This window comes from Hyperoodon ampullatus (assembly GCF_949752795.1).
Source record: "Hyperoodon ampullatus genome assembly, chromosome: 5".
NCBI lineage: Eukaryota > Metazoa > Chordata > Mammalia > Artiodactyla > Ziphiidae > Hyperoodon > Hyperoodon ampullatus.
The window spans coordinates 30,868,161-31,156,518 of record NC_136918.1 but is presented as its reverse complement, the minus strand read 5'-3'; the positions used below and the strand labels follow the sequence as shown (position 1 = coordinate 31,156,518).

General features: G+C 39.4%; 3 protein-coding genes and 1 pseudogene across 10 annotated transcripts; 1 reads left to right on the top strand and 3 right to left on the bottom strand.

The window, feature by feature from the left end:
- Positions 1 to 13,788: 13,788 nt before the first annotated feature.
- HACL1 (2-hydroxyacyl-CoA lyase 1) lies at positions 13,789 to 53,265 on the bottom strand (the record flags this gene model as incomplete). Of its 4 annotated transcripts, XM_079705386.1 has the most annotated exons (17): positions 13,789 to 13,948; positions 22,157 to 22,343; positions 23,270 to 23,377; positions 24,203 to 24,361; positions 24,779 to 24,933; positions 34,609 to 34,710; positions 35,661 to 35,744; positions 36,433 to 36,538; positions 40,198 to 40,333; positions 44,068 to 44,180; positions 45,787 to 45,881; positions 46,839 to 46,916; positions 47,886 to 47,958; positions 49,086 to 49,166; positions 50,475 to 50,515; positions 52,917 to 53,021; positions 53,176 to 53,265. In XM_079705386.1, 17 exons carry the CDS (start codon positions 53,263 to 53,265, stop codon positions 13,916 to 13,918), a joined length of 1,746 nt encoding a protein of 581 aa, XP_079561512.1. In that variant the 3' UTR covers positions 13,789 to 13,915. The 4 variants fall into 4 exon arrangements, with proteins under 4 accessions (XP_079561512.1, XP_079561513.1, XP_079561514.1 ...); XM_079705387.1 differs by lacking the exon at positions 49,086 to 49,166; XM_079705388.1 differs by lacking the exons at positions 34,609 to 34,710; positions 46,839 to 46,916.
- Positions 53,266 to 53,520: 255 nt separating this feature from the next.
- On the top strand, positions 53,521 to 99,610 carry BTD (biotinidase). Its single transcript, XM_079705397.1, has 4 exons — positions 53,521 to 53,571; positions 84,541 to 84,805; positions 89,261 to 89,410; positions 98,003 to 99,610. Exons 2-4 carry the CDS (start codon positions 84,557 to 84,559, stop codon positions 99,173 to 99,175), a joined length of 1,572 nt encoding a protein of 523 aa, XP_079561523.1. The 5' UTR covers positions 53,521 to 53,571; positions 84,541 to 84,556; the 3' UTR covers positions 99,176 to 99,610.
- LOC307053226 (zinc finger FYVE domain-containing protein 1-like) lies at positions 66,769 to 69,117 on the bottom strand (annotated as a pseudogene). Its single transcript has one exon. The product of its transcript is annotated as a zinc finger FYVE domain-containing protein 1-like (transcript).
- Positions 99,611 to 118,142: 18,532 nt separating the features above from the next.
- Positions 118,143 to 279,119, bottom strand: ANKRD28 (ankyrin repeat domain 28; the record flags this gene model as incomplete). 4 transcript variants are annotated; one of them, XM_079705037.1, is made up of 28 exons in its annotated part: positions 118,143 to 118,429; positions 123,105 to 123,196; positions 124,174 to 124,256; positions 124,700 to 124,782; positions 125,404 to 125,549; positions 126,110 to 126,193; positions 126,283 to 126,370; positions 131,239 to 131,458; positions 132,371 to 132,488; positions 132,721 to 132,808; positions 134,584 to 134,785; positions 137,643 to 137,717; positions 138,140 to 138,166; positions 139,102 to 139,213; positions 146,210 to 146,350; positions 148,474 to 148,542; positions 148,752 to 148,815; positions 150,502 to 150,584; positions 151,537 to 151,651; positions 152,801 to 152,879; positions 156,635 to 156,847; positions 159,428 to 159,570; positions 165,415 to 165,502; positions 167,190 to 167,390; positions 173,463 to 173,533; positions 188,540 to 188,618; positions 219,449 to 219,532; positions 220,648 to 220,773. In XM_079705037.1, the coding sequence occupies 28 exons, from the start codon at positions 220,771 to 220,773 to the stop codon at positions 118,143 to 118,145; spliced, it is 3,261 nt and encodes a 1,086-aa protein (XP_079561163.1). The 4 variants fall into 4 exon arrangements, with proteins under 4 accessions (XP_079561163.1, XP_079561162.1, XP_079561164.1 ...); XM_079705036.1 differs by having other exon boundaries at positions 188,540 to 188,660; positions 220,657 to 220,773; XM_079705038.1 differs by having other exon boundaries at positions 220,657 to 220,773.
- Positions 279,120 to 288,358: the final 9,239 nt, after the last annotated feature.

Sequence of the window (288,358 nt, the reverse complement as noted above, 5' to 3'; positions counted from 1 at the left end):
TGTGTGATCATAGGCAAGTTGCTAAGCCTCTCTGAGCTTTTGCTTCCTCATTTGCAAACTGGGCTCCGGGGTTTTGTGAGAATGAAAGGAATTACCATGTGGCAAGTGCCTGGCACACAGTGGGTGCTTAAGGAATGCTGGTTTCCCTCTCAGCCTATATGTGGGAATGTTTAGACTCTTGTATATACAAGACATGTTGCTTATGGACCTGGTGGGGTGGGAGGAGAGGACTGCTCATGGCTTCTTTTAGCCCTGTACTACCCCATGAAGAAGGAAGGCTGCTACAGAGCAGATGCATTAGGACGTTTTTCCGACCACTGTGATGGTGCAGGGCGCAGGAAACAGATCAGGTGTCAAGCACATAAGAGAGCATCAGTAATTCTCTTTAGGTGTGGGCACCTAACACCCCTTGGCATCTGAACTGGATGAGAGGTTGAAGTTTTGGTATAGATTGAGCTGGACTTTCTAAAGCCTGAAAATGAGAGTTGGTTTATACCTGAAACTGACAGAAAAAGCTATGATTCCTCTTTGAACTATTGCCTGGGATCTGTGAAAGGGGGATGTGATAGAGCTTGTTTAAGAACCTAAAGCTTTCTGGGACTTCCTTGGTGGTTAAGACTCTGCACTCCCAATGCAGGGGGCCCGGGTTCAATCCCTGGTCAGGGAACTAGATCCCATATGCATGTCGCAACCAAGAGCTCGCATGCCACAACTAAGGAGTCTGCGGGCTACAACTAAGGAGCTGGTGAGCCACAACTAAGAAGCCCATGAGCCTCAACTAAGGAGCCCGCCTGCTGCAACCTAGACCTGGCGCAACAAAATAAATAAATAAATAAATATTTTTAAAAAATTTTTTAAACCTGGTTATTAGTACTTGTTATTTCTTGTATCTTTGTTGTTTTATGTCCCTTAATACCCCTCAAGGTACCAAAGGTTCAGATCTTTCAACTTTTCCCGCAACACAAGGGTCAATTTAAAGCATTCTCTTAATTGAGTTTTCCCCTTTGAATAAAACTTTATATCTCATTGATTTTACCAATTTTCCACAGAAAACCTCTTACAAAGCACTTTTTAAAAACCGTGTTAAAATAAAGACCATATATGACAAGCTGACAGTTAACGTCATACTAAATGGTGAAAAGCTGAAAGTTTTCCCTCTACTATCAGGAACAAGAAAAGAGTGCCCACTGTCATCATTTCTATTCTATATACCACTAGAAGTCCTGGCCAGAGCAATTAGGCAAGAAAAAGTAATAGAAGGCATCTAAATTGGAAAAGAAGAAATAAAATTGTCTCTGTTTTCAGATTACATGATATTACATAGAGAACACCTTAAAGACTCCACAAACAAGCGACTGAAACTAATAAACACGTTCAGTAAGGTTGCAGGATATAAAATCAACATAGAAAAATCAGTTGTCTTTTTAGAATTAACAATGGAATATCTGAAAAAGAAATTAAGAGAACAATTCCATTTTCAATTGCATAAAATAAAATAAAATACTTAGGAATAAGTTTAACCAAGGAAATGAGAGATCTGTACACTGAAAACTATAAAACACTGATGAAAGAAATTGAAGAAGACACATATAAATGGAAATATATCCTGTGTTCATTGATTGGAAGAATTAATATTGTTAACATTTCCATGCTACCCAAGGCCATCTAAAGATTCAGTGCAATCTCTATCAAGAGTCCAATGGAAGTTTTAAGAGAAGTAGAAAAAACAATCCTAAAATTTATACGGAACCACAAAAGACCCTGATAACCAAAGCCATCTTGCACAGGAAGAACAAAGCTGGAGGTATTACATTACCTGATTTCAAAATATATTACAAAGCTATATTAATCAAAATTGTATGAGACTAGCATAAAAACAGACATGTAGATGAATAAAAGAGAACAGAGAGCCCAGAAATAAAATCCACACATTTATGGTCAATTGATTTCAAAAAAGTGCAACAACATACAATGGAGAAAGGACAGTCTCTTCCATAAATGGTGTTGGGAAAGCTGGATAGCCACAAGCAGAAGAATAAAATTGGATCCTTATCTCACACCATATACAAAAATCAACTCAAATGGATTAAAGTCTAAAACATATGATCTGAAACTATAAAAATACTGGAAGAAAACATAGGGGAAAGGCTTCTTGACATTGATGTGTAATCCTTTTTTAGATAAGACCGCAAAAAGCATAGGCAATGAAAAAAGATAGTCAAATGAGGTTGTATTAAACTAAAAAGCCTCTGTATAGCAAAGGAAACAAGAAACAGTGAAGGAACAACCTATGGGATGGGGAAAATATCTGCCAACCATACATCTGATAAGGAATTAATATCCAAAATATATAGGGAACTCAAACAACTCAAGCAAGAATACAAATAACCTGATTTTAAAAAGGGCAAGAACCTGAGTAGATATTTTTCCAAAGACACCCAAATGGTCAACAGGTATATGAAAAAGTGTTCAACATCACTAATCATCAGGGAAATGCAAATCAAACCACAATGAGATATCACACCACACCTGATGGCTATTATCAAAATAATAAAAGATGAAGTGCTGACAAGAAAAAACCCCTGTGCTCCGTTGGTGAGAATGTAATGTACAGCCATTATGGAAAACAAAAACATTCAGATCACAGCAATAGATGAACCTGGAGGACATTACACTAAATGAAATAAAAGAAGCCAGGCACAGAAAGGCAAATACTACAGGACCTCACTTATATATGGAACCTAAAAAAGTCAAATTCCTAGAAGCAAGGAGTGGAATGGTGGTTGCCAGGGGTTGTGGGTGGGGTAAATAGGGAGATGTTGGTCAAAGGGAACAAAGCTGCAGAATTACGCAGGATGAATAAGTTCCGAAGACTGATATTAACGATACTATATTGTACACTATTTGAAATTTGCTAGGGGAGTAGATCTTAAGTGTTCTCACACCACCACCCCCCAGATGGTAACTATGTGAGGAGTTGGATATGTTAGTTAGTTTGACTGTGGTAATCATTTCACAATGTATACATATTATCAAAACATCATATTGTAAACCTTAAATATATATCATTTTTGTTTGTCAATTATGCCTCCGTAAAGCTGCAGGAGGTGGAGGGGGACTTTCCTGGTGGCGCAGTGGTTAAGAATCCACCTGCCAATGCAGGGGACAGGGGTTCAAGCCCTGGTCCAGGAAGATCCCACATGCCATGGAGCAACTAAGCCCATGTGCCACAACTACTGAGCCTGCGCTCTAGAGCCCATGAGCCACAACTACTGAGCCCACGTGCCACAACTACTGAAGCCCACATGCTACAACTACTGAAGCCCGCGCGCCTAGAGCCAGTGCTCCGCAACAAGAGAAGCCACTGCAATGAGAAGCCCGTGCACCGCAATGAAGAGTAGCCCCCGCTCGCCGCAACTAGAAAAAGCCCGTGCGCAGCAGTGAAGACCCAACACAGCCATTAATTAATTAATTAAATGAAAACGAAAGGAAAAAAAAAAAGCTGGGGGGGAAAGCATGTTAAAGGTGCCACCAACACAACTGCAGCCTGTGTCTTTGTAATACGGGTTTCTCCAGGCTTGGAGGTGTGACCTGCTCATAATAATAGTTCAGCCCTTCTGTGGGGAGTTCAGGTCCTCAATGCCCTCCCAGGTTCTCCCTATAGGAAGTACTCCTGTTCAAGTCTATATTCAGATAGCCCTAACCTGTTAATCCTGATGCATCCTCACACGGGGCTGGAGATGTGTTCCTGCTCACCACTGCCCTTCCAGCTCTGAGTACAGGCATTTTTGGTGCCGTAGTGCCAGGCAACAGGGAGAGGTCCCCTGTCGTGCTCACTCGTGTATCTATTCCCACCGCTCCTCCCTCTGCCCCTGCAGGGATGGGCTGTAGTCGAAAGAGGGGGAAACACACAGAGACCCCAGTGACTTAAGGTCCTCCCCTTCTGAGGGCTCGAGTGCAAGTGTGGGTGATGGGAGAGGTAAAGGGTGGAAGCCAGGGCCATCTGAGTCACACTGTGGGACAGGGCGGGGCGGTGCAGGGGTCCCAGTCTCTGCAGTCATCTGAAGGCCTGGCTGGGGCTGGAGGCTCTTCAGAGACCTCAGTTCCTGGCCACACAGACTTTTTCACAAGGCTTTGTGAGTGTCTTCATGACACATCAACAGGCTTCCCCAAGTACAGCGATCCAAGAGTGAGAAAAAGGAAAAGGCCACAGCCTTTTGTGACCTAGTCCCGGAAGTGACACACTGTCACTGGAACCAAGTCACTGAGTCCAGGCCACAGTCAAAGGAAGGAGAGTTAAGCTCCACCTCTTGAAGGCAGAGCACCAAAAAAACTGTGGCCATTCCCCCACTATCTGCTCTTCTTGAGTCGAGCCTGTGCTTTCCAACCTGCTCTTTCCTTCTCAGAAGTCTTCTTGGTTCCTTTTGCATCCTCGCCAGCTCTCCACCCTGAATCTGCAGGGGGCACACAGCTGGTCCTTCTCTTGAGCTTAGCACTCTTTCTCCAACTATGTGACATTGTCACCCAGAACCAATTCACGCCTGACACCGTCTTCCCCCTCCTGACACCCTGTGTTTTGGAAATGAGGCACACCTGAATAGCAGAAAAATGGGCCAAGTTTTCTCTCTTAGATGCCTGGAACTAAAAACTTATGAATCTGGGGTAAACAGGTCTAACTTGAGCGTGCATCAGATCACCCAGAGGACTTGTTAAAACACAGATTTCTGAGTTTCCAAGACTCAGAAGTCTTGGAAGCTGGGTGGGGATTTGCAGTTCTTATGTTTCCAGGTGCTGCTGCTGGTCCATGGACCACACTTTGAGAACCACTGGTCTAAGGGTTAAGTTAGCAAAATAAGTGTATCTTCAGTGACTGAATTATTAGGGTATACTTACTCAGATGACCGTTTTTCACAGGGAAATTTGGATAAGCTTACAACTTCCTTGGAAAATTCTACTTTGTGGCAGTCTTCTTCTGTCTCTTATCTTCTCCCTATGTTCCTGCCCTCCCTTTAAACATCGCATCCACCTTAAAAGCATACATAACCGTATTTTAAGATTTCTGTTTGTAACGATATTTCAGTTCATCGGAGTACAGATTCTCAGAATTGAGGCACTCTGGAAGAGGCCTGTGGTTTGCAAATTCAAAAACATATTTTGAACTGAGGTCAATTTAAAATATATATCATTACTTCTTTTTGGCCTTTCTTACATGCTCCAAATTTCTTTTACCATCCCCCCACCCCCCCGCCTTATATATCAGTTTCAATCGTCTTTATAAAAGTGAACAGCTCTTGAATTAGGAACTTCACAAACTCAAGGCAACTGATAAGTGGTGGCATCCAATATTCAAATGACCTTCTAAAGTAATTTTCCATTTTTATTCCTGCCCTATTTCAGTCAGTCTGGGAGATTCCTGGAAAGAACATGTGCTAAAAGAATTTCCATTTCCATTTCCATTAGTAGGTGGCTCCATAAGTAGCCCATTTGTTTTATTTTTCTGTGGATCATTCTCAACCCTATTTGCCCAAGTTGAGTCACACTGTCAAAGAAAGCTTAAATGGTTTATATTCAAAGAGCTCAAACTTGTTTGTCCTGGTGTGCAATTATAAACACAGAGAAAAAGGAAAAGAAAGCCATACCAATATATACTATTTTTCTGTCAGTGACCTCTCTGGCTCCAGTCTATTTTTATTTAAAATGGAGTCCAGCTTTTAAAAAATAATGAATGTAAAGCGTTTATTACATAATGACTTAGAGGCAGGATCACTATGTATTAAAAGACCTACTGGGAGGCAATTTTCCAAGTTAAGGCCCCAAAGCCAAGGTCTTTGAGGAGTCCTTCCTCCCCCATGTCTGCAGGTCTCATGAACGCCATGTCCTGTTCTGGTGAGTTCCTTTACACAGGAATTTGTGGAGCAGCCTCAGCTGCACACAATAAACAAATGGAACCTAATCAAATTTTATAAGCTTTTGCACAGCAAAGGAAACCATAAACAAAATGAAAAGACAACCTACGGGCTGGGAGAAAGTATTTGCAAATGATGTGACTGACAAGGGCTGAATTTCCAAAATATACAAACAGCTCATACAGCTTAATTATCAGAAAATCAAACAACCCAATCAAAAAGTAAGCAGAAGACCTAAACAGACATTTCTCCAAAGAAGACATACAGATGGCCAACAGCCACATGAAAAGATGCTCAACATCGTTAATAACTATAGAAATACAAGTCAGTGCACTCACCACTAGGGTTGAGAACTTAGGGGTCAATTTCAACCACTTTTCACAATTTCAACCACTTTTCACTTTGCACACGGAGGTCCAGTGCAGACAAATGGCTGTGAAATATGCATTAATTGGCTGTAGCCAATTTTCTCTGATGTGCCCTAACAGGAGAGAGCTGTGGCATGGATAATGCCAAAGAGTGAATAATCTAAAAATAATTTCTGTTTGGTTTGGGAAAGCAGCACGTGACTTCCCGGCCGCAGACTGGCCTGGCTAATTCAGTTTGGTTCAAATGAATGTGCCTTTTCCTGATTTTATACTGACAGCCCAGGCCTGTGCTGAGCTGTGGAAGGAAGGTGGCCAAATTAAAAGCTGGCTGTGGCCAGTTTCCCAATGGGAACAGACAAGCTGTCAAAGGCACACAGTCACTATAGGGATATGGGGACTTCTCTTACCACAGCGGGACAAAGCTAGCTCTGTGACTCCATGAGGGTTGGGGGCCAGAGGCAGAAGAGGGTGTGAAGGGAGAGGGGTTAATGGTGATCAAAGCACTCTTTTGTGCAAGGTTTCCTGCTAAGCATTTCTGTAAACACACATGCTCCAGGCAACTCTGAGTTAGGTGTTCTATTTCCTCCCCCCATTACAGAGATGAGGAAACTGAGGCTCGGAGTGGTATAACCACCAAAGCAGAGCAGGGTGGAAATTCAGGCTTATCATCCTCTGCCCAAGAGAAGAGTCCCGGCCCAAAGTTGAAAAATGAGCTGTTGATGGACCTGGGTCAGATCCTTAGATTTTAAGTCTTGGTGAATGAACTTTGGCCCCCTTATTTTTCAGCTCTAACAGTCTTACGGCAGCAGTAGAGACACCTCCAGAAGTGCCCTGCGGCAGCGGAACTGACAGAGAGCCCCAGTGGAGGCTCCCTGAAACCTGTCTCTAGCATCTGTGCTGAGCCTGCATCTCCCAGGCACCATGTGGCTCCCCTCCCATGTCTGCGTCCAGAAGCATGTGAAGGGGGGGCCCTTTCCCGGGAGACATGGATCTCGGATAGAAGCCCTGCCAAAGCTTCCTTGGACTGCGTGGCAACCAGGGTGCTCCCACCCAACCTTCCCTCCTGCCCTCCTTTCCTGGGGTCTGGTCTTCATTGCGTCTGATGGCCCTCCCAGCCCCGCCCATTTCCTCTCACACAGATGTTTCCCTTAATAAAATTCTCACGTTTAATCCCATCTTGCCATCTGCTTCTCAAAGGACCTGGACTGAAGTAATGCCTCTCCCCACTGGTGCCCCAGCCATGCACACATCACCGTGGGTGGAAGAGGGAGCAAAGGAGGTCACCTTCTGCTGATTCACCTGGGGACCCTGGCCTGAGATCCTGAAGGTGCAGATGACAGAGGCAATATGTTTGCCTTCGTCACTGGTCTCAGTGCCATGAAGGAAGGAAGTCGAAGTGGCAAGTAATTGACTAGCACTCCCATTTGCCCTAATTCAACTGCCAAGAAGTCACTTTTTGTTGCAGGTGACCACAAGCACAAACAACAGTTTGGATTTTTTCCCCCATCTTGTTAGGTCCCTTGGGGAAGATATTCAAGCCCTGCACCCTCAGTAACTCCTTGTGGGGAGATTTTCTTGCCATCTTTTGCTCCCCGTGAAGGAAGAGAGCACATAAACGATATCCTGATTCTAAAACACCTAGAAGGAAGTGGTCCACGGTCATCAGTATCATTTAGCATTGTTCTGGAAGTACTAGCCAATGCCACCAGATGAGAGAAAGGAAGAAGAGGTTAGAGAGAATTCATTAAGGTACAGAATTAGTATACGAAATATGCAAACAATAGCCAAATATAAATATAGTGGAAGAAAAGAACTTATTTACAATAGTGACAAAACAGAATAATGTCTACGAACAAGTTTAACAAAAGTTGTGTAGCGCCAATAGGATGAGAATTTTAAAACTCCACGGAGGAACAGAAAAAATACTTTAATAACAGAAAAAATACTTTAATAAATTCAATGATACCTTATTCTTGAATAGAAATAAAAGTTTAAGATCCAATTATCCAAATATTCATATTTAATACAATATTTAATACATATCCATTTAACGCCACTCTGTATTAACCACATCTTATTTTCTGTAATGCTGATGCTTTGACACCTGGGCCTTGCTGACCCCAGGGACTGCCCCTCCCAGGTTAGCTAGTTGGCAAACTCTCTTTTTATATGCAAATCAACCCTGAGCCCATGATCCCAACCTCCCTCTTTATCGTGCTCTGCATTGGGCTCTCACATTCCAGGCCTCTTATCTCCCTGTCCTAATCACCACAGGGTCAGGTACCAGATGCCCGGGGCAGCCCCTGCATCCTGGAGCCCATGGATATTGTTCAAACTAGCCAATCCTAAACCTGCTTAATCTGCCTCACCTGTTTCTTTCCAAGGAAAGCACGGTAAAGGCTTCAGCTCTAAGTTGCCTCTTTCTCTGTGCCCGGAGACCACCTTCACCCTTTCCCCGTGCAGCCCTGCACGGCGTGGGACCCTCTCCCCTCCAGAACTGTAAGAAACTGTCTTTTCTTGGCAATCGTCTCCTGACCTGTCGGCCTTGCTGAATGTGAAGTCCTTCTATTAATGCACTAACTTTTAAAATGTACTCCAATGAAAATACCAGATTTTTTGTGCTACTAGAGTTAATACAGAAAAGTAATCAAATGAAGATAAGCATGAAAGCTCTGAAGAAGAATGACGTAGGCAGAGTGGTGGGGAGAGGGCACAGCTGGACGGTGGGCGAAGGGCGGGGGGCGAGAACGGCACTGTGAGTCATGAAATGGAGTTAGGAGCGTAGTGGACGTAAATTTCAGTGCACAGCACTCACGTGTGAAAGAAATACTTATTTCCGCTAACTCAACTTTACTTTTGACCTCCACTTGGAGGAGGAACTTGGCCCAGTTCCATCAGGGCCTCGAGGCCCAGACCCCAGCCCTACACGGCTCTAAGGACGGTGGGGCTTGTCTAACCCAGGCACCAGGGCTGGGCTTTGATCCTCCGTGGCTCACCTCTCCACGCTGCACCCTCAGAATTGTTTGTTGCGGCTTTTTGTGATATAAACCCCCCGGGGTCGCCACCCCTGCAAGTAAATGTCCGTGATGTATATATCACTATATACACTTAGCAATATGTAGATTCTTCAAGGGGGAGCCCACAGAGGAGCTTGCCAAACAGAGCAGGAGGAGGCAGGCCCTGGAAGATGAGGGGTGAGTAGTGAAGAAGGTAGTGCTGTAGGAGGGCTGGGAGAGAGGACAGCTTCACGCAAGAGGTGACAATATGGCTGATACCACATGGCAAACGGCGGGGAGCACACAGAGCTCAGGCTAGGGTGAAAGCGGGTCTGATTTCCTGAGCCCTCCCTGACCACTGGGGTGAGGAGGCAGTGCCTGGGAACACACTGGGACCAGAGAATGAGCCTCAGGACGAACCAGGTAGCTGCAGACTAAGCACTCCGCAGAGCTGGCTCCAGTGACCCCTGGGAGGAAGATCATGGATGACGCCATCTCTGGATATTTCCAGGCCTGAGTCAAAATTTAAAGTGTTCCCTTCAAACTTTGAAACTGGAGATCCAGGGGTTTCTAGCTGTGCCTTTTCTCTCCGCTCCCTAACTGCAGGGGTAACCACACAACCTGGATTTACCATGGGTTCACTGACCAGCTAGCCTCTCTCCTAGAAGAAAAGGCCTTGGAGGGGAGGGACGATCCAAGATAATCCAGTGAAAACCAGAGGCTTAGGCAGCCTTGCCTGTCAGATCTGAACCCAAGGTGTACTTTAATCTGCACCTTACCTTTGGGAGGATTTCACAGGATCTTCAATTTCCTTTATCCACATTACTCCATTATTCAGATGAGCAGCAGCAAATGCAACCAGAAGACACCAGATGATTCAAACTTCATCTGTATACATTTCACTCTCCACAGCAGTCAGCAGAGTCAGTTTTACCATAGCTTCTCAGTCATAATTCCCATCTGGAATTTAATTGGTTTCCAACTTTCTTAATACACTCATATGCAATTCCATCCTAGTCACTCTAAGTTTGCATTTATCAATACTTTAATCATGTGCCACTTCTTCATGGCAGTGCACTGCTTCCCCACTGCCTAGAGAAGTGTCTTAAAAACAGTAAAGGAAGTTGGTGCAGCCACTATGGGAAACAGTACGGAGGTTCCTCAAAAAACTAAAAATAGAACTACCATACAATCCAGCAATTCCACTTCTGGGTATTTATCCAAAGAAAATAAAAACATTAATTCAAAAAGATATATGCACCCCTTTGTTCATTGCAGAATTATTTACAATAGCCAAGGTATGGAAACAACCTCAATGTCCATTCATAGATGACTGGATAAAGAAGATATGGTGTTAATATATATAATATACTACTACTCAGCCATACAAACAATGAAATCTTGTCATTTGCAGCAACATGGATAGATCTGGAGGGTGGTATGCTAAGTAAGTCAAACAGAGAAAAACAAATACTGTATGATTTTGCTTACATGTGGAATCTAAAAAACAAAACAAATGAACAAACAAAATAAAACAGACTCATAGGTACAGAGAATAAACTGGTGGTTGCCAGAAGGAAGGAGGGTGGAAGGATAGATGAAATAGGGGACAAGGTTTAAGAGGTAAAAACTTCCAGCTATAAAATAAATAAGTCATGAGGATGTAATGTACACATAGGGAACATAATCACTAATATTGTAACAACTTTGTATGGTGACAGATGGTAACCGGTCTTTTTGTGGTGACCATTTCATAATGTATAAAAATATCAAATCATCATGTTGTACACCTGAAACTAATACAATATTGTATGTTTCTTATAATTCAGTTAAAAGTAGTAAAAGAACAAATACATTTTTGGAAGCAATATTATTTTCATTTTCCTTTGGTGTTCAAAATCCTATTATTCCTTTGTAACAGATCTGAGACCTTTTTCCCTAAGGAAAACATACTCAAGTGACATAATAAGCTGAGCTACTTCAGAGGTGCATATGTGAAATAACCATAGAAAATATCCACTGAGCTATTTCCAAACATCATGAATTCTCATTCAGCTATTATCCAGTGAGTAGGTGGCTGTTTAAGGAAATAAAAACACACAGCCCCTGTCTTCCAGGAAATGACTCATCTATTTGGGAAATAAGACCCATTACTTGCAAAGTGAAACCACACTGTTAAATAGGACACAATTCCAGCCAACATTCTCCTCTTCTCTAAAGTTGTATCTTCCTAAAACACAATGGCATTTATTGAGTGCCTTCTATATACCTGGCACTGGGCTTCTGGATAACTTCTTGAACCCGCAGACAACCCAGTGAAGTATGAAAGGTTTGGGAAAGAATATCAGTAGAGGAACTAACCTGATAAGTCATTTCCAAGCCTGAATTCTCAGCGTTCCTAAATTAAGAAAACAACCATAATCTTTCAAAGTTCAGTTTTTATGAGGCACTTGAGTATTCAACATACTAGGATCATGCAAGAATGTTCCTTATTAAACTAGGGGATACAAAATATTTACCAAGTAAACTTTGACTATCAACCAACAGATTCATTTTAGAGGGGCTTATTCAATATCTTATCCTTCTAAGGAAAGATCCCATTTATAAAGCAGGCAGTCAGTGGACAGTACTCCTGGACTAATATGATCTTTGTTCAGACTGACCTCTGCTGGTCAGTCTATTAACCTGCCAATTTTTTTTCTCTCTTGAGATAATATGACTAGAGAAGGAGCCTTTCCCCAAATTACATCTAGTATCCAGACTTATATAGTTCAACTCACAAATATTCATCAAGCCCTCAACCTTTCAGCAAAATCTTACATAGCACTTGGCCGCCAGAGGCCAGCGTCCACAGGCAGAGTAGGACACTGATGAGATTACATAAGCCGCCCACTCTCTGCCCTCCTTGGATATTCCCTATGCTCTTCCGCAGCCCAGGCTCTCTAGTCTGTATCTCAGAACTACATAAGAGGACCTGCCAGGGGGCCTGATCTCAAGGGCCTGTCAGGCAAAGCCACAGCTCCCTGCAAGGATCTCCTGGGTTCACACCTCGAAGCTGGAGTCCAAGACACTGTGGAGGTCACTCAGGCCCCTAACTAGCCAACGGATATAAGTCTGATGTGTACGGTACAGTCAAACTAGCTGAACTTGGATATAAAGTCCCATACTCCAGCTCATATATAAAACTGCAGATAATAAACAAGAATGACCCTGAAAATAAGTGATACTTTTCCATTTCTAATATTTTTTTAAAACAATGTCTGTTTCTGGTAATACAATTACATAATTATTTTTACTTTAAAATCTTATAAAAGTAGGAAAAACATAAGAGGGAAATAAAAATTACTTAAATCCCATCGCCAAGTTATATTAAAATTTTGGTTTATTTTGTGCCCACCTTTTTTCTCTTTGTATGTATTTGTGTATGAGTAAAGATGTATATCCTGACCTGGACCCATCCATTTTTGTAGCTGCGATTATTTCTCCATCAATAAATATTCATTCTTTAACACAATTTTTATTTTATGATGTTGAGAGATCATAATTTACATAACCAATGTCTTATTAAACATTGTGGTTGTTCCTAAATAAAACTATGCTGAATGGCCTTATATATAAATATTTGACCAAATGTTTTATTACTTCTTTAAAATACATTCTTGAAATAGGCCCACTGGGTCAAAAGTTATGGGGTATGAACATTTTATGATTGCAAATACAAGCAATGCTAGAATTCCTCTATGGAATTTGTACCAGTTTCATCTTCCGCCCCAGCACAGCACTCCTCTCCTCACTTCACCCTCACCAAACGCTGAAAATTATAATTTAAAAAGTGCTTTGCTAAGTGGCTGGGGTAAAAAAAAAAAAGGTTTTCTATTTAACTTACGTACTCATTTGTATTCATACTCATACTTTTATTGATCATGTGTTTTCCTGTTAATTATGCATTCATGCCCTTTCCCCAGTTTTCTACTAGTGCATTAATATTTTTCTTATTTATAAGGGTTCTTTACATACTAAGGCTGTTGATTCTGTTGGTCTCAATGTGGTACACATAAACTAAGGTTGATAATCCAAATATACCCTGAAATTATTAGTTTGGGTGTGGTGTGACTTCTCCTTTGGCTTAATAAATTCTTTCCTGAAAAACAAAACAGAACAAAAACCCAACTCATAAGATGTAGAACAAGCCCCATTAAATACTGGGTAGACTAAGGTTGGGTAGACTAAGGTATGAAGTGGTCAACGGATAAACTATGAAGGAGAGATAGTCTAGGTACTCCAACTTACTGAACATGCCTCTACATTGCATAGTTCTTGAAGCTTTTTTCTTCGAAGATATTATTAAAAGATATGTGACTTTAAGAATGGATTTACTTAAAAGAATACTGATGTGTCATTCAATAAACCAGTTATGATGCTATTTAATAAACCCCTCTTTCATCTGTAAATGGTTATTTCTGTGGTAGAATACTGGTATCTTTTTATGTTTTTAATCAATTCCTGCACTATAAAATGTCATTTAGAAATGTTTTTATTTTTCTTTGCAGAACAATTTTAACATTATAGTAATTTGGCTGTGGAAAATAAAATTCCATCTTACAGGAAAGAGAAACCTCCTCAAGTCACTCATTGGCATCTTTATTTACATATTAGAGCGGGTCAGCCAGTGAAAATCCTAGAAAAAGAAAAGACAACAAACATTCAGTCAAAAGAAATAACTGTGTCAAACTATATCCTGTTTTGCTTGCTCTAAAATCTAGAAGCCCCACTATAGCCACACTAGCCACAGTGGTGGTAAAGTGAAGTTTGTCTTTGGTCTAGAGCTTTTCCCAAAAAGGAGCTAAAAATCCATTAGTGAATCTTGCTGTCTTCTCCTACAAAACAACCTAACATCACTTTCTGGATCTTCCCCCATTAACAGTAATCAGGGCACAAAAAACCTAGAGTCTGAAAGAACCAGAAGTACATGCAAAAGAAGAGAGGAATTTACAAAACAGAAATAGAGTCACAGATGTAGAAAAAAAACTTATGGTTACCAATGGGGAAAAGGGGGAGAGGGATAAACTGGGAGATTGGAACTGACATATATATACACTATTATATATAAAATAGATAACTAATAAGAACCTACTGTATAGCACAGGGAACTCTACTCAGTACTCTGTAATGTACTATATGGGAATAGAATCTAAAAAGGAGTGGATATAACTGATTCACTTTGCTGTACAGTAGAAACTAACACAACATTGTAAATCAACTATACTCTAAAAAAAATTAATTAAAAAAAACACAAAAGAGAGAGAGGGGATGAGGGAGGCCCAAAGAGGACCGCAAGCTCCCACGTCTAAGAAGAACTTGAGGAGAAAAAGCAGTGCATGGAAGCCTTGCCCAGGACTAAAACCATCCTACCCATGTGGCCTGGACACAGGCAACTGCAGAGTTTAGGTCTTCCCTGTATTTATAGCAGGAAGCAGCCAGCTACACCATGTATTGATGACAAATGGTAACCACTAGTTTGTTCTCTATATCTGTGAGTCTGTTTCTCTTCTGTTATATTCATTTTATTTTAGATTCCACATATAAGTGATAATATACAGTGTTTTTCTTTCTTTGTCTGACTTATTTCACTAAGCATAATATCCTCTAGGTCCATCTGTGTTGTTGCAGGTCATAGAATTTCCTTCTTTTTATGACTGAGTAATATTCCATTGTATATCTATACCACATCTTCTTTATCCATTCCTCTGTCGATGGACACTTAGCTTGCTTCCATATCTTGGATATCGTAAATAACGTTGCTATGAACACTAGGGTGCATGTATCTTTTCAGACTCACAGATACAGACAACAAATTAGTGGTCACCAGTGGGGAGAGGGATTGGGGGAGGGACAAGATACGGGTATGAGATTAAGAGAACCAAATTACTATGTATAAAATAAATAAGCTACAAGGATATATTGCACAGCACAGAGAATATAGCCAATATTTTATAATAACTTTATGAATAATTTTATAAAAGTGTAATCTATAAAAATATTGAATCACTATGTTGTACACCGAAAACTAACATGATATTGCAAAATCAACTATACTTCATTTTAAAAAAATGACAAACGGTAACGGACACACAATCAATCAATGAAAAATAAACAGCTTAGAAACTGTAATATATGGGGAATTCTACTGGAATGAAGATAAATAATGTTGAAGTGGTAGATGCAAAAAATACAAGGATAATCCTCATGGAATTACACAAGACGAAATAAGAACTTGTATTCTCCAGCAATAGCCCCCAAATTCATAGAGAATTCAGAGAATAGACCGTTAGAAGCAGATCATTTAGAAAGGCGTTAGCAGAGAAGGGACAATCAATTAGGGCCCTTCTGCGACTAACACAGGTCTCAAGTCTATTTTGTCTGTGTGTTCTGAATGTGCTTACCAAGCCCCTTGTGGCTTTAGTTTTCCTTAGTGCTCTGATGCCCTGATGCCAGGAGAGGGCATCATGGCTGCAAAACTGACATCCCAGCTATTGAAAAGCATATACTCAGCTACAGATAAAATGACATGCGATTTAAAAACCTATCTATTGGGTGTCTAGCTTGCAGAAATCATTTCAACAAATCGTTATTTTTTTTCAAGGCAATCAGTAAACCCACAAAGGTACTGAGTAGGTCCTGAAGGTTGTTAATCCTACCTGAAAACAGTCTGCCTGCTTGCTCCACATACATCCCTGCTAATGCCACCTACCCCGTCACCTTTCTGGCCTAGCCTTTCTGTGCTCACCATCCCCATCACCATGCTTCTTCTTAAGTATCTCTTCTCTCTGCTATGAGAAGAGCCTACGAGAGGCTATGCCAAAGCCTCTCTCTTTCTAAATTTTAATTGAAGTATAATAGACATACAACCTTATATTAATTTCAGGTATACAACATAATGATTTGATATTTGTACACATCGAGAAATGATCACTACAATAAACCTAGTTAACAGCCATCACCATATATAGTCACAGAAATTTTTCTTGTAATGAGAACTTTTAATATCTACTGTCTTAGCAACTTTGAAACATGCAACACAGTATTATTAACTACAGTCACCATGCCGTGCATTACATCTCCAATGACTTTATTGTATAATTGGAAACTTATACCTTCTGACCCCCATCACCCATTTTGCCCACTCCCCACCCCCCAACTCTGGCAACCAACAATCTGTTTTCTGTATCTATGAGCTTGGTTGTTTTGTTTGTTCTAGGTTCCATAAGAGAGATTATATGATACTTGTCTTTCTCTGTCTGACTTAAGTCATACAGCATAACACCCTCAAGGCCCATCCACGTTGTTGCAATGCTAAGATTTCATTCTTTTTTTATGGCTAAATAATAATCCATTGCGTATATATACACCACATTTCCTTTATCCAGTCATCCACTGTAGACTGTTTCATATCTTGGCTACTATAAATAATGCTGCAATAAACAAGGAACTCTTTTAGAGTTAGTGTTTTAATTTTCTTCCCATAAATACACAGAAGTGGAATTGCTGGATAGCATGGTAGTTTTGCATTTAATTTTTTGAGGAAACTCCATATTGCTTTCCATAATGGCTGCATGTATTTATATTGCCACCAAGAGGGCACAAGGATTCCCCTTTTCTCTACATCCTTGCCAACACTTATTTCTTGTCTTTTGATAACAGCCATTCTAACATGTATGAGGTGATACCTCATTGTGGTTTTGATTTGCATTTCCCTGATGATTAATGAGCATCTTTTCATGTACCTGTTGACCATCTGTATGTCTTCTTTGGAAAAATGTCTATTCATATTTTCTGCCTATTTTTTAATTGGATTGTTTTTGGCTATTGAGTTAAATGAGTTCTTTATATTTTTTGATATTAACCCCGTATCAGACAATATGATTTCAAATATTTTCTCCCATTCAATAGGTTGCCTTTTTGTTTTGTTGATGATTCCCTTTACTGTGCAGAAGCTTTTTAGTTTGAGGTAGTCCCACTTTATTTTTGCTTATGTTGCCTTAGCTTTTGTGTCAAATTCAAAAAATTATCTCCAAGACCAGCGCCAAGGAGCTTACTGTCAGTTTTCCTCTAGGAATTTTATGGTTTCAGGTCTTATAGTCAAATCTTTCATCCATTTTGAGTTAATTATTGTGTATAGTGTAAGATCGTGGTCCAGTTTCATTCTTTTGCATGTGGCTGCCTGGTTTTCTCAACACCATTTACTGAAGAGACTGTCCTTACCCCACTGTATATTCTTTTCTCCTTTGTCATAAATTAATTGATCATATATGCATGGCTTTATTTCTGGGGTCTCTATTCTGTTCTATTGATCTATGTGTCTGTTTTAATGCCAATACCATATTGTTTTGATTAATAAAATCTTGTAATATATTTTGAAATCAAGTAATTTAATACCTCCAGCTTTGTTCTTTCTAAGATTGCTCTAATTTGAGGTCTTTTGTGGTTCCACACAAATTTTAGGATTGTTTGTTCTATTTCTGTGAAAAATGCCATTAAAATTCTGGTAAGAGGGCTTTCCTGGTGGCGCAGTGGTTGGGAGTCCACCTGCCGATGCAGGGGATGCGGGTTCTTGCCCCGGTCCGGGAAGATCCCACATGCTGCGGAGTGGCTGGGCCTGTGAGCCATGGCCGCTGAGCCTGCGCATCTGGAGCCTGTGCTCCGCAATGGGAGAGGCCACAACAGTGAGAGGCCCACATACCGCCAAAAAAAAAAAAAAAAAATTCTGATAAGAGATTGCATTGAATCTGCATATTGCTTTGGGTAGTATGGACAGCTTAACAATATGAATTCTTCCAATCCGACAGCATGGAATAGTTTCCATTTCTTTGTGCCTTCTTCAGTTTTTTTCATTAATGTCTTATAGTTTTCAGTGTACAGATCTTTCATCTCCTTGGTTAAATTTATTCCTAGGTATTTTATTCTTTTTGATGCAGTTGTAAATGAGATCGTTTTAATTTCTCTGATAGTTTGTTGTTACTGTATAGAAACACAACAGAACTGTGTTAATTTTGTATCCTACAACTTTACTGAATTTATTATAATAGTTTTTCAGTGGAGTTTTTAGGGTTTTCTATATATAATGTCACACCATCTGCAAATAGTAACACTTCTACTTCTTTGCTTCCAATTTGGATGCTTTTCATTTCTTTTTCTTGCCTAATTGCTCTGGATAGGACCTCCAGTACCATGTTGAATAAAAGTGGTAAGACTGAGCACCCTTGTCTTGGTCCTGATCTTAGAGGAAGTTCTAGCTTTTCACTGTTAAATATGATCTTAGCTGTGGGCTTGTGACACATGACCTTGATTATGTTGAGGTATGTTCCCTCTATAACCACTTTGTTGAGATTTTTTTTGTCATAAATAGAATTCACCAACGAAGCCATCTGGTCCTGAACTTTTGTTTGAGAGGTTCTGATTATTGATTCAATCTCCTAACTTGTAATCGGTCTGTTCAGATTTTCTATTTCTTCATGACTCAGTCTTGGTAGGTTATATGTTTCTAGGAATTTATCCATTTATTCTAGGTTGTCAAATTTATTGGTATATAATTATTCATAGTAGTCTCTATGAAATTTTATATTTCCATGGTATCAGTTGTAATGGTTCATCTTTCATTTCTGATTTTATTTATTTGAGTCCTCTCTCTTTTTTTCTTGGTGAGTCTAGCTAAAGCTTTGTCAATTTTATCTTTTTAAAGAATCAGCTCTTAGGTCCAGTGGTCTTTTCTATTGTCTTTTTAGGCTCTATTTCATTTATTTGTGCTCTGATCTTTGTTATTTCCTTCCTTCTACTAACTTTGGGCTTTGTTTTTTTCCTAGTTCCCTCAGGTGTAAAGTTAGGTTGTTTGATTTTTGTTGTTGTTGTTTTTTGAGGTAGGCTTTTACTGCTATGAACCTCCTGCTTAGAACTGCTTCTGCTGTGTCCCATAAATTTTGATATGTTGTATTTCCATTTTCATTTATCTCAAAGACATTAAAAAATTTTTCTTTTGATTTCTTCTTCGACCCCTTGGTTGTTCAGTGGCATGCTGTTTTATCTCCACATATTTGTGAATTTTCTAGTTTTCTTCTTGTAATTCACTTGTAGTTTCACACCACTGTGGTTGGAAAAGATGCTTTTAATCTTCTTAAATATATGAAGATTTGTTTTGTGGCCTAACGTATGATTTTTCTTGGAGAACATTCCATGTGCACTTGAAGAATGTGTATTCTGCTGCTTTTGGATGGAATGTTCTGAGTATATCTGTTAAGGCCATCTGTTCTAATGTGTCATTTAAGGCTGATGTTTCCTAACTGATTTTCTGTCTGGATGAGCTATCCATTGATGTAAATGGGTATTAAAGTCTCCTACTATTATTGTATTGCTGTCTATTTCTCCTTTTAGGTCTGTTAATATTTGCATATATATATGCACTCCTACGTTGTGTGCATAAATATTTACAAATGTTATGTCCTATTGTTGGACTGACCTCTTTATCATTGTGCAATGCCCTTCTTTGTCCCTTATTACAGTCTTTGTTTTAAAGTCTATTTTATCTGATATAAGTATAGCTACCCCAGCTTTCTTTTGATTTCCAATTGTATGAATTATCTTTTTCCATTTCTTCACTTTCAGTCTCTTTGTGTCCTTATATCTGAAGTGAGTCTCTTATAGGCAGCATATAGATGTGCCTTATTTTTATCCATTCAGCCACTCTATTTATTTTATTTATTTATTTTTTTTGCGGTACGCGGGCCTCTCACTGTTGTGGACTCTCCCGTTGTGGAGCACAGGCTCTGGACATGCAGGCTCAGCGGCCATGGCTCACGGGCCCAGCCGCTCCACGGCATGTGGGATCCTCCCAGACCGGGGCACGAACCCGTGTCCCCTGCGTTGGCAGGCGGGCTCTCAACCACGGCGCCACCAGGGAAGCCCCATTCTATTTATTTTGATTCAAGAATCTAATCCATTAATACTTGAAGTTATTATTGATAGGTATGTACTTATTGCCATTTTGCTGTTTTCTGGCTGTTGTGTAGTTCCCCTTTGTTCCTTTCACCAACGTCCTTGATATCTGTCTCATAGAAACAGATTTTCAGTAGAATTCTATATATTTCATAGTTTCCAAATTAATTTATATTTCATTGATTGTCCAGGTATCCGTTCTGCCCATTTATCCACTGTCTTGTTCAAAAAAGAAAAACATCTAACAGCAGATACATGTATAAAGAACCAAGACAAAAACTACTTGAAAGAAAGTAAAACACTGAAAACAGCAGCTGATATGCAAGGTGCAGGCATGGAGGCCAGGTATATAAGAGAAAGCAAAAGTAGCTGGACCAGAATCAGAGTACAAAATATGAAAAGCAACTTAATCTGGGATGCGAAAGGAACATACTACACACTTTGTCATTTATTTTACTGCTATAGTCTACACCGTAGTTTTGCTTTAGAGGCCAAAGTAACTAACTCTGAATATAATTGCATAAGTTACCCTATTATAGTCTCATATCCCATTGTGCTTCCTCCTCCACTCTCTGTCTTCCAGCCACTTTGGCTTTCTTTCAATTCCTTGGACTTGGCGTGCTCCCTCCTGCCAAAGAGCCTTTGCACATCTTTTCCCTCACTTCTTTGCTGAGTTTGTCCCTACTTATCCTTCAGCTCTCAGTTTAAGCATCACTTCTGAGAAGTCTTCCTGGTGACTCAAATATAAATCGAATTCCTTTGTGGGGTTTTTTGTTTGTTTGTTTAAATTTATTTTATTGAAGTATAGTTGATTTACAATGTTGCGTTAATTTCTGCTATACAGCGAAGTGATTCAGTTATATATGTGTGTGTGTGTGTGTGTGTGTGTATACACACACACATTCTTTTTCATATTCTTTTCCATTATGGTTTATAATAGAATTTTGAATATAGTTTCCTGTGTTATACAGTAGGACCTTGTTGTTTACCCATTTTATATATAATAGTTAGCACCTGCTAATCCTAAACTCCCAGTCCATCCCTCCCCCACTCCCTCTCCACCTTGGCAACCATAAGTCTGTTCTCTATATCTATTTGTTTCTGTTTCGTAGATAAGTTCATTTGTCATATTTTAGATTCCACATACAAGTGATATCATATGGTATTTGTCTTTCACTTTCTTACTTCACTTAGTATGATACTATCTAGGTCCATCCATGTTGCTGCAAATGGCATTATTTCATCCTTTTTTATGGCTGAGTAGTATTCCACTGTATATATATATACACTACATCTTCATCTGTCATTGGACATTTAGGATGCTTCCATGTCTTGGCTGCTGTAAATAGTGCTGCAGTGAACACTGAGGTGCGTGTATCTTTTCAAATTATGGTTTTCTCCACATATAAGCCCAGCAGCAGGACGCTAGATCATGTGGCAAATCTGTTTTTAGTTTTTTGAGGAACCTGCATACTATCTTCCACAGTATGGAAATTTACATTCCCATCAACAGTGTAGGAGGGTTCCCTTTCTCCACACACCTCTTGGGTTCCTTTGTTTCATGTTTATTCAGAACTGGGTTTCTTTTCTTCAGAGGAATTGCCTCACTCTATTGTGATACATTCAGTTGAGAGGTGAGTGGACTGCACTCTCCTACTGGACAGTAAACTCCATGAGGTTAGGGCCGAGCCTGGTTTGCTCACTATGCTATTCTTAGCACCTGACACAGCACACCTAACACATACCTCGACAAATATTCATTGAACAAACAAATGAAAGTGACAAGCTCAGAAACAGTTTAGACAGAACTCAGTAAATGATAGGGTGTTCTATTTGGTAGATACTTTTGGGGGTGGGAGGGGAGATGCATTTCTGCTTTCTGCTTAGCAATCATCTTTACCTGGGCTTTCCGCGTGGCTTGCGGCTCAATCATGATGTTGATAAGAGAGGGTTTAGTTGTGTCTTCCAGGCTCTGGCTCAGGGATTTCTGGAGTTCTTCTGGTGTTTGTACAAAATACCCTTTGCCTCCAAATGCAATCATGACATGCTCGTAATGTGAGTGTGGCAGAAGACACATTGGAGGGGCCCTGAAAAAGAATGTCACAAGTCAATAGAAAAAATTCTCTAAAATAATTTGTGGAAAAATTTCGTCTAAAATGAAAGGCATGCCTTAACGTAAACTGAGATGCCAGTACATTAAACTTTCCATACATTTTTTATTGTATGTATAGCAATGTCCAATAGAACTTTCCGTGATGATGGAAATTTTTATATCTGTGCTGCCCAGTATAGTAGTTACTAGTGACCTGCTGCGGTGAGCACTTGAAATGTGACAAGTTAAAAAGCGGAAGTGAATTTTTAATTTAACTTAAACAGCCACATGTGGCTAGTGGCTACTATACTGGGCAGTGACGTCTACACCATCAACTATTATGAATCCCCCCTCCAAAAAAAAGAGGAAAAAAGGAATGGTTACTACAAAACAGCAAATAACAACAAAACAACAGAGTCAGCGAGGCATAGCAAACATACCCACACCTGCTCCCCTGGGGGTGACTAATAGATTCACAACTTCTTCATCCCACAGCCAGCCACAATACTGTCTCAGTTTGGCTCTGTCATCGAATGACCAAGATTTAGCTAAGCGGTAAGAAGAAGGAAGGCCTCTATATCATAAACAATATGTAAACATCTATATTCCTACATGGTGTAGTAGGAATAGTAAGACTGGTAGCATTTGCAATAAGCCTTTTCATTAACAAGGCTTAGACATGAAACTCATTCACCCAAGCCTTCAGTGGCTCCCTGATCATAAACTATTCATTGAAGTGCCAGTCAAGGATGGTTGTGCAAAAAGGAACCATGCAGACAGGGTTCCTGTCCTTTAGAGCAGCTGACCATGAAAACAAGCAATACTGACACCACAGAAGCAGCTTTCCAGTATAGCAGACTTTTTAAAGAGAGATTAAAATAGATGAGAAAACATAAATATACACTGTTCTGGGTTACTTACACTGTAGTAGCATCTCCAAATTTTAACATTTCCTTCCAAGTATCTGCATCAAAACCTTGGTAAATTCCATTATTATTCACCACCAAAAGTATGATTGGCAAGTTGTACCTAAAATTGAGAGCAAAATATAAAGGAAATCATTTTTCATTCTGAAGCAATTTCTTTTCATTGGATTGAAATTTTAACTTGAAAAGGGATACTTTTCTATAAGCTTTTTTGTAATATTAGGGTAAGACCAAAAATTAAGCATTTGTTATCCTAATAAAGACTATCAAATTATTAACAGAAACATCATGGAGCAGTAGAAAGAATGCAAGGTTAGTGGTTGGCAGACCTGGTCCCACCACTATGCAGCTACGGACCTCAGGCAAATGACTGAGCTTTTCTGACCCTTGGTTTTCACAGATCTGGGAGTTAATAAGAATGACACCTTCCATACTTAATTCCCTCTGAAGCACTTGTTCCTCACAACTGTCCTATAAGGTAGGAACTAGTACGACTACTATCCCTACTTTAGAGGAGACTTAAGTTTGGTTAAGAGAATTAACCCTAGTCACCTGGGTCTGATGTGGTCAAGCCAGTATTTAAATCCAGGCCAACTGACCCAGAGGCCGTTCTTTTAACCACCAAGCTCCGTTATCTCCCTGAAGAAAACAAGCTTTTATCAGACCAGAACTTTTTTTTCAGTGACCTAAAAACTACTCCCCAGTTTTGCAGGTTTTGGGCATATGGTAGAGAGATCATGAACATGCTGTCCTGGATGAGACAGATCCCAGGATATTTATACTAGTATTCTCAGGACACAGCACAGTGCCATGCACGGGGCACCTGGCACATGGTGAACGCTTGGTAACTATTTGTCAGGCAAGTGGGTCTTGGGTATAATTTTTCATATTTTGGAGAAAGAAATGCTGACTCAGGATGCTGTTTTACCTGCAGATGGTTTCCACTTCCATGCCAGAAAATCCAAATGCACTGTCTCCTTCCACACAGATGACCCGCTGCCCTGGGTTTCTATCTTTAGCCACTAGAGCAGATGCAATGGCAAATCCCAAACCGACTCCCATTGTTCCAAAAGTACCAGCGTCAAGCCTGTTGGGGAACAGAGCTAAAATGAAACCCTCTGGGGCATATCACAGATGGTGGAGTTGGGACAAAATCTAGTCATTTTTACATGGCTCATGGAAAAATAAAGAACAATAAAACATTCTCCTTAATATTAAGTTTTTAGACTGTGAGGAACTAATTTGTTAAGGATAAGCAAATGAATGGGAGAAATCACTCATGATTTCTTGGAAGCCTGTGAATATCTCCTCCGAACACTGAGTTTACAAATTACCATTATGATCTCAGGACATACCAAGCATAGATACGCTACAAAACGTCACCTACGCATACTTTTATGAAGTATGTCCTTACACTGGTTGTGTATAATTTTCAAATGTTTTCTCAATCTGCTTTTTGTAGTTTCTAATTTAACACATTCCATTTCATTATAATTGCCTTGACCTGTGACGAGGAAGGTAGTTTTGAAGCACAGTGCGCCCAATATCCATAGTATTTGCTCCTTCGCTCACCACAAAGCAGTCTCTGGGCAGTTGTTCTTGAATGTGGTAGAATACTGTGTAATAATTCATAGGCAGGGATTTTTTGAAAGCGAATTCCTAAAATATCAGAGGGAAATAGAATCAAATTAGATTAAGATACAGTGAAAATAAACAGCATCAATAAGCTACTTTCAAACTTACTTGCAACAGCAAAAGGCTATGAAATTCCCAAATGGCCACTGGATGATGACTCTGAGAAGCTAACTGATCTGTCAACAGTCCTAGGGGACAGGCTAAGAAAAACAGGTCCCAGTCCCAATTTGGGACACAATCAAACAAGGCAGGAAATATCCCTCTTCCTGGAGATCCACAATGCACACTAGCATATTAAAGACTAAGACATCCTATAGTAAAGATAGCTGAAGACACTGGGTTAAGCAAAACTAAACAGTCTTATTTGAGCACTTTCAGGGAAACACTGTCTTAGAAAAAGTGAAAATTTTATTCTAGAATATTTTCATCTAAAATATGACCCTACACTTAAAATTAAAAGTGAAGTTGGGGTTTTAGAAAATCTAATCTTTCCCCACATGTACTGGAAAGGGGATATGCTTCACCCACTACTCTGGAGGGTCTCTAAATAGAGGGGAAACAGAAAGGTTATTGTCCTTGTCTAGCCAAATGCCTTTTAGAGCTTCAGCAGCAAAGCCCCACTGCCTCTTCACCTGTACTACTTTGGTCTGCTGGAGATTATACCCAAGATGGATGAGGGACCCTCCTATACTCATGCACCAGAGAAGACAGGCAAGATCCTTCCATCTTAAACTAAGGTGATTCCTATGGATAAGAAGGAATTAATCACTATACCATTCAGGAAAGAGAAATGAGACTGGCTCCTGATAGGAGAAAGTCATTGATTAAAATTCCAAAGAAAGAAAGAATCATATAGAAACAACTCTACTTGTTTGGAAAATGCAAATTTATTCCAAGACGACTGATATATTAGGGAACGGTATGAGTATAGCTGGAATTTCGTATTTGCTTATGCATGATTCCATCAGTTAGAAACACTACATGAACACAGAAAACTACACCCAGCTGAACCAAGATGCAGAGGAATACACAAAACAGCAAAAAAAAAAAAAAAAAAAAAAGAAAAGAAAAAATCAGGAACAGCTGGAGAGGAACTTCAAGATGGAAGAAGAGTAAGACGTGGAGATCACCTTCCTCCCCACAAATACATCAGAAATACATCTACATGTGGAACAACTCCTACAGAACACCTACAGAACGCTGGCAGAAGACCTCAGACCTCCCAAAAGGGAAGAAACTCCCCACGTACCTGGGTAGGACAAAAGAAAAAAGAAAAAACAGAGACAAAAGAATGGGGATGGGACCTGAACCTCGGGGAGGGAGCTGTGAAGGAGGAAAGGTTTCCACACACTAGAAAGCCCCTTCGCGGGCAGAGACTGCGGGTGGCAGAGAGGGAAGCTTCGGAGCCACGGAGGAGAGCGCAGCAACAGGGGTGCGGAAGGCAAAGCGGAGAGATTCCCGCACAGAAGATCGGTGCCGACCAGCACTCACCAGCCCGAGAGGCTTGTCTGCTCACCTGCTGGGACGGGCGGGGGCTGGGAGCTGAGGCTCGGGCTTCGGAGGTCGGATCCCAGGGAGAGGACTGGGGTTGGCGGCGTGAACACAGCCTGAAGGGGGCTAGTGCGCCACAGCTAGCCAGGAGGGGGTCCAGGAAAAAGTCTGGACCTGCCAAAGAGGCAAGAGACTTTTTCTTGCCTTTTTGTTTCCTGGTGCGCGAGGAGAGGGGATTAAGAGCGCTGCTTAAAGGAACTCCAGAGACGGCCGCGAGCTGTGGCTAACAGAGCGGACCCCAGAGACGGGCATGAGACACTAAGGCTGCAACTGCAGCCACCAAGAAGCCTGTGTGCGAGCACAGGTCACTATCCACAACTCCCCTCCCAGCAGCCTGTGTGGCCTGCCACTGCCAGAGTCCCGGGATCCAGGGACACCTTCCCTGGGAGAACGCACGGCGCGCCTCAGGCTGGTGCAATGTCACGCCAGCCTCTGCCGCCGCAGGCTCGCCCCGCCTCCGTGGCCCTCCCTCCCCACGGCCGGAGTGAGCCAGAGCCCCCAAATCAGCTGCTCCTTTAACCCCGTCCTGTCTGAGTGAAGAACAGATGCCCTCAGGCAACCTACACGCAGAGGTGGGTCCAAATCCAAAGCTGAACCCTGGGAGCTGTGAGAATAAAGAAGAGAAAGGAAAATCTCTCCCAGCAGCCTCAGGAGCAGCGGATTAAATCTCTACAAGCAACTTGACGTACCCTGCATCTGTGGAATACCTGAACAGACAACAAATCATCCCAAATTGAGGAGGTGGACTTTGGGAGCAATGATACACATTGTTTTTTCCCTTTTTCTCTTTTTGTGAGTGTGTATGTGTATGCTTCTGTGTGTGATTTTGTCTGTATACCTCTGCTTTTACCATTTGTCCTAGGGTGCTGTCTGTTTTTTTTTTTTTTTTTTTTTAGTATCCTTTTTAGCACTTGTTATCACTGGTGGATTTGTTTTTTGGTTTGGTTGCTCTCGTCTTTCTTTCTTTTTTTTTAATTACTTAAAAAATTTTTTTAATAATTATTTTTTATTTTAATTATTTTATTTTATTTTATCTTCTTCTTTCTTTTTTTTCCTCCCTTTTATTTTGAGCTGTGTGGATGACAGGCTCTTGGTGCTCCAGCCAGGCATCAAGGCTGTGCCTCTGAGGTGGGAGAGCCAAGTTCAGGACATTGGTCCACAAGAGACCTCCCAGCTCCACGTAATATCAAACGGCGAAAATCTCCCAGAGATCTCCATCTCAACAACAAGACCCCGTTCCACTCAACGACCAGTAAGCTACAGTACTGGACACCCTATGCCAAACAACTAGCAAGACAGGAACACAACCCCACCCATTAGCAGAGAGGCTGCCTAAAATCATAATAAGGCCACAGACATCCCAAAACACACCACCAGGCGTGGACCTGCCCACCACAAAGACAAGATCCAGCCTCATCCACCAGAATACAGGCACTAGTCCTCTCCACCAGGAAGCATACACAACCCACTGAACCAACCGTAGCCACTGGGGATGGACACCAAAAACAACGGGAACTACGAACCTGCAGCCTGCAAAAAGGAGACTCCAAACACAGTAAGATAAGCAAAATGAGAAGACAGAGAAACACACAGCAGATGAAGGAGCAAGATAAAAACCCACCAGACCTAACAAATGAAGGGGAAATAGGCAGTCTACCTGAAAAAGAATTCAGAGTAATGATAGTAAAGATGATCCAAAATCTTGGAAATAGAATAGAGAAAATACAAGAAACGTTTAACAAGGACCTAGAAGAACTAAAGAGCAAACAACAGTGATGAACAACACAAAAACTGAAATTAAAAATTCTCTAGAAGGGATCAATAGCAGAATAACTGAGGCAGAAGAACAGATAAGTGACCTGGAAAATAAAATAGTGGAAATAACTACTGCAGAGCAGAATAAAGAAAAAAGAATGAAAAGAATTGAGGACAGTCTCAGAGACCTCTGGGACAACATTAAACACTCCAACATTCGAATTATAGGGGTTCCAGAAGAAGAAGAGAAAAAGAAAAGGACTGAGAAAATATTTGAAGAGATTATAGTTGAAAACTTCCTTAATATGGGAAAGGAAATAGTTAATCAAGTCCAGGAAGCACAGAGAGTCCCATAAATCCAAGGAGAAACACACCAAGACACATATTAATCAAACTATCAAAAACTAAATACAAAGAAAAAAATATTAAAAGCAGCAAGGGAAAAACAACAAATAACACACAAGGGAATCCCCATAAGGTTAACAGCTGATTTTTCAGCAGAAACTCTGCAAGCCAGAAGGGAGTGGCAGGACATATTTAAAGTGATGAAGGAGAAAAACCTACAACCAAGATTACCCAGCAAGGATCTCATTAAGATTTGATGGAGAAATTAAAACCTTTACAGACAAGCAAAAGCTAAGAGAATTAAGCACCACCAAACCAGTCTTACAACAAATGCTAAAGGAGCTTCTCTCAGCAGGAAACACAAGAGAAGGAAAAGACCTATAATAACAAACCCAAAACAATTAAGAAAATGGTAATAGGAACATACATATCGATAATTACCTTAAATGTAAATGGATTAAATGCTCCAACCAAAAGAAATAGACTGGCTGAATGGATCCAAAAACAAGACCTGTATATATGCTGTCTACAAGAGACCCACTTCAGACCTAGGGACACATAGAGACTGAAAGTGAGGGGATGGAAAAAGATACTCCATGCAAATGGAAATCAAAAGAAAGCTGGAGTAGCAATACTCATATCAGACAAAATAGACTTTAAAATAAAGACTATTACAAGACACAAAGAAGGACACTACATAATGATGAAGGGATCAATCCAAGAAGAAGATATAACAATTGTAAATATTTATGCACCCAACAGAGGAGCACCTCAATACACAAGGCAAATGCTAACAGCCATAAAAGGGGAAATTGACAGTAACACAATAATAGTAGTGGACTTAAACACCCCACTTTCACTAATGGACTGATCATCCAAAATGAAAATAAATAAGGAAACACAAGCTTTAAATGATACATTAAACATGATGTACTTAATTGATATTTATAGGACATTCCATCCAAAAACAACAGAATACACTTTCTTCTCAAGTGCTCATGGGACATTCTCCAGGATAGATCATATCTTGGGTCACATTTCAAGCTTGGTAAATTTAAGAAAACTGAAATCGTGTCAAGTATCTTTTTTGACCACAACATTATGAGACTAGATATCAATTCCAGGAAAAAATCTGTAAAAAATGCAAACACATGGAGGCTAAACAATACACTACTAAATAACCAAGAGATCATTGAAGAAATGAAAGAGGAAATAAAAAAATACCTAGAGACAAATGACAATGAAAACACAACCACCCAAAACCTACAGGATGCAGCAAAAGCAGTTCTAAGAGGAAAGTTTATAGCAATACAATCTTACCTCAAGAAACAAGAAACATCTCAAATAAACAACCTAAACTTACACCTAAAGCAATTAGAGAAAGAAGAACAAAAAACCCCCAAAGTTAGCAGATGAAAGAAATCATAAAGATCAGATCAGAAATCAATGAAAAAGAGATAAAGGAAACGACAGAGAGAAGATCAATAAAACTAAAAGCTGGTTCTTTGAGAAGATAAGCAAAATTGATAAGCCATTAGCCAGACTCATGAAGAAAAAAAGGGAGAAGACCCAAATCAACAGAATTAGAAATGAAAAAGGAGAAGAAACAACTGACACTGCAGAAATACAAAGGATCATGAGAGACTACTACAAGCAACTATATGCCAATAAAATGGACAACCTGCAAGAAATGGACAAATTCTTAGAAATGCACAACACTTTGGAGACTGAACCAGGAAGAAATAGAAAATATGAATAGACCAATCACAAGCACTGAAATTGAAAGTGTGATTAAAAATCTTCCAAGAAACAAAAGCTCAGGACCAGATGGCTTCACAGGCAAATTCTATCAAACATTTAGAGAAGAGCTAACACCTCTCCTTATCAAACTCTTCCAAATATAGCAGAGGGAGGAACATTCCCAAACTCATTATACGAGGCCACCATCACCCTGATACCAAAACCAGACAAAGATGTCACAAAGAAAGAAAACTACAGGCCAATATCACTGATGGAACATAGATGCAAAAATCCTCAACAAAATACTAGCAAACAAAATCCAACAGCACATTACAAGGATCATACACCATGATCAAGTGGGGTTTATCCCAGGAATCTTCAATATATGCAAATCAATCAATGTGATACACCATATTAACAAATTGAAGGAGAAAAACCATATGTTCATCTCAATAGATGCAGAGAAAGCTTGTGACAAAATTCAACACCTATTTATGATAAAAACCCTGCAGAAAGTAGGCATAGAGGGAACTTTCCTCAACATAATAAAGGCCATATATGACAAACCCACAGCCAACATTGTCCTCAATGGTGAAAAACTGAAACCATTTCCACTAAGATCAGGAACAAGACAAGGTTGCCCACTCTCACCACTATTATTCAACATAGTTTTGGAAGTTTTAGCCACAGAAATCAGAGAAGAAAAAGAAACAAAAGGAACCCAAATTGGGAAAGAAGAAGTAAAGTTGTCACTGTTTGCAGATGACATGATACTACACATAGAGAATCCTAAAGATGCTACCAGAAAACTACTAGAGCTAATCAATGAATTTGGTAGAGTAGCAGGATACAAAATTAATGCACAGAAATGTCTTGCATTCCTATACACTAATGACGAAAAATCTGAAAGTGAAATTAGGAAAACACTCCCATTTACCATTGCAACAAAAAGAATAAAATTTCGAGGAAAAAACCTACCTAAGGAGACAAAAGACCTGTATGCAGAAAATTATAAGACACTGATGAAAGAAATTAAAGATGATACAAATACATGGAGAGATATACCATGTTCTTGGATTGGAAGAATCAACATTGTGAAAATGACTATACTACCCAAAGCAATCTACAGATTCAATGCAATCCTTATCAAACTACCACTGGCACTTTTCACAGAGCAAGAACAAAAAATTTCACAATTTGTATGGAAACACAAAAGATCCTGAATAGCCAAAGCAATCTTGAGAAAGAAAAACGGAGCTGGAGGAATCAGGCTCCTTGAGTTCAGACTATACTACAAAGCTACAGTAATCAAGACAGTATGGTACTGGCACAAAAACAGAAAGCTAGATCAATGGAACAGGATAGAAAGCCCAGAGATAAACCCACACACATATGATCACCTTATCTTTGATAAAGGAGGCAAGAATATACAGTGGAGAAAAGACAGCCTCTTCAACAAGTGGTGCTGGGAAAATTGGACAGCTACATGTAAAAGAATGAAATTAGAACACTCCCTAACACCATACACAAAAATAAACTCAAGGGCTTCCCTGGTGGCACAGTGGTTGAGAGTCCACCTGCCGTTGCAGGGGACATGGGTTCATGCCCCGGTCCGGGAAGATCCCATATGCCGTGGAGCGGCTGGGCCCGTGAGCCATGGCCACTGAGCTTGTGCATCCGGAGCCTGTGCTCCTCAACGGGAGAGGCCACAACAGTGAGAGGCCCGTGTACCACAAAAAAAACAAAAACAAACAAACAAACAAAAACCTCAAAATGGATTAAAGACCTACATGTAAGGCCAGACACTATCAAACTCTTAGAGGAAAACATAGGCAGAACACTCTACGACATAAATCACAGCACAGATCCTTTTTGACCCACGTCCTAGAGAAATGGAAATAAAAACAAAAAGAAACAAATGGGACCTAATGAAACTTAAAAGCTTTTGCACAGCAAAGGAAACCATAAACAAGAACGAAAAGACAACCCTCAGAATGGGAGAAAATATTTGCATATGAAGCAACTGACAAAGGATTAATCTCCAAAATTTATAAGCAGCTCATGCAGCTCCATATGAAAGAAACAAACAACTGAATCCAAAAATGGGCAGAAGACCTAAACAGACATTTCTCCAAAGAAGATATACAGATTGCCAACAAACACATGAAAGAATGCTCAACATCATGAATCATTAGAGAAATGCAAATCAAAACTACAGTGAGATATCATCTCACACCGGTCAGAATGGCCATCATCCAAAAATCTACAAACAATAAATGCTGGAGAGGGTGTGGAGAAAAGGGAACCCTCTTGCACTGTTGGTGGGAATGTAAATTGATACAGCCACCATGGAGAACAGTATGGAGGTTCCTTAAAAAACTAAAAGTAGAACTACCATACGACCCAGCAATCCCACTACTGGGCATATACCCTGAGAAAACCATAATTCAAAAAGAGTCATGTACCACAATGTTCACTGCAGCCCTATTTACAATAGTCATGACATGGAAGTAACCTAAGTGTCCATCAACAGATGAAGGGATAAAGAAGATGTGGCACATATATACGATGGAATATTACTCAGCCATAAAAAGAAATGAAATTGATTTATTTGTAGTGAGGTGGATGGACCTGGAGTCTGTCATACAGATTGAAGTAAGTCAGAAAGATAAAAACAAATACCGTATGCTAACACATATATATGGAATCTAAAAAAGAAAAAAAAATGGTCATGAAGAACCTAGGGGCAAGACAGGAATAAAGACACAGACCTACTAGAGAATGGACTTGAGGATATGGGAGGGGGAAGGTTAAGCTGGGACAAAGTGAGAGAGTAGCATGGACATATATACACTACCAAATGTAAAATAGATAGCTAGTGGGAAGCAGCCGCATAGCACGGGGAGACCAGCTCGGTGCTTTGTGACCACCTAGAGGGGTGAGATAGGGAGGGTGGGAGGGAGGGAGACACAAGAGGGAAGAGATATGGGGATATATGTATATGTATAACTGATTCACTCTGTTATAAAGAAGAAACTAACACATCACTGTAAAGCAATTACACTCCAATAAAGATGTTAAAAAAAATCAGGAACAACTTTTCTCACAATCAAAGAGAAAACACTATCCATATACAAAGACTTTAAACAAAAATTGCCAAATCCTGCAGAAGTGGCTCATTTTAGTGCTAACAGTGGATGGTTTGGTAGTTTCATACATTACTATAAATTTCAAAGCCTTCAGCTATCAGGTAGAGCCATGAGTGCAGATGAGGAAGCTGCAAAAGAATTTCCAGCAGTGATACAAAAGTTAATTGAAAAAGAAAGCTACAAATGGTCTCACTAACATAAAATGAAATTAAATGAAATGAAATAAATGTGAGGGGATGGATGTGTTAATTAACTAGATGGGGTGAACTCTTTCACAGTGTGTTTATCAATGCACCACGATGGACCTTTAAATATGTTACAATTTTATACGTCAATTACACCTCCATAGGGACTTCCCTGGTGGCTCAGTGCTTAAGAATCAGCTGTGAGCCCTGGTCCGGGAAGATCCCACATGTCGCAGAGCGACTAAGATCGTGCATCACAACTACTGAGCCTGCGCTCTAGAGTCCATGAGCCACAACTACTGAGCCCACGTGCCACAACTACTGAAGCCCAAGCACCTAGAGCCCGTGCTCCACAACAAAGAGAAGTCACCACAATGAGAAGCCCGTGCACCCAACAAAGAGTAGGCCCCTCTCTCCACAACTAGAGAAACCCCACGCACAGCAACAAAGACCCAATGTGGCCAAAAATAAATAAATAAATAAATTGAAAAAAATTATACCTCAGTAAAGTGGAAATTAAAAAAAAAAGAAAAAGGTGGCTATACATTAGATCAAATTTTTAGTTTTGATGAAACATCTGTCTATTATAAATGCATGCCTTGGTGGACTTATATCTTACAGGACAAACATGCCCCAACATGCCCCAGGATTTAAGGTTCCAAAAGATCTCTTGTGATTTGGTGCCAAGGTCAAACTGAGGACAAGGAGCCACACCCACCCACATTGGCTCTTACGACTCTGTCCAATGTCAGATCCCCTCTTTCCACCGCTTCACAGTAACTCACGAGCTATAACCTTTCCAATGCCCACTTCCACAAGAAACTTCAGGTGTCATATTTATTGTAATACATATATGAATGTGTGTGTGTATATCTCACATGTTATGATTTTAGGAATGCAAATGTCATGCTATGACAGAACTAACCGAACCATGGACCTGAAGCGTTCTTGAGTTTCAGTGGGTCCCATATTACCTTGGATAAAGCTTCATTGCTCTTCATTTTTTCTCTCAGAATTTTCCACCACTTGCTCTCAGGAGGATACTGCCATGGTGTTTTATCAAATTGTTCTAAAATCTAAAAAACCAGAAACTTTTTCTTTCCTTTTTGAAAATAAACTTAAATCATATTAGCATAAAAATCTCTTCTAAAAAAGACAACACAGCTACACTATCCTACCTTTCACATCACTCATACTCTGTTTTTCCTCTGAGCAGTAAACAACTGATAGAAGATAAATAAGTACCACGGAAAGCTTCTGCTTGGTTCAGTGACGACTTCTACCAGAAATTGGGATCCCATAAGACAAAGCAGAACTGTAACCCCCTCCATACTTCACAGGCAAGGGGGCTTGTAAGCCTTCCTCTGCCTCTGACAACAGAAGGAAAATCACCCTGCCAAAGAACCCCTGGAAGAAGACTCATAGCCCCAATACCTGGGGATTCCCATGATACAGACCAAATGCTCTGGAGTGTTTTAATATTGGGGATTACATCCTAATTTTGTATAATCATGATAATGATACCAATTTGTATCCAAAGTCATGTGACAAATGTGCCTATATTTTATCTGTCACAGTGAAATGTATAAATTATATACAAATAATAAGAATCTGGATAAGTCACTGATTACAGTTTGAAGAGTAAAAATCTCTTTATTGCCTAAAGAAATACTAAGTTAGATTTTTTCCAGTACATAAAGCCATTTCTTGGCTGTAAGTTCAGTTCCTCTGGAAGCTGTATTATAATCTTTCAGATACCTGAAATCAGTTTGCCGACTGAATGCCTTTAAATTTTCAATCACCTTTCAAAAATGCTTAACTTACCCACATACAAATTATCTATACATAAGGAGTTGGATTTACCAAGTTCCATAGTTATATTTAAGAATAGCTTTCCACCATAAATTTTATTTAAAATAGATATTAATAGACCTGTCACCAAGTGAATCAAGATTGAAACATTTTCAAGAACTGACTTCCCTAAAGACCAAGCCACATAAACTAAAACCCAGGCAAAAGCTCTCACCTGTTCAGTGACAGCATTTATGTCTCCTAGCAAGGTCACAGCAGGTCTTACATTATTCCCCAACTCTTCTGCACAGATATCAACCTAAAAAAGAGGCAAGGCTAAAGAACAAGCTGTGTTTATTCTTAAAAATCTTTAAGAATTAAGACAATAAATGGACTGTGCATGTTACACATAAGCATATGATTAAGATTTGATATTCAAGAAGTTCCTTGATAAAAGTATGAATCCGCGGAACTATATGAGTATCATAGCTAGTATAGAAACCTCACTATCACTTCAAGAAGTAAAATTGCTGTGTCAGTTAGGCTTGAACATTTAAAATTTTATTAAACCTTGTGTAATTGTTCATTAAAAAAAAAAAAAAAGAAACCTCACTATCTTCCCTCATTTTAAAATCTACTCCGGGGACTTCCCTGGTGGCGCAGTGGTTAAGAATCCGCCTGCCAATGCAGGGGATGTGGGTTCGAGCCCTGGTCCAGGAAGATTCCACACGCCAAGGGGCAACTAAGCCCATGGGGCACAACTACTGATCCTGCGCTCTAAAGCCCACGAACCACAACTACTGAGCCTGCGTACAACAACTCCTGAAGCCTGTGCGCCTAGAGCCTGTACTCCACAATAAGAGAAGCCACTGCAATGAGATGCCCGCGCACCGCAATGAAGAGTAGACCCCGCTCGCCACAACTAGAGAAAGCCCAAGTGCAGCAATGAAGACCCAACGCAGCCGAAAATCAATCAATCAATCAATTAATCTCTCCTCTTTGAGTACCTGGATAAACTTCACATCTGGCTGATATCTTGGAGGCAGTCCAAAATGTAAAATCCAATTTAATCTGGCACCAAATAACACAATTACATCAGCAAATTGCAAAGCCCTATTAAAAAGAAAAATCTGATATAACAAAAGTGATATCTACATTCTTATTTGAATTATTCTAAAGTATTTGGAAAAGTCTAAATAACCTGGATCTTGTACTGTTCTTGAGAATCAGCTTATATGGTAAATTTGATCTTTCAAACTGAAATAATTTATGAAGCCATTCTATTTAAATGGTAATCCAGAAGATGAAATAAGTAGAAAATACTACCATAAGACTTTATCTAACTCTATATCGTTTATTACTTTTTTTATCATTAGAAAAATTAATACAAGTATACTGTAGATAATCTGGAAAAAGCAGAAAAGTATAAAGAAAAAGCCAAAATCTCCCAATAATACTATCAACTTATAAACTATTATTAATATCCTGGCATAATTTCATCTAGTCTTTTTTTCTATGCATGTGTATTTTTATATAGTTGAGCTTATATACTAAATGTCTCATGCACTTTTGCTTATCATAAATGCTTTCCTTTATCATTAAGTTCTTCTTAAATACAAATTTTAAAGGCTACACATTTTGTTGAACACAAATTTATTTCACCTCTTCTCAATTGCTGGATATTTTCTTTGTTATTAACAGTACTGGGTTGCACATCTTTATTTGGATCTTAATATATACTTCATATTGATTCCTTGAAGCAGATATTTTTATGATGATTGATTCACATTCCCCAACTGCTTTAAAAAAATATTACACCAAGTATATTTCTAATAGTTTTATATATCTTAGTATTTTTGTCAATATAACTTCAATTTTTTGATATTTACTTTGATATCTACTCTGATATTAATAACCCTTGCTTTCATTTTGTTTACCTCATACATCTTTGCTTGCTTTTACACTGTATCATTTTGTTTCAGATGTGGCTCTAATGATGCATACAACTGTCATTATTGTTGATCCAATTGAAATGTCATGCCTTTTTCCAGGATAATTTTTATTATAACTGCCGTGGGTTTTCTTTTTTCTACTTTTTGGCTATTTCCCATTTTTCTTATCTTTTGCCCAAAGAGGATCTGTTTTTTTTTTTTTTTTTCGCTTTTATCTTCTGCAGTGGCTTATGCTATTTTTCACAGAAATTCAGTTATTATTTCAACTATATAGTCAAAAAAGCTATCCTCATATACTGTTTTGGTCCTATGGGACCCAATTTAACTAACAGATAAAAACTGAAAATGGAAGGATAGATTTGCTTATAGATACTCCAAAACCCTTGAAATTGTTGATACAATTATTTACAGCCCCGTACAACCTTTTTTATATTATTAATGTCATTAATATTATCTTCTTAAAATTCAACAGGAATGAAGATAAACTTCAGCTCAACCCAAGTTAAAGTATATTAAAAGAAAAAAACAGTGTAATAATTAATTTGGCTACTGTACAATGTATACTAATATGAAAAAAGTAAATGTATAAGCTTATTAAAATAGCATTAAATGAACAACATTAAAGATTGAACAGCAAACATGACATTTAAAAACCCCTCAAAATTAATTTAGTGTGTGCATGACAACATGAAAATTACCAAATGTAGAACAGTGGTAAACTGTGGAGAGGGAGGGAGGAAATGGAATCAGGTAAGATATGCAGGGACTACAAACAAATCTGTAAGTTTTTGTTTCTTAAAAAAAAAACTTAAAGCAACAACATACTACTTAATATTATATTTGATAAAGTTGAATGGTAGTTACATAGTGCTCATTAAATTATTCTCTCGTTTGTATGTTTATAATATTTCATAATAAAGAAATTAAAAGAAAAAAATACATGGTTTATCAGAAAGTGTGTTTTAAAAATTTAAAAAGAAGAGGTGCTTCCCTGGCGGTCCAGTGGATAGACTTCAAGCTCCCACTGCAGGGGGCATGGGTTTGATCCCTGCTTGGGGACTAAGATGCCGCATGTGGCAGGGCAAAAAAAAAAAAAAAAAAAACAGTAAAAAGAATGAGGTGAAGTCAATTAAAAAAAAAAAATCTAAGAAGAGACTTCCAGTGCCAGCCAAGGCTGGGTAATCCCACTCCAGCCGAGCTCTCCCACTGATACAGTGGAAACTCTGAACAAACTATAAAAGGCAACTACCTGAGGCTTCTGAAAAGTAAACAACAGTAGGTGGACTGGGATGAGATCAAAGAAGTGACCCATGCAGGTGGTGAGTTTTTAAGGTTTTCCCCTCTTTTATCTCTTCGCTTTGATTCAGAGCAGTTCTAGCTGCAGAACTAAAGGAAAGTAAAAACTTGGAGAGAAACCGTGTCTTTTGGGCCAGAAGATCAGGAAAAGGGACCCTGCATGCCTGAGAGCATGGGGAGAAAGCTCCAAAATTTTCTTTTTCTCTATTTCTCTCTCACAGCTGTGCTCTGAGGGCAGCACAGCGGCACTGGGGTAAGTCCTAAGCAGCTAAAATCCCAAGAGAAACTTCATTTTTCAGGCAAGAGGAACTGGGAAAAGGGGCCCCTGTGGTCTGGAGAGTATGGGGGCATCCCCCTTATCTTTCATCTTTCTTTTTTTCCTGCCACTTTGCCTCAAAGGCAGCACCTGTTGTGTGGTACGATAAGGTAGCAGCAAGGGCCAGGAAAAGGGACTCTGGGAAATGGGTGGGCTATGTCTTAAGAGAGAAAAGGAATCCCTAGTTCTGGATATGAACCAGCATGTTTATATCCAGAACTGGGGCTGGGGCTCACCCCTGGGCTGGGCATGTGTGGACAGACCCAAAGGAGCATAGTAAAGTCTTTGGAAATCAACTGACCCTGGAACCATGCTCACAGTGAGTGAGTCAGAACCTGCACTCTGAATCTAACCAAGCTAACTGCTTGCTAAAACAAACAAACAAAGTCAACATTCTATAGAGGATTTTGGTATGACCTAGAATCTCACAACACAGTATTCAAAATTCTAGGATACAATCCGAACTACTCAAAACACAAAGAACCAGAAAAATGTAACCGATTTCAAAAGAAAATAAATGAATAGATGCCAATTGTACTGATGACCCAGATGTTAGAATCAGTAAACACATACTTTAAATCAGCTATTATAACTATGTTCCATAAGGTAAACAAAAATACTCTTGAAATAAATGGGAAGATAAACGTTCTCAGCAGAGAAATAGAACATATATAAAGTAGACAAAAGGATTAAAAATAATTAAACAGTTATTCAGGGACCTGTGGGACAATATCAACATGCCTAATATTTGTGTTACTCCAGAAAGGAGAAAGAGATTGGTGTAAAAAAAAAATTTGAAGGAATAATGGCCAAAAACTTTCCAAATTTGGTGAAAGGTATCAATGTACAGATTCAAGAAGACTAGAGAACCCCAAACAGGATAAACTAAAAGAAAACCGTGTCCAGACGCATCATAATCAAAATGCTGAGAAACAAAGATAAAAAAAAAGTTCTGGAAGGAGCCACAGAAAGACAAATACATCGGCGGACAGAGATTCAAATGACTACAGATTTCTCATCTGAAACCATGAGAGTCAGGAGATAGAGGACAACATCTTTAAAGTGTTGAAAAGTCTAAAAGAAACAGATGTGCTTAAAATTACATGATTCTTTCAGAACTTCTCCTAGATTCATTAAAGTCACAAAATAATTTAAATTAGCCTGGAATCTGCCAAGCCATTGTATTTAAAATCTAGAGCGCCATGTACCTGGATCTGGCAGCACCTACACAGTTTGGATGGTTGTCAGGGACAACACCCTTTCCCATGGGGGTGGGCAGAAATGGCAGTTTACATTGCTCCACCAATTTCCTGATACTCTCCTCTGCACGGGCATAAGCAGCACCTACAAGAAATTGAAATGTATTGGACAAGTCAGTTAAGCTCCAGACACTGTGACCCTTAAAATAGTTCATGTGCAATTGCTTTTAGAACTTCTCAAACATTCTCCTGCTCAGGGCTTAAACTCAAAACAAATTGTGACTATGGTTTTTGTTTGTTTTTTGGCCACACCGCGTGGCATGTAGGATCTTAGTTCCCTGACCAGGGATCAAACCTGTGCCCCTGCAGTGGAAGCACAGAGTCTTAACCCCTGGACCACCAGGGAAGTCCTGTGACTATGGTTTTTATCTTTGGTATTTTAAAATGTTTAAGAAGGCAATAGTTCTAATTTCCCCCCCAGGTAATATTATCAATTATTCTGAAAGATGTCTACCCCCAAACAAAAGCTGCACTTCACATCTCTTGCTGCTCTTAATTGTCAGTTCTATGCTACCTTCCTACTGGATTACTACTCACAGTTCCCTGGACACACATCTACTGGTAGGCGCAGGTAGGAGAGGAAGGACTCTGCCCTGACAGGGAAGAGCAACCTCACACGTTGCTCCCCACCACCAGCTAACCAGGACTGCACCGTCATCTAGTCTGTGTATGGAAATTCTAACAAGGGGCCTACGTTTCTAAAGCTCTGTAGATCGCTTCATACGCTCTATAATCCTGTGATCACAACCGGACTAACCCGAATGGGTCACATCATTTGTTTTTACAGTTGTGTGCCTGCAGGATAACCATATGCTTTATGCCCTCAATGGCACTGAAAACAACTTACTGTTTGAATATAGAAATGATTTCGAGGGAGACGCAAGAGGGAAGAGATATGGGAACATATGTATATGTATAACTGATTCACTTTGTTATAAAGCAGAAACTAACACACCATTGTAAAACAATTATACTCCAATAAAGATGTTTAAAAAAAAAAAGAAATGATTTTGTTTCTAATGTCATCAAGGTCATCGTTTTAGCTATTTAACTTTATGCTCTTTCTCAGGGTTAGTAGAATATTACTCCATATCCAGAACTTATAATTCTCTACTGAGTCTCAGTAAATAGTATAGTATGTTCAGATTCAATTTAATGCACCCCCCTATAAAACAACCTTAGAATCTTTTGTCATCCATGTAGGATGAAAAATAATCCCTTTTTTTTAATCCAGAAAGTTTCCTTGTGTTCTACTTCTTGCCTCAATATTTGTCCATTCAGTTCCCTCTTCCTGGACTGCGTGGATTCTGTGTCCACTCAGTGACCGGTCCACCCATTTTTTCAAGGGGTGGCTACAGCGTCATCTCTTCTGAACGGTCTTTCCACACCACCTACACGAGAACATTGTTGCTGCTTCCCCTGGGAATCCACCTCAGCTCTCTATACACACCCCACTTATTTGTGACCAGGTCTGTCTACTTATAAGTAGGAACCATTATTTCTCTATATACCCCACAAATGTTTTCTATAATCCCTGCCTTATCATAAGGACTCATTAAATGGTGGTTAAAGGAAGTACAAAAACTAGCATCCACTGAGCTCTTTCTATTATTTTGTTGTTTAATTTTAACAGTACTGTTGAGGTAGCTAATCTCTATTTTACAAGTGAGGTAACTGAGACTCAAAGCAGTTTTTGCCAAGGTCACAGAGCTAATATATCACATAGCTGTACACAACTCAGCTCTGACTTCAATTTTTTTCTGTTGTCCACCATTTTCACTAAAACTGTTTTTGGTTTCTATGTAGTTATCTCCTAAGTAGTTGATAAATGATTAGCATGGTCATAGATGATTCATAGCCCCTTTAGGTCTAGAACATATAATGGATACTATAATAAATTGCTGGCATGCGTATAAATTGGTACAATACCTTGGGAGAAAGCAATTGGACAATATGTTCCAAAGGCCTTAAAATATGAATACATTTTAACTTAGTTAATTTTCTTTCTGGGAATCTATCTTATATCCTAAATATGGAAAAAGCTTTAAGTACAAACGAGTCTGTTGCAGTTATTCTAAACACAAACAAAAACTGGCAAAGATTTAAATATTTGCCAGTAAAGTATTAGTATATACATGAATGGACATTAAAAATTATATTTGGGAAAAAAATTTAAGACCATGAGAAAATGTTATTCTAATGTTAAATGAATTAAGTATAATACGAAATTGTCTAATAGAGTGGCCATTTGACCCAGCAATCCCACTCCTAGGTACATACTGAAGAGAACTGAAAACATACATCCATACAAACATCTGTACATGAATGTTCATAGTGACATTTTTCACAGTAGTTCAAAAGTGGAAACATCCCAAATGTCCATCAACTATGAATGGATTAAATTAAATGTGGTATATCTATACAATGGAATAATAATAATAACTATGAATTATATTTATTATTATATTATATATAATTATAATAAATATATTATCATCATTATTATTCAGCAATAAAAAGAAATGATGTACTGATACATGTTACAACGTGGATGAACCTTGAAAACATTACGCTAAATCAAAAAGGTCAGTCACAAAGGACCATACATTATATGATTCTATTTAAAAGAAGTGTCCAAATAGGCAAATCTATAGAGACAGAAAATAGATTCACAGTTGCCTGGGGCAGAGGGCTAAGGAGGTTTGGGGTGACAGCTAAGGGATGTGGGATTTGGGGGAGGGTAATGACAATATTCTAAAATTGATTGTGGTGACGGCTGCACAACTTTGTAAATATACCAAAAGATATTAGATTATATACTTAAAAAAAAACTGTCTAGGACTTCCCTGGTGGCGCAGTGGTTGAGAGTCCACCTGCCGATGCAGGGGACACGGGTTCGTGCTCCGGTCCGGGAAGATCCCACATGCCGCGGAGCAGCTGGGCCCGTGAACCATGGCCGCTGAGCCTGCGCGTCCGGAGGCTGTGCTCCGCAACGGGAGAGGACACAGCAGTGAGAGGCCCGCGTACCGCAAAAAACAAACAAACAAACAAACAAACAAAAAACTGTCTATACAGTATGATCACAATGTATAAAATATAAATGCAAAAAGGAATACAAAAGTACTACATGTTAAAATGATCTTCTTTGGATGAAGGGATTTCTTCTTTCTAATCTTCTGGATTTTCCAAATTTTTAATAATATTCATGTGTAATCTTCATAATGGAAAAAAACACATTTTATTCATAAGAAATGTAATAGGGACTTCCCTGGTGGCGCAGTGGTTACGAATCCGCCTGCCAATGCAGGGGACACGGGTTCGATCCCTGGTCTGGGAAGATCCCACACGCCAAGGAGCAACTAAGCCCGTGTGCCACAACCACTTAAGCCTGTGTGCCTAGAGCCCACGAGCCACAACTACTGAGCCCACGTGCCACAACTACTGAAGCCTGTGCGCCTAGAGCCCATGATCTGCAACAAGAGAAGCCACCACAATGAGAAGCCTGTACACCACAATGAAGAGTAGCCCCTGCTCGACACAACTAGAGAAAGCCCACGTTCAGCAACGAAGACCCAACACAGCCAAAAATAAATAAACTAAATAAATTTACAAAAAAAGAAATGTAATAGGTGATATTCCAGGCATTCTAGAATAATTCTATGATTTCAAAACTAATAAATAATGCTAAATGAATAAAGAGAATTTTTATTCCAATTTCAACCATTAGAGCCGATGCTAATAAATAATGAAGACAATTTCTAAACAGAATCAGCATTCTTTTGAAAGCCTAGCAAGATTTAGAGTTCCATTCAATGTTACCTTTCCCGATGATAAGAAGGGGCTGTTTGGCATTCCTAATAACAGATGCTGCCATACATACAGCAGAGCTTTCTGCCATACTAACAGGAGGTGGCATGCAGCACTCCACGTACCTGGAAATAAAGAGCCCTGTTAATTAGGAGGCCAACTTTTAAACTTTTTTATTGTGAAAATATCAAATACATAAAAAGGTAGAAAAAATAGTATCATAAACTCCATATGCCCACCCTGTAAATTCAACTACTAATATTATACCACATTTGCTTCACACATACACACATAAATATACATATACATTTCTTCCTAAACCATTTGACAGTAGATTACCACAGTAAGACTTAAAAATTAAAAGATAAAGACTTTCTCCCATATAACCATAATATCCTTATCATACCTGGTAAATTAATATTTATTCCCTAAGATCATCTAACAACCAAAGGAGCAATTCACTGACAGGAAATCTGAGTTAATGGCTTCACACTGATGTAGTAGTTGTTGTAGTAATAATAAAAACATACTAAAAGTTAATATTTCATACCTACTATGTGCCATTTATCCTTATTTAATTTTCAAAATAATGAGATTAGGTATTACCATTATCTCTGTTTCACTACTGTGAAAAAAAAAAAAAAACTCAAAAAGTAGGTAACTTGCCTGGGGTCCCCAGATGGCATGTGGCAAAGACTGGATTGAAATCAGTTTTTCTGTCTCCAAAGTCCATGCTTTTAACTGCCTCACTATATTTCCACTCACTGAGTAACTCAATATTTTAGTACCACAATATGCATTAGTAAAAGAAATATTAAATATTAAAACTGTCATAGTTAAGCATTTCTAGACACCAACTCCTCAGTGTTTTAGTTCATTTATCTTAATTAATAAACATCATACTGTACAAAACTTGGGCATATAATACCAAAAAAGGACATCCAAATCTTTACAAAAATTTTAAAGAAGGCTTACAGAGTTAACTTACCTAAGGCACATCTCCCCCCAACCCCAATAATATTATTTTGATTGTCATGTTCAGGTATTATGAAGAATAGATGTCCTTTTTGTCTGACTCTCCCAAATGGAAACCTCTACTTGGTTCTGAGTGAACAGAAATGCCCACTGTCTCTCTGTAGTCACTAGGTCCATGACAGCAGGAATGTGCTAAATGGTACTCAGGGTGATGCATTAACCCAAGTACCCATCCTTACCAGGTGTGACTTAGATACCAGTCTGTTGTACTTAATGTTCTCTCAGTGTTTATTTATGGAATAAGGGAACTTGGCAAATCATAGTAACATCTGGTGTTGAAATATTTTTAAATCACAGAGACAGACTAAAATTTTTTATGCTGAGTTCTTACTAGAACTATTTGAAAATTACTATTTTTCAATAGTCACTTCATCTCTTGGTTTATACCATGAAGACTCTAAGTAACCATACTACATGAGGATTAGTTTTTTATGGTTACTGAAAGAATAATTTCAAATGAGGAGTTTGGGAAGCTCCAAGTATTTGATTTAGTAATTAAACCCCAAAATAATTCCTAAATAATGCCATTTTAATTAAGAGAATTAAGCCCTTTGGCCAGGATTCAGTTTAATTACTAGATCTTCAAAAGTTAAGACAAATTGAAGATTAACTTATAAACTGTTAGGTAAATTCTTTTTAAAAGGTAAGCATTATGGTAACACAATTAAGAAAGAACACCAGTTAACTATTACTCACCTTATAGAATTCACATTCACCTGGAGGTTCACAAAATCTGCAGGTATGTCAACATAGCAAGCACCTGGACGACCATAAATACTGCTTCTCACTGCCTAAGTTCATTACAAATGGAAGAAAATATTTTAAAAATCTCAATCCTTATTATCACATTCCACTCAAAGATAATTTAAAATTGTGAAATGAACACTATTTTGATTTTTCTCGACATCCTTAGTTGATGCAACATCCTTAGAAGTAACCAATTTTAATTACATTGAAATGCCCTCTATTGATTCTATATATTTTAAAAGATATTTTTGTTTAAAAGGGGAGAGATAAGAAAAAATTACACACTTAGGGCTTTAAAATTCATTTTCTATTACACTTTAGTCCTAGAAATTATTTACTAGGTTCTGCCTGCCAAGTCTTTACTTTATAACATTACTTTCACCTGCTTCCTAATCCTAATGATTTGGCAAAGGTTTCAGAAACTGTGATGTTGTTACATGTATCAAATGGTTTCTATAACACATGGTTTTTGAAACAGCTTAAATGTAACTTCACATATAAAACTAACTTATAATACGCTGTTTAATCAACTAAGAGATGGCCTTATATTAATACTAATATAAGTACTAATTTTCAAAACCTTAAAGTAAATTTAAGTAATAATACTTAAATAATTTAAGTAATAAGTACTAATTTTCAAAAATTTAAGTAATAATACTTAATAATATAAGTATTATTTTCAAAAATAATCTTGCAAAAGCATAAGAGAAAGGGTACCCACGGTTTCATTATATCCTTCTTTTTATTTTTCCATAATTTAAAATAATTTTAAAAACTAAAGTAGAGGGGAAATTTTTTCCAAAATAATTTATTTTATCTGTTTCTTTCATTAAGTTAATGACAGTGAATATTAAAATGTACATAGCTATTTATCAATATCATTGCTAACTGCCTGAATATATTCCAAATTGCTACTCATTCTATGGAGAATAAAAGTAACCCAGGTATAAGCAATTGAGAAAAACCAGCTGACTTGGAGAGCTTGTAATTAAATACTGTACCTTTTCGATAATAGAGGGAATAGCTTCTATGCTACTTGGCCGGGCAGAGAACTTGCTATATAACCTACAAGCTTCAACCTATATGTGAAAAGAAAATCACTTAAAATTCAGCTCATGTATCATATTACTCTTCTGAAAGACGACAGAATGTTAAGCCATTACTTTCTATTATGTTTAGAGGCAAGATGGAGAAAAATGCATTACCTAGATTGCTTCTTAAAAGCCTATTCACAGTACAACCAAATCTCTGCCTTGGTGTGATTCAGGAAGAAAATCAAAACAAGACACAATTTTCATTTCTTAGATTGGCAAAAATAAAAAAGTTAGATAATACCCAGCATCTACCATAATATAGGAAAACAGGCACTCTCATAAACTCTGGTGAGAATATAAATAGGAAGGGAAGTTGACAATGTCTCCTAAAAATGTAAGCAAGTATATCTTTGGACCCAGAAATTCTACAGCCAGGAATACACAACTTCATCTGTTATATCTCATTACAATAATAATCTAGTTTTACATTTCTGCCAGTTTTCCTGTTATATATTTTGTTGTTATGCTGTTTGGCATAAATTCAGTAGTGTTCATTTTTCACTGTTTAATGTACTCTGAAGCACTGTATATTCAATAGAAACTGTTTCTCTTAATACTTTTTGATATAAAATCTACTTAACAGTTGGTAGTCTTAGTCCCACAGGTATGAGTAGGAGTTTTCCTCTCAACTTTTCTCTTCCTCAAAGTCTGATAATCCCAAACCATTTTTATTCCTGCCTTTTCTTGACTCTTTGAAGAGCTTATTTTCAGAGTTTAAATTTCTGTCAAAAAGGTGTATTTCTTGGAAGATTGCTCCTAAACAGAGCCTAAGCTTTCTTAATAACCACATTGAGAGTTTCTTGTAGTTGAGGAAAATTACCTTTAAAATATCTCAGGTACTTTTATTTTAATTGTTTATTTTGCAGACAGGAGTTTTAATTTCTTCTCCATAAATCTTAATGGAGTATACTTACGTTACTAAAATGATAGAGGGAAGATCTTAGAGTTGGGTACCTGAGGAAACTCCTGGAAGGCCCCCATTGTTTCCTGACTTCTTTCAGAGGAACCACCAATCACAATCAAGGGCCTGAAATATTAATTTTTTAAAAAGAGAATTACAAATGAGATCAACATGTAAAGTACTCAGCAAGTACCGAATAAATAATAAACACTCGATGAATGTTAAAAAAGAGAGAAAGAGAGAGAATTACATTTTCCCTTAAAAACTGCCAATTTAGAAAGATTTAGGAAACAACTTGGTGTGAGAGAACACTTCCTCAATTTTGGAAAAATCTGTAATTTGTGGTAAATATTTTTCCTCCATGCCCCTCTCTCTCCTGCCTCTTTTGGATACTGATTCTTAACCTCTGGGTGTGATGATGTAAAATGAATTGTTATGCCCTTCCTGTTATTCTTGACATTAAGAGAAGAAAAAAACTTTTGTCACACTTTTCTAAATGAGTCTATTTGGAAATGGCAGAATGAAAAAAATTCCTCAGCAATAAAATTCTTATGCTTTGGGGAGAAAAAAAAAAGATACAGCAAAGTTAAAGTTACTCAAAAATTATCAGACACTAAAGTAGATAAGAAAGAGAAAGTGTAGGAAGGATGAAAGAAAAGAAGTCAAACCCTAAAAAGTAGGAAACACATGGCAAGAAAGAAAACAAACCCTAAAAAGTAGGAAACACATGGCAAGAAAGAAAACAATGTCCTTCCCACAGAAATTTAAACATTTTATGAACTGATCAAAACATAGCCCCCTTTAACGTGATCTTATGAGTAAAGAACCAGAGATGGGATTAAGGGCAAGAGCAACTAATCTGCTTATAAAGCCAACTCAATAAATATAAGATTTCAATTGTCCTGCTAGTTATGCAAGACAAGGTGAAAAATTAAATACATTCTTGCATATTGAGCTGGGATCTTTGATAAACAGTTCTTCACTTAAAGTAAAGAGGCTTATACACACATTCACACACATATATAGATAGATAGATATGGAATATACACATATTCATTCCAAAATATTAATAGTCTTTTTTTCTAGGTAAAAGAGCTGTTGATTTTTGTTCTTATTTTCTTCCTAACTCTTAAGTTTTCACTAAGCCATTTCCTCAAGCACCTGACCCCTGGTCTTCCCACCACAGATCAGTGGTTGCTCCACTAGGTAAAATCATGCATTGAGATTTTTAAGAAAATGTTTTAAGTAATTACCAACAGTTCATGTTTGCATTTGCCATACCACCCAAAGCATGGATGAGACCTGGGCCAGAAACAACAAGGCAAACTCCCGGCCTAAAAGCAAAACAGAATTAATTTTATTAAAAGCAGGTCAAATGCAGTACTTGATTCATATCTCTTTAGGGTGAAATGTCACCTTCTTGGACTTCAAAGGCAGGATATATAGATCTTTACTACAATTGTAAAACAATTATTAGAGTATTTTTTTAATTAGAATAAAAAAGGTTATATCAGTCTTCCTGCAAGAAATAAGGTACCTACCATCCTCACACTGTATTTCACTAACCTCTTTATACTTTGCTCCTAGTATATTTGGGCTAAATCAAGTTGACTGCATATAGAAGCGAATTTTTGACTACTGAGTACATTTCTATATGGAAAAAAAGTGTTTTTAAAAATTTTCTTAACAAATATATAATGTAAGTTGGTCTTTGCCAGGAAGTAATTCTGAAATGTAGTGTTCTGCCCCAATTTTTTAAATTGAACTTGAATGCTTTACCTTAGACGACTTTCTAAGCTTAAAGCACTGAAGAAAAAGGTATCTCCATATAATTCAACTTGCCATTTTCAATTTATAAAGTAATTTCTTAAGAACCTCTATTTAAGACAGCCTTTAAATTGGTGCAGCCACTGTGAAAAACAGTATGGAGCTTCCTCAAGAAACTAAAAATAGAACTACCATACAATCCAGCAATTTCACTCTGGGTATTTATCAGAAGAAAACAAAAACACTAATTCCAAAAGATATATGTACCCCTATGTTCATGCAGCACTATTTACAACAGCCAAGATATGGAAGCAAGCCTCAGTGCCCATCCATGGATGAATGGATAGAGAAGATGTGATTGATACACACACACAATGAAATATTACTCAGCCATAAAAAAGAATGAAATCTTGCCGTCTGTGTCAACATGGATGGACTCGGAGGATATTATGCTTAGTGAAATAAGTTAGACAGAGAAAACCAAATACCATATGATTTCACTTATATGTGGACTATTAAAAACAAAACAATGAACAGAAAATAGACTCAGAGACAGAGAACAAACTGGTGGTTGCCAGAGGGGAGGTGTGTGGAGGAATGGATAAAATAGGTGAAGGGGATTAAGAGGTACAAACTGCCAGCTATAAAATACATAAGTCATCCGGATGAAATGTACAGCATAGGAACAGAGTCAATAATATTTTAACAAATTTATATGGTGATAGATGGGAACTGGTCTTATGGTGGTGACCATTTCATAATGTATAAAAACACTGAATCACTATGCTGTACACCTAAAACTAATATAATACTGTATGTTAACTATAACTCAGTTTAAAAAAAGAAGTTGAGATAAAACATAGACTTGAGTTTACCTGCCTGTCAGATATCCAACTGCAGAGGCAGCATAACAAGCCTACAAAGAAAAAACACTGGGACTTAAGCATTTTGGGACTCTTATACTATTAAATCATATTAAGTAATAAGCATTATTAAGTATTATACATGTATAAAGTATGTATATAATAATTCACTCTCAAGTAAGGGGGAATTGGAACATTTTTCATTCTAACAAGTAATGTTCCACCTGTAAATTTTAAATAATGGTTTAAGCATCTAATTCTAATTTTTAGTTTTTCAAGGAATTTGTCCATATCATCTAGTTTATTCATAATATCATCTTATAATTGCTTAAACGTCTGCAGGATCAATAGGAATGTCCTCTTTTTTATGCCTAATATATATATATATTTTTAATTTGCAGTACATGGGCCTCTCACTGTTGCGGCCTCTCCCATTGCGGAGCACAGGCTCCAGACACGCAGGCTCAGCGGCCATGGCTCACGGCCTCGGCATGTGGGATCTTTCCGGACCAGGGCACGAACCCGTGTCCCCTGCATCGGTAGGCGGACTCTCAACCACTGCACCACCAGGGAAGCCCTATGCCTAATATTGATAATTTGTATTTTTTCTCTTTTATTCTTCATCAGTCTTGCTAGGGACTTACCAAATTTATTAATCTTTTCAAAGAACCAATTTTTGGATTTGTTGATTTTTCTCTATTGTTTCTTTGTTTTCTCTTCCATTGATTTCTGCTGTTTAAAAAAAATAAATTTACTTATTTTTGGCTGTGTTGGGTCTTCATTGCCATGCGTGGGCTTTCTCTAGTTGCAGTGAGTGGGGGCTACTCTTCCTTGCGGTGCGTGGGCTTCTCATTGTCGTGGCTTCTCTTGTTGCGGAGCACAGGCTGTAGGCACACAGGCTTCAGTAGTTGTGGCACGTGGGCTCAGTAGCTGTGGCTTGCGGGCTCTAGAGCTCAGGCTCAGTAGTTGTGGCACACGGGCTTACTTGCTCCACGGCATGTGGGATCTTCCCGGGCCAGGGCGCAAACCCGTGTCCCTTGCATTGGCAGGCAGATTCTTAACCACTGTGCCACCAGGGAAGCCCAATTCCTGCTTTTGTACTTATTATTTTACTACTTTCAGTTTGGGTTTACTTTGGTTTTCTTTTTCTAGCTTCTTAATATGTAAGCTTAGAGCATTGATTTTTGATCTTCTTTACTAAGTATAGATTCATTTAAAACTATTTCCTTTAAGAACTGCTTTAGCTGTAGCTTACATGTTTGAGATCTCATCTTCTCATCATCATTCAATTCAAAATGTTTTCTATTTTCCATTGTGATTTCTTCGTCACCCCACTGGTTATTTAGGGTCCATGGTGACATCCCCTTTTTCACGGCCTGACACTGGTAATTTGTATTTTTTCTCTTTTATTCTTAATCAGTCTGTCATGAAGGTTATTGATTTTATTAATCTTTTCAAATATTTACAAAGGATTCAAACGTATGAATTTCCAAATGTTTGGGGATTTTCTATCTTTCTGTAATTGAATTCCAGTTTATTTCCATATGGTCAGGTCACATATACTGCTTGTTTCCAATCCTTGGAGGTCTGTTGAAATTTTCTTCATCGCCTTCATATGGTTAGTTTTTATTTTTAAACTGCACTTCAGCCCACTACAGGAAGACAGGGAAGGTGCTAAATTAAATACAAGATAACCTGGAAAAATGCTAAATGCCCTTTAGGAAGAAATGAGATTGGGTTGGCAAAATGTCCTAACTTCCTTTCTTGTGCTTCCAAATAAGCCTCCGAGAAGGGTGGCAAGGTAATGAGGTGGAATGAGCACTGGACTGGGGCTTAGGACACCTCTGGAGTCCAATCATGGCTTTACCATTTGTGATGTCTGTAACCTTGCAGAGCCACCTACTATATAACATGAGACTTGGCCTTCACCCATTCACCTTGCAGGTACTACCGGACCTCCTATCAAGTGCAGGCTCTACCTACGCACTGGGGAGAAGAAAAAATAATATCCGTGACCCCCTGAAGCTCAGAGCCTAATAGGGAAGTCAGACCGGACAAATAATACACAGACACATAATAATTGTTAGTTACAGAGTGAAGGTCAGGGGCCAGGATTCAGACCAGGTAAATGTCCCTTCCAATTCTGACACTCTAGACTGGGCAGAGTACAATACTGTACAGTGTAAGAGCATGGACTCCAGACCCAGAATATCTAAGTTCAAATCCTGGCTCTGCCAATACCAGCTGCCTCGTTGAGCAAGTTTCTTAACCCCTCTGGGTCTCAGTTTTCTCATTTGCAACTAGGATTAACAATGGTTCTTGTCTCCTAGGATTGCTGTGATTGATACGTGTAAAGTATTAGAGGAGAGATAAGCGGCGACTGTCCGCAGTAAAATTTGCCATTACTATTACTCATCCCCAATCATGCATTTGGCTCTCCGAGTCCATACTTACCGCCTGCTCGTTCCTCATCCCGATGTATCTGATGCCCACCTCCTGGGCAGCAAGGGCGATTTCGGTCACCGGGATGCCTACGATGCCAAACATGTAATTCACATCCTGGGGGCCAAGAACAGAGGAATGAGGCCGCTAAAAGGAAAACCTCCAGCAAAGCTCCCTCCTGCCCTCCCCCGCCGCTTTCCCGTTTCCAAGACAACGTCTCTGTCCCCGTCGGCTGCCGTAGGAGCCTTTCAATCAGGAAGGTCCAGCACACCTGTGTTTTCAGGGCCTGGGCGACGACTTTAGCACCAGACACCAGCCTCTCGCGTCCGTCGCTGCGCTCTGCCAAGTTACTTTCCGACATCTTCCACCTGAAGTTCGAGGCCCTCTCGCAGTAGACAGCAGGCTGACGCGGAGTCACCCAGCCAAACCAACCCCGGAGACACCAACTGTGGAGCCGCTTCTCTGAGGGAGGAGGAGGGCGACCCACCGCTTTAAACGGCGGAGAGGAGGAGGCGGGGCTGAAACCAGCCCGCTCGGCGTGAGGTGAGGGGTAAACACACTCTCTCTCCTGCCACAACCAGGCCCTTTCCCCGGGCCCTCCATTCGCGGCCGGCGGAGTGTCAGGAGGAGGCGGGACCAGCTGGAGGCGGAGGCCTGTGCCGAGCAGGTGAGAGGTCGAACCGCGGAGGCCTGTCGCCTTAGTCCACCACGCTGAGCCATTTCGAGACCGCGTAGGGCGGGTGGTACTTTCGCAGAGTCGGGGCGAAAGGGGGCTAGGGGCTTGCGCAGAAGGGGGCGTGGCGCGCGCTCCCGGCCTCGCCCCCGGCCTCGGGGCTCTGGGGGCTGTGGGCTGGTTTCGCAAAGGCTGCTGGGACGCGGGTGGCTGGATGGCGCCGGTTGTGCGGCGAGGTCGTTTTGGCGTTGCGTTGTCATTCTTCTGCGTCCCTTAGGTTCGAGGCTTTGACTTACACGCTTTTTTATTTGTACGCTCATATCTTTGTGGCTTTGCAGTCCGTGAAGATTAATACCGGCAGTTAAATCCGTAAGCGGATGTGTACTCTTTAAGTCGTGTCTCTGAGGAGGACACGGAATCTCCCAAGCGAGAGATAAAGTAACTTACCCAGAGCCATTGGACCAGACCGTGCTTCAGACTAACAATCTTGGGCTCTATTCACTGTTAAGCCCTTTGGCCACAGGAGATAAGAGGAGCCCCTTGAGCCTAGTTACTTTTGACCGTTATTTTCTCTAACCCTTGCCAATAACCCTCCACTCTTGTCTTTACAAAGTCAGGAAATGGGGGGGGTTGTGATTCTTAAGAGTCAGTCCCTCACCACAACCAGCTCCTGCAGCTGAGAACCTTTTAAAAAAAAAAAAAAGTTTACTGATTAAAAAAAGAAAATAAGTAGTTGATTTACAAAGTTGTGTTAATTTCTTCTGTACAACAAAGTGATTCAGTTATACATATATATGAATTCTTTTTCATATTCTTTTCCATTGTGGTTTATCACAGGACGAGAACCTTTTAAAACACATTTTTGAGTGAAAAAATGTCCTTACAATGAGTGATTTATGAGGCTAAGGGTCAGTAGACCATCTGCTCAGTAGCAAACAAAATCGCCAATGGTAAGGAAGAGTGGAACTTTAAATTTTTGAGGATTTGGGGTGTTTTAAAGCAAAAAGAACAGTAATATGTGGAAAGTAAAAAAACAAGAAGAGAGGGGAGTGGGTCATGGGTAGTAAAATGAATGAAAAGCATTAGAAGTGAAAGGATTTCTAAAGCCAGTGGGACCTTCCAAAAAGGTTTCCCCTCGAATTTCAAGCCCTAATGCCCACCCTGGCCCCCTTGGATATGGGGACCTAGCCTAAGGTAGTCCATCTAAGAGGGAGATTTCTTTGAAGTCTCAGAGTTCATCTACAAAATAAATGCAGATCTTGCATTGTATTCCAGAATCTATCCATATTTTAATATAAAAGTGATCTTTTTATTGAGGTAAACATACACTTAAATGTACAGATCTTAAATGAGTTTTGACAATTGTATATACCTATGTAACCACCACCCAAAATACAAATGACATTTTAAAATATTTACCTGTCAAATAAAATTGACATTCCCGAAAGATGCACAGTGTTCTTTGTGTGGCTTGGAATAGTCTTTGGTACAGTGTCTCCTGTCCCTGTTTGAGAAGCATAGAACCTATACCTCTCTACCATGTGGGATTGTTTATATCAGTACCTGTATGACAGTTTCTATCCCCAAGCATCAGAATCACTCGGAAAGCTTTTTAAACAAACAGTTGCTTGGGCACTACCCCACATCTTCTGAATCAGCATCTTAAGACAAATAAGGCACCTGTATTTTTTTAAAGCTGCTACCTAAATTTGATTTGCAGCCTGACTTGAGAACCACTAGCTCTGTACTCATGCTAGAGGCATGAGTTAATAATTAAATGTGTGATTGCCTGTTACCAAAAACTGTTGCTTAATTTGGATTTATGGGTTCAAGGCTGGTTTGACATAAGTAGCACTGACCGTGTAGATGGCAGTTAGTCAGTTCATGTGACCTTGTGTTCAAAGAAGAACTGTGTTCTTCTGTCCCAAAAGAATCACTGACAGAATCACTCAGTATAAAGTGGGAAAATTAAACTATGAATTGGAACAAATCCCCTGAATTCAGAATAACCAATTGTGCAAAGGGACAAATTCTCCACTGACTGGACTCTGCCCTTTAGCAGAGGGAATCGGTGAGACTGTTGAAACTTGCTTCACCTTTACAGCTTTGAGTTCAGGACCCAACATTCCATGGTTCACTTGGTTCTGATGATTCAGCAAAAGTGCTGAGAGTCTCACCCCAAGATTTGCAGGCACTTGGAGCAACTGCTTTCAATCCTACGGCAATGACAGGATTCCAGGATTCTTTTGTAACTTTCCCAAGGCCTTTTGTGCAGACATTGTAAGCGTTAACCACATTCTTTATTACTTTCATTGGTGGTAGGCATGGAATTTTATTTGTTCTGCCTTGTTTGTTTATTTGTGGAAAGAGGTCAAAGGAGGAGTAAGTCTAGGTTTCTTTTTAACAGAAAAGGCTAAAGTAATGATTACATGCTCTCCAAAGAGCATGCTGGTTACTGTATTTGTGGGCTCTGGACCTTAGATTATGAGGGAGATATTTGGTGGCTTTCTTACATCTGGGTGAAGAGAACATCCAGGCAACCAGGTCATTTCCTTAGAGTTGCAAAATAATACCTGGAGAAAATATACTTGCTAGAGATTTAAAACAGACAGCTTCTACAGTAATTTCTTAGGCCCCAGAATTATGTTTTAATTTCAGTAAACTAACTGCTATGAGGACATAAGTGATTTATGTCAAATGGCTTAGAAGTCATAACATAGTATTTCTCCATATGCAAGTACTCCACATTCGGAGGTGGCCTGTGGCCTAGGGGTTGGTCAACCATCACGTGTGAAACATGGTATCAGTTTTTAAATGTTTTCTGTTTTCATTTGTTTCTTCTGTTTTGCCATCAGCTTTCATTACAGCCCCTTCCTTTAGCTTTTTTTTTTTTAATAAATCTATTTATTTATTTATTGGCTGTGTTGGGTCTTTGTTGCTGCGTGTGAGCTTTCTCTAGTTATGGCAAGCAGGGGCTACTTTTCATTGCGGTGCGTGGGCTTCTTATCGCGGTGGCTTCTCTTGTTGCGGAGCATGGGCTCTAGGCACACGGGCTTCAGTAGTTGTGGCATGCGGGCTCAGTAGTTGTGGCTCGTGGGCTCTAGAGCGCAGGCTCAGTAGTTGTGGCGCACGGACTTAGTTGCTCTGTGGCATGTGGGATCTTCCCGGACCACGGCTCGAACCCATGTCCCCTGCATTGGCAGGTGGCTTCTTAACCACTGCACCACCAGGAAGTCCCAATATTTTTTTTTATCTATACTTAAAGATGTCATTTATGACATCTTTCAGACACATGAATAAGAACAGAGATTAATACACACCCATGTGTCCAGTGCTAGCTTAAGAAACACTTAACAAATAGAACAAAACCCCTATGTTTCCTTCCCCCATCACATCTCCTGCCCTGTGCCATAGAGGTAACCACTATCTTGAATTTGGTGTTTATAATTCCCACCTGTGCATTCTTTAGGTGATTGGCATTTAAGTTGTTTTAAGCTTTTTAGTGTTATAAACAGTTTTCTTTGAATATTCTTGCATGTCTCCTTGTGCACTTGTGTGAGTTTTTATGTATATGTATCTAGCAGTGTTATCAGACGGTAGGTTCTTATCTCATAGCAGAAGGAATTCAGAGATGAGACAGGGAGGTCAAGAAAGCAAAGTGAGGATTTATTTAAGAGAAAGTATGCTCTCAAGGGGAGAGCAGGCAGTCTCAGGTGAGTAGCTGCACTGAATTTCTTCAGCTAGCTGGCTTGTGGGGCATAGAAATGAAGGGGTGGAATATTCACTGGTGAGGGAAGGGGTGGGTTCATATTCCCTGATTTTCCTCCAGCTCCACCTTCCCGAGGGGAGGAGGGATTTCTGTCCTTATTTAGCCTTGATCAGAAGTGTCATGACATTGGTGCATGATGAGTACCAAGGAAAGGGGAAAAGTTTGAATCTTACCATGCATGTGCAAGCAAAATGCATTCTGTTGGAAAATCTACAGGTCAAATAACCAGGCTTCTTCAACAGGCTGATTTTAAGGAAATAAAAGGAATGGAAAAGGAACCTATAGATTGAAAGAGACTTAAAGGATATATTTTGTAAAGCCCCAGACCGGGGCACGAACCCGTGTCCCCTGCATCGGCAGGTAGACTCTCAACCACTGCACCACCAGGGAAGCCCCTGACATTGTCTTACACAGAGCAGAAGTTGTTGTTGTTGTTTTGTTTTGTTTTTAATTTGAGGTATAGTTGATTTACAATGTTGTGTTAATTTCTGGTGTACAGCAAAGTGATTCAGTTATACATATGTATACATTCTTTTTCAATATGGTTTATTATAGGAGATTGAGTATAGTTTCCTGTGCTATACAGAAGGACCTTGTTGTTTATCTATTTTATATAGAGTAATTTGTATCTGCTAATCCCAAACTCCTAATTTATCCCTCCCCTACCCCCTTTTCCCTTTGGTATTCATAAGTTTGTTTTCTATGTGTGAATCTGTTTCATAAATAAGTTCATTTGTGTCATATTTTAGATTCCACACACAAGCGATATCATATACTATTTGTCTTTCTCTGTCTGACTTACTTCACTTAGTATGATAATCTCTAGGTCCATCCATGTTGCTGAAAATGACATTATTTCATTCTTTTTTATGGCTGAATAATATTCCATTGTGTGTGTGTGTGTGTGTGTATTTATGTATATATATGACATATATGTATGTATATGACATCTTCTTTATCGATTCATCTGTTGGTGGACATTTAGGTTGCTTCCATGTTTGGCTGTTGTAAAAAGTGCTGCTATGAACATAGGAGTGCATGTATCTTTTTGAATTAGTGTTTTCTTTGGATCTATACACAAGAATGGGATTGCTGGATCATATGGCAACTCTGTTTTTAGTTTTTTATGGAATCTCCATACTGTTCTACATAGTGGCTGCACCCATTTACATTCCCACCCACAGTGTAGGAGGGTTCCCTTTTCTCCACACCCTCTCTGGCATTTATTTTTAGACTTTTTAACGATGGGCATTCTGACCAGTGTGAGGTGATACCTCACTGTAATTTTGATTTGCATTTCTCTAATAATTAGCAATGTTGAGCATCTTTTCATGTGCCTGTTGGCCATCTATATGACTTCTTTGGAGAAATGTCTATTTAGATCTTCTGCCCACTTTTTGATTGAGTTATTTGGTTTTTTTTGTTATTGAGTTGTATGAGCTGTTTGTATATTTTGGAAATTAAGCCCTTGTCAGTCGCATCATTTGCAAATACTTTCTCCCAGTCCATAGGTTGTCTTTTCATTTTGTTTATGGTTTCCTTTGCTGTACAAAAGCTTATGAGTTTGATTAGGTCCCGTTCATTTTTGCTTTTATTTCTATTGCCTTGGGAGACTGACCTAAGAAAACATTGGTATGATTCACGTCAGAGAATGTTTTGCCTATGTTCTCTTCTAGGAGTTTTGTGGTGTCATGTCTTACATATAAGTCTTAAACAATTTTGAGTTTATTTTTGTGTATGGTGTGAGGATATGTTGTGACTTCATTGATTTACATGCGGCTGTCCAGCTTTCTTAACACCACTTGCTGAAGAGGCTGACTTTTCTCCATTGTAAATTCTTGCCTCCTTTATCGAAGATTAATTGACCATAGGTGTGAAACTGCACACCTCAGATTGGGACTCGAACCCAGCCAAAACCCAGATTGGGACTTCAACCCACTCTCTTTTAATTGTGATCACACACCTGGTCCCAGGACTTAAGCTCAGTTTCTTTATGTCTCATCGCAGAAAGAATTCAGTGAGAAAGAATTCAGTGAAAGTGATAGGTAAGAAATGGATTTATTTAGAGAGACACACATTCCATAGACAGAATACGCATCCATCTCAAAAGGTGAGAATGGCCCTGGGAGAAACACACTACGCAATGTGTGGGCCATCTCAGAAGGCGAGAGGCCCCGAAATATGGGGTGGTTAGTTTTTATGGGATGGATAATTTCATAGGCTAGCAAGAGGAAGGACTCCAACTATTTTGGAGAAGGAGTGGGAATTTCCAGGATGAGCAACTGCCCACTTTTTGACCTTATATGGTAAACCTTGGAACTGTCATGGCGCTGGTGGGTGTGTCATTTAGCTTATGCTAATGTATACAATGAACATATAATTAGGCTCAAGGTCCCCTGGAAGTGGAATCTTCCTCCGTCTTGGACCTAGTTGGTTCTAACCGGTTTATTTTATTTTATTTTTTTTGTGGTACGCGGGCCTCTCACTGCTGTGGCCTCTCCCGCCGCGGAGCACAGGCTCCGGACGCGCAGGCTCAGCGGCCATGGCTCACGGGCCCAACCGCTCCGCGGCATGTGGGATCTTCCCGGAGCGGGGCACGAACCTGTGTCCCCTGCATCGGCAGGCGGACTCTCAACCACTGCGCCACCAGGGAAGCCCTAACCGGTTTATTTTGTATCCAATAGCTATGTCATTCTTTTACAGGTTGTACCCTGCCCCCTTCCCTCCTGTTTCTGGTGTGTGAGTTTATTTCTGGGCACAGGGCAGAAGTTTTTAATTTTAATGAAGTCCAGCTTATCAGTTATTTCTTTCATGGATCATGCCTTTGGTGTTGTATCTAAGAAGTCATCGCCATACTCAAGGTTATCTAGGTTCTCTCCCATGTTATCTTCTAGGAGTTTTGTAGTTTTACACTTTACATTTAGGTCTGTGATCCATTTTGAGTTAATTTTTGTGAAGGGTGTATGTGATGAAATTTATAATAACAAATATATGTTTAGTATTCATCCCCATTTCTATCACAGAGCTCCTAAAACCCTTGGAATTTCCGAAGTGATAAGGGCAATATGTGTCTTTTGATATTCATAACAAGCCCCTTTCAACCACACCTGAGTTTATGTTAATGCGTTAACTTTTGGAAAGCTCCTAAATATGGGGTCTGATTGCCAGGGTCATCAACCATGTGATTGAAGTGTTGTAATTTAGCCCCTGACCTCCTGGGAGAGGGGAGGGGATGGAGTTTGAGTTCAGTCACCAGTGGCCAGTGATTTAATCAAGCATACCCAAAAAGACGGGGTTCGGAGAGCTTCTGGGTTGGTGAACATTTGGAGATACAGGGAGAGGGCACCCCTTCCAATATATCTTGCCCCTATATACCTCTTCATCTGGCTTTTTTTTTTTTTTTTTTTGCGGTACGCGGGCCTCTCACTGTTGTGGCCTCTGCCGTTGCGGAGCACAGGCTCAGGACGCGCAGGCTCAGCGGCCATGGCTCACGGGCCCAGCCGCTCTGTGGCATGTGGGATCCTCCCGGAGCGGGGCATGAACCCGTGTCCCCTGCATCGGCAGGCGGACTCTCAACCACTGCGCCACCAGGGAAGCCCCATCTGGCTTTTTTATCTGTATCTTTTATCATGTCTTTTATAATTGTTAACTTAAATAGATGTTTCTGAGTTCTTTGAGTTGCTCTAGCAAATTACCAAACAGGAGGAGAGGGTTGTGGGAATCTCTAATTTATAACTAGTCAGTCAGAAGCACAGATAACCTGGATTTGCAATTATCATCTAAAGTGGGGAAGGAGTGAGCCCTTAGGCTGTGGGATCTGACACTACCTTTAAGTAGATAGTGTCAGAACTGAGTTAATTGTTTGGTGGTGTTGGACAAAACACATAGGGGGTAAGATCTGCGTCTAGACTGATTTTCTTGCATGTAATGTCTACTTGTTCCAGCACTGTTTGTTGAAAAGACTGTCTTTGCTTCAGTGTATTGCCTTTGCTCCTGTCAGAGATCAGTTGACTGTATTTATGTAGATCTGTTTCTGTGCTCTCTATTTTATTTTTTTATTGATGTATTTGTTTATTCTTTTGCCAATACCACACTGACTTGATTACTGTAGTTTTATAGTAAGTCTTGAAGTTGGATAGTGTCAGTTCTCAGACTTTGTTCTTCTCCTTCAATAGTGTATTGGCTATTCTGGGTCTTTTGTTTCTCCATATAAACTTCTGAATCAGTTTATTGATATCCACAAAATAACTTCCTGGGATTTTATTTGGGGTTGTATTCAATCTGTAGATCAAGTAGGGAAGAACTGACATCTTGACAATATTGATTCTTCCTCTCCATGAACATGGAATCCTTTCATTTCATTCATCAGAGTTTGGTGGTTTCTCTTATAGATCTCTTACATATTTCATTAGATTTATACCTAAGTATTTCATTTTTGGGGTGCTAACGTAAATGGTATTGTGTTTTTCATTTCAAATTCCACTTGTTAATTGCTGGTATATAGAAAAGCAATCGACTTTTTTTTAATATTTATTTATTTTATTTTTGGCTGCATCGGGTCTTAGTTGCGGCATGTGGGATCTTTCGTTGCAGTTCACGGGCTTCTCTCTAGTTGTGGCACATGGGCTCCGGAGTACGTGGGCTCTGTAGTTGTGGTGCACGGGCTCCAGAGCACATGGGTTCTGTAGTTGCAGCACGTGGGCTCACTAGTTTTGGCGTTTGGACTCAGTAGTTCAGCGTGTGGGCTTAGTTGCCCCGTGGCATGTGGGATCCCAGTTCCCCGACCAGGGATCGAACCCACATCCCCTGCATTGGATCCCTGCGTCCTCTTAACCACTGGACCACCAGGGAAGTCCCTAGGAAAGCAGTAGACTTTTGTATATTAACATTTTATCCTGCAACTTTGCTATAATCACTTATTAGTTCCAGGAGTGTTTATTTTTGTCAGTTCTTTCAGATTTTCTACATAGATGATCATGTCATCTGCAAAGAAAGACAGGTTTATGTCTTCTTTCTCAATCTGTATGTCTTTTTTTTCCTTTGTCTTATTGCATTAGCTAGAACTTCTAGTACAATGTTGAAAAAGAATGGCAAGAGGGAGCATCCTTGTTTTATACCTGATCTTAGTAGGAAAACTTAGTTTTTCTCACCATTAAGTATGATGCTAACTGTAGGTTTTTTGGTAGATGCTCTTGATCATGTTGAGGAAGGTCCCCCCTCTATTCCTAGTTTACTGAGAGTTTTTATCATGAAGGGTTTTGGATTTTATCAAATGCTTTTTCTTTTTTTTAAATTTAATTTAATTAATTTATTTTTTATACAGCAGGTTCTTATTAGTTATCTATTTTATACATATTAGTGTATTCAAATGCTTTTTCTGCATCCGATTTTTCTTTTTTAGTCCATTGTTGTGATGGATTACATGAACTGATTTTCAAATGTTGAATCAGCCTAGCATGCCTGGAATAAATCTCATTTGGTCATGGCATATAATCCTTTTTATAAATTATTGGATTGGATTTGCTAATATTTTGTTGAGGATTTTTGCAGTTTTATTTTCTTGTAATGTCTTTGTCTGGTTTTTGCATTAGGGTAATGCCAGCCTCATAGAATGAATTTGGAAGTACAGTTGATCCTTGAACAACACGGGTTTAAATTGCATAAGTCCACTTATATGTGCATTTCTTTTTTCAGTAAATACTACAGTACCACACAATCTGCAGTTGGTTGAATCCACAGATGTGGAACCTTGTGTACTGAGGGCCAACTCTGGGACTGGAGCATCCGTGGATTTAGTATCTGCAGCAGATCCTGGAACCATGGATACCAAGGGATGACTGTGTGCTCTCTGATTCTGTCTTCTAGAAGAGATTGTAAAGAATTAGTATAATTTCTTCCTTAAGTGTTTGATAGAATTTACCAGTGAACCTACCTGGGCCTGTTTTACATGTTTTGGAAGGCCCACTGTTGGACAGGGCTGGGTCCCAGGGTGGCTGGCTGTGTGGCCCTGGGGGATTCAGGGCTGTTGCCCATCTGCTGGTGGGCAGCTAAGCCCCCAGCACTAATAGGCTAGAGGGAGGACTCTGGAATGGAGCTTGCTAGCACTAGTGTCCTCGTGGTAGAACAAGTACCTCAAAATGGCTGCCACCAGTATCTATGTGCCCTGAGGGACCCTATTTGCCTCTTGCCTCTCTAGGACTCTCTAAGATCAGCAGGTGGGTCTGACCCAGGGTCCTTTCAAATTACTGCCTCTGCCCTGGGTCTAGAAGCCTGTGAGATTTTGCTTGTGCCCTTTAAGAGCAGAGTCTGTGTTTCCCTCAGCCCTCTGGCTCTCCCCTATGCAATCCCCACTGACTTTCAAAGGGAGACTTTCTGTGGACTCATCTTCCCTGTGCAGGACCCCTGGGCTGGAGCCCAGTGTAGGACTCAGACCCTTCACCCCTTGGGGAGAACCTCCACAATTGTAATTACCCTCCAGTTTGTGGGTGTTGACTAAACTGCATCTTTGCCCCTCCTACCAGTCTCCTGTGGCTCCTTCTTTATATCTTTAGTTGTAGAAAATCTTTTCTGCTAGCCTTCAGGTTGTTCTCATATAGTTGTTTTGTAAATAGGTGTAATTTTGGTGTACCCGAAATGGGAGGAGGTGAGCTCAGAGCCTTCCTACTCTACCACCTTGGTCACACCAAAGCTTAGGTTATTGATCTTAGATCTCTTTTCTTTTCTAATATATGTATTCAATACTGTTCAAAATATCCCTCTCTACACTCCTATCGCTGCATCTCACAAGTTTTCATAAGTTGGATTTTCATTTAGTTCAAAATATTTAAAAATTTCTCTTGAGATTTCCTCTTTGACCCATGTGTTATCATAGAAGCAAGTTGTTTAATCACCAAGTATTTGAGGATTTCCCAGTTATCTTTCTGTTATTGACTTCTAGTTTAATTCCATTGCTGTTTGATTGCAGACATTGCATGATTTCTGTTCTTTAGAATTTGTTAAGGTATGTTTTATGGCCCATAATGTTTTCTATCTTGATGAATACAGGATATTTCATGCAAGCTTGAGAAGAATGTGTATTCTGGTGTTATTGGATGAAGTAGTCTATAATTATATCCAATTAATTGGTGGTACTATTTTTTTTGAATTTTTGAAATTTATTTATTTTTTTATACAGCAGGTTCTTATTAGTTATCCATTTTATACATATTAGTGTATACATGTCAATCCCAATCTCCCAATGCATCACACCACAACCACCCCCCCACAGCTTTCCCCCCTTGGTGTCCATACGTTTGTTCTCTACATCTGTGTGTCTATTTCTGCCTTGCAAACCGGTTCATCTGTACCATTTTTCTAGGTTCCACATTTATGCGTTAATATACGATATTTGTTTTTCTCTTTCTGACTTACTTCACTCTGTATGACAGTCTCTAGATCCATCCATGTCTCTACAAATGACTTGATTTCGTTCCTTTTTGTGGCTGAGTAATATTCCATTTTATGTATGTATCACATCTTCTTTATCCATTCATCTGTTGATGGGCATTTAGGTTGCTTCCATGACCTGGCTATTGTAAATTGTGCTGCAGTGAACATTGGGGTGCATGTGTCTTTTTGAATTATGGTTTTCTCTGGGTATATGCGCAGTAGTGGGATTGCTGGGTCATATGGTAGTTCTGTTTTTAGTTTTTTAAGGAACCTCCATACTGTTCTCCATAGTGGCAGTATCAATTTACATTCCCACCAACAGTGCAAGAGCGTTATCTTTTCTCCACACCCTCTCCAGCATTTGTTGTTTGTGGATTTTCTGATGATGCTCATTCTAACTGGTGTGAGGTGATACCTCATTGTAGTTTTGATTTGCATTTCTCTAATAATTAGTGATGTTGATCAGCTTTTCATGTGCTTCTTGGCCATCTGTATGTCTTCTTTGGAGAAATGCCTATTTAGGTCTTCTGCCCATTTGTGGATTGGGTTGTTTGTTTTTATAAAAATTGAGCTGCATGAGCTGTTTATATATTTTGGAGATTAATCCTTTGTCCACTGATTCATTTGCATATATTTTCTCCCACTCTGAGGGTTGTCTTTTTGTCTTGTTTGTAGTTTCCTTTGCTTTGCAAAAGCTTTTAAGTTTCATAAAGTGCCATTTAATTTTGTTTTTATTTCCATTACTCTAGGAGGTGGATCAAAAAAGATCTTGCTGTGATTTATGTCAAAGAGTGTTCTTCCTATGTTTTTCTCTATGAGTTTTATAGTGTCTGGTCTTACATTTAGGTCTCTAATCCATTTTGAGTTTATTTTTGTGTATGGTGTTAGGGAGTGTTCTAATTTCATTCTTTTACATGTAGCTGTCCAGTTTTCCCCGCACCACTTATTGAAGAGACTGTCTTTTCTCCACTGTATATCCTTGCCTCTTTTGTCATAGATTAGTTGACTATATGTGTGTGGGTTTATCTCTGGGCTTTCTATCCTGTTCCATTGATCTATGTTTCTGTTTTTGTGCCAGTACCATATTGTCTTGATTACTGTAGCTTTGTGGTGTAGTCTGAAGTCAGGGAGTCTGATTACTCCTGCTCCATTTTTTTCCCCTCAAGATTGCATTGGCTGTTCAGGGTCTTTTGTGTCTCCATACAAATTTTAAGATTTTTTGTTCCAGTTCTGTAAAAAATGCCATTAGTAATTTGATAGGGATTGCAGTGACTCTGTAGATTGCTTTGGGTACTATAGTCATTTTCACAATATTGATTCTTCCAATCCAAGAACATGGTATATCTCTCCATCTGTTCGTATCATCTTTGATTTCTTTCATCAGTGTCTTATAATTTCCTGAGTGCAGGTCTTTTACCTTCTTAGGTAGATTTATTCCTAGGTATTTTGTTCTTTTTGTTGCGATGATGAATGGAATTGTGTCCTTAATTTCTCTTTCTGATCTTTCGTTGTTAGTGTGTAGGAATGCAAGAGATTTCTGTGCATTTTGTATCCTGCAACTTTACCAAATTCATTGATTAGCTCTAGTAGTTTTCTGGTGGCATCTTTAGGATTCTCTATGTATAGTATCATGTCATCTGCAAACAGTGACAGTTTTACTTCTTCTTTTCCAATTTGTATTCCTTTGATTTCTTTTTCTTCTCTGATTGCCGTGGCTAGGACTTCCAAAACTATGTTGAATAATAGTGGCGAGAATGGACATCTTTGTCTTGTTCCTGATCTTAGAGGAAATGCTTTCAGTTTTTCACCACTGAGAATGATATTTGCTGTGGGTTTGTTGTATATGGCCTTTATTATGTTGAGCTAGGTTCCCTCTATGCCCACTTTCTGGAGAGTTTTTTATCATAAATTGGTGTTGAATTTTGTCAAAAGTTTTTTCTGCATCTATTGAGATGATCATATGGGTTTTATTCTTCAGTTTTGGGGAGGGGGCATTAAAGGTCACCAGGCTTTTTATTTCAGTTAAAGCAGACTCGGACAGGATGGTCCCAGCCTCGAGAGGGAACAGCCCAGTGGTCATGGGAACACTCGTCACAGAAGCCCTGTCTGCAGGCCCAGCAGTGGTACTTGGAAAGCTTGATGCTGAACTCCTTCTGGCAGTTGTGGCAGTGCAGGATCTCATGGTCTGGTACCCAGTACGCTGGCCTGGCTGCATCCTTCACCAAACCTAGTGGTATGTCATTGGCTGTCACCACGGCTCCCAAAGTGTTCTGCACGGACTTGCCCACCTTCCGAGCAATCAGCCTCCCGCCCTCATCATCCGCCTGTGCCTCAGTAACATCGAACTGAGAATTCCTGGCTTCATAGCAGTTGTCACACACCCGCACGGGCGCAGGGCCCCAGCCCCGCTCCAGCACTGGCTGGGTTGTGGGTGAACAGCTGTCACAGAAGCGTCCCCCCGGGCCCGGCAGTGATGCTTGGTGTCATTATCTTTAAAGGATGTAACACACTTGTTGCAGCTCAGGATCTGGGAGTTGGGCCTCCAGTAGACAGGGGCGATCTGGTCTGTCAGCCAGGACGTCACAACCTTGGTGGGCCCAAGGCTAAGCTCAGACACTGACTGAGCCATGAAGTTCATCCCATCCAAGAGGCACTGGGCAGCATTGTTGTTGTCCTTCAGAAATCCATCAGCTCCAGGCCACACATGGACAATCTCTGTCTGCACCACTGTATCCACAGGATGTTGGTTCCCAAACCAGTACTGCCAGCTACGATAGACCACGTCGCAGTTGGGACATTTGATTACATACCCAGACCAGGCATATTTTGTGAGACCCATCCAGGGGGAGTCGGTTGAAGCAGCCGTCTTGGGCACCATGCTAACTTCATTGCCTCTCTCGTAGCAGGCCTTGCAGGTAAAAACCCAGTTGTCATACTGGTGAGAGTATCTGCAGCGGCTTTTGTCTTCATGAGGTACTCCGTCTTTCCCGTGATTCATGCTGTTCTTACATCCAGCCCCAGAGCTGAGGCACAGGACGGAGCAGGTGAAGTACTCATCTGGAAAAAGGGAGCTGTGTGCCATCTTGTCATCGGGGATCTCACCGCTGAAGCGGTCGCTGAGGGCCTTCAGAGCTTTGAAGTTGATCCCCGGGTGCCGGGGAGAACGGGTGGTGTTATTCTCTGGTTGTTGCTCCAAAGCACGCCGAAGACCAGAAAAGTCTGTGGGAGGATTGTATCCTCGTTCCCTTGTAATGAATAGAACTGAAGGCTTCAGGGAAGCAGCCCACCTTCCGGAACCGGTCCTGGATGAGCTTCTCAGGCACCTCGGAGTGATCAGAGCCTAGCAGCTGAGTGTGCACAGTCTTGTGGAAAATGATAACAGCAGGGCCCAGGGTGGACGGGGACATCCAGGCCACAGCGGCCAGTGGTAGCCTTGAGCTCCTTGGTGAAGTGCTTCAGATAAGCTTCTGAGGCATCCCCAAGGAACTTGAAGAGGTCATTGTGCAGTCGGTCTGCATGAGTTCGATAGATGACGAAGTCTGAGATGGCCAGGACCTTAAGCAGCAGCCATGTTCTCTGGCTTAGACTCACTGTAGCCCCCAAGAGCCCTTCTGTGTCTATCACTGCTACTTTGTGGACTGGATCATATGCCACCCACACTCCCACAGTGCAGGATTCCTGGGCAGGGGAGGTTTTGAAGACTTCCCGGCCACAAAAGAAAATGTGGTTGAGGGTATGAGACTTCTCATCCCCAGTATTTCCAAAAATGGAAACCACTTTCAGATGCTGATAGGGTTTGCAGTCCAATTTTCTAATAAAGTCCTCTTCATTCGTTACCTGAATTTCTTCATTCTCATCTACTAGGAGGAAACGCACAACCTTCTCAGTCATCTTCTTCCTCTTGGTGTCCTCACCCATCGCTTCTACCTCCAGCAACTCCTGGACCTTAGCCTCATGGTACACGGTAACAGGGTGCCTCCTTTTGTTACCCCCAGAATGAGTCCTCTTCTGGCACTCCAGGCACAAGTTGATTTTACAGGTCTGGCACCTCACGTCTGCCCTCTGCTTCGTACCTGGAGAATGCCCACTGGGGCCCTTGCAGGGGTCACAGTAAGGGACGTGGCCAGCTTTGAGTCTGATCCGCTCATGGTTTCTCAGGCGCTCCTGCCGCTGGAGCTCCTCCTCGCAGCGGAGACACTGCAGGCTGCAGCACTCGTCACACTCGAAGACGGCTTCGTCAGTCCCGCTGCAGGTGTAACTCTCCTGGCACAACAGCCCAGGGTTCAGGCCCTTCTCTGCTGGGGAAGTCTCATATTCAGACTGGGAAGGAAAGCATCTACCATATAACGGTACCTGGGCTTTCCCCAGAAGTGAAGACAAAGACGTTGAGTCTGAAGGCTGAGCACAGCCTCCAAAGGGTTCTGAACACCCTTAAAAAAATGTTTTTAAAAAAACATTCGATGTCCTATTAGAATTCTTCACACATTTACAAACGTTCGGATGTTTAATTTTCTGCTGCCAAGACTCCTGAATCAGCAGCAATGTTGACTTGGCTTGATAGTTTCATCCTCCGTAAAGTGCAGACAAATATGTGGTTAAAATTAACTTGAGAGGGTCTTTTATGGCTATCTGAGAGAGGTCTGATGGGTTCAGTGAGGTGGGCGCATGCATGGGGCCTCAGACACAAGGTTTTGGTAATGAAAGAGAGCGGTCAGGAACTTTTCAATATTTTCCAGCTTAAGTCAGTATTTCAGAGGATACCTTGATGCCTCTCTCCAGCCGGGGATTCCTCACCCTTCCTTCTTTCTGGACAACACCACCACAACCCGAGGGGCAGGAGCAAGGTCTAAGAACAAAGAAGGGCCCCCCAAATTCCCCCCCATGCTGGCAGAGGCCAGAGCCGAATCCATTGTTTATACCCCCCACCCGCCGCCCCCGCCCCCCCTTCCTTCCCCGGGGCAGAGGGAGCTCCAGGGCTATCACTCGTCCGGCGCAGGGCCATGCCCTTCCCTCCCCGACCGCAGAGTCCCGGGAACCCCACCAAGAAGCAGCTCTGCTGTGCCGAGGCAGCGTCGGGGGATCCTGGGGCGCCGGTGGAGGTGTGGGCTGTTCCTCAGGGCACCAGTGGATCCATCCTCATCTCCATCTCCATCCCCCTCCTCCTTCACTGCCTCCTGGGCTTCCTCCTCTCCTGTTGTCAGTTAGGGTTAGCTGATGCGAATGAACTTCTCCCTGCTCCCAATTTGTTAATATGGTGTATCACACAGATTGATTTGTGTATATTGATACACAATATAAATATTTTGCATCCCTGGGATAAATCCCACTTGATTATGGTGTATGATCCTTTTAATGTGTTGTTGGATTCTGTTTGCTAGTATTTTGTTGAGGATTTTTGCATCTATATTCATCAGTGATACTGGTCTGTAATTTTCTTATTTTGTACTATCTTTGTCTGGTTTTGGTATCAGGGTGATGGTGGCCTCATAGAATGAGTTTGGGAGTGTTCCTTCCTCTGCAATTTTTTGGAAGAGTTTGAGAAGGATAGGTGTTAGCTCTTCTCTAAATGTTTGGTAGAATTCACCTGTGAAGCCATCTGGTCCTGGACTTTTGTTTGTTGGAAGATTTTTAATCACATGTTCAATTTCATCACTTGTGATTTGTCTGTTCATATTTTCTGTTTCTTCCTGGTTCAGTCTTGGAAGGTTATACCTTTCTAAGACTTTGTCCATTTCTTCCAGGTTGTCCATTATTGGCATACAGTTGCTTGTAGTAGTCTCTTACGATGCTTTGTATTTCTGTGGTGTCTGTTGTAACTTCTCCTTTTTCATTTCTAATTTTATTGATTTGAGTCCTCTCCCTCTTTTTCTTGATGAGTCTGGCTAATGGCTTATCAATTTTGTTGTTTATCTTCTCAAAGAACCAGCTTTTAGTTTTATTGATCTTTCCTATTGTTTTCTTTGTTTCTATTTCATTTATTTCTGCTCTGATCTTTATGATTTCTTTTCTTCTACTAACTTTGGATTTTGTTTGTTCTTCTTTCTCTAGTTCCCTTAGGTGTAAGGTTAGATTGTTTATGTGACATTTTTCTTGTTTCTTGAGGTAGGCTTGTATTGCTATAAACTTCCCTCTTAGAACTGCTTTTGCTGCATCCCATAGGTTTTGGATCATCGTGTTTTCGTTGTAATTTGTCTCTAGGTATTTTTTGATTTCCTCTTTGATTTCTTCAGTGATCTCTTGGTTATTTAGTAACGTATTGCTTAACCTCCATGTGTTTGTGTTTTTTACGTTTTTTTCCTTATAATTGATTTCTAATCTCATAGCATTGTGGTCAGAAAAGATACTTGATATGATTTCAATTTTCTTAAATTTACCGAGGCTTAATTTGTGACCCAAGATGTGATCTATCCTGGAGAATGTTCCATGCACACTTGAGAAAAAAGTGTAATCTTCTGTTTTTGGATGGAATGTCCTATGAATATCAATTAAATCTATCTGGTATATTGTGTCATTTAAGGCTTGTGTTTCCTTATTTCCTGTTTGGATAATCTGTCCACTGGTGTAAGTGAGGCGTTAAAGTCCCCCACTATTATTGTGTTACGTCGATTTCCTCTTTTATAGCTGTTAGCAGTTGCCTTAGATATTGAGGTGCTCCTATGTTGGGTGCATATATATTTATAATTGTTATATCTTCTTCTTGGATTGATCCCTTGATCATTATGTAGTGTCCTTCCTTGTCTCTTTATTTAACATTCTTTATTTTAAAGTCTATTTTATCTGATATGAGTATTGCTACTCCAGCTTTCTTTTGATTTCCATTTGCATGGAATATCTTTTTCCATCCCCTCACTTTCAGTCTGTATGTGCCCCTAGGTCTGAAGTCGGTCTCTTGTAGACAGCATATATATGGGTCTTGTTTTTGTATCGATTCAGCGAGCCTGTGTCTTTTGGTTGGAGCATTTAATCCATTCACTTTTAAGGTAATTATCGATATATATGTTCCTATTACCATTTTCTTAATTGTTATGGGTTTGTTTTTGTAGGTCCTTTTATTCTCTTGTGTTTCCCACTTAGAGAAGTTCCTTTAGCATTTGTTGTAGAGCTGATTTTGAGGTGCTGAATTCTCTTAGCTTTTGCTTGTCTGTAAAGCTTTTGATTTCTCTGTTGAATCTGAATGAGATCCTTGCTGGGTAGAGTAATCTTGGTTGTAGGTTCTTCCCTTTCATCAGTTTAAGTATATCATGCCACTCCCTTCTGGCTTGTAGAGTTTCTGCTGAGAAATCAGCTGTTAACCTTATGGGAGTTCCCTTGTATGTTATTTGTTGTTTTCCCCTTGTTGCTTTCAATAATTTTTCTTTGTCTTAATTTTTGTCAATTTGATTACTATGTGTCTCGGCGTGTTTCTCCTTGGGTTTATCCTGCCTGGGACTCTCTGTGCTTCCTGGACTTGGTGGCTATTTCCTTTCCCATGTTAGGGAAGTTTTTGACTATAATCTCTTCAAATATTTTTGGGTCCTTTCTCTCTCTCTTCTCCTTCTAGGACCCCTATAATGTGAATGTTGTTGCATTTAATGTTGTCCCAGAGGTCTGTTAGGCTGTCTTCATTTCTTTTCATTCTTTTTTCTTTACTCTGTTCCACAGCAGTGAATTCCACCATTGTGTCTTCCAGGTCACTTATCCGTTCTTCTGTCTCAGTTATTCTGCTATTGATTCCTTCTAGTGTAGTTTTCATTTCAGTTATTATATTGTTCATCTCTGTTTGTTTGTTCTTTAATTCTTCTAGGTGTTTTTTCTTTAATTTTTCTAGGTCTTTATTAAACATTTCTTGCATCTTCTCGATCTTTGCCTCCATTCTTTTTCCGAGATCCTGGATCATCTTCACTATCATTATTCTGAGTTCTTTTTCTGGAAGGTTTCCTATCTCCACTTCATTTACTTTTTTTTCTGGGGTTTTATCTTTTTCCTTCATCTGGTACTTAGCCCTCTGCCTTTTCATCTTGTCTATCTTTTTGTGAATGTGGTTTTAGTTCCACACGTTGCAGGCTCGTAGTTCTTCTTGCTTCTGCTGTCTGCCCTTTGGTGGATGAGGCTATCTAAGAGGCTTGTGCAAGTTTCCTGATGGGAGGGACTGGTGGTGGGTAGAGCTGGCTGTTGCTCTGGTGGGCAGAGCTCAGTAAAACTTTAATCTGCTTATCTGCTAATGGGTGGGGCTGGGTTCCCTCCCCATTGGTTGTTTGGCCTGAGGTGACCCAACACTGGAGCCTACTTGGCTCTTTGGTTGGGCTAATGGTGGACTCCGGGAGGGCTCACACCAAGGAGTACTTCCCAGAACTTCTGCTTCCAGTGTCCTTGTCCTCACGGTGAGACACAGCCACCCCCCTCCTCTGAAGGAGACCCTCCAACACTAGCAGGTAGGTCTGGTTCAGTCTCCTGTGGGGTCACTCACTGCTCCTTCCCCTGGGTCCCAATGCGCACACTACTTTGTGTGTGCCCTGCAAGGGTGGAGTCTCTGTTTCCCCCAGTCCTGTCGAAGTCCTGCAATCAAATCCCACTAGCCTTTAAAGTCTGATTCTCTAGGAATTCCTCCTCCTGTTGCCAGACCCCCAGGTTGGGAAGCATGACGTGGGGCTCAGAACCTTCACTCCAGTGGATGGACTTCTGTGGTATGTGTTCTCCAGTTTGTGAGTCACCCACCCTGCAGTTATGGGATTTGATATTATTGTGATTGCGCCCCTCCTACCGTCTCACTGTGGCTTCTCCTTTGTCTTTGGATGTGGGGTATCTTTTTTGGTGAGTTCCAGTGTTTTCCTGTCAATGATTGTTCAGCAGTTAGTTGTGATTCCGGTGCTCTCGCAAGAGGGAGTGAGCACACATCCTTCTACTCCACCATCTTGAACCAATCTTCACTATTTTTTTAAAATGGTAACTTTATAATATATATATATTCTTATTTATTTTATTTATTTTTGGCTACGTTGGGTCTTCCTTGCTGCGTGCGGGCTTTCTCTAGTTGCAGCAAGCAGGGGCTGCTCTTCATTGCAGTACGCGAGCTTCTCATTGCGGTGGCTTCTCTTGTGGATCACAGGCTCTAGGTGCATGGGCTTCCGTAGTTGTGGCACACGGGGTCAGTAGTTATGGCTCATGGGCTGTAGAGTGCAGGCTCAGTAGTTGTGGCACACGGGCTTAGTTGCTCCATGGCATGTGGGATCTTCCCAGACCAGGGCTCAAACCCATGTCTCCTCCATTGGCAGGTGGACTCTTAACCACTGCGCCACCAGGGAAGTCCAAATCATAGTTATTTTCAATTGCTGGTCTGATCATTCCAACGTGTCTGCCACATCTGACTCTGGTTCTGTTGCTTGATGTGTCTCTTCAAATTTTTTTTTTTTGTTTTTTGCCTTCTAGTATGCCTAGTAACTCTTTTTTGAAAGCTGGATATGAGACATGAGGTACTGGGTAGAGGAGCTGTAATAAATAGGCATTTAGTAGTGCTGGCCAGGTGTGGAAAGTGAGAAGTGCTCTTTTGTCCTGTGGTCTATCTTTTAGTGAACTTGACAAGTTCACGCTGCCCAGTCTAGCCCACCTCTCTGGTGGGACAGGATGGCTAGAGGGGGCTGGAGTTAGGTGTCTCCCTCCCCCTAGGTCATTTAGGTTCTATAAAACCCCAATAGGTTCGCTGTGCTAAAACAGTTTCTTTTGAGGGCAGGCCTCCTAAGGAACAGTGCACTCTGGCTGCTTTTCCGCTCTCTCTAGCCGCAGAGATTTTCTCCAGCTGTACTGCGAGGACCGGGTACAGCTCCTAGAGGAAGAACTCAGAACTATGGGCACACCCTGCCAAAGCCGGGCTTCCCCGAAGTTCTTCACTCTTGGACCTGTCCACCCTGAGCCTCCAGCAACTGGTCAGTTACAGTTTAGCTTTTCCTGTGCTGGTACTGGCTTCACTGAGGTTTCTGCTTACAGGTTTCTACTCAGTTAGGTTGTGATTTTTTGTATTCACCTGTCTGTCTCTCTAAATTTTGGAGGCAGCAGTTTGCCCTGTGATCTCAGTTCTCAGATATATCTAAGAAGAGCTGTTGGTTTTCAGTTTGTTCACATTTTTACTTGTTAACATAGAATGGCTGCTTCCAAGCTCCTTATAGGCCAGACTGGAAAACAGAAGTCTCAGCTGTTTATTTTTTTCCTTTTGTTTTTCATTTGGTAGAAAAACAGTGTGACATTAAGAAAACATTTTAAATCTCCATAAGATGACCTGTCATGTTTTCAGTTATTTGCATTCTTTTCCAGTCTTTGTTCACATGCATGCATGTTTTACTTAGCTATTACCACTGTAAAAAGAGAAAAAGTTTTCACTATGTTTGTTGAGCATAGCTGTCTTTAAAATTTTTGCTTAATAGTCCACCTGGTTTGTATATATTTTCATAGCTTTCTTCATATTGGATGTTAGATATTGTTTGTTTCCAGCTTTCATCTATTGGGACTTATTCTTCAATTTTAGCTAGCATCCACTTACTAAACACTAAGTGCTTTACATCAGGTATTTTCACTCCAGCTTGTAGATGAAGAAGTTGAAGCTTCGTTGTGTTAAATAACTTATCCAAGCTCATATAATGAGTAAGTATCAGAGCCAGGATTTGCTTTTTTTTTTTTTTGGCTGTGCCACGCAGCATGAGGAATCTTACTTCCCCAATCAGGTATCAAACCCGTGCCCCCTGTGGTGGAAGTGTGGAGTCCTAACCACTGGACCACCAGGGAATTCCCAGATCCAGGATTTCAAATCAGACATTTTAAAATTCAAAAGCCCATATTCTTTACTTCCATAGTATGCTGTCATTTCAACTGACTTTTTTCTTATTTAAATGACTTCCTAAGATAAAGTCCCAGAAGAATACTGTTTGTGATTTATAATATGAATTATTAAACTTTTTTCCCCAATAAGAAAGTACTATTATTATCACTTTACTAGTTTATTTTTTCCCAAATTTAATATTCTAAAATAGTACAAGTTAATGTTTATTTTGTATATAAGTTCAAAGTTTTTCAACGTGTTTTTTTATGATTTGTTTTCTTCTTTAAATCTGTTCTTGTTTATTGCCTATTTATAAGTGTTGTCTTGACGTTTATATTTTGCATGTAAATTTTAATTTATCAATCTGTTTCTTCTATTATTTTAACTGCTTCAAATTTTAGAAAGTTGTTTCATCAAACCTCTGATAGCCAATTATAATTTATTCTAGTTTTCCTAACATTCAACATTTAACTCCTGATTTTGAGTTTGTTTTTGTATATGGTGTAAGGTGTTTAAACTTATTTACAAATTATTGTTCAGTCATCCCAGTATAACTTATTCAATCAAACTTTTCCTCTTGTTGTTCTGAGTGTGGTGGCATACAGAGAACTACCAGTAAGGCACACAAATAATTACCAGTCTGTCCAAAGCAGAAGAAAACAAAAATGCTCAGTGCCTCTAGGAAGAGAGGCGAAAGCAGAGATACTGACCATTTCTCTGCCATTTACCATGCCCTGCGTGGAGTCGGCCACGTTTGTGAGTAGGGCTAAGGTCACTCTCATTCTTGGTCATGTGCTGCCTTCTAACTGCGCTCTGGATCACCTACAACTTGTCACCTCCACAGGTACTCAGAGGGACAGCATCTAGACGCATTTGCTTGCTTTTTGCTGTTTCTCTCTTGGTGAGCTTGACTGTGCCTCTCCCCTGTAGATACTTCCTGGATCCTCCATAGGAGAAGGTGGCCTTCGGCATGTTTTCTCTAGTGCTGTGTTTTACCTTAGATTTTTTTGTTGTTTCTTTTACTCTTCCTACTATCATTCATTCTCAGTGTTTCCAGACTATCCTATTAGGGGTTGTTCTTTTGACTTGGGGACCACGGTTTCCTGGCTCTAATACCCATTCCATTGTCCTCCACAGTCTGCATGCAGGGCATCCTCACCATCTTGCTGGTCCTGTGATCTGGGTGTTTCAGTCCCGAGCACTGGCAGACAAGAACACAGAGGTGATGGGACGTGGTGTCGTGATGTTTGGCCCACCATGCCCTTAGAGTTGTTGTATCCACCATACACTTAATTCACAAAGAACCTTTGCATTGCCCCCACTTCTGAGCACATCTTCCCTGAAAAATTTGACCTGTGGTTCTAGGGCATCATATTTTCCATGCACTGGTTGTGTTTCTCCATGTCCAGTCTTCAGGTCCTCATTCCCTAGAAGGTGCTTCTTCTGATGACTCTAATTGAAGGTAGTCCAACAAAGAAATGGGGGAGAAATTTCCCAAGGGCTTTTTTTTTTTTTTTTTTTTGCGGTACGCGGGCCTCTCACTGTTGTGGCCTCTCCCATGGCGGAGCACAGGCTCCGGACGCGCAGGCTCAGCAGCCATGGCTCACGGGCCCAGCCACTCTGCGGCATGTGGGATCTTCCCAGACCAGGGCACAAACCCGTGTCCCCTGCATCGGCAGGCAGACTCTCAACCACTGCGCCACCAGGGAAGCCCTTCCCAAGGGCTTTGAAAGACAATTCTTTGCTGACACCCATGGAGTCTTACTTCAGAGACCCTGATGATAGTTCTAGAGGACTGAGAAGAGCAGGGTGGCTACAAATGCTCCCACTGTTCTTCTCTCCCAAGACTGATGGACAGCGAGGAAGCCTTCTCTGAGTGCTTTCCTTGCTCCCTTGGCCAAGGTCTACGAACCACAGTTTAAGACTTACTTCCTCAGCAATTCATTTTTGGCTCCCAAAGATTTCAGATAAGCTTTTGAGAAGAAATCTGATACACTTTTGCAGAATATAATTGGAAGATTTTTCAGATTACCTATAATGTATAATTATATTTATAAATAATTATGTTAAAATTTTAAAATTTATTTAAATTTATAAATATATTATACATTATTTACTTACTCATTTAATTCCTACATATTTCTTTATTCATCTCATGTAATTACCTAATGGAATATCTATCTCTTACCCCTGTTCTAGTCTTTTAAAATCAGGAACCTTATTTAAGCAAATGAAAACCAGTAACAACCTGGTTCTACAGTGATGTTCCTGTCAAGGCAAAGACAAGCACTGAGTCCTTTAACCCGCCTGGACCAGATTGTTTTGGGGACTTTTTCCCCCCCAGTTTGAGTATTTAAATACTTTGCTGGTCATTTCCACTAATGTGGTGGGAACACTTTGAAATCCGCCCACATTCTCTCAGCCCTTTTGTTGGAGAAGCACCTGGGATATAAAGGTGATGGTTCTGACTCATGTCTTTCTTTGACGTGAGGGGAAGATAGTGTCAGAATGTACCTGCCTTTACCCTCCAGCCCAGTGGCTCTGCAGGTGACCCCAGGCCAGGAATATCAGCACCACCATCACCTGGGAACTCATTAGAAAATGCATATTCGGGCTTCCCTGGTAGCGCAGTGGTTGAGGGTCCGCCTGCCTATGCAGGGGACACGGGTTCATGCCCCGGTCTGGGAAGATCCCACATGCCACGGAGCAGCTGGGCCCGTGAGCCATGGCCGCTGAGCCTGCACGTCCGGAGCCTGTGCTCCGCAACGGGAGAGGCCACAACAGTGAGAGGCCCGCGTACCGCAAAAAAAAAAAAAAAAAGAAAGAAACTGCATATTCTAGGGCCCTACCCTAGTTCTGCTGAGTGAAAACTTCTGGGCATGGGGTCCAGGGAACTGCATGTTCAAGCCCTTCAGGTGCCTCAGCGTCAGTGTCCCCATTTGAGAACCCCTGCTCTGGTCTGACCAACCAGTCTCTCCCTTGTGAGGGTACTTTGAATTTCTGTTGAATTCTGCTGCAGCTGCAATGAAGACACCACAGTGGTCTTTGAAGGTCTAACTGATAAATTACCCCCGTCTTGAACATGTACTGGGAGGGTTGGACCAGGAGACAGGAGAGTTGCTTTCCATTCTGTTCTCACCACTAACTAGTCCTGGAGGATTCCCTCTTCATGAAAATGGAATTTTACCATCTGCTTTCATTGCTTTATGTGACAGGAAGATAAAATCAAGCAGTGGATGTTAAAGTGGTTTGAAAACATTAACATGTAACATAAAATGCAACGTGGCAGCCATATAAAAATTTGTCCCTTTCGATCCTTTACCTCAACTAGATTTCCCTGTGAAGAGTGCTGTCGGTCTATGGATGGGTTGCATTGCTTTGCACACCCACTCACATCTATGGGGTGCACTGCTGTAAGAAATCACAGCAAATTTAGAACCTGTGAATATAGAAGATGAAATAAGTCCTAGGAACATGGCAAATAAAAAAATAGCTTTCATGAGACCCAAATCTTGGAAAATCAAATGTTGTCTAGTTTTTTCACTGTAAAAGCGTTAGGTGGGGAAAAAAGAAATAGATGAAGTGTTAGGAATGGAAAGGAGGAAAAAAACATCCATTTACTTCAGCGCAAATCCCCACGTGGGTAAGTGGTACTCCGTTGGCCCACAGGGTGGCAGTAGCGGACCTGGAGGGGGCTCTTCTTTGGAGCAGAGTCTCATGGGCGCTCTTTTCTGTCTGCACAACAAAGTGAAGAAAAGAGACTTCTTCCATTAAACACCTGTGCATTTCAGGGGGAAGTTTTGTCTTAAAGTATGAAGGTAATTTCCCATTTGAGGAAAAGAAAGGTGACATATTTAGGTTCAAGTGTCACGATTGCTCATTCGGTGTTCTAAGAGAAATTACTCCCGTCACCAGAAAGGGGCCCCAGTCCAAGGCCTGGTCCATGGTTACACTTTTGTATGTCACTCGCTTTTTGGAGATAACAGCTGGAATGTTTTTAAAAGAGAAATGACAATTTACCAGTTCAGCCAGGAGTTCCTGGTAATTTACTCACTGTTCCATGTAAGTTCAGCCTTGAACCTCAGCATCACCCTCAGTTGCCACCTGACACACCCCCCTGAGGCATCAGAGTCGTGGTGGTGGATGGTTTGCACGAAGCTGTTCAAGCTACAGCACTGTGGGGCTTTACATTTTTCCAGGGCCGGTCATGGACCACGTCACTAGGCGCAGAGGCAGAGAATAAGAGGCTTTCTGGGAAATAAAGGTCTCTCTGGGGTTTCTTTAAATTCAGATTATGTAAGTTAGATGGAGATGGGCATTTCTCCTGCTTATGTAAAAGGATCTAGACAAGGAAGTCACAAAACTCATGAGAATGGGTTTAGAACTATTTGGAACTTAACAGTATTTTTCATGGCATCCTGTCAGATACACGTAGAAACGTATACAGTGCTCTCTCCTGATGACTTAGCTGGTCCCTCAGCTTTGTTCCACAGGATATGACATTTCCTCTGCCAACTTCCCAATCATGGGGCTGTCATTCTCCTTCACAAGAGTGACAAGATCTCTTATTAAAACGATCAGTATGTCTATATATAAAATTTTAAGTGTAGATACCTGCCTCTGAAATTATCTTATTAAGAATACCTTCATAATAATCCTTTCATTTTATTGCAAAAGACACTATTGTAATAGCATGGCTAGGAAGGAAACATAGCTAATTTTCAAGGTGACTCATTTAGCAAGATGGAAAACAAAAGTTCCTTGTGTGTAAAAATATCTAGTGATTGACATGTTACCAAATTTCCACAAAATAGATTTCCATGTAATTTAAGACCTTGATTTCTTTTCCTCATAGATCATAAGAACCCTCCTGACCAGGATTAGTGTCAGGGGAACATGTTTCCTTACGAACTAAGAAGCAGAGGCTTCTGTAGGGCGGTGAGAAAAAACCTACCCCCACCCACGCCAGGCCCTCCCTGCCCCCTCCCCGTCTTTATGGCTCCTTCGTACTTATTGCCAAAGGACATGTTAGGTGCAGTCAGTTGGCAATGACAATGAGGTTAACGTCCCAATAAACCCATCGTAAGTTGAAAATATCATGGGTCAAAAATGCATTTGATGCACGCAGCCTCCCGGACATCCCAGCTCAGCCCCGCCCACCTCACCCGTGCTCAGAACACTCACATGAGCCTGCACGTGGGCAGAACCCTCTAACGCAAGGCTTAGTTTATAATAAAGGGTTGACTCTTTCATGGAGTTTATGGAATACTGCACTGAAAGGGAAAAACAGAATGGAGTGCGGGTCCGGATGGTTGTCAGTGTATCGGTTGCTCACCCCCGTGACTGGGGGCTGCAGCTGCCCTGCCCAGGATCAGAGAGAGGGTCGTACTGCACGCCGGACCCCCAGGGAAAGTCCACATTCTGAATTCTGAGCACGGTTTCCACTGAACGCATATGGCTTTCGCACCATCGTAAAGTCGAACCGTCATGAGTAGGGGGACGATCTGTGTTGATCGTGGCAGTTTCCGCATACATGGGGAGGGTCCACTCGGAAGGGCTAGGCGCCTTCACCGCTGGGTCCCCGACGCCTGCACCTCCATCTGGCACAGGCGGGTATCACGTGGACGTTGAAGTGAGCGCGCTCCCAGCCCTGCCGTCTCCCGCCCCCGCCTCGGTGGAGCTCAGGAAGCAGGATGTGGGAGCACACTGTCACCTCAGCCACGCCTTCACGCTGAGCCCTTCCTGGAGTTTAGACTCCCGTCAAATGCCTACGATGGAAGGAGGTTCGTAGCTAGCTTTTCAGACTGAGCGCACACCTCCAGCCACCATTCTGTTTATGGTCCAGGTCCTGCCCTGCTCTGCAGGTGGATCCCTTGCTGGATCGCCAAGAACCTCGTGACTCCCAGGGAGACCCCGGCCCCTCAGCCACTCGGTGAGCGCCATCCTGCGCCAGCAGCGGGTCACCTGCGCCCTTGCATCCTGTTGCCTGCCAGCACCCTCTGCTGCCATCCAGGCCTTTCAAAGCCCCTGCCACATAGAGAGGGAAAACCAGAACACCACTCTTCAGCAAGGGTGCACTCTGGTGCCTATTTTTATTTTAATGACTCATTCTCTCCTACCTCATGAGGCTTGCTTCTTTCAAGGGGGAATACCTGGCTGAATCTGCATAACCCCTTATTATTGACCTACCTCTGTTCACACAGAAATGATTGCCACTCACGGCTCTCCTACCAGGCTCTTTTTGTAAATAATCTAAATTTATTTTCTCAAAATAGAAAGAAAGGGGATATCTTGCTCGTTCCGCAATTTCCTTGTTTTGCTGGACTGCAAGGCCCTGAGATTTTATTTATTTATTTATTTATGGCTGCGTTGGGTCTTTCGTTGCTGCGCGCGGGCTTCAGTAGTTGTGGCACGTGGGCTCAGTAGTTGTGGCTTGCGGGCTCTAGAGCGCAGGCTCAGCAGTTGTGGCGCACAGGCTTAGTTGCTCCGCGGCATGTGGGATCTTCCCGGACCAGGGCTCGAACCCGTGTCCCCTGCATTGGCAGGCGGATTCTTAACCACCGCACCACCAGGGAAGCCCTCCCTGAGATTTAAACGAATGTTCTTTGTCCCCGCATCAGTGGCATGCAGCTCTTAGCTGAGGAAGGAGGACCGCGCAAACGCCGCTCTCAGCTCCAGGACCTCCTGACCTGCCCCCACTGGGTCCTGGCTCATGTGCTCCCACCACCACCCGGCCTTGTTTCCGCCCCCTTAGTGAGGCCATGGCCTTATACTGTAGAAATATTGCGAATTTGACTTTGAAGATGAAAGTTTTCCCCTCAAACCACTCCCCATTATCATCATTCTGAAACCAGAGCTGGAATGGGAAACCGATTTTGAGACTTTAAAAATTATTCCTTGCTGGGACCTGGAGACTGTCATACAGAGTGAAGTCAGAAAGAGAAAAACCAATATCGTATACTAACGCATATATGTGGAACCTAGAAAAATGGTACAGATGAACTGGTTTGCAGGGCAGAAATAGAGACACAGATGTAGAGAACAAACGTATGGACACCAAGGGGGGAAAGCGGGGCTGGGGGGATGAATTGGGAGATTGGGATTAACATATATACATTAATATGTATAAAATAGATACCTAATAAGAACCTGCTGTATAAAAAAATAAAATAAAATTCAAAAAAAATTATTCCTTGCTGGTCTTCAGAGGCAAAATTCAGATAAGAGAGCTTATCAGTTATACTTCTGTTTCTACTCAAAAGCTCATGGCCACTCACTCAAAGGCCTCTTGTTCTGACCTTCCAACACTGCTTACGGTGCCCCAGACTGAGGGCAGAGCACCCTGGAGCCTGGCATTTGGATGGAACATTTCTTCCCTGAGGAAAGAAGTGACAGTTTGAGACGGGGTGGGGTTGGGATGGAGAGCACTGCTCACCCTGAGAAGTACCTGAGTTGGCGGGGATTCTGACTGAGCACCCCGAGTCCGTGGTCTGCTGCTGAAAATAATTATGGTTGCTTTTGTTTCTGGAACTTTGAGAGAAAAAGAAATTTGTGGTGGCCCGGAGGGTCTGGATTTGAAATGCAAACACAGGGGTTCTGAGTCAGACTTGAGCAGGGTGGCATTTTGTCTTTAAAGAGCAGCAATGTGGTTCCTTGATTTGTCTCTGCTGTCTTGACATTTAGTTGGATTCCTGGGCAATTGGTCGGCCCGGGCACATCTCCATGGAGCAGGGGGCCTGGCCTTGGCACTGCCTGGCAAGTCTGTGTGCTTGGGGAGGGACTGTGGCTGGGAGGCCAAGCCGATTTTCAAGGCAGTACTGTGTGTAAAAACACCCAGTGACACATAACTTTTAGAAATTAAAATGCCTATCCTTGGGGAAAAAAGGCACACAGAAGTGTCATTGAAAGTTTACTTCTAATCTCTTACGGTAGGAGCTACAAAGCTGAGTTTACTTTCTAGAAAATTCTAGTTTATTTTCTAGAAAGTTGCATTTTATTATTGCAAAGGGATTTTATTTCCAAATGAGTATGGTTTTTTTGGGCAGGAGTTTTGGAGTCCCAGAGACAGAGGTTGAGAAGGTGATGGTGTGCAGTGGCAATTCTCAAGTTCAAGGAGGGGGAAAAAGTCATGCTTTGATGGGGAGACTTCTTTTTGACTGTCCATAAGCTGGCATTTAAGTAGAAGTCAGCAGTTTCTCTGCCCCAAGTTAAAGAATGTGGTGCTGGGTAAAGGGAGGCTTACGCTTTTTTTTTTTTTTTTTTTTGCGGTACGCGGGCCTCTCACTGTTGTGGCCTCTCCCGTTGCGGAGCACAGGCTCCGGACGCACAGGCCCAGCGGCCATGGCTCACGGGCCCAGCCGCTCCGCGGCATGTGGGATCCTCCCAGACCGGGGCACGAACCCGTGTCCCCTGCATGGGCAGGCGGACTCTCAACCACTGCACCACCAGGGAAGCCCTGCTTACGCTTTATATTCATTACTAACCAAAGAAAAGCAGGGAGAATTGTGATCCATCAGGTTTTATGGCTAAGATAGCCGAGCTGTATTATTAGGATCATGACAGTCACAGCTGGAATAGATGGCTGACCTGTAGTATGTTTGTGTGTACTGAAGGCAGGCGGTGGGTTGTGGAGTATGTCACAGAGTTATCTTAAATAATTAGAATAGTTATTATTGCCTAAATCTGAAGTGTGCAACTAGAAGAGTCCTGCTGGGGAAGCTAATCGTGGCAAACATTGGGTCTGTTGTGGAAATGTTCTAAAACCAGACTGCTAACACAGTGAGCCATTTTAAACGTAACTCGCTATGTGTTTGGAGAGAAACACATACCCTGTTATTAGGAACCTGAAACAAACTCTTTGAGCTGCAGCATCACAGCCGGTGGGTCTGATTGCCGGGATAAATAACTCATGGCTGCACAAGTCCCAGTCTTGGCGGGATTCTGGATTCAGTTGTTTTCTCCTTGCCCCATTACGTTCTAGATTGACGGTCCGCATTATGTCTGGAGCCAGCCGTCAGCTCGCTCTTTTCCTCTGCGGCTGTTGCGTGGCTGCCCTGGGGGCCCAGGCCGAGGAGCGCTGCCTGGCTGAGCGTCACCAGGCTGCCCAGTACGTGGCTGCCGTGTACGAGCACCGGTCCATCCTGAGCCCGAACCCGCTGGCTCTCACCAGCCGCAAGCAGGCCTTGGAGCTCATGAACCAGAACCTCGACATCTATGAAGAGCAAGTGACGATCGCGGCCCAAAAGGCAAGAAGTGCTCCCGGGTCAGCTTGTTTGCAGAGCACAGCAGATTAGCCCTTGGTGTTGCGTCCCCTCTGGGAAGTCAGCCGGGCCAGTAAAGATGAGCTGAATGAGTCAGTTGGCTGGAGTCCCGCTACTGAGAGGGTGGTCTGCAGCATCAGCAGACCCTCCAAGGTTGGGAGGAGTGCAGAATTTGGGGCCTGCCCTAGACTTGCTGAGTCAGAATGTACATTTTAGCAAGATTCCCCAGGTGATGCTTCCCCTCCAGCCTGGGAAGCCCAGGGCCAGGCACGTGGCGGTGCCAGAAGAATCGCTTGGTTGCTTGTAAACAAATGTGTGTGCCCGGCTCCCACGCCTGCAGAGTCAGCTGGGGAGCGCGCCGGGGCCCTGGGATTTTTTAAGGTTCCCCGGTGGATTCAGATGTGCAGAAACATCTGAAAGCCAGCAGGCACGATGGCCTCTCATGCTCTCGGAGGCTTTCAAGGATAACTAAAGTAGTAAGCGGCCCCAGAGCTGTGTTTGCTGCCTCCCGATGACGTGGGGCTCCTTTCTGGTCCCCGCGCCAGACCACTGAGCCCGAGAGCTCAGTCCAGACAGAACCCAGCCCAGCGGACAAAGGACGCCGGTGCCGCCTTTGTGAATGCTTCCTGCGCAGCCCCCTTTTCCTCTCCTGCCGGGAAGGGTGGGGCAGACGGGGAGGTGTGGGAGCCAGAAGTCTCTGTAGGAAAATGGCCTGCTGGGAGGGCAGTCTGGCCTTGAGCCCGGCGGGGGCGGGGGACCTGCCCGGCTGCTTGAGGAAGCCCCGCTCCGCCCTGCCCCCGGAGAGCAGAACGGCCTGCGTCTGAGTTCAGCGGACAGACCTGTGGTGCCTTCAGGTCCTGCCCAAACAGCCCCCGTCTCTGTTCAGTGTGGTCAGCACTGCCTGGACAACCACTGGCCATCGCTATCTTTGAAAATGTAACCTCTAGTACCTATACGTGTAACACCCAAATGTTGGAAGGGCGCTTAAAGGCCCGGTCCAGGTGTTCTGATGGGTGACACTGCTTTTTTTTTCCCAACCCGACGTCCAGCTTCCCCTGGACGCCTCCAGTGGCCCAGGACTCACTGTCCACTGGAGGACAGTGGGAACTTCTGGAAAGGGCTTCCTTTCCATGTGCAACAATCAGCCTCCCTGTAACTGCCACCCATCGTCCTGTCCTCCTAGCCAAACAGAACAGACTGAATCCCATCCCACACACGCCATCTTTCCCAGATCTGAGGACGGCCCCGGCATCTCTCCCAGGCTGTGTCTCTCCAGTCCCATCCACAGTTCCCTGAGAGTTGCGGTTCCAGCCCTGTCCCCCAAGACTTTCCGGGTTACGTCCGTGCCCTGAGCTGCATGCGGTTTTGTCAAAGGCGGGGCGGAGGAAACCTGCCACCATCCTCATTCTAGGCGTTGTCCCCAGAAGGAAAGCTTTTGGCAGCCACACCTTGCTGTGGGTTCATCAGGCGCTTGCTGTCAGCCACAGCTCCTGAGCCCTTTTCACACAGACACACACGCTGCTGTGGCTGTCCTGTACTTGTAAGGATAATTTATTTAACCCGAGAGCAAAGCCTCACATTTATGCCCTTACATTTCATCCTGGTGGGCTATTTGGGGATCTTTACTGACAGACATCCTGCATATCAGTTACCTTCACGTCATTCACACTTCTGGGACATACCTCGTTTGTGCCTACACTGAAGCCGGTGTAAAAACATCCCAGCCCGTGCCCGCAGGCCTCCTCCTGACACAGGTCCGTTCCCTGCACAGAGGTGTTGGCTTGCAGGCAGCTGAAATGTCACCCCCTTCTTCTCCATCCTGTCCACAAGACCATGCTAAGACACTTGGCAGATGCCGTACTGAAACGCAGAGACTGTGACTGCAGTCTTCCCCTGCATTTTAATCACCTGCCCCCAAATGAAACATGTTTTTCTTGAACCCATGCTGCCAGCAGGCATCATTCCTTCTCTGTCTGTGGTCCAGGAGCAGGTACAAAGCTGTTGATCCAGTCATTTTTAGGGCTTACAGACATCTCGGCTCCCCTACGTGGTTATATGTGTTAAAGTAACCTCTAACACAGGTTGATGCCATGCATGTGTCAAAGTTTTATATCAAACTTGCTATAAGGGCAGAGGTTCCTGCAGGCCAATTAAATGAGTTCTCTCATTTACAAGGAAGAAAAGGAGTTGCGCTTAAAAATATTAGGCTGGGTGGTCAGCTGGGTTGGCACCCGGAATTCCCCAGGAGTTCTTGAGCTCACTGGTCTGTCAGAAAATTGCTCAAGCCCTTTATCAGGAATGCAAATTCCTTCCTAGAATGGATGAGTAATCACATCAGACCCAAAGTTCTGTCCCGGCTCAAGTCTGAGTCCTCATTCTGGGCAGATGTATCTTCAGGAAATGCAGTTTAATTTGAATATTAATCTAATATGTATCCATAACTGTTACTGTCCATAGGAAACCATTCAGTGCTTTCAAAGTTGTGTTTTTAATAAAGGAAAACATGTGTCCAAGTATAATTTTCAAAAAGTTAGAAACATGACTCTTACACATAGAGAAGAATGGACATGTGTCAAAGCTCTTACTTAACTCATTAATTAACTCAGGAACCAGTAAGATGGTAAAGCTGGTTCAAAAGATAACTTGAGGAACAGATGTGAGTGTATCCGTCAGTCAAATAAATGTTGAAATGAATCTGCTAATAGATACAAAACGGGCTAATGTCCTACAGGGCAATAAAACTGTCATGGTTAGGGTGCTTTTATTAAATAGCAAAGTCAAACAGTGATACATTCACTAGATGAATAATCCTTGAGTGTGCTTGTCAGTACCCTGGTATATTGTAGAAAGATATACGTATACAAAGAATGTATACATAAATTCTTCGTCTTGCTTTATTTCCAAGTTTGTGATCATTTTTCTTTCTAACGTGCAATAAGATGACCAGCCTCGTATTCTGCTGGAGGGAGTGTACATTGCTGTAAGCTTTCTGGAAAGCTACTTGGCAACGTATATTAAGAATTTAAAAATGTTCATACACTTGACTCAGTATTTTCACTTATAAGGCTTTATTCTAAAGAAATAATCAGAGCCCCAGTCAAAGATTTGTGTACAACGCTCATTCAGGAAGTGTTTTGAGCACCCTGTACGCAGATGGTCACCACAGTTTTTTTATTACAAAAAGTTGGGAACAATTCAAATGCCCAATAACAGAGGATAAACTGTGGTGTCCTCTTAAATATAATCCAGCATATAATACAAGTGATATTTCTGAAGGTATCTTTGTAGTCTTGATGCTCTGTAGTGAGAGAGTCAAGATGGAAAACCATATGTTTATTATTGTATCAATTATACACGCACACACCTATACAGAGGGGGGAAAAAATGAAAAGAGGCAAGATGTTAACAGTAAATATCTTCATGATATAGGATTATGAATTATTCTTTTATGTTGTGTTTTCCAAATTTTCTACACTTAAACTTTTGAAAATTTTTTTATACCCAGGAAACAAATTATAAGGAGTTGGCAGTGCATTCCAGAAATAGTGACTCAAATTGCCTGTTATTTTAGATTATTCATGCCTGCTCTGCCATCCTCCTCCACCTTTCACTGTGGGGTGATGCTGCTCCAGGCTTAACATTTTCAGCCGAGCAAGTGGAGAGCGGCAGCCGAAGGGGCCCTGGTGCTGGGAGCTGAGGGCTGCCCTGTTGGTTTGGGTTTCCTCAGGTTGCTGCCACTGTCACAGGGAGCCTCGGGCTGTCACAGGCAAGGACCCCCAGTGTCTCCAGGTGTGGGAGAAGGCCTGTAGGGCGGTCAGGGCTCTGACGGGAGTCTCCTAACTCCCAGTGGGAGAAATGCAAGTTAGAGCAAGTCCTGGTTCCTATGCTGAAATCAGTGCACTTGACTTTCACCCACCAGCCCACTGGGGCCCATTAGAATCACGTGGGGACCTGTTGCCGGGACCCCACCCACAGTTGATAGAAGCAGACTTTTTAGGGATGGGCCCAAGCATCACTGCTAAACAAAGATTGTGTTTTCAGAAGTCCCCTGTGTGATTTAGAAGCACAATGAAGGTTGAAAACCACCCACCGGACTAGCGGTAGCACATCTGCTGAGCCTGATACTCAGGCCTGTTATAGTCGCCGCTCCATCTCCCATGGCACCGCCACCAACTCCAAACCCCTCCAAACTCACTTGTAACCTTCTTCCCTGGCCAGCCCTCAGTACGGTGCTGGTCCCTAGAAGACTTGGTCTTTCTTCCCTCAGAGTTAGGCCAAGTGAGACGGCTCCCCTAAGGCTCAGATCCCTGCCGAGCCCAGCTACCACGTCTGGACCTCTGTGGTTCCTGGTTCAGAGCAGCTGCAGGACGGCTGTCAGAGGAATGAAGGGGTGCTTCCTGTTATCTGTTAATGGACTATTTCTGATGTTTTGACTTGCAGGGTGTACAGATTATAGTGTTTCCAGAAGATGGCATCCATGGATTCAACTTTACAAGAACATCCATTTACCCATTTTTGGACTTCATGCCTTCTCCCCACTTGGTCAGGTGGAACCCATGCCTGGAGCCCCACCGATTCCATGACACGGAAGTATGTAAGGGGACCAGCCTTCCTCCTGGGTGGGAGGCTCACGGAGACGAACCAAGCCAGGGGCCAAGAGCCAGGACATGTTGAATGAGAGTGACAGGAGCCCTTAGGGGCCTGAGAACCAAACCCGAGCTCCCTGTGCCACAGTCATTCATTTAAAGAATGTCTGCTAGGGCTTCCCTGGTGGCGCAGTGGTTGAGAGTCTGCCTGCCGATGCAGGGGACGCGGGTTCGTGCCCCGGTCTGGGAAGATCCCACATGCCGCGGAGCGGCTGAGCCCGTGAGCCATGGCCGCTGAGCCTGCGCGTCCGGAGCCTGTGCTCCGCAACGGGAGAGGCCACAACAGTGAGAGGCCCGCGTACCACAAAAAAAAAAAAAAGAATGTCTGCTATTATGAGGCATTCACTCATCTGTGGATCGTTCTATTTGTTAATTATACAAGAAATGCATGAATATATGCTTCTACAACAAATCAAAGTTAAAAAAATGAAAGCCCACCTTCACCACACCCCATCCCTCATCCACCTCCCTTTCTAGACAAACTGCCATCAGTGCATCCACCTATATTCTTTTCTGTGCATCTCACAGATACTGACATCTTTATTTTTTAATTTTATTATTTTTACTGAAGTACAGTTGATTTACAATGTTGTGTTAATTTCTGCTGTACAGCAAAGTGATTCAATTATACTTACATATATTCACTATTTTTTATATTCTTTTCCATTATGGTTTATCACAGGATATTGAATATGGTTCCCTGTGCTATACAGTAGGACCTTGTTTATCTATTTTATATATAGTAGTTGGCATCTGCTAATCCCAAACTCTCAATTCATCCCTCCCCAGCCCCCCTTGGCAACCAGAAGTCTGTTCTTTATATCCGTGAGTCTCTTTCTGTTTCATAGATAAGTTCATTTGTGTATATTTTAGATTCCACATATAAATGATATCAAAGGTATTTGTCTTTCTCTTTCTGACTTAACGTCACTTAGTATGATAATCTCTAAGTCCATCCATGTTGCTGCAAATGACATTATTTCATTCTTTTTATGGTTGAGTAGTATTCCATTGTGTGTATGTATATATGTATATGTGTATATATCTATACACACATACCACATTTTCTTTATCCATTTGTCTGTCGATGGACATTTAGATTGTTTCCATGTCTTGGTTACTGTGAATAGTCTGCTGTGAACACAGGGATGCATGTTTCTTTTTGAATTATAGTTTTGTCTGGTTATATTTCCAGGACTGGGGTTGCTAGATCATGTGGTAGTTCTGTTTTTAGTTTTTTGAGGAACCTCCACACTGTTTTCCACAGTGGCTGCACCAATTTACATCCCCACTAACAGTGTAAGAGGGGTTCCTTTTCCTCCGCACTCTCTCCCGCATTTGTTATTTGTAGACTTTTTAATGATGGCCATTCTGACCAGTGTGAGGTGCTACCTCATTGTAGTCTTGATTTGCATTTCTCTAATAACTAGCAATGTTGAGCATCTTTTGATGTGCCTGTTGGCCATCTGTATGTCTTCTTTGGAGAAATGTCTGTTTAGGTCTTCTGCCCATTTTTCGATTGGGTTGTTTTTTTGTGGTTGAGTTGTGTGAGCTGTTTGTATATGTTGGAAATTGAGCCCTTGTCAGTCGCATCATTTGCAAATATTTTATCCTTGTCTGTAGGTTGTCTTCTCATTTTGTTTATGGTTTCCTTTGCTGTAGAAAAGCTTATAAAGTTTGAATAGGTCCCATTTGTGTATTTTTGCTTTTATTTCTGTTTCCTTGGGAGATTGACCTAAGAAAACAGTGGTACAATTTCTGTCAGAGAATGTTTTGCCTATGTTCTCTTTTAGGAGTTTTATGTGTCATGTCTTATATTTAAGTCTTTAAGCCATTTTGAGTTTATTTTTGTGTATGGTGTGAGGATGTGTTCTAACTTCATTGATTTACATGTGGCTGTCCAGCTTTCCTAACACCACTTGCTGAAGAGACTGTCTTTTCTCCATTGTATATTCTTGCCTCCTTTGTTGAAGATTAACTCACTGTAGATGTGTGGGTTTATTGCTGGGCTCTCTGTTCTTGTCCCATTGATCCATATGTTTGTTTTTGTGCCAAGACCACAATGTTTTGATTACTGTGGCTTTGTAGTATTGTCTGAAGTCTGGGAGGGTTATGCCTCCAGCTTTGTTCTTTTTCCTCAGGATTGCTTTGGCAATTCTGGGTCTTTTATGGTTCTATATAAATTTTAGGATTATTTGTTCTAGTTCTGTGAAAAAATGTCATGGGTAATTTGATAGGGATTGCATTAAGTCTGTAGATTGCTTTGGGTGGTATGGCCATTTTAACAATATTAATTCTTCCAATCCAAGAGCATGGGATATCTTTCCATTTCTTTCTTTTTTAAAAATTTTTTAAAAATTAATTTATTTATTTTTGGCTGTGTTTGGTCTTCGTTGCCACACATGGGCTTTCTCTAGTTGTGGCGAGCGGGGGCTACTCTTCGTTGTGGTGCACGGGCTTCTCATTGTAGTGGCTTCTCTTGTTGCAGAGCAAGGGCTCTAGGTGCGCAGGCTTCAGTAGTTGCAGCTCATGGGCTCAGTAGTTGTGGCTTGCAGGCTCTAGAGCAAGGCTCAGTAGTTGTGGCTCATGGGCTTAGTTGCTCTGCAGCGTGTGGGATCTTCCCGGACCAGGGCTCGAACCCATGTCCCCTGCATTGGCAGGTGGATTCATAAGCACTGCGCCACCTGGGAAGTCCCTCCATTTCTTTAAATCATCTTCAATTTCCTTTATTAATGTTTTATAGTTCTCAGCATATAAGTCTTTCACCTCCTTGGTCAGGTTTATTCCTAAGTCTTTTTTTTTTTTTTGGATGCACTTTTAAAAGGGATTTTTTTTTACATTCCCTTTCTGATAATTTATTTTTAGTGTACAGAAATGCAACTGATTTCTGTATGTTAATCTTGTATCCTGCTACCTGGCTGAATTCATTTATCAGTTCTAGTAGTTTTTGTGTGGAGTCTTTAGTGTTACTATAGATTGTATATATATAGTATCATGTCATCTGCACATAATGACAGTTTTACCTCTTACCTTCCAATTCGGATACCTTTTATTTCTTTTTCCTGTCTGATTGCTGTGGCTAGGACTTCCAGTACTATGTTGAATACAGGTGGTGAGAGTGGGCATCCCTGTCTTGTTCCAGATTTTAACGGGAAGGCTTTCAGCTTTTCACCTTTGAGTATTATATTGGCTGTGGGTTTGTCATAAAAAGCTTTTATTATGTTGAGATATGTTCCCTCTATACCAACTTTGGTGAGAGTTTTTTTCATGAATGGATGTTGAATTTTATCAAATGCTTTTTCTGCATCTATTGAGATGATCATGTTTTTTGTCTTTTGTTGATGTGATGTATCACATTGATTTGCATATATTGAACCATCCTTGTGACCCTGGGAGGAAGCCAACTTGGTTGTGGTGCATGATCTTTTTTATGTGTTGTTGGATACAGTTTGCTAATATTTTGTTGAGAGTTTTTGCATCTATATTCCTCAAAGATAATGGCCTGTAATTTTCTTACTTGGTAGTGGCTTCGTCTGGTTTTGGTATCAGGGTGATGGTGGCTTCATAGAATGTCTTTGTGAGTGGCCCCTCCTCTTCAATCTTTTGGAAGAGTTTGAGAAGGATCAGTATAAGTTATTTTTTGTATGTTTGGCAGAATTCCCCAGTGAAGCCATCTGGTCCTGGACTTTTGTTTGTAGGAAGTTTTCTTTTCTTTTTTTTTTATTACAGATACTATTTCACTTGTAGTGATCAGTCTGTTCAAATTATCTGTTTCTTCTTGATTCAGTTTTGGTGGGCTGTATGATTCTAGAAACTTGTCCATTTCTTCTAAGTTGTCCAATTTGTTGGCGTATAATTGTTCATAGTATTCTCTTATGGTTTTCTGTATTTCAGCAGTATTGATTGTTATTTCTCCTTTTTCATTTCGTATTTTGTTTATTTGAGTCCCCTCTCTTTTCTTCTTGGTGAGCCTGAGCAGAGGTTTGTTGATTTTGTTTACCCTTTCAAAGAACCAGCTCTTGGTTTTATTGATTTTTTTCTATTGTTTTTTAATCTCCATTTTATTCATTTCCTCTCTGATCTTTATTATTTCCTCCCTTCTGCTGACTTTAGGTTTTGTTTGCCCTTCTTTTTCTAATTCTTTTAGGTGGTAGGTTAGGTTGTTTCTTTGAGATTTTTCTTGTTTTTTGAGGAAGGCCTGTATCACTATGAACTTCCCTCTAAGAACTGCTTTTGCTGCATCCCATAGATTTTTGTATGGTTGTGTTTTCATTGTCATTTGCCTCAAGGTATTTTTAAATTTCTTCTTTGATTTCATTGTTGACCCATTGGTTTTTTAGTAGCATGTTGTTTAGTCTCCATGTAATTGTTTTTTTCTCATTTCTTTTTCTGTGGTTGATTTCTAGTTTCATGCCATTGTGGTCAGAAAAGATGCTTGAAATAATTTCTATCCTCTTAAATTTGTTGAGGCTTATTTTGTGCCCTAGTATGTGGTCAATCCTAGAGAGTGTTCCATGTGCACTCGAAAAGAATGCATTTTATTTTTATTGTCCTGAAAATATCAATTAAGTCCAACTGTTCGATTGTTTCATTTAGGATCTCTGTTGCCATATTGATTTTCTGTCTAGAAGATCTGTCCATTGATGTGAGTGGGGTGTTAAAGTCTCCTATTATTGTGCTCCTGTCAGTTTCTCCCTTTATGTCTGTATTTGTTTTATGTATTTGGCTGCTCCTGTATTGGGTGCATATATGTTGATGAGTGTAATATCGTCTTCTTGTATTGATCCTTTTGTCATTACATAGAGTCCTTCTTTATCTTTCTTTATGGCCCTTGTTTTAAAATCTGTTTTGTCTGATAGGAGTATTGTGACCCTTGTTTTCCTGTCATTTCTGTCTGCATGAAATATTTTTCCACCCCCTCACTTTCAACCTATGTGTGTCCTTTGCCCTAAAGTGAGTCTCTTGTAAGCAGCATATTGTAGGCTCTTGTTTTTATTTTTATTTTATTTTATTTTATTTTTTGTGGTATGCGGGCCTCTCACTGTTGTGGCCTCTCCTGTTGTGGAGCACAGGCTCCGGACGCGCAGGCTCAGCGGCCATGGCTCATGGGCCCAGCCGCTCCGCGGCATGTGGGATCTTCCCGGACTGGGGCACGAACCCGTGTCCCCTACATCGGCAGGAGGACTCTCAACCACTGCACCACCAGGGAAGCCCAGTAGGCTCTTGTTTTTTAGCCCAATCTTCCACTCTGTGGCTTTTGATTGGAGCATTTAGTCCACTGACATTTAAGGTAATTATTGATAGATATGTATTTATTGCCACTTTAGAACTTGTTTTCGACTTTATTTTTTAATTTCTTCTTTGTTCCTTTTTCTTTTTCCTTTTGCGGTTTGATGATTTTCTTTTGTATTATGCTTATGTTCTCTTCTTTTTGGTTTTTGTGAATATATTGTATGTTTTTGATTTGTGGTTACCCTGTATTTCAAGCACATTAACCCCTTCCTATATCTAATTGCTTTAGACTGGTAGTCATATAGACTGAAACACATTCTAGAAAAATAATCTACGTTTTCATACTGTCCTTTTTCACATTTTATGATTTTAATTATTGTACGATTTTACACCTTCATATTCATGTTTGCTGTTCATTGTGGTTATCATTGCTTTCACAGAATTTTGTTTTTTTAAATCTGTGTACTGGCTTATTTAAGTGATATATTTTCCAATTGTGATTTTCCTCTTTCCTATAGATTCCTTCTTCTTTTCTATTTAGAGAAGACCTTTCAATATTTCCCTAGGATAGGTTTACTACTGCTGTATTCTTTTAGCTTTTGCTTGTCTGGGAAAGTCTTTCTCTCTCCTTCTATTCTAAATGATAATCTTGCTAGGTAGAGTATCCAAGGTTGCAGCTTGCCACTCCCTTCTGGCCTGCAGCTTTTCTGTAGAGAAATCAGCTGGTAGCCTTATAGGGGTTCCCTTGTAAGGAACTCCTTGTTTTTCTCTTGCTGCCTTTAGAATCCTCTATCTTTAACTTTTGCCATTTTAATTATAGTATGTCTTGGTGTAGGTCTGTTTTGGTTCACCTAGTTTGGGACCCTCTGTGCTTCCTGTACCTGGATATCTGTTTCTTTCTTTAGGTTTGGGAAGTTTTCAGCTGTAATTTCTTCAAATACATTTTCGATCCCCTTTTCTCTTTCTTTTCCTCTGGAATCCCTATTATGTGTAGATTGGCATGTTTTACATTATCCCATAGGTCTTTTATATTGCTTTCATTTTTTTAAATTTGGCTTTCTGTCTGCTCATCTGTTTGGGTGATTTCCATTATTCTACCTTCTGGATCATTTATTTATTCTTCTGCATTATTCAATCTGCTGTTCATTGCCTTTAGCTCAGCTTTTGTCTGGGCAAATGAGTTTTCTAATTTTTCTTAGCTCCTCTTTATAGTTTCTAGTTCCTTTTTACAGTAATCTGCATTTCTATCAATAGTCCTTCTTAATTCCTTTAGTATTTTCATTATCTCCTTTTTGAACTTGGTGTCTGTTAAAGAGATGTTTCATTGTTTGTTCTTTCAGGGAAGTTCTCTTGATCTTTTAATTGGGAGTGGCTCCTCTGCTTCTTTATGTTACTTATGTTTCTCTTACTCTGTGAGTTTGAGAGAAACAATTATCTACTGTGGTCCTGGAAGGCTATTTTTATGTGGGAGTGTCCCTTTGTAGCCTGTGTGGGTTTAATATTTGTTGGTATGAGGGCTGTTTTCACTATGAATGCCTGCGACCTCTTTCTTCAGTGTGTGCTGGCTGTTATGCCCTTGATAGGAGATGTGGTGGTGTTGTGGTGACCAGAGCCTGCACTGGGTATTGAGCAGGGTCTGATCCCTAGTTGTTGGACTAGAAGCCCCTAGGATCCATTTCTGAGCTGGGGTACGAAGTAGACAGGATTGGAGCGCTCCCACTGGGAGAGGACCCACTGAATATTCCTCTGCCAGAGCTGTTCACCCTTAAGGGTGCTCTGTGGTGTCACCTGTTGTATGCTTACAAAGTACACTGTTGTTGGCACTGCCTTCAGCCCCATCTCAACCTTGGGAATGCTGGCAGTCAGCCCTGATTCCCTCAGGCATTGTTTTCACAAGGCTACCAGTGCAAATCCATTGAAGTCAGGTACCAAGACTGCAGTAGTTGCACACCTGGACCTGCTGTGGGAGCTATGGAAGCATCCCAGACCCTGGCCCAGCGTCTATGTACACGCACCCACAAAGCCCACAGATGCTAAGGCCAGTCCTGTCCCAGCCACGGGAGCACCCATTGTCCACTTGGGTGTCCCTCAGGTGCTGAGTTTACAAAGCAGGCCCCAGTGGGGTAAATCTGCACAGCCACAGGGAGAGGGCTCAGACTTCAGCCCCGCCTCTGCAGGTGGGCAACCCACTAGTGCGCTCCCAGAGCTCGTAGAGGAGCGCACGGAGAAAGAGGCAGCTGTCGTGGGCCCCACCCCTCGCTTTGCTGACATGCGTGTTGACAATGGGGTTTCAGTGGCGGCGCACACCTGCCATGAGCATGCCAAAAGTGAGGCTACTATGGCAGGCTCGCCCCTCCCTTCCGCGCTCTTAACAAAGGTTCTTCGCTTCTATGGAGGGCCCGGGCTTCCTCCATGTATACCGCTGGTTGCAGCCCGTACCACACCCCAGCCCCTTCAGGCTGTCTCTGTAGCCAAACACAGTGCTCTCCCCAGGTCTGTCCTCTGAAGCACGAGTTTCAGCACCCAGCCCCAGCACGTACCAGTGGATGCGCATCTCAGGCTGAGGAGCGCAGGGCAGTGGCCTGGCTGATCCTCCTCTCCAGTGAAGGGGCTTCCCAGAGTGTGGGAACCTTTTCTCTTTCACAACTACCTCCCAGGGGCACAAGTCCCATCCCAATTCCCTTTTTTTCTTTCGCTCTACCCAGTTGTGTGGAGATCCTTCTTGCGATTTTGGGTGTTGGAGATAGTCTGCCAGGGTTCAGTAGGTATTTTGTGAGAATTGTTCCAGATGTAAATGTATTTTTTATGTATTTGTGGGAGGAGGTAAGCTCCCTGTCCTTCTGCTCCACCATATTGATTGGAGCCCCCCAAGATAAGCACTTTTAAAAATTATTTTTTAAAGAGCACCAAGTTTTCCCTTTAAAAGATTTTGATTGCACTTTGCATCCCCAGTAATAGTGCATGAGTGCCTGTTTGCCCATCCTTTGGTCAATGCAAGATAGAATAGTCTTTTTAATTTTTGCCAATCTTATAGAGGTGAAAAATGATATCTCATTATCATTTTAATTTGTATCTCCTTACTACTGAGACTGAGCATCTTGTCAATGTTTGTTGGCCATTTCTATTTGTTCATCTATGAACTACCTGTTCATATCCTTTGCACGCTTTCAGTAGTGGTTACTTTTTTCTTATTGATTTATGATAGCTATTTATATATTATCGATACAATACAGGTACTATTTTAAAATTGTAAGAAAAAGGCAGGGTTTAAAAATTTCATTTACACTTTTTTTTTTCCCTCTAGGTCCTCCAGCGCCTGAGTTGTATGGCTGTCAAGGGAGAGATGTTCCTGGTGGCCAATCTTGGGACAAAGCAGCCTTGTCATAGCAGTGACCCAGGGTGCCCAAATGATGGCAGATACCAGTATAACACGAACGTGGTGTTCAGCAGTAATGGAACCCTGGTTGACAGCTACCGCAAACAAAACCTCTACTTTGAAGCAGCGTTCAATACCCCCCTGGAAGTGGATCACATCACCTTTGATACCCCCTTTGCTGGCAAGTTTGGCATCTTCACTTGCTTTGACATATTGTTCTTCGACCCTGCTGTCAGGCTCCTCAGAGACTCGGAGGTGAAGCATGTAGTGTATCCGACCGCCTGGATGAACCAGCTCCCACTCTTGGCAGCCATTCAGATTCAGAGAGGTTTTGCCATCACCTTTGGCGTCAACTTTCTGGCTGCGAACATCCACCATCCATCTCTGGGGATGACGGGAAGTGGCATACACACCCCTCTGAAGTCCTTTTGGTACCATGACATGGAAAGCCCTGAAGGTCACCTTATAATTGCCCAGGTAGCCAAAAATCCACAGGGTCTCATTGGCACAGGGAATGCCACGGGGAAAATGGACCCATCCCATAGTAAGTTTTTAAAAATCTTGGCAGGGGATCCATACTCTGAGAAGGATGCTCAGGAGGTCCACTGTGACAGAGCCCCCAAATGGAACACGAATGCCCCTCCCACATTTAACTCTGAGATGATGTATGACAATTTCACCCTGGTTCCTGTGTGGGGCAAGGAAGGCTACCTCCGAGTCTGTGCAAATAGCCTTTGCTGTCATTTGCTTTACCAGAGGCCCACTCTGTCCAAGGAGCTGTATGCCCTGGGGGTCTTTGACGGCCTTCACACTGTGCACGGCACTTACTACGTTCAAGTCTGTGCCCTGGTCAAGTGTGGCGGTCTTGGCTTTGAAACCTGTGGGCAGGAGGTCACAGAGGCTGCGGGGATATTTGAGTTTCACCTGTGGGGGAACTTCAGTACCTCCTATATCTTTCCAGTGCTTCTGACCTCAGGGATGACCCTGGAAACCCCTGACGAGCTGGGCTGGGAGAATGATCACTATTTCCTGAGGAAGAGCAGACTGTCCTCTGGCCTGGTGACGGCAGCTCTCTACGGGCGGTTGTATGAGAAGGACTAGGGGGTGTGGGGTGGGCTCCCCCTGCACTGGCACAGGCCAAAGCTCACAGCACCGGGACCACTTCTTCGCCCCAGAGCCCATCCTGGGAGCCACGGGAAGAGGTAGGGAGACAGATTTCGCCAGTGTCTTTTCCTCTTAAGTGCAAATTCGTGAGACATTTTCTGGTATTTTCTACTCACATTTCTATTATTCAAGCCACGTCTTCCTTCAGCAGATCTTCCATTACACAATTGTTTTAAGAGCGCAAACAAAAATAAATGTCAGTTTGTATTTTACATGTCCACAAAACAGCAGGCTTTGTGTGTGTGTTTTTTTTTTTTTTTTTTTTGCAGTACGTGGGCCTCTCATCGTTGTGGCCTCTCCCGTTGTGGAGCACAGGCTCCGGACGCGCAGGCTCAGCGGCCATGGCTCATGGGCCCAGCCGCTCCACAGCATGTGGGATCTTCCCGGACCGGGGCACGAACCCGTGTCCCCTGCATCGGCAGGCGGACTCTCAACCACTGCGCCACCAGGGAAGCCCTCGTGTGTGTTCTTGCTGTTGATCAAGTGACACCCAGGATATACAGGTATTTCAGAAGCCTCAAACATTTTCTAGGGTAAGAAACAAACTCTCAAAGCGAAAGCCGTGTTAGAAATGGCTGCCATGGGGACTTTTCCATTCTGGTTGGCCAGAATTCATCCCCCTGGACTGATCGTGCCAGAGCCACCAGCAGCATCAGCAATGTGGATCCTGAGGCAGCTTTTAAAAATAGAAGGGAAGCTTTTCTCACATCTGCCTTTCTGTGAGTGATCGGAATGTGTCAGGCAGGACTTAGAATAACTGGAAAGAAGGAGTGCAGTGCCCTGGAGAGAGAGGCTGGAAAAAAGTGCTGGAGAGAGGGCAGCGATGGGAACAGATGAGTCATAGGGTTTTTGTGCACAGCGTGTCTCATCCAGGGATTCCAGACACCTTAATAAATCACGCTAGCTCTGAGCAAGAGCCTTCCGGCTGCCCAACTGTGCAGGGTGGAACAATGCTGGGAATTCATTCCCAGTCCGCTGGCAGGGCCTTCTCTTTGCAGACGGGTTGCAGGAACGGTGTGGGGTTTGGCCCACTTAGTCTTTATTCAGTCACTCAACAGGTGTCTTTGGAAAGCCCACCAGGGACAGAGTGAGGACCTCCCAAAATATGAACTGCACGTGCAAAGTTATGTTCAGTGTGTGAAGACATTCTTTAGGCCACTGGTCTGTATTATTTGTATCCAACATTTCAAAGTCACTTTGACTATGCCTAGTAACTGTTTCAGATCATTTTTAAGGTGGAAAATCTGTAGCTTTTAAAGAAAATGGATAGTTAGCTTTCTGTGATTTGCCTCTTCAATGTGTGGCTATATTTAGTTTCATCTCCTTTATAAATTAGGTTTTTAAAAACAGTATGTGCATATATCTATACGCAATTACATGAAGTAAAAAATGAAATTCTTTCCCCATTCCCCCCGCAGTGTGGCTTTCCAGACCCCTTCCTGGCTTTTAGGCAGGATACTAAAGAGCATAATTCCTAGCGTCAGACTGACCAGCTTTACTTTCTTGGCCTCCCTGTTTACTCTTCATTACGTAGACCTCGACTATTTATTTGAACCTTGCTGTGCCCCAGTTTTCTCATTTGTGGGATGTGTATTGAATCATCCATGTGGGAAAGAAGCAAAGACCCGCTGACTCACTGCCCGCTTGCAAAGGCCTAGAATGAGTCAAGCCGGCCTTCAGGGAATTTGCAGGAACAGCTCAGGATTCCTGAGGAAACCCAGGAGGTCCCCCCGGAATGGGACGGGGACCTCTCCCACCAGATGCTGGCGCAGAACCGGGAGGGGCGAGCTGGAGGGGGCACACGGCTCCGGATGTGGCCGCCCCTGCTCCAGGGAAACAGAAATCATCTCAGAAATGCATATTGTTGCTTCCTGCCAAGATGATTCAAATCAGAGAGAGACAGAGGCCAGGCCTGAATACAGACTTGGCGGAACTACTTCACCCAGCAAACATTTTTGAAGCACCTGCTGGAAGCACATTTTGCTCTTCTGAGCAGAGTACTGAGAACTTTCCCCAAGTTACTATCTACTGACAATTTAGAACTAACGAACTGCTCATGAAGTAGAAATGAGGGGGACAAGAAATTATGATTTTTATGATAAAAAGTAGTTGCCAGATGGCAGAACAAAGTGGAGGGTAGGGGGGAAATGAGTAAAATAAATCATTTTCAGGGAAAAAAAAAGGCACGTATGACTCACGGTTGTGATACGCTTCTGTCAGCCGTGATCCTGAAACTCAGGAAGCAGATGGTGATCTTGACCATAACACAGGGGCAGACACCCAGTGTATTTTTGGTGGAATGAGGCCTGGGGGAAGCGGCTGTCCATGTGGTTTCTCATGGGGGTGCAGCTGCACCTCTCTGTGGTCTTCTGTGCGGAGGGAGTGAGAGACAACGATGGGCTTAAAAAGTCCTGTTCTTAGAGAAGGTAAAGCCACGGCCTGCTGGCAGCCTGTCCGCCCCAGTGCCCACCATGGCCTCTCGAGAGGAGGGCCTGCCCACAGCCCTGCTGAGGGAAACCCACCTGGGCCAGTGCTGACCCACAGGCGGCCGGCTCAGTGCCCTCACCCCCAAAAGAAACCCTGTACCCACGAGCAGTCATGTCCATTCTCCCTCCCCCCATCCCATGGCAACTACTAATATACTTTCTATCTCGATGGATCTGCCCATTCTGAACATTTTATATAAATGGAATCATACAATATGTGGCCTTTGGTTCCTGCCTTCTTCCACTCAGTGTAATGTTTTCAAGGTTTATCCTTGTGTAGTATGTATAAGTTCTCCCTTCTTATGGTTGAATAGTATTTCACTGTATAGATATACCACATTTGTTTATCCATTAAGTTAGTGGACATTGCGTTGTTTCCCCTTTTTGGCTATTAGGAATAATGCTGCCATGAATATTCATGTACAAGTTTATATGTGAATATACATTTTTCAATTCCTTGGGTATATATCTAGGAGTGTAATTGCTGGGTCATACCAGTCAATGTTTAATTATTTGAGGAACTGTCAGACAGACTGTTTTCCAAAGGGGCTGCATCATTTTGCATCCCTATTAGCAATGTGTAAGAATTCAAATTTCTCCACATCCTTGCTAATGCTTGTTATTGTCTGTTTGTTAAAATCACAGCCATCTCAGTGGTTGTGGTATCTCATCGTGGTCGTGATTTCATTGACCTAGTTGCTAATGACGCTGAACATCTTTCCAAGTGCTTATTGGCCACCCAAATATCTTCTTTGAAGAAATTATTAAAATCTTACGCCCATTAAAAAATTGGATTGTCTTTTTATTATTTAGTTGTAAGAGTTCTTTGTCTATTTTGGATATTAGACCCTTATCAGATAAGTGATCTGCAAATGTTTTCTCCATTTGTTGGTTGTCTTTTCACTTTTTGATACCATTTTTTGGTATACAAAAGTTTTTAATTTTGTGATGAAATTTTAAATTTTAAGATGAAGTTGAATTTATCTTCTTTCTTTGGTTGGCTGTGCTTTAGGTGTCATACCTAATTAAAGGTCATAGGCTTACAGCTATGTTTTCCCCTAAGAGTTTTATTGTTTGAGCTCTTATGCTTAGATCTACGATCCACTGAAGTTAATTTTTCTATGTGTTGTGAGATAGGGGTGCAAATTCATTCTTTTGCAAGTGAGCATCTAGGTGTCCCAGTGCCGTTTGTTGAAAGACATTATTCTTTCCCCATTGTATTGTCTTGGTGCCCTTATTGAAATCTATTAACCATAAATATACAGGTTTATTTCTAGACTCAATTTTATTCCATTGATCTGTATGTCTGTCCTAAAGCAAGTACCACACTTGTCCTTATTACAGTAGCATTGTAGTAAGTTTTTAAATTGGGAAGTGTTGAGTCCTCTTTGTTCTTTATCAAAATTGTTTTGGCTATTTTGGGTCCTTTGCAGTTCCATATGAACTTTTTAGGGTCACCTGGTCAATTTCTGTCAAAAAAATCAGTGGAATTTTGATAGGTATTGCATTAAATCTGGAGATTAATTTGGGGAATGCCATTTTAATAATATTAAATCTTCCAGTTCATGAACACAGGATGTCTTCCCATTTAGTTTTGTCATTTTTAGTGTACAAATTTTTATACTCCTTTTATTTTTATTCCCAATTATTTTTTGGATGCTATTATAAATGGAATTGTTTTCTTAATTTCATTTTTGGATTGTTAATTGCAAGTGTATAAAAATAGAGTTAGTTTTTTATTTTGATCTTGTGTCCAGTAAACTTGCTGAACTTATCAGCACTAATAATGTACTGGTGGAGTTTTTAGGATTTTCTATACACCAGATCATGTCATCTACAAATAGATTAACTTCTTTTTTTTTTTTTTTCTGCGGTACGCGGGCCTCTCACTGTTGTGGCCTCTCCCATTGCGGAGCACAGGCTCTGGACGCGCAGGCTCAGTGGCCATGGCTCACGGGCCCAGCCGCTCCGCGGCATGTGGGATGCTCCCAGACCGGGGCATGAACCTGTGTCCCCTGCATCGGCAGGCAGACTCTCAACCACTGCGCCACCAGGGAGGCCCAACTTCTTTTTATATGAATGCCTTTTTCCCCCCCCCTTCCTAATTGTTCTGGCTAGAACCTCTAGTACAGTGTTGAGTAGATGTGGTGAGAGTGGACATCCTTGCCTCATTTCTGATCTTAGGGGAGAAAAGCTTTCAGTCGTTCATCATTAAGTATGATGTTAGCTGTGGGCTTTTCATAGATGAAGTTTCCTTCTACTCCTACTGTTTAGTGTTTTTATCATGAAAGGGTTTCAAATTCTTTTTCTCCATTAATAGTGATAATCAAGTGTTTACCCCCTTTATTATACAGTGTATTACATTGGCTTATTTATTTATTTTAACATTGGCTTATTTTTATGTTGAAAATATCTTGCGTTCCTGGGATAAATCCCACTTGGTCATGGTATATAATACTTTTTAAGCATTGATAGATTTGGGTTGATAGTATTTTTTTGATGACTTTTGCATCTGTATTCATAAGGGATATTCATGGTGTATAAGACTTTCTAGATGTTGATAGATTTGGTTCAATGTTATTTTGTTGATAATTTTTGCATCTATATTCATAAAGGATATTGGGTCTGTAGTGTTCTTTTCTTGAGATGCCTTTGTCTGGTTTTGGTATGAGGTTAATACTTCACAGAGCGAGTTGGGAAGTGTTTCCCCCCTCTTCAGTTTTTTAAGAGTTTGTGAAAGACTGGTGTTAATTCTTCAAATGTTTTGTAGAATCCACCAGTGAAGTCACCTGGTCCTGAGCTTTTCTTTCTGGGGAGTTTTTTTTATTACAAATTCAATGTCTTTACATGTTATAGGCCTACTCATATTTTCCATTTTTTCTTGAAACAGTTTTGATAGTTTATCTTTCTAGGAATTTGTTCATTTCATCTGGGTTAGCAGATCTGTTGGTATGTAATTATTCATAGTACTCTAGTAAATTTTTTATTTCTGTGAGGTTAGTAGAATTCCCCCCTCTTCATTCCTGATTTTCAATCGTCTTCTTTTCTTGGTCATTCTAGCTACAAGTTTGTCAATTTTGTTGATTTTTGTAAATGAATTTTGTTTTGTTGATTTTTCTCTATTTTTTTTTTGAATCCCTACTTCATTTATTTCTGCTCTAATTTCTATTGTTTTCTTCTGCCTGCTTTGGATTTTAGTCTGCACTTCTTTTGTCTAGTTTCTTAAACTGGAAGGTTATAGACTTGAGACCTTTCTTCCTTTTTACTGTGTTTACAGCTTAATTTCCTACTAAGCACTGCTTTCACTGCAGTGAAATGGAATGTTATACTTTTGCTTTCATTAATCTCAAAATATTTCTCATTTATTTAGTAGTACAGCCATTACAGCTCTCTTTTGGATGCTGTTGCCATGGTATTTCTCTTCATCCTCTTTCAACTTATTTGTGTCTTTGAATCTAAAGCACATGTTTCATAGACAGTATATAATTGGATGTTTTATATTCATTCTGTTACTCTCTGCCTTATAATTAGAGTTTAATCTATTTACATTCAATGTATTACCGATAATGTAGATTTTACACCTGCCATTTTGCGATTTGTTTTGTATCTGTTCTTTTTTGTTTCTCTAGGCCTCCATCACTGCCTTCTTTTGTGTTAGATATTTTCTAGTGTACCATTTTAATTCTCTTGTCATTTCTTTTATAATTTATAGTTATCTTCTTAGTGTTTGTCCTGGGTATTCCAACTAACATGTTAACTTATAACAATTTAGTTCATATTAATAAAGCTAAATTTCAATACAGATACAGCTTGAAGATACTGCAGGTTCAGTTCTAGACCACTGCAGTAAAGCAAATATCACAAAGTGAGTTACACAAATTTTTTTTGGTTTCCCAGTGAATATAAAAGTTATGTTTACAATATACTGTAGTCTACTAGGTGTGCAATAGCATTATCTCTAAAAAACTGTACATGCCCTAATTAAAAAACATTTTATTGCTGAAAAATGCTAACCATCATCTGAGCTTTCAGTGAGTTGTAATCTTTTTGTTGGTGGAGGGTTTCGCCTCAGTGTTGATGGCTGCTGACTGATCAGGGTGGTGGTGCTGAGGGCAGGGGTGACTGGCAGTTTCTTAAAATAAGACAACAATGCAGTCTGCCCCATCAATTGACTCTTCATTCATGAACGATTTCTCTGTAGCATGCAGTGCTGTTTGATAGCATTTTACCCACAGTAGACCTTTCAAAATTGGAGTCAGTCCTCTCAAAGCCTGCCACTGCTTTATCAATTAAGTTTATGTAATATTCTAAACCTTTGTCATTTCAACCATCTTCACAGCATGTTCACCAGGAGTAGATTCCATCTCAAGAACCCACTTTCTTTGTTCGTCCATAAGCAGCAACTCCTCATCTGTTAAACTTTAATCATGAGATTGTAGCAATTCACATCTTCAGGCTCTACATCTAATTCTAGTTCTCTTGCTGTTTCCACCACATCTACAGTTGTTTCCTCTACCCTCAGTCATCTGTGATGGTTGGAATCAACTTCTTCCCAACTCCTGTTTATGTTGATATTTTGACCTCTTCCCATGAATCACGAATGTCTGTCATGGCATCTAGAATGGTGAATCCTTTCCAGAAGGTTTCCAGTTGACTTTGCCCAGATCCATCAGAGGGATCACTCTCTATGGCAGCTATAGCCTTAGGAAATGTATTTCTTACATAATAAGGCTTGAAAGTCAATATTACTCCTTCATCCATAGACCGCAGAATGGATGTTGTGTTGGCAAGTATGGAAACAACATGCATCTCATTGTGCATCTCCTTCAGAGCTCTTGGGTGACCAGGTGCATGAGCAGTCGTCTTGAAAGGAATCTTATTTTCTGAGCAACAGGTCTCAATAGTGGGCTTAAAATATTCAGTAAGCCATGTTATCAACAGATGTGCTGTCATCCAGGCTTTGCTGTTATGGAGGACAGGCAGAGTAGGTAGCATAATTCTTAAGGGTCCCAGGATTTTCAGAATCCGAGTATTGGCTTCAATGTTAGCTGCACTGTTAACTGCAATGTTAGCCCATAACAACAGAGTCAGCCTATCCTTTGAAGCTTTGAAGCCAGGCATTGATTTCTCCTCTCTAGCTATGAAAGTCCTAGATGGCATCTTCTTCCAATAGAAGGCAGTCCATGTACATTGAAAATCTGTTGTTTAATGTGGTTACCCCTTCATTAATGATCTTAGCTGGATCTTCTGGATAACTTGCTGCAGCTTCGTCATCAGCACTCACTGCTTCTTCACCTTGCACTTTCATGTTATGGAGATGGCTTCTTGCCTTAAACCTCATGAATCAACCTCTGCTAAGCTTCACACTTTTCTTCTGCAGTTTCCTCACCTCTCTCAGCCTTCATAGAATTGAAGAGAGTTAAGGTCTTGCTCTGGATTAGGCTCTGGTTTAAGGGAATGTGGTGGCTGGTTTGATCTTCTATCCAGACCACTAAAACTTTCTCCATATCAGCAATAAGGCTGTTTTGCTTTCTTATCATTCATGTGTTCACTGGAGTAGCACTTTCAATTTCCTTCATGAACTTTTCCTTTGCATTCATTCACAATGTGGCTAACTGTTTGGTGCACTGGGCCTAGCTGTTGGCCTATCTGGGCTTTTGACATGCTTTCCTCACTAAGCTTAACCATTTCTAGCTTTTGATTTAAAGTGAGAGACGTGAGACTCTTCACTTAAAGTACTTAGAGGCCATTATAGGGTTATTAATAGGCCTAATTTCAGTATTGTTGTGTCTCAGGGAAGAGGGAGGTCTGAGGAGAGGGAGAGAGAGGAGGAAACAAATGGCTGATTGGTGGAGCAGTCAGAACACACACATTTACTAAATTCGCCATCTTATATGGGTGTGGTTCGTGACACCCCCAAATAATCACAATAGGAACATCACAGATCACGGATCACACATCACTGTAACAAATATAATAAGAATAAAATTCCAAATATTGCAACAATTACCAAAACGTGACAGATATGAAGTGAGCATACGTTGCTGGAAAAGTTCAGCATTGCCACAAACCTTTAATTTGTAAAAAAAATGCATTATCTGTGAAGTGCAATAAAGTGAAGCCCAATAAAACAAGGTATGCCTGTACTATACAAAACCTTTTTCTACAGGAGTTAGCTCCGTTTCCCCTGTTCCTTTGTGTTGTTATTGTCACAAATTACATTTTCATACATTGTGTGCCCATCAACACAGATTTATAATTATAGCTTTATGTAGTTGACTTTTAAATCAGATAAGAGAAATAAAGATTTACAAAAAATAGATTTGTACTGTCTTTAAATTTACTTAGCTGTTATATTTACTGTTGCTCTTTATTTCTGTTTTTTAAATAACAAATAGGTAATAATAAATAGAATATCTTAATTTGTCTGTCATTTTTGAAAGACAGTTGTGCTGGATATAGAGTTCTTGACTGACAGTATTTTTCTTTCAGTGCCTTGAGCACCATGCCCCTGCCTTCTGACTCCCTTGACTCTGATGAGAAACCAGCTGTTACTCTTATTAGTAAGATTTCTTTTACATGATGAATTGCTTCTCTCTTTCTGCTTTCAAGAGTCTTGTTTTGTCTTTTGATAGTTTGATTATAATGTGTGTAGCCTGGATCTCTTTGAGTTTATATTCTACGTGGAGTTCTTTGAGCTTTTTGAGTTTGTAGATTAACGTTTTTGAAATTAAGTTTTCAGCCATTATTTCTTCAAATATTCTTTCTACCTCCTTTTCTTTCTCTTCTCCTTCTGGGACTTCCCTTGTGTGTATGTTGCTATGTTTATTGGGATCTCACAGGTCTCTGAGGCTATGATCACTTTTCATTTTTCCCCCTGTTCCTCAAGACTAGGAACTGACCTATCTTCAAGCTCACTGATTCTTCTGCCTACTCAAATCTAACACTGAGGCCCTCTATTCCAGTTACTATAATTTCCAAATACAGAATCTCCATTTGCTTTTAAAAATATTATCTCTATATATTTATCGATATTCTCTATTTGGTGAAGCATTTAAAAGAAAACTTTCTCTTAATTCTTTAGACATGGTTTCTGTTAGCCCCTTGAACATGTTTAAAATAAATGATTTATGGGCTTCCCTGGTGGTGCAGTGGTTAACAATCCGCCTGCCAATGCAGGGGACACGGGTTCGATCCCTGGTCCGGGAAGATCCCACATGCCGTGGAGCAACGAGGCCTGTGCACCACAACTACTGAGCCTGCGCTCTAGAGCCCGTGAGCCACAACTACTGAGCCTGTGTGCCACATCTACTGAAGCCTGCACGCCTAGAGCCCATGCTCCGCAACGAGAAGCCACCGCAATGAGAAGCCCTCGCACCACAACAAAGAGTAGCCCCTGCTCACCACAACTAGAGAAAGCCCGCACGCAGCAACAAAGACCCAATGCGGCCAAAAATAAAGTGAATAAAATAAAATAAAATAAATAAATAAATTTAAAAAAATAAATGATTTACATTCTTTGTGTAGTAAACCCAATGTCTCAGCTTCTTCAAGGATAGTTTCTATTGATTGTTTTTCCTGTGTATGGGCCATACATTGTTTCTCTGCATATCTCAATCTTTTGTTGAAAACTGGACTTTTAAAATAATATAGCAATTCTGGAAATCAGATTCATCTACCTCCCCTGGGTTTGTTATTGCTGCTTGTTATAGTGGGTCAGTGACTTTTCTGAACATGTTCTGTAAAGTCTGTATCGTTTGCCATGTGTGGCCAATGAAGTCTCTACTCATTTAGCTTAGCTGTCAGCTAACGATTGGACAGAGATTTTCTTAAACATCTGGGACCAAAAGAATTCCCTGGTCTTTGCCAAGGGGCTGTGTATGTAAGGGCACATCTTTAGAACACAGCCTGGCAGTTGAAAATTGGCTTTCACTTCCTGTTTGTGCAGAGCCTCAAAATTAGGCACAGGCAAGAATTTCGGGTAGCCTTGGGTCTTCCACAAGCATGCACACAACTCCACATATGTGGGGCATTCTAGAATTCCTAGAACCATGTCCTATGGATATCTATTCCCCTAGCTTTTCCTTTTAAGGTTTTTGGTTGTCTGTTGCTTGCCTCAGCTCTTATCCACCTCCTAAGACAAGTGCAACATTAAAACTCTTGCCTGGTGCTGGGAAAACTGGAGAGCTACATGTAAAAGAATGAAATTAGAACATTCTCTAACACCATACACAAAAATAAACTCAAAATGGATTAAATACCTAAATGTAAGACCGGATACTATAAAACTCCTAGAGGAAAACAGGCAGAGCACTCTTTGACATAAATCACAGCAAGATCTTTTTGGATCCATCACCTGGAGTAATGGGAATAAAAACAAAAATAAACAAATGGGACCTAATCAAACTTAAAAGCTTTTGCACAGCAAAGGAAACCATCAACAAAATGAAAAGACAATCTATGGACTGGGAGAAAATATTTGCGAACAATGTGACCAACAAGGGATTAATCTCCAAAATATACAAACAGCTCGTATAGCTCAATATCAAAAAAAAAAACCCAATCAAAAAATGCGCAGATCTAAACAGACATTTCTCTAAAGAAGACATACAGATGGCCAACAGGCACATGAAAAGATATTCAACATCGCTAATTATTAGAGAAATGCAAATCAAAACTCACACACAGAGTGGCCATCATTAAAAAGTCTACAAACAATAAATGCTGGAGAGGGTGTGGAGGAAAAGGAACCCTCCTGCAGTGTTGGTGGGAATGTAAATTGGTGCAGCCACTATGGAGAACAGTACGGAGGTTCCTTAAAAAACTAAAAATAGAGCTACCACACGATCCTGCAATCCCACTCCTGGGCATATATCTGGAGAAAACCATAATTTGAAAAGATACATACACCCCAATGTTCATAGCAGCACTATTCACAATAGCCAAGACATGGAAGCAATGTAAATGGAAGCAATGTAAATGTCCATCGACAGATGAATGAATAAAGAAGATATGGTGTACACACACACACACTGGAATATTATTCAGCCATAAAAAAGAATGAAATAATGCTATTTGCAGCAATGGATGGACCTAGAGATTATCACAGTAAGTGAAGTAAGCCAGACAAAGACAAATATGATATCACTTAAATGTGGAATCTAAAATATAACACAAATGAACGTATCTACAAAACAGAAATAGACCCACAGACACAGAAAACAAACTTATGGTTACCAAAGGGGAAAGGGGAGGGGAAGGATAAATCAGGCGTTTGGGATGAACATATATGAACTACTATATATAAAATAGATAACCAATGAGGACCTACTACTGTATAGCACAGGGAACTCTACTCAGTATTTTGTAATATCCTATAAGGGAAAAGAATCTGAAATATATATATATAACTGATCACCTTGCCGTATACCTGAAACTAACGTGACATTGTAAATCAACTACATTTCAATTAAAAAAAAACAAACCCAAAACTCTTTCCTGTAATTGTTTTCAACAAATACCTCTCCAGGGAGAATAACTCACACTGGGTCAACTTTGAGTTAGCTCAACTACAGACAGTGTGGTAAGTGGGATCTTCCAGGGAACCATCAGACAGGCAAAATAATGACAATTCTTGGGAATGAGGCTTTGACAGAGCTCTAGTTTTGTTTTGCTTCTTTTGGTGGCTGCTTGTCTGCACCAAGAATGTGGGCTTAGTTGTTAAGGCTCCTGCAGAGCTGGAATGAGGAATGCAACTTGAGCAAATTGAAACGCCACAAAGGTCAAAGATCTTATCAAGACTCAGTGGTCCTTGCTCTGCCATTTTCACTGACATCACTTGGAAAAAGCTTTTGGACCATTTACAATGTCTTAGGTCCTATTTCTACTAGTCACCTAGTACTGCAGGCAACCAATGGCCTTTCTTCCCAAGCCCCTACACACTTATGGCCACCTAGATGTGAGGAGAGACAAAGCTCTTCTCAAGAAGGCCCTTTACCTTGAATTCTTTTCATTCACATTCTTTTTTTTTTTTTTTTTTTGCTGTATGCGGGCCCCTCACTGTTGTGGCCTCTCCCGTGGCGGAGCACAGGCTCCGGACGCGCAGCCCCAGCGGCCATGGCTCACGGGCCCAGCCGCTCCGCGGCATGTGGGATCCTCCCGGACCGGGGCACGAACCCGCGTCCCCTGCATCGGCAGGCGGACTCCCAACCGCTGCGCCACCAGGGAAGCCCTCACATTCTCTTTGACTTTGCCATTTCTTACCATGAGTATCAGAACCATGAGAAACTTTCCTCTCATGTATACTGGGTCCTACCATCTTTGTGGCAGGCATGATAAGAGTTCAAACCAGGTTACACAAGAAGTAAGATGTTAAGTGAAAAATTTACTGTCAACATAAAAAATGCATTTTGTTTCTACTAGGTCTGAGGCAATATAACAGTACCTGCTGTTACTTCGGGTACCAGAAATGAACCAACTTCCCATTTTTGGGGGGTGGCCAACATTACCGAAAAGCCTGTTTTAGAGCTTAGTGGTAACCTAACCCCAAGCATTGTGCCATGTTCATTTCTAACTGAAGGTTTAAGCAAGTTACATGTCAGGGACTAGGGATGGCAGAGCTAGGAGACATCTGAGAAACACTTCAATCAACCCAGATCCCCTCTATTGAAATGACAATTGATGCCTGGGTTAACCTATGACATGCTCTGGGTTAGCTTAACCTCAGGTTTGCTTTTGGGGATTAACTCACCATCTTTGTCTATCCTTTTCCTGCTTTTATTAGTTTGTTGCTTCAACATTCTTCCACTTTCTCAGCAAAACCTTATGGTGTCTCACATCAGAAATTGTTTGTGTAGGGACTTCCCTGGTGGTGCAGTGATTAAGACTCTGTGCTCCCAAGCAGGGGGCCAGGAATCGATCCCGGGTCAGGGAACTAGATCCCATGTGCATGCCACAACCAAGAAGCCTGCCTGCCGCAACTAAGGAGCCCATGTGCCGCAACTAAGGAGCCCATCTGCTGCAACTAAGACCCAGTGCAACCAAAATAAATAAATAAATATGTATTTTTTAAAAAGGTTATCCCATTAAAACAAATTGTTTGTGTAATCCCCTCGTGCATAAAAGGGCAAGGCATTTTTAAAATCAAGGATCTCCCCCAAATACCAAATCTCACAAATCTTTCTCTGCAGAATAATCACCATTGACATCCTTTTTGTCTTTCTCCCCGACTAAAATGGAAGCCTCCTGAGGGCAGGGACTTCATCCCTGGTGTAGCTCCAGGATTTAACACAGTGCCTGCTGTAGAGTGTGTACCCAAAACATGTTTGCTGAAGGGCTTAAAAGCAAAAATGCAATTTTTCTTCAAGTTTAGAGAAGGGCGAAGAGGAAGAAATATTTTAAGATCAAATCACTGGCTTTTCAAATAAAGCCTGCATTTCAGTCCTAATTAAGAAAGAAGACAGATAAGAATCATAGGAAGGCAAGAGGAGTAAACCACCCTCAAGAAAATGAGAAATAACACAGAAAGAGGAAGGCAGAGAAACGGAGACTCACACGAGTGCTGCAGACGGTGAGGCGCGGAAATGACCTAGACAGGGGAGAGTGTTCTACACTCGTGTACTTTTACTGTCTTCCGTTAGATTAGGCTCTGATTTGGAAGGGATGGTCACAGTCAGACACGAGAGAGGGGAATGGTGCTACACTGACATCAAACACCTACGCAATCAGTTCGACACTGCCAGGGCAGAGCTTTCCAATTCCAAATTCATTTTTGCTACCCAGTTTTACATCTGAATCCCCTACACCAGAAGGAACCACAAGAAGGGAAGGAACAGGCAGAGAGCAAAGCCCGTGGATAAACTGAGAACAATGACACGCTGGCCTGGCTCATCATTTCAGGGCTAAATGAACTGTGAACTCAAATTATCCTTCCCCAATGAGCACAGCCAACTGCCCGATCTCACTGAGGTTTGGAGTATTAGCAGCAGTGATGCATACAGAGGCGTGAACTGTGTGGGTCAGGCTTGCCTTCTTGTGCTTCATCCACAGAGAACACAGATGGAGCAGATCGAGCCCAACTCACCATGAGCGGTCAAGCCCAGCCAGACTCCAGACTGAGGCGTCACCCAGCTGAGCCCGTCAGCCAACCTGCAAAGGCATAAGTGAGGGTGAGTATTTTAGCTTGACGAGACCTGAGGCAGCAACAGAAACATAAGCAGATGTCATTCTCTTAGGCTCCATCACGAGGACACATTCCATTAGCTCTTCCTTCACTGCTCTATGCCCAGAGCCTAGCACAGTTCTTGGGACACAGCAGGTGTTCAATAAACATCTGCTGCGGTACATTTCTGTTTAAAACTAGTGATCTAGGATAATAAAACTGAACTTACATAATTTAGTAGTCAAGCATATGGTCCAACTTCAAAATTGCCAATTTCAACAAGGACCGGAAAGCCTATTAGAGGTCATCAGGTGATTGAGCAGCAGTGGTGGAAATGACTGCCTGGATGTGAATCTAGGCTTCATGAATTACTGGCCAAACAAGATTGGGCAAAAGTCACTTCACCTCTTTGCCTTATTCCTCACCTGTTAAATGGTGCTATTAATAAGACCTACCTCACAGGACAGTTGTGTGGATTAAGATATGGATTTCAAGTACTTACAATCATGACTGGTACGTGACTAACACCGTAAATGCACCTTCTGTTGTTATCATCAGCATAAGATGATTTGGAAAAGTTATTAACATCTTCTTGACCTGCTCCTCCAATCACCTATTTATATCTCCTGTTCTCACTTCTGGCTAATCTCTGTACATGTTTATAATAAGCTTTTTTTTAGCTCGGGAATGCTAAGTGCTGATGTCTATTCCATCCACCTCCCCTCCACCAACCATTTTAAGAACTGCTGATTTTGTTCTTTTCCTCCAAGATATCATTTGCCCCTTCTCCACCTGCTCAGATCATATTTGTTCCTCAATGTCCAGCCTAAACCCCACCTCTTCCAAGAAACCTGTTCTGATCACCCTTCCCAGAGTGAACTTGTTGTTCACTGACCTTCCATAGTTAGCAGTTCATCTCTACCTCAATTACACTTTCACACTTTCCACTTTTAGGTACGTACCTTTCCATGATGAAATTTGAGCTCCGAGAGGACAAGATCCCAATTTCTAGGCTCGCTTTCTGCCCATTCCCATCCCCAAGTATATAGCGGACAAGCAGTAAGTATTTGTTGAATAACTGTATTTGAAAAGCCCATTTAGAAAGGTTCATCTAAACTGTAAAACAGCTTTATTGAAAATTCAATAAGTTTCTAAAGAAAGGTAAAAACCAGTTACAACTGAACACTAATCAGATATTTTAAGGGAAAAGAAGTTTGCACATGAAAGACATTTGATTTATTGCATTAAAAAACTTTATTTCATTTAAAAGGTCCAATATAAGCCAAATTAAACCCCAAATCGACAGCTACACTTAGAGATATCCTGAACTAAATGGCACTGTTTTGAGTTGTGTGTCTTATTAAAGGAGATCATTTGCTATTACCACCACTGCCCTAAAAGTAGTTCTACAACAGAAGCTGGTATTATAATACATAGCAGATACTTCAGATGTCATCTTTCATGCAGAAGTTAAAAAAGCAAACAGGCTTTTCTATTCTGTGCAGGTATAAAAACCACTACAGAACAGGGCCTGAATGCCTCTGACACACAAGGTGTAACTATAAAGGAACTCACTGGCGCTGTGTCCCTTCATTCAAGCAGTCCATGTGCTTCCCCCAACAATACTAGTGCCATTAAAATACTGTTTGGGACAGTACTTTGGGATTTCCCCTCATCAGGTGCCGACCAAAGGAAGTGGTTGATCAAGCTGGGGAATAGACTATCACAAAATGGGATCACAGAGTAATGGAATAGCTTTCCTAGTGGGCAAGTGATTCGGAAGACCCACCTCACCAGTATTTCCAGTCATGGCATCATTTACATAAAATGATGCAAGATCTAAATTCTGGTATGTGTGAGGATAAATTAAAAACAGCTTGTTACTTTACAGCTACACCTTGGGTTTCATTAGAGGCGGTAAATCTAACAGTGTGTCTAATGAGTCCTTCTGGAAATCACTTCAGCAGACAAGTCAAATAGCCTGCAAAAGAGAAGACACGGCAGAGGGCATAAGTCATCCTGCCGAGGTTCTCAGCCTTCTCTTGGAGGACAGACCAGGGCCCAAGGACAGAAGTTCCCAGGAGGGAAGGAGGCTTCAGCTCCACCTAAGGAAGACCTTTCTAACAGAGCTGCTCAACAACTGAATGGACTGCTTGGTGAGGTAGAGTCACTGGAAGTATGCAAGGTGGAAAGATCACCCTTGTAGAAGAGACTCCTGTATTTGCTAAGAGGTTAGACTGGATGAACCTCAGGTCTCTTTCAATTCTGAGATTCTAGAAAATTCCCTCAGGGAATTCAGAAGAGAATTCCTAAAAGGAAAGAGAAAGCACACATATGTATACTTTTAGAATCCTCTTGACTTTTTTCTTTTTTTCAAAAGGTACAATAGAAAATGTAGTCTGCTGTCTTTAAAATGCATATTCACCTTCCTACCACTAATAATTAGGAAGGGTCCATTATGACTTCTTTATATTATAAAGAAAAGATGGATGATTACATTTATAATTTCTGTAAATACTTTAGAAAAAAATGCTTAAAATCTAGTAGTCAATGCCCTAGAAACTTTATAGATTTTTAGGTAATATGCACAGATACAAATACATTATTAAATACAACTCACATCTGTGTTTTATTATACTCTAAAATATACAGGAATCTTGATGTACTGAAAGAGTGCAAGTAAATACAGTATTCAAGCAGTCACTATTTCTATTTACATGCTCATTAATTCTTCAAAAACCCACAAAATTATCAAATAGATCAAAATACTGTTCTGTGTTTTCACACTTTATATTCAGAAAAACCAGCTGATAATTTACAATGTCATAAAGTTTCCAGTTTCACAATACAAAAAGAATAAAATGAAATTGGGTATCATTTTGTGAAAATTTATGGAACTCTACCCAGACCTGGAAGACCCCCTACATATGTGACATCATTTTCACTGGGAAAGTGACAGTTACAGTAAAAGCAGACCCATATAAATTGTTATTTAAAAGCCTAAACATCAGCCTTTCCCCCCTCTTTTTGTTACTTAAAAGGCAGTCTTCCAATTCGGCAGGCAACTGCTTCCTTCCCTAAACAGTAGCATGTTATAAACACCCTACTTTAAATGTCAACAAGACCTAAAGGCTTTAGTATTTTAAACCTTGCCCAATATAGAAATGCCTTCCGAGAGAAACCTGATGGCGTTAACTTATGAATAACAAGGGAGTTTCTCTTTTTGATTCTTCACTAAACAATGACAACAAAAATCCCCCAATCCACTGTGGAGGCACAAGGGTGACACAGGCGATGAAGGTGTACCATCCAAAGTAGTGAGATTGAAAACTCCACTCCCCAGGACCACTTGGCTGCAATAGGGTGAAAATCATCTACTTTCTGATTTCATGAAATTTCCTTCTTCTAGGAAATCCTTTACATTTTCAAACAAAAATAGTTCAATTTTAAACCTAAACCATTCAAAACTGGGCAACAATAGCCCAACCCCAATCTACCTCATGTCTACATCACAAATATTTTCACCCTGACTGCACCCAATCAGCTGGTTTTCAATTCTAATATTATAAAAGTTGGAATTTTAAAATTTTTATGTAAAAGAAAAAAAAATGTAAAAATACATCTGCTTTCTCTCATGGTTTAATACAGTATTAGAAGGCTTTCAGATGTTTTCTTAAAAAAAAATCAACATTTAAAACCAAATCTCAGCTTCATTTTCAGAAATATTAAAGTTTGGTTTAGATAATGTCTCATTTCACCCGCTCCAGCTTCCGCAAAGTAGCATTCTATTAAAACCCTTTGAGTTATTTGGTCCTTTGGCAATTTGCTGTGCAATCATGCCTACTGTACCAAACTTTTATTGCCCTTAAATTTAGTTGTAGTTTTACTGATAAAACTGAAATCTAGTGTCCTTATCTCTTCTTTCACGGTAGTGTTGCTTGTGTGAGCAGATTAGGGTACACAGTGTCCCAAGTAATTCCTGGCACTGCAAAACCAAATTACATAATTCCACAAAGCCATGTGCCATCAAAGTGTTTTCCTCTGGTCAAGTCTATTTCAAGTTTCTAGAAGTCTCTTTTGCAAAACTTGCCTTTAAAACTCTTCTTCCTAATGTTACCTCATTTCTTCTATTCGCCCACTCGGTCATCTTTCCTCTTAGGCTGAATTTGTACGTGAATGAGAAAGTGCCTTCTTCCTGAAAAGCACAGTCTGAAGCGTCGGTGCCAGAACTCCCTCCCTGGACCTCTGGCTCAGCCGGTCAGTAGGTCTCGGAATCGGAGTCGTTGAGCTCGTCCACATCAGTGTATAAGTACTCCTGTTCGCCACTGACGTTGTTGAAGCTGCAGTAGGAGCTGGGCTCATTCCTCATGATGGGCAAGGCTTCGAAGCTCACTGTTTTTGAGGTGTTTGTATAACGGTTAATGGCATTGAATGTCAGAGATGATAAAGGACTACTTGATGAGACAGGCATCATGGTGGCCAAAATGAGAGCGAGGCAATCAGCCACGTCCTTGTTGGGAGCACAGGCCAAAGCTGGGGTATAGCCTAGAATTAAAGATAAAATTTAAAAATTACTCATCCTAAGACTCACTTCACGAATACAAGGAAATAAGCCTAAAGGCCTTCAACTTTACACATACTTTAAATTACCTAGCTTATATAATAAATTGGTTTTACTGGAATGACTCAGAACTTTCCAGTAAGTAGAGAAAGAGGAAAGTCATAGAAATCTAGGGTGGGAGGAGACCTAACAGACTACATTATAGCAGAGGAAACTGAGGCCCACGATGGATGATTCCTCCACTATCTCACAACTTATCTCTATCCATCCAGATTCATAGACAATATCAGACTAGAATAAGGGGAAAAAAACAGACTGATCAATCTTTGTTCAGAATGGTGGGAGAGTCTTACTGTTAATTTGTCGTTCTGTAAGTGCTTACAGGCTGAGAAACCTAAATGTGCACAGATTCATGAATGAGGCTCTGAGCAGGTGCTCAAAAGATGCTTGTTCAATGAATGACACATGGCCATCAATTAACTTTTCTTTTAGGGTCATAGCCCACTGAAGAAAAACAGATAAAGTAAACAGGTTTAAAGCTCCTAAGTCAAAACAAATGTTTCCTTTGTATATGTTCCCTTCTTTAGCAGAAGAAGACTGACTTTAGCCCTAAGGCACCAGAGTATCAATACAACAGAGTAAGGAAACACTTGGTTGGGTAGGGAGAGAAGATGGTGAGAACATACAGCCTAATTTAATCATCAACCTCTGTTGTTACTGGAGCAATTTATAACTGGATCATTAATTTGAAGGTTAGAATTGATCGTAAAATAAGATGGGTACTTGGGCTTCCCTGGTGGCACAGTGGTTGAGAGTCCGCCTGCTGATGCAGGGGACACGGGTTCGTGCTCCGGTCTGGGAAGATTCCACATGCCGCGGAGCGGCTGGGCCCGTGAGCCATGGCCGCTGGGCCTGCGCGTCTGGAGCCTGTGCTCCGCCGTAACGGGAGAGGCCACAACAGTGAGAGGCCCGGGTACCGCAAAAAAAAATAAATAAATAAAAATTAAAAATAAAAAAATTAAAAAATAAGATGGGTACTTACTATGACTTGCCAACTTTGGACCGTGATTACTATTTAACATTACAAAGTATGTCAGAAGACATCAGGTCACAGGCGACCTTCATTATCATCTGCTATACTATCCCTTCCATCTCTTTATAAGGAAAAGCTATATAAAACCTTGAAAATGATCAACAAAGATTGCCTACTGGCTACTGATTTAGAGCCTCATAGTGTGACCAAATATCTTATACAAGTTAGCGATTTAGGCTCCTGATTTCAATCTATATAGTTGCTGTATTTCCAGAAATGTAATTTACTGATAATAAAAGTGTCTTTTATAGCTAGGAGAGTTTGAACTTATCTTAGTGGGTGATACCACTCACTTCTATGGATTTCATGACTACATTTTACTAAGGATTCCCAAATCTCTATGTCCAACCTAGATCTTGCTGACTCTGGGCTCCAGATCCATATATCTACATCCAGTTACCCACTTGGAGTTTCCAGTGAACTTTTCTCATGTCCCTAACTGAACCCAGCTCTTCCTCCTACATTCTCATCTTAAACAATGGCACTTCCCCCACACATCACCCCACGCCGGGCTGCAGGCGACTTCTTCCCTCCCCGAGTTCCATCAAAAGGGCTCTAGAAACATCAACGTCCTTTCATCTCCAATGTCTCTGCCTTAATTCTGCCCACCCCCTCCTTCCACCCCTAACCGTGAACTTGTTTCCTAGTCTAGGCTTGCTCCCCTGCAGACGAGCTGCTGACTCCCTGATACACAGATCCTTTGCCACTTGACCTGAGAGACTCTGGCGTAACTCAGTACTCAAGTTGCCTTGCGTTGTATCTCTAAATACGTCACGCTCTCTGCTTAAAAAGTTTTCTCCCCACTTTTTACTTGTCCTTTGGATTTTGGCTCAGAACGCACTTTTGGGGGATGCCTTCCCCGATATCTCTCATGGCATTCTAGGGTTATTCTAACTGAACTGCTTCAAGGGCCTTGTGACAGCCTGTTTATATGCTCTGCCATTCAGGGAAGTAGGCTGTCTTACTCTACACTGTATCTGCAGGATTTAGCACGGTTCTCGGCACATCATCACCTAACACATACCCATTGAGCCCCACATGGCCGGCGCTCTCCTAACTGCTTAGAGTAGATCTGTGAGTGCAGCTGACAAAGACTCCTGCCCTCATATGTTAGAAGATAAACTCTATGGAAAAAAGAATGAGGAAGGAGTAGAGCAGGTTAAACAAGAACTGAGGATGCCATGGGGGGTGTGCAGCAGGCTGCAGTATAAAAAGGCTGGTCAGGATGGGATTCACTGAAGACATGACATTTGAGTTAAGACTGGAAACAGGTGAAGGGTTTAGTCAGAGACTGCTGGGGGCAGAGTGCTCCAAGCAGAGGAAGCAGCCAGAACAAACATGACAATGCATGTACATCCCTGGTGTGAGGCGCCGCCACAGCGGAATGCGACGACGGAGGAAGAGTAGGAGGTGAGGTGGGAGAGGTAATGGGGAGTGGGATGACCCAGTAGGGCCTTGGATATCATTTAAGGATTCTCAGTAAACTGAGATTCAGAGGGAAGCATCTTCCCATGTATTCTAAAAGGATCCTGGCCAGGGTGGTAAATGAGGGAAAAAAGTGGGCATATTTTGAACATACTCTGGAGGTGGGTCAGTAGTACACGCTGGTGGACGGTGCCCTGGGTGCGAGAGGGGTCGAGGAGCAGCTGTAAGGATGGGACCGGCCACCAGCTGAGCCAAGGGTGGCTGTGGGCACAGCAGGCTTAGCAGAGGGGGAGAGAAAGGCCCATCAGTTCAGTTCTGGACGTGTGCATTAGACATCCACTGTCTATTAGGCAGCTGGAGACAGAAATTTAGGAATTCTCAGCACAGAGGTAGTGTTTAGAACCAAAGGACTGGATGAGGTCACCCAGGGAGTGAATGTAGGTAGGGAAAGCAAAAAGAACTGAGTACTGAGTCCGAGAGCCCTCCAATATTAACAAGCTGGGGATAGTGCAAGAAATTATAACTAGTACTGTAGGAGGAAAACTAAGAAAATGTGGAGTCCTGAAAGCCAAGTAAAGAAAGTTTATCCAGAAAAAGGGATACACCTGAAACTAATATAATACTGTATGTCAGTTATACCTCAATAAGAAATGAGTAAAATAAAAAATAAACAAAAAATTTTCAGTTCCAGTAAATCTGGTTATTTAATCTAACCAACAAAGTAGTGAGTTATAAATCCTCATCCGGTTATCAATTCAAGGAACCAGGCATTTGTGAATGAAGAATGTCCTAGGGACCTCCCTGGTGGCGCAGTGGTAAGAATCTGCCTGCCAATGCAGAGGACATGGGTTCAAGCCGTGGTCTGGGAAGATCCCACATGCTGCGGAGCAACTACGGAGCCTGCGCTCTAGAGCCCGCAAGCCACAACTACTGAGACAGTGTGCCACAACTACTGAAGCCCCCGTGCCTAGAGCCCGTGCTCCACAACAAGAGACGCCACTGCAATGAGAAGCCCACACACCACAACGAAGAGTAGCCCCCGCTTGCCGCAACTAGAGAAAGCCTGTGCACGGCAACGAAGACCCAACATAGCCAAAACTAAAATGAATAAAATAAAATAAACAAAAAAAAAGAATATCCTAAAGAAGGATATTATAATCAAATCATATGTATTCTCTCCGACTCTCCCTCTTATCCTGCCCTGAAGTGATCTGTACCTACTGATCCCGGGAACAGTGTGCAGCACAATGGAAAGTCTGGAGATTTTTGGGGGGAATAGCGGACACTAGCTATGGTAAACTGCAACCTTCACATCCCTTATTCACATGTTTTCAATTCCACATTAAAAGCCTTTTCTTATTTTTAAAGAAGGAATAATCAGTTGTGTCAAATTCTAATGTGTCAAGTGAAAGGAGAGGTGACTCTTAGCATTGCAGTGGTCACTGGTGACCTTGCTGAGAACCGTTCTGTAGTGCGGTGCGGGTAAAAGCCTGACCAGGGGGGATGCACGAGAGCAAGAAAAAGGAGAAGTGGAGAGAGAGGGAGAGCCAACTTTTGAGTAACTGCTGCAAAGGGGAACAGAGAAATATGGCAACAGCTGGTAGGAGCAGTGGGAGTAATGAAAGATTTTTTAAGATGAGAGAAATAATGTTTGTATGCTGATGGGAATAATCTAGAAAGATTCCTACAAAAAAAGTCATTATTACAGGACACGAAAGCAAAGAATCGCTAAAGTGACAGTCTCAAGTATGCAGAAGAGGATAGGACCTAGTGCATAAGTGGGAAGATTAGCTTTAGACAAAACCTGGCATTTAAGTAAGGGCCTTGATATATATTTGTTGACAGAACAAATTCTTTGAATACTAAGATAAACAAAAGTGGTATCACTAAACCAAAGTTAGTAAACCCTAACTCTGATTTAATAAATACATGAAACTCAGAAGTTCACCTGTTAGATGGACTTTTCTTGCTTCTCTTGCCCTTATTCCCTTTGCCACAAAGTATAAGTCCTAGTCAGTATTAACTTCAGCTCTTCTCTTTGACCAATAAAAAATATCCAAGTCTACTTTACTTCAAATATGGATCATCGAAAGATGAAAGTTTCTAACAGGTTAAGGAAAGAGAACACAGAAGCTACTTACCATTTTCATCTACTGCAAGCACACTTGCTCCTTTCCCCAAAAGTTCTTGAACCACCATTGTTAGCCCATTTCGGGCAGCAACATGCAGAGGTCTGGAGGGAAAAAAATATGTGTACACGTACATGTGTGCACACCCATGTGTGTGTGTGCTCGTTCACTCTCTCCATCCTGGTTGTTGAAGACCATTTTTGCTTGGCTGTGCAGATCTAGAGATGCAAACTGGAGGCCCGTGGTCCTGACAGCAATGAAGATGGGAGCAGGGCACGGCAGAGCCAGCGTGCAGTGCACTGTCAGGCCTTGTCATGCACCTGAGCTCAGCCCTGGGCCCATCAACAGGTTTCCACCTTCACCAAACTCTTTTGTGAGTTTCCTTCAAGACTCAATGTTTGAAGAGATTTTACTAACTAAACTGCCTTAAGTTGTTCTAAGAAATGTAGTTGGCAAACACGTATAATAGAATATACAATAAAAACTGTAAATTGCAACAGCACAAATTCCAACAGGCTCTGAAAACAGTTTACAGGTTCCATGACTCATTTTTGGACCCTTAAGGGATCTGACTGATACATGAATGGGAACCAGTATTATAAGGTTTTTCCCTTTACTAAGTCTCAAAGTAGAACAGCAAATGAAAATGGAGAGAGGACAATGGGAGACACTGATCCAGGATTTAAGGAGTCACCTGGAGGCTGGCGGTTCACAATTAGAACTTGATTATTTCTGAAATCTCTCTAGCTTACAGACACGTATAAAACTTTTTGCCTCATTTACTGCTAGTGTCAAATAATGTATTATTCCAGTTGGTTGCCATAAAACACACAGAACAGTATTACTTTCCTCCATAAAACTGGATTGAGAACACATTTCAATTCAAAAGCTTTTTTAGTAATATGCCTTTTAATTATGATGATTTTAGAAATGAGTTTTGTCACTTATAAGAACTGTTCCTTATTTTTTAACTGCTTCTGTGACAGACTGATTCCAATGGTCCCATGTTAAAAAAGAACCCCATTAATCATCTTTATAATTATAGATCACAAGGTTTACACTAGACACTGAAAGTACTCACGTTTGCAAAGCTGCATTGGTTGCATTGATGAGGTTTCTATCTGTTATCTTTTCCAGTATTAACAAGGCACTAGTTTCATGACCCTAAAATTATGGCAAATAACTCTTAAAAACTTCAGCACCATTAAAGATAAATATATACACTCAATACACCCCAACCCTAGTCCATGTAACATACACATCACCATACATATGCCATGCATTTTCTTGGCTAATGCCTTAAATATTTGCCCGAACATGTGTTGGTGTAATGGGGTTACAGAAGAGGACAGGAATATTTAAGGTCAGAGAGATTAGGGAAAGACAATCATTACGTTTAGGCTTGTGGTCCAAAACTTACTCGGCTTACTGGAAACTTTCATATACTACGGTGCTTAACACATCAGTATTTTTTCCCAAGAAATCTGATGTCAGTGATTATTAGAGAGGTTTGGTCCCTAGCTCTGTTCATTTTAGTTAAGTGGAAAAACTTTAAATGCCACTGTTAATATTAACAATGAAAATATATCCTTAAGATGTGTACCTACCTTGCTGCAAGCCAAATGGAGGGCGGTGTTTTTACTGTTATCTTGTAAAGTCAGATCTGCACTAGCACTGCTAACCAGCATCTCTGGGAGGAAAAATTGTATCAACTCTTTTGCTTATGAACATACACCTCAGATTACTAATAACTCACTGTAGAGAAATGAAGACAGAAAGGAAAAATATCCCTCTAGCAAAAACTTAAGTGCAAAAAACACACTGTAACATAAAGGTCTATACCATATTGTTATACTGTTGTATAAGTAACAGACAAGAAAAACAGCAACTAACATTCCTTTTGTGAGGTCTTACTAAATTTCAAAGACTGTTTTAAGTGCTCTGGATTTATAGTAACTTATTTACCCCTCAAAACAACCCTACAAAGTCGATACTGTTATTTTTCTCACTTTATACATGAAAAAATTGAGGCAGGAGGTTGCTTAGTTGGCAGATCTAGAACCACATTCGATCTGACTCCAGAGCCAGGGTTCTTAACCACTATCCTAACACTGCCTGCTAACGTCACTATTCAATCAGTAAGGGCAAATGGAAATACTGTGGGCCTAAACAAGTGAAAGGTTTTAAATCTCAGAAGCGGTGAGATAACTAATGCAAAATTCAGTGAACTAGAGTCAGATGGGTGGGAGCTACATTATACATAAGCAATATCCACATTTAGAGTAGTAAAAGCCTTAAGCAGTTTCTTTACCAACTGTATTAGTCTGTCCGTTTTCTGCAGCCATCATGAGAGGTGTTTTCCCAGAGGAGTCCACAGAGTTGACATGAGCATTATGGCTGAGCAGCAGCTGCAAGCACTCTACATGGTCTGTGAAGGCGGCCGCGTGGAGAGGAGTTCTGCACACGGAGAAATGGGAAGACTGGACTAAATCTGTGCACTGTATACTCTTAATTTATGAAAGCAATTTTCAAGGGTTTACATACTAGGTATTGCTTGGATACAAATAGGCTTAATGGGGGGAGCTTACTAACTCCTGCTGCAAAAATTTGTGTTTCTGATAATACAGAAGTCCCTTAATTAAACTAGTATAAATAAAGATAAATTATGAAATTGCCCAAAAAATTACATCATTAAAGGAAATTCTGAAAGAAAGAAATCCTGACCCAAATACAGCCATCTATTACAGATGCTGGACTCTTCCTATTTAGAAATCTGTTAACTTTACTAAAAAGAGTCTTTGGGTAACACACATCTTTTTTAAAAAGGGAAATCTTTTAGCCAGGAAGACTGGCTAAAAGTCATGGTAGAAAAGCCTTTTATAATGAGAATGTAATTAAGATTTTATAACAATTTATACTTGTAAATATAAAATCAACTTTTAGTTAATAATGGGGTTTCTTTAAATTCTTCCACACTAATCTAGTAGTTAAAATGTCCTACATGGTTGACTTCCTACCTTCCTTTGGAATCTGTGGCGTTCACGCTGCTGGCGCCTAACGTGTCAATTAACATCTCAGCAGCACCTTCGTTGTCATTTATCCTGTGAAGGTAACAAGGTGATCACTCTCACAGCCATGGTGTATTTCTCAACCACTCAAACCAAATCCGATTCATTCTGCCTTTACTTACACAGCACAATGCAATGGACTGAAAGCATTTCCTTCCGTTTTCTGGAAAACGTCCTGTTCTAAAAGGAGTTCTACACATGTCTCGTGACCTAAATAAGTAAATGAGGATCAGATATTAAAATCCAAAAAGGATACTGAGGTGCCCATGCACACCAATATATCCCTACAGATAAGGCTTTACAAGGACTGCAAGTAATCAGTTCCCTGAACCCATTAAACATCACATTTTTAGGCACTTTGGAATTCAATGTACCACCTCAGGACCTAAAGTACAGTAGCTTCTTACGATAATTTAATATCAGTTTATTATTATTTGTGTGTGCGTGTGTGTGTGCGTGTGTGTGTTTTGGCTGTGTTGGGTCTTTGTTGCTGCGCATGGGCTTTCTCTAGTTGTGGCGAGCAGTGGCTACTCTTCATTGTGGTTGGTGCATGGGCTTCTCATTGCAGTGGCTTCTCTTGTTGCAGAGCACGGGCTCTAGGCTCGCTGGCTTCAGTAGTTATGGTGCATGGGCTCAGTAGTTGTGGCACATGGGCTTAGCTGCTCCATAGTATGCGGGGTCTTCCCGGACCAGGGCTCGAACCCATGTCCCCTGCACTGGCAGGTGCATTCTTAACCACTGCGCCACCAGGGAAGTCCAATATCAGTTTATTATGGACATGACAAATATTTACTTTGTGGGGAAAAAAAATTAGTCTCATTATTCTTTTCTATGGTGACCAGTTAGAGCTATTTGGGCATTATTTTTTTAAATGTCCTATTTATATAGCACAGTATAACTTTCAAAATAATATATGTTTATGCAGCATAATTAATTTCAAAATTTGAGTATTTTCTGGCTCTACTAAGGAGTTAATGGTAAAATCTCAAATTCTATCAAAGTGTTCAGAAGGAAAAAAGTACATGTCCCTGTCCCCACCCCATTCCCCAGTTCCACTCTCTAGTGACCACTAGTGACCATTATTACCTTACAGTTCCAGAAAAATTTTAGGCATATATAACTGCATGCACATAAACACTTCCTTTTAAAAAAATTTTTACACAATTGGGATGTTCTGTTCTGCAACTTGTTTTTTACTTTAAAAACTATATATCTTCCCACAGTAGCATATAGAGATATCCTATTGTTGAATGTTTGGAAGAACTTCACAGTATCAGAATGTATCATAAAGGATTTAATCTCTAATTATCGGTTTTGAGGTGATTGCTGGTTTTTCTTTGTGATATTATCAACAACGTTGTAAATGTTCCAGTACTTAAAAAGTATTTATTTCTAGGAACAATTTTCTAGAAATGATCTTGCTGGGTTAAAGGTCAAGTATATTGATTACTAATAGGTATCAGGTCCACAGTTTTTAATAGCAACTTTGAAAACAGGGGAAAACCTCATATTTCAAACCTCATATTTGCAAACCTGAGATTTTCAAACCTCACATTTTCTTAATCCAATTTTCAAAGCCAGGGTTTTAGTAAAAGTACCCCCACTGCTGTACTAATGGCAGAAAATGAAATGTTGCTTCTTTTATTTCGTTAGTCATTTGGGATGTGCGTTAGGAATAAATTAGATTCTTAAACAGCCTCTTTGCTTCCATGGCTTAACATCTGGCTAACAAAGTGATGCTCTATTTCTTTTCTTTTTAAATTACTCTAACATTCTCAAACAATAGTTCATCTTAATCTTTATCCTATAATTGTTTTTACCAGGAAAAGAAAGTATGTTTTAGGAAACCTATGGTTATGTTCCATCATCTGTCAGTTGTTTCATCCAGTGATTCTCAACTGGAGCAATTTTAGCCCTCAGGGGACATTTGGCCATGTCTAGAGACATTTTTGCTTATCACAGCTGGGGACGGGGTAGGGAAGGACTATGGCATCTAGTGGGTAGAAGCCGGGGCTGCTGTTAAACCTCTTGCATGCACACGACAGTCACTCACAACGAAGGATTATCTGGCCTCAAAGGTCAACAGTGCTGAGGGTGGGAAACCCTGCTTCAATTCTCCTTCTCCAAATGTTAACTCATGGCCAAGAAGTAACCAAGGAAAGTTGTCCAGTATTGATTTGAGAGTCTCTTATTTTCCTGGGATAGCAGTTCTCAAGGTGTGGTCTGGGGAGCTGCAGGGTGATACTGCAAATTATTCTTTTCTTTAACGAGCCATCAAAGAAATGTGCCACTCTATTAATATTTTTTTGAAAAATAGTTGTTTTTCATAAAAATGCTATTTTTATTAACATGTAATGGATTTATTATTATTTTAAAATAAATTAATAAATATCCTTAAATTTCTCAGTCCTAATTTCCAATATAGTAAATACTAACAGCTATAAGCCACAGGTCCTGAGACTGAAAGATGTGAGAATCACTGCGTAGACTGTGAATGGCAAAAGGGAGTCCCGGGGCTCTGGATTCAGCAGTCATTACTGGGGTCATGTCAAGCTGAAAAATTCTTCACTTTGTGTCCTGGTTTATAAAAGTATATAGGATAAAACTGGTCTCTTCATGTTTTAGAGGGATATTCTGAAGATGCTTATAGCTTCATAAAAATTGATACATTTTTAAAAGGAACACATGAGATCATGGAAGTATTCTTAGTTCTGTGACTGAATGACTATATAAACTGGAAATCTGAACTTTAAAGTTGGATATGCATAACCAGTTCTCTTCTAAAGCTTTGTCATCATTCCATTTTAATTTTGAGAGAAAGGTTGTTTTCTATCCTGTTGGAGTGCTTCCAATTTTTTTTTTTAGCTGTACGATAATTGCTAGTCAAAGTAAAACTATTTTACATATTCTACTCTCAGAATGCCAAATTATAAAATAGGCTTTTGGCTGTAAATATGGTATTAATTTTACACTGCCTGTACAGTCTTTGTACATATAGCCAACACACATCTAATTCCTTTCAGCTCAATTCAGAATCATCACCAATTCTGCTACAGTCTGGAAATTAGACACATCTGTTATGATCTTTAAATGGCAACCAGGCACGTAGTTTGTGCAAAATTTTGTGTCTTGTACACAACGTGCTCAGAGAGTCTAAATTCAGCAGTGATGGAGTAAGAAACTCACTTTAGGAAAACCGTGTTCTCCGGAAAGACGTGGTAGGAATGTTATAATAAATAGCAACTCTCCAAAGAACAGTTACAGCAGTATTTTTACAACTAAATGCTCTACCTGAGGAAAAATACCTTACTGTGTGATTTTTCCAATGGTTAATTCTCACTGACTTAAAAAAAAAAAAAAGAACCAATAAAAGTCTGTTTCAAAATAGTTTTATCTGTGGATGTTTTCCTACTATTTGGTTTTCCTTATACTTGTAAGATGTCAAGTTACATTATAAATACAAACCAATTTCAATGGCAAAATACAGTATCTTCTTTGACTTAGGATTTATCTTGGACAACTTTGCTATATTCATTAAATACCAACTTTAGTGAGTTGAAAAAGGAAGAAGAGTTGAAATCCAAAGGTTTTACAGTTTTCAAAACTATTCTGGCTAAGGATCTGAGGTAGTAAAATATGAAACTGACTAAACCAAGCTTTTGAATTAGCAATATATTTAACTATTCAAGTTTTCTATGGCACCATCAGTACTCAGAGTTGCAAAATGACCAAATGTAGCTACAGGTCAATCCTCAAGAAGAGATCAAAGCTTTCTCAGAGCAAAAGAATAGAGCTCTCAATTCTGATACAAGAATTAATATGAAAATCAAACTACTGTATCTAGAAAATGTTTATGAAAATGTTTAAACTATAATTTTGCAAGATTCAGATTTCTCCTCTTTTACCACAACTCAACAATTATTTGTCAAAATGGCTCCCAGTAAAAGAACCACATCAAACAGTGTATTACAGAAAGATAGAAACCTCCTCTCTGGCAAGGCAGTCAGCTGAATTTTATAACAGCCACTATGCTTATTTTTTTAAGCAAGTGGATATTATATAAAGAGGCAATTTCTATTTTCTGTACATTTTGAGGGAAAGTTGTTAGAACTGTCAACTAGTTTTGTAGATGTGCTATTACAACTAACAATAACCTGAATGCTACACTGAAATTCAAAACAAATAAAAAAAACCCTCTCATCCCTGATAAAACCCTAAGCATACACTTAGGCAGGACTGATGTTTTACACTGCATATAACGTACCCAAATGTTTTCTAAGATGATCAAATCTCAATATGCTCTGTTACTTACATTATTTTAGTGACACTTCAAAAGCCAAATCCCATTTTTCACATCTATCCTTTAAAAATAGCTTTATACTTCTCTGATTGACCTTTAATGAGTCTACCTGTAAAAGGACTTAACTGTGACGGTTAGTCTCCAGGAAGCTAAAAGTAAGTCTGTTATAATCATGCAGCCAAGTTCACTTAACCACAAACGTGTCCAAGTTTCTAGTTTCTACTTCCGTGATTTATTCTACTAGGATTTTATTCCCTTAAAATGTTGAACATACATGTTACTGTTGATATAAGGATCTTAACTTGCAACGTGCTCAGAAAACATACACAGATTTCAGCCTAGAATATGATACATTTTCAGTTTCTCTTACTTTTGTCATTTTTTTCCCTAATAACAAGTACATTTAGAAAGAAAAATATAATAAAAATACAAACATAACTATATAAAAGACATTGGAAATATTATAAAAGTATATTAATAACAAATAATATTAATATTATTAATAATGTTATAAAAGTAATATTATAAAAGTATCTTAAAAATGCAAAATACTTATTGAAGCAAAAGTCTAAAAAACTTTTAAACTTAGTGACTGCTTATCTCAAAACATCTGTGACAACCAGCATCTTGGCTTTGGCATGACAAGGCACTGGAGTAAGCCATAACTACATGGTAGGTCATTCTTAATATATCATTCTCATGAAAGTCAGAACGTGTTAGTTGTCTCTCTGTGGTACATAACAGGCAGGTAACGTGGGTCTATGTCTGTGTACTTAACCGTTGTAGCAAGCCCAGTGAAGCGCCGTGTATCCATGATTGTCCGCCATGGCTGGATTTGCATCCATAGATGCTGCTGACTGCAGAAGAGCTCCGAGAACACCAATGTGTCCACAGGCAGCTGACAAGTGTATTGGTGTCCGGCCCCTGCTATCTCGTAATAAGCACTTAGCACCATGTTGAAGCAATGCATCTACACACTCTTCATGGCCTGTGACTGCCTGAAAGAAAAATTATTTGCATGTAGCTGAATACACTATGTTGGGCACTCCATGCTAATTATTGCTAATTACGAATTTTAAAGTCCATATTCCCCATGTCCTCCCACCAATCAAGGCATTTATCATATTTTGAGTAACCCAGTATTTTTACTGAAAGTGGCTTAAAAATTTAAAGCAGTGACTTTGTCAAAATAAAAGTAAATATGAAAACCAGGAATAATGGGACTTCTAGTTCAACAAAAAAAATATTTCAAAGGTGAAAAAATTAAGACAAAACATATAAGAAAATAGTTGTGATAATGGAAAAAAGTAAAACTGACATCAATTCTACTCAAGGCTTTAGGGTTATAAAAATTCTTTTTTTAAATTAATTAATTAATTTATTTATTTATTTATTTTTGGCTGCGCGGGGTACTCTTAGCGCCCTCCAGCCACGGTGAGTGAGGGTCACTCCTCGCTGCGGTGCGCAGGCTTCTCATTGAGGAAAACAGGCCCCAGGCACCCAGGCCCCAGCAGCTGCGGCACACAGGCTCAGTATTTGTGGCTCGTGGGCTCTAGAGTGCAGGCTCAGCAGTTGTGGCGCATGGGCTTAGCTGCTCTGCGGCACGTGGGATCCTCCCGGACCAGGGCTCAGACCCGTGACCCCCGCACTGGCAGGCGATTCCCAACCACTGCGCCACCAGGGAAGTCCCCTAAGATTTTAAAATTCTGTTCCAACATTATTCTTCTCTGGATTAAGTTGTGTTTTGTGGTTGTTAAAAATTAGAGTTCAAAAACTAAGACAGTGAAAGAAACAGTAAAGATTATTTGGTAAAAATTAAATGAAGAAAAATATAAACACAGCCTAGTTCAGTTTTAGGTAAAATGAGGTCATAAAAACTTTCAGAAAGGAAGCAAGAACACTCTGCTTACCCCTCTGTGCAGTGCCGTCCTTCCCCATTTATCTTTGGCATCTACGTTTGCTCCTTTGTTCAGCAGTGAGTAGACACAGTCCGTGTGCCCGTTGAGCACAGACAGCATCAGAGGAGTCCTGGGTAACAAAAGGAGCAGCTCCGTCACCACCGAGACTTCATCCATGAAAATACACTCTGTTGGCCTGCCTTCTAAACATGTCTTTCTGTGATGCAACTTTAAAGTATACTTAAAAAACTGTATTTGATGTTACTCAGTTACACACTATGACAGACTTACTAAAATAGGGGGGCAAAGGTATGAAGATTAACAAACATCCTAAAACTAATTTATAAATTAGTAAAACTTACTGTCCATTTCCATCTTGAATATCTACTGCATTCTGTGGTTCTGCATTTCCTATTAGTAGCCGTAAGCATTCCGAATGACCATTTGTTGCTGTAAAGTGATATTCAAAAATTTCAGCAATTATATATCTATAAAATGATAAAATAGAAAATGTCCATCTTAAACCACATTTGCTAGATATAATTTTGGAATATTCACTGAATTTAACAGGCAAGAAAGAAAATGCTCATTTTATTTAGCTCTCTGGTGGTGCCAATGTGGTCAGGAAGGGCTGCCTGCCTCCAGCCAAGGGATGAAATCATGATCAGACAGGTCAATCACATCAACCCCATTCTCCTTTGCCAATGATTGGTTTCAAGTTCTGCCCACTGAGATGTGAAGAAGTCTGGAGGACGTCTAGGAAATATTTTTATTCTCGATAGTGAAGGTCCTCCTTCTTTCCCGATTTTAGATGTGATCCTTGGGAATGCTTCAAGGAAATTGTTTGGTCCATCATTTTTTTTTTAAACTGGATTCACAGATACTCAGTACACAGCAGCTACTGATGAGTGTTTGTATCGTCTAAGCTCAACACCCAAAGCATCAGGCATAAGATCCCTGTGGGAAAGGACTGGCTCACATCCAGAACCAATGTCCTTTCCATGATTTAAGAGTAAGATGCTCCCCAGCAGGTCTCCAAATTTCAAAGGCATCCTGGTTCTAACCAAGGCTTGCATTTATTGAAGAGGTGGGTGCTAACGGTAACCTGTAACTCTTTCAGTGGGTAGGACTTATGAATTACATGGCATTGGTCAGCCACTTCTGAGGGACGTACTAGTGTCTTGGTTCAATATTTATCTATTAAGAGTGCAAACACTCCATGACAGCTTTAAATTAGCTCTGCAAATAACGTGCTTACAATATAATTTTTCAAGTTGCAGAATAATATACAACTTCACTCTTTTTCAGAATAAGGTAACAGAAAATGATAGCATTTTGACTTCTTATTTTTACCATATAGCAGTTTATATACATATCCTTATTAGGACTTTTAATCCATGATTAAAATTTTTGTCTTTGAGCCCTGCTTGATTATCTGATAGTTCCTGAAAGGCTTCTCTGGAGCAACAGTGGGTGTTACCTATAGTCTTCTAAAATGCAAGTTTTCCAAATGACCAGAAGCAAAGTCCCAGACCTACATTCAAATGGATCCACTTTAAGGATCCCCCTATAAAAACAGACTAAGTGAAATGAATCTAATCATATGAAGATGGCCTATGGGGGACGAGACAAATACTTGGCTAGGATTTCTTCACATATACCAGTCTTGAATTCATTATTTAAAATTAATACTGCCTTGTAGTAATTCCTGTAGAGAGTTGTGAATCTGCATCTGCCAGTGGCACAGCGGGTACTGAGTCATCACAGTGGCATTGTTATGTAGTTTTGCATTTTCACACATCTACAACATCACAAAACACTCCATGGAGTAGTTCTCGCATAGCAGGCACTCTGTATTCCTGTCTGATTAATGTTTAATGCAGTACCCTGGTACAGTAAGTAAAATGTTTATCAGTTATTAAATGAAAGCACATACCAATCCAAAATAATTTCCATCAAAAAGCAGTAAAAAAAAAAATTGTATTTTTTTTTGTTGATAAAGTACTTCAGAAGTTAGACTATTATATAAATCCAACTTCTAAGGTAGATATTTTTTTAAAGTGATTATAATCTTGCTGTTGGTTTTTCCCTGACAGTAGAATCATTAGAATTGTTAAAGTCAAAATTGTTAAAACAATTACCAGGAGTATAATATACAAGAAATTGGAAAAGAAGAGCATTAGATGGAATGTGGTAAATAAAATCATTCATAGTCTTTGACATACCTGCTGCATGTATAGGTGTTCTCTTCAAAATGTAATCTTTGACTAAGATTGAGGCTCCCTGATTAATGAGAACATCCACACATTCTACATGGCCCTTAAATGCCGCAAGGTCCAAGGGTGTCCTTCCACTACTGTTTCTCACATCAAGATCTAACAAAGACTGTACTAACACTTCTAGTGCTTGATGGTGACCATGATAGGCCTGGGAATAAATAAAAATATAAATTAAAAAAATACATATTTAGACTGACTTCTTAGAAACCCTAGAAAACATAAAGGGAGTAGTAAGCCAACTTGCCTTCCATCATTGTATTTGAAATAATCTAAAACATCTGTATTGATAATTCAGAAAGTTACCTACAAATTTTTCTAATAATCAATTAGTAGGCTACAGTGTTAGGGAATGGGTATTCCACAAATAATAGAAGTTCAAATGACAGGTGATCTTTTCATGAGTATACAATGTCTGGTTCATGGCAGGCATTCAACGACGTGTGACATGGGTTCAATGAAAGCTTTCATTCTAAGTCTATGATTCCAGAGCCCGTGTTCTTCGTCACAGTTCAGTGCCCCCGCTTCACTCCCCGATAAAATGTTACTACACTTAAATCATAGAGACAGTTGCAACTGAAGTTCAGCTAGTACTTGAGCCTTCTGATTTCTCAAATTAAAATGACTACTCCATCCCATAACGTGCCATCTCAAAAATAAACATCTTTTCAAAAATATTTAGGCTGAGCCCTGCTTGAAAAACTGCCATGTGCTACGCACTGTCCTAGCAGTACAGCAGAGCAAGAAGATTGAGAGATTTGTCTGAAACCCGACTGACTGAAATCCCCTTCTTTACACAGTCTGCTTTCCAGAGAATTCATTTCAAAAACCAACATGTCAACTGAACATCTGTTACTCTTACTGGACTAGATGCTGAGCAGGACATAAGGCAATAATGACACAGCTCTGATGGGGAAGGAATGTCTCCTCTGGTTCACTCATGCCACCCCTTTTAGCTAAGGGACAAGTCATTTTCTGATACTGTTCAGATCTGCAGCTTAGCACATACAGGCAAACTGTAAATGATCACATGTGAACTTTTCATTAGGGAATTGAAAAATACAAAATTCTACCATATTTGTGCTAAATGTCACCTGCTTCTAAAAAGAGATACTTAGCTAGAAAGAGGGCCCCACAATGTACCAAAGGGCTGTAAAACCACTTCTTGTGGGAAATGTCAGAAAGTACCAGCAGGAGGTAAAGCTGCTCTGGGCCTTACTGACCTCTTGATGTTTCTGACTCCCTCAAAGGTTAAAGTGACTGGAGATCTCTGAGCTCTACTGTCTGAGGATCACATCTAACCTTGTTCCTCAATACCAGGTCAACAAAACTATGCCATTAAAAATGAACTGTGAGAGGCACAGTATATGCAGAAGGTGGTATAAAAAGCAGCAGAGGGAAAATAAGGATGGCTAGAGCCAGGGTAATCTGCCACAGGAGTCTTCCCCTCACGATGGCTCTGACTGCACTGGGACAAGAGGCTTAAAAGTCTAGTATGTGCGAAGGCAGGACCAAGGCCAGTTTCCTGAGTCCTCAAGCCAGCGTGTTTTTACTGCATCAAGTTGTCCTGGACTGGGAGAGTTTGGAAGGAGAAAAATCACTTCAGTAATTTCTGAAAAACCTCCTAGGGATGGATACAAAATGCAACAGTGGTGGTATAACCACATTTCATTGAGCCTAATTATGAAATCACAAAATTGTTTCCATTTCAGCTTAAAAACACTATTTAGCACACCTATGTTAATAACAGCACTATTCTCAATGGCCATGGAGTAAAATAACTAGTTAAAAAAACCGAAGTTTTTGAGATAATGCTTCAAAAACTTGGCAAAGTGCTTAGTCTGGCACCTAGTAAGTGTTCAAGAGATGAGGCGCTATTATTATAAGAATGATGATAATGATGCAGGAAGAACTGCCTAGTCATCTGCTCAGACGTCATTTCTTGCCACCCATAGTAAAATAGCTATTTTCTCCATGCTAGCTTTGCACTTCCAGATGACTTATTATGCAAGTCTGGGAGAGTAGATAGTATTTCCAAAGACCCAAAGGGCAAGGAAAAAGGAAGCTTCAGCATGTCTTCTTAGTTATTTAGACCATGGTAGGAAGTACTGCTGGGGAGAAAGACAAAGCAGAAAATTCAGTGTACATGTGTCAGTGTTAGAAAATATGCCAGGAGAATATTAAAATAAAAAATAATAGTATATGTGAGAAGAAACAATTAAGTGGATCATTGAACTTGTGATACACATGAACCTAAGTAGAGACCCTTATAAGCATTTTACTCTACTTAAAATCAGAGGTCTCACAAATAGTGACAGTACCCAATTCTCCTGATTCTCAAAGTCCCCCAGCTCCCCACAACATACTTTATTTCAAAGATAAATTCTTCTTTCAGCACAGAAAGAACTAGATTGGGCTCCGCTTGAAATTTCCTAAGGTAATTCATTTCCATATTTGACTTAAAGAATTGTCACACTCTCTTCTAATCTTCTCCTCTTAGTGATGGACATTAAGAGGAAAACTTCAGTGGCATCTGAAGCTAGAAGGAACATTACACACCATGTAGCTAAATCCTATAGCATGAGTAAGTGAAGGACCAGTGAACACAAACTTAGCGCCCCAAAATCACAAAGTAAGCAAAAAGTTGTAGAAATACCACAGAAATTATAGTTCTTATATCATCTGCTTAAGAAGTCAGAAGCCATTCCACTAGGGTGGGTCATTTTAAAATTCACATCTCAGGCGTATTCTCTCCTTAGGGCAGGCCTTGGGGGAAGCTCAAACCCCCTCCCCCCTACCCCCCACCCTTTTTTTTTTTAAGACAAACAAACAAACGAAACAAAAGTACATTCAAGAATTCTCTGAGTTAAGAAAGTTCTTACGGTTTTAACTCCATGATGATCATTATATGGACCAAAAGTTCTGGGTACTAGTTTGAGTCAACACAAACAGGTATGAGACATTTTCAGTAAACCAGCCATCAAGTTGGCTGTGAAGGCAATACTCACAGCCAAGTGTAAAGGGCTTATTGTTGCTCTATTGTCTGAATCACTCAGCATGTCTGTTCCCGAGGTTTCCATTAACTGAGAAAGAAAAGAATGTTAAGTGTCAGAAATGGTACTTTTAGACGTACCACAGCAGTTATGCCTGGTCCCCCTCCCCCAGGTTCAAATCCAGTTTAGAGTATAAACTGATACTTGAATATGAATTTAAAAATTCCAGACCATTATATTATGAAAACTAAATTCAGCAACCTTATGGAATGGATTATCCTGAAAATGCGGTAAGGACCACATACTAAGAGCTTTGAAAGAGGGCTATAAACTTAAGAGTTTGAGAGAAATGCCATTTAATTACCACCAAGTAAGAACCTTCCCTCCCCATGCAAACATGATTTCTGTCACTATCTTTGTTCCCAGCATTGTGTAAGACAGGCTCCGGCTCTAGTGAGAGCAAATATGTAAATACTCAGTATTAGGGGGAAAACTGACTAATTAATACTTACAACATCTAAAGGAGTTTCACTTGCAATCTGAAATAGAATTTAAAATAAAAATACTTAGTTGAGGAAGCAGTCATATAGAGTAAAGAGATAAATGTTAACTACATGTCTCTATTTACATAGGGCCTTGTTAAATTCTATTCTGAACCTGTGCTTCCTTTGCCTCCAAAAATGAAGTCTTTTAAATAAACAATTGTACAATATAATAGACCACACATCTATACACATGGGTCTCAGATTTTAGTCTAAAGCTACCATAATAAACTAAGGAAATATTACTTCTGTAGCAGGGTTCTAAATGCTATATTAAGTATGTCAACCTCTTTTTTCTATCTTTTATACCCACCCTCCTTGAATTTTGTTTCCCCTTTAAGGGAAGCAATGTTAATATAATTTATAAGTAGGTCTAAATGAAGAAACCTCTAACGTGAAGCATGTGCTACACACTTCAGAATCATTTAACTTGTCTTTTACTCTCCCTTTGGTTTGGCAAAGAGGGGTGTGAATGGTGTATACATTCAGGAATGAGACCACAGTTGAAATAAAAAGTTCCTTTGCAGAAGATGAATCTCCCTTGTCAGGAGAGACTGACAGAAGACTGGGTCTTTCGGAATTCCTGAACACACAGGGGGAAGCTTCCTCTCACAGGAACATGTATTTCTCACATATGACATAGTTACAGTTCTTTAAAACGTTCTGGAAAACATTTAAAGGGGCAGGAGCAGTGAATGCTACATGGACATGGGGGGCTCTAAGGGAGCCCTCTCCAGAGATCTAATTTCCTCCTTTCTCTATGAAAGGGAAAAGGGAATGAGAGAAAGCTTAGTGAGGCAAGTATGAATTTAGGAGGGACAGGGATTCTAAAAATGTTAAAAGGCATTTGTTTCTTGGTTCATTTATTCTGTCATTACAGTATTAGAATATAAACTTACATTGGTCTTTCCACAAGAAATCAGGAATCTTACCAGCTGAAGACACAGACGGTGACCATATGCAGCTGAATAATGAACTGCATTGTATCCTTGCTTGTCCCGGATCCCTGGATTTGCATCATTTCTTAATAAGTATTCCAGGCACCTATTATAGTAAGACATATTCAAATTCTAAATCCTGCATTTTAACCAATGATAAAAACAGAGACAAACTCAAAACTGGAAATTTTTCTTACATTTGAGTAATGTAAAAATCATGAACACATCTACACTACATACATTTGTCATTTAAATGATATTGACTCTAAGTATCATAAAAGCACAAACAAAACGTTCGTAAGAGAATCTTCTTTATCCACAGTCTGTCAGCAAGCTCAGTATACCTGAAGACTGTTTCGTACACAGTCTATATTTATGGCACCAGCTAGTCGACTCAAACAACGTTTGACAGGATTAAACCCTTAGTGGTGGGGAGCATCCAATCTTTCTGGAATACATAGTTAGTGTGATATCTCATTAGGAAGCTCAAGAAAGGAGGTAAAAATATCTCCCAAAACCAAGGTCAGAATTCAAGGATCTTGCATTAGAGACCTGAAAAGTGTGGGAACGATGTAAAAGTGGCATGTAGGTAACACGAAAGACCTTCCCATGGGAAATACACTTCATTCCTGTGCTATTAAAATATGAAGAAAGTAATTTTAAAAGGACTGTAAGATCTTTTGATGATGGCCATTCTGACTGGTGTGAGGTGATACTTCATTGTAGAAAGAGAAAAACAAATACCGTATGCTAACACATATATATGGAATCTAAAAAAACAAAAAAATGGTTCTCATGAACCTAGGGGCAGGACAGGAATAAAGACACAGACATAGAGAATGGACTTGAGGACACGGGGAGGGGGAAGGGGAAGCTGGGACGAAGTGAGAGAGTAACACTGACATATATACACTACCAAATGTAAAACAGCTAGTGGGAAGCAGCCACTCAGCACAGGGAGATCAGCTCGGTGCTTTGCGACCACTTAGAGGGGTGGGATAGGGAGGGTGGGAGGGAGACGCAAGAGGGAAGAGATATGGGGATATATGTATACGTATAGCTGATTCACTTTGTTATACAGCAGAAACTAACCATTGTAAAGCAATTATACTCCAATAAAGATGTTAAAAAATTTTTTTTCAATAAAAGGATTATAAGGTTCACAATTTGTTATAATTCTGATGTTACTGTAGCAAAAAAAAAAGAGTACTGCATTAGAAATTAAAAGACTTATCGCGAGAGTTAGTTTGATACCAGTGATCTTGGGCAAATCGTTTCACCTTTATTGTGAAATGGCTTCTGTTTATTCATTTGATAGATGGGAGTAGGAATTCAACTAAATAATCTAAAATCCATTCATGTTCAAATTCCAAGTCCATAATTATTCAGTGATAATTTGTCTAATACTGCAGTATGTCTAACTAACTACTAGCTCTACCACTAGGGGGGGAAATCTATAATCAGATACTACTTGTCAAGTTTCCAAAAGCATACTGAAGTTATAAGAACAAGTAGAAAGGAACAATGGAGTGATGTAACTGGGAGTAACTCTATCATATATGTATGAGGACCATTCTTTGCAATGCCAACCCTTATTTCTTTAATGCTAATTGCTGAAAGTACTTTAGATCTCTTAGGAATTACTTACAGAATCTACATTTATTATAATATCCTTAATGGTAGCAAATGTTCATCCTTTTAAGCGGGATTTTGATATTTATATGCAGTGAAAATTATGATGAAATGCATATCACTATGATAGAACAACAACATCACCCGAATCTGACTCTAAGGAACAAGCCTGGTGTTTCTCGGTATTCCTAAACTAGCTCTGAGGGCACTCCAGGAAGTATTTCAGGCAGTGTGTAGACTCTGCACACAGTCTGCCTAGGTACCAGCTCACAGGTCAATCTTCGCTGGGATGAAGGAAAAACCTGCTGGCCTGGAAGGACAGTCTCACTGCTTTAAAGGCAGAAACATTTTACCCAAGGGCATATCTTTTTACCTTTAATCACGTTCTCTAGATGTGAATGATAAAACAGAAATAGTTCTCCCTACTGAGACCTGAATACAAGGCAGATTCTGTCAGTGGAACAAACTATTTTAAGATAACTTGCTGATACATGAGTACTGGGGGGAAAAAAAACCTGACTTATTTAAGGAAAGCAAAACAAGTAGGTAAGTTCATGTTTACTTTCTGCAGTAGGAGAGCATGTCTCAAAGCACTACTTACATTTACTAGTTGCAAGTGTACAACATTAAATGGTTTGAACTAATTCAACCATAATACATGCAGTAGTTCTTATCAAATCATTATTTCTTTGTCTACCTTCATAGTACTAGGTGATTGGTCTCCTATAACAAAACAAAGACTAAGAGTTGATTTATAATTATAAAATTACTTCTATTGCCATGCCTTTCAAATTTTGCTACGCAATATGAATTTTCATGACTACTTTGTAAGCATTACCTTTAACAAATGAAAAAAATTACTGACATTCAGGAAAATTAAATGACTTGCTCCTAATCTTTTGGCTAGAATATGGCAAAGCAAGGACTAGGCCTTGGGTCTTTTCTTCAAGGGTTCTTCCTATGCTACAAATGCTTCAGCACAGGGGTTAATGAGTTAGTGACACTTTAACCTGGGTGTTTATAAAATTCTAAACCACAAAATTGCTTGATCCTGAAAATCTGAACCTCACTTTTGATTTACAAATGAGGTGCAGGGGAGAGAGTCAACCCTAAGTTTTTTTTCTCATTGTAAGTTAACATGCTCATTTTATAAAACTCAGAAAATTAAGAAACAAAGATTTTCTACAATTTCTCTTATTTCCCTAAAATAAACCATGTATGCAAAATCTGGAGGAATATTTATGGCTAAATAGCTAAGTAATAAACCAAACTTACTGTTAAATATTTTGTTTTCTTCATTTGTTAGACAAATATCCTCATCCCAATTAAGCATGTAGTTCAAATCAGAGTGATTTTCAAACTATTTAAACTTCTCCTACTCTTCCCCTACCACCCATGAACTCCTACTGCTTTTTCTGGTGCAGGTTCAGACTGAGTCAAATCCATGTGTCCCACGGCTGGTCAGAGCCCTGGGAGAGGACCACTCGGCCCAGGGCAGAGGATGTGGCATTGTCACCAGAGGCCCTCCTAACTCTACTCTCCCCTATCACGGTATACGAGTGTCTGACTGACAAAAAAAGATATTAAGCATAGCTTAAAAAAATACAACTAATCCTTACAGGAAGATTACAATGTGTCAGGTATTGTTCTAAGCAATTCAGATATTCTGTACCTCATATGGCCATGAGTTAAGGTCAGACTATTATTCCCACTTGACAGATGAAATGTGCAGAGAGGTTAAGTAACCTGCCCAAGGTCTCACAGCAAGTGGCAGAGCCAGAATCAAACCCAGTTCTGTCTTACATGCATACATAAAACAGGTTTAACAAGGCTGCTGAATGCAAAGTTGTATACAAAAGTCAAATATATTTCTCTATTTCACAACAAAGGAAATTTAAAGATAGATTTATTTTAGCAATCAAAATATCAAATACTTAGGAATAAACCTAAGGATTATAAAAGTTCCAAACAAAAGACTGTATGATTCCATTTATATAAAGTTCAAAACAGACAAAAATAAACAATGCTATTAGAAGTCAAAATATGATCCCATTTTTGTGAACATCTATCTCCATAAAAGTGTATCTTGGTGAAATATATCTATGCATTCATAAACACATGTACATATAACCCTACAAACACAGAAAAGCCTATGGACAGACATTTACCAGGTTCATAACTCTGATTACACTGTGATGAATGTGAAATGATCTACATAAACGTATAGAAACACTTCTGTTAATGGTAGTTATCACAGAAGAAAAGGCATGAGCAGGATTTCTTCCTTATATGTAATCACAATAAATAACCCCAGCCTTCCCCTTCTCTTATACACAACACACAGGCGTGGGGTAGGTCCTCACCATCATGCTTATAGCCAGTCCTATTTTTCTTCAAATGGCAAAGAGGATTTTATTTGTTAATATTTAATACATTTAGTACGTTTCTCCCGTGAAAATAACTATATATTTGTTTGCTGAGTCACGACTGTCTAGAGTAAATGTGGGCATCAGGATGATGGGGGTGACTAGCAGGATGAGTAGAATGAGTAGGAACGATTTCACGTATTTTTCCAACATTTACTGAAAGTAAAGACAGGCACACAAGGCAGAGTAGAATTGTAATTACTTATGTCACTTCTGAACAGCAGAAAACCAGTGGCAGAGTGTCAAAAATCCCAAAGTATATACAACTTACCCTGGGGATGCTGACAGGACATTATTAAACCATCATTAAAGAAACAAACCAACAAACACACATTACTGAATAACAGTATTTGAAGTCATGGGGAATTTGTTTCTTCTTTTAGAAAATATTTCACTCTGGCTTTGGCAGCAGAAAGAATTATTCCAGATTCTCTTATTATCCAACCTATTCCTGGGAATTAAATCCTTGGAGTTCAGAAAAATAAACCAACTCTTTAATTCTACTATTTAAGCCTCCAAAACAATCACTTACTGAAAGGATGCCTCTGGTACCCTAAAATGGTTACTGTAGTGAATAGTTTCCAGAAGGTTCCCAAGGAACAAATCACTGAGTCAATAAATGATGGCAGGGAAGGGATGTGGGAACAGATGTATATGTATGACTGATTCACTTTGTTATAAAGCAGAAACTAAAATAAATAAATAAATAAATAAATAAATAAATAAATAAATAAATAAATAAATGATGGCATCAGACAAGACCTCTGGGACTTTGATATTTCAAAGATAAGAAAGAGGCTCCAAAAAACAGTGCTAGATTCTTTTATACACATGCCCTCAGTTTTCCCCACAATTCTAAGAAGTACGCTTCATTCTAATTTTACAGATAAAGAAGATTTTGCCTAACAATTATTTGCTCAGGCTCAAAGAGGTATAATATGAAGCCCCCATGATTTCAGCTGGGTCTTTTGGATAAAGCTCATGTTCTTTCTGGTACATCAGGTTGCTTGTGGACATACTGAGAATTAAGTGTTTAAGTAATAAATATCTCTAGACCAGCTGTCCCCAACCTTTTTGGCACCAGGAACCGGTTTTGTGAAAGACAATTTTTCCACGGATTGGGGGGCGCGTGGGTGGTGGGGATGGTCCAGGCGGTAATGCGAGCGGTGGGGAGTGGCAGATGAGTTTCACTAGCTCGCCACTCACCTCCTGCTCTGCGGCCTGGCTCCTAACAGGCCGTGGACCAGTACTAGTTCACAGCCCAGGGTTTAGGGACCCCTGCTCTAGACTATTGCTCAAAACAGTTTATATTAGGTGAGAAAACTAACAATTTAATTCACTTTAGTACTAAGTATACTTCTAAAGAAAAAGTAGACTGGCTTAAAATAAAACCACAAATCTCAAACAGTATAGGTTGAACATTGTTATTCTTTTGTTCCTGCGTAAGAATTCAGATTTAATGTAATTGTATTAGGGCAGGAGGACCATGGGGTAATCTCTGTCTGTGTGTACGTGAACTCAGTGGAATTTACTTAGATCATGCTGGGCAGTACCCAATAAACAGTTTATGGGAACAGTGGTAAAGGACTTCTGATGGTGACAGTCATTTTGGGTATAATCTATTTTAGGAAAATCTATAAATCAAATCCTGAAATTACAAAATTTATAAATCAGAGGATAATCTACTTACCCAAGTTTACCAAAATATTTTCTGATTTACAAAGTCTCTATCGGAGATTTTCTTTAAAGCTCTACTATCCAAAAACATACTTCAAATAATTTAGCTCCTCCCAAAACCTATCTATATCTAACTATTCTGGTATATATGAAATTGTATAAAGTGATATATTCCTCCGAACAGAAAATACGGTCATCCTTCGGTATCTAAGGGGGACTGATTCCAAGAGTACTTGAGGATACCAAAGACTGGAGACTTGGACCCTCAAGTCCCTTATAAAAAATGAACACAGCCCTACAATGAATACAGTCGACCCTCTGAATCTGTAGATGCAAAACCAGTAGAGACAAAGGGCTGAGAGTATATTTTACTAATGCTTTCAAGATTAGGGTTTTAGCCACAAATCCAACATAACAAAGTGTTACTTACAGAAATGGATTTGAAATTAGTTACACAATTTATAATAAATTAATATTTGTGAGTAATACCATCAAATTATGCTTTTTATTTTGAAGGTAAAAAAGTAAACATTAAAAACCAAGGAAATAGTTCTGTGTTAAATGCAACTTCCTTGAAGTATATTTTATAAAATCTTTCCCCAGAAACCATTATTTGTTTTTCCTACCCTTCACTGACCCAGACTCATGGGGAATACCACAGACATTGAAGAGTTCTTCTCTGTCTCTAATGAGTTCATTTCCTTCCAAGAAGGCAATATACATTAAGGTACTATAAATGGGTCTGATCAACTTTGGGTGAACATTAATTATGAAATAATTTATAAATATCTCATTCGTTTGATTTTATTAAGTCATTCTTGGACAACATTTACTCACTACTCCATTATCTATATAATTTACTTATTTAAGCACTATTTAGTACCAACTATGTGCCAGATTCTGCCAGTTCAATTATTCCCTATTTGAATACCAATTTACAGGGATCCCTTAGAAATATGAACTTTCTACCTATGAAGAATACTGGCATTCCAATCTCTTCTCAATCTTCTGATGGCATTGTCTGTGTACCTCCTGCCTTTCCCTTTCCCTATGATATACTCAAGACTGCTGCCTCTAAGAAGCCAGGTGGAAAAAACATGGAGGTGATAGATATTAAGATGTGTTTTTGGAAGGGAGGACAAAAAGGGACCTTGATCTTTCTTCTACCTGATTAGTTCATAACGCAGGCTACTGAGTAGAAGTAGGTGGTAATAACTATGACTAGGAATAATTATGAAAACTTATTTTCCCTACTAGAGCATCAGGGAAAGATAATCAATAATAAAAAGTACAAAAAAGGAAATATAAATTTGCTATAAAAACTGCCAGATAGAAACAATCCTTCATTCTCACCACATGATACTTACTTGCCATCTGTGTCTGACGTAGCTGCATAGTGCAAGGGTGTGCATCCTCTTTCATCAAGGTCATTCACACTTGCTCCTGAGCCCACAAGAGCAAACAGGCACTGGTAGTTGCAGTTGGCAGCAGCATAGTGCAGTGGAGATCTTTTTGCCCAAGTTAATTAAAAAAAAAAAAGTCAGGGACACAAACCAGTAAACAAGAGCACAGTTGATCCACTCAGTTATAAATATTTATAGAAAGCCTGAGATTGATTTCTGCCATATACCTAAGTCTTTTGGAGGGCCAGACAGAAAGCTTGGAGGAGAAACTAAGATGGCAAAGAGCCTCTAAGAATACAAAATAAGATAGGAACACAATTAAATCATTTCATGGTCCCCAGACAGTAACAATTCCAGTCTTTTGAGTGAACTACATACATCCTTCATATTCTGCTCCAAAACTTGAAAACTTATTTTTTTCCCTCCCTAATGCCATCAGCAATCTGAGAAAACTTTCATTTAACAAAGCTTCCCCTATACTAATAGAGATGTTTCATAGGTAGCAGCTTCTGTTCCTGTCTCAGTAAAGGAATAAAGAGTAAGAAAAATACAGAAGCATTAAAAAGAATGCTGTTATATCAACTATATGGTAGAGTTGCACAGTAATATCAGATTCCTCAAGCAAAAAATGCATAGTTTTGAAGACTGTTCATCATTTTGAAGAGTTTAGAGTACTGTTAATTTCTAGAGATGGAATATTTGTAGCTTATTTCTTCTCAGTTACTGAAATGAAAAAGAATATTACTAAATTTAGGAGCTTCTGTCTTTAGATTAAAAAACTATGATGATCCATGACCTTTCATTAAAAAAAAAAAAAAAAAAAAACAGAAGAAGAAGAAAACAGAAAAGTGAAGGTAAATTTAGTCCAGAGTCTTCATGGTATAATTTTTTCTAAAATATTTACCTGGTGAAAGGACAGTGAAGCATTATTTTACTTTATTGGATAATAGTATAATATAGTAATAGTATTTTTGAAAATGCAATTAACCCTGAATTACCTTCAAGCTTCTAAATTCAGAATGTGCCCTAATTGTAGTACAGAATGCATCAAGTGCTACAGATTAACTAATATAGGCTGGATTAAAGTACACTTATAAAAATAAATTAGCTACAAATTGCACTCCAAAGTCAAACAAAGTGATTTTTGATTTTGTGGGTCATTAGTTCCTTCAATTAGCAGGCTTATAAGAACAGTCTGTTCCTCAAAATAATTATGGGGTCAGATAGTCATTTTTCCTTTTCTTTTCTTATATGCACTTCTGATTCCCTACCACATGTAATTCTACTGTGCACTGGCCCAATCCCATGCACTGACACAGATTCACACACACCCTCTCTTGTCATATACTCTGATAAAATTCTCAAACTCCTGATACACAATTTTGCTCATATTGCCACCTCTATTTTTTTTAATTGAGGTAACACTAGATTATAACATTATAAGTTTCATGTGTACATTATATTTAGATTTCTGTACACACTACAGCATGCTCGCCTCTATTTTTCAAATTGCCTTCTGTCCTTTCCTATGTGGTTCTAACAGACTCTGGGTCAATTCCTACTCTAAGTAACTTAGTAGATCATGGTGGCTTTAAGTACTGCAATCACAGATGCAAGTAACAATGAGGCCTGGGGCTGAACAGTGAGACTGCAGATTGGCTGGGTGACTACAAAGGGACTCTGCATTCACAGGTGCTTTCCTGTGGGTCACGCTCAGGGTGTGTGCGGAGAGTCAGAGAAGAGGAGAAAGAAAAATTACACATAAATTTGTAACCTGTTTCCTCCCTCTTTCTAGTGCTCTGGAACCAAATATAGGCAGCAGAGTCTCTAACAAAAGAATGACTTGAAGGAATGGAGAACTACCACTGAGTTCCAGCTCTTTTGAGTTTTTTGAGGGAGCACAGGTACCATGCGGTTTTATATTTTCATGGCTATAATTATGGGAGGAGGAGGAGGAATGACATCACAAGAGATATAGAAGTGCTTATAAAGTAAAGCTGTGGCTGGTAGCCTGGGGCTATGGCAGGGGCCCAGCTGGAAGAAGGCTGTGGGTGAGAATGAATATTCAGAAGTTATCTACTTATTGGGGCCTCTCAACGAATCATGATCACAATGCAAAAGTCGTAGAATTATTCAGTTACCTCTCAGAAGCCACATTAGAAGGTCAAGAAAGTCATTAAGTAAGTAACGTTAAGTAGGCTCTATAGAGGAACTGTACTACACCCTACCTTCCAAACTTATCCTTTTTGTTGAAGTCTGCACCAGTGTTCAGCAGAAGGTTTAGGCACTCCAAATTCCTACCCAGGAAAAATACATTGAGAAGATGTAATTGTAATAAAATTGTAATTATAATGAAATCGGTAGGTTTAAATAGGTATAAAAGCATGTTTTCAAATGAGGGCAGAGTGAATAAAACACTATGATTTATACTTTATGAAACAAACAAAAAAAACTGTCATGATCAACTACCTTTTTCTTAAAAAAAGTAAAAATTTTGTTAACATACCCTCCAGCTGCAGCTGCATGTAGACAGGTCCTGCCAAAATCATCTGGGGTATCTATATCAAATCCTACAAGAATGAATACATCTTATATAATAGTATAGGTATGTTACTTTATATTAGAGTATTACATTAAAAAATGTAAAAAAAATCACACACCCCCAATCCTAAACAAAACTATGAATTACAAATAGGTAAAAATTAATTGAAAATAGATTAATAATGTACAGTATTTAAAAAAAATTACCACTAAAGGATTGGTGGTTTTAGAACAAATGCTAGAGTACTTGTTTAAAAGTCATAGGATACAATGGAATATTATTCAGCAATAAAAAAAAATAAAGTACTGATACATGTTTATAACACTGGATGACCTTTCAGAACATTTCTAAGTGAAAAAAATCAGTCACAAAACCACATCTTGGGTGATTCCATTTCTATGAAATGTCCAGAATAGGTAAATTTATAGAGGTGGAAAGTAGATTAATGACTGCTTAGGGCTGGGGGGAGGGAGGAAATGGGGAACTGACTGAAAATGAGGGGTTTTTTTTGGGGGGGGGAATGAAAATGTTCTAGAACCCATTGTAGTCATGGTTACATACCTCTGTGAATATACTTTAAAAAACCACTGAATTGTAAATTTTAAACAGGTGAATTGTATGATACATGAATTATTTCTTAATAAAACTTTTTTTTTTTAAACCCATAGGTGCTTTGGTACTTGCAGATTAACACTAACACTGAGAAGAGGTTTTTAGAATTCTCCTTCATAGATAAATGGGTATGTGATTACTTGTGGACACACATACACTTAAAACATTCAAAACAATTACCTCACTTAAAAGATATCATTAAGAAAAACTCAGAAGTGTCTGTCTCACAATATGTTAATTTTCACTGAAACTTTCCCATAATTCTTTTAGCAATCAAGAGTATTAATATACAAAATCTGTTCAACTTTCCTGACACGCTAAGAAATAGAATATCATTAAAAATTAAATCTTGGGCCTCCCTGGTGGCGCAGTGGTTGAGAGTCCGCCTGCCGATGCAGGGGATACGGGTTCGTGCCCCGGTCTGGGAGGATCCCATATGCCGCGGAGCGGCTGGGCCCGTGAGCCATGGCTGCTGAGCCTGCGCATCCGGAGCCTGTGCTCCGCAACGGGAGAGGCCACAACAGTGAGAGGCCCGCGTACCACAAAAAAAAAAAAAAAAAAAAAAAAAAAAAAAATAAAATAAAATAAAAATTAAATCTTATATATTTAGTAATTCTATGCATTTAATAAGGATCATAATTTTGTAGTAATATTTATAGAAAGCTATTGATCCTGTTTTGCTTCAAACTGACTATGTGGTATTTTAAGACAGTAATTAGATATGGCATAAATAATTTCACAAACCTAGAAGATATTGTAAACTGGCCATTGGCTCTTAAAAAGGAAGCATGCAAATGAAGATATTTTACTTCTAGACACAAACAGACTGCTCTAGAAATATTCCACACCCCATTCCCCAACTAAGAGAGAGAAGAGGAAATCACTGGAAAAATAAAACCTTTCCCAGAGCTGAAGAGAAAATCAAATCTTAAAATTAAAGGGTCCAAAATCTTCTAAGAGGGGTTAATAAATGATCCACACATGGACATATCTATATGTGATTCTGGAAAAGCAGGATAAAGAGACTGTATTAAAATGGGAGATGGCGGGGGGCGGATGGGGAGGTAAAAGGGGTTAATCTGTCTGTGAAGGTTCCACTTACCAGAAGAAAGAAGTTTCCTACAGCAATCTGAAAAACCACTTAAGGCTGCCAAATGGAGGGGGAACATTCCATGTATGCCACGCCTAAAGTGAACAGGACAGTGTCCTCATCACAATGCAATCACTTAAATAAATTAAAAAGAAACTATTCAATACTTAACTTATCCAGCAACTTTCCTCTTAGCGCAGGACTTGTCAACCTCAGCACTACTGTCATTATGGATTTTCTGTGGGGCTGGGGGGCTGGGTTATCCTGTACCTGTAGGATGTCATCAGTGCCCCCCGGTTCTACCTACACTGGATGACAGTAACACTCTCCTCCCCAAATTATGACAACGAAAAATGTCTCTAGACACTTGCCTCAGGAGCAAAACCCATTCCCCCTGCCCCGATGTTGAGAATCATGACCACAAGGCAAAATGTTTAAGAATGTTGACTGCAGTAATTTTTGTAATAGTAAAAACTTGGAAGCAACTTGTGTTTGTAAATGAGAATGAATAAATTGTGAAATCTTTACACAAGAATTAAATTTTATAAAATGAATGAACTAGAGTTACGTATAGAGATGAGAAAAAAAAAGCCCAAATTTATACCTACATGGCTAAACCAACAACTTCATGTAAAAAAAAAAAAAAGTTAAAAAGTGTACAGTAGCACACCATTTACAGAAAGTTTAATAGAAGATTTAAAACATGTTAATAAACATATAAAAAGGTAATAAAAATTTAAAAACATACATAAGAATGATAAACATCAATTTAAAAGTAGGGTGTTTCTTTCTGCAGAGCATGCAAGAGAATCCATCCTTCAAACAAAATCTTACATGGAAACTTTAATATGTTACTCATAATCTAGAAAGAACTGGGGTAAAAAAATATAAAAATACCCTATGCTGGTTTACCAATGAAATCACATTAAACATTCTATTCTATTACATCGCCAATACAAAGAGGGAAAAGCTCAAGCAATTAGTACTACATTGAGGACAAAATCCACGTTTCCCTGACAAGGCATCAACACCTTGGGAAGTACTTACTTTGCAGTGTCAGCACCACTTGTAATTAGAGTGTTGATTAGCAGCTCATGGCCGTACCTCGCTGCTATGTGCAAAGGGGTGTTGCCATTCTTATCCTCACAGTCGATTACTGCTCCTGCAATAAAGGACATACTATCAGACACTGGACCATATAACGATCAAGTCAAATCTATTACATGGAAAGTGATATAAAATGCAATTCAAGCACAAACTAATGGGTATAGCAATTTAACCATAGATTTCATCCACAGCACATTTACTGGGCCAGGCACTGGGGTTACAGATTTCACACTTAAAGCAATTTTGTGAACAAGCATAAGATTTTAACAGATTTAAAAATTACAAAAGGGTTCTGGGCATCCAATATGTTTGGAATCCACTGTATTTAAACAAAATTAAACACATTTCTTTAGAGTGAGACTTTCCAAAGCTTTAATGTGCACACTCTGTGTCACCAAGAAGACAGCATGCAATATTTTATGAATTATTTGATCATGAGCTTATTTCTACCCTTTCCCTGAAAAATCAGAACAGCTATTGTCTTGAGCACTACTAATAAACAGTTCCTCGGAACATGGCTTGCGAAAACACTACTTTAACGTACCCAAAAGTTCTTTTTATTTAAAAGTTTAGCCTGTCTAGTACTAATTCAAATGCAAAAGAATACAAGTTCAGAAAATAAATGAAAATGCTAAAAACAGTTCAAGATAGTCAGAAGGGAAAAGAGAAATGCAACCGAGTTTTCTTAATATATAATACAGTTTGCAGTAGAAAGGCAGAGTTTTCTATCTAGCATGTTTTAAAAAAGCCAACACTAACTGCTAGAGAAATTATATTTAAAATCTAAGGGAAACAATACAAAAATAAATGAAAAACATAATTACAAAAGATACATGGGGCTTCCCTGGTGGCGCAGTGGTTGGGAGTCCGCCTGCTGATGCAGGGGACACGGAATCGTGCCCCGGTCTGGGAGGATCCCACATGCCGCGGAGCGGCTGGGCCCGTGAGCCATGGCTGCTGGGCCTGCGCGTCCGGAGCCTGTGCTCCGCAGCGAGAGAGGCCACAGCAGTGAGAGGCCTGCGTACTGCTAAAAAAAAAAGATACATGTACATGGCATTTAAAATTCTTCATTATCTGATTTTCATGAGCTCTGATATCAAATGTCAAAAACGTGTATACTGCTATGACAATTCCTCAATACCATTCATTATGTGGATGCTTTTACTACACTTAAGAAAAAAAAACAAACAGAAATACTTTTTACCACTCTGGATAATGGTTTGTGATCTGGAGAATCTACCGTGGAGGGCAGTCATGTGCAGTGGGGTTTTTCCATCTTTGCTCTGAAATAAACACACAGGAGATTTAAAATCCTTGTTATATCTGTAACATGTAATTGTTAGTTTTATTTTGAATATCCTCTTGCAACTTTACTCTGTAGAACTATTACTCAAGCGTTAAGTTTAACTGAAGCCTGTGGCAGTAAAACAGCTGTTTGAAATTATGAACTAATTTTTTAGTACATGTATCATAAAGCACAAATATACAGAAACCTCAATGTCCACAGTTTTAAAAAGGCCCAGAGTGGTGGGTATGGTGTAATCTTAATATCACTCCTATTTCAGGTGGGGGAACTGATGCACAAAGGATATTAATTCGACCAAGGTCACATCACTGGAAGTGGTATTGCCAGGATGTGCTGCCCAGGGTTCAAAAATTTCACACTGCTACAATTCTTTTGTTCTAAGAAATGCTGAATCCCTCCTTGACCAAGGAAAAGTGAATGTTAGAATTAACTTCAGAAACTATAATTCACTTAAAAACTTTATACATTATTTTGTTTATAATTATTTGTAACAAATAATGTTAGCTATTTTCTCAAATTACTTAAAATAATAAACCAGACTGGCCTTGCATGTGTGTTTGATGTAGAAATTCTGAAATTCTAGAGGAATTCCAAATATGAAGAAAAACAATGCCTGAGTTAGGTGATATCTTTTATTGTGAGTTAGGTAAAGTCTTTTCTTCCCTAAAATTATTTTGTTAATCAAAACATACATGTGACCATCACAAAGGAAAGAAGTATTTGGGGTATTTTGTTTATCTGACCAAAATTTAAAGTACACGGTGGGGTGGGAAAAGGTGTGACAGCTATCTGGGTTGACAACTGGATATATTGTGAGAAATTGTATACTTCTTGTTCTCAACCTATATACAATTGGGTTCCTGTCCTCTACAGTAACTGATTATGGAATAAACACTTGAAGAGTGGGAAAAAAAAATCGGTAAGTGACACAATCAATGAGGCATGGTTCATAAGCAAGGTTATGAAAAAACAGAGGTATACTGCTTTTTAAAAACCATTCATTTTACTTCTATGTAGTATTCTGTAGGACAACCAATTAAAAAACTTATAAACTGAATAATTACAAACCTAAATTCACATTCCAATTCTAGTCATCCACAAGGACAGAAACATCAAAATAGAGAATGGGATGGGAGGAAAAGATGAAGGAGAAAGGTGCCTTGATAAGGAGAACTTGAGGGTCAGCAAATATAAATTTTTTCTTGCAAGGCAAATGTCAAAGCCTTAACTCCTTAGTCAAACAATAATTCGATAAGCATCAATTTGACAAATACAGGAAACATAGGTGTCAGGAACGAAGATATATTCTTGAATGAACGCACATTCTTATGCGTTGAAAACTCACTGCTATCAACAATTTTTACATAATGTCAGTTGGACGGTACCTCAGAAGTCATCAACAACTTGGGGAGTGTGTTTCATTGGAACTTGGCGGTAAGATAACTGGGCAACTGCACATCAGCAGGATGTCATACGTCCTTAGACAAGATTAAAGCAACTTTTATGAAATCTATTTTTAAACCAGCATCATGGTCTGTTGTCTTCAAACTTAACCACCACATCTTAACTGTTTTGCTAAAACATTCCCTTGTCATGTGTAAAATCTACCACTGAATTTTCTAAATCATTAAGGAGGTAACTTCAAATAGGACCACTGCTAAGCATTATACTACAAGTGACCCTCTTGTAGAATTGATTCTCATCTCAACATTTCAAAAGAAAATACAGACTTAAAAATAATCATAGGTACTAGAGTCAGCTACGTAGGCAATGACATGAAGCAAGTGATTAATTATCTTCAAATTATAGTAAACAGTCATGTCTAAATGGCACTGTATAAAATAGAAAGCCTAATTTTTACCCAGCCCCATATAAACTAAAAAATGCATAATAGTTAATGATATAGGTAAGCCTCTTATTCCATGATACTTAATATTTAACAAAGATAATTTTAACTACAGCCACTTTATCATAAAGGGGTCTCACAGAGACTAAAACTACTTGATGAGATTTTTTCGTTTGAAGAATATGAATTTCAAAATTTTTATTTTGAAAAACTCTTCATTAAAAAATATTACTAGGCTTTTGAGGAAACAAGTAACAAATTTCCCACCCCCACAAGAATTCTGATACTTTTTCTAGGCACTGATTATCCAAACAGCAGGAATTCTTCAAATCAAAATAAGCAGTTTGAACTTATCAGTAAATATTTAGAAGTTATTTAAATTATTAAAAATAAAACTTTAGTTTAGTAGGTGATCTGATTGAGAACTGAAAGCTTTAAATGTATATTCTTAAAAGAGACATTTTAACCAGAAAGGGGTTCTTTATGATATCTCATGCCCTTTCCTTCCATATGTATAAGCTTTGTCCTTTAGCTGGCAGGGGGGCAATTTAGAGCAATGACCTAATTATAGATGGGCTTGCTGCTGCTACAGCTGTCAGAGTGGGTCAGTGGCATCGTTAAAGGATTTTCTACAGTTAGAGAGGTAAGAAAATAGACTCCTTTCTCTACCAGTCTGAAAGACACTGGCTCATCACACCTACAAAAGGAGCTGAAATTTTATGCAATGAAAGCTCTGAAAACATTTGAAGCTTAAATGTTTTTACTAATCCTGAACGGTTCAATTTTGTTTGTGGTTTTCTTTTCTTTACACCACAGACATGGTTTGGCAAGTGCTCAAAGAATGAATTAATAAATTAATACAGAAGCAATCAGTGAAAGCATCTTGGAAAATATAAAATGATGATTATACATTATGAAGTAGTTATGTTCAAAACTGTGGTTGCATGTGCATTTCCAAAGAATTATGCAGTAAAGGTACATATATTTTGGCTCCAGAATTTTCACATATTTCTAAAATTCAAATGTTCACTCTTGAAAGCGAATGACCAAGAAACCAAAAAGCAACTATTCTTATATGTAAAACACTGTACAGTCTTCTAACTTTTCTAACACTGTGAAAAATTTCAAAACAGAAAAGTTGAAAGAATATTACAGTGAGCACCCATATACATATCACCTAGAGTCTACCACTAACATTTTACTATGTGAGCATTATCATACAACCATCTCTCTACCCACCCGTGCAATTAAGTGATGCTTTTTTTTGGGGGGGGCGCCACACCGCGTGGCATGCAAGACTAGGGATCAAACCTGTGTCCCCTGCAGTGGAAGTGTGCGGTCTTAACCACTGGACCGCCAGGGAAGTCCCTAAATGATGCTTTTTAAAGTCAGCTGCTGGTATCACTACCTATTACCTCTAAACACTTTGGTATGCGTATCATTAACTAGGATTCAGTATTTGTTTGATTTGTAACCTACTACGGGAACATTTACATGCAATGAGACATATAAAAAATGTACCACCTGATGAGTTTTGACTAACACTTATTTATATAACACAAAGCTGTCAAAATACAGGACGTTACCACCACAGAGAAAGTTCCCCCACGCCCCCTTTTCATCAATCCCTCCTCCCAGAGGCAACAACTGTTCTCTTTTTTTTCCCCCCAACTATAGAGTCTGGAACCCCATATAACTGGAATTTTGTCTGTTCTAAAACCTTATATAAATGGAAATAGTGAATATATTCTTGTGTAACGCTTTCACTCAGCATAGTATTTTTAAGATTCATCTGTGTGTTATCAGTAATTCACTCCTTTTTAGTAGCTACTGATACTATGGTGAACTCCTAAATACTAGATAGGGATTCTGATCTTACTTCATACCTTCATATTGACATCGGCCCCATTGCCTACTAGAAGCTCTAAACACAATGCTCCATGTGTTGATGCAGCAGCAAAGTGCAAAGGAGTAAACCCTTTTTCATTCTTTTGATTTACATTAGCACCACAGTCTATAAGTTCATTCACGACAACATCTTGTCCATTGTAGCAGGCTACATGAAGAGGTGTATTTCCATAGGCATTTGGTTCATTCATCTATTGGAAGAAAAAAATTGTCAATCTTAAAGCAGTCTTCCTGATTATTGTTGTGAGCTATTTTAGCAACACTGTGGTTGAAATCTAATTATTAAAGTGAGAAACAAACAGGGATAAATACACAGATATGGCTTATAATTTTAAACTTCTTTAAAAATAACGAACATAACAACATTTTGGCGTCAAACGATTTTGTAGCTTCAGGGAATATAACTCATATATACAATGTCTACTTCATGACAAAGCTGAATGATTCCAAGAGATATTTTAGGAAAATGAAAACAAATAATATATTTTTAAAAGCATTCTAGGTAAGGGACAATCAGAATTAATTCTAAGAATCATGAAAAATGAACACAAACGGAAAATTCTGACATATATTGAAAAACATGCATATTTTCTGCTATTTACAGTGACAAAAGATTAAAATTGGTGATTAGTAGAGAGAAAGATTTTTTTAAAAATGACTGACATCCTTTTCTATTTAATTCATTTCTGCAACAAACTTGGGCTTTAGATATTTTCCAGCCTACATACTGACATTTTACCAAAATGAATGTGCTCAAAAAATACAGTCAACATTGAGAAGTAATTCATGTAACTGAAGTTTCTTTATCTTTCTATTTCTTAAAAAATATATTGGATGAATATTTTAAAGTTTACATAACTTTTCTGTGGTAAAGAATTGTACTTTCGCTCCTGTCTTCTGGGAGGTCAGCTATGGCACACCTGACAGCTGTGTCCTTGTCCAGGGTGGGAGCTGGCTACCCTGGACCTGAGAGTAGGAACAGGCACAGCGGGTCTTTAGGGCAGGGCCAACCACACCACATAAACCAACCATGTGATGGAGGGGAGGGGCTTCGGGTCCACTGCTATCAGTGGACTTGGAGACTGAAATCAACCATATGAACAATTTTGATCAATCAATCATGCCTATGTAGTGGAGGCCCAATAAAACGCTGAAAACAAAGCTCAGGAGGGCTTCTCTGGTTAGCAATACTATGTGCATATGTCACGTTCTGATGCTGGGAGAGTAAGGGGTCCTAACTCTGTAAGGAGAGGCCAATGGAAGCTTTGCGTTTAGAATACTCTTAAGACCCTGCCTTGTGTGCCTCTTCCTCTGGCCGATGTTAATTAGTATCTTTTCTGCATAATAAACCATAACTGTGAGTATAATAGCTTGCAGTGAGTTTCTGGAGTCCTTGTAGTGAATCATCAAAACTGAAATCAGTCCTGTGTGGAGACTGTGCCCTCTAACCTTGTGGTTGGCCCCAACTTATCACAACTTTATTTAACATTTTCTTTTCTCACATCTCCGGTAACAGAAATTAGAGGAAGTGAAAAAGCAACACTTAACTTTAGTCAAGTTATCTAGATTTCATCACCAAAAGCTGGTGGACACAGAAAAGATTCTCCCTCGGAGCTTCCAAAACTTTGAGAGATTAAATTTATTGTTTTAAGTCACTCACTTCAGCTCTAGGAAACTAAGTCATGCAATTGGAGGCCACATGTCACTAAATGGCTCTAAGTCTGACCACTTTTTCTGAAGAACACTCTCACCAGAGTTTATAATTTTGCTGTCAATAACATAAGCTTTAAAAATTGCACCAGAATGGACTTGAAACAGTGATCAGAAACAAGGCTATCTCATTTATCTAGATCAAGGGTCTCTTAAGGCATTATGTCACTCTGTTGAAACAGAGCTATAGGAAGTGCTGAGTTGAAATAAAACTTTCATCTGTTTGCACTCTACAAGCTTCTACCTAACAATGTGGTTGAATTTTTGATCCCGACATTTTCAGTAACTAAGTGCTTCACAAAGTCCTTAAATTAATAGGCTATCCTGCTCCACAGTTCTGCCACGTATTCTTTGTCCAATCAGATTACCACCTATCTTTCTGTCTTTGCAGCTGATCTAAACTACCTCCCTCTCTCCTTCTACTTGGTTGCTTTTCATCTGTTTTAAAGACCAGATGAGTTTGTCAGAACTGTGCCTAAAGGATGGACTGTGGGAGCTCCAGGTATTCTTAGCTATCCCAGTTCCGTAATCAAATACATTCAGATGAAAGAGCAACCCCTCTAAACCAAACAGATCATACAGTAAGGAACACTTGCAGCTAATGGGCCAGAAGCCTCTAGTTTTCCTGCCTGCCTCTGGCCACTATCCTGTAATGTGAACAGCTACGGTCATTTAAAGGAAATATTAGACAAACTGGGCAAGTAATACTAACAATAACCCAGCCACTTAGGAAAATAATCCAAATATGTCTGATCTGCTGGTTTCCATAGCTGAAATGAAGCTACAGGGCCTAGAATGTGATGGAAAAGAAAAACTTTTGTCAATCAACCATTCACCTTTGGAATATATTTCACCTCTTAATACATTTGACTAACTTCATGACTTGGTCAGACATCAGTGCACTGTATATTATGTAAAGGACTATAAACATAAAACTATTAAAAGACAAAAATGTTATTATAAGAAATCATCTTTTAAATTTGAAATAACTTCTGCCAACAACAAAATCATAAACACACAAAATGCTCCATTCTTCTGTACTGCTTAGTCTGTACACCTACATCAACCCCAAGATCAAGAAGGTACTTGACTACGCTGATCATCCCACTAGAGGCTGCTGCGTGGAGAGGTGTATAAGACTTCTTGTCCTTGCATGTCACTTCAGCTCCGTGTGCCACAAGTAATTTCACTACTTCAATGTGACCTGAAAATGTGTTTATGAAGAAAAAAACAAGATGAGTGTATGGAAAATATGAAATACAATCCTGAATACCTTTAAAGACAGGTAAAAATATAATACAAATTAACTAGATAATGCATGACAAGTCACCAATTAATCACATTATAACCAGAGAGAGGATAGAAGAAAAAAATAAGAATTCAGGATAATTTTGATAAATGCTGATGGAGGTAACTAATAACCGAAAATAATACATTTAATTATTTTATCCAATGATAACCCTGCAATCTTCCTTTTACCTAGATCTTGTTTCCAAGGTTGTTTTAATACATTCTCCAGTTCTTAAGTTAGCTTTTCATGTCTAATGTAAGACATTAGTTTATGTTGTGGAATCTTCTTCTACGTGGAAATCTGGGAGTGACTTGGGCTTATTTTTCTTAAAAATGTCAGGTCTTTAGAACACGCAGCTAAAAACTTCTTTTCCCTTATTATTTCCACCAGATGCCTTAACAATCAGGATAGGCTAGGTCAGCAGTCCGCAAGCTTTTTGGCAACAGGGACCGGTTTCATGGGAGATAATTTTTCCACGTGGCGGGGGTGGAGCGGGAATGGTTCAGGCGGTAATGTGAGTGATGGGGGGGATGGTTCAGCCCTATGGGGGGGTGCGGAGTGGCAGATGAAACTTGGCTGGCTTGCCTGCCGCTCACCTTTTGCTGTGCGGCCTGGTTCTGGGGGATGGGGACCCCTGGGCTAGGTTATACATGCTGCGGTTAACAACCAACTCCCAAATCTCAGCGGCTTAAACAATTAGTGTTTTATTTCTCATTAGCATTATGATAGCTTGGCCAGAGGGCTCTGCTTAGTCACGCAAGGATCCAGATTCATGGAGCTGACACATGATTTAAAGGCAGCTTGGTCACTGTGCCAGAAAGGGGAAGAGACTACAGTCTCACACCAGCAATTAAATGCTCTGGTCCACAGGGGATGCTACTTTCATTAGGCAGAACTAGTCTCAGGCCCCACCCAACCACATAAGGAGGCCAGGAAGGGGGACATGTATCTGGAAGGTGGGAGAACCACTGTTCTCCTTTCTTATCTCCTCACTTCTTGTCACATTAGATTATACAGTGCTTTCTCCTCCTCCCAAAAGCCTTTCCACCTCTGTGCCTTTGTTCATGGGACTGATTCCTACATTGTACAGAATGTTCTGCTTGGACGTTTCTTTCTAATCGTTGTTACTAATCCTCGAAGAAGGTCATGTCAGTTCCTATCTTCCCTAGAAGTCTTTTTAAGGCTTCTAGTTGCCTAGAATTACGTGGCCAAAAGCACAATGTACCTGTAAATACTATCTAATAAGCATACATAATAATACTTTGTGATATATCTTAATCTTGAATCATTATCTAACAAACTCTTTAAATACTTTTATGTATTAAGTTCCCAAATATATATATCTTTAAAGGCAAATATCATAGGCTCTTAGGTTCTACTTCTTGGTGTATTTCAAACAAAATAGGTAGCTAATAAATATGTTACATTAAACGAGTTGCTAATGATGCCATTTTTAATACCCGTCATAGGGAAGGAGTATATAAAGTAAGTAACTATAAAAATGAGACTTTCAAACACAGTGCCTTGCCCCCTTGAAAAAAGGAGTCTACAAGATGCATAAAGAATCAAGTAGATATAGTTGTTCATATATATAAATTATCAATTAAAGCGGATACATTCAGCTATTTTTTTCCCCATTTCAATATGAAAAATATCTACTATATGTTTAGGAAAAAATCAAAAGAATAACTGTCAAATCATTAGGTGCCAAATTAAATGGGACTATCATATTAGAGCACTAACTGGTACAAAAGATCTCTCACTACAGAGTACTCTCTGATCTATGGCTCTAGAAAGACAACTACTTGGGTTGACTGTAATGTATTAAAAACCAGGATTGATAATGCCCAGGAGGCTCACGCATAAATATAGCTTTTTTAAACCAGGCAAATGCATATTATTCACTAAATATGCCAGAAAGAAACAAATTCTCCTGACTTTTAAGACTAGAAGGCCCATTATACAAACATAATGGAAAAACTGTCCAAAACCAACACATCATTCTAAGTAAATAACTTAGATCATATTAATTATGTAGATTCCAGGAAGTGTGAACTTTTCCTGAGACAGATAAAGCCCTATTTTTAAAAGGTGCCATGCACAGGGAACAATCTTAAAATTGACAAATATTTATTTAAGCACATTTCTGAAATATGTAAAAATTCCTTTAACGGACCACTGAAAACATGAAGAAGGGGCCTTTCCATAGCCAGTTTGGGGTGACCTATTTAAAAGAAAAAAGGGAAGAAAGTTCTAGAGTGAAATAAATGATATTGTTCTAGCAAGGCGGAACCTAGTCAGAATACATATGTGTTTTCCTTATCAATTTATAGAACGATGCTACCAAGGAGACTAGATTTCATTCAATTCATCTGGGTGTATTTTTAGAAGACAGCATCCAGCAGACATGCATGGCATACATAATTCTGTAGTCAATAACTCCTTTAAAAAATTATATCCATGCAATGTGAATTTGATAAATGTAATCATTATCCGTTGGGAATTTGGAAAATTCCCTACATTTTTCTTTTGTTTATGAATGTATTAATAAAAGTAAAATGAGCTATGCTCACAAGTTTTTATGGAAAGGAAAGTAAGAAGAAAAAACACCATTTCACATCAACTCAAATTATGCATTGCTTTAAGAAGAAATAATGTAATGAGTTGCATATCAAGGTAATTAATATTTATTTAGTACCCTCTATGTCAAAGTCATCACAGTAAGTAAGGTACTCTGAGGCAAAAAGTGACTGGATATTGCTAAAAGCACTGAAGGCAACAGAAAAGATGAATGAGTAAATGGATTTTTTTTTTTTAAACAGATCTTTACTGGAGTATAATTGCTTCACAATACTGTGTTAGTTTCTGTTGCACAACAAAGCAAATCAGCCATATGCATACACATGTTCCCGTATCCCCTCCCTCTTGCGTCTCCCTCCCACCCTCCCTATCCCACCCCTCTAGGTGGTCACAAAGCACCGAGTTGATCTCCCTGTGCTATGCTGCTGCTTCCCACCAGCCAACTATTTTACATTTGGTAGTGTATATATGTCGATGCTACTCTCACTTCGCCCCAGCTTCGCCCTCCCGCCCCATGTCCTCAAGTCCATTTTCTATGTCTACCTCTTTATTCCTGCCCTGCAACTAGGTTCATCAGTACCAGTAAATGGATTGTTAATGAAGGTTCATGGTAGGAGCAAACAGGGCAGGGAGGGAAAAATGATCAGTTCATTTGGGGACAGAGGTGGGGCTGGGGGACATAAACAGAGGATTCAATCATAGCGTAGGGATAAGAGGTAGAACCTAACAGAAAAGTAAGGGTAGCCTGAACCACGGGACAGAAGGCCAGGGCAAATACAGAAGCCTGTGAGAAATAAATTACAAGAAGACATGTAATGCAATTATGTAATGTCTCTTAGGCTAATACTGGCAGATTCTCTAGAGGTGTCAATGACCTGGACTTAAGGCCTGTCTAACAGACCAGGCAGTAACTCCCTACTTTCATATACTTAGCTCCTTTTTAATCCTGAACACCTAAAACAACCGAATGGTTTTAGAAACTATGTGTCAATACTCCTCTTTTTCCAAGCTTAAAGGAAGGAAGAGACACGGAAAGGAAAATTACGAATCTCTGAATGTTTATGCTCAAAAATTAAATGGACTATGAGGTCCAAGAAATACAGAATATCTTTTACAATCCACAATCGGCCTGAAAAATGACATTTAGTAGATCAAGGAAAACAAAGCCATCCAAGGGCCTCTGAGATACACACACCCAGCTACTCTGGGAGCTCAATTACAGGCAACCCACAAAATTCCTTGGCCTTCAATTTTATGAAAACAGCTGCTTAGCCAAGTTTAATTCTTTGGAGATAAAAGGCCTGACACCCTCTGCTTAATGTGTGAACCTTTTAATATAAGGTATATAGTTTAAAATCACAGACTATCTGTTTCTGAACTGTCAAGAATAAGCTACTCCAGAATATTCAGAAAAATCCCCAAGACTTAAAATACAGAAAACCTACAGGCTGTGAGGAGGGCACTTTAGGACACCACAGGAGACTTGCTTCTGGATGTTTTACCTTCAATTAACAGAAGAAAAGTGCCCATGACATAACTAGAGGCACAAACCTTTGGTGTGAGAGAAACACCAAGAGCCCAAGAGTTATTTCCATGATGGGCAAAGGATTTTCCTGGACCTTGGGGTTACTGTCAACTGGTTTGAGTTCATTTGGTTTCTTACATTTTTGTATTTTACAATTTTATATAGTTTTTAAAATTAATAATCTTCTATCAACCTTCGAATTTTAAGTGGGAGCTAGGAAAAGACAAAAGCAAAGGCAGGGAGTAGTGAGGATAAGCTATGCCTGTGAGAAGAGGGGCTAGACTGTCTTTGTAGTCAGTATGAGAGGCACGTGGGAATGAGACCAGGACTACATGGCAGGTCCGTCAGTCCATGTAATTTTTCCTAAGTCAGAGGAGCAAGAACAGCAGAAGCAGAATGGACTGTTGGGAGGAAAAGAAAAAGCCCTGAGCTCCATGGCTGCAAACAAAGGAGTTCTTCAGCTCTATTGTAAGATGCCCCACCCACGGCTTCCTTCCAGAGGCACAGCCTAGCCCTACGGGACTTGCAAGGTTTGCAGCAGGTTGAGATCCACTTCGACCTGCGTGGTCTAAGCGCCCGCAGGCCAGCATCTCTGCTCTGCTCTTTCTGTGCGTTTTAAAGTATCCTGAGGAAGGCTGACCTTTCTCCTCCCTGGCTGTCCCAGTTACCTCAAAAACCCATTAATGCTTTCGTTAGTGCTCTCCTCGTGGAGCTGCGTAGGTTTTAAGCAGTCTGCCCCAGGACCATTTTCCCATGAGCTCTGTTAGTTTCAAACTGCAACTGTGCACATCCTAAGACTTTTCAAGAATCCTTTTTTTTCTCTGTTTGGTCGCACTGCGCAGCTTGTGGGATCTTAGCTCCCCAACCAGGGATGGAACCCACACCCTCGGCAGTGAAAGCGAGAAGTCCTAACCACTGGACTGCCAGGGAATTCCCTCAAGAATGTTAAAAGCAGAAAAGCTGATATCTAAACCTCAGTTTCTTACTGTGAAATTACTGTGGTAGAAATCAAACGTGATATGCCTATTTAACACAGCGCTTGGCACAAGATAACAGGCTTCTTCACAACTTCTACCTTAATATTCCCATACAAACAAGGATGGGTTCACAATGGGTATGAGAATGGGCTTTTAGTAAACACCAATCTAAACTCTGTATCCCAAACTTGTGTCTAGGACATCTCTCCCTTTAAAAGTAAACAGAATTAATTTTAAACAGCTTTCAGGAGAATTGGACCTAATGTACTCCTGTCCTGGCAAACCTCCCCCGACTGCCAGGCTGGTTCCACTTGGGCAGCAAACTCAGATATGGTGCAACTTCTCACTATCCCAAAAGACATGTTATACCAAATGCAAGAACGAAATGTCCAACTTTTCCTTAATACTTAATGTCAAAAAATAAATTCAGGGCTTCCCTGGTGGCGCAGTGGTCGAGAGTACGCCTGCTGATACAGGGGACATGGGTTCGTACCCCGGTCCGGGAAGATCCCACATGCCGCGGAGCGGTTAGGCCCGTGAGCCATGGCTGCTGAGCCTGCGCGTCCGGAGCCTGTGCTCCGCAACGGGAGAGGCCACAACAGTGAGAGGCCCGCGTACCGCAAAAAAATAAAAAATTAAAAATAAAATAAATAAATAAATTTAAAACACACATACCCATATATGCTGCCCAGTGGATAGCACGTCTATCTTTCTTGTCAAAAGCATTAATATTGGCACCTCTAGACAAGAGTAGTTTGACCATCTGGAATAAAAATAAACACAGTTTCATCAACATTCAGAAGTAGAACTGTTCATGAATATCCATCGTGAAGACTACTCATCTCAAGCTCTCTGGCACCGAATTTCTGCATTTGTAGAAAGGAAAGACAAGACTATATACTGAAGATGCTTTAACATAATTTAATAAACAACAGGACAGTATACGAAAAAAGGTTTCACTATGGTGGTTACTGAAGTCAGGCATCAGCATCTTTTTAAAGATGCCACTTTGTGTCCTGGTATTTTATGAACAACTAAACACAAATCTGGAAGTCTAAAGGGAGAGTATTTAACAATAGGTTTTATTCCTTTTTATAGCCCAAAGTGTTATTAAAATTCAAAGTGCATTCTGATCCCAGAAATGTCTTAAATTTAATTCAAACACAGATGCAGTGTCCGTAATATGATTAGACCTGAAGGTCACTGCACGGTCTACTTACCTCATAATGTACCAAAAAAAGTCATTTCCATTATGTCCAAGCATATTTACAATAGTTTCCCCATTAGAAAGGGCATTCCAGATGTCAAAAAGGGACTCATCTAGTGACCTGAACTGCAGTAGAGACAAGAATTCTTTACGTTGTAAAAGCCGAGAAGAACAGTGAAAACAGCACTGCAGTGACTAGCCCTCAGCCATGGAATCTTGGGAATGTCACTTTACCTCTTTTTTTAAAAAAAAATTGAAGTATAGTTGATTTACAATGTTTCAGGTACACAGCAAAGTGATTCAGTTTTATATATACATATATTTCTTCCAGATTCTTTTCTACTACAGGAAAAGAATTGATATTGAATATAGTTCCCTCTGCTATACAGGAGGACCACCATTTTTACCTCTTTGAGTATCTGTGTCTGCAACAAAAATGAAGGACTGGACAAGCTGCCCTCAAAGGTTCTTCTAACTCTGAGTCTCATTCTTTCCTAAGTCTTCCATGTACATACATAAACCCCACTCTTTGCTATGGCACACCTAACATTAACCAATACTCCTTGTATAAGGTAACTAAATACTAATTTTCTTAAATTGTTTTCTTTTGATGGTCTGTCATCAAAGAATTCTTGACTAAATGTTCAAAATAAACTATAAGAAAATGTTTTCGGGCTTCCCTGGTGGCGCAGTGGTTCAGAGTCCGCCTGCCGATGCAGGGGACACGGGTTTGTGCCCCGGTCTGGGAGGATCCCACACACCGCGGAGAGGCTGGGCCCGTGAGCCATGGCCACTGAGCCTGCGCGTCCGGAGCCTGTGCTCCGCAACGGGAGAGGCCGCAACAGTGAGAGGCCCGCGTACCGCAAAAAAACAAAAAAAGAAAATGTTTTCTACACTCCACCTTCCTTTGCTACCATCTTTCTGGGAGAACAATGAAACTGTTCTGCCTTCCTAGACACTTTTTCCTGCAATGACAGAACATACTTTTCACATTGTGTTACAGTTGGCAGTCTTGTCCTTTGTCTCCCGAGGTTGACCATGAAATTCAGGTGCAGGGGCTGTATCTGATAAATAAATTTCTAAATTTGAGAAAGTTATATCATGAATTATCATGAAAAGAAGTCTGGGGGTTTGAAAAAGGTAAAATTAGATAAAAATGAGCAAAATAGGCAAGTTCATTAATAATGGGGGGCGGGCACACACACACACAGAGAGAATCACTGTCTAACTAAATACCACTTACCTCCCCGTGTCCACTGAAAGCTGCATGATGCAGTGCAGTTCTCCCTGCTCGATCGGACACGTTTACATTACTCAGCAGAGGCACCAAAGCTTCCGCACACTTTACAGCTTTATTAGCAGCCGCTATGTGTAAAGGGGTTTGCCAGTTTTTGTCTCGAGCATTAACATCTGCAGAATGCTTCAAAAGTACCTGAACTGCTTCCTAAAACATATGAAGATATACAAGACAAATGAGTTAACAGCTTTAGAAATGGTACACACATGAAGGAAATAAAATTTCTTGAGAAACTAAAAATAGTTCTGGCAGAACCTGCTATAAACAAGCCAGAAAACAAAATAGCTTGAACTAAAGGCAGTACTCAGAGCCATGTAAGATACATCAAAATAAAACATTCCCTTTCTCTATCCTCAAATTAAAGGCACAACAATCAGTCTCTATCAAAATGTACAAGAAATACTGACAAATATTCTTCAAAAACATTCATTACTAATCTTGCTTTTCTAGATGGTGAGATACAATTAATTTATACTTTCAAAGCTTTAAAAAGTAGATTTATCACTTTGCCATTAAATATATAAAAATTTAAACATACTATTTCCCAAAGTATTCCACATGCTATATTTTACAAAATGAAAAATCACTAGGATCTAATTCATTAGAGAGAGAGAGAGTGAAAGAGAGGGAGGGAGGGGAGGGGAGGGAGGGAGGGAAGGAAGAAGGCTTTGTTGTGATGCTACCTGGTGGGAAAGTTGGTGTTAACAAGGCAAATTAAGAGTTTACTATTCAAAGGGATTGGTCTCCCAGAAGCACAAGAAAAATGTCACAAAACATCCATAAACTGGACTCATGGCAAAATCAAAAGGAATCCAGTATGCCATCAATATTAAGCAATATAATCAGAACTAAACGTAGCAAATTTTTTCTCCTTACAGTGATAATCCTATTTTTGGCAGATGAACAACAAACTACATACGAAATGAAAAGGACCAGAACCAAATCACCTCAGTTCTGTCATTTACAAGGTATAACTATTCAAGTCTAGTAAAACTGACCCTTGGTTTTCTTATCAGTAAAGAGGGGAAAGAGCACCTGTCCATCACTCATCTCAAGTCTGCTATGAAGCAAAAAAACCTAATGTACATAAGATTGTTCAAAAGATTAAAATAACTGTAACTATGCAAAGTAGCAAGGAAGACCAAGCAAAACACTATTATTCATGATTTTCACATAGCCTTTGAAATAAAAAGTAATCAGAACTGCTGAAATATGGGAACCAGCACAAGGCTGGCAAAAGACTGGAGAGACGCCCATCAACCTATCGACCTGCTGAGTAGCTAAGTAAAGACATGTGGAGGCCTGCCCTGTGACCCCACAATTCCAATCCAGCTATTTACCCAAGAGAAATTTTAACAAGACCCATCTAAGAATGTTTTTATTTATTTATTTTATTTTTTATTTTATTTATTCATAAGAGCCAAAAACAAGAAATGTAAATGTCCACCTACAGGAAAATAGGTAAACTGTTGTACATCCATACAGGAAACACTACTCGGCAATAAAAAGAAATGAACCACTAATGTACACAACAGTATGACTAATCTCAAAAGAAGTCAAGACGTTAAGAGTACATACTGTATGATTCCATTTTTATAAAATTCTAGAACAGGCAATTCTAGAACAGGCAATTGAGAGGTGCCTCTGGGGACAGGAGGGACTGACTGAAAAGGGACATGAGGGAACTTGCTGGAGTGATGGAATCTTCTAAATCTAGATTGGGAGAAAGGTTACATGGGTGTATACATTTGCCAAAACTCAACACTATACACTTAAAGTCTGTGAATTTTACTGTAAATTATATTTCAATTAAGAAAAAGGAATATAGGGAAAAAGATACACAGAGGAATATATACTCAGAATCATGGAGAACAAAGTACAAATACTGTCAGGATTCTCAATCTTCATCCTCAAGAAGGGTATTTTGTGACTTAGGGAGTAACACTAATACCATCCTGGGAAATAGATATACTAGAAAATAATTAAAAACAAAATGAAGAATTTATAATTGGATAAACTGGGCAAATACAGCATACTATAGATGCCAGGCTTGCCTTAATTATTTCCAACTGGAATTCACAACGCATACCTTTAAGTTTCTAAAAAGTGTGTGGAATACTTACGTTCCATCAGCAAGAACAGAAAAATCAAAGCTATACTTTCGTTTCACAGAAAAACAAGAATAAATCCAGTTTATGATTGAGGGTGGGTAAGATGGCACCTAAAGAAGGCTATAAACACAACAACTAAGACTGTTTGAACCCTGGGTCCACTGCTGGGGACACTTAATTGTGTACCCCACAATTCATGTCGAAGCCCTAACCAACCCCCACCACAAAGCAGTAAAGTTAAATGAGATGATAAGGGAGAGACCCTAACCTGATCCGACTGATGGCATTCTAAGATGAGGAAGAGGGAGAGAGAGATTCCCCCCTCCCCGACCAAATGTGAGGACACAGTGAGAAGGCAGCCATCTGCAAGCCAGGAAGAGAGTCCTCATCAGAAACTGACCCTGCTGGACCTTCATCTGAGACTTCTAGCCTCCAGAGTGTGAGAAAGAAACATTTCTGTTGTTTAAGCCACCCAGTCTACGGTATTTTGTTGTGGCAGCCGAGCTGACTAATATATCCATCATTTACTACTCAGAATAATATACGTCAGTGCCATATCACAACAGCAGTGATCTTTGAAAACTTAGAGAAAACTAAAGAACTCTCTAAAGACAGGAGATTCAAAAACAAAAACAAAAACAAAATTTTTAAGGGTAAAATTCTGGAAATTACAAACCAATGAGCCTGATGTATTACCCTAGTAAAATTCTAGATTTTATTAGCAACACATTACAAGCATTTAGAAAAAAAATGTAGGGATAACCAAGGATATACATAGTTTACTAATGACAGAATTACCATAGTAACCTTGATCCCAATTTTTCCATTATTAGAGGGTATGCATGTGTAAGAAATGCTGCAGGTGTGCCTTGACTTCAAACAAACAAGTAATATCCTATGACACTGATTTAAATAAGATTAAGAAATATGGGGGTGGGGTGATAACAAAAGGTTAACTAATTATATCCAAAGAGTATTTATTTATTCATAGCTTAGGGTCAGGCACAGGGAAAAGAAGGGCTAACGCATTCCAAATAAACACAATGTTTGAGTGAACCACTAATATCTCACATGATATTAAACTCAGTTATCCTGATAGAACTAAAATGTTAATTCCTGGAGTTAGGTTAAAAAAATAAATGCATATCCTTCAGAAGTTCCAGTGTGGGGCTTCCCTGGTGGCGCAGTGGTTGAGAGTCCGCCTGCCGATGCAGGGGACACGGGTTCGTGCCCCGGTCCGGGAAGATCCCACGTGCCGCGGAGCGGCTAGGCCCGTGAGCCATGGCGGCTGAGCCTGCGCGTCCGGAGCCTGTGCTCCGCAAGGGGAGAGACCACAACAGTGAGAGGCCCGCGTACCACAAAAAAAAAAAAAAAAAAAAAGAAGTTCCAGTGTGATGTGGATGGATAGACAGATAGATAGATAAATAAATAACACACACACACACACACACACACACACACACACACACACACAAAGCCCTAATACTCAGAAATTGATTTATTCAGAAGAATACTGAGCATTTATGGAGAGCTAGATTATATGCTACTCTTCAAGATTGACAGTCACAAACCAGTGGTGGAGAAAAGATGAGGCAGTCAGGCAGTATGACCAGGTGCATGGAAACCATGTCACGGAAGGAGAGCTGGGGAACTTGGTATAGTTAACCCAAAGCAGTCTTTCTAAACCCAAGTTCAGTGAGGGAATTAAGCCTTAAGACATCATCCACTATCTGTGAGGAGTTAACTTCCTTACTATGCATCTTCTGCGATGCTAGTCATCTCTGTCCTTGGGAGAAGTGAGGAAATAGTCACTCTAATCATCTTCTGTAGAGCTTACTTCTCTCATGGTATCTCAAAAACATAAACCAAAAGCTACCTAAAATTTTGCCTTTTTATATACCCCTTTGTGGTTATGTTTTCTATTAAATGAAGTAAGTAATGTAAGTATAGCCTTCTTTTGCTCGTAGGATATGACAGGAATAATTAAAAGAACACCAGTGAAACTGATAATCTTGACTAGGTTTCCTAGCAGTTTTCCTAATCATGGCATTCTCCTTTTTTTTTTTTTTTTTTTTTGCGGTACGCGGGCCTCTCACTGCTGCGGCCTCTCCCGTTGCGGAGCACAGGCTCCAGACGCACAGGCTCAGCGGCCATGGCTCACGGGCCCAGCCGCTCCACGGCATGTGGGATCTTCCCGGACCGGGGCACGAACCCGTGTCCCCTGCATCGGCAGGCGGACTCTCAACCACTGCGCCACCAGGGAAGCCCACATTCTCCTTTTAAAAGAAAAATAATCCTTAGGGCTTGGGGTTTACAGAAGTTATATTTTTATGGAATGGTTACGTTTTATAGCTGTTTCCCATACTCCTGCAGAAGAGTAGTAATATTACATAGCCTAGTAGTTTTTAGGATGAAAAGCCTAAACCTTTTTTAGGTTGACAAGCTTAAACTTAAACTTATTAGGATCTGCTGCTTTCTAACCTACAGCTTGCCCTTAAGTTCAAGCCACGTACACAGTTTTAAAAAATCAGCAGTTAGGTCTCTGGGTGGAACCTGCAATCTACCTTTAACATTAATTATTTTTTTAAAGAATCTTTGGCCTGTTTTACAATCTCTACAAATATACAAAGTGTTATTTCTGATTATTTGACAAAAGTCCACTAAATTTAATAGTCATATTTCCAAGAGTCATACCAAAAAACAGGTAAGTATAACTAATTTATCAATAGGTTGCCATGATGGCAATGTTTATCTTCCTTAACTGCCTTTATTTAAAGAAACTTCACTGCAAGAGGGCTAACCACAAACTTAAAAACATTACCATGAATTTCAGAGTTCAAAGTATTTTGGTTTAATAGGTCTTAGCTTTCAGAATTCCCAGATTTGCCCAAGATCACACAGCTAGAAAGTGGCAGGTGATATCTGAAGCCAGTGTCACCTGATCCAAGTCCCACAGTTCACCAGCTGTAGCCACCAAGGATCACCGTTCCCTCCCTATCCAGAGGCTTATGGTCAACAGACCGCCTCTGTCACACCGCAGCATTTACAGTCCCTCCCTTCCAGCCACCTTCTCCTCCACTCCTCTTCATTCACCCAACTCTCGTTTTGGGTTCAAGGTGTACTTCGAAATGAGGAATACAAAGAAGAATGAACAGAAAGGAGCACCCCCAGTTTCTCTTGGGGAAACATCCTCCCGAGGCATGTGTTCCCCTTATCTCTCCAGAACTATCTGGCCCCATGATGGGGAGAAGCAGCAGTAGCCACCCTCCCTCGTCTCCCACAATTTGAATAACTGAAGAAAACATTAATTTATACAGTCCCACCCTTTATTTAAAAAATGTTTTCAACTATCGTAAGATAGGTAAAAGGGGTGCTTTGGGCACAATGCATTTGTAAAAAGTACCCAATCCTTTTTAGAAAGGCAGTAAAATGACAGAAAAAAAGAGGGTCCAGGTATTTGTGTCATCTCTGCTACTCAACAGCTGAGTGGTTTCTGGCAAATTATTAACTGCACAGTTCCTTAAAATATCTATCCTACAAGGATGTTATGAGGACTAGAAGATATGACAAATATAAAAATGAACTTTCTCCAAAAATGTCAGTTATCTTGAAGGTCAAACAATACACAGGATTATAAATAAAAAGGAATTGTTCTTCCTCATAAGACACCTAACATATTTTAAGATTGTATTTAGAACTGGCAACATGTGAGATCAAGTAATGTTTCTGAAACTAATTTCAGTGTTTACCTAAACAATATTTCATTTAGTCATTACACACTGCTGAGATTATTTCTTGAGCACAACCAGCAGAACCTCTGCAACACGTCTATTAGGCTATTGTGAACCAGTCAGCAGAGAAAAGCCTTGAGGAGGAATTTGTAAGATAGAAAAACAACTGCTCTCTTGTAAGAAGTACAGAAGGAGGGTTTTCCCTGCCACTTCAGACTCTCCAACTTGGTTTGAACAAATTCCAAAGTAAAGTGACCAGTCTAGGTATTTTCAGTTGCTTTTTCCTTTTTTGAAAATACAGAATTTGAATATGGACTCATAGGCAGGCCTACTTAATGATTTTATATACAAAATATTTACTAAGAGAAATTTCATACCTCACTACAAGATGCAACTGCTCTGTGTAAAGGTGTCAACCATTTGTTGTCTTTGGCATTAACTCTAGCTCCTGCAACAAGAAGAAAAAAATAGATTGAAATATTTTGCATAAAATATTTTAAATAAATGTCCTGAAATACTAGTTACATATAGTCCAAATTGGATAAATAACAATTGAAAATGTAGTACTTCATTTTTATACTTTCTGCTAATAAATCACCCTTAAATTACAAAACAAAACTATCCTTTTTAATTGATATAATTATCCAGTAAGGTATTAGCTCTTTATATTAAAAATCAAAGAAACATCATTTTATATATAGTCTAGAAAAGCCACCTTTATACAGAGCATATCCAAAATGAAAATCAGACCCCAATGTAGAATGTGTGTTAAAAACCTCAAATACTTAAATACATGAATAAGAATACTAAGACATAAAATGTAGACCATTACAAAGTCTTTATTATAATTCTTTACTAATGAATGTATCATGTTATAATGCAATACAGTAATATCAAAACAGTTCTCCAGTAATGATTACAAATGCTTTAGTATTATAAAGTTATTTTATAAATGGATACAATGGCTATAAACTTAGGGGAAAATACTGAGAAAGGAAATGAACCAACCCACGTCTTTCCATGTTATACCTAAAGTTCTAAAGTAGTAATACTTAAAACAAATCAACTATGTCTTTTTTAAAAGTCATTAAGTCAATGGACACAAATTTTCCTTAATAGAATGGAAATACCATTTAGTAAGACAATAAGTGTATTATGTAATTTGAGGGGAAAAAAAACCTATCACCTATGTAAAATCCACTGATTTGGTGCTTAAATACCCACCAAACAGAAGCAGCACACCGTGGGATCGCTCTACGTAGAGAGAAACAACCCTGACTCTCAGGACTAGAGGAACTTGCAACAGGTCCTGCACTATGAGCAATCCTAGATTTACATCTAGAATAATAACTAGCTAAGTGAGAAGAGGCTTTAGGAACCTAGTCCAACCTCCATACTTTCTAGATGATGAAATGCTGGTACAAGCAAGCAGCTCACCGCCAGAGTCAACTACAGCAGAACCAAGGAGAGAACTCAGACATCCTAATGTTTACATTCTGTTTTGAGTGTGAGGTTCTAAGTAATAATCAAGCACAGTGACTCCAAGTTACAGCCCGAATAACCTCTAGCTATAGGTTCCTAACTAGCTGTATGATCCCTCTGAACCGACATTTCTTCATCTATAAACCAGATCCCCTAATACCTTGTTACAAAAATTAACAGGGGAGTTCCCTGGTGGTCCAGTGGTTAGCACTCCGAGCTTCCAATGCAGGGGGGCACGGGTTCAATCCCTGGTCAAGGAACTGAGATCTCACATGCAGCACAGCACGGTCAAAAGACAAACAAACAAACAAACAAAAACCAACAAAAAAGATTAACATACAAACCAATGTACCTAGTACATGTAGTACGGATACATTAGAGGTAGATTTTATAAGTCTGAATGTGAGAGGAAATGAATTAAAGGCAGGTGTAGGAAATCATCCACAAGTGCAGCAGTTGAAGCTGAACTCTGTGTGGGCAGGGCCAGTGAATCATGAACCAGCAGGAGAGCTTTCAAGATTGCTTAAAGCTGTGGGAGAAAGAAAGGGAGTCAGCAAAATAAAGAACCAGCCAGAGGGACTTCCCTGGTGGCACAGTGGTTAAGAATCCACCTGCCAATGTAGGGGACACGGGTTCGAGCCCTGGTCTGGGAAGATGCCACATGCCACGGAGCAACTAAGCCCGTGCGCCACAACTACTGAGCCTGCGCTCTGGAGCCCGCGAGCCACAACTACTGAGCCCGCGTGCCTAGAGCCCATGCTCCACAACAAGAGAAGCCACCACAATGGGAAGCCTGCACACCGCAACAAAGAGTAGCCCCCGCTTGTCAAAACTAGCAAAAGCCCACGTGCAGCAACGAAGACCCAACACAGCCAATTAAAAAAAAAAAAAAAAACCCAGCCAGACACAGTGATATATTCATGTAATAAGCATCTGAACAACTACTGGCCAGGTTCTGTGGAGACCAAAATGGTGAAAAGAGGCTTTTCTGACCACAATAAAGTCAGCATTTGTTTTGGGTAAGAGCACAAACACTTGAAATGTTCACGGGTCAGAAAGTTGGAGCCCTAGAGACAGTGAACAGGCTCCTTCCTTCTCCCCATTTATCACTTGGAACTTCAATGGTTCTCTATAATCCCTGTACCTCTTTCTATGATTTTGGATTTATGTGCACAGTAGGAGGGCAGGTCCTGGCATTAAGGCCTGAAGGGTAGTGACACAGACACTCAAAAGACACAAGTACCCTGGAAAGACAGAAGTAGAGAAGAATGGGGCCTGAAAATGGGCCTCCAACAAATGGGAAGGGTCAGAACTCTGATTCAAGGCATTAACCGACAAGGAAATAGAATGTGGCTGTCACAAAAAAATGAGGATGATCTCTACGTGCTGATAAAGATCTGAGAAATAAAAAGTAAAAATAGGGCTTCCTTAGTGGCGCAGTGGTTGAGAGTCCGCCTGCAGATGCAGGGAACGCGGGTTAGTGCCCCGGTCCAGGAAGATCCCACATGCCGTGGAGCGGATGGGCCCGTGAGCCATGGCCGCTGAGCCTGCGCGTCCGGAGCCTGTGCTCCGCAACGGGAGAGGCCACAGCAGTGAGAGGCCCGCGTACCGCAAAAAACAAAACAAAAAAAGTAAAAACAGCAGTAAGTAAGAGCTGTATGAATAATATTCTTTACTTTTACATAGAAAAAGGAAGAGTTAAGTATCTATATTTACATTTGCAAAAGGAAACCCTGGAGGAAAGCTAAGACATTAAGAACAGCGGGTGCCTATGTGTTTGCATTGGTGATGGGGGGCAATGAGAATTGGATGACGTGATGGGGAACTAGGGTAGAAAGGCAACTGCGCTGTAAGCTGTATACCTTTCAAGGTGTGTATATTTTAATTTGGAAATGAAACTGAAATAGTACATATTCAAAAAGTGAAATGTACCGAAGAGGAAATGAAAGGAGTGGTCATGAAAAAACACTCCACGAATTTGGCTTCAAGTGCAAAGAAAAAATTGGAAAGCAGGAAGAGGGTGAAGACAGTCTGTCTTTCTTTTGGAAATGGGTTATCAGATATACAACTGAAGGAAGAAAATCTAATATTTATGGTGCATTTGGCAGCCCAAAGTAAAAAACCCTGCTTGCTTCATTCTTCCATTTTAAGTTACAATAATTAACTAATTAATTAAATCGTCTTTCTCTTTACTTTTAATAACAAAACCAAAGTTAATTTTATCAAAAACATGAGTGACTATAATAATCCACTAGTGGCTTAACGAGGACACATCATGCTGCCACTTGCAAGTAGTAGACAACTTGATAAAAAATTTGGCTTGCTCTTTTTAAAGATTCTAAAGATACTTAACTGCAGGAAGATCAGCACAATGGGATTTTAGACATCTAATCATATCCTATCTCAGAAGACACTCATTGTGTTAAGGCATCTTTCTTCTAGTAACACTAATCAGATATTTTAATTCCTTGGAAATTAAAGGTCAAGTATGTGAGTCATGGTTGAGCTATCTCTAAGGGCACAATACAACAAATATCTCCCCTGACCACATGGGTAAATTAGTATGTGCTTTATATATTAACAGACAAACATGGCATAGCAAGGTCCATTATAAGAGCAGCAGTTGGCTGCACAATGAAAAATGGCTTAAGAACAATAAACATGGCAGTGCACATCAGACGTCCAGGCTACCAGAGCTCATCTCATGTGAGCTCTCTGAAGGTAACCAGACTTCTGTTCCACACAGAGCTCCAAAATTAGCTACATATTCATATACACACTACAAAGTAATTCCAGTAATGGAAAAGACATTTCCAGAGTAAAGTAACTAATCCAACAGCTGAAAACTAGCCACAAAGAAGATGAAGACAGGAAAAAGAGAAGGAGAGGGGAGGGACAGAGAGAAGGAGATGGGGAGGGGAGAGGGAGAGGGAGACAGAGGCGGGGATGGAGGGAGACAGAGGAGGAAGAGGGGGAGGGGAACAGACCTAGGGGGAAGGGAGAGAGTGGGAAAGGGGAAGGTGGGGAGGGAGAGAAGGGAAGAGGGAGGGAGGGAGGGAGGGCGGGAAAAGAAAGAAATCCTATCCACTGAAAACACAAAATAGTTTTCCTAGAGAGAAATAAAACCAAATGTAACAGCTCCAGTGGCATCATCACAGGCTCTCTACCTGGCAGAGTAGAGTATTTGTGATTCCAAAGGATGATCTTAAGTCACCAAGAAAAGATTAACTTCTTTACTATTTCCTAATCATTAAAACAGGAAAGAACATAAAAAAGCAGTGCCATCTCAATTGCTGCAGTCAGGCTACCGGGAGACCCTGTGGTAGGAGAAGCACTGCTGTGGAAGCCGAAGACAAGACAGCAATTTGAGGATGATGTCACTGATGACCACTGCAAACTGACACCCAAAGAAAGCCTCCTGAGTGCTAGCAGCATATCTAGGAAAACCCAAGGTCGTTATGCCCAACTGTATAAATCAAAGACTGTCTTTACTAGACTCCCTTTCCCCCACAAATCCATCAAATGTACATCAAATGAGCTTTCCCTTAAGAAGAACAAGCAGCCAGAACCTACGTCACATCAAATATCTGAATTTGGATTCACCTTTCCAGAACAGAGATGTGATCAGATTTCCAATACGTCAAAAGCAAAAAGAAAACAAGCAAGCAAAAATCAACTGCAGGGTCATCCAAACAGCTTGGTTGTATCCATTTGATACCACAGTTAAATTACACAGAAAAATCCAGATAACCTTCTTCCTTTCACCCAATCTTTTCATTTACTAATTCACACATATAAAATTTATTCTGAAACAATAGTTTTTTAAAAGAAAAAACATATTTAAGGTAAAATTTCTTCCAAAATTAGATAAATGTCTACTACATTTAGAGATACAACAGAAAGTAATTTTAAAAAATAAAAAATCTGGTTCACTTTTATCAGTCTACCCTGGGCTCTAGCCAGCAATGCAGCTAAGAGAGGTCTGGACATATGAGGAGGCAGTCAGGGGTCAGTGGGCGGAGCCCAGGAGTAAGACCTGTGATCTAATAATGGCTCTGTAACCAGCAGGCTGTGTGACCTGGGACTGCTCCTCACATGCCTAGCCTTCATTTTGGTAATAATAAGCCTTGTGTGTGTGCGCCCATGTGCGTCTCTGTCTGTCTCTCTCACAAGGGAGGCTAGGCCCCAGGTTAAAACAACACAGGGAGCGCCTGTTTCTGAGCTCTACAAAGTCAGGAATCCAAATCACAAGTGTCCCACGTGACTCTAGGTCTCACTCCGCAAGAAGACTAATTCACCTGCTTTCTCCCTCATCTGATCACTCACCAAGATCTGCCAATTCTTTGATTTTTGAACCTCAGTTATCAGTAAAATAAGAGCTGTGGTAAATGATCTCTACGATCCATTTCCAGTGATAATATTCTACCCTATTTCGAAATACTCAGAATAAGTTATTTCATGCTTATTAAACAGCTTGCCTTACTTTAACATTAAATAGATAATATCTTTATAATCAATGCCAGGGATCTTCAAATTACAGCCCACAGATTGCCAGCCACCTATTTTATAAATAAAGTTTTACTGCAACATAGCTATACCTATTCACTTACGTGTTAAATAAGTAGCTTTCGCATTACAGGAGTAGAGATGAGTAGTGGCCAGTGTGTCTGTATGACCCTTCACATAAAAAGTCTATCAGCCTCTGATCTAGGCGAAGTACCTGAGAGTTGATGCTATTAAAATTATTTCTATTTTCCTATGTGTTTGTAATAATTATAGTCCCACTAATAATTTTCTAAAACTTCTGTTTGCAGAGCATAGTTTTTTTCCTCTGCTCCTAAGCCACAGAGGAGATAGTCCTTATACAGTGAGCTGGGCCAGGAGCCAAGTACTTTTAGCACTCTTCCCAAACTGGAAATAATGCTTTCCTTTGGCTGTCTACCAAAAGCAGTGGCAAAAGATTCAGATTCCGTTTTCAGGTTGGGAGAAGAATGAGCAAAAAGCAAGTACATTTCCACTTTTCCACCTGTGATGCTAGACCACCCCCCCTACCACCAAGCTAGTGCACTGTACCATTTAACAGGGTGTTATGGATATATAGATATTGTGGGTTGAACTGTGTCCCCACCACCAAATTCATATGCTGAAGTCCTAACCCCAGCACCTCAGGGTCTTCACAGAGGTAATTAAGTTAAAATGAGGTGTTTTGTTTTTTTTTAGCACGGGCCCTAATGCAGTATGACTGGATCCTTATAAGCAGAAGAAATTTGGACATAGACTTGTACCAATGGAAGACATAAGAAGAAGGCGGTCATCTACAAGCCAAGGAGAAAGTCCTAGAACAGATCCTTCTCTCACAGCTTTCAGAAGAAACTGACTCTGCCAACACCTTGATCTTGTACTTCCAGCTTCCAGAACTGTGAGAATATAAATTTTGTTGTTTAAGCCACTCATCTTGTAGTAATTTGTGATGGCAGCCCTAGTAAACTAATACACCAACACTGCAGTCTTTCAAAGGTCACACGCTTTAGGTCTAATTCTTAATACCAGAAACACAGTATACATATTTCCTTATTAAAAACTTTATTTTCTATAAAAGGCCAATTAAATGATTAACTAATACAACACATTATTTAACCACCTAACACATGCTAGAAACAGCCTGAGGTACTGGTAAACCTATGTTTGAAAAATATAAGCATTACATGAATAGCTCCCATAAAAATATCTATATTTAGGCAGCCAGTAAATTTAGTCCTTAAAACAGAAGTTCTTCAACAAAAGTTATTTCCTATACAAATTTTAGTAAATGCTAAGTAGATGGGGGTGGGTAGAGTGTACAGGGGGAGCACAGTTCAGACTGCAGCAGAGTTAAGAGTCAGATAGCCTGAACTCCACAGTCAGATAGCCTGGGTCTGACTTACTATGCTGGCTCTAGCTTTTATTAGCAGTATAACTTTCAGCCAGTTATCACATCTCTAAATGCTTTCATTTCCTTTATCTATAATAATACCTTCAGAGTTGAGGATAAAATGAGGTCATAAATGAAAAAGCTAAATTTAACACAGTACTTGAGATATAGTAAGCACTCACTGCTTCCAATTACTTCGCTCCATTCAATAATAATTGTGAGAGTAATTCTCCTAGACTCTAGTGTTACTGTATAGATTCCATGGAAGGATTCACTTGTTTGATTACCTATAACATGTCAACAGTTATACCCCTCACCCATGAATCTTAAAAATGCATCATGGACATCAAGTGAAGTTTCTTCAGGAAGGCTACCAATTCGACTAAAAGAGCATGTTTGTGTGCATGTCCTTTTGCCCCCTTCTCTCCACTGTGTATGTCCTAGAATCCCCATCTAACACCCTTTTAGATGATCTAGAGGTCATCCACAGGAGAATCTCCCTTTATAACACAGAAGAACAAGGTAAGGCTGTGCTACAGGAGAGATCAAGCAAGAATCTTCATTATTTATTTTTTTAAAGGGTTTCTTTTTTAAATTTATGTGTAACACAAAGTTATTTAAGTCAATGAATTTTTAAGGAATTTCGCATGTTCTGATTCTTTCCACTGCCAATCACCTTAGTTCCTCCAAACTCATAATCTTCAAGATAAAACAGCCCTTTCAAAAAGAAGCTATCATGTGAGTCAGCCCACAATTCTTTTAGTTAGGCTTCTTTGATCTCCAATGAAATATGGACACACTTCAATAATTCCCCACCTGTAATCTTTGGGATCCAATTTCCTCAAGCGATTTACTTTAGGACCATGTTTAGGGTCAGGCGATGGATCTGCCTGGTTCTGAATTTGACACCCTCTAAAAATTTATTAGGTTCAAATCACATTCACTCCTAAGCTATCACACCCTAGAACAGTACAGATCATTGGGATATGCCAATACCTAAGATTAAAAGTTAGTTAGGCTTTTCATAGTTTATTTGGCAGCTCTGTCTTGTAGTTCTTTCCCACAGATCTAACAGGTAGTTCTATGAGTAAAGAAAACCACACAGTTAATCTATGAGGCGCTTCCAACGATGTAGGTTTACAGAAAAAGTCCCATCGGGACAGACCTCAACAATCTTCATTATTTTTGACAGAGCTGCTGGAGATGGAGGGTAAGAGCCAATCACCATCGAACACAATCTAAGAACCTGTGATCCAAGGAGCTGCCGGGTCACCCCAAATATCTACAGTACATCAAGAATAAAGAAAGCTATGCTACTAGGACTCAAAGAAGACACATTTGGTTTGAGAGCTATGTGAAGAAACAAACGTTAAGCGATGATAACTTTTTGCCCCTCCCTACTCCAAACAGATATTCTGGAAAAAGCATATTCCTCAATGATATATAATGGCAGTCCAGCGGTTAGGACTCCAAGCTTTCACTGCTAACAGCCCAGGTTCAATCCCTGGTAGGGGAACTAAGATCCCACAAGCTGCATGGTGTGGTCAAAAAAAAAAAACAAAAAAAAAACAACCTTAAAGGATTCAGCACAGGACTAGAGCAAAAATATACCAAAGCAGAGTAAACTGAGCAAAGTACAGTTAATAGGTAAATATATTCGAAAGATATTATCCCAAGAAAAGAGAGGAAGAATTTGTGAACTACTCTTTATACACAACTCCAGAGAAATTAAGTTCTGAACAGAGACCTCAAAGAAAAGCTCCAAGAAAGAGGTAAGACAATGCAAAGAGATGAGAGCTGGCAGATCAGGAAAGAGAAAAGGAAAATAAAAGCAATCAAAGATAAAAGCCTAGAAACAACAAAAAACAGAGTAGACATGTCTTACAACACAGTCCAGAATTTGAAGCCACAGCCAGAGTGAATCTTTAAAAAACTAGGTCAGCCTCTGTCCCTCCACCTAAAACTCCCCATTGGTTTTCCATAACACTTTAAGGGCCAAAGCAAGTCTTTACCTGGAACACCCCCAACCTCTGCTTTACCTCCTACTGCTTTTTTCACTTGCCTCCAAACATGCTACATCTGGCAGTGTTTGTTCTTGCTAATCTCTTAATTTCCACTAAACATCTGCACCGGTATGCAAGGCTCCCTTCCTTATTTGCTTATCTCCTCGAATGTCACTGAATCCTTTCCTGATAACCCAACACAAAATAGCAAGTGATCCCCACCCAACATACCATTCCTTTAATTTTTCCATAGCAATTATCAACACATGACAAACTATATATTAACTTGCTACTATCTCCCCCATTAAAACATAAACTCCATAAAGGCTGGGACTTCATTTATTTTATTCACTGCTCTACCACAGCACCTAGAATGGTACCTGCTATGCAGCCAGGCTCATTAAGTATTTGTTGAATGAATGAAGGATAGGTAAAAGGAAATAACTTAAAACTAAATGTAAAGACAAAATTACAATCAGAAAAAAGCTGATAAAGACAGATGAAGGATATCCATTTTAGTAGCAAAACACACTGCAGAAAAATTTACTGACAGAAAAACACACGGAAATAAAACATGCAAAGATGCAATGAAAGATATAAATGAAATAAAAGTCCAAATTTCAAAACTAAAAGTGTACATTCACATAATGCCCTAGCAAAAAGAATCAATAGATTTAGCCTAGGAAAGTTAGCATGAATTTCAGGGCTAAAGAATTGAATCCTACAGGCATCCAGGCAGAAGAGAATGGACTATGGTGCTGGAAAGTATAATGGGGGGATGGAATGTAAGCAGAGAGGAACTCAATTCAAGACTTTCACTCAACGCTAGAAGACAGTGGAGTAACATCTACAACACTGAAAGGAAAAAGCATAAATTGAGAATTTTATAACTAGCTAATCTACCTTTCAGCTAAATAAAAAAAGGAAACGGTCCAAAATAAATAAGATACCACAGAATACAATATCCATGAGCTCTTACAGAAAATATAAAAACAAAAACTACTTGATGATGATGTCTATTCAACCAAGAGACATGAAAATTTTAAAACCTGGGAATAGAGAAGCTATGAATAAGGACAGAGTGTGTGTGTGATAAAACAGTGCGAATTATGATTACAAAATAAACTGTAACGTCGTAATTCTTGACAATGGAAACACAAGAGTGAAACAAATTACAGAACGTTACTTCCTAATTTCTCATCATAGTAAATCAGAAAACAACCAAAACCTGAAACATAAACATCCATGAACATCAAAGTACACAGCTCTAAGGAATGATCAATTTCTTTATATTCTTCACTTTTCATTTTAGAGAAATATTTTAGGAACTATTCATTCTTTGCCATGGATACCAAAGTAGTTTTTATAATATGAAATTATAGTAATTTACTTTATTGTGTGTTCTTATTGGAGCATACCATGACTTCTGTATAATGCAAGAGCTAAATGGAGATTATTATTTCACATTGCTTTATTTTCTTAAGATTACACTAAAGTTAACCTAATTACTATTGTAACATGTCATTGGTAACTAACATGAAGGGTAAGAACAGTCTACCCACACTTTTCAATAACAATTTTCATTACTAATTACAAACAAATTAGCCTAATCTTGTTGTCTACTTTCCCCTTCATGTATTTAATTCTCTTTTTTAGGGAATTATCAGGTCAAACACTTAGTTTCAATTCTAATTTATAACTTATTAAAAATCCATTCAATACAATTATAAGGCTATTTTGAAATCGGGGTATGTAAATTAGTGTATAACTTGGGCCTCAACAACCATGGCATTCAAACCAAATTTAAGCAGAACCCGTGAAGCACCACTACAGAACCTCAAGAGTGTACATATACTGTTTGAAGACTACTGTTCTGGGTGATAATTATTTTTCCCCCAGTTTTATTATATAATTGACATATAACATTATATTAGTTTAAGATGTAGAACAAAATGATATGACATATAATATAGAAATGATTACTAAAATAAGTTAACATCCATCACCTCACACAGTTAAAATTTTTTTCTTGTGATGAGACCTTTTAAGCTTGCATCCCCAGAACTATCTTATAACTACAAGTTTGTACCATTTGACCACCTTTACTCATTTCCTCCGCCCCCCCAACTTGTCTACCTCTGGCAACAACCAATCTATTCTCTGTTTCTATCAATTTGGTTTTTGTAGATTCCACATATAAGTGAGATCATGAATTATTTGTCTTTCTCTGACTTATTTCATTTAGCATAATGTCCTCAAGGTCCATCCATATTGCTGCAAATGGCAGGATTTGCTTCTCTTTTTACAGCCAAATAATATTTCAATGTATGCATTTACCACATCATCTTTATTCATCCATTGACAGACATTTAGGTTGTTTCCATGTCTTGGCTATTGTGAATAATGCTGCAATGAACATGCCTGTATCTCTCTGAGATGGTAATTTTGTTTCCTTTGCATATACACACAGAAGTGGGTTTGCTGGATCATATGGCAGTTCTATTTTTAATTTTTTGAGGAACCTCCATACTGTTTTCCACGGTGGCTATACCAATTTATATTCCCACCAACAACAGAGGTTTTCCTTTTCTCCACATCCCTGCTAATACTTGTTAATGCTTGTTTTTTTTTTTTTTTTAATGATAGTCATTCTAACAAGTATGAGGTGGTATCTCATTGTGGTTTTGCTTTGCACTTCCCTGATGATTAGTGATGTTGAGCACTTTTTCATGTACCTTTGGCCATATCTCTGTCTTCTTTGGAAAAATGTGTATTCAGTCCCTCTGGCTGACTTTTAACCAGATTGGTTTGTCTGTTTTTTGCTACTGAGTTGTATGAGTTCTTTATATATTCTGGATATCAATCCCTTATTAGATATATAATTTGCACATTACTTTCTCCTATTCTGTAGGTTGCCTTTTCATTTTGTTGGTTTCCTTTGCTATGCAGAAAGAAGCTTTGTAGTTTGATATAGTCCCACTTGTTATATCTGATTTTGTTTTTAGTGTCAAATCTAAAATATCATCGCCAAGACTGATTCCAAGGAGCTTACCCTGTATGTTTTCTTCTATGAGTTTTATGATTTGGGGTCTTATATTCAAGTCTTTAACCCATTTTGAGTTGATTTTTGTGTACGGTGTAAGATAGTTGCCCAGTTTTCCCACCACCATTTATTGAAGAGACGGTCCTTTCCCCATTGTCTATTCTTAGCTCCTTTGCCTTAATCGATCACAATACGCACAAGTTTATTTTGGGGCTCTCTTTTGTTCCACTGATCTCTGTGTCTGTTTTTATGCCAATACTATACTGTTTTGATTATTACAGCTCTGTAATACAGTTTAAAAATCAGGAAGTTCCAGTTTTATTGTTCTTTCTCAAGACTGCTTTGGCTACTTGGGTCTTTGTGGTTCCATATGTATTTTAGGATTGTTTTATTCTACTTCTGTGAAAAATGCCACTGGAATTATGATAGGGATTACACTGAACCTGTAGATTGCTTTGGGTAGTATGGACATTTTAACAATATTAATTCTTCCAATCCACGAGCACAGAATATCTTTCCATTTCTTTGTGCCTTCCTCGATTTCTTTCATCAATGTCTTATAGTTTTCAGTGTACAGCTCTTTCACTTCCTTAGTTAAATTTATTCCTAGGTATTTTACTCTTTTTGATGCAATCATAAATGGGACTATTTCATTAATTTCTCTTTCTGATAGTTATCAGTATATACAAGCACACAGATTTTTGTATATTGATTTTGGATCCTGCAACTTTGCTAAATTTGTTTATTATTTCGAATAGTTTTTTGATGGAGTCTTTATAGTTTTCTGTATGTAATATGTCACCTGCAAAAAGAGACAGTTTACTTCTTCCTTTCCAATTTGAACACTTTTAATTTCTTTTTCTTTCCTAACTGCTATGGCTAGGACTTCTAGGACTGTTGAAAAAGTGATAAGACTGGGTATTCTCACCATGCCCCTGATTTTAGAGGAAAAGGTTTCAGCTTTTCAGCTTTAAGTATGTTCGCGTTGGGCTTGCCATATATGGACTTTATTATGTTGAGGTATAGTCCCTCTATACTTACTTTGTTCAAAGTTTTTACCATGAGTAGGTGTTGAATTTTGTCAAATGCTCTTTCTGTATCTATTGAGATGATCATATGATTTTTAGCCTCATTTTGTTAAGGCGTGTATCACGTTGATTGATTTGTGGAAGCTGAACCATCCTTGCATCCCTGTAATAAATTCCACTTGATCATGGTGAATGATCCTTTTAATGTATTGTTGAATTTGGTTTACTAATATTTTATTAAAGATTTTTGCATCTATGTTCACCTGGGAAATTGGGGTATAACTTCCTTTTTTTGTAGTGTCTTTTTCTGATTTTGGTATCAGGGTAATGCTGACCTCAAATGAGGTTGGAAGCATTCCTTCCTCTTCAAATTTTTGAACAGTTTGAGAAAGATAGGTATTAACTCTTCTTTAAATGTTTGGTAGAATTCACCTGTGAAGCCATCTGGTCCTGGATATATTATTAAAGCAGAATACGCCTCAATTAAGAGGAAGCATTACTGTTCTCTTGAACCTCCTCAGTTCTTACCTCTAGTAAATTTCAGCTGAAAACTAGTGAGCTAGCATCCATAGAGGAACAGACATCTTCAAGGAAGTACGTCAGTGATAAAGTTATTCATAAAGAAACTAATATAAGAATATTAGCTTGGTCCATAAGTGACTGTAATTCTATAAGATCATGCAATTTGTTATAAAAAACATATTTAAAAAACTTTATTAATTTATAATGGCAAAATTCTATCCAGGCTACTATTTAAGAGGATTTTCACTCAAAATTTCTCTCACTGCTCCTTCTCCCAAATATCAAAGGAATGATACTATCTCTCCAGTTGCATCATGCATATATCTGTGCAATCTGGCAACACAAGCACAATTCAAACATAGGCATCCTTTTTCAATAAATATCACTTACGATCATCTGGATACAACAAAAATATTTCTAAGCTCTCTTTGATTGCCTGTTTTAGGACTGCAAAAAGTCTGACCACCATAGGTGCTATTCTATAGGACACAGTTTTACCATTACTTCATATTGTAAGGTCTTGAACAGGTTAGAAGAAATTTAAAAATAAAGTACAATTTCCTCAAATATATTTTACAGACCCTCAAAAAGAATTAGACACAAGCTATTTAAAGACATAAATCTTGCTGGCATCATTTTCAAAATATATCTACAATCACATCTTTTCTAATCCCTCCAATGCTGTACTAGCTCCAAGCTACTACCACCTCCTCGTTGGAGAACTATTATCATCTCCCAGCAACTCTGTGGTCAATGAGGCCTTGTATGACTACTCCATATAATACCCAACTTATATAATGCTCATCCCACTCCATTAGAGCTGTCCCTCAGCATTCGCAGGGGATTGGTTCCAGGACCCACTGTGGATATCAGAATCTACAGATGCTCAAAGCTCTTATATAAAATGGCATAGTATTTGCATATAACCTATGCATATTCTTCTGTATACTTTAAATTATCTCTAGATTACTTATAATACCTAATACAATGTAAATGCTATATAAATAGCTGTAAATACAATGTAATGCTATGTAAATAGTTGCCAGTGCATGGTAAATTCAAATTCTGCCTTCTGGAACATTCTGGAATTTTTTCCAAATATTTTTGATCTGTGGCTGTTTGAATCCATGGATTCAGAACCCATGAAAACAGAGGGCTGACTGTATCCTGATCTACTTTTTCATTTTTCCATAGCACTTATCTCCTTCTAACATACTATAAAATTTACTTGTATTTGTAGCCTGTTTTTCTTTAGAGTATATGCTCCGCAAGGAAGTGACTTGTTTTCCATTGTACTCTAAGCACCAAAACAGTACCTGGGACATGATATGAGATCATTACTTCTAGAATGAACAAATAAGTTTCAGGTTGTTTAACATATATGAAGAAATAGTCAATGAGGTTTAATAAATATTAAATATGACCAAAATGTGCATGATGTGCTCTTATACAGAGCTTACCATACCAGATAAAATAAGCAATTCAATGATTTCTGCATCTCCAAGATAGGCAGCAGCATGCAGTGGAGTTCTCTTTTCATTGTCCTGTGATAAGAAGGAAAGATGGAACATAAGTTTTAATATAAAGTTAATTTTAATATACTTTAAATGAAGAAAAGCCATTATTAACTACAGCTTACTACTTCCACAACTCTAGTGTAGTCTGCAAGTCCCATTATCAGAGTATTTCTCTGCAAGAAGAAAAGCCTAAAAAATATATTTTGGCCTTAAAAGAATGGTATAAAATGCAGCAAAGAACAAAAGAAAAATCTAAGATGACAAAGAAATAACTTAAGACTTTCTTTGAATAAAGATGCCTATGCTGCTTGTATACACAAGAAAATTTCCTTTACTTCATACTACTCGCCCACCACCCCCAATATATTTCCACAATTTTACATAGTTTAGAATTGTTGATCTAACTAAATAAAACAAACCCTAACAAACAAAAAAGTTTGCTTATCAAAATGTTTCCACAGGGCCTCCCTGGTGGCGCAGTGGTTGAGAGTCCGCCTGCCGATGCAGGGGATACGGGTTCGTGCCCCGGTTTGGGAGGATCCCATATGCCGCGGAGCGGCTGGGCCCGTGAGCCATGGCCGCTGAGCCTGCGCGTCCGGAGCCTGTGCTCCGCAACGGGAGAGACCACAACAGTGAGAGGCCCGCGTACCGCAAAAAAAAAAAAAAAAAAAAAAAAAAAAAAAAAAAAAATGTTTCCACAGGACTATAGTGGCAAAAATAGAAAATATCTCTGGGGATCTGAAATTATCCCTTAAAATAATCCTAAGCTTTTTCTTAAAGGTCCTGCCAATTTCGTTTTTAGCTCTAAAATATATTCCTATCCTATGCACAGTCTTCTAAATCTTCCTCCAGGAAGAGAAGCTACATCTAAGTGCATGGCTGTGTGTACTTCCCCCCTCAAACAACAATGTCCTCCAGTTTGAGAAGCAAAATCTTAGAGTAATGTCACATTCAGGGATTCAATTCACATTACACTTCATCTAAAGTTACAACAGAGTGTTGCTGACTTGGCTGTATCTGAGAAAGCTATTCATTCAGAAATATTTAGTTTGAAATTTACATCCAATTTTTTAGATACTGGCTTTTGAGCCAGATTATTAGTTGTTTTCCATTATCCATTTTCCCCTTTGTCCATAGGAATAAAGTTTTACCTGGTTATTTACCCACCAGCAAGAGAATAGACTCCTAGAATGCCTTGAAGTTTTGTTACTTAGTGTGGACCAGTGGTACGTGAGTGGAAGTAAAGGCACAACTTTCAGGGCATCTTCAACCTAAAAGACACCAATCCAGAGCTAGACTGAAACTTTCCCACTGCCCTCAGGCTAGAAGGCACATGTGCAACTGTACCGGCTTTGACCATGCAGAGGCAGGCGAATATCCTACAAGTCTGTTAAGCAAAACGTACTGAATCATCTTGTAGAGCACAGTTGCCCCACCAACAAAGAGCTGGACCACTAACTTCTAGACTATTAAGAGAAATAAAATTCTTATTTAAATAGGTATTGTATTTTGGGGTCTCTTGTATTAAGATAACATTATAACTTTCAAGATTAAAAAAATGAAAAATTTCACATCATAATAATTTTCCAGTTTGTCAATCAAAACCCCATTTATGCAAAGAAAAGATAGTTAGGCCAATGAGAATAAATTAGGAAAAAAACTGCTAGTCAAAAGAGGGGTTAGGGCTTCCCTGGTGGCGCAGTGGTTGAGAGTCCGCCTGCCGAAGCAGGGGACATGGGTTCGTGCCCCGGTCCGGGAAGATCCCACATGCCGCAGAGTGGCTAGGCCCGTGAGCCATGGCCGCTAGGCCTGCGCGTCTGGAGCCTGTGCTCCGCAACAGGAGAGGACCGCGTACCGCAAAAAAAAAAAAAAAAAAAAAAAAAGAGGGGTTAAAAATATTCATAGGCAGTTCCGAAAAGGTTTAGCTGTAGTATATAAAGGAAATAGAAAGATGTGTGTAACACAATTATAACTGGCTCTACATACATTTCTTCATATAATTTTAATATATTTGAGATACTGTTTTTGTTCTTAAAATAGTTGGTATACTGGTTATTAATGTTTTTAATAAGCGAAGAGTTCCTGTCTCTCAAACCCCAATTAATTTCCACAAGACCATGTTTTTTATTCCAATACATACCCCATCAAACAAATGGTTTGCATTGAAATTACTGAACAAACTGTCATTGAAACAGTTAACACAGAACCACTAAAATATCAGGCTTTATTCAAAGCTGAGTCCTAACTTAGTCAATTTAATAAAAAGATCCTTGGCTTAAGGCTTTTCACTGTTAATCACTAACACATCAAACTTCCCTAGTGTTTAAATATGAACAGACCCACTCAAACTGAGGAACACATCTATTTCACAGCATAAACCACATACACGGCACACACAGAAAGTGAATCATTTATGTGTGAGAGATGTCTGGAATTCTATGACTCAATGCCTTAAATCCTATTTATGTATTATTTTATGACTCATGAACTTTCTTTTTTCTTTAATTTGATTTGGAGAGAGGAAAAACTAAGGAATAAATTGGTCAATTTTTTTTTTTTTTTTTGCGGTACGCGGGCCTCTCACTGTTGTGGCCTCTCCCGTTGCGGAGCACAGGCTCCGGACGCGCAGGCTCAGCAGCCATGGCTCATGGGCCCAGCCGCTCCACGGCATGTGGGATCTTCCCAGACTGGGGCACGAACCCGTGTCCCCCTGCATCGGCAGGCGGACTCTCAACCACTGCGCCACCAGGGAAGCCCCAAATTGGTTAATTTTAAAAGAAAAAATTTTACCTATCATATTTTACTTTACTACAATTCAATATTGAAAATCATGCAATAAAACATTTAAGATTCCCTTTAACAAAATTTATTAGAATGAAAAAATGACTATTCCCTTATACACACTGAATTCCACTTCAAGGAATTTTTTTTTTAAGATAAAGGTATTGCTATGTGTGTGCAAACAAAACTTAAGTATATTTACTGATCATATAGGAAGTAAAATGCCAAAAACAATTTCAATGCCCATCAATAAGGAAGTGGTTATTTAAAATTATGAAACACAAGCAGCTCTTAACCAACCTTCATTTAACTGAATCACATGATTAATCTTATATTCTGTTTCCTGAGTAAAACAGATGGTGACTTTGGCACACCATGTGTTTTGACTAATAGACCACCACAACCAAGACACTGCAATGCTTGCTCCTACCACTGGGTATATGTTTACCAGGGTAAGATGTGTTTGTTACCACAACTGCTTGTGCCAACTGCACCTGCAATAATTTATGTAATTTTAAAAAATATTATTTAAACCGATGAAACAGGAATGAAAAAAGCAAATTGTTTCTATGATCACTAGGTTGAATACTATATAAAGACTCAATAAAGGCAAGCTATGAAAAAAAGTACTGTTGAATTGGGTGTGGCCAAGACAATTGAAACACTAAGGCAAACAGTTAAAATATGGAGAAGTTTTGCCCTCAGTTTGATTCTTAGGTATCTAAATTCTCACATCACTTAAAGAAACCCAAAATGGGAATTAAAGATAACACACTGTGGGCATGGTCTATGCAAGGAAGGTAACATTGAACTGTCAGTGGACTCCAAAAAGCCTTGGCCCAGTATTTTTTTTAATGGCTGGAAAATACACATTGTTGCAGTAAAATGCTTAAAGATCATTTAAAATGCTTCCTTCTGTCAGACTTTGATCAGCTTATCACTACCAGGTATGAACGTTTTTCAGATGAGAGGTCTTTGAGCTGCACATCCACATAGTGAAATACTATGTAAGGGCTCTGAATCCAATTCCAACGTGGTGGTGGGGGGTTTCCCCACACATCCAAGCAATGCTCCAACATCAGCTGGTCGTCCTACAACTCAACACAATTCTGACACCACCTACCAGGGGACAGCATCAGGTGCCACAAGTTAAGTGTTCAGTCCTACAAGACAGGGGCCCCACCCCACCTCAGAGGTCAAGAGCAAGTCCAGGTTGTTACTGGTCCTCTGACTGACTGGCTACAAATCCAGGTTCCCCAGACCGCCTCCCTGGGTTTGATTAATTTGCTAGAGTGGCTCACAGGACCCAGGAAAGCAGTTTACTCACAAGATTATTACAGATTATTACGGAGGATACTAGAGGATATGAATCAAAAAGTGCCTTTTTTAAGTGTTTAAGTAAAAATAAAAGACACTTTTTCACTTTCACCAAGAACTTTATTGAACAATGATTCGCCCTTCTCTTCCACTACCTTCTGCCATTTTTCAGGCAACTTTGTAATTCCATCTTCCCAAAACTTTTTATCTTTTTGACCAAAGAACTGTTCCAGGTGCCTTTTACAGTCTTCCAGGGAATTGAAATTTTTTCCATTAAGAGAATTGGTAAACACCGAAATAAATGGAAATCGGACGGTGCAATGTCTGGTGAATACGGTGGATGAATCAGAACTTCCCAGCCAAGCTGCAGTTTTTGCCTGGTCATCAAAGAAACGTGCGGTCTTGCGATATCCTGATGGAAGATTATGCGTTTTCTGTTGACTAATTCTGGATGCTTTTTGTCAAGTGCTGCTTTCAGCTGGTCTAACTGGGAGCAGTACTTTTTGGAATTAATCATTTGGTTTTCCGGAAGGAGCTCATGGTAGAGGACTCCCTTCCAATCCCACCATATACACATCACCTTCTTTGGATGAAGACCGGCCTTTGGTGTGGTTGGTGGTGGTTCATTTCACTTGCCCCACAATCTCTTCCGTTCCACATTGTTGTACGGTACCCGCTTTTCATCGCCCATCACAGTTTGTTTTAAAAATGGAATGTTTTTATTACGTTTCGGTAGAGAATCGCATACGGAAATATGGTCAAGAAGGTTTTTTTCACTTAACTTATGTGTGGAACCCAAGCATTAAAGCAATTCACACAACCAAGCTGGTGCAAATGATGATTGCAACGCTTGGTTTGGATATTCTGAGTATGTTAGCTATCTCCCGCGTGGTATAATGTTGATTGTTCTCAATTATTGTTTCGATTTGATCGCTATCAACTTCAACTGGTCTACCCGACCATGGAGCATCATCCAGCGAGAAATCTCCAGCACGAAACTTTGCAAACCACTTTTGACATGTTCAATCCATCATAGCACCTTCACCATACCCTGCACAAATCTTTTTGTGCATTTCAGTTGCAGTTTTACATTTCTTGAAATAATAAAGTGTTATATGCTGAAATGTTGCTTTCTTTCTTCCATCTTCAATATTAAAATGGCTTTACAAAAATTCATCAATTTTGCTAAGCCTTTTTTTGAATGCACGCTGATATGACAGCTGTCACGTACAATCTAACGAAACTATTTTGAATGAAGTTAAAGACAACTAAGTGCTACTAGAGCCATCTTACGGAAAAAAACAAATGAACCTTTTGGCCAACCCAACATCACACTATGCTTTCAATTTAAAATAACAAGCAGACCCCCATGTTCCTTATCAATGGAACATCTCTAAAGCACAGTGTTAAATGAAAAACGCAGCCTCGAAACAATTATATGCTAAAGGTTCTACACGCTCCTAGGATTGAATATGCATAAAACACCTTCGGAAGGATACTCAAGGATATCTTGTATACTCAAGATACAGTGATTGCCTCTGGGTAAAGAACTCTGACACTAGAGTCTGAAGTGTGAGAGAGTTCTTATTCACCATTTGTGGCTTTTGGTACCGTACGGAGTTATTACCATGTACATGTTTCAAAAAGTAAAATTAAAAAATTAAAAATAACATTTCAATCAGCTGAAAAGCATTTCAGTAATTTACCATACCAGGCATTTCACAAGTCCAGGTGCCCATTAAAAAAAGAAAATGTTTCTTAGATATTAAGTCGGTTTTTAAAGAAACCATACCTCCATGTTGTATTCTAAAACAATCCCAACTAGAATTATGAAATACACACAACAGACTCAAACAAAAAATTTAACTCATTTGATCACACAGCTTTTGATTATATCCACTGAAATAAATATTTTTCTTACAGTTCTTATGTGGTGCCCTGAAAAGATATTTTGTGCATATGATTAGGACTACAAAAAATTATTCACCCTCCCCAAATTAAAGCAAACTGAAAAATAGCTTTCATGCTTATAAGTGATTATCCTGAAAGATGGGAAAAGGACACATATTAAAGGAGACCAGTGATTGCTAACCACTTTGGGGTTGGGCCCCATGCTAACGGTAGACTGGTGCATTACACACAAGTGACTGAAACATGAGGGAGTTCGCTTGTGGTGATGCAATAGCTCTGCATCTTGAACATGCTGGCGGTTATACAAATCTACACATATAACAAAATGTCAAAGAATTATACACAGAGATGTTACCATCACTCCTCTCCTCCTCCCCCATAAGAGTGCATGCAAGAACTGGTGAAAACCAAGAAAGGTATGTGGTCTAATTAGTTGTACTATGCCAGTATCAACTTCCTGTTTTTGATAATGCACTGTAAGATGTCATCACAGGAGGAATCTGGTTGATAGAAACACAAGATCCTCTCTGTACCATTTCTGTAATTCTGCAGTATCTGTAATTTCTTCAAAATAAAGTTTTTAAAAAGTGTTCAGAAACATCCTGAATTATACTTTAGTTTTTATGTTATGCTATGGCGAACTCCAGAAACAGTCAGCAAAACAGAGTCAAGCAAGGTTAGACAACCTAGGGAATGAGTCTGTGAGAAAGAAGGGAATCTATGGTATATCCCAAGCACAGCCGAAGAAAAGGGGTATTAGATCTAACAGGAAGTGCCTTACGTCAAACCTGGGAATTCAAACTGCACTTACACATTCTCAACATTTTCTGTGGAAGCTTTAACTTAAAGCAGATTTTAGGATCAGGTTGGAATAAGAGGAAGCCTGTAAGGTAGGAAAACAGAGAGGTGAAAAGTTAGAAATGATATATTGAAAGAGAGACAGAACATCTGTACAAGAAGAATACTTAGAGAGTCTAAGAATTCATCTGTATATGGATTCAACTACAACCTTCGCAACAATGACTCAATTCCACAATTCTGCCCTACTCCAGGTACTGAAGCATTCGTGTATATTAGCTGTAACCAGGAAGAATAGTAACACCAATAACACAGAGCTTGCTTTATGCTACGACTGCTCTAAGCACTTTACCTCACAAGGTTAAGGAAGTGAATACATATAAGGAAATCAAGTCACAGAAAAGTTTAAGGAATTTACTCAAGATCATGTGGAATTGGCAGAATCAGGATTGAAGCACTGGCAGTTGAGCTCTAGGTGTGTGATGTTAACTTATTATACAGACTTTATTTACAAGGCTCCACTATCTATTTAACCGCTGTCTGCTTAAAACTAATCACTCTCCCTCAAAACATTCTGTGGCCTGACTTCACTTTTTCTTATCAATTTCTTATCATAATTTTCTAAGTAGTTTTTTTTTTCTTTTCTCTATTTTCCCCACTTACTTTCCCATAATGGTCACTCTCTTTTCTGCCCCATCATTTTTACTTTTTCTTTTATTTCTACTGCTATCAGACTGAAACTTCCCTGTTGAGTATCTGGGTATCATCTTTCAATGCTCAGCTTCTGGTCCATAGAACTCAGTTGAACTTAGCTAGGATTTATCAGATCCATTCTTGTCTTGACCTCTTCATAAAGTAAGTTATGATGGCTGGTTGTCCTCAACACCCTGCACTCAGAGAAGCCCCACGGTGAACCTTGGCTTTGGGGATATAGTTCCGTAGGGTGTTGGTGGATGTCTGAGATGCTTCAAATAAGAGAACCCTAGCTTACTTTGGCATGGAAGTGACACTCTGTACACTTACAGCTATCTGGAAAAAATCCTTAGATTGTGCTTTTAGTTTTTATTTTTAAATTCACTACTATCCTCCAAACTTATCCTCTCATCCTCAAATCACAGAGATCCAACTGGTTTACGTACTAGCAGATCAAACTTGAAGGCAATTTCACATTCATTAAATCAAAAGCTCAATCACTTTCAGTGGCTGACACCATCACCAATCAACTCCACTCTCCCTCGTTAACCTGATGTTCAGAAGTACTAACCTATAGCTGAAACCAGTTAATCTCTACTAATAGAATGAATAATAGCACATTTTCATCTTTCACCTTTCTTCCCTTTACCCAGAATGCCTTTCCCCTGCCCAAATCCCTTCTACTCTTCATGGTCCAGCTCAAATTTCATCTCCGTCTCAAAGTCTTCAGGAGCACGTCAGCATACCGGGGTCTCTCTATCCTGTGCTTCTATTACAACATTATCATTTGTACCATACAGATGGCATTCTTGTTGTTGCTCAACTTTGGGCTTATGTCATGGTTTCATAATTAGGTAATAAGTATCTGGAGGAAGCAAAGTGTCAATTTTATACCCATATAGCACCTGGCTTAAAGCTACATACCACACAGGCAATACAGAGGTTTACACAAATTTAAATGTTAATGAAGAAAACCCGCCCTGAATCAATAATATTCTAAAGTACTGTATAGCTCGTAGAAGACTCCAGTATTGATTTTGGGGTCCCAGAACACCATACATTCTAGAATAGCCTCTGACAGACAACTACCCAAATCTCTGGGTACAGACAACTATACATAAATGCACTAAAAACCAGTTCTAAAATGTTTGCTACGATTCTTTTCCAAGGAGTACTTTGAGAACCTCTGTGGAACCTTAAAGTTCCAGATTATAACATGAAAGATCATCTGCATTTAGCAGAGGAATGTAACTGTAAGTAAAGTAAAAAGTATTTCGGGGGACTTCCCTGGTGGTCCAGTGGTAAAGAATCCACCTTCCGATGCAGGGGACGCGGGTTCAATCTCTGGTCGGGGAACTAAGATCCCACATGCCACAGGGCAACTAAGCCCGTGCTCCACAACTACTGAGCTCGTGCGCCTCAACCAGAGAGCTGACGTGCCACAAACTACAGAGCCCATGCGCCACAACTACAGAAGGGAAAACCCACACGCCACAACTAGAGAGAAGCCTGTGCCACAACAAAGAGTCTGTCCCCAATGAAGGATCCCGCATGCCGCAACTAAGACCCCACACAGCCAAAAATAAATAAATAAATAAAAAATTAAAAAGTATTTTGACTAGTAAACAGTCTGTTTCTCTCACTGTCCTTAAGAGTTACTATTTATTGAACACATACCTTAGATGGCATTACTGGGTGCAAGCAAAATAAATCTAAATTGAACCAATTAGGTAAAATGGACTTACCAGAAGGACACCAGAATACCTCATGGAACTGAGCACCAACAACTACAACTTAGGTCAGGAAGGCATGTGGCAAGGCCACAAGAGCACATGAAACATTCAGGACTCTGTCTACTTCTCAGTTTCTTCAGCATCAGCTGCTTTTCTTTGCCTTTGCCAACAACACTTTTCCTCACATTAGGAAACAAAGCATTAGAGATCCCAGGATTTACTTTTAAAACTTCAGCAGACCAAAGAGAAGTCTTTTAATTCTAAACCTCAGAACAGTATTCTGATCGACTCAACTTTGGTTAGTTGCTCACCTGTGTACAAATCAAGTGAGAAGAGCTGAAGAAGTCAGGTTTTATTAACACAGCAGTTCCTAGAGTAACCATGTGGAATGAGGAGTTTCTCAGAAAAGGAGTGTAACCCACAGATCTTTATTTTGCGGTAGGCACTGCATAAAGCACTTGACACATCTGTTTTACTTTGCAAAATTACTGTACCGTTGAGCATGCATTTTTTTTTTTTTTTTTTTGCGGTATGCGGGCACAGGCTCCTGATGCGCAGGCTCAGCGGCCATGGCTCACAGGCCCAGCCGCTCCGCGGCATGTGGGATCTTCCCGGACCGGGGCACGAACCCGTATCCCCTGCATTGGCAGGCGGACTCTCAACCACTGTGCCACCAGGGAAGCCCCTGCATTATTCTTAATAGATGAGGAAACTGCTTTCAAACAGGCTCTTCACCAAAACGTTATACTGACAACTGACCAATTAAAAGTATTTATCAAAGCTTGGCCAGTTGTGGCTTCTCCTGGGAATCTTGAAAAAAAAGCAAAACTGCAGCAAGTACACTGCTTAGCTATTTAGGCTAGAGGCTGAGCTTCCCCACACTTAAGGATACTGAAATCTAGCTTATTCCTTCTATGCACAGAACTATTATTAGCCTATAAACGATGCCCCTCTATATTCCCTTTCCGTATTCCACAGGAAGCAAAAGGAGTGGCTGAGGAATAATTGGGTAATAAGCATGCTATCTCTCCTTTTACTGCTTTAGAAAAGCTGCACTAGCCAGAGATCCAGGACTGTATATACAGTTGAGCCTTGAACAACATGGGTTTGAACTGCGTGGGGTCCATGTATATGCCGATTTTTTTCAATAAATATATTGGGAAAAATTTTGGAAATCTGTGACAATTTGGAAAAATAGCAGATGAGCCACGTAGTCTACATATACTGAAAAAACTAAGAAAAAGTTAGGTATGTCATGAATGCATAAAAGATATGTACATAATAGTCTATCCTTACTCAGGCACATAAGGTGAGTGATATTTAATATAAATGATGTTAGTTTTTTTTACTGTTTTATAACTTTGCTTTCAAAGAATTAAATTACCATACAGTATACCCTCCCTCTCCCCGTCCCACCCCCCCTTGTAATTGGAGAAAATGTGTTATCAGCCTGTCAACACAGATAAATGGTTTTTATAATGATTCATTCATTAGTGTACAAGCTAGGCTACTAGGAAACAACTGATTACACCACGCTACCATAAAGCAATCATATTGTTGCTGCTTCAGTATCAGTGCATGAATTGTTATACCTGCACATAAGTATGAATTTCTTTTTCATATTATCTTTTCTTTTTTGATGTCTAGTATTAGTAATACATATAACATTTAGTGTTTTGTATCATTATAAGACAATACTGATGTAGGTAGTAAGAGAGATGATTCATCTTATAAACAGATGATGTAAACTTACAGTACTGATAAATACAGTAAAGTACTGTAAATGTATTTTCTCTCCCTATGATTTTTTAAAATATATTTATTTATTTATTTATTTTTGGCTGTGTTGGGTCTTCGGTGCTGTGCACGGGCTTTCTCTAGTTGCAGTGAGCGGGGGCTACCCTTCGTTGCAGCGCGCGGGCTTCTCACTGCACTGGCTTCTTTTGTTGCGGAGCATGGGCTCTAGGCCCCGCGGACTTCAGTAGTTGTGGCACGCAGGATCAGTAGTTGTGGCTCGCGGGCTCTAGAGCACAGGCTCAGTAGTTGTGGCACACGGGCTTAGTTGCTCTACAGCACGTGGGATCATCCTGGACCAGGGCTCGAACCCATGGCCCCTGCACTGGCAGGCAGATTCTTAACCACTGTGCCACCAGGGAAGTCCCCCTATGATTTTCTTAATAACATTCTTTTTTTCTAGTTTACTATAATACAGTATATAATAAAAATAACATATATTATCTGTGTTAATCGACTCTTCATGTTATCGGTAAGGGTTCTGGTCAACAGTAGGCTATCAGTATTAAGTTTTAGGTGAGTCAAAAATGATACATGGGGGCTTCCCTGGTGGCGCAGTAGTTGAGAATCTGCCTGCTAATGCAGGGGACATGGGTTCAAGCCCTGGTCTGGGAGGATCCCACATGCCGCGGAGCAACTAGGCCCGTGAGCCACAACTACTGAGCCTGCGCGTCTGGAGCCTGTGCTCCGCAACAGGAGAGGCCCGCGCACCGCGATGAAGAGTGGCCCCCGCTTGCCACAACTAGAGAAAGCCCTTGCACAGAAACGAAGACCCAGCATAGCAAAAATAAATAAATAAATAAATAAATAAATAAATAAATAAACAAACAAACTCCTACCCCCAACATCTTCTTTAAAAAAAAAAAAAAAAACATGGATTTTCAGCTGCATGGGTTGGGTGGGGTGTTGGTGCCCCTTATCCCCACATTGTTCAAGGGTCAACTGTATTTAAGTACCAGGGACAGTGCATAGGTATGAATGTCTACACTCTAAAAACTTCTAAAAACACTTAAGAAAAAGTATACCCAACAATTCACTAATTAATATACAACAATAGTCAGCTATATTCAAAATAATATAATGACCTAATTGTGCTGGCTAAACTAAAAAGCCAAAACAAAAACACTTCATCTCAAATAACATATCTTACACATGGCAAAGGATGCTTTACAAATCCTAATCTTCAGTACAACAAATTCAATCCAAACTAAAAAAGTTCAGAGCAATAAAATGGATGCTCAATAAATATTTGCTGGCTTGAATTTATCAAACTCACAAGCAAAACTTGTAAGACAGATAAGAATTAAAGAGTAGCAGAAATCAAAACCTAAAGGAACGTGACATGTTTAGCTTGTGACAGTAACAAACACTCTGGATGACAGTAGACAAGAAGATTTTACATGACCTCTCAATCATCCTTGTAAAAGGACACAGTCATGAATATACTGTAGGGAAGTTGGGGAAGGGGGAAAGAAAGGTAGAGAAGAGGGAGAAATTTTATTCTCTTAGTTCAATATGATATTAATGAGATGTTAAAAGCAGCACAATCTTTTAGGACAAACAATGTTTACAGTTAGTTCTTTAATTGTATCCTATGTTATTTTTCAAGTACAGAAAAACACCAATTAAAAATGGCTTTAAAATAAAGAAGATCTACTCTCATAAAGGGTAGGGACAAAGCTGGTTGATCCAGAAGCTCAATGACATCATCCAGATGTCTCTCAGAAATTCTACCTTTCCACTGTGCCTCCAACTACAACTATATGTTATAACCAGTGTAAAGGCTCATCTCAAGCTAGTTCACCCCAAACAACATCCGGCAACAGGAGAGAAGCCATCTTTTCCTGTGTATCTATTTTAATTAATTAGTTAATTAATGAAATTGTAAAAGAGCAGCTTTAGGTTCACAGCAAAACTGAGGGTATAGAGACTTCCCATATACCTTCTACCCCCACACATGCACAGCCCCCAGCATTACCAACACTCCCCAACAGAGTGACACATCTGCTACACTAATGAACCTACATCAACGCATCATAATCACTCCAAGTCCAGAACCTTAGGGTTCACTCTTGGTGGTGTAAATTCTATGGGTTTGGACCAATGTTTAATGACATGTATACATCATTATGGTATCAGGGTACTTTCACTGCCCTAAAAATCCTATGTGCTCTGCCTATTCATTCCCACCCCCCACCAACCCCTCATATTTATTTATTTGCATATTCATTCATTCATGCGTTCATTTAGCTGCGGCACGTGGGATCTTAGTTCCCTGGCCAGGGATGGAACCCTCGCCCCCTGCAGTGGAGGCGTGGAGTCTTAACCACCAGACCACCAGGGAAGTCCCAACCCCTCATATTTATACTGTCTCCAAAGTTTTAACTTTTCCAGAAGGTCATATAGTTGGAATCATACAGTATGTAGCCTTTTCAGATTGGCTTCTTCCACTATGTAGCATTTAAGATATCTCCATGTCTTTTTTTTAAAGATCAGAATTTATTTATTTATTTATTTATTCATTCATTCGTTCCTTCATTTGGCTGTGCCAGGTCTTAACTTGCGGCATGCAAGATCTTCACTGCACCATGCGGGATCTTTAGTTGCATCATGTGGAATCTTTAGTTGCCACACGTGGGATCTTCTTTTCAGTTGCAGCATACGGGATCTTTAATTGCAGCACGCAGGATCTAGTTCCCTGACCAGGGATCGAACCCGGGCCCCCTGCACTGGGAGAACGGAGTCTTAACCACTGGACCACCAGGGAAGTCCCTCTCCATGTCTTTTCATGGCTTGATAACTCATTTCTTTTTAGTGCTGTATAATATTCGATTATCTGGATGCACAGTTTATTTATCCATTCACCTACTGAAGGACTTCTTGGTTGCTTCCAAGTTTTAGAACTTACGAATGAGGCAGCTATAAACATCCACGTGCAGGTATTTGTGTGGACATAAGTTTTCAACTCATTTGGGTAAATATGATGACTGGATCATATGCTAAGAGTATGCTTAGTTTTTTATGAAACTGCCAAACTGTTTTCTGAAGTGGCTGTACCACACTGCATTCCAACCAGCAATAAGTAAGAGTTCCCACTGTTCCACATCCTCGCCAGAAGGTTCTTTGGTCAATTCTTTTAGATTTTCTACCTAGATGATGATGACATCTATGAACACAGAGAGTTTTATATCTTCCTTCTCAATTTGTATACCATTTATTTCCTTTCCCTGTATTTTTGCATTAGCTAGAACTTCCAGAATTATGCTGAAAAGGAGTTGTAAAAAAGAACACTCTTATCTTATACCCAGTCTTAGTGGGAAAGCTTCGAGTTTCTCACCATTAAAATATAATGTTAGGGCTTCCCTGGTGGCACAGTGGTTGAGAGTCCGCCTGCCAATGCAGGGGACACGGGTTTGTGCCCCGGTCCGGGAAGATCCCACATGCCATGGAGCGGCTGGGCCTGTGAGCCATGGCCGCTGAGCCTGCGCGTCCGGAGCCTGTGCTCCGCAACGGGAGAGGCCACAACAGTGAGAGGCCCAAGTACCGCAAAAAAAAAAAAAAGAGACAGACACTTGGAAAATCCACAAGTATTTGAAAATCAAAGTATATACTTTAATAGTAAAGTAGAATAAAAGAAGAAAACTAATTCTAAATAACCCATGTAAAGAGGAAATCTCAAGGGACATTAGAAAATATTTTGAACTGAATGAAAATGAAAATATATCGAAATCTGTGATATGAAGTTAAAGCAGTATTCAGAGGAAAATTTAAATAGTAAATGTTCCTAGACTTCCTTGGTGGCACAGTGGTTAAGAATCTGCCTGCCAATGCAGGGGACAGGGGTTCGAGTGCTGGTCTGGGAAAATCCCACATGCCGCAGAGCAACAAAGCCTGTGCGCCATAACTACTGAGCCTGTGCCCTAGAGCCCGCGAGCCACAACTACTGACCCCACGCACCCTAGAGCCCGTGCTCCACAAGAGAAGCCACTGCAATGAGAAGCCCGCGCACCGCAACGAAGAGCAGCCCCCGCTTGCTGCAACTAGAGAAAGTCCGCGCACATCAACGAAGACCTAATGCAGCCAAAGAATAAGTAAAATTTAAAAAACCCGAAACTGTAGAAGTAATATTTTTTTAAAAATCATGATCATCACATTTAAAAAAACAACATCCTTTCATGATTTTAAAAAAACTCTCAGCCGACTAGGAATAAAAAGGAACTTCCTTAATTTGATAAAGGTAATTTACAAAAATTACAGCTCATATCCTATTTAATGGCAAAAGACTGAATGCTTTCCTTCTAAGATCAGGAACGAGGCAAGTTTGCCTATTTTCATCACTTCTATTCATTCTCATACTTGAAGTTGTAGTTGGTAACATAAAACGCATATAGATTGGGAAAGAAGAAATGAAACTGTCTCTGTTCATATGCTATATAGGGGGTATTCTATATAGAGAAAATCCCAAGGAATCTATTAAAAAAATCCTAGAATGAGTTTAGAAAAATTACAGAATGCAAGGTAAACATACAAAAAGCAACTGTATTTCTATATACTAGCAATTAACAACTGGAAATCAAAATTTTAAAAACTGTACATTTACAATATGAAAGAATGAAAGAAAGAAAAAAGAAAAAGAGAAATGCTTAGGTATGAATCTGACAAAAATTTGTAAGATTTATATGCTGAAAACTACAAAACATTCATGAAAGACATAAAGAAAACCTAAACAGAGAAAAATACCATGTTCATGGATTGGAAGACTCATTATTGTTAAGATGTCAATTTGATCTATATAGATTCAATACAATCCTAATCAAAATCCCAGCAGGACTCATAGTAGATATAACAACCTAAAATTTATGTGGAAAGGCAAAGATATTAAAATAGTCAAAGCAATTTTGATAGAAAAGAACATGGTTGGGGGTCTTACACTATGTGATTTCAAGAATTACTATAAAGCTGCAGTAATCACGGCAGTGTGGTATCAAAAGGGAAAGAGATAACCAGAATAAAGAGTCCAAATATCAACCCACACAAATATGATCAACTGATTTTTGGCAAAAGTAAAAAAGCAACCAAATGGATATATAATATTTTCAACAAATGGTCCTGGATATCCACATGTCAAAAAATTAACATCAGTCTATACTTAACACCTAACACAAATATTAACTCAAAAAGAATCATAGACCTAACTGCCACATCTAAAATTTTAAAACTTCTAGAAGAAAAGATAGGGGAAAACAAGTAGGTTAAGCAAAGAGTTCTTGGATGTGAAACCAAAAGCACAATCCATGAAACTGATACATTAAATCCATGAAACTGATACGTTCAACTTCATCAAAATGAAAAACTTTTGCTCTCAGGAAGATACAGTTAAGAGGATAAAAAGACAAGACATACACTGGGAGAAAACATTTGTAAATCACATATCTGACAGAGAACTTGCATTCATAATATACAAAGGACTTTCAAAATTCAACAGTTAGAAAACAGTCCAACAAAATATGGGCAATTAAATTGTGCTGGGACAATTCAGTACCCAGTTGGAAAGGGGGGAAAAAACTCCCCACTACCTCACATTATATGCCTAATTTAACTGCAAGTATATCATAAAGCTAAATTTAAAGAGCATTATGATAAAGCTCTGAGAAACAAATATATTACCTTTATGACTCAGGTTAAGGAAAAGACTTCTTAAGGTAGCAAAAACTCAAAAGCATTAATAATAAAGGCAAATACTGAAAAACCTGACTACATTAAAATTAAGACCTCATGTTCAATGACACAGTAAAGAATGAAAAGGCAAATTGGAATGGGAGAAGATATCTGCAAAACTCACAAAGGGTTCATATCCAGAATATATAAAAGACTACTGTAAATTAATAAGGAAAGAGAGAAATCAAAAGAAAAATGGGCAAGAGATTTAACAGGCACTTCATAAAAGAGGTTATATGAATGTCTAATAAACATAAAAAGGCACATGACACTGTCATCAAAAAAAAAAACCCCTCAAACTTTACAAATAATGAGATACTACCACATACCACAGAATGGCTAAATAAATAAGACAAAAAGCAAGAATATGGTCCAAGAATGTGGGCCACCAAAAATTCTCATATAGTGCTAATGGGAGTGTATACTGTTTAAGAATATAGCATTCTCTAAGTTGAATATACACATAGCCTTATATGCCAGAAATTCTATGCCTAGGGGTATATGTCTTATAGAAATGCACGGTAATGTGCAACAGAAGACATGCTTATGAATAGCTGCATTGTTTACAACAGGCAAAACCTGGAAACAAACCAACTGTCCATCAACAGCAGAATATGGATAAACTGTGGTATATGCATTCAGTGGAATACTATGAATAATCTTTAGCAACACATAACACAGGTAAATTTTTAAAATGAGATAGTTTGTGCACAAGAACCCAGATCCAAAAGAATATATGTTGTATGACTCATTTAATTAAACATGCAAAATTATACTGCTTTAGGGAGGAATAATTAGGTGGCAAAATTATAAAAGAAAACTAAGAAAGAGACTATAATAAAAGTCAGGGCTTCCCAGGTGGCGCAGTGGTTGAGAGTCCGCCTGCCGATGCGGGGGACACGGGTTCGTGCCCCGGTCCGGGAAGATCCCACATGCCGCGGAGCGGCTGGGCCTGTGAGCCATGGCCGCTGAGCCTGCGCGTCCGGAGGCTGTGCTCCACAACGGGAGAGGCCACAACAGTGAGAGGCCCAAGTACCGCAAAAAAAAAAAAAAAAAAGTCAGATTACTGGTTACATTGTGGGGTGGGAGGAAACAGTTCTAATCACAAAGTGAGCACAAAGGGCACTTGTGAGATGCTAGCAGTGTTCTGTTTCTTGATCTGGGTAGTGGTTACATTTAAATAATTCATCATATTCTATATTTGTTCTACATATTTTAAATGAGTTATATTTCATAATTTTTAAAAGGTTACAAGAAAGGAGAAAAATATCAGACATGAGTGCTTCAATATTCTTTCAAAATATCAATTAAAACACATTTGAACTGAGGAAACGTGCATCAAAAAATTGGGGGACGGACTTCCCTGGTGGCGCAGTGGTTAAGAATCCGCCTGCCAATGCAGGGGACACGGGTTCGATTCCTGATCCGGGAAGATCCCACATGCTGCGAGGCAACTAAGCCCATGCACCACAACTACTGAAGCCCGCGGGCCACAACTACTGAGCCCACATGCTGCAACTACTGAAGCCCACGCGCCTAGAGCCTATGCTCTGCAACAAGAGAAGCCGCCGCAATGAGAAGCCCACCACACCACAATGAAGAGTAGCCCCCACTCGCTGCAACTAGAGAAAGCCTGCGCGCAGCAACGAAGACCCAACGCCGCCAAAAATAAATAAATAAATGCATACATACACACATACAACTTTTTTAAAAAAAGGAAATCCTTAAAAAAAGTTGGCAGAAAACACAGGCTCTGAAACAATATTTCAGCTTAAGAAAAGTAGCTTCCTTTGTTGGTTTGTCAAGATTCATTCTCCTGAACTAATGTTCAAAATGAAAATGAAAGTCTCCTGAATATTGGAAAAGAAAACTACTCACCCTTACACCCGTGCCCTTCCCCCAACCACCATTTGGATCTACAAGGGAATTAAGAATAAAAATAGAAATTTTATTACCAGAAATTTGTGCAACACAATCTGAAAACACTCAAACAAAATAATCTAGTTTCTATGTAAACAAAACACCAAAACCCTCACTGTACATATCTATCTTCCAAACTAATGATAAAAATGCTTGACATACAGCATTTTGTAACTAACTGTTTTCTCATACGAAGACAAATATATTCTAAAATGAATAAATTATTATTTTTTGCACTTGTACAAGAAAACATGCTTCAAATCACTTGGGTAAGTAATATTCAAATCATTGATTCTCTAGAAAAACTACTGAGAGAAAAAAATGATACATTATTAATTTAAAATATTTATGTAATTTACATGTTTTCCTCAACAATTATGCTAAGATACAAAAAAAACTCAAGGTTTTATCATTGTTATTTTATGAAAAATGTATATTTAGTAATTAATCGACTCAAATCACTCACTTTCACAGTAGATAATCTAAAACTATCATCTAAAATATTTTATATTTTATTTGTCAATACATGATTTGGGATGGGATGGGACAAGAAGTTTCCTTTCCCAAATCTGACTCTGGCTATTACAGGTACTTTGGTTTACATAAAATTACCAATGTATTAGCTATTTAGACTTGTTTATATGTGCCACTGTTTTGGCAGCATGACCTGAATGAAAACTGAACCCCATGTTATCAAAAAACTATACACTTGGCTTTATTAGGCAGTTCTTAACACTGAATGACATCTCTGAATCCCCTCTTCACCTGCAACATTTCTATTATTTCCTGTGTTGCTTTTGTGCCATGCTCAGCAATCCTGCAAACTTTACTTCTATTTACTGAGTATGATTTAGACTTGTAATACAACAGTAAAGCCGCTTTCGAGGTTGTCAGGGAAATGTAAATGCTAAAAACTTTATTAAATGCCATCCCTAAGAACCAACTTCTGTTCCTGAGCATTGAGGGAAGATGGGATTTAGTCCCCTCGGAAGAGAATAGGGTGGAACAGGTCTACCTCCAGCTGTCCCTTTAAAGTCAGTGCTCTGATAGACCATCAGCAGAATGGTGCAAATGATAAATTTATTTTTCACGAGAGCCTTTGCTTGCCTGCATTTCAAGTGCACATGTTTTTTTGGTTTCTTTTGTTTTGCTTTTTTAAAGAATTCACCCTTCCTATGTCAAAGTGATTTGAATTGTCTAAACAAGTACTGATGGGAATGCAAGGCAAAAAGACTGTGGAAAGAAGCCTGCTTAGCTTAATTGCACTTGGGCAACTGACAGTAGACGGCCCCCACCCACCAAACCCAAAACCCACACACCCCTGACACAAACAAGAAAACACCTACAAACAATACAGCCAAACACTTTAGATTATAAACTTGCTAAAGTCAGAGACTATGCCTTATTTTTATTCACTCATTTCTAACACTTTTTAAATGGCTACTACTTACAGTCGGCCTTCTGTATCTATGGATCAAAACTACTTGGAAAACAAAATTCCAGAAAGTTCCAAAAATCAAAACTTGAATTTGTCCCAGGCCAGCAACTATTGATATAGCATTTACTGCTATTTACATACTATTTACATTATATTAGATATTGTAAGTCATGTAGAGATGACTTAAAGTATACAGGAAGATGGGAGGATGTGCGTACGGTATACAAATGGCAAATACTACACCATTTTATACAAGGGTCTTGTTGAGCATCCACAGATTTTGGTTGTCTGGCGGAGATGGGGGAGGGTGTTCTGGAATCAATCCTCCATGGATGCTGAGGGATGACTATACTGGGTATAAATACAGAACTCAAACAAGGTCTGTATCTCCAGAGAGTTACTGAACATGACACAAATAGAGCGTTACAAAGGAGAAGTTCAGAGTGCTACAGCCATCTATTAGGCTGACATACTACTACCTGGGGGACCAGGAAAGGTGTTCCAGAAAAAGAGATACTTAAGTCTTGTATTAGTTTTCTATTGCTGCATAACGAATTACCATAAGTACAGCAGCTTAAAGCAACACTCATTTATTAGTTCACCGGTCTGTAGGGCAGAAGTCCAAGTATGGTATTGGCTGGGTTCTCTGCTCAGGGTAGCTCATAAAGTGGAAACCAAGGTGTCAACGGGCTGTGTTCTCAGAAGGAGGCCTGACTAAGGGAAAAGTTCACTTCTATGTTCATTCAGGCAAAATTTGGTTCCTTGTAGTTGAGAGACTGAGGTTCCAATTTTCCTTCCTGACTGTCAGCCAGAAGGATCCCTCTGCTCCCACAGTCCCACAGTCTTTGGCATGTGGCCCCCTCCATCTTCAAAGTCAGCAGCAGAGAATCTGCCTCATATCACATTCCTTACTCCCTTTGTTTCTGACTCTAGATCCAGATTTAAAGAGTTCATGTCATTAGGTCTGGCCCATGCAGCTAATCTCACTTTCCTAAAGCCAACTGTGCCAGATGTCATAAAGTCATCACAGAAGTGCCATCCTATCATATTTACAGTACAGGAGATGTACACCAGGGAATGAGAACTTTGTAGGCCATCGTAGAGTTCTGCCTGTCATAAGCTGCAATCTGCAGAATGAACAGAAATTGAAGATGAGGTAAAGGGAGGTGGAGACAATGTGGGCACAACTGATATCCTGAGTCGGGAAAGAGCATGAACAACAGGGGAAAAAAGTATATATGACTGGTCTCCCCAATACCCAGCATGGTAAATGGCACATATTCGTCAAGGGAATGAACCAACATACCAAATTAAATCAAATTAGGCTATCAAGTATTTACTAAGGGCTTATATACTTATGGCTACAAGAGAAAAGCTAAGAACTTTGCTGTAATAGTAACCCACTGGGCAGAAATGAGGGGTGACAAGCCAGGGGAGACAACATGGGCAGAAAACTGAACTGGACTTTAACAAAACCAGGCTCTTAAGCTATTTCTGCTAAATGGAAGTGACCAAATAAACTCCACGGGTCTTATTTTTGCCTCATCTATAACAGATGATGTAACTACTAGATCTCCAAAATCCCTTTCCAGTGCTATCTGTCTTACACAGTGGAAGGCATGATTCTTGCCCTGGGGCAAATTCTATTTAGGAAGTTTTGAATCTAGTATTAATTCATGTTGTAATCTAGATATTGCCCTATCAGTAGTAATATTAAAAAGACAAGTCCACAGAGCATCCTATTCTAAATACTGGATTTATTCTCTTCTACAAATTTAGCAGTAATCAGATACTCCTAGGCTAACTAAGGCTTACTTGCTTTTCATAAAAAAAATAAAACGCCAAAATTACATATCAATATCAGGTCTTACAAGAGTAAGAGGGAGCAGAGGTGATGCCATCTATGATTGGGCAATTTTGTTTTTGGTTTTTTTTTTTTTTTTTTTTTTGGCCACACCTTGCAGCATGTTGGATCTTAGTTCCCTGACCAGGGATCGAACCCATGCCCCCTGCAGTGGAAGTGCAGATTCTTAACCACTAGACCGCCAGGGAAGACCCTGATTGGGGAATTTTAATTATCAAATGCAACACCAGTGTTTTGAAAACTAATGTACAGAATTTCTTTTTAAAAAATACTGCTGGGGGCTTCCCTGGTGGCGCAGTGGTTGAGAGTCTGCCAGCCGATGCAGGGGATACGGGTTCGTGCCCCAGTCTGGGAAGATCCCACATGCCGCGGAGCAGCTCGGCCCGTGAGCCATGGCCGCTGAGCCTGCGCGTCCGGAGCCTGTGCTCCGCAACGGGAGAGGCCACAACAGTGAGAGGCCCGTGTACCGCAAAAAAAAAAAAAAAAAAAAAAAAAATACTGCTGGACGACAATAAAAAATTGCCATTTCACAAAATATGTAAGGTGTAAGTGTGAAAACATTCAGTGGAATGTCAGTCAGCTGTTTCAATCAATAAAATGCTTCTCAATGGCTTTTCCAGAGCTATGTATATTTTTAATAGGCATATTTCCCTGAGTTGAAGAGACAGAGTTGACAGTCTGGGGAGAAAACCAGGATTAGAATTCTCAGGACAGAGTAACAGAGAGGAGAGGATGGTACACGAGAGAATCTCTGAGACCTGCAGGATATCCCTTCGTGTACTACACTGAGTACTGAGCAGCACGTGACGTGTGTAAGAATACCACTGAAGACTCATGAAAAGAAGCATCCAAAATAATTAAAGCAGTGTTTCTCAACCTTTTGTTCCCTTATCACCCTGACCCAAGAGCCTTTTTAGATTTTTTTCTCCCTAAGTGCCCCCATGAAATTTTAATACCACTGTATACCTAATTTATACACTTCGGCCCTTTAGAGGGCCACAAATCATTGTACTATGTAAGATTTTTCACACACACGCACACACACATGCATTCCAACAAAAAACACAATTTTTGCCAAGCTGGAGGTGATATCATCATCAATGAGAATGCCCGCATTAGACGGAACAGTGCCTGGTTCGCACACAGGAAACAGTGTCCTGTTCCTACCAGCCAAATCAGAAAAACTCATCACTCCCAGATCCTTGGATAAAGTACTCAGGAAAAATTATCTCAGGAGTGGAGAATAATCAGCCTATTTTGAAATTAAGTAACATTTATAGTAGGAACAAAATTTATAAAATATGGATAAATCTGCAAAAGATGGAAATGTAGAATTACAAAATTTGCTGAGGGAAATTAAAAATGACCTAAATAAATGGAGAAATATAACTTCTTCATAGGTAAGGAGAACCAATATTGCTAAAATGTTGATTTTTGCCAATTTCATCTATAGATCAACACAATTCCAATTTCCTTTTTCCCCAAAAGACTGACAAACTGATTCTAAAAAATTCACATCGAAATGCAAAGGACCTAGAATAGTCAAAACAATTTTGAAAAAGAAAAAAGTTGGTTTCAAGACTTATTATAAAACTATAGTATCATAATGGTGTGGTATTGGCGTTGAGCTACACAAATACATCAATGGAACATAACAGAGTCCATAAATAGATCTACACATATATCGACAATTGACTTCTGATAAAAATGCAAAGGCAATTCAGTGAAGAAAGTATAATCTTTTCAACAAAAAATTGTTTTTTGACCACGCCTTGCGGCTTGTGGGATTCTCAGTTCCTCGATGAGGGACTGAACCCAGGCCATGGCAGTGAAAGCCCAGAATCCTAACCACTAGGCCACCAGGGAACTCCCCTTTGCAACAAATATTTTAACAACTGGATATATCCATATGTAAAAAAGTGAATTTTGACATACACCTTGTACCACATGCAATTATTAACTTGAAATAGGCTGTAGATCTAAATGTAAAATGTAAAACTATAAACTTCTAGAAGATATGAGAAAATCTATGTGACACCAAGAGAGACTTTTTTAGATACATCACCAAAACAAAAATCCATAAAAGAATAAATTGATAAATTGGACATCATCAAATTTTTAAACTTCTGCTCTCCAAAAACACTCATAAGAGAGTGAAAATAAAGCCACAGATTGAGGACTTGTGTCCAGAACATATAAAACTCAAAAGTAAGAAAACTATCCAATAAGGAAAAAAACAAGCAAAAACATTTGAAAAGACATTTCACCAAGGATACAAAGATTGACAACAAGCAATGAAAAGATGCTCAACATCATCAGTTATCTCAGAAATGCAAATTAAAGCCACAGTGAGATACTCATCTATTAGAATGTTTAAGATTAGAAAAGACTAATCATACCAAATATTGGCAAGATGTGGAAAAAACTGTAGTTCTCATATCCCATTGGTGGGAATGTATAATGGTATAACCAGTTCAGAAACAGCTGGCAGTTTCTTAAAAAGTTAAACATACACCTACCATATGGTTTGACCATTCCACCACCATATATTTACCCAAGAGAAAGGAAAACATATGTTCATACAAAGACTTGTAGACATGCCTTCACAGTAGCTTTATTTGTAATAGATGAAAAAGAAAAACAACTCAAACTCTATCAACAGGTGAGTGGATAAACAAATTGTGTATATTGATACAACTGAATACTATTCAGCAACAGAAAGTAATGAACTGTTAACACATGCCTCAACACGGATGAATCTCAAAATAATTATGCTGAGTGAAAAGAGCTAGATAAAAGGAGGACATATCGTATAAAGCTCTGGAAAATTCAAATTAATCTATAGTGATGCAAAGCAGATCAGAGGTCGGGGCAAATGGAATCCTTTGGGAGATGGGAATGTTAACTATCTTGATTGTGGTGATGGTTTCACAGGCATATACCCACCCATGTCAAAACTTATGAAATTATACACTTTAAATATATGCAATTTATTGCATGTCAATTATACCTCAATTAAACTTAAATAAAAATAGGCTGAGGTGCTAGATGAGACTTAGCAGACCAATCAAAACTTATGAAATTATACACTTTAAATATATGCAATTTATTGCATGTCAATTATACCTCAATTAAACTTAAATAAAAATAGGCTGAGGTGCTAGATGAGACTTAGCAGACCAATCAGTAATTTCAGCTCAGGCTGAAATTTAGGACACAATCTATGACATTTTTACTATGCTATATAACTATCATTATTTACTGACCACCAATTTATACAAACATGTCCACTAAAACTGCTTCAAATAAAGAACTTAGAGGACATTTAGTCTATTTGGGAAGTTGATAATATATTTAAATAATTCATAATAAATCCCAACATTCTAAGTTTTGCTTACATGCTCTCGCCTTCTGAGTCGGCCTACACTCTGTTTATGGAGTGTGTAGCCCTCTAAATAAACCTTTTACTCTAAAAAAAAAATAAAGTTTTGCTTGCCCACCAGAAGGTCTGTTTACTTGGTGAATTTATCTCATTTATTACCAATTAGCAATAAAGACTAAAAATAACCCAAATGCCCTCCAAGACAGGGACTGGTTAAATAAATTGTTATAAACACCTAAGTGTAGAGCTATGTGATTATAAAGAATAAGGAAGCTCTCTCTAGACTGGTATGGACTGATTCCCCAAATATACGGGATGAAAAAAAGGAAAATGAAGAAACATATATGCTAAATAAAAAACAATGAATGGAATACAAAGATAACTCACCACCAGTTTCTAGCTGAAAAAACAGCTGGTTTCATTAGACAAAACCGCCTTTGTTTCAGGACCAGTATAACAGCCATTTAGTCACAATGACATGGAACATATGCTCGTTTATGGATCTTGGAGGAAACAAGAACATTGGTAAAGAAAATTTAAAAATCTGAGGCTGAAATCTAGAAGCACTGGCAAGAACAGAGGAGAGGTGCAGTTTCTAGGGATGGAGAAACTACAGGGCAACCCTCTCCAGGGTGGAAGCCGAGCTGGTTCTTCTCTCTTCACTACCTCCCCGTTTCACTCCATGCTTCGTGGAAGCCAGCTGGGAACTGGGTGGGTACACGTGAGATGGGGCTGGAGGTTTGCAGGCCACAATACTAATTACTGTAACTACAGAAGACCATGTACACACATACAGTTTTGGGACAGAGAGTTCATATAACCTCAGGTAACTGAGTGAGAAGGTTTTTAAGAACTTCTCCAGAAACATCAACAGCTTGGTGTACTGACAGCCAGCAGAAGCGACTTATGGTCACAAGAAAGATTTATTAAAGATTAGAGCACTTCTTGCTAATTTCCAGAAAAGACTAGAGACACTGTGAAGAATGAGGGTGGGTGGAATTCAGGCAACCTGTGTAAACTTATGGTTTACTACTTTGTGGAAACTGCCAACTACCTTATTACAATAATAATGAAAACAAATGATCTGCTTGTGTGATGTACATACACACATATACATACATGTACAGGTATGTATTTGCCAAACACTTTATCTGACAAAGTAAAAGCAACATCATTTCAATGATCCCAGAAAGTATTTTTGAAAGCTTAGAAGATGTTAATAATTTTGAAGACTACTTTGGCAAAATCAATCCCCAAATATTCTGAATAAAAAAGTACATCTAAATTCAGAAACCAATATGTAAAATATACAAGGTAGCATTTTCAAAATTATCAAGTTTATATGATACAGGCAAGATCTACTGACTAGCTCTTAAATCAATTCTTTTGAGTTTAAAAAGGGTCACAGTCACAGAAGTCATAATCTAAGACTTTCTGTTTTAAACACTAAAAATGGTGTTGGCTAGATTATAATTACCCCCAGTCTGACACTACTTCGAATGACATTTTTAACCAGCCAAAAAACATGGCACTAAGGGAGGCTTTATTCACTCATTTGCAATGCTAAAATTTAATAGCACTTGACTATGAAAATCAGGATCACATTTGTATTACAGTTTAAAAGGTAGGAGTCCACACAGAATGTGGACATAACTTATAGGGAGAAAAATCCATTTTTTAACAATTATTGCTTTATGGCACTATTTGGCAAAGGAAAAATATTTCTCTCCAAGTTACTTTTTTATTTCCAGGCCTCTGTCAAATCTACATAGGTTCAAATGTCTGTTCTGCTATATACTTTCTAAGTTTTAGTTCTGTCACCTATTGATGGGATGGAAATGTTAACCTACCAACTTTACAAGATTGCTGTGTGAGTTAAAGCAGGTACCAGAAAAATGTTTAGGCACATCACTGTCTCTGAAATAAAGTCTATAATTAACACCAATTTCTATCACTGTGGATTAAGAAAAACAATTTCTGCTTGTAGAAAATTTTCTTATAAAGTCATACCTTTCCTCTGAAATGTGTTATTAATATTTCAAAGTAAATTATTTGGGCTCCACAACATGGCATGGCATTAAGTTCTGGTAAATCCTAGGGAAAGGCATTTTTTATTATTATTATTATTATTATTATTATTATTATTATTTTGGCCACATAAACCTGAAAATACAAATGAAACCTTCTGGGCAAAAGCAGGAGGTCATTCAAGGTCGCTTGGAATTTTTAGAGCATCCCAAATTTGGGGTGTGAAAAAAACATGAAGCCCATTAATGTAATCCCACACATTTTACAAAAGAAAAGTGAGTCCTAATAAGTGAAATGGATTTGTTCATGTAGCATAAGGGTAAGAAGATAGAAGCACTTAGGTCTTACAACTTATGTTCCAACTGTTCTTTATATTATGTACACCAATCTGTCTTTAAATTTTTTTTGACCGTTTCACCTGTTTGTTTTACAGTGCTTCTTCCATATCCAAGTGACTTATTCTTCTAAAAGTTTGCTATTTCAACTATTTTTATGCAATAAAAAATCTTCTTCTACTAGGTTACCTATCCAAACAACTATTTCCCTTTTATTCCTTCATGAAAAGGCTGATTTTTTCCAGATACGGAGTGCGATATAATCACTGATGATAAGCCTCTCACCCTAGGGGATGAACCAGGTGATGAACAATGACTGATCTGAGCAAAAAGTTAATCCCCTTCTACCTCTGCTGGTGGACTGGTTTACAGTGGGCTTGTAACCGAGGAAACTCAGCGGGAGTTTTGTGGGGATTCTGGAAAAGATCTTTTTGCTTTTGATTAAAAAAGAAAAAAAGGAAATGTACAGGGAGAATTTCCTTTCCACTTTCTCTGGCTGTTTGTCTTGAGTGCAGGATACAACAATCATTTCTCTACCAGGAGGAGAAAGCCAAGAGTCTCACAGAGAAGCTCACTCAGAGATATGACATTACTGTCTTAACCAACCCCCCACCAATCACCTTGCTCTGGATTAAATTACTATATAAGCAATAAACCTATATTTACTCAGTCAACTACTTGTGGCCCAAAGCCTCCAAATATAAAACTCCAGTATTTTCTAGTGAAATCATCTCAGCTAGCTTCTACAATAAAAGACTTCCTTCTCAGACCAAATAATATGAATGTGTAAAATTTTATATTAGTTTTTAAAAAATCAATTAGGTGTGTTACTAAGAAAGATGCTATTTAGTGGTCTACAGTATTCAGAACTTCAGGATATGACTCAAGAAGCTAACCTAAAATAATTAACAATGTTTACTTAACAGTATAGGACCAAATGTGAGCTCTTTTACCCACTCTAAAATTTTATAAAAATAACTGCAAAAAATGTAAATTTCAAAAAGTCAGCTGTTATTCTCAAATACTCATTTAAATAAATCTATTTTAGAAAAACACCACTGTTGCACTGACATAAAACTTAAAAATATTTTATTACCTGTCAAGAGTGAGTGGGTTTTATATTACAAAACAGTGTAAGTTTTATTACACACACCAGCACATACACAAACATACATACCTGCCTCTTAAAACTCTATGCGATTCCTTATCATAGAGGACAAAAATAGAATAAAAAAACAAAAACAAACTACCATCCTAAATCAGAACAACTGCCAAAGACTTAACACATCTGATAATTATGACTATACTCTCAACTGTGAAGAGTCACACGAGAAAAGCAACTGTAAAAAAATTTGTCAAAAACCCATGAATCACTGAAGACACAGTCACTCTTAAGAAGGGTCTACTGAGTTGAAGCACTAACCAGACTTTTAGTTCTAAGCTTGGTCCCCAAGTTTCAGAGCAAGAGAACAAGCTAGGAGATATTAAGAAACGATGTTTTAAAAGTAAGCAAGGAAAGGAATCTATAAGGAGAAAGGCAGAAGCTAAAAGTCATAAAAGTTAGGGGGTCACACACTAGTTACGGATAACACAATACCTCCCAAGGACATCACAGCAGAATAAACTGATGCTCAAAAATGATTTTTTGAGCATAAAATTTTAAAAACTTAAGATAATTTGATTATTATGGCAGAAAAGCAGTTGGCTATAATGAGACTTTGTAATGATGGAGAAATTAACCATGGTAAGTAGGATTATAGTCCAAACTTTCTCACCAAGATGAGATTTGTTAGTTCTATTTAAAACAAACGAACAAAAAATACTAGAGTTAAACAGAACAGAAAGCCTTTTTCTTCTTTTCCTTAGTCTATACCCCTATAGTTATTTTGTCTTAGGGAAAGTAGACTCTCTAGAACACCCCAATTACGTAAAGTGACCAGCGCTCCGTTTAAAATAAATCCTGAACTAGGTGCATGTTTCCAATAAATGTAAACTTAAATGCAACGCACTTAGGAATGTTTAAGGAAAAAAATGTAATGATGAACCATTTTAGTTAAAGATTCAAATCTATTCAGTTAATTCAACCTTTAAAAATAAAATAAATACCTCTTATATCTACTTAACATCAAGTGATCACAACAGTACTGTCCAAAAGAATAAGGGAAAAAATGAGAGTTGGAGCTGAGCTGGCAGAGCACAGCTTTCTTAGAACCGGCCACTCAATTCCAGGTCATCTGTTTTGCTGTTGCTATAGGGACGTTAGGAATCATGACCTCTCCCCACTCTCCATCATTCAGAGAACTGAATTATGTACGAAAAAGATACTGAAAACATTCACTTCCAGTAAAAATATATACATTAATAAATTTGATCTTATTATAGTTAATTATATATTTTCAGCCTCAATTTAGTAAATTAAAAAACGTTTGGCCACTAGAGAAACATATATGGAAGGAAATTATCCATATGCCCACTCTTTCTAAAACTGTCCGTCATGTCACTCCTGAATGTTAAATCCACTGTATCTTTAAAAGTCTGAGGAATTTTCAAACAGTATGTCTTTATTTACTGCGAGACCCCAAACAGATGAGTCTCTGTGTATAATGTTATTCACAGAAAGCAAATTTGATCTCACAATCAAGTTAGATATATTATAAATTTTATAGACATGTCTCTTCTTTCAAGTTCACAAAAAAAGAACCCTCATCTGAAATGCACACAAGTATTTAACAGTGAAGTGTCATGATGTCTATAACTTACTTTCAAATAGGATTCAGCAAAAGAAAGAAAAAAATATGTGTACTATAAATATAATCTGTGTAAATATGGGAGAGAAAGCAAATGTGGTAAATGTTATCAATGCCAGATATAAGTGGAGGTTATATGGGTATTCAAAGTCTTTTTTCAACTATTCTGTGAAAATTTTCAAAGTACGAAGTTGGGGGAACAAAAAACCCTCATTGGCTCCTAGTTCTCCTGTGTTTTAGTCATTACCCTGAATATATGTCCAGTCCCTTCCTGTTTGCTTCAAGACCCTTCTACCCTTGTTTAAAACAGCTGTTACAGAATTGTGTTATGCCTTTTAACAAAAATCATAACTCTAGGAAAGTAGGTTTCAAGGCTGGTATCAGTGAAACTGTTTTACCTGAAAGTTAACATCTTCTTTCTTAAATATTAGTGCTCGAACTTCATCAGGATCTCCATTAAATATAGCTTGCACCAGTGATGGCTAAAATACAAGAGAGTAATAAAAACATTAATCACACCACATGGATGATTCTAAAGCTATTTCCACATAACTTTTAAATCTAAAAACTTTCTTCCCTATCACAATAATCACTTGGCTTTTGACATGAACCAAGTTTCATGAAGTCAAATCATTTGAAAGTACAGGATTCCTCCTTGGGGAAAAAAAAGGCCTAATTAAAAAAAAATCAATACCGTATGACCAAAATTAGGTAGCATAATAAGCATAATCAGATTTTATTTTATATGAGTGGAGGCCTTTTGAACATACATACGGTAAAAAGAAAGTCTCTTCCAAATACAAGTGTGACATCTCAACATCTACTTGTGGGATATAACTTGTCAAACAAGTAGTTCCTAGCCCATGTGGAGGCCCACGAAGGCCTCCTTGAAAAGTTCTGTTTGGGGCACCAAAACAACTTGCATGGGTTAGTATTACATGTATAAAGATAAAAACCCAAAGAAAGAAAATCTGGCAGTTGATGAAAATCACTACTATTCAAAGACCAAAAATTACTGTAAACCTGAATAACATGAAGAGGCAGACACACGAACATCTAAATATATAACAAGTTCTTAATCAACGACACAGCCTCCCTGATAAGGTATCATATACTAGTCAAACAAGAAGTCAATTAATTGACAACAGCATTAAAAATAAGATTAAAGATGAAGTCTGACTCTTTTTCATATAACAGCCTTGCATGTAAATACATACAATTCATTACAGAAAAGGCTGTGTCTCGGTGTTGCTGGCAGTAGTCAACCTTTCCTAAAACATACAGTTCCTCATTCTTGTTACATCGGTTTTTAAAACCACTAAGTGAAAACAGAAATGTGGTTGCTATAACTACTATCCTCAAATTATTTTTAAAAGTCTTTAAGAGATTAAGAGATAAAGTCTGAACTGTTATCTAAACATCTGAAAAAGTGAAAATCAGAAATGTGTGCATTCATATACAAGTAATATTGCATCATATTCACACACCTATACTGCTTTAATTTGGGTTTTTAATGAAACTAGTACAAATTACATTTATTCTTAAAAAATAAAATTTACCCTACTAGTTCAGTAGAATACAGTAAACATAAACTCTCATATCTTACCAATACACTTCCCGAAGGTGGAGAATGTAGGGACTTATTTTCCTGTGGCAAGTTAGAAATGAATGCAGGAGACTCATCTTCTACCTCCTCCAAAACAACAATACACACTCGACTCATTCGCTCTTTTAAAAAACTGAATTCTAAGCTATGTGATAAAAGTCACAGTTGGAAGAGCACAAGTAGTTTTTCCTCCTCTTCTGTACAACACTTAGAATCATTCTCTGAACAGTGCAGCTGGTTTTTTAAAGTTAATAAATACTATCGGAAAAAGTGAAGTTTAAAATTATAACTACATACTTGTAACTTACTAAGAAAACAATTCTGTTATTTTCTGTTGGGTTACTGTAAAACTCAAAAGAAATTTGACATCAACATGTCAATAACTAAAACTGAGTCCAGGACAAGCTCATTTAAAAATATTTTTCCCCTACCAAAACAGTCATATCCCTCTGTTTCACAGAAATTTACTTGCATAAAAAGATCACTGTCTGGGTGACATCAACACACGCTGCAGAATAAGATGAGAAACAACTGCTGTGACAGAGAAGATCGCAGCTGTACCCGCTCTTGCCTGCAAGGTCATATAGTTACCAGTAGCTGGCTTGCTTATAATTGAAAATAAAAAATAAAATCTCATTGTTCTGTTTCCACTTCTAATTTGTCTTCATTTCTTCAGCTTCACTGGTTTAATGCTGATACTATCCAGAAAAAAAATACGTCTAGAGCTCAATACAAATTCTCAAAATGTTGCTCAGAGGTTGACAATTCTTTCTGTGTTTGAGAAAGAAAAAAAAACAAACAACACTCTGCATTAATAGCAAAGATGCAGTACATTTACATGCGATGAGTCAGACCACGAGAGACAATAGGACTCTTGGTACTAGAATATGGCTTGATTAATCCAGATTTTCCATATAAGAAACACAGTTAGCTTTATTCCCATCGACAGCATAGGCAAGGCAGAGCGTTCATTCTTCCTCCATCAGGCAGTGGTCTGTAGCTGCTCCAGCAAAAGGACACAGGCACCAGGCAGAAATGGTGTTAGCGGAGAATCCGAATGGAACAGGCAGGCTGCGAAGGAATTCGAAGGCATCTGAGCTCAAATTACTGCTTCAGGCTTTTTCATTTTTAAAAAAGAGAAGGGAAAAAACCCCCAGTAGTTTATCATTCCAGTGTTTTCTTTGATCTCCACATGAATACAGCTTCCATTAAAGAGTCTTCATTCAGAGGAAGAAACAGCAGACTGTGCATCTTCTTTGAGCCAACTACTTTATTCAATCATCTGCCTCTGTGCCAGTATAGTTTCCTTCCACTGTGAAAACCGCTACAGTTACCCTTTTCAGTCGATTTCAGATGCTTTCCTTTTCCTCAGATGATCTTGCAAAATGTCACTGACACCTCCAAATGAGTAGGTCCTTAAAAAATAGAGAACCTCAGGATCCGCGCCACAGTAGCATTTCAACTGAGCAACAGTCTGAAGAGCAAAGACTGCAGAACCGCAGAATGAAATGCCTAGTAATGCTCACATGTTACACTTACCAAAGAGCTGAGCTACTGCTCAGGATGCAACTTCCTCTAGCAGGAGAAAAAAAATAGCGCGTTTGGACAGCCTTCACAATGAGAAGGGTTCATGCCAGTTCTGTGACTAATCCAGATCAAACTAAAAAACTCTGTAACTGAAAAATGAGTGCGCTTTTAACATTTTCCACGAAAAGCCACAAGGAAATCTGGTGTACTGCCTCTGCTGACTAACACTGGTTTTAGCAAGTAAACAATTCCAAACAGCTTAACTGCTTTCATATGTTACAAAATAGCAAATGTTTAACCCTATAGAGACAGCTGCAGTGATAATGTCTGCAGTGAATCCATAAAAGAGAACTAGAGATAAAGAAGCATTTTATGAGAATATAAATACCATGAACCTAAAGTTTTCTTTTTCTTATTTTACCAAGACCATTTTTAATCTACTAGACGTTATTTTCAAGAATGCACAAAGTTTAAACAAAATAAATTTAAGATTTACTAACAATTTCTAAGTTGTTGAATTTAATCAACCAAGTCATATTTTGAAAGGGAAAAAATAAAATTTTCATATTTTAGAAATTATAATTGTAAAATTCTATAGATCACTTGAATTTCACAAAAGAAATAATTCTATCTTCCCATCTGGATGTGGAATAAAGCCTTAAATCTGTTAAATAGCTATGTAAAACTACTGTTTCAGGTCCTTGGTAGTGAAAAGGCACAGGGTAACCAAAGCAAAGAATCTTCTCCCTTCCTATAAAATTAATTATCCCAAGCTACAAATAACTGTCAAAACAACCAATTTGGGCTTCCCTGGTGGCGCAGCGGTTGAGAGTCCGCCTGCCGATGCAGGGGACACGGGTTCGTGCCCCGGTCCGGGAGGGCCCGTGCCGCGGAGCGGCTGGGCCCGTGAGCCATGGCCGCTGAGCCTGCGCGTCCGGAGCCTGTGCTCCACAACGGGAGAGGCCACAACAGTGAGAGGCCCACATACCGCAAAACAAACAAACAAACAATTTATTGTTGGCTTTCTCTGTTTCCTCCCTGCTTCTCTGCTTACTCAAGGATGGGGATATTTCCCCACAGGAAAACTACAAAGAAAATACCATGACCTCCTCAACCTTTGTTCCTTCTTCTATCAACCAGCATTCTTATTAATAAACATAATATTCTTGAACATTTGTGATGTGCTAGGTGCTATACATTCTCATTTAATACTCACAGTGACCTTGCTACACTGCCATAGTATAGAAGAAGAAAACAGACTTAGAAATTAAATATTATATCCAAAGTTAGGCAAATTAATAAAGTTGTACCTAATTACAAACACATGCTCTTTCTAATCTACTCTGCTTCCACTGATTGTACGCACACTCTCCTGAGAGCTTTGCAACCTGTAATTGCAAAATAGACTATAAAAGTGATTTTAAAAGACAAACAATGTATAATGATTGCAAAAAAGTTTAGGTAACAAAGGAACATACTATTTACTGCGATAATATTCCCAAACAAGTTATTTTTAAATAGGTACTTCAGGGCTAGTGTTACCTCACACGTTTAAGCCAGTTGACTTAACAAAAAAAAAAAAAAAAAGACCAGCATGATATAGATAAATAAGAGTGCCAGAATTTAACAACAAAAGCCATTAAGTATCAGTTTATGAAAAAACCTGTAAGCCTAACATAACTGTACCAAGATACTATGCTAAAAATTCGGTTATTTTAAAATATATAAATGGTTTTAAGCCAAGTTAAAGACATGCAAATATTTTGACATACAAAAATGACGTTAACTGTCACCACAGGGCTAAATAAAAACTATCACCTTGATGTCCGAAGTATCTGAAAACAAAACCACTATAGTAACAATATCCTATATCCTACTGTCTCTGTCAGGGTTCTGCCCCGCCCTCCCCCCAAACAAAACCTCTTTTTATATGGACAATTTTAACTTGTTCTAAAGTGTCCAGTGTATAAGTTCACCTACTTAGACTTAGGCAGGTACATCCTGTTTTCCTGTTCTAGGTCAACTTCCATACTTAGGTTTTTCCCAACCAGAAAGCAAGCTCTTTGAAGGCAGGGGCTGTGTTATACACATATTTTTTCCTTCCAATTTTTTCCATCTGTAAATAATTTCATTGAAATAAATTATATTATGTCACAAGAACTTTGGAATAGAGTAGCAAAATTACAAAAGACAATGGGGGGAGGATTCATATGCTTTAACCTGTAAACATGGGAGGCTTTAAAGTGCAACAGAATGAGTTTCGTGCCTCTAGTGGGAGAGCAACTTAAATGTATTCAACATAAGTTGACAGCATATAAAACAATGATGCTGAATGACAGCTAACACTACGGGCTCAGGAGTCAGCCTACCTGGAGTTCAAATTCTGATTCCATTATTTATTAGCTGTGTCCTTGGGCAAACTACTTAAATTCCCTGAGTCTAAATTTCTTAGACTTCCAAGAATAATAATCTCCAGAGATTTTTACCTAGGAGACATACTGTAACAGCACAGTGTTGGAGAAGATAGACTTTGTGGCCAAACTAATCTAATCGGGTTTCCCTAACTGTGTGACCTTGAGCAAGTTATTTAACCTTCCCGTGAATCATTTCAACATCTATTAAAGAACTGAACAGAATCAACTTTATAGTGTTATTAATAGTGAAGTTTAATAATATTATTACAAATTATTATTATTACAAATATTTAGGAGAGTTGAAAGATATCCTTTGTGAAGACACAGAGTATAAAAAAGGGCTACTGACAACCTCCCCCTAACTGGTGAGGTGATTCAGACTGGTGTCTGGAGATCCCATTTAGTTACTAAGTCCCCCCACCCTTTTCAGGCCTCTAGAGAGACTTTAAAAGCTTGTCTTTACACTCCAGTGTTTATTAAGTGTTACTGGGGGAGGGTGCAGTAAACGTAGGCAAGAAGTAAGACTATAGAGTTTTGCATTCCTCCACATTCATTGTATTTTACAGTCTAGGGAAAGAGAAGGGTAAAAAGGACTGGCCCATAATATATTAAATTATTAAAAATACTGAAATATTATATATAAGTTAACAGTACCATATAACACTGTTTTATATCTCCTCCTGAATAAGACAGGCCCCCTAGTTTCAAGGAACTCACATCTTAAAGGAAAAGGACACAGGTAAATAAGTATTTAAGAGGCTTCCCTGGTGCGCAGTGGTTGAGAGTCCGCCTGCCGATGCAGGGGACGCGGGTTCGTGCCCCAGTCTGGGAAGATCCCACATGCCGCGGAGCGGCTGGGCCCGTGAGCCATGGCCGCTGAGCCTGCACATCGGGAGCCTGTGCTCCGCAACGGGAGAGGCCACCACAGTGAGCGGCCCGCGTACCGCAAAAAAAAAAAAAAAAAAAAGTATTTTAAGAAATTAGGAACGGAGAAAGTGGAGAAAGTACTCGCGATGAAAAATTATTGACAATAATTTTGCAAATTTAAATTCACACAACTTTTTTGTTGTTGTTGCTTCTTTTTTTCAGCTGAACAATGGCAAGGGGATGTGGTTTTTTCTTGAGGCATTTACTTTTTAGGCCAAATTAGATTAATTTTTTAATAGGCCAACAATTTCAACCCTGACAACTTGATAATCCTTCCATTCTTTATGCTAAAATGTACCCTATCAAAAGCTTACTCCTACTCTTCACACAAAGTCTCTTAATGGAAAAGCTGGTTTAAAACCTTCATTTTACTGATAAAAAACATCCTGAAAGATTACTTTTAGGTTCCCAATTTTGTTACAACAGAATTTCTTTTTTTTGACACACATGATTTTTCCTTTCTGCATAGAGTCAACCCAAAGCTCGTCTTATCTCTTACAAATCTGTGAACTCCAGATTGATTACTATAGAATAAAATACCTTATTTAGGGTATGCTAAGTGGTTACTCTGTGCCAAACTAGTCTCTGAGTATTAAAAAATAAAAAGCTTGTGGGAAAAGTGAGTTCAAATCATGTTTCAGAAACGTATCTCATAGTTCAAGGATCCTGAACAATCCTGAGTTACATGCCTCATCAGTCCATATACTTTAGAAAAAGTCTTATGAACAGATTTTAAAGCAAAAGGGGGTGCAAGGAAAGGGGGGGATCAAGGAACAGCTGCTCTCTAGGCTACTGGTCAGATTTCCTTGTGGTTAGTACAGCCACTGCAAAAATGTCACTATATGTTTTTAAAATGATGAATTCAAAATCCTTATAAGAGATCAGATTTAATTCTCTATGTGTAATGTATTTATCAACTAGATCATTTTTTTAATGTTTACCGATCATACTTCCAAAATGACCATCAATGTTACCTTAAGATCTCAATTGGTTTCACCCTACCAGCACAATGATAAATTGTTAACCCTTTCATTATTATAACATTACTATATACTACATAGTGTTAACACATTAACATATTATTAATGTGATGTGTTCTTTGCAAAGACCTATATTCTGCATCCATTCTTGCCATTTTCCATTCAACTAGAACATTCAAGTTTTTACGTAAGTACAGAGTCCCACAGGACAAAGACAATATTTCCCAGCCTCCCTTGCAGCGAGGAGCCACAGGACAAAGTTCTAACCAGCATTTTAAGCAGAGGTGTTATGTGGCTTCCAGAAAACTTCCTAAAAGGACAAATGACATATCCATTCTGCTTCCTGGAACATGGATGACTGGCCACCATCTTAAACCAAATAAGGACCAGAGTCTAGGCTAGAGGGGATCTGGCTCCCTGAGGACTTTGTGGAACAGAACTGCCATAAAAGTCCTGAAAAAAAAAAAAAAAAAAAGAAGTTTAAGGAAATAAAGAGATAAGCATATAAAGGAAAAAAAAAAAAAAAAAAGTCCTGGACTGCCTACTTCCTGACTTTTATGTTAGAGAGAAATAAGTTCTGCCTCATTTAAGTTACTGTGATTTTCAGTCTCTTTTCACATGGAGCTGAACCTAACTCTAAGTGAGAATGTTGCTCTTCCTTTAATCATCAATCAGTGGGCATATACCCTTCCAGCCCTGTTCTCCTACTATTCATACTCTAGTACAATATAGCCACTTACATTTTCAATAAATGAAATGAATTATAAATGCTAGCCACAATAAATTTAATAGAAACAATAACTGACCAGAAAACAGCTTGAAGAACAATCCACTATTACCCTGGGTAAGCAAAGGAAAATCAACAGAGGGAAAAGGAAACAAATATTTATCACACATATTCTCGCTGAATCCTCAATCACTACTGGTGGGTACTACTCTACAATTTATACACGGGAAACGGAGGCTCGGTAACACCCAGTCAGTCAATGACTCACCCATTCATCTGTATTTAGTCATCATCTACTATGTGCCAGGCTTTCTGCTAGGTTGAGGAAACAAAATTATGAACAAACAGTCAATCCTTGTTCTAATGAAGCTTACACACTAATGAAGCTTACACACAAATAAATATTACATAACTGCAAACTGTGAGAAACTGTAGAAGGAAAAGAAATTTGGGAGGGTAAAGAACTAAAGGAAGGTCCACGTGGCTGGAGCAAGCAATCATGAGGGACAATGGCAGATGCAGCTAGAGGAACAGCAAACTCAGATGACACAGGGCTTTGTCAACCAAGTTATAAAGTTTGTATTTTTGATTAAGTGATGGAAAAGTCATTAAAACTTTTAAAACAAGGTAGTCATCATGAATTGCTTTAAAAAGATTATGTGGCTTCAGTGTAGAGAATGGAATGAAGTAGAAGAATGGAAGCCAAAGGACTAGTTAGGGGACCACTGCAGTAAACCAAAAGAATGAGTAATCTGAGCTAGGATGCTGGGCATGTAAATGGAGAGACAGATCTATTTTAGAAATAGGATTTATAGGACATGCTAACAAACTGGATGCAGGAGTGAGGGAGAAGGTGGTAATCACAACAACTACCAGGTTTCTGAGTTAGGAAACTAGTGCTTACTAGAGTTCAAGCAATTTGGGCCTCCTTCAGTTTCCAAATTTATAAAATGGGGAATATGATTTGTTGTATCTTATCTAAGGTCCCTTCAAGCTCAAAGTTGGTTTCAAACCTTAATCCAAAGTCTGTATCTTAGCATATACCCTCATGATTTGAAAATGAAGTGTTAACAATCCCAAAGCTGCCTAATTCTAGGTGAGTATAAAAAAGTTCCTAAAGAACAGTAAGATTTGGTTCAATCCTTCTCCAGTACATTGAAATAATCTAAAACCTTTTGCAAGAATACCTTATTCTTAAAGCGTGCACCAAAATCACAATAGCAACTGATTCAACAAATACTTAATATTACTATTTCCACTCCACTATGCACACCACACCAAGAGATCACAAAATGTCATATACCACCTTCACCTTCAAAGACCTTATGCAACCTAGTGATTTTTTGGATATGACACCAAAAACACAGGCAACAAAAGCAAAGAAAAACAAGTGGGACTACATCAAACTAAGAAGCTTCTGTACAGCAAAGCAAACCATCAGCAAACTGAAAAGACAACCTACAGAATGGGAGAAAATATCTGCAATCCATATAGCTGATAAGGGGTTAATATCCAAGATATATAAGGACTCATACAACTCAACAGCAAAAACAAACATAAACAAACAAAAACACCCACAAAAAAACCCAAAAACCAAATAACCTGATTTTTTAAATGGGCAAAAACCTAAGTAGGTATTTTTCTAAAGAAGACATATGAATGACCAATAGGTACATGACAACAACAAAAGGTACTCAACATCACTGATCTTTATGGTAATGCAAAGGAAAATCAAAATGAGATTTCACTTCATACCTTTTAGGACAGCTAGCATCAAAAAGATGGGACAAGTGTTGGTGAGTACATGGAGAAAAGGAAACCCTTGTACGCTGTTGGTGGAAATGGAGATTGGTACAGCTACTATGAAAACCAGTATGGAGGTTCCTCAAAAAATTAAATATAAAACTACCACAAGATCCCGCAATCTCACTTCTAGGTATGTATCCAAAGGAAATTAAGCCAGTATCTCAAAGAGATGTCTTATTCCTGTGTTCATTGCATCATTATTCACAAAGCCAAGATATGGAAACAACTTAAGTGTCTATTGACAGATGAATGGATAAAGAAAATGTGGTGTGTATATATATATATGTATGTATGTATATATATATATATATGTGTGTGTGTGTATATATATGTACACATACACACACATACATACAATGGAATATTATTCAGTTACAAAAATGAAGGAAACTGTGCCATTTCCAACAACATGGATGAATCTGAAGGATATTACTGTAAGTGAAATAAGGCAGACACAGAAAAATATTTTATGATTCCATTTATATGTGAAATCTTCAAAAGTTGAATTCATAGAAGCAGAGGGTAGAATGGAGGTTGCCAGGGGCTTGAGGGTGGGGGAAAAGGGGAGATGTTAGTCAAAGGGTACAAACTTTCAGTTTTAAGATGAGTAAATTCTGGGGATCTAACATATAGCATGGAGACTATAGTTAACAACACTGTGTATATATTTTGAATTTGCCAGAGTAGATCTTGTGTTCCTATCACAAAAGAAAAACATGATGACTATGTGAAGTGATGGATTTGCTAATTAACGTGTTTAGTTTGATTGTAGTAACCATTTCATAAGATATATGTATATCAAATTATCATGCTGTACACCTTAAATATACACAATCTTTACTTGTCAATTATACCTAAATAAAGTTGGGGGGGAAAAAGGCCTTCTGTGGCTTAAATGAGGTACTACATCATACAGAAAAAAAACTAACAAGTACAAGGTAAGAATACAAAAGACAATAAAAGGCAATATATATAGAAGACTTAAATAAGAAATATAGACTATACCTGCCACTAATCAGTCACTGGTAAGAGTGCAGCATATGAATTTATTAATTGTAATTGGTATGTAAAGATACTGTCTAATTGTCCACTCCATAAAAAAAATGATGTCCTTTATAAAGCTATCTATAAACTTCATTGTTGCTAATTTTTCCACCTTTAATTTACTGGAAGGGTGCTTTCTCAAAGAAACCAATGGCTTACTAGCTAGAACATTTAACATCAAAATTTATTCTCGATCACATTTGTGAGAAAAATGTTGAAACGCTAAAACTATTTAACAGTAAAACTATTTATAATGCAAGAATAAGTTTAGCTACCCAAAGTGTAAATAAGTGCCATCTAATAGAAAAAGAAATATAAAGTGAGCCACATAGGTAACTTAAATTTTCTAGTAAACACATTTTAAAATGGTGAAACTGGTAAAATTAATTATAATAATACTTTGTGTTATCAAATATATCCAAAATATTGTATCAGCTTGTAATCAACGTAGTTATCTGATATTTTACTTTTAAAATTAAGTCTTCAAATTTTGTTGTATATTTTATAGTTACAGCATATCTCAATGCAAACATTAAATTTTCATTGGAAATAACTGATTTCTATTAAGGTTTCATAAAATTTACAATACATGAGCTCAAGTTGTTCCAAACGTACTTAAAAAGTTTTCCAATAGCTAAGACAATTAGACAAAATTAAGAATTAAGTTCCTCAGTTACAGTAGCCAGCCACATTCAGGTAGTGACTATTATGTTGTACAACACTGGCTTAAATTTGTAAGGACTGACTTAAATATGCTATCTACATTACTGTCTAAAGGAAAAGAACATAGTTTAGATTTTTATGGTGGTTCAGTCACTAATATGAATATACGTTGTTAGACTGTTCTACAGTAAAATAACCACATTAGGAGATAATGGCCTTAATTGATGTTTCCTAAATATTTCTGTCTTAACTTGAATGGCTCACTAGTTCTTTCTTTTTTCTTTGTCTCTTCTCTCAAAACATATAAACACCTCCCTAATTTTATCACAGTATTAACCCTGGCTTGAAGGCAGTAACATATTTTCTTGTGAACAAAGTACATGAACTTTATAGGTGCCATTTTCTTCATTATGCAGAGGCCTTTTCACATACATTAGGGTTCCACCCAGAGTTCATAAGTTTAAGTTTAACAAAAATTGGCTGTCAGCATATTACTTTCTTTCTTTAGGTACCTTTATTTTACTATCAAAGGAAATGGAACTGATCAAATATTTTTTACAGTTGTTTTCAGTTCTAACATTTTATGAGTTTGTGTCCCTTTTCTGATAACAGTTGGCTGATCCATGAAAGGGAAGTACCAAAAGTGGTGGTAGCAACCACTGATTATATTTTTTTCAATAAGTTTGAGAGGAAAAAAAAATAAATTAGGCAATATTTAACCCAAAAAGGGTTAAGGGAAAAAGGTAAAGATCAAGATAAACATGGTGAAGGTTAAAGAACTTGATTTTCAAAAAGGAAAGACATAGGGAAAGTGATCAGCAAGCTGGTGAACAAGAAGCCATGGACAAGCTAATTCACCAAAAATACATGGACTTGTTCCCTTTGTGAAATCCAGAAACCAGCGGAGGGGCTTCCACACCCCAGAACTGTGCAAAAGCAACCACACTGAAGCCTGTAGTAAAATCTGAGACACCCTTTCGCTATAATTCCTACCCCTGGTGCAGTGCCATACAATCGGCAATAAACCCCCAGCAACAAACTTCTCCCTGGGGAGGGGAGTAAAGGACTAAACTGTACGTTTAACATCCAACCTTGGAGCTGCTGCGGGAGGAAATGGCATCTTGTCTTGGCTGTCTCAGAGTGCTGATGGGTTCTGACATACTCTAGATACCTGGTGGCAGCTAAGAACAAAGAAGGCAGTTTGGAAGCATTCACCAGAGCCCCTCCCCCCAGCTCAGTGCAGTGTAAGCAGATGCAAAAAACCCAGGTCCCAGTTTTCCCCTGGGGAGGGTAAGAGCTGGACCATGTGGCTAATGTTCCAACTTTTCTGGGGGCTGACCAAGGACATGGCTTCTGTCTCTTAGAGCACTGATGGGACCTGACATACTCCAGCTGCTTGGGGGCCACTGAGAACAAAGACAGTAGTTTGGATTAGCATGCAAGGACTCACCATTACCTCCCACCACCCTCCACACCAGCTCAGCACAGAATAAGTGAGGGAAAACCCACAGATCCCAGCTTCTCCCTGGAGAGGGAAATAATTGGACTGTGTGCCCAATGTTCCAACTTTTCCAGGTGCCATCAGAGGGACTGGCTTCTGTCTCAACTGTCTCAGAGTGCTGACAAGATCCTGCATACTGTAGTTGCCTGGGGGTTGCTAAGAATAAAGATGGCAGTTTTAGACTAGTATAAAGGTTTGAGACAGCCCCAGAATCTCTGGCCAGGCTGAGTGGTTGGGATCTTCCCCTGTATGAAACCAGTCCATGAAGACTAGGTGAGGTGTCTGTTTTTTCTATAAGTATAGATACCAACACAAGGAGTCAAAGAAAATGAAGAAATTGGGAAACATGATCCAAACAAAAGAACAAGATAAAGCTCCAGTAAGTGACCCAAATGAAAGGGAGGTATATGAATTACCTCACAAGGAATCCAAAATAATGGTAATAAAAATGCTCACTGAGATCAAGAGAACAATATGTGGACAAAGTAAAAATTTCAACAAATAGAAAAATTTAAAAAGAACCCAATGGAAATCTTGAAAGTGAAGAATACAATAAGTGAACTGAAAAATTCAAAAGAGGAATTCAACATCAGAGTAGGTCACACAGAAGAAAGAATCAGTGAACTCAAAAACAGATTATTTCAAATTATCCAGTGGAACAAAAAGAAAAAAGAATGAAAAGCATGAAGAAAGCTTACGGAACTGATGGGACACCATAAAGCAGACCAATATACACACTATGGGAGTCCCAGGAAAAGACAGAGAAAAGGGCCAGAAAACTTACTCAAAGAAATAATAGCCAAAAACTCCCCAAATCTAGGGAAGGAAATAAGACATCCAGATCCAGGAAGCCCAACAGGGTCCCCAAAAAATGAGCTCAAAGAAATCCACACCAAGACACAGTAAAATCAAACTGTCAACAGTTAGAGCAGCAAGAGAAAAGTGACTTGTCATATACAAGGGAATCCCCATAAGACTGCATGGGATAGCTCAGCAGAAACTTTGCAGGCCCGAAGGGAGTGGGATGGTATATTCAAAGTGGTGAAAGACAAAAACTGCCAACCAAGAATAACACCGGTGGCAAAACTGTCCTTCAAAAATGAAGGAGAGATAAGGACTTTCCCAGATAAACAAAAGCTGAAGGAATTCATCAGCACTAGACCTGCTTCACAAGAAATGCTACAGGCTTTTCTTCAAGTTGGAATGAATGGATGCTAAAAAGCAACATGAACACAGATGAAAGTATAAAATGTGCTGGTAAAGGTAAATATATAAACAAATACAGAATACTGTCATACTGTAATGGCAGTATGTAAGTAAGTTTTAATTTTAGTATAGAAGACAAAATTATTAAAAACTAACTATAAAATGTTAATGATTCACAATGTATAAATTGTGACATCAATAACAAATTGTAGGTGCAAAGAAGTGTACAGTTTTTGCACGAGATTAAAGTTATCGTCTTAAAATAGACTGTTATAAACCTAACCCAGGGGTCCCCAACCCCTGGGCTGCAGCCCAGTATCGGTCCGCGGCCCGGTATTGGTCTATGGCCTGTTAGGAACCAGGCAGCACAGCAGGAGGTGAGTGGTGGGTGAGCAAATGAAGCTCATCTGCCACTCCCCATGGCTCGCATTACCAACTGAACCATCCCACCCGCCCCGGGTCCATGGAAAAAACTGTCTTCCGCGAATCCAGTCTCTGGTGCCAAAATGGTTGGTGACCACTGGCCTAACAGACATATACAGAACATTCCACCCAACAGCAGCATTATATACTTTCTTCTCAAACAAACACAGAACATTCTCCAGGACAGATGACATTTTAGTCCACAAAGTAAATTTTAACATATTTAAGAAGAAACTAATAATCCACAGCAGAAGGGAATGCTGGAAAATGTGTGGGGGGGTTTACTTTATTTGTTTGCATTTGTTTATTTATGGCTGCATTGGGTATTCATTGCTGAGTATGGGCTTTCGCTAGTTGTGGCGAGCGGGGCCTACTCTTCACTGCAGTGTGTGGGCTTCTCATTGTAGTGGCTTCTCTCGTTGCGGAGCACAGGCTCTAGGTGCGCGGGCTTCAGTAGTTGTGGTGCGCAGGCTCTAGAGCAAAGGCTCAGTAGTTGCAGCACACGGGTTTAGTTGCTCTGCGGCATGTGGGATCTTCCCGGACCAGGGATAGAACCCCTGTCCCCTGCACTAGCAAGTGGATTCTTAACCACTGCACCACCAGGGAAGTCATGAAAATGTGGAAGTTAAACACATTCCTGAACAACCAGTGGGTCAAAGAAGGTATCAAAAGGGAAATCAGAAAATACCTTGAGACAAAAATGAAAACAAAACATACCAGAACTCATGAGATGTAGCAAAAGCATGAAGAGAGAAGTTTCTAGCAATGAACCTACATTAAAAAGGAAAGATCTCAAAACAACCCAAATTTGCATCTAAAGAACTAGAAAAAGAACAGAGAAAAGCCAAAGGTAGCAAAAGGAAGGAAGTAATGTAGGATTAGAGCAGAAATAAAATAGAGAACATAAAAACAATAGAAATAAAATCAACAAAACTAAGACTCAGTTTTTTGAAAAGATAAAACTGACATATCTTCAGCAAGACTAAGAAAAAGAGAACTCAAATAAGTAAAATCAGAAATGGAAGAGGAAATATTACAACTGATGCCACAGGAGAAAAAAAGAATATAAGACTACTATAAACAATTATATGCCAACAAATTGGGCAACTCAGAATAAATGGATGAATACTTAGAAACACACTACCAAACAAGACTGAATCATGAATAGGAAATCTGAGCAGACCTATAACTAGTGAAGAGACTGAATCAGTAATCAAAACCTCCCAACAAAAAAACCCAGGACCAGAGGGCTCTACTGGTGAATTCTACCAAACATTTAAAGAATTAATGCCAGTCCTTCTCAAACTCTTCCCAAAAAAATCACAGGAAGAATAATTTCCAAACTCACTCTATGAGCCAGAATTACTCTGATACCAAAGCCAGATAAAGACACTACAAGAAAAGAAAATTACATGTCAATATTCCTGATGAACACAGATGCAAAAGTCCTCAACAAAACAGTAGCAAACCAAATTCAACAGCACATTAATAGAATCATGCACCATAACCAAGTGGGACTTAACTCTGGCATGCAATCATGGTTCATCACACAAAATTCAATTAATGTGATGCACAACATTAACTCAATGAAGGATTTTTTAAAAATCATAATCATGTTGATACATACAGAAAAAACATTTGGGGCTTCCCTGGTGGCGCAGTGGTTAAGAATCTGCCTGCCAATGCAGGGGACATGGGTTCGAGCCCCGGTCCGGGAAGATCCCACATGCCACAGAGCAACTAAGCCTGTGCGCCACAACTACTGAGCCTGTGCTCTAGATCCTGTGCTCCACAACAAGAGAAGCCACCGCAATGAGAAGCCCGCGGACCGCAACGAAGAGTAACCCCCGCTCGCTGCAACTAGAGAAAGCTCATGTTTAGCAACGAAGACCCAACGTAGCCAAAAATAAAGAAAAGAAAAATAAATTTAAAAAAAAAAAAAAGAAAAAACATTTGACAAAATTCAACACCCTTTCATGATAAAAACTTGCAACCAACTAGGAATAGAAGGAAATTACCTTAACATAATACAGGCCATATATGAAAAGCCCATAAACTCAATGGTGAAAAGATTCAATGCTTTTCCTCTAAGATCAGGAATATGGCAAGAATGCTCACTCTTACTACTTCTATTTAACACAGTACTGGAATTCCTAGCCAGAACAGTTAGGCAAGAAAAAGAAATAAATAGCATCCAAATCAGAAAGGAAGAAGTAAAACTATTCCTGTTTGCAGATCTTATGTTGCATGATCTTATGCAGAAAACCCTTAAGACTCCACAAAAAAACTGTTAGAACTAATTAATGAATTCAGTAAAAGTTCAGGATACAAACTGAACAAAAGTCAGTGGCATTTCTGTACATGAAGAATTTACCATCTGAAAAGGAAACTTCATAAACAATAAAATACTTAGAAATAAACTAAGGAGGTAAAAGACTTGTAAACTGAAAATCACAAAACAGAGATAAAAGAAATTAAAAATGACATAATAGGGGACTTCCCTGGTGGCGCAGTGGTTAAGAATCCGCCTGCCAACCCAGGGGACACGGATTCAAGCCCTGGTCCGGGAAGATCCCACATGCTGCAGAGCAACAAAGCCCACGCACCACAACTACTGAGCCCACATGCCTAGAGCCCGTGCTCCGCAACAAGAGAAGCCACTGCAGTGAGAAGCCCACACGCCACAACGCAGAGTAGCCCCCACTCGTCACAACTAGAGAAAGCCTGTGCAGCAATGAAGATCCAACACAGCCAAATAAATAAATAATCTTAAAAAAAAAAGACATAATAAATGAAAATATATCCTATGTTCATGGTTTGGAAGATAATATTGTAAAAAAGAGAAAAAAAAGATAGGGAATAACTGAAAAAGAATAGTGATGAAGGGACTTTCCTGGTGGCACAGTGGTTAAGAATCCACCTGCCAATGTAGGGGACAGGGGTTCAATTCCTGGTCCGGGAAGATCCCACATGCCACAGAGCAACTAAGGTGTGTGCCACAACTACTGAGCCTGCACTCTAGAGCCCATGAGGTATAACTACTGAGCCCATGTGCCACAACTACGGAGCCCACGTGCCTAGAGCCTGTGCTCTGCAACAAGAGAAGCCACCTCATTGAGAAGCCCATGCACCACAACAAAGAGTAGCCACTGCTCACTGAAGCTAGAGAAAGCCTGCACGCGCAACAAAGACCCAACACAGCCACAAAAAAAAAAAAACCTTATTAAAAAAAAAAGGAATAGTAGTGAAAGAAGATCGTACAGATGCAGAAAAAGAAGGGAAGATCTAGAATGGAAGTAGAAAAATTATCTGAGTCATGAAGAGGGCATCTTTATCTTCTCAAACAGGAGGAAAGGATCAATGTAGGTAAGTTAATAAGTGGCAGAGAAAAGATAATGTTGAAAAGGAGTAGCAGTAAGTGTTTAGCAGTTGAAATGGGTCATGGGTTCTAAGCTGGATAATAACAAAAATACAGAAATAAAGGTAGTTTCAGTACACGAGACACGTTGTGGGGTGTGTTCACTGCAGTACATAGTTAGAGCTAAGGGTAGAGGATCACTGATGTTGAACTGTGAAGTAGAATGTTCAAAATGTCATCTACAAAGAAATGAAATCACCTAGATGATGGGAAAACAGCTACAGCCCAGAGGTGCTGGGGAGTGAGATTTGACAGACAACAGCAATGTTCTAAAAATAGAAGAATTACCTACCAGATGGCATGCGCCTCAAAATAAGGAAGGTTTTTATAGGTAGGTAGACTAGTAACATTTTCCCAAGATAAACTGGCTGTGAGAAAAGGAACAGCTACACTTAAGAAGACCTCTGGAGAAGGACGAACTTATGGAAACACTGAGTTTCAGCGAAGACGGGACATGGAATGGGTTTTCTGGGAAGAGTGTAGATTCAAGAGTTATACATAAGAACATAAGGTCTAAATCAATATTTAGATGACTATTTTCAGACTTCAGTCTTGAGAAAAATAACTACTTCCTTTGAAAAGTATGCAAGAAAAAAATTTCAACAAGCTAAATATAACAATACAGGTAGTTTTCTAGAACATACCCAATATGCCAAAACTAAGGAAGAAAGGAGAAGTATATAGTACTGTATTTAAGCAGTATTTTTAAAGTTAGATTATTTTCTTCATAATTTTGATTACCTCAGCAAGTAGTTTAAAGTTAAGCAAAAGTTTCTTCATTCAGACTGGATTGAAGGCCAGACTGAATTAAAGTTTTTTACGTCGTGTTATTTGGGAAAATATCCTATTTGATCTCTTATGAGTATAATTTTTGTCTGGAATTTATGTTGACTAGCAGCATGTCTGGCATATGACTTATGTTTACCAGACCCACGATAAACACATTTTCTGAAATATAATTCATATTGTTTGCATAATTAATAATCTTTCAGCAACTATTCTGATAACAACTTAGGCCCAATATTTCAAAGTTTTAGAGTATAAAATTTTTATTTTAAATAGGCTGAATTTCTGCCTTTCTTTAAAAAAGACTGAAGAAAGGGTAGCTGCAATTCATTCTGGTTTCTACAATGTGGTGACACTGGGGTAAATGTAGCATTAAGTTACTGTACTTTACAAGCTGAAGGGAGAAAATTTTCAATTTAAAAATAAGTTGCTATGGTTACCCAATGTTTACCTTTATGAGCAATAACTATGTGAGCCATCGAGGGATTTCCCACAAGTGCAGTAGGATCAGCAGCTGAAGTGCACACTAGTTGTTTCACACACAAATTGGGGCTGCATACGCCACTTCCATTTCAAAGTAGCTATCGTTGGGAAATACTAAGAAAGATGATTCACATCTTTCTAAACCACAGAAGAGTGGGTGGAGACAAAAACACTAAAAGTAACTATTTTAAAATCCAAGTGATGACTCAGATAGTTTTCAACATTTTTCATATTCTTTAGTTTCCTTTATTAAAGAGTGCTATCTAAAATTTTACAAAGCAGCTTCTATTGTTGAAAGAAGGAAAGGGTGTTTCTAACGTGTTTCACTCATGGAATATTTTGCATAAATAGATGTTCATGCTCTTGATAAATCTGTAAAACGTCATGCTTATAACTTAATATTACCTCAGTACTTCAGAATAAAACAATGCCGATTCCTTCAGATGTAGTCAATTTTTAACCTCCTGAGTGGGAAGAAGAGGGTCCCTGTCAGAATTGATGATAAGCTCATTCTTGAAAAACTGGTAGTTAAACCTGCTATCAGTTACTGTATTATAGAACTTTTTTTGTATATTTTGTTCACAATTAGAACACTCAGTAATGCAAGAATACCTATGAAACTTTGACCCCAATATAGTTCTCATGTGATCTTAAAATTATGAGACCCATTATATCTTAATGGGCCTTCCACAAAGTATCTAATTTTCTGCACAACAGATTTATCAAACATGCTTGTTCTTTAGTATCAGGGCTATCCTTAACTAAAATAAAATATCATGTTACACCAAACTAGTTTAAACAATAGAGTCTTATCATCATAAACAAAAAGAAATGAAATAAGGGGGCTCCAAGGTGACTGATCTGGTTACTCAATGCTATCACGTAAGACACCTGGGCTCCTTCCAGCTTTTCTGTCAGACTCAGCATGGACCTTAGGATAATTACCTTCACAGTCACAAAATAATACCTGCCATACTTCAAGGCATCATATCAGACACATACTGCTGTCCAGCAGAAGGGGGTGTTTTCTTCTGTGTCTCCTTTTTTAGGTACAAAGAAGACTCCCCCAGAAGCTGTTGGGTTGGCCAAAAAGTTCATTCGGGTTTTCCCGTAAGATGTTATAGAAAAACACGAACGAACTTTTTGGTGAATCCAATAGCTAAACTGACTTTCCCTGATATGTGACCAGACTTTGCTCACTACCACTTCTAAGCAGAGCAGGATCACCATGATTAGCTTACACTATCAGGGACTTCTCCAAGTCATGTGAGATAGAGGTGGGCAACCAAACAAAACTAGGGGCTTGCAAAGAAGGAAGTGGGTAATGGCCAGTGAGTAGGCAACTAACAGTATACTATTTACTATATAGAAAAAATAAATCTTGGCATTTTATTTCAATAGTTTAGTTTTCCCCCCATTATGAGACACTCTGAGAACTTCGGAGATTTATTTTTAAAAGGGAAAAAAAATCAGTCATCAATAATTTATCTTAAGACAGATGAAAGGGCTTCCCTGGTGGTGCAGTGGTTTAGAGTCCGCCTGCCGATGCAGGGGACACGGGTTCATGCCCCGGTCCGGGAGGATCCCACGTGCCGCAGAGCGGCTGGACCCGTGAGCCATGGCCGCTGAGCCTGTGCTCCGCAACGCGAGAGGCCACAACAGTGACAGGCCCGCGTACCGGGAAAAAAAAAAAAAAAGACAGATGAAAGGCAATCATTTTATGAATACTATTGACAAAAGAGAATAGTATACTTTAGAATATATAATTGTAAAATTACACTTTAATTCTGATCAATTAAAATGAAAGTTTTATGTCAAAAATGTTTCCTGTTAATCTCACTTTTCTCTTCTAGGAAAAGGAAGGCTAACACTACTAGACATAGGTCAAACCGCACCTACAGTAATGAGACCAGAACACATTCAAAGAAGGCAGCCAGGAATAATCATGGATCAGTGAAGCTGAGGGGTTTGGAGACAGGGAGAATATGCCAGCTTTAAAATATCTGAAGTGCTGTCATTGCGAAGAGATACCAAACTGCATAGGTCTGGAAATAAGAACTAGGATCAATGAATAGTAGCAAGAAGGAAGATAAAATCTGGTTCAATATAAGACAGTACTTTTTTACCTAGCATTTTATCTGAAGATGGAACAGGTTGGCTGCTCATATGGGGCAGGGACGAATATCCCAGGTCACCTGAATACCTAGATTCTAGGCGCTTAATGTGTACTTAACTTGTAACAACATGCCTGCAAAATACACTCCATTTCACAGATAAATTCTGAGCTAGACAAGTTAAAAGTGGAAATCACACAGCTAAGAAGTGCAGAAAACTGGATTCTTACCCTGGCCCATCTGTCTCCAAAGCCTGGCTCTTCCCACACATCACACACCTAAAAGAAGTTAAATCAGTTGTTAAGGAAGCAAATGGGATTTCTGAGTTGGTGAGAACTGTCATCTGACTCCAAGTTCCTTTCAAAACTAAGACGCCAGAAATGAAAAGTAATACTCCCTTCCACTTGTACCAGCACTTCACAACTGTTCTCACAGCAGTGATGTAATAAGGTAAGTAAGCTAGGGAAGCATTCATTCTGTTGGCGTTCTACCTCAGAGAGTAAGAGGACAACAAAGATGGATTCCTTCAACTTTCTTCTGGTTTACCCCCCAAATATCTATTTTCCATTTTTTCCCTCTGATCTTTCATTCATTCAGTACTCATTTACTAAACACTTCTTACATGCCAGATACCAAACCTCAATGACTCTGCAGTCTGAAGGGAAGAACCTGTAGGCACAGAGGGCAAAAAAAGTACATTTAAAAAAAATTTTCCATCTCCTTAACAGATCTTACTCTAACAATTTTAACTCCTTTCTTATATCACTTTGATTTATTCCTCACTGCTGTCCCTGTTCCTTTTTCTTAGCCTACAGAAAACTTTGCCCCCCTATACTACTCCATTTTTTACTTGTTTCTCCCTACTGCAGCCAGACTCCATTCTCAACCACCACTCAACTGATACTGCTCTAAGCTCACCAATGATAACCAACTGCAAAATCTTCATTTTTCTCAACTAGTCTACAATACTGGACACCACTGATCTTTATTAAACTCTCTTCTTGCTACTTCCATAAAGTTTTCATCTGTTTTTCAAACCTTTTTTGTAGTCCCTTTCATTTGGCTTTTCTTCCACCCCCTATACCTAAATATTGGCTTTCCTTTCAGTCCACTTTTCTTCCTCCTGGTCTACAATCTCTTCCTGGACAATCTCATCTATTTCTATAATATGAGTCATCATTTATGTGATATTTCCAAGACTTTATTTCCACTCCTAACCCCCAGACACAACTTCCAAGTGCTCAATGGGCCCTTTTACCTGCATGTTCTGTATTATCTCAGACTCGGCATATCAAAATTCAACATACCATCTCTAGTCCACTTCCCCACATGGTTCTTTTGCTGAAATTCCCAGGTTGGTTAACAGCATTGACACTGTCATATACACAGTAGCCCAGAACACAAAAAGAATTATCTAGAAGACTTCCCTTACTTTATCTCCCAATTCTAGTTAGTTGCCAAGTTCTAAGCATTCTACCTAAAATCTTCCTAAACTCTCTTCACCCACAGGGACCTAGTTCAGACCACTTCAGTCCTCATCTGAATTGTCAAAACCACCTCCTAACTGGTCTCTCAACTCTTGTCTCTCCTTTTTCCAGTTCTATCCATCCTTGTAGCAGACATGGGTTCTTTCACAAGAATCCCTTGCTTTAGGGAGTGCATCTGGTCCAAAGATATACAAGAGACCGAGGACTGGCCAGAGCATCCCTTACTCCTAGTCACATGTTTAGGTCAGGGATGAACATAGAATCAAATCCAGGCAGGATTTTCCTCAAGGTTTTAGTTTCCTGCTGAGGATATCAGGGAAAAATACTCTCTTTTTCTTTTGGGACTGTAAGGAAATGTAAGCTGAACTGCCTGGCTAATCGGTTTTCTTTTGCATTTAAGCCACTTTGAGTTGGGATTTCTGCCATTTGTAACCAAGAGTCCTGATTAACAATTTTCTATACCACAAGTCACTTCTCTAAATCACAGATAAAATGTTATTTGCCTGCTTTTATTTAGTCAACTAAATTTTACTAAAACATAACACTGAAGGCACCCACCACTACCCTGTCTTTAAGTTTCACAAATGCAAATATACTTGTTACAATTGTAATATACCATATCATTTCACGCAGCTGTGCCACTGTCTACACTGTTCCCTCTGCCTAGAATGCTCCCTTTCTACCTGCTTATCCACAAAATATATAGTAGGGTTGCATAAAATAAGGCTGGAAAATTAGGCAGGGGCCAAACCATGAAGGACCTTAAATGCCACACTGACATACACACATTATAACTGCAGAATGGTGGGGAGACCACCAAAAAATTGTAAGTCAAAAAGTGACGTAATCAGATTTGTATCTTAGAGGCCTCAATGCGGACGTAGTATGAAGGATGACCTAAAAATGAGGTGATACTAAAGACAGAGAAAACAATAGTAGGCTACTGAAATAGTCTAAGCCAGAGGCTACAAAGGATGGTAAGAGGAATAAATTGGGACATTTCTGGGGAAATAAATTTTGCCAATTGCTGTCAAATAACACTGATAAATCTATGAAAGTTTTTAAACTATCGTTTCGACTTGCAAGAAAGTAGACATAAGGAAGTAATGTGAAGGCTATAAAATTTACATATCAAGATTTTACTGAAGGAGCATTGATAAGAAAACATTAACAACCTAAGTGTTAAAAAATAATTTTAAATTTAGAATATATCATACAGTGAAACTGAATGATATTTAGAAACCGATTTTTTTAAAGCATGAGACAATACCCATAAATGTTAACTGGAACACACCACTGCACACAATATGATTCTAAATTATGTTAAATAATGAAGATCAGAAGGATTTTTTTTAAAAAAAAGCAACAACAGTATCGAGAGATTAGTTAGATGAGTAGTAGGATTATGGATAATTTGTTCTTTCCTTCATATGTTCACACATTTGGTTTTTTCTGAGTAACACTATTCCTTAGTCATGATTTGCTAAACTCAACCACTATTTAACGGTAAAGAAAAATAAGTTTTAGAGGGGTTAAATGACAAAAATTCACATTAATAAGTGCTGGAACCAAAACCTGAACACTGCCTGGGTGGAAGGCTTGCTGTTAAGAAGCAGACCCATGAAGGCAGAGCCATCACCCGCAGCTCTGGAGAACCTGCAACAGCTGGGCACTGAGCACAGACCAAGGCTGTTGAGGCTTGAAGCTGGCCTCTAAATCCGCACCTTAAAGGCATCAAATCGCTAGTGAAGAGGAGACTATAAGAAGGCGTAATTTAAATGCTTTTTTTTTTTTTTTTTTTTTTTTTGCGGTACGCGGGCCTCTCACTGTTGTGGCCTCTCCGTTACGGAGCACAGGCTCCGGATGCGCAGGCTCAGAGGCCATGGCTCACGGACCCAGCCGCTCCGCAGCATGTGGGATCTTCCCGGACTGGGGCATGAACCCGTGTCCCCTGCATCGGCAGGCGGACTCTCAACCACTGCGCCACCACGGAAGCTCTAAATGCTTATTTTTATAACTTTATTTTTATATAAAAAAATCTTTCAAGGAACAGAAAAGGAAATAGTAATGACAGACTAGACAGAAGAAAGAAGGCCTCAGAGAAAGGTGTTTGGAGACACTGATGTTCTACTGTCTGTACCTACTTTGTTTTTTAAAATACATGAATGCTTTTAACGTGAGACTATTATTTCCTTGAAGTGAGATCTCCACAACCTTGTTACAATCCCAAAGAAACTCTACAGACCCAAGCATTCAATTTAGTCAAGCAGGATAACGATCAAAAAGTCCTTGGATAACTAACAAAACAGAATTTGAATATCGTATTTGTGAAATAAAAGGCTTCAATGAAGAAGTTTGGGTGGCTACTGGATAGGAGAAAAAGACAAAATGATCAAGGACAATTTTTAAAGCCTGAGCTATCTGAATTTTTTCTAACATTACAAATTAAGAAACAAATTTAGATGTCACTTAAATTACAGTACCACCTAAAAAATCAAAACATCTAAGATGGTTCTAAGGTAGTAGACTGAAGATTATATTTAAAAATCTAGTCAGGTATAGCTCTTAACCATTTCATACACAAGGATTTACTATCTTTTTTTAAAAATTAAACTGAGTATTAGATCACAAATGATTAAAACTATGTTTCACTAGTTTTAATTTACCTACCTATAAGAGCAATTATACAGCTATCTTAATTTCACTGGTTCTTTACGAAGAATTTAAAAATGATTCCCGGGCCTCCCTGGTGGCGCAGTGGTTGAGAGTCCGCCTGCTGATGCAGGGGATACGGGTTCGTGCCCCGGTCTGGGAGGATCCCATATGCCGCGGAGCGGCTGGGCCCGTGAGCCATGGCTGCTGAGCCTGCGCGTCCGGAGCCTGTGCTCCGCAACGGGAGAGGCCACAACAGTGAGAGGCCCGCGTACCACAAAAAAAAAAAAAAAAAAAAAAAAGATTCCCTATGTAAATTTTGAAAATTTGCAGAAACCAATGCAAAAGCACCATCCAGTGGTAAAAGATGAAAATTACAACTTATAAATTTGTGACTCTACATGGTCTCCAGTACACATTGCCAGGAAAGAAAAAATAAATGGGCTAAATGATGTTGATGGTGTCTGCTATTTGTTACCATTTTCCCAATCAAATCTTATCTTACTATCTTAAGTTTGACATTTTTCCCTTTTCTGACTTTCCCACCCATTACCCAAATGCTTGACTAAATTCAAGACTCACCCAGAGCCTTTATTGAGCCAGAGGTTAGAAAACAGTTTCTAAAGAACAGAAATAAGGCGTGTGAGGGATGAATTTCCAATGGAATTCTACTCAGCAAGGGCCATTCCAGGTAACAACAAATGAGAGGCATCCTATGTTTCATTTTTATTTAAATGATAAGTTGGTAGATAATCCTGAAAACCCAGGTAAAGATTTACAATTGGTTAATGCATTCAGAATTCCTAAAGAGAATCTGAATATTTGACATCATCAAAATTATTCCAAGTTGAAGAATACAACCTAATAATGCTTTCCCAATAATCACCTCCCCATCTACCAGAATATAGATGGATAAAAATTTTCAGCTTTCAATAATACCTCTCTGATCACCCTCTTCTAAAAAAAAAAAATTAAAAATTTAACTAAGAATAAATTACTAACAAAAAAGCAAAAAGCTAGTAAGGATGATTTTTTTGTTTTGAAACAACGTTGCATTAAGTCTACTTAATATCAAGTGGTATTACCATTTGATAATCATCATAAACTATTTATCACAAAGTAAGGCAGGCTGCCACTTGGTAATGGTAAAGAAGCCAATGACTGGGCTATAGTTTCTTCCTTTCTACACAATCTTTCAATATGTATGAATTTCAAATAAGAAGCCTAACAAACCATACCAATGATATCAAACTAGCTTATACTGTCTTCACTAGTGCCTTCAGTTTGACACCTGCAGATTTTTAAACTACTTTCACTAACAACACAGGCGTCACTCTCATAGTGAGGCTCCCTGGGGATGACAGGCTGACATGTCTACAGTGAATGGCTGACATGTCTACAGTGTGCATCACAAACATGGAACACACAGGAAAATGAGCTAACAGCAGGGAGACACCAGTCAGACAAGAGAAGGAAGAACATGTCCAGTACTACGTCAGTGTTTCAGCATAAAATAAAACTAACTGCAGTGCCATCATCAGCTATTTAATATTCTCTTCTCCAAGCTCCAACAGAGAGAGAGCTTATTAGATTCTTAAGCCCCCTCCACTGAAAATCTATTTGAATTATTAAATAAGTTGCTATACTAAGTTTCACACGAATACAGGGCCCACCACACTTATAAACAGAATGTCTACAACACAGGATTTGCATTGACACTAAGTATTTATTCACATATCTTATATATAAAAGCAAAGTTTAAGTTACCAGGAGGCGTAAAGAGCAACAAACTAACAAATTACAAGAGCTGCCTCTATTACTGCAGAGAGACTATGGGAAAACCACCTAGGCATAATAGGAATTCCCACACTATTTCCTCTGGTGGAAGCAGTAGTGGTACTGTTTCAATTCCAGCATCAGGCCTGTAGCAGAAAACAAATATCAAAAGCAAGAATATGCTGACCCTAGAAATGAAGGGCTACAATATAAAAAAAACCTAGTACTTTGAATTACTAGATCATATTCAAAAATCTTCCTAATTCAGAACTTAGTTTTACCCTTCTATCAAGAAAGAAAATTATTTTTAAAAAGAGAAAGAAAGTTATTAATCTGTGTAATGAGACAGAGTTTTTAAAAGGTTTTCTTTATATATGAACCATTTCTTGCTGGATTCTCTGAAGAGACTCAAAAAGTGGGGTTAGATTCTCAGAACTGCTAGCAACAAGACATTCTCATTAAGTAAAAAAACAAAAAACTATCCAAATATATTTACTATAACATTTATCAAATAATTTCATGGGGATATCTTAATCTAAGAAACTGTCTATAAAGTATAAAATATTCAATCTACATAATTTCTGAATATTAAAAACATGTTCATTTTAGAAATACATAAATTTAAGAAATAATATCTCCCAAAGATAAACACTGATAATTATTTTCTATATATGTACTAAAAATCTGTGATAATATACTGTTTAGTAACTTGCTTCTCTCCATTTTCTTCCACTTGACAATGTGGACCTTACTCGTGTTCTTGAATATTCCTCTAAAACACCTTCAATGACTATGTAACATAACATTCAAAAGTACTATCATCTGTATTATATTTAACCAATTTCCTAAGACTGAACAATGGAGTTACTCCTATTTTTATTCATATATAATAATTTTTTGAGGCTCATATCACAACAGTTATTTTTAGTGAAATGGCTTGTCTTCAAATAAATAAAATTAGGCCTAAAATATTCTGGAGCCTTAATTCTCAGGTGCGCTGACTTAGAAAAATCAAACGTCAGAATTAAGTTCTCTGTATAAAAGTATTCTGTCAACGATATTTATTATTAGTCTGAATCATCAGTTTTATCATTGCTGTCATAGTGATTATTGCTATGTTCTAATATGCCTTTCCAGTATGTTAGAAGAAGACAGAAACCATCCTATCCACCTGGCAGAAGAAGGTTAACTACAGTTCTAAACATATTAAAAATTGTTATTTCTCCTCTTGTCAAAACTCTTTATGAAAAAATTAACCCTGTCAAAAAAATATTCAAGGGGCATTACTTTTACTATGTCTTCTACCATATTAATGCAACAGACATAGTAGTAATATTAACTTGCCATTTGGTGGCAGCAAACACAAAAGGAAGTAATTTCCTGAGTACACCTATCGTATTATTACCAATTCAAAGGTAGTCTTCCCTGAATCTCGAATTTTTAAACAAGAGTTTCAAATGAAAGATAGTGTTTTACAGGTTTTAATAGTTATGTTTTAATCCTGTTAACAGTCAAGTTCAAAACAGTATTACAAGAGAATTTGTGATTAATATTAATAGCCTTCTGTTACTATAGCATTTACCAATACAATTTAATAGCCTCAAAAACTATGGAAATCTTTTGATGCTTATCAAGCAACAAGTAACTGCAATAACTTTCATCTGTACTAATATTTATATATCTCACGTAAAAATTACGTTTTTTTACTCTAACCAAATCCAGCTAGCCTAGCCTCGTAAGCCACAAATACTTATTCAATAATCATTTGTTAATAACTTCATACGTGCTAAGTACAAGGAATACAGCAGTGAACAAAAGAAATTGTTTCTGGCTTCATGAAGCTTACACATCCTTTTCCCAGATTTGTAAAATGGTGTAGTAAAAGGCCAGCTTGACAGTCTAAATAGTATACAAACATACATAAAATACAAAAATATTGTTTCGCTCTACATACAATTTACAATAAAAAAACTACACAAAAAAATTAGAGTAAGGAAATGCAACAGAGTTTTACTTTTGTATTACGATTCCCTTAATGGCTTCCTCTTCTTTTGAAATATCAAGTTATTTCGAAAGGGAAAATGTTTGGTGCCCTTAATTTACTACTCTTGTTTACTCAACCCACAAGATGCTAAGTGATTGAAATATTAAGCTGTATCAAACTGAAAAAATGTGCACAGAGTATCTTTTCACACAAAATAATCACACAGCAAAGTCTGTCAAACTTTGCAGTAACTTATTTGGAGAAATCACTGCCAAAATGTCTTGTAATCCAAGACACTGAGAAGCATGAGTCTAGGATCATGAGTGGATTCACAATGAGGCTATATGATGCACATAAGAACAGATGAACCATTGAGTTACACACCCCGTCCTCACAGCACAGCAGCTCCTCCAGGGCGAGGCCATATGCCACTCACATCAGTATACCCCTATATGACTCTGCACACAACAGTCATGAACAATTTGCTATGCATGGATATTTATTTCTCATACTGATGACTGGATCTTGTTAGCAGAAGAGAAATTTCATTTTCTTTTTTCTGTTTTTGTCCCAAGTAGATAACAAGATTCTACAGGTTAAAAATTAACATCGGCAATTTCACATGGGCCAACCTAATACCAATTATTCACGACACAAGTTCCTTGAGGGTAGGCACCATTTCCTATCCCCCTCAAAATGTCTGTCTTCTAGTGAGGGAAAGAGATAAGTAAAAAGTAAACTGCAAAGCAGTACAATAAGTGCTTTGACAGAAGTTCAAACTTCTGTTTGTGTGTGTGTGAGAGATGTACGTACATATAATGCATTAGGAATCACAAGGTGTACAAGTCAGTGAATGATATCAGGAAAAGTGGAAGCCACCTGGAAAATAAAATTAGAAAATAAAATTAACTAGGACTCAAAAAGATTAAGTGATCACTATTTTGAGCTGTATGTGTTTAAAGAAATATAAAAGTACTGGGAAACTGACTGATTTCTCTCTGAGATGGGAAAGCAAGTCAGGGATGCCTGCCCTCACCACTCCTATTCAATTTAGCATATTGGAACTCCTAGCCACTGCGATAGCACTATAAGAAGAAATAAAGGGCATACAATTTGGAAAGAAAGAAAACTACCTGTATTAGCAGTAGACAACATGAGTGTCTATGTAGAAAATCTCATGAACATGTCTAAAGAAGTTTCCAGAACTAATAAGTTTAGCAAAGTCACAGAATACAATTATATTTCTACATACTACCAATGAACTAAAAATAAAAAAATTTTTAAGCAGTACCATTTATAATAGCACCCCAAATTAGAAATACTAAGGTATAATTTAACAAAATATATGCAGAATCTGTATGCTAAAACTATAAAATATTGATAAAGGAAATCAAAGACCTAAATAAATGAAGATACCACATTCATGTACTTGGAAGACTCATTATTGTTAAGATGTCAATTTTTCCTCATTTACTATATAGACTCAGTACAATCCCAATCGAAGTCCCAGTGGTATTTGTAGAAATGAATAAGCAGATTCAAAAATTTATATGGAAAGGCAATGGAACTACAAGATCCAAAACAAATTTTATGAAGAATGAAGTTGCAGGATTCATACTACTAGAAGGCTACAGTAATCAAGACAGTGTGACACTGGACAAAGGACAGACATATAGATCTGATGGGCTGGAATGGAAGTGTCTGGAAATATATCCACACATACGTCGTCAACTGACTTTTGACAAAGGTGCAAAAGGCAGCCCAACAGAGAAAAAATAATCTTTCCAACAAATAGTCTGGAACAATTTGATAATTCATTTGCCAAAACAACAACAGCAGCAAAACCTTAGACCTCTACCTGATACTACATACAATTAACTTACAATGCATCACAGGCCTAAATGTACAATCTGAAACTATAAAATTTCTAAAAGAAAATATAGGAGGAAATATTTGTGACAATGGTGAAGGCAAAGATTTCTTAGAGATGATATCAAAAGTACAACCCAAAATAAAAATACTGATTTCTTGGGCTTCCCTGGTGTGCAGTGGTTGAGAGTCTGCCTGCTGATGCAGGGGACGCGGGTTCGTGCGCCGGTCCGGGAAGATCCCACATGCCGCGGAGTGGCTGGGCCCGTGAGCCATGGCCGCTGAGCCTGCAGGTCCGGAGCCTGTGCTCCACAACAGGAGAGGCCACAACAGTGAAAAGCCCGTGTGCCGCAAAAAAAAAAAAAAAAAAACTGATTTCTTAAAATTCATCAAAACAAAGAATTTCTACTCTTTGAAAGACATCATTAAAAGAATGAAAACACAGGCCACAGACTGAAAGAAAGTGCTTGCAAATTAGATATATGACAAAGGAATTATATCCAAAATAAATGAAGAACTCCTATAACTCAATAATAGGATAGTCCAATTTTTTAAATGGGCAAAAGATGTAAACAATTTGACACTTCACTAAAGAAGATATACAGACATGAAAAATATATAGACATTAATCATTAGAAAAACACAAAATAAAATACAATGAGATACTATTACACACCTACTAGAACGTCCTTTTTTAAAAAAAATTGACAGTACCAAATGCATTATGCTAAGTGAAAGGCTGTATACTGAATGAGGTGACTCAAGGCAGGCCTCTAGACTGTTCCAGATTAGGGTTGACCATGCTGAAAGAACCATCGTGTGATAAAAGGACTGGGGCTGTGAGCCATGTGATATTAGCCTGACCTCCTGAACTCCAGGGAGAGGAGGCGGCTAGAGATTGAGTTCAATCATGTGGCCAATGATTCAACCCATCATACCTACGAATTGAACCCCCCCCCCAAATAAATAATCTTTACACTGAAGTACCAACAAGCTAGGAGGGTGATCTGTCTGAGACAGGCTGGGACCTGGGACCTGGGACCCTCTGTCGCAGTGCTTACACCTGGACAAACGTCTCTTCAAGCAACAGAATACAAAGAAACTATGAGGGACTAAAAATAACTACATGCATGTGCAGTTGGGGCAAATTACAAACAACAAAATACAACAAGACCAAAAGCCCAACTGCCACTTCTAAGGTGTTAGGAAAAAAAGCAGGGTAACATGCATGATCCCTGCACTCACCACCACCAAGGGGGTGGGCAGACCACCTAAGCCACGCCTCCGTCCCTATCCACCGAGCTGCCCCTACCATAAACCCCATTTAAGGGACCAGCTCACACACACCCCCACTCCCAGCCCCCGCCCGCCTCAGGGAGCAAGCAAAGGCACCTCTTGCTTGTTCTCGCTCCCTCCTGCTACAGCTCGAGCCCCAGTAAAGCCTTGCCTGAATTTCTCATCTGGCCTCTTATCAACTTCTACTGATTTGAGTCCAAGGACCCAGATAACACATCCTGAAGACTCTGAAAACGAGTGCGGGACCCTCTCAGGTCTATGTGTCTCCCCCTTTTGCTGGTTCAGCTCTCTATCCTTTTGCTCTAATAAAACTGTAATCATAAGTATAGCATTTTCCTGAGTTCTGGAAGTCATTCTAGCAAATTATCAAGCCTGAGGGGGTAGTGGGAAGCCCCAAATTTATAGCCAGTAGGTCGGAAGCGAGGGTGGCGTGGGAACCCCAGAGCCGCAGTTGGTGTCTGAAGTGAGGGCAGTCTTTCTGAGGACCAAACCCTTAACCTGTGATGTCTACAGAACTGCCCTGTAGTAGGTCGTTATTCATTGTAGCCTTGTTTGCATTAGCAAGAAAAACCACCTATATATCAATAGGGAACTGGGTATATATAAACAAGAAAATACTAAGCAGCCGTTAAGTAATTAAAAAAAACTCTTTAAGTATTGATAGGGAATGATCCTGGAGGTAGAGAGAGGAAATAAGACGCACAACAGTGTGTGATATATTCTCCATTGTGTAAAAGGCAGTAGTAACTGAAATTTGTGTATATAATGATAAAATCTCTAGGCATAAAAAAAAAATCCTATTGGTTGGCTACAGTTAAGGGAAACCAAACAACCTGGGGGTGAGTGGATCGAAGTATAAGGAAATATTTTTACATTATATCCTTTCACTCCTTTTAAATGGTGAACCATATGACTGCCTGTTAAAATTAAATTTTAAAAGCTACATAGATGAATCAGATGCATACCAATGGTAATAATTATTTAGAACAATGGTTCACTCAACACTGGAAATGTAATCTACTCCTTTGAAGAATAATTCAATTATTTAAATATCTAAAGGGCAAAATGATAAATCAACGTGATGTTATATGATGCAACCATTAAAAATCATAATTTGGAAGATTACGTAGCAACTAGGTGAAGCGTGACACTAAAATGAGATGAAGCTGGGTTTCAACCCAAATTATATATAGGAGCCCCACAATTAATAATGTGTCCTTGACAAAACATTTTTTATGAAATAGAGGTGACTTGCATGGTTGCTGTGAGGAGTCATATTAATATATAAAAAGCATCTAGTGCAATATATTTTGCTAAATGAAAAGGTTATAAAACTGCATATACCCTCTGTTTAGAATTATGTATCACTCATTCATTCCAAGAGTTACTGAGCTGTTACTATGTGCTCTGGGCTGGTAACAAAGAGTACGGCATTGTTCTGAAGGAGCTATAGTTTAGTAGAGGAGACAAGCACACACACAATGTGCTTATGACAGAAGGATACACACTGATAATTAAGAACGCCCAGGCCTAAAAAGGGGCAGAAAGAAAACGCCTGTAAGTATTAATGAAATGAATTAATTAATGCTTATAAGTACTAAATTGATGAAAATGCTTGTAAGTACTAAATTTTGCAATCATAGAGAAAGCAAAACTAATCCAATCTCAAGAAGTAGAAGAACTGAGTATGTGTGCGTGTGCATGTGTCAGGTATCACTTCTGCTAGGATGACTTGGTCTTGAAACAAGCTGCCCAAATAAAGGTAAAAAGGCATTTATAATAAGGAGGGCAGGGTGTAAAACAATAGAAAGCAACACATTACAGATAGAAATATAAATTAATATAGTCTCTGTATATTACAAATGTATGTCCTGCTGAAAAAGACCTCTGAAATATATCAATTGGGAGGAAAACGTACACAACAATCAAGTAAACCCCTTGTGCGTTGAAGTCTGCAACTACATTTCCCAGAATCCCTTTTCTCGAATGACTCAAGGATAGCGTTTCTCTGCCAATGAGGGTTACTGCAAGATTTACAGAAGAGAAGGGAACGCTATTATTGTCTGATGGCAACTGTGAGTAAACACATGGGCAGGCAACAGGCATGAGGTTTGAACTGGCTGCTGCATGAGAATCATCTGCTTTTTCCAGACACAATATTGTACAATGTCAATTTTCCAAATTAAATCCATCATTTCAATGGAATAACCATTAAATTCAAGTTTCCATGGCAATTTGAAATTTTTTTCAATGTGCATAAAAAAAATCAGAGTAAGGAAGAGTCAATTTTGAAGAAAAATGTGAACTTCTCAGCATATACAAAAATAAAATTCCAGGTGGGTCAAAAAACTAAGTGGGTAAAGAAACTGCAAATTTTTAGAAGAAACAGTATTTTTAGGAACTTGATGGTTTCTTACACAAGGAAGGAAAAAACATAAAAGATCGGTAAGTATGATTACACTATAATTTAAAGTTTCTGAACAAGACTCCATAAATAAAGTGAAAAGACTAGCAACATATTGAGATGTATATAACAAAACCACCACCAACAAAGAAATCATAGTATGCACACACACACACACACACACACGACTGCATTGTAAGGAGGGAAAAAAAATGAACAACAGGCAACTCACACAAAAAATTCCAGTTGGTCAAAACATATGAAAATATATTCAATCTCAGTATAATCAGAGAAATACAAATTAAAATGAGATACTACTTCATACCCATCAGACTGTAAAAACTGAAATCAAACTAAAACAATTACCAACAAGTTTAAGAGTAAAGAGGCAATATAAATTGGTACAACCACTTTGGAGAAAATTAAAATTACACAGTAAAGGTGAACGTGTATAACTGCTACGACCCAGAAAGCCTACTTGCACATGTCAACCTCAGAGAAACTTGGGCATGTACACAAGGAGACACACCAGCATATCTACTGCACCCTCTCTGTAACAGCTCAAAACTGGAAACTACCTAACTGCAGTATGTTAGGGGAATAAACTGCATTTATTTGTATGAGATACATAGCAATTACAACAAATGTACCACCATGAATAAATTTTTAAAAGTGTTTCAAAAGACACATATAGTATACCATTTAAAAGTTTAGAAAACACAAAAATAATAGTTCATATTGTTTATGATATTGTTTACAATATTGTTTATGGATATATAAATACAGTGTAAGTGCGAAAAACAGGATGATGTAAGTCAATTTTCAAGGTGGTTACCTAGGGAAGGATGGAAACAGGGCTCTAGCTGTATATGTAACTATTTTACTCTTTTAAGAGACAACGCAAATAGGGCAAAGTATTAACATCTGTTTATTCCTGGTACTAGGTATGTAGGTTTCTACTGAATTTTACTTTATCCTGTGTGTCTGAAAATCTCAATCTGATTTTAAAATATTTTTCAAGAAAGATCATTCTGCTTGGCTTCAGCAAAGAACATAAACTGAAATGGGCAAGCCTGTGGAAGGGCAGACTGGTGAGAGGCTCTGTCGATCCCAGCGAGAGGCAGAGCAGCATGAAGCCAGAGCAAGGAAGTAGGAGGAGAGAGACCTGTCCCTTACACACACGGATTAGGACCAGAGAGTTCCTCATACACTCATGCAATCCTTGGATGCCTGGGAGCCATTCTTTCAGGATCTCCCGTATTGTTGAAATATTTGTGCATATATGATAATTCAAAAAAAAGGTTCTCCAATGTCAGCTTGATTTGGGATTTGTCTTACAAAATTCAAGTGCAATTACATCAGCTTCTAGATACAGAACTTATGCTGCCTTTCTACAGAACTACTTAATAAAAATCAAAGTTTGAGGAGCCTCTGTCCAGAAACTCTGCACTACTATTATTAAAGCTGATTCACGGTATTATCATCACGTCTGTATTACTAACACAATGTAACAAAGACACATCCTTGTCAATCTGCACCAAAACTTGTCGCTTTCACTATTTGTGTATCACATGAAAGATGGCAGCTTATAAACAAAGTCTAAAACTCATCATCTCTAATCATCATCTGAAAATAATTCTACAGACATAGGTCTCAAGAGTCATTAACATCAGATCCAAACAGAATTATAGGCAAAAGCATTGCAAATTCCGGAAAGACACATAAGAACACTTAGATAATGAGTCAGCCCCACTGAACAACGTCCTGATACACAGCTACAATTTGAACCTAAGAGCACGCTTTCGTCAACACTAATATTTCAGATGATTCTATCTCATATAAGTGCACACACATTCATGAGAATGACATGGTGGTCCAAATGGACCCAGCTCTGCTTAAGAAGAATGTAGGCCCAGAGGTCCAGCAGGTCACCATGGACCCAGCTCTGCTTAAGAAGAACGTAGGCCCAAAGGTCCAGCAGGTCACCATTCTTATCACAAAGCACTGCAGTAAGACAGTAGGATCCTTATGAAAAGTACTGCTATCAGACAACTACCAAAATATGTTAAGCCCCGGAAGCCATCGTGTGTAGTTCTCCTTGCTTAAATATTGAGGTAATGCAACTTTTAGAACTGAACACTAGTTTCTTTCAAAGTTGTCTGCTTATCAGCATAAACCACCTGAGACAGAACAGGACAGGAAAGGAGAGGTATTAGCTCCACCTTCTGCTCTATTTGTGCTTACACACAGCTGTTTTTCAGCTTGTAATGCGAAGGTCACATCACCCTTCAGAAACTCCACACATCTTTTTATTACACTTGCAAAAAGGAAAAATAATTTGTTTCTGTTAACTCGGAAGTCGACAAAAAATTCTCTAGTCTTTTGAGAATCATTTTTAGAGGCAAAGATAGAAGTATTATAACTTGGGCTGACCGATACAGCACTCTGTTCAGTGTTGCGATAGAGATATACTTTTTCTGGGCACTGGTATCACAATATAGTTCAATTAGTTATTAATATTGACCTACCATCATTTTTGTGTTTCTTCTCTTTTTAGTCCTTTATAGAATCATTTTTCCTCTTTTGTTCCTTCACTGAATCTTTGCCCTGACTTTGTCTTTTATTAGATGAAGTCAGATGCAACTAAGTCTGATCTCTGACTTATACATACATGACCTACTGCACAGATAATCACTCTCTAGTAGTTACATGAAATGGCCATGTTTTAGAGCTCGAACAGATCTAGGATTAGACCTGTGACTTTGAATAAAGTTAACTTCTCTGAGCCTGAATCTCCTTAACTTTAATAAGAACAATGCCACTTACCTCAAATTCATATAAAGTACCCAGTACACTTTAAGGACTCAATAAACGTAAATCTCTTGCCCATCTTTCTCCTCCTTTCCTCCACCCGTCCCCAGAGTAGCTGCTCTGTCTCTTGTGTTTAATGACAAAGACAGGAGAGGAAGTTAAAAAAAAAATCTTTCAGATAACATCAGGGTACCTCAGGTAGTAACCAAGAAGGGAAAGAAAAGGGGATGAAGAGGCCAGGGCTCCAAACACTACTCAACCAGAAGGGCTCTGACTCTGTCATAAGATACTGGTACACACCACAGGCCACATTTGGTAAAATGGATCCAGTGGCTTTTAAAAAATAAAATCCTTACTTGACCAGTTAACCAGAATAAACCTTGGGCAAGCTATTATCTCTGAATTAGCTTCCTCGTGTATAAAATGAGACTAACGTAAGATTTAGAAAAAAAAAATTTCATAAAGTTCCTAGCAGAGTTCTAGTACTTAACAGGTATAAAGATAAAAATGTTTTATTAGATCACTAATTCATTATATCTCACTTCTTTCACCAGTGAAGTTAGAAATAATCACATAAATGTTTACATACTCATATTAAGTGTTTATGAAAGTTCTTGCATTCTTCTGTCATTCAAAGTCATAGAATTTCAGGGGAATCAACCTGATGCCTGATTATTTCCAGGAAGAAGTATTCTACACCACCTCTAAACTAGCAGCTTGTCTGGAGCCTGTGCTCCGCAACAAGAGAGGCCGTGATAGAGGCCCGCACACCGCGATGAAGAGTGGCCCCCGCTTGCCACAACTAGAGAAAGCCCTTGCACAGAAACGAAGACCCAACACAGCCATAAATAAATAAAGTGGAAGCCTGTCTAAACATTAAAAATAATAAAAAAGAAAATAAACTAGCAGCTCGCTTTCAATGAGCTTAAATCACTTCCTATAGTTTTCATCCACTAGTTTCTTAGTGTGACATATGATAAAAGTCCATTCCTGCTTCCCCTTGGCAGGCTTCCAAATATTTGAGGCAGCCATGATGCCTCCCACTCCCCTGCCCAGGTGAATTTTCCCAGCTGCACATCCTTATTTGCCTCAGTCATCCACATCACATGATTTCAAGTGTATCTCCCATCTGAACAAGCACCTATATCCAGAAATGTGGTAAGGTGGGCATACGGAGTAAGTCAGAATCGAGGCCTCCTTGTCATTTCCCCTGCACCAACCACTACACTTCTTTGTGTCACATGTGCTGATAAAGCTAGCAAGCTGCACCCCTCAGCCCCTTCCATCAACAGTATTCTATTGGGATTAGTTTTGGGAAGGAAGGACAGGCTCTTACAATTCTCCCTCTTCACTTTCCCTTTGTCTGATTCAGCTGATCACATCAGCCTACAAAGCTCAATCCTCTTAGCTCCTTAACCTGCCATCCAAAGTGCTCACTATCTCAGCAAGTCAACACTGATGTTCAGTGATACTTCTGGGTCCCTTCCTTCCAAATTATGGTAGGATTATACTTCCCTACCCCACAAACACCCGGGCTGGGTGTGATCACCCCGCTTTGATCAGTTAAAAGTGAGCTGCAGTGATGTGTGACGGAAGCTTTGAAGCCTGATATGTCATTCATCATGTTCCCTCTCTGGTACCACAAGTACAAGCAACATTCCAGAAGGCAGAAACTCCAGACTGGGTTCCTGCATGAGAGCAACACAAAGCAGGGAACCCTGCTGACCTGAGAACAGACATGTGATATAAGCAATAAATAAATCTCTTTTACTTTTTCAGCCACTGAGATTTAGAGGTTATCACTACAGCAAAATCTAGCCCATCCCAGCTAACACACCATCCCTCCTGTATCTGTGCCATCTGCAAATGTGATGAGTAATCTGTAAATCTCGTGCAATTCGTTGAAGATAGGAGATTTCATGCACAAAAAGAAAAGTTAGGCTGTTTTGGTTTGTTCTTAATGAATTCAGGCTAATTCTTAACGTTTAGTACTTCATCTCTCCTGGAAACAAGTAATTCTTTAAATAATCTACTCTAGAATCTCACCTGAGAGCCACATCAAGCTCTACAATCTTCCTTCTTCCCCTTTCTAAAAAATGGAGTAAACTTTCCCTGCCTCAAGTCTTCAGGTGCCTCTCTCCTTAACGCCACCAGGCCTGAAAACATAAAAAGTTACTTAGAGAATTCATTTTCAAGTTCGTACAACCCAAAAATATAATTAATTTAAGTCAAGAACAAATAGTTCCTATCTTTAGTCATCTCTCTGGATTTCATTTCCCTCATTCTGTTCTTTAACCCAAAGACTGACCTTTACTGACCATGGCCAGTCAGAGGAATCTTTTCTTTCAGATGTAATATTCATGTCTTCTCACACTGGGCTAGGCTCACTATCCTGTGCCATTCACTCACTACTTAAAATTTATTCAACGTTTACCAAATATTTGCTATGTATCAGGCAACTGCTTGGTCTGGGACATGATATCTGCCTTCAAGGAATTTACAGTTAAAAATGTCAACTGAACACAAGAGAAGTGGATAGGAGCAACAACACAAGGAGTCTTGAATGACTTACTTAAGCAGTAATAATATAGTGCCTAGGAACATAAACTTTGAAATTACACAGTCCTGGTCTCAATTTCCTCATCTATAAAACTGGGATAATTAACAGCAAAGAACCGTTCAAAGTATTAAATCAGACAACCCAAGTAATGGACTTAGCTATAATTAATGCTAATATTACCCTGAAGATAATGGTTAATAACTGAAAAAACTAACACACTGATATAACTGTTCATATTTCAGAAGTATTATGCTTTGGATCCAGTAGCAAGAACAGACTGAAGGATGAGTCTAAAGTCCATAAAGACAATTAAAAGGCTGTTGCAGTAATCAATGATTCAAGTAGACAGAAAGAATGAGAAAAAAAATTACCAAAGTGGTTTAGTCCTGACTCTGATAATAACTGTATAACCTTGTACAAGTTAACATCCTCTCCAGGCCTCAGTTCTCTCATCTTAAGATCTGACCTAAATGATTAAAGTTTATTTCCAGAGTACCACCTGTTTTTAACGACTTTACATTTTATATATCTATAATGTCAGTTACAGGCATCTCTTGTACAAATATCTATAACAACAAACACCAAAACTCCAAAGAATAATTAAATGCTAACAACCACCTTCAAAAGCAAGCAGAAAGAAACAAAAAGCATGCACATTGTCAAGGACTAGAAGAAAACTGCATCTGTGATTAGGCTTTCTGAGATAGCAAAAAACAAAAACAAACAAACAAAAACCTATTATAAATCTAGAAGCTGTGAGTTAAATTTTCTTTGCAATGCAGACTATCTTTATCACTTAAGTTCCCCAGTTTCCATGGAATAGCATGAAAAACTTTCAAGATATATTTTCCATAGTAAAGCCTCAGATAAACAGATTTCTAAATCATCTAATACCATTTCCTATTTTATCTCTCCATCTATTAAAACTAATAGGCAAGAAAAAGAAAACATATCCAAACTGGAAGAGAAGAGGTAAAATTACCTTTGTTCACAGATAACATAACCCTAAAGAGTCCACAAACAAAAAGAATATTAGAACTAATAAATGAATTCAGCAAAGTTGCAGAATACAGAATCAACACACAAAAATCAGGGTTTTTTAATACACTAACAAACTGAAAAGGGAATTAAGAAGACAATTCCATTTACAACAGCATTAAGAATGAAATACCTGGGAACAAACTTAACCAAGGAGGCAAAAGACTTTTATGCTGAAAACTAAAAAACACTGCTGAAAGAAATTAAAGAAGAAACAAAGAAATGGAAAGATATGGATTGGAAGACTTAATATTGTTAAAATGTCCACACTACACACAGTAATCTACAGATTCAATATAATCCCTATCAAAATCCCAACAACATCTTTTTACAGATTAAAAATTCATCCTAAAATTCATATGGAATCTCAAGGAACTCTGAATAGCCACAACAATCTTGAAAAAAAAAAGAACAAACTTGGAGGTTTCACATTTCCCTACTTTAAAACTTACTACAGGGACCTCCCTGGTGGTGCAATGGTTAAGAATCCACCTGCCAACACAGGGGACATGCATTCAAGCCCTGGTCTGGGAAGATCCCACATGCCGTGGAGCAACTAAACCCATGTGCCACAATTACTGAGCCTGAGCTCTAGAGCCTGTGTGCCACAATTACTGAGCCCACATGCCGCAACTACCAAAGCCTGCAGCCTAGAGCCTGTGCTCCACAACAAGAGAAGCCACCACAATGAGAAGCCCACGCAACAAAATGAAGAGTAGCCCTTGCTCACCACAACTAGAGAAAGCCCGCATGCAACAGTGACGACCCCATGCAGCGAAAAACAAATAAATTAAGGAAAAAAACAGGGGTTCCCTGGTGGCACAGTGGTTAAGAATCCACCTGCCAATGCAGGAGCCATGGGGTCAAGCCCTGGTCCAGGAAGATCCCACATGCTGCGGAGCAACTAAGCCCGTGGGCCACAACTACTGAGCCTGTGTGCCACAACTACTGAAGCTCGCGCAGCTAGAGCCCGTGCTCCGCAACAAGAGAAGCCACCACAATGAGAAGGCTGTGCACCACAATGAAGAGTAGCCCCTGCTCGCCACATCCAGAGAAAAGCCTGCGTGCAGCAACGAAGACACAACACAGCCAAAAATAAAATAAATAAAATTTTTTGAAAAAGAAAAAACCAAAACTTACTACAAAGCTACAGTAATCAAAACAGTGTGGAGCTGCCATAAAGACAAACATATAGACCAATGAAACAGAACAAAGCCCAGAAATAAACCCTCACATATATATGGTCCACAGATTTCAACAAGGGTCCCAAGACCATTCAATAGGAGAAAGGACAGTCTTTTCAACAAATGGTTTTGGAAAAACTGGGTATCCACGTGCAAAAAAATGAAGTTGGACCCTTACCTTACACCATATACAAAAATCAGCTCAAAATGGATGAAAGACCTAAACGCAAGAGCTAAAATTATAAAACTATTAGAAGAAAATGGGAAAAGCTTCATGACACTGAATTTACCAATGATTTCTTGGACATGACACCAAAAGCACAGGCAACAAAAGAAAAAGTAGATAAACGGAACTTAATAAAAACTAAAAGCTTTTGTACATGAAAGGACACTATAAACGCAGTGTAAAGGTAACCTACAGAATGGGAGAAAATATTTGGAAATCATGTGTCTGATGAAGGATTAATATCCAGAACAGATAAGACCTACAAACCAGTAACAAATGAAAACAACCCTATTAAAAAATGGACATTTCCCCAAAGATATACAAATGGCAATAAGCACATGAAAAGATGCTTAATATCATTAATCATTGAGAAAATACAAATCAAAACTGCAAAATAACACTTAACACATATCAGAATGGCTATTATAAAGAAAACAGAAAAACAGGCAGAAAATAACAAATGTTGGTGAGGCGCAGAGAAATTGAAACTCTTATGTGTTGTTGGTGAGAATGTAAAATGGTACAGCCATCAATGTACAATTACAATATGGCATTTCCTCAAAAAATTAAACACAGAATTACCATATGATCCAGCAATTCCACGTCTGGGGATATATCCAAATGAACTGAAAGTAGGGTCTCAAACAGGTACGTACATACCCATGTTCACAGCACCATTACTCACGAGAGCCTAGTGGACACTTAGAAAGCAATCCAACTGTCTGTGGATGGATTAATGAATTTTTAAAATGTGGCATATACATACAATGGATTATTATTCAGCCTTAAAGATATTTTGCCACATGCTACAACATGGATGAAACTTGAAGATATTATGCTAAGTAAAATACGTCAGTCACAAAAGGACAAATATTGTATGATCCACTTATAGGAAGCAGAATGATATCTGGTGTTTGTAAGAGGTTGGGGGATAAACGGTATAGGGAATTAATGTTTAATACATACAGAGTTTCAATGTGTGTAGATAAAAAAAGTTCTGGAGATGGGTGGTGGTGACAGTTGCACAACAATGTGAATGTATTTAGTGTCACTGCGTCACACACCTTAAAATGATTAAAATGACAAATTTTATGTATGTGAATTTTACCATAATGAAAAATAAATAGAAAAATAATTTTTTGCTTTTATATAAATGAATAGGAGTTTAGAGTAATATATTTTTTTGTTTGATTAATTTTGGAATGAGAAAATTTTTTTAACACCAGTGGTAAAATAGTATTCTGATGAATTCTATCACACACAAAAAAACATTTATGAAGACCTATGCCCCTAAATATATCATGCTATTGTTCAGATAAAATAGGAATATAAGTTTAAATCATTTGATCTAAAAAAATATTTAACATGGAATTTTAAAAGGTAACTATATCTACTTAAACGTTTCAAAAAAAGTACCTTGGTGATGAGGAAAAAACTCTTTTTCAAGGGAAGTTTTTAAAGACAGAACTTCCTCACATTTAACTAGTGAAAATTAAGTATACAAGTATTAATGCTAAAGTATTATTTGTATTAGAATTTGAGGAAAAACAAATTGTGGTCTTTCCTAACAATCTAGTTCCTAATCCCCACTATGAAATGACTATGGGTCACTTCAAAGGATTACAAGCCTCCTAGGGATTAAAATGCTATACAGAAAAATAACATTTACAAAATCGGGTTAACCAAAATATTAATATCTAGGGGGAAAAGATCACTGTCTTTAAGTTGTTAACTCAACTCTTGACAAGTTTTTCTCCCTGATTTCTTCTGGATCTTCCACAGCTTTGCACACCACGCAACACTTATTCATTGACCCCAAAGATACTGTTTAGGTCACAAGCCAAACTTACCCTTTACAAGGCTTAACTAAGACCAGGCTTCTAATAAATCAGGGTAATGCTAATTATTTTATATAGATAAGAAAATATCTATGGAAAGTCTCTTTTCCTCTAAATCACTTCCAGTATGGTTCTCCTAAATGCTGCCTTAAACATAGTAACCTACCAACAATTCACTCAAACCTACAGAGCTTATTTTCAGTGTTTAAGGAAACAGAAAGCCTATTATTTCTTTATGGTTAGATAAAGCTCTAGTGTGTGTGTTAATAATTAAAACGCTCCTATCACATCCCCTTTTTTACGGGGATGCAGTCTCCTACACTTAAGGTGTTTGCTAAACCTATTCATAATTTTTCTCTAAGACTCGCATAAAATGACACTTTTTCCACAATCATTTGTCTATTGTAACCTTTCCAAAATAATTTACCATTTCCTGTGATTCTTTTTGTCATTCTTCCAGATATAATTCTCCACTCATCTAATCTACAAGTAATGCTTTTGTAGCCCTATGAACTCAAAATTTAACCTTTGAAAATTCTGCTATATATTTTATACATTAAAAACATACTCAGGTCAAAATAAAAAGCCAGAACTTTCTATCAAAGCCCAAGGAATTTAAATCTTCTAGTCTATGGAAGCCTAAACCAACAAGAGACACAAACATAGATTCAACAGTGTCTGAGGAACCAATCTCAGGACACCATCTGTTCAAAAATATTTTGGCCTAAGGACCCCTTCACACCTTTAAATTATTGAGGACCTCAAAGAGTTTTGTTTATGGGGGTTATTTATGTTGGTGCATTATTCAAAATTAAAAGTGAAAAACTGTATATATACTTTCAATATTTCAAGCTTTACAGCTTCTTCACCAGGAGATTTCATCTCAAAAAACCACTTTCTCTGCTCACCCATAAATAGTAAGTAACTCATCTGTTAAAAGTTTTATCATGAGGTTACAGCAATGCAGCCACATCTTCAGGCTCCACGTCTAATTCTCGTTCTCTTGCTGTTTCCACCACATCTGCAGTTGTTTCCACTACTGGAGTGTTGAACCCCTCAAAGTCATCCATGAGGGTTGGAACCAACTTCTTCCAAACTTCTGTCTATGTTGATATTTTGACCTCTTCCCCTGAATCATGAATGTTCTTAACGTCACCTAGAATGGTGAATCCTTTTCAGAAGGTTTTCAATTGACTTTGCTCACAGGCATCAGAGGAATCACTCTCTATGGCACCTATAGCCTTACAAAATGTATTTCTTAAATAATAAGACCTGAAAGTCAAAATTATTCCTTGAGCTGCAGAATGGATGTTGTGTTAGCAAGTATGGAAACAACATGAATCTCACTGTACTGATACATTTCCCTCAGAGCGCTTGGGTGACTAGGTGCATTGTCAATGAGCAGTCATCTTGATTCTTTTCTTCTGAGGAACAGGTCTCAACAGTGGGTTTAAAATATTCAGTAAGCCATGTTTTAAACAGATGTGCTGTCATCCAGGCTTTGTTGTTCCATTTACAGAAGACAGGCAGAGTAGAGAGCATAATTCTTAAGGGTCCCAGGATTTTCAGAATCCGAGTATTGGCTTCAATGTTAGCTGCATTGTTAACTGCAATGTTAGCCCCTAACAACAGAGTCAGCCTATCCTTTGAGGGTCTGAAGCCAGGCACTGACTTCTCATCTCCAGCTATTAAGTCCTAGATGGCATCTTCTTCCAACTGAATGCTGCTCACCTACATCAAAAATCTATTGTTTAGTGTAGCTTCCTTCATTATCTTAGCTAAATCTTCTAGATAATTTGTGGCAGCTTCTATGTGAGCACTCACTGCTTCACCTTGCACTTTCATGTTATGGAGATGGCTTCTTGCCTTAAACCTCATGAACCAACCTCTGCTAAGCTTCAAACTTTTCTTTTGCAGCTTCCTCACCTCTCTCAGCCTTCACAGAACTGAAGAGAGTTAGGGCCTTGCTCTGGATTAGACTATGGTTTAAGGGAATGTGGTGGCTGGTTTGATCTCCCATCCAGACCACTAAAACTTTCTCTATGTCAAGAAGTACAAACTACTATAAATAAAATAAATAAGCTACAAGGATATATTGTACAACACAGGGACTATAACCAATATTTTATAATTACTGTAAAATAGAGTATAACCTTTAAAAATTGTGCATCACTATGTTGATTGAAACTTATACTGTATATCAACTATACCTCAATTCCAAAAAAAAAACTTTCTCCATATGAACAATAAGACTGTTTGCTTTCTTATCATTCATGTGTTCACTGGAGTAGCACTTTTAATTTCCCTCAAGAACTTTTCCTTTGCACTCATTCACAACTTGGCTAATTGCTTCAAAGGGCCTAGCTTTCGGCCTATCTGGGCTGTTGACATGCCTTCCTCACTAAGCTTAATCATTTCTAGCTTTTGACTTAAAGTGAGAGTTGTGTGACTCTTCATTTCAAGAAGTACTTAGAGACCATTAGTAGGGCTATTTATTAATTGGCCTAATTTCAGTATTGTTGTGTCTCAGGGAATAAGGAGGCCAGAGAAGAGGAAGAGAGAGCAGTCAGAACACACACATTTATGGATTAAGTTCACCGTCTGATACGGGCACGGTTCGTGGCACCCCAAAACATTACAATAACATTAAAGATCACTGATGACAGATAACCATCACAAATAATGAAAAAGCTTGAAATATTGCAAGAATTACCAAAATGTGACTCAGATTCACCAAGTGAACAAATGCTGTTGGAAAAATAGCGCCAACAGACTTGCCTGACACAGGGTTGCCACAAACCTTCAAGGTGCAGAAAACGGAATATATGCGAAGCGCAGTAAAGCAAAGCACAATAAAACAAGGTCTTCCTGTACACACATACAGGTTTCTCTACACAGACATTCAGTTTTGCCCAGGGCCAAAAACGGGTATGTGTGCATGCGCGTGCGCACACACAGACACACACACAGGCTCCATGCATTCATAATTGCCAAACTCAACAGTAACTACTAATGCTTTCTCCAAGCGGCTTGTTTAAAGCAGGGTTTCTCAACCTCTGCAATACTGACACTGTAGAGCAGGTGGTTCTTTGTTGGGGGTGGATGTCTTCTTGTTCACTGTAGAATGTTTAGCACCACCCCGGCCTCTATCCAATAGATGCCAGTAGTATCCTTTCCCCCTCCCCAGTTATGACAATCAAAAATGTCCCCAGTCATTAGAGAAACCCCATCCCCCACCACTGAAAATCACTGTTTTGGAGAAGTCATCTAGGAAGCCTGACCTTGCCTTTTGTTGTTGTTAAAAATGGGGGGTGGGGGGTAATAAATTCCATTCTAGCTTTCTTCTCACCACTCCTAAATTTAAGTATCTGATGGTGGAAAGCAACTGTCCATTCTGAGTCTTATCTGCAAACAATACTTGGAAAACAATACTGAATTAAACTCTTCTTTCTAGGGAACTCAGTCAGGTTTTCCCAATTTCAAGAGTGGAGAAAGCCTCTAATAATGATCTTTCAGTAAGGATACATATATACATATATATCTTCTGTACCTTATGCACATTACTGCATGTCAGAGAAGGAAAATAGCCCAGTGGTTCTCAGCCTTGGAAGTGCATATCGAAATAACTTGAGATGCTTTTTAAAAAACATATAGGTATCAGGGTCCCATCTCAGATACACTTAATCAGAATTCTTTACTCATCCAGCAATTATCTGAATGTCCACTATATGCAAAGCATTACTGTAGGTGATGGGGATACAGAAGTAAAAAACAGACACGGTCCCTGCCCTCTTAGAGTTCACATTCCAGTAGAGGGAGACAGACCATAAATATAGTCATATAAAGAGAATTATTTCAGATAGAACCACAGGGAAATAAAACAGTGTAATGGAACCAATTTCCTGCATTCTCACCAATATCAGTAAATAGTATCAAATTATTGAATGCGGTAGGTGAAAATGTTTCTTTTGCATTTCAGTATTCAGGAAGCCTATGATATAAATTACACACCTAAATTTCTTGTTACGTGTTTAGTACTGGGCAAAACTGTGGCCCTTACTCTTTGGGAAATTATAAGCTCAAGACTAAATAGGTAAATTCTCTCACAGCTTCAATTCCAACTTCCATGAGTTCAATAAAAACACTACGTCAAACTTTTGAAAATGGTTCAGTTTAATGATTTTATAAATGGAGGGGAAAGATCCTGCACTCCTAAACGCAAACGCAGGCAATAACAGAGAATAGTCCAAAAAAAAGGTTGCCTCCTGCAGAAGTTATTCAAAGGAAAAAAAACATCCACTGACAAGTTGACAGTCACAAGGATTGTTCACAACAAAATCTGGCAAGACTGAGGGAGAGGACTTCTCTTCCTCTCATTTTATACTTCTGTGAAAAACTGGTACCAAAAACCTGGAATAAGTAAGTTTTCTGCTCTTCAATTTTTCCTAAGAAGCAAAAACAAACAAACAAAAAGAACAAACCCCCCCAAAAAACAACAATCAAAACAAAAACCTCTTATATATCCTTTCTATGGTTAAAAAAAAGTTATATGAAGAAAAGGGAACCCTCTTACACTGTTGGTGGGAATGTAAATTGGTACAGCCACTATGGAGAACAGTATGGAGAGTCCTTAAAAAACTAAAACTAGGGGCTTCCCTGGTGGCACAGTGGTTGAGAGTCCGCCTGCCGATGCAGGGGACACAGGTTCGTGCCCCGGTCCGGGAAGATTCCACATGCCGCGGAGCGGCTAGGCCCGTGAGCCATGGCTGCTGGGCCTGCACGTCGGGAGCCTGTGCTCCACAACGGGAGAGGCCACAACAGTGAGAGGCCCGCGTACCGCAAAAAAAAAAAAAAAAAAAAAATTAGCAAGCCAAACCCAGCAACACACAAAAGGGATTACATAGCTTGGCTGTTCTTAAAACATTAAACAGAATACAATTCAGCAACTCATACGAATCTTCCCAAGCGAAATTAAAACACACATCTACACAAATTGAAGATTTGTGGCAACCCTGCATTGTCAAATGATGGTTCACATTTTTAAGCAATAAAGTATTTTTTAATTAAGGTATGTACATTGTTTTTTTTTTAAGACATAATGCTGTTGCACACTTTACACTACAGTACAGTGTAAACATAACTTTTACATGCACTGGGAAACCAAACAATTCACGTGACTTGTTTTATTGCAATATTTGCTTTATTGCAGTGGTCTGGAACCAAACCTGCAATATCTCTGAGGTATACCTGTAAATTAGTGGTTGTCTAAGGTTAAGAGAAAGGAGGGGAGGTCAGGAGTAATGGGAGTAACTGCTCATTGGCACAGGGCTTCTTTTTGAGGTGATAAATATTCCAAAATTAGATTGTGGTTGATAGTTGCACAACCCTGTGAGTTTACTAAAAACAAAACAAAACAACACATTGAATTGTACATTATTTAATTTATACATTATTAAATTATTTTAATGTACAGGTTTTGTGAATTATATCTCAAAAAAGATGTTAAAAACAAATTCCAGCTCAGATTTAGTTTCTTTGCCCAAGGTCATACAGTAAGAAAGTGGAAGAGCTAAGTCCCAAGCCAAAGTATTTCAATACAATAGTGGCTGCCATTTATCAAGTGCCAATTATGTGCCAGGGGTTTTACACACTCTCATTTAATTCAACAATTCAGTGAGCTAGACACAACTACCACCCTTTTCTAGGCGAGGAAACACAAACTTAAGTGAAATAACTTGCCCAAGGTCACAGAGGGAATAAATAAATGAGCCAGAATTAAAAGTATATGTTCCAGCATTCCAGACATTCAATTAAGACTACCATAATTGTTTTCCATATCTATGAATGACATCTACTAATATTTACTTAACCTTTTCTTTAAGTCATTTGCTTCTTTTGCCCAACAAAGCCACAGGATAGAATGAAGGCATAACCTGAGAGGGTAACACTGGGGCTACAGACAAGAGTAGAAAAGGTAGAGGATAAGAATGTAAGACTGACATTAACAGCGCCAATGGGAGGAACTGTGGGTAAAGTGCCCACCGAGACTCAAGGCCTGCTGAGAAGACAGCACAGCCTGAGAAGGGGTGGGAACGCAAAGGAAGGACAAATTCCAAGAGGCAGCAGACCGAGATGAAGGGGAAGAGACTGAGGTGTGTGTAAGTTAGGAACTGAGGGTGGCAAAGGATTTAAGAAAGGAGCTGAGGTGGAAAAACAGAGATGAAAGCTGAGTAGGGATGGTTAATACGAAAGGGTACAATGAAGTGAGCTGGGAAACCCCCAAACAGGCCAGAGGAAAGTGAGACTGAAGCAGGACACCAGGCTATGGTCTTGAGTAGACTAGAAGCAAGGAAATGTGGGTCAACACCTGGAAGTCCAAGTAGACAGGTCACCCCGTAAAATCTCAAGAAACACACCAGTAGGAAAAGCTGTCCCACACTTCAGAAAACACTACCCTAGCCAATACTGCTTGAATTAAGAGCTCAAGACTTCTCAAGAGGTCAGTTTGTGGCCAAATTGAACTTAACCAACTAGGTGAAGTAGGTTCCAAAACAGCAAAGCTCAACTTCATTGTGGGTGAAAAGACGGGACAACCAACGATGAAAGAAGTTATGGTCAGAGAAAAGGAATTCCAAGTTCAAAACTGTGGCTCCAAGACTTTGAGGAAACTAGAAAGTGAGCCGGTAAGGAGTTCTTTTGAGTATAATAGAATCTGGAGTCATAGGTAGGTGGAACATTGCTAGTAAGGAAAGAAAATACACACAGGTTGATTAGCAACATTTTAAAAGCAATAATTCAATAGCCAAAACACAGAAGGTTCTAAACCAGTAATACATCAGAACACACAAAATAATCCATGTATTGCTGATCATTTGTAATAGTTACACAATCAAGTCGGTACATCTAAATTTATGTGAAAATGATATATAGAGATTCAGCTTTATGATAAAAGACTAAAAATAAGTTGTTTTATTAAGAGGCTATTTAAAATAATTCGCAGCTTCTTTAAAATAACAAGGTGGATTAACCATTATTTAACATATACACAATCTTCCAAAACATTTCTATAATACACCTGTATCGTCTTTTCATTTACAATGCCGGACTAGTTTCTAAGTTGGGAAATACTCCCACCACGTTCCCTCTGTTGTCCCCGCTACAGTATCAAATGAGAATGTTTGCAAGGTTACAGCCCCCAGCCCTCGTCTACTAAAGTCTCTTGATTCCAGACCTATTTGAATCATTCAACTAACAGACGTGCTGGTTGCTAACTACCTGCCTATACCTTGGATTAGGCTACTTACTGGCTCTGTGTGACTAATACTACACCTGCTGTTCCAATCTGTTCAGCTGGCTTCAACTCCACTGCCCACCCTTCATGCTGCAGTTTGCTTTTACATCCCTTAAAAGCCAGCTGTTGTTAACTCTGAAGTCCAACTAACTCCATTTCTCCAGGATGTGAATGTCACTTGCCCTGCTGTTTATAAAGTTCTCCCAGGGACACTATTCTCACTCTCGGCATGACCCAATCTGGCACTCTTGGAACTAGACACCACCTAGCATATAAGCTGTCAAAAAGTGGGGGAAACCTCTCACCATTCAGAGAACTATCCAACATAGATGCCTTTTGTTTACCCATCTACATACACATCCACACTACACACATATATAAAATCTTTCAAAGTCCTGTTTGAATTATCTGATTTTATCCTAATTAATTTAGACCAATAAAAATACAATGCTAAAGATAGCTAAGTAGGTCCTTTCTGACTTTCATCATTTTTAATCCGAGAGTTCCCTCAAAAGGAAAAGAGGGGACTTCCCTGGTGGCGCAGTGGTTAAGAATCCGCCTGCCAATGCAGGGGACACGGGTTTGAGCCCTGGTCCGGGAAGATCCCACATGCCGTGGAACAGCTAAGCCCGTGCGCCACAACTACTGAGCCTGCGCTCTAGAGCCCTTAAGCCACAACTACTGGAGCCCACGTGCCGCAACGACTGAAGCCCGTGTGCCTCAACTACTGAAGCCCGTGCGCCTAGAGCCTGTGCTCCGCAACGAGAAGCCACTGCAATGAGAAGCCCGCGCACGGCAATGAAGAGTAGCCCCCGCTCACCACAACTAGAGAAAGCCAGCACATACCAAAAAAGATCCAATGCAGCCAAAAATAAATAATTTATTTTTTTAAATGTACTGTTCAACTGTAATAACTTGCATTCTAGGCTTCCAGAACAAGCATCTGTGTCAGAAACAACTGCTTCCTAATTTCCCTTTTTAAATATCTTGTCCTGTGCTGCATGCTTTAATATTATCTGTGACCTTAAATCCGCAAGAGTAGAAAAGACATAACCTTTAACTTTATAATAAATCAAAGATGAAACCATCACCAATTAAGAATCTGAACTTAAATTTACTGCGCAAAAGTGAACTTTAGCTGTGGGAGTAGTAATTCTATCTAGAGTTTGCTTTGTATGACAACCAGTATACACAAAGAATCCTGGCAACTTTTCTTAAAATCAGTATCACATAAGGAAGGTAGATGAATCCCTTAATAGTATAACAAAGAACTGGGGCTAGGGACAGGAGTAGAAATCAAACCTAAGTACTTGAGAACTTCAATCATCGTGTACAATATACTGTAACACTTTAAAACATTATTGGTTTAAATAACTGGAGATTTCATTAATTTTCATTTTAAATTAGAAGTATTACTCAGTGATTGGCTTGATGTGAACTGTCCACAGGATACATTATCCAGAACAAAAAGGCTTAATCCTAACCTATTTTCTCCAGGCACAGAACATTTTCCAGGGGCATCTCAGTCTAGCCCAGATATATGAATTTTACATTAGACTAGAAAAACGAAAAGGAAATAAAATGCCGAAAAACCTAATATAACCCAAACCTAACTACTTGGATTATCTGCTTTTTTTTCACTACCATAATCAATGTTCAATTGCATTTTAATGTGTGATTGACCCTAGTGGGACTATGCAACAAAAAAATTATCAATTGTTATATGAATATAAGACATAATTGTATGCATAAGTGAGTCATTATTACAGTTATAAGGATCCTTTAAAGATGTGCTCATTTCCAGTCAAACTTTGGCTTAGCAATTAATATACTCAGTTTATATTAAATTAAAAGGTTTTACATATGTTCTGAATTACAGCAGTAGCCACCTAACCAGTCTTGGGTGTCCCTATTTGTCTTTTATAATCTACTCTTCTAAAACCTGTAATGTAGCGTTTATTTAACTTTGGGGTGTCATGGGCCCCTCAGAAGATCTAATAAAACTATGAACCCTCTTGAGAAAAGTACATATATGCACATTCTCCCTGAAGCTCTTCACAGCCTAGCTTAGACTTCCCATCACCTACCGATCCATCCAAACTTCTTGTATTCCAAGTACTTCATAATGTAGTCACTGTTAATTCAACTAATCTATCTCCAGTCCTTTCCAACTACACCCACCAATCGGGTCTATCTCCTAACTATCTCAACAGAAATATACCATGCTCTTTTTCTGGCTTGCCTTCTGGGTTCCCTCTTGTTGCTTTCCTGCCCAAATGTTTGCTCTCAACAAACCCTTTCTGTGGACCTAAAATACCTCCCTTGCCATGAGGGTTTCCCTCTGCCTACAATCAGATCATCTGATCCTTTCTGAATTCGGAATCATGTTATCTCCATCTCTTATGGAGCACTCCATGTTCTACACTGTATTACACAAAGTATTCAAAAAAAAGTCAAGAAACATAGAACACACTTATTTCTGAATTATATATTAGTTACATTTCCGAAGAATATGCTCCATGTTTTTCCTCAACTTCTATAAACCTTTTCATGTGAAGTATCTCAGACGCTGTGCATTTATTTATGCATGTCTTTGCTCATTTTCTAGCCAATAAGATTCTTAGGAGCAGAGATGGTAGCTACTGCACCCTGTGTCCCCCACAATCTCCAACACAAAGCAAAGAGACATTCGATATGGAATACTTGAACATATGGGCATCAGTGTTTTTCGGGCATTTCATACATTCAGTATCCCCAATTATAAGATTTTTCAAGGATCATCTAGTTTTTTTTCCTACTGAAAAGTCAAATAATGCTCTACCCTTAGTGAATGCTTGACAAGTGAGAACTTACTATCTGAAACAGTGATTTATTCTCATCCACACAATATCTACTCGTTGATATGCCAACTTTGTTCAAAAAAAAAAAAAAAAAAACCATGGGTTTCCCTGGTGGCGCAGTGGTTGAGAGTCCGCCTGCCGATGCAGGGGACACGGGTTCATGCCCCAGTCCGGGAAGATCCCACATGCCGCGGAGCAGCTGGGCCCGTGAGCCATGGCCGCTGAGCCTGCGCGTCCGGAGCCTGTGCTCCGCAACAGGAGAGGCCACAACAGTGAGAGGCCCACGTACCGCAAAAAAAAAAAAAAAAAAAAAAAACAAACCTTCAATATATCAAGAATTCTTACCTAATGACCATTAACCCAGGAGGGAACACAAAGATGCTCCTACACAAAAATAATCCAAATGTGAAAACTATTATCCTTTAGCACTACTGCAAACAAAGTTTAACTTGAGTTATAAAACCAACTCAGAAAACAGAAAAAAACAACATCCAGACTATACACATGCACACTACCAGAGGCAATAAAACAGCACAAAAGTATAGAAACTTTTTTAGAAAGTCTTAAACACGATATGAAATTTCTAATTGATTCATGCTAAAAGTATTATGCCAAGTGAAATAAGTCAGACATAAAAGGCCACATACTGTATGATTTCATTTATATGAAATATAACAGGCAAATTCATAGAGATAGAAAGTAGATTAGTGACTGCCAGGAGGTAGGAGGAGGGGAGAACAAGGAGTGACTGCTAACGGCTTTTTTAAAGACTTTTTCTTTTTATTTTTTAATTTATTCTTGGCTGCACTGGGTCTTCATTGCTGCGCGCGGGCTTCTCATTGCGGTGGCTTCTCTTGTTGCGGAGTGTGGGCTCTAGGGCACAGGCTCCGTAGTTGTGGCGCACGGCTTAGTTCCTCTAGGGCATGTGGGATCTTCCCGGACCAGGGCTCGAACCCGGGTCCCCTGCATTGACAGGTGGATTCTTAACCACTGCGCCACCAGGGAAGTCCGGCTAATGGCTTTTTGGAGTGATGAAAATATTCTGGAATTAGACAGTGGTAATGGTTGTACAATTTTGTGAATATACTAAAAACTACTGAACATTTTAAAAGGGTGAATTTCATGGTATGCAAATTATATCTCAATTTTTTTTAAGTTTATGACCATTTTGGCTATTTTATCTCAGAGAAAACTGTTTTCTAATAGGAGTCTAATTTTATAATAGTTTGTTTCCTCAAGCTGATCTAAACTAGTGGTTATAAACTGGTCCCCCTTTTTAAAACCACGGCTTTGAATTTTTCTCAATGTTATCTACCAACTTGCCAACACTTATAAATAGAAATTTTTCATAAGAATCTGTGTTTCTGGCTTCCTACAAAAAACTGGAGTTCTAAAAATACTAGGCACACCTGCACAGAAACAATGGCCTGGAGCGAGCAGCAGCTAACATACCTGCTATTTGCCATGATCCCCATCACTCCCTATTGTGTCCTAGATACTGAAGCCAAGTATCAGCTGCATTTAGCTCCCCAGTTGTGAGTTTGTTACCCCTGAGCCAAACAAAGACCATCTACCTTTCTTAGTAGGGCATACTATGAATCACTGCTGATAAAATGTAAGCCTGTAATTGGTCTAAGGGTACAAATTTCCAGCTATAAAATGAGTAGATCTGGGGATCTAATGTACAGCATGGTGACTATAATTAACAATGCTCTATTATATATACATAATTGAAAGCTGCTAAGAGAAGTAGATCTTAAATGTTATCTCCACACACATACACACACACACGAATGGTAATTACACGAGGGGATGGAAGTGTTAACTTACTGTGGTAAGCATTTCACAATATATACATGTATAAAATCAAAGCTGTACACCTTAAACTTACATATGTTATATATCAATAATATCTCAATAAAGCCGGAAAATAAATTTTAAATGTAGCCATGTATGATTACATTTTTAGTAACTGCAAAGAGAAAAAACCTGACAGTGACACCTGTTGAATAAAACCCTGCAACTGTTACAGATTCGTGCTCCTATAAAAAACACTTTTATGTGGGGGGAAAAAAATCCAGGGATGTTTCCTACAAACAGGAAACAAATTCTTTTCATTTCATTTACAATTGAAAGTTATTTTCACCTACTAATAGAAAATAGCACAGTAGTAACTTCTTACCCCCATACTGGTGTTGGCACAAAATGAGGGAAAGCTGTCTTACTCATTGTCATTGATTGGATATGAAAACAAACTGCTTTATTTACTCACTGATTTTATGTTTAAACCATCTAGAACCCCCCTGATGCTTATGTGCACAAAGAAAAGCAACCCCTACCCACGTTTAGCTTCTACGCAATAGACTGTACTTACAAAGATGGAAAAAAGCAAAATACAAGGTGTAGATGGAAATAACACAGAAAAGTAGATTCTACTACCTCCTAGCTCAAGTGTAAATGAGGACTGAGCTAAATGCTATGTCAACTACCTTTCAGCTTTAAAATTCTGTGTACTTAAACAGATCTCCTTTCCTCCAAATAAAATAATTCGTCTAGCTGAACTGCCTGTCCTGTAGATGGGAAGGTTAAAATAGTATTTGCATTCCATTTCATTTGTACCATCGCTTTTAACAGCTAATAAAATATCAACACATAAAATGACTTCTAAAAGCAGCTATTCTCTTCCAGGCAAAAACAAACTCATTTCTACATGTCTTCCAAAAGAAAGACCAAATGAGCCAATTCCTTAGTACTTTATTAGAGGTAAACCCCAAGGTTCTTTCCCCACCCCCCCACCCCCAGCCATGCCACTTCATTAACTTGCCCAAATACCTTCAAGTTTACAGGTGACATTTTACATATCATCTTTACCACCAAGTATTAGTAGATATTATATAAAACTGGAGTAGCATCACAATTGTTTCACAACTGCAATTCCTAAATACACAAATGCAAAGGTGCAATTGGATTTTATGTCCAACTGAAAATACAATCCTGTTTCTGTTTAAACCTGATGGCGAATAAAATGAGATGCTCTCCCAAAAGTTCACCAAATTTCTAGCACACATAATCCAAATAACTTTCTTCAAAAGTGTAAGACGAGAAACAAAACAAAAATTGTTACCTCAACTATAAGTTATGGAACCACAAGGTGCCATTAGATTGGTAAAGATTAGTGGAGACCCTGGATCTTGAGTTACACACCATTAAGAGTACAACGTGCGTTAACTGTACAGGAATTGGTTTATGCTTTACCTGTTATTCTTTAATAGTGCTGCCCCTCAGAACTTTCTGATGATACAGATGCTCCACACCTGTATTGTCCAATACCATAATCAAGAGCCACGTGGGGCTACGGAGCACCTGAAATGTGGCTAGCAGGAATGAAGAACTGAATTTATTTTATTTAAAATTAAAGTTAGTTAGGGACTTCCCTGGTGGTGCAGTGGTTAAGAATCCGCCTGCCAATGCAGGGGACACGGGTTCGAGCCCTGGTCCGGGAAGATCCCACATGCCAAGGAGCAACTCAGCCCGTGCACAACTACTGAGCCTGTGCTCTAGAACCCGAGAGCCACAACTACTGAAGCCCGCACACCTAGGGCCCGTGCTCCGCAACAAAAAAAGCCACTGCAATGAGAAGCCCGTGCACCGCAATGAAGAGCAGCCCCCGCTCGCCGCAACTAGAAAAGCCGGCACACAGCAACAAAGACACAACGCAGCCAAAAATAAATAAATAATAAAATTAAAGTTGATTTAAATTTAAGTTGCCACATGTGGCTAGTGGCTATCATACTGGACAATGCAGTTCCACAATTTGAAATACAAAGTATAAGCTTGACTAAACACTAGAGTTTTTCCAAGTATCATGTCCTGATGATGTTAACACCAACTAAAAACTTCCTGATACCAAATGATACACAAGTTCAGCCATCAGCCTAAACAGAAAAGTCACTTATGAAATGACACTACTTAGATTCAGAATTTAAGGTACAATATTCACTAAGAGACAACATTGAAAAATATACCTCAAGTTTTTACCCCACTGTTTTTCAAAAGGGGAACTCACTTTCGGAATAGTTTCCCAATACATGCAATTACCTTCCCTTCAAATCTGTTCACTATCTTCTGTTCAGAAAAACAAATGGCAAAGATAAATTCTCAGCACTAAGGAGTCTACTGCGATTCGGTATATTTCACACGTTAATTTCCCTTTTCCTTCAAGGAGAGATTCAGGTGTTTGGAAACCTTTGCATCTCCTGAAAGCCTTGTTGCCCATCGTTCCATGTTTTCAGGTGTACAAGTAATTCTGATACAGTTGCGATTTCGTTCCTAGACACAAAATATTTCCTCAATCCAAGAGTCATGACAGTTTACCGCACTTCAGGTATTCTTGTATCAGCTCTTCCTGAGTCAAGAAAAGTAACCAAGATGGTGCACAAGATGTCAGAAGAAAACAAGTGTGGGAACTTGCACGTTGAATAACTACTCCCTGAGCAAAATCTCCTTTGACCCAGAGAGTCGGCCTCGAACTAGCCGGCGACGCCAACAAGCCAGCAAGGTCGTGACCCTCGGTCACGGCCGCCGGCAGCGCCCCGCCTGGCTGCGGGAAGCCACCTGTTAGGCCCCGGCCTCACCTGGAGAGGAGGCGCGGACCCGGACGCGGGCGCCCGGCGCGAGCACGGACCCGCCCCTCCGGCGGCGGCGGCCGGAGGCGGCACGTGGGCTCCCCCGGCCGGGCTGCGCTGACAGGCGGGCCGCCGCGACCCCCGAGGTGCCCCCGCCTCCCTCGCACCGCCCAGCCGAGCGGGCGCCCAGCGGCCCACACCGCCGGCCCCCCCTTCCTCCCGCCTTCCCTCCCACCCCCGGGCCTGCCGCCCCTCGCCTACCTGGTCGCGGAGTTTGAGGAACGCCATGGCGGTCGGCGCCGCCCGGCCACCGCTCCCGCCCCAGGAGCCTCGCCTGCGCCCGGAGGCGACGGGTCGGCGGCAGTGAGCTAAGGAGTCCGCGGGCAGGGGGCGGCGCCGCCTCCCTGCCGCCCTCCGCAGCCGAGAGGTGAGGAACCGGAGGATCCCACCTCCTCCTCGAGGACTCCCCGCCCTCCTCCTTCCTTTCTTCCTTTTTCCCTCCGCTGTCTCCGCAGCCGCTGCCGCCTCACGCCCCCTTCCCGAGACAGCCGGGCAGCCCCCGCGGCCGCCCCGCTCCAGCCCGCGGCAGCCGCGGCATCCAAACTCCACTCCACAATATTACCACCACCGCCCGCCGCGATTGGCGGCCGCGCGGGGGAGAGGCCAGAGTAAGACGAGCGCCCATTGGCCACGCCGCCGCGCTCGCTCGGGCCCCGCCTCCCGGATGGGCAAGGGCGGGGGAGGAAGCGGTGAGGGTGGGCGCGGAGCCGGGCGCACTGGGCGGGGGCGAGCGAGGGAGTGGAGCCGGGGGAGGGGCGGCCAGGTGCCCTGGGCGCGCGCCCTGGGCGAGGTGGGAGGAGCCCGGGTTTGAGGTGCGGGTCCTGGGAAGAGAGGGGTAACTGCCAGGGGCTCGCACGTGGAGGGAGCGTGCAGAACGTTCCCCAAAGCCGGAGGAGACTGCAGGGGCTGGGTGAGGGGCCGGAAAGGGGGTGAGAGGTGGGCACCTGGGGGCTGCTGCCTTCCTGGGAGCGGCGAGGGGAGGGTGGCGAACAGGACTTGCACGTGGAGGGGGAGTGAGGATTCGCCCCTGGGCTTCCGCAGGATGCAAGAGCCAAGGGAGTGGGGTGAGAGATGGTCACCGGGAAGCGGCTGTCCTCCCGGGGGTTGGGGGGCGGGCAGGAGGGCAGGGCCGGAGGGAGGGGGAGGGGGAGCGTGAACTGGCGGAGTCTGGCACGTTGTCTAAGGAGAAAGAGCGCCTCTTTTCTCTCTGGCACGCGCCCCTCCGGACCTGAGGAGGTTAGAGGGGACGTCTGGGGGGGGGCCGTCCTCCCGCGGGCAGCAGCCGTGGGGGAGGAGGGCGACGCTGGCATTCTGGGCAGGAAGGCAGCACCTTCGCAGCCAAACTGGCGTGGACGCCTGAGCCTTTCTCTACCCGCGGTTCCAAACCGAAGCAAGGCTGTGGTTCTCTCCCCAAATCCTCCTGCCTGGCTTGCATTTTTCCCCCTTTCTTCATTTGCATCTGAAGGGTTTTGCCTCCCACTCGAGAGAAATCAATTTAAAAAAAAAAAAAAAAGATGTGTTGGATTGCCAATAAATAGCATCCTTGGATGGAGGAGGAGAGGAATGACTCCCCTGCCACACACGCCCCCACGCCACCCCACAGCTCTGAAACGGCTTTTCTTTCTTAGGCAGCAGCACACTGTTGCCATTCCAGGCTTGTGTGGGAGAAGACTGCTGTGCGCCTGTGTCTGTCCGCCCGGGCGACTCCAGCCCTTGGTTAATAAAAGGTACAGATGGTTAGAACACGAATGTGTGACGTCAGGCTTGGTTTTAAAAAGTTCCCCGTTCCCTACATCAATTGTGTCTCTTGGGACAGACTTTAGAGGATCGATTTGGGTCTAATGGCAGTCGGGAGAAAAGGGGACCTATGCCAGGACTGTCAGTGTCTTATAGTGCTGCACTTATAACAAAAAGCTTCTTTTAGCCCCATAAAAAATGAAAATATCAGAGTGCAACATGAAAAACACTGCTGACTAATAGCATGATCCTTCCAATATTCTTTGGCATACCAAAGACTTGATTCTATAGAAACAATTATCTAAAATGACATTCATCATAAATTATATTTTCAAATTAAAATGGATTCTCACAGCTGTGAGGTAACACTCATGATGAAGCCAGACTGCTCTTGCTTTGCATCCTCAGTACCTCTCTCCCCTTTACTTCATCAACTCCTGCACATAAAATAGGAATACTGTTTCCCACCCTGCCTCTCCTGTCAGTTCAGTGAGGGTGAAGGAGTTAATATTGTGAAAACACTTGAGTTCTCCGCAACAGAGGTGTTGTGATAATATTGCTAGAGTACTTTTTGATCACAAGTCACCTTTGTAAACAATTACCCATGTGCTATGTCCAATACACTGTTCTTAGTCCAGGAGTGTAAGAATTTACCCTCATTCATACACAAGCCTATTAAGCACTGTGGATGTCTAGCCAGGAATTAAAACATCCCCCTCTTCCCCCAACCCACCCCCAAAAATCTCTCCTCTGAGTTAAAAGTTCTAGAATTTAAAAGCATAACAGGAACTTGATTAGGAAGAAGGGGAAGATTCACTTTGGGGAGAACAAGTGCATTTGAGAGTATGAACGTAAATTGTGGACCAAGTATGCATTTTAATAGGTTTTAGGATTGAGCTAATGAAAGTTTTCAGGGCTCTTTCTAATTAACATTAATTAAAGTATTTTACAAGCCACCATCCCTGACAACTTGCAGATAGAAGGTTCCAAGCTCCCAATAGATAATGCTTAATATCCAGCTTGGTTCTCACCCTCCTCCACCCTGAACACCATTTAATTTGCATCTTAATTTCACTATCTGTAAAAACTAAGCATAACATTACCTGGCCTACTCATCTCACACAATCAAATAAGATAATGATATGAAATGCTGTGGGAACTCTGTAGAACCATTCAAATTTAATATTATTACCAACTACATTTCCATAGCTGGAGAGAGGGTGACAATCATTCTGAAAAATAGGAATAAGAAATCTATGTCATTGAGCAATAAAATGAAATAAGATTCATATTCAAATTCTGATACTATTTTTTAAATCTTTATTATAAGGTTATTCTAGCATATACATATATATATATATAATATTTAAATATTAAAGGAATCTGTAGTATTGAAAAGTCCCATGTCATCAAAGCTGATGATGCCAGGAACTTGAATGGTATTGGTAATCTCTCTGTCCCACCCTTATCGCCCCACCCTTTTCTAAATGTCACTTTCATTCTCCCTTACTGCAGCCAGCAGCTCAACTCACATCTTAAGTACTGTGCAGTCATGAAGGAAACATCAAATTTTAAAAGTCTCAAGGAATGACTAATCAGGCTAGACTCATGTGCCCATGCCTCAGCCAATCACTACAACCAAGGAAGCAAGGTTGGAGAATTGATGACAGCTTCCGTTCAGAATTCATGTTTAAAACAGTGGGAGGAAAGATGTCATGTAGATGTGACCACCAGGGTAATTGCTGTGAGCTAGGCAGCCACACCAAAGTTTACTTACTGTGCTACAGCCCTGGTGGGCATTTGCCAGCACCTTATATGCATTACATCATTTAAGATTTTCAGTAACCTTTTTGGGTTAGGAAACGGGTCCAAAGAAGGGGTGTGCCCATTGTTACCCAACTAATCAATGACAGGGCCTGGATGCATGAGGACCTGGAAAGCCAAAAGAGTAGCTTATGTGATAGGAAGTAGACAACTACTGATGACTTTTGAGCCAGATAATCCTTATATTATAAAATGGTTTTTATGATGAGCCTGAAATACATGGAAAATGCATATAATAAACTGCCAAAGCAGCAAAGATATGTTCAGAGACCTAGAGCATAGAATTGGAAAACCTCATATACATATAAAAGAGTTTCTGGAGGGGAGGAAATAGAGTATGAAGGAGAAGCAATCTCCATTGAAATGATGCGTGAGAATTTGTCAGACTGGAAGAAAAATGAGTTTTCAGATCAAAGGAAGGTGCTAAGGCTCAAACAGAGTATGTTTTTTAAATTGAGACCCATACATAAGTGAAATTAGAGAATACCAAACACAATAAAATGTTCAGAGTTACCACTGAGGAAAGTCAAGTTATCTTAAAAGAAATGACAGTCAACCTGTTAGCAGGTTTATTAGCAACAATAGGCTATGGAAGACAATGGGAAATATCTTCAGTGTATTGAGAGTCCATCCTGAGAAACTAGAATTCTATTCCTGGCTAAACCATCTTTCAAGAGGAAGAATAAAATAAACACATTTTTAAAATTTAGGACTCACAGATGGTTGTTGAAAAAGATACGAAAGAATATACTCCAACAAGAAAAAAGCTGAACCCAAAAGGAATAAGTGAGTGGGGGAAGGAAGAATAGACAGATAAATCAGTGAATATCTTGGTTAATCTAAATCAGTAGTATTTTTTTAAGTACCCGTATTTTGGAATTTTAAAACCAGGTGAAATTAAGTTATTAGCCCTTAAAAATGTGGTAGATAATGACAGAAAGGAGTTCTGACTTAAAGACAACTTTTTTTATTCAGAAGGAGTGAGGTAGTCTTAAATTTTAGACTTTGACAAGCTATCACATTGGTTAAAGTTTTTTGTTGCAAACAACAAAATCCAAGCAAGAATTTCTTAAATCGATCTTCAACAGCTCCCAGAGTCACTGGGAGAGCTGAAAAAACAAGTGTGGGCTGAGCTTCTAGAAAAAGTGCCCTAAACCATGTAATAGAGCTGGTGTGATAAAGAAACTGCTGCTGCTCCCATCAAACACCAAATGCCAGGAGCTCAACTTCTCTTCATCTGTTCCCGCCATCAGCATCAATGCCAATTCTGTGTCAGAAAATTAGTCTTGCGGCCACTGCCACCTCCACAAACTGGATGTTGGCCTCTACCTGCACCAGGACAGTGGGAGCCATGTGCAGAGCTTGTATCCTCACATCCTCACATTTCCACTCGTGCTTCTGGTTAGCAGAGCCAGTGTCCTAGGCCTGCATCCTAGCTGCAAGGGAGGCAGGGAATTTGAGCTCTCAGTTTTACACAGGGGAAGAGGGATCTGTGACCAGGGAATTATCCCAAATATAGAAAGGCTATTTAAAAGATTATGACAGGGCTTCCCTGGTGGCGCAGTGGTTGAGGGTCCACCTGCCGATGCAGGGGACACGGGTTCGTGCCCCGGTCTGGGAAGATCCCACATGCCACGGAGCATTCAGGCCCGTGAACCATGGCTGCTGAGCCTGTGCATCCGGAGCCTGTGCTCCGCAACGGGAGAGGCCACAACAGTGAGAGGCCCGCGTACCGCCAAAAAAAAAAAGATTATGACAGCCTAGAATATGACAGAGTCCCTTAGTGGTATATATATTAAACATAGGAGACTCACCAAAATAAGAGAAATAGAATCTGTGACTTCCAAACCTATGGAGAGAGAAAAAAAAAATGACCTAGAGAAGAGTTAGTTACCAGATTAGCAGGCAAGAAAGAGGAAAAGGAAAAACAAACTAAAATTATGATAAATAGGAAACTCAAATAAGATTGTATAAAGAAGTCCAAGTATATTATTAATCACAATAAATATACATGGTTTAGGCCTGTCTATTAAAAAGCAACAACAACACAACAAATACATTCAGACTGGATTTTTAAAAAAAGAAATCCAACTATGTGCTGTTTGCAAGATATATGGTTAGAAAATATCACCAAAAAGTTTGGGGAAAGGCAACTAAAGAAAACTATATACCAAGAAAATACTAACCCCCAAATTGTTTGTCTAATAACATTAATATCAGGCATAAGAATTTAAGGCCAGAAGGACTGATAGAGATAAAGAGGTGATTTGTAGGAATCATAAAAGAAACTATCCCCCATGAAGATATACAGTCACGATACATTCATGAATTTGTGTGCACTTAACCACATAAAGCAAAATTTGATGGAACTATGTAGAGAAGTTGGCAACTGCACCATCAGAAACTAATAGACAAGCAGACAAAACGTTAGAATACCATAAGATCAATAAGCTTGATACCATGTGAGATTTATACATGAACACACATGTACACACACATAATCAACAGTAAAAAATATATAGTTCAGGGGTTCCCTGGTGGCGCAGTGGTTGAGAGTCTGCCTGCCAATGCAGGGGACGCGGGTTCGTGCCCCAGTCCGGGAGGATCCCACGTGCCGCGGAGCAGCTGGGCCCATGAGCCGTGGCCGCTGGGCGTGTGCGTCCGGAGCCTGTGCTCCGCAATGGGAGAGGCCACAACAGTGAGAGGCCCGCGTACCGCAAAAAAAAAAAAAAAAAAAAAAAAAAAAATATATATATATATATATATATATATATATATAGTTCATACCACTTCTCCAAGACACTAAATCCAGCCATTTTACTGGTGATTTTTACCAAACATACAGGAGACAATGCCTTTCCTCTGTTATATTTCACAAAGTAAGAAACTAAGAACCAAGTATAACTGAGACTCATGATGCAACAGGTGCTGCTCAGACATCTTGTCTTCCAAAGCAACCCTTGGACCTGTCCAGTTCTTTGACAAAGGCACTTATTTCAACAACAGGGCCCTCAGAACCATTTCATTGAGTCAAAAGCTCTTCTAAGGGGGTCTCTGCTTAACTGCTTCAATTATCTCTCTGCTGATGACTGCTCCTCTGTAGTTGAAACACATGGAAAATGCGTATAATAGACTGCCTGAGATAAAAATATACAATTGTATGAATGGTATGATATAAGCTCTTTTAAAAATCAAGCAAGCAAATATCTGAATAGAAAAAAAAATTTAACTCTGGAAGAAAATATACTGCAACATTAAATAAAGTTATGTCTGAGTGACAGATGTATGAGTCCTTCTATTTTTCTGTATTTCACATATTTTATTTAGCAAGAAATCAAGTAGTTTACAAATACACTGGCACTTCATGATTTCATTACTTCCTTGGAATAAAAAAGACATGAGACATATAGAAAACAACTATCAAAATAGCTAAAGAAATTCTAACTATATCAATAAGTACATTAAATGTGATTGGACTAAACACCCTACTCAAAAGGCAGATTTTATCAGACTGAATAGAACAGCAAGCTCCAACTCTGTGTTACAGGTCAGCAAGAGACACACCTGGGATTCAAAGATATAAGTAGATTGAAAGTAAAGGATGGAAAAGATACAGCATGCAAAAAATAACTGAAAGAGAGTGTAAGTTGTTACCACTGCTATAGGAAACAGTATGGAGGTTCCTCAGAAAACTAAAAATAAAATTACCATATGATCCAACAATCCCACTCCTGGGCATATATCCAGATAAAATGGTAATTCAAAAAGATACGTGCACCCCTATGTTCATAGCAGTACTATTCACAATAGCCAAGACATAGAAGCAACCTAAATGTCCATCGACAGATGAATGGATAAAGAAGATATGGTACATATATACAATGGAATACTACTCAGCCATAAAAGAGAATGAAATAATGCCATTTGCAGCAACATGGATGGACCTAGAGATTATTATACTAAGTGAAGTAAGTCAGAAAGAGGAAGACAAATACCATATGATATCACTTATATGTGGAATCTAAAATATGACACAAATGAACCTATCTACAAGACAGAAACAGACTCACGGACATAGAGGACAAAATTGTGGTTGCCAAGGGGGAGGGGGTTGGGGGAAGGATGGAGTAGGAGGTTGGAGTTAGCAGATGTAAGCTATTACATATGGAATGGATAGACAACAAGGACCTACTTTATACCACAGAGAACTATATTCATTATCCTGTGATAAACCATAATGGAAAAGAATATTAAATAAACAGAATGTATATATATGTGTATAACTGAATCACTTTGCTGTACTGAAGAAGTTAACACAACGTTGTAAATCAACTATACTTCAATTTTTAAAAAATAAGAAAAAAAATAACCACAAGAGACCTAGAGTGGCTATATTAATATCAAACAAAATTAAGACAAGAAATATTACTGGAGACATTTTTGATAAAAGGTCAAAACATCTAGATGATATAACAATTATAAATATATAGGGACTTCCCTGGTGGTCCAGTGGTAAAAAAATCCACCTTACAATGCAAGGGATGTGGTTTCAATCCCTCGTCAGGGAACTAAGATCCCACGTGCCGCGGGGCAACTAAGCCCACGCTCCACAACTCTTGAGCTCACGCACCTCAACTAGAGCCTGCGTGCTGCAAACTACACAGCCCATGTGCTCTGGAGCCTGCGTGCCACAACTAGAGAAGAGAAAAAAAAAGCCCACACGCCACAATTAGAGAGAAGCCCACACACTGCAATGAAGAGCCTGCGCACCACCGAGAAATATCCCGCATGCCACAACAAAGACCCAACACAGCCAAAAATAAAAAATTAAATAAATAAATAATATTTTTAAATAAATAAATATATATGTGTATATATATATATATATATATATGTGTGTGTGTATATATATACATACATACAGCTAGGAACCAAACCCCAAAATGTATGAAACAAAATCCAGCAGAAATGAAAGGAGAAATAGACAATCAATAATACAGATTTTAACACCCTACATTAAATAATTAATAGAACAACTAGAGAAGACTTTAACAACACTATCAACCAACTTGTCTTAACTACTATTTATAGAACACTCCACTCAATAACTGCAACATATACATTTCTTTTCAAGTGCTCATGAAACATTTTCTAGGATAGACCATATGCTGAAGACCAAAATAAGTACAAGTAAAATAAAGAATATTGAAATTATACAAAGTATGTCCTCTGATCACAATGAAATTAAATTAGAGATCCATAACAAATAAATCTGAGAAAACACCACATATTCGGAAATTAAACAACAAACTTCTAGATAACCCATAAGTCAAAGAAGAAATTGCAAAGGAATTTAAATAAGTTGGGCTGAATGAAAAATATACAACATATCAAAAGTTATGGGATGTATCTAAAGCAGTGGTTAGAAATGTATAACTTTAGATGCCTATATCAGAAAAGGAAAAAGGTCTCAAATCAAAAATCTAAGCTTCCATCTGAAGCAACTAGGAAACAAAGAGCAAACTAAACCCAAAGCAAGCAGAAGGAATGAAATAATAAATGTTATAGCAGAAAAACAATAGAGAAAAAAATTTTAATTTACTTCTTTGAAGGGATCAACAAAATTGACAAACCCTTAACTAGACTGACTAAGAAAACAAGAGAAGGCACTAATTATCAAAATCAGGAAAGAAAATAGGATACTACTACCTACCCTATAGAAATTAAAAGGATTATAAGGGAATGTTGTTGACAGCTTAATGCCAACAAATTAAAAGACTTGGATGAAATGGACAAATTTCTAGAAGTACACAAACAAAACCAATTCTAGAAGATATAAAGTATTTGACTAAACCTACAAGTAAAGATACTGAATTAGTAATTTAAAATCTCACAAACAAAATCCCTGGCACAGATGGCTTTACTGATGAATTCTATCAAATGTTTAAAGAAGAAATAGGGCTTCCCTGGTGGCGCAGTGGTTAAGAATCTGCCTGCCAATGCAGTGGACACGGGTTCGAGCCCTGATCCGGAAAGATCCCACATGCTGCGGAGCAACTAAGCCTGTGTGCCACAACTACTAAGCCTGCGCTCTAGAGCCCAAAAGCCACAACTACTGAACCTGTGTGCCACAACTACTGAAGCCCGAGCACCTAGAACCCCTGCTCCGCAACAAGAGAAG

Coding starts and splice junctions, on each gene's coding strand:
- BTD (XM_079705397.1), top strand. CDS start 84,557: ATGTCTGGAGCCAGCCGTCAGCTCGCTCTTTTCCTCTGCGGCTGTTGC. Junction 84,806..89,260: donor TGACGATCGCGGCCCAAAAG/GCAAGAAGTGCT, acceptor TTTGACTTGCAG/GGTGTACAGATTATAGTGTT. Junction 89,411..98,002: donor ACCGATTCCATGACACGGAA/GTATGTAAGGGG, acceptor TTTTCCCTCTAG/GTCCTCCAGCGCCTGAGTTG.